The sequence below is a fragment of the Bos mutus genome, chromosome 20 (genome assembly GCF_027580195.1).
Source record: "Bos mutus isolate GX-2022 chromosome 20, NWIPB_WYAK_1.1, whole genome shotgun sequence".
NCBI lineage: Eukaryota > Metazoa > Chordata > Mammalia > Artiodactyla > Bovidae > Bos > Bos mutus.
In genome coordinates, this window is record NC_091636.1 from 38,857,252 (window position 1) to 39,145,609 (window position 288,358).

Sequence of the window (288,358 nt, forward strand, 5' to 3'; positions counted from 1 at the left end):
AATTACAAACAATGAAAATGATTAGAGATGCAGGTTAAAAATACTTTCAAGATCTGTTTATATAAATGTGTGTGCTTAGTCGCTCAGTCGTGTCCAACTCTTCACAACCCGTTGGACTGTAGCCCACCAAGCTCCTCTATCCATGGGGATTCTCCAGGTAAAAATACTGGAGTGGGTTGCTACACCCTCCTCCAGGGGACCTTCCCAACACAGGGATCAAACCTGGGTCTTCCACATTGCAGGCAGACTGTTTACCATCTGAGCCACCAGGGAAGCCCATATAAATGTGTAGATGGTAAAATTAAAATTATGATTGCTAAAAGTCTTCAGCAGAGATACCTAACTTTTGAAGTGCACCCACAATTCATCCTTGGTAGAAATTGTGTGAGAAACTTAGTTGTTTGCTAGTATTTTACATGTGAGCTGGGTGAAAGCTGGTCATTTACAGGGTTACTAATTAATTAACATAGGTTTTAATTTGCTAAAACTACATGGCTTCCTTAGGTCTTCCAAACTAGGTCAACCATTTAGCTCCCAGATTTAACATATAATATTCGATTAAACCAAAAGGAATAAACAGAGATATTATCAAAACCACAAACAAAACTGACAATGGGTATTCGGATGATGACTTTACCTTTTAATGAAACCTCAGGTCTTTTAAGATCAGTCAAATGTAAACTGAGCTCAATGAAGATGATTATACTAAAAGGAAATTACCAAGCAGCTCAACATTTTGAATTCTAAGAATTTTAGTTACATTGGATAAAGATTGGCGGATAAAAATTGCCAATTTCACTTATTTAGTGCATTGGAGTCTGAAACACTGTTTTACAACCCAAAGCTATACTTTTAAAAGTCACCTTCCTGCACTCTTCTAAAACGTGTGAAGGCTTACTGGTTCTCAAAAAATTAAAGAAACTCTGTATGTATGTATTTATTTGATGTATATGTCTTACATCTTTAAAACTCTACATGTATGTATACTTTTAAAAATTCCCAAACATAGACACTACCTATAATTTACTTATTTTCCCTACTTAAGTGCAAGTAATGGGTATTTTAAAATCTGAAGCTTGGATCTCTTTTGTTGGCAATATCAAAGTCCTGTAAAATGTTAATTTAAAAAATTGTCTCTTTTAAAATCAAGGTTTGGCTTCTAGGATTTCTCCCTTCTCTGAAAGGAAAGAAACTAGTATTTACTGGGCATATACTATGTACCCTGTGCTCACAGCAACCCCATAAGGTAAATGTAGATATTCTTCTCTTACTAGTGAAAAACCCAGACCTCCTAAAAATTAAAGCTTGTTCAGGGAATTCCCTGGTTGGTCCATTGGTTAGGACTGGTACTTTCACTGCGATGGCCAGGGTTCAATCCCTGGTCAGGGTGGATCCTGCAAGCCTCGAAGTAAAAAAAAAAAAAAAAAGCTTATTAGTGTTCCTGTAAACCTAGATAGGATTCCACGCCAAATCTATCCAGCATCAAAGCCCACTCTCTACCTCCTTACTCCTCCTTGGCTCACATGGGAATTTGCAGTAAGCAGTGACTACTCATACCCAAAATGTTGTTTTTTTTTTTTTCTTTAGAGGGGCTCCCTTTATTAGCATCACAAAAAGTATCACTAATTCTCAAAAGGCCCATGCTCTGGAAGTTCAGCTTAAATGGGATAGGTGGAATATCGTTAGTATTAATTTGTAGAAAGTAGTAGTGCATACATGCTCAGTCACTCAGTCTTGTCTGACTCTGTGACCCCATGGACTGTAGCCTGCTAGGTTCCTCTGTCTATGGAGTTTTCCAGGCAGAAATGCTAGAGTGGATTGCCATGTCCTCCTCCAAGGATCTTCCCAAGCCAGAGATCGAACCCGTGTCCCCTGTGGCTCCGGGATCGGCAGGCAGATTCTTTACCACTGGACCACTTGGGAAGCCCCAGAGGGTAGGTGATCCATGTCTAAAGATTGATTCCACAGAGTGAATTGGAGATTGAAATAATTTTCCAGATAACTTAAGGTCAAAGTAACTGTATTAAGGAAACAGCAATTTGAAATATTTCAAAAAGTGGGTTGTAAAATTGTCCACCTTATGTTCATCCTATATATTTGGAAAATTTTAGCTAAATTCTCCAAATATATAAAGAATATTTAGAGAATGAACACCTTTCCAAGTTCATTCCTTTAAAGATGAAAGAATTAAACCTGTGATGAATTCTCTATTGTTTCCCTATCTGCATTATAAACATAGATATATTTAACATACTTTCATAAAGTTTTAAAAATCAGTTTTCTTCCAGTTCTACCACAGTAAATGTATCGACATATGCCACCAATGAAAATCTTTTTATCTAATTTGTTCCAAAAGAAGCACTGTTTATATCTGAGAAGTCATTTTTTTTTACCACATTTTATTGTCATTTTTTTTTGAGCATTAAAATATATTTGTCTAAGTACAAACCAAGATTTCTTTTCACAAAGTCAGTAGTGCTTTGAATTTTGTCTATATTTTGATTCTTTTACAATTGTGGTTGTTCTAAGTTTGCCTCTTCTGGTTTGGAACTTGTCTTTTATTTTGGCTCTGATTTTTACAAAAGCATTTTTCTCAACAAACCCTGAGTACACATGTCAGACAATCATAGCTTTTAGCTACCATCGAATGCCATTACCATTCAGCCTTGGTTAAACTCTGCCTCCCAAGACATACATTCTGATTGTCAACATCTACTCTGAGTGAAAAATGGTTGCACTATCTCTGCATTTCATTTCATCACAGGAAAGAAATCTGCTTTTTAAAGCCATGGCTTAATAATTTCAGAAATGGGAAAGACAGCAGATTCATGTGAAGCTGAGGAAGCATTTCATCTTCCAGAAATGAGGGCAGAAATGAAGCAACACTGCTCCTTAGGCACAGCCAGAAGCAGTGCAACTAAGTGTGAGCAGTAAGTCTCGGAGAGCTGAGCAAAACAGCAACTGGCAGCAGAAATGTGGGTCTCGTGGGAGCAGGTCCAATCACAAACCCTTCTGGTCATTTTCCCAGCTGTGGCTGCCCCCCTCCATTACTGTATTAAATCCTTACCATACTTTCTATCTGGGTTGATGTAAGAAACTAGGGACAAATGCAGGAGGTGGGAGGTGGGAGTGGTGACTTGATTGGAGATCCTTTTCTGTTCATAAGCCAGTTGGATAACTCCCCTTCCCTCTTCTTCTCCAACTCTTTTCCAAAAGAGCAAAAGAAATCTTGCTTCAGAAACGTCTAGTGCAGAATCTGGATCTGCCTTTTTTAAACCTACCTTGATTTCCCTGGTTAATCTAATAGTTGCTCTGGCCGGAGCACTGCTCTCAGAGAAGCACTGGGATTGCCCTTCCTTGCTCTCAACCTTTATATTTTGAGACCCCCATCCTTCCCTACAGAGACAGGAATTAAATTTCCACCTTTCTAAACTACTGACAGCATGTGTGATGCCCCACCCTGGAAATATGTACTTGACTTTATGGTCTCAGGAGGTGTTATAATCCCCAACTCATGGGGACGACATCGAGGTGTTTCCTAAACCTCAATTAGGAAATAAGGTTGCCACTCACATTCTGATTACAACAGTGTTTAAGAAAGGGCTGTGTTAAAGTGTGTGTCTTCTTGGGAATGCAAAGGCCTTTGTGGGAGGAACTTAATTTCCAGTGTAGTAAAACAGTGTGCGCACGGCAAGGGGATGTATGTTATGAAGAAAGTAACTATACTCAAAAACACAGTTACAAACCTGTATTGCAAATGATTTCTTTGCATGTCTGTTTCCCACTACACTACAAACCACTACACTACAGGTTTCTTAAAGGCCAGCATCACACTTACTATATCTGTATATGTGATAAGATGTATTGTTGTTGTTCAGTTGCTCATTCGTGTCCAACTCTTTGCAACCCTATGGACTGCAGCATGCCAGGCTTCCCTGTCATTCACTATCTCCCAGAGTTTGCTCAGACTCATGTCCATTGAGTCGATGATGCCATCAAACCATCTCATTCTCTGTCACCTCCTTCTCCTCCTGCCCTCAATCTTTCCCAGTACCAAGGTCTTTTCCAATGAGTCAGCTCTTCACATCATATAGCCAAAGTATTGGAGCTTCAGCTTCAGCATCAGTCTTTCTAATGAATGTTCAGGGTTGATTTCTTTTAGGATTAATTGTTTTGATCTCCTTGCTGTCCAAAGATCTCTCCAGAGTTTTCTTCAGCACTGCAATTCAAAAGCATTAATTTTTGGCACTCAGACTTCTTTATGGTCCAACTCTCACATCCATACATACAAGACTACTAGAGAAACCTCAGCTTTGACTCTACAGACCTTTGTTGGCAAAGTGATGTCTCTGCTTTTTAATACACTGTCTAGGTTTGTCATAGCTTTTCTTCCAAGAAGCAAGCATCTTTTAATTTCATGGCTGCAGTCACCTTCTGCCGTGATTTTTGGAGCCCAAGATAATAAAGCTTGTCACCGTTTCCATTTTTTCCCCATCTATTTGCTGTGAAGTGATGGGACCGGATGCCATGATCTTCATTTTTTGAATGTTGAGTTTTAAGCCAGCTTTTTCACTCTCCCCTTTCACCTTCATCAAGAGGCTCTTTATTTTGTCTTTGCTTTCTGGCCATTAGGGTGATGTCATCTGCGTATCTTAGGTTATTGATGTTTCTCTCAGCAATCCTGATTCTAGCTTGTGATATCACATCTATACATGTAATAAAATGTATTATATCTTCTTGTATTCCCCAACCAGCAGGTCATATCAGTTCACTAATTAGTTTGTTGATAGAACCAGACTCTGGCAGTGACTTGGTGAGTCTAGCTTTGTAAGAATTCCATAATCTTAGGTTTGAAGATCATGATGAAGGGTTTGTGGAGGTTCTCTGTTAACTTGTTCGTACTACCAATGACTAAAGGAAATTTTATGAAGTCTATTATGAACAGCCATTCTTGAAGCAATTACTAACACCTAACTAATTGGGAGGAAAATCTTTCTCCACTCAACAGCCTTCAAATACCACCTGCATTGGCTATATTTTGAAAAACATTTCAGAATGGAATCCAGCCTTTCTAACTCTCACTGAGCTTGCTAGTTTCTACATGATTTCTCCTTGGGGCTCCTCTTTCTGATAATTATCACTATAAGATGTTTGGTCAACATGTGTAGTACTTAGGACTAATTAAAGTTGGGGAAAGTGAATGATGAAGTAACCATCCCAGGGCAACTACTGTGTCCTTCTCCATTCTAGTTTTTCTATTTCACTGTGAGCATTTTCCCCAACCAGCAAAAGTGCCAATCAGATTCCAAAGTGATTTAGAACTCCCCCATAGCCTTAGCTATTCAATATAAAACTTACAGTATCTGGGCTCTCTAGATGCATTACTGATTAACCTCAGTAGACATGGAATATAACCAACTTGGCTTTCAAAATTGACATAGCTTTAAGAATGGAAAGACCTTTATGGGAGAAACTTAATCTCCAATATATTAAAATAGTGTGCACATTGCAGAGATGTATATTGTGAATAAAATAGTTATGCTCAAAAACATTGTGAAGACCATGAAGTCAGTCCTCGTTTATGCCTTTTCTCTTTCATTCATGAATTACAAGTGAATAAATCTTAAACTAATAAGGTAGAGATGGAAGAAAGCTCAGACTTATCACGCCAGTGTGGCCCAGGAATCCAACAACACATTAAAAGGATCATCCACCATGATCAAATAGAATTGATCACTGGGATGCAGTAATGGTTCAATATATGTAAATTATTTAATGTGATACATCACAGTAACAGAATAAAGGATGAAAATCATGATTGTCTCAATAAATGTCATAAACACATCTGACAAAATTTAACTCTCTTCATGATAAATACCCTCAACAAACAAGAAAAGGAGGAAAGTACATCAGCATAAAACAATCCATGTATGAAAAGTCCATAGCTAACATTATAGTCAGAGGTGAAAAACTGAAAGCTTTTCTTTTAAGATCAGGAGAGAAGGCAGGAATGCCCATTTCTCACCACTTCTATTCAACCTAATATTGGAGATTCTAGGTGGAGCAGTTAGGCAAGAAAAACAACAAACTACCTAAAAAGGACATCAGGGAAACAGTCCCATTCCCACTAGCACTAAAAAGAATAAAATACTTAGGAATAAACTTAAGCAAGAAGGTGAAAGACTTGTATACAGAAAACTACAAAACACTGATGAAATAAATTAAAGAACCCACAAACAAATGGAAAGATAGCCCATGTTTATGGTGGGCTGGAAGATTTAATATTGTTAGTGTCCATATTACCCAAATCAATGCAATCCCTATCAAAACCCCAATAGCATTTTTTAGAAAAAATAAAAAAAAAAAAGTTATGTGATTCACATGGAACCACAAAAAGACCATGAATATCCAGATAAATCTTGAGAAAGAAGAAAAAATCTGAAGGCACCACACTTGTTGACTTCAAATTATATTACAAAACTACAGTGATCAAACATAAAGATAGGCATATACCAGTGAAACTGAATAGAAAGCCCAGAAATAAATTCACACATATGTGGTCAGCTGGTCTTTAACAAGGCTTCCAAGAATACACAATGGGGAAAGGATATTCTCTTCAACAAATATAGTTCTGGGATATCTGGATATTCAAATGCCAAAGAATGAAATTGAGCCCTTATCTTACAGCATACACAAAAATCAATTTAAAATGGATTAAAAACTTTAAGACCTGAAACTGTAAAACTCCTAGAAGAACATATAGAGGGACAGCTTTATGACATTGATCTTTTCAATAATTTCATGAATGTGACACCAGAAGCACAGACACCAAAAATAAAATAAATAAATGATACTGTATATCAAACTAAACGCTTCTGCACAGCAAAGGAAACAGCACAATGAAAAAGGAGCCTATGGATTGGAGGAAAATACTCTCATATCTGATAAGGAATTAATATCTAAAATTTGTAAGTAACTCCTACAATTCAGTAGCAAAAAACAAGACAAACAACAAAAAACTAATAATTAAAAATGGGCTAATGATTTGAATAGACACGCTGTGGGAGATGTGGTTTCAATCCCTGGGTTAGGAAGATCCTCTGGAGGAGGATATCACAACCCACTCCAGTATTCTTGCCTGGAAAATCCCCATGGACAGAGAGGAGCCTGGTGGGCTACAGTCTATAGGGTCGCAAAGAATCGGACACAACTGAGCGACTAAGCCCATACACACACACATGCTGTGGTGATACTACAGGCTGTTTCTTGTATTTTCTATACTGTTTTGGAAAGTAGAAGTTTCTAAGCAGAGAAATTAATTTTGTTTGACATATTAAGCTTTTACTTATTGCTTTATTCAGTCAGGAAATATTTGTTGTGAGCCTGCCATAAGCCAGGCACTCAGCAAAATTTTGGAGACACAAAAGTGAAGTGAGACCTCTGTCTCTCAAACTTCATAATTGTCAAGGCAAACTTGTTTTGAGTTGCAATAATGCAGTAATAATGGTATATACAAAGTAGAGTAGATGCATAGATGAAGTGATGGAAATACTCAAGCAGAGTTAAGAAAACCCTCTATTATATGGTGTACCACAAAAAGGCACTTACGGGGTGCATTTGTTAGGAACAGGCAACCACCAAAGATGTGTCCAACCCTGAGGTTCTAAGAGCTTTGTAAAGTGGGGACTTCTTCTCTGAATCAGAAAGGAAGGCAGCTATTTAGTGTGCAGGTGACATAAATTACGTATTGTCCACTTTTTCTTGGCATGAATCTATCAGAGGGGCAGACACGGAAGAGTAATATTCCTAGTCTTTGCTTTTTTCATTGTAATCCTCCAGGCAACTGGATGCTCCAGCAATAGATGTCAGAGAAAAAAAAAAAAGAAACAACCAGATAGGTATTTTGTTCCAGTCAGAGTCTGTGCTCTGATATCAGCTTAATGTTTACGAAATCAATTTTCTCTACCTGCTGGATCATGTTAATGTGAGAACTAGCTCTTCATAACCTATCCTATTTGTTCCTGGGCGGTTTTATAGGGCTGATATTTTATCAGAAATACAAAGAGATTGAGTGCTGTTCTCCTAATATATTCATTACTTGCTTCATCATGCTGGTAAATAATATGCATATGGTAATTTAAGAAACACAGTGTTCCCATTGCTCATTTTTATTCTCAGAAATTTCTCTGTCTTTTGCAAATACTCAAAAAAAATCAAAGGCAAGATTATTTCAAAATTGAATTTCACATTCCTCCTCTTCTCACTTTCTGGTGCCCACACAACATGTAGAGTACATTCTTTTCTGTTTTGACCAGTGGTTTTAGACTGTGCAACCTCTTCTGCTAATAGTCTTACTGTAGAATGTTTCGGGGAGAAGGCGATGGCACCCCACTCCAGTACTCTTGCCAGGAAAATCCCATGGACGGAGGAGCCTGGTAGGCTGCAGTCCATGGGGTTGCGAAGAGTCGGACATGACTGAGTGACTTCACTTTCACTTTTTACTTTCATGCATTGGAGAAGGCAATGGCAACCCACTCCAGTGTTCTTGCCTAGAGAATCCCAGGGACAGGGGAGCCTGGTGGGCTGCCGTCTATGGGGTCACACAGAGTCGGACACGACTGAAGTGACTTAGCAGCAGCAGAGCGACCAACACACATGTTAAGTGTCCACTGTGTGCCTGACACTATACTAGGTCTTAAACAAAGAACAATAAAAAAGATGGAAGCATCTGATTCAGGGGCTGTTTTTATCTTTTTTCAAGCTTTTCCAAAACTGTGTCATCAAGACAAAAGCGAACGTGAAATAGATGCCTTAAATAGAAGTGGATTAATAATGAATGAGCTAACTCAAAAGCTCTCCAGAACACATGTTTCAATCAACAGCCTTGAGTAAACTGATAAGCTGGAATCAGATCATCATTGGGCCCACGGATTTGGGGAAGAAAGCCCCATTTATAAACCTGGAATATTGAAAGTAGATACATAGATCAGTTTACTTGGAGAGAAGTGAATAATAAGGGTGTTTTACTGAGAGTAGCACTTAATTTATGTGTATTTAAACTGTCAAAATGTTTTAGTTCTTTATGGTCACTAATTCTCTTATTTATTTACTTAACAAATATTGATTTGCTATTGTGGATAAATTAGTTGTTCTAAGCACTAGGAATAAAGGGCCCTTTGGGCTTCCCTGGTGGCTCGGACAGTAAAGAATATGCCTGCAGTGCAGAAGACCCAGGTTTGATCCCTCGGTCAGGAAGATCCTCTGGAGAAGGGAATGGCAACCCACTCCAGTATTCTTACCTAGAGAATTCCATGGACGGAGGAGCCTGGAGGGGCTATAGTCCATGGAGTCACAAAGAGTCATACACAACTAACACTTTGTCTTTCACTCATTTTCATCCTCAAGTTTGTATTGGATGAAAAAAAAAAAAAAAAAAATAGACTAAAAAATATGCCAGATATTAGAAACTTACAGCATGTGCTATGAAGAAAACAAATGGTATGTTAATGTGAGTGTGTTTACAAGGGTGAAAGTGAAAGTGAAGTCGCTCAGTTGTGTCCGACTCTTTGCTACCCCATGGACTGTAGCCTACCAGGTTTCTCCATCCATGGGATTTTCCAGGCAAGAGTACTGGAGTGGGTTACCATTTCCTTCTCCAGGGATTCTTCCCAACCCAGGAATCGAACCCAGGTCTCTTACATTGCAGGCAGACACGTTACCCTCTGAACCACCAGGGAAGCCCATAGAAAGGTACTTTACATAAAGTGTTTAAGCCAATCATGTAAACGGAAGGAAAAGAATTTCAAGCAGAAAACAGAATATTTACCTGCTGTTTACAAAAAAGACGCTGTCTGGACAAAAGCAGTATACAATTATCTAAATCAAGGATTGGCAAATCTCACCTGTCATCTGTTTCTTTAAAAAATAATTTAGTCTTGTTTTCGTAAATAAGGTGTTTTGAGAACACGGTCGTGCCTACTCTTTTATGTATTGTCTATGGTCCTTTTCATACAACAGAGGAGCTTTATCATTGCAGAAAAGACCCCATGGCCCACAAAGCCAAAAATATTTATCTGCCTCTTTAGAGAAGAAGTTTGCCAACCCCTGATCTTATACACCAGTTTGAATAATCATTACATTTGTGATCTTTTAAAAATTCTATTGTCTTTAACTCTATGAGATCAAACCAACAGTTTCCAGAAACCCTGTTAAAATGCACCTAGTGAGGACAGTTGACATTTATTGAGTGAAACTACATCCCAGGCATTGTTTTAAGCTCTCTATGTGAATTGCATTACACTTAATGCTCACTACAGCCCTACATGGTGGGTATGATTATCACTCCAGGTTATAGGAAAGGCAACTGAGACACAGAGAAATTAAGTGACTCACTTGATATCACACAGCAGTTAAGCAGTGGCATCAAGATTCAAAACCAGACAGCCTGGGTCATAAACCCTGTCCTAACCCACCTTTGTGACTTCACATCCTACAGCTGCACCACCATAACAAACCCCATGGCTTAAAACTGTCTATCCCTAATTTGCACAAGTAAGCCAACATCTTGCTCCAAAGAATTTAGAACTTGCTTTAGAGCCAAATTTTACAGCTGTTCCTTGCTTAGCATTCAGAATGTAAAGAAGGTTTCTAAGTGATTTCCTTTCAAGCTTCACTGAGAAGCATTGAGTAAATAATTCTTTCAGGAATGCCTATACTGGAAATCCAGTAATTTCTCTAATTACTCAATTATGCTCTTGACTCAATGTAGCAGGTAATTCTGCAATTTTCTCTCTCGATTTGGCTGTAAGAGGCACCATTAGATCTATTGTCACTTTCCTTTTCTCCCCATCTCCTAGGAATCCAATGTAACGTAAGTATCCGCTCCCTGGATTTCTGGGGACTTCCACTAAATTCCTGGACATCCTTTGTACAGCCGTGTGTGAACTCATCTGGAAAGCTATATCAGAAAGCCCAAATTTTGTGATGTTCAGTTCAACCTAGGCTAGCAGCCATACCCCTGAATCTCTATGTGCTAATCTCCATGAAAGATGTCTGTGTCTCTGTATGATTTTGTTGACAGCCTACTTACTTCTGAAGAGATTCCCCATAAGTTGGTATAAGCTTCCAAAATTTGCTTAAACTGAAACACATACGCACCCAATGAAAACACTAAACTTTAGCGACTTGATAGGGGCTTCCCTTGTAGCTCAGTTGGAGAAGGAAATGGCAACCCACTCCAGTATCCTTGCCTGGAAAATCTCATGGACAGAGGAGCCTGGTGGGCTGCAGTCCATGGGGTCGCAAAGGGTCGGGCACGACTGAGCGACTAACACTTACTTACTTACTTACTTACTTACTTAGCAAATTGACATTTTCTCCAAGTCCGAGTCTGGGCTGTGAGTTACCGAGTAACACATAGTGCTGAACAGTACCTTGTCACATAGATGCCATGATTTTCATCCTTATGGAATGGTGGAGATAGGTCCAGTAAAGATAAAATCAATAGACAATGTAGTGAGTGTTGTGGTAGACAAAGTACAGGGTGATAGTGCAGTTCAAAGTCATGGTACCCAACAAGGAGTTGAGGGCAGAAGGCATGGTCAAGGAAGGCTCCCTAAAAGATAAAATTTAGAAGGTAAAATTTGTCGGAATTGAATGTAGAAGGGAGAGTACTGGAAATTAAGGAGTCATGAGTGACATCTGGTTTTATCACCAGCATTTTGTTGAATTATTAGCCTTCTCTCAGTATGTATTTCTACACGCTTCCAAAATCAATAGTCATCCCTTTAGATTCACACACCCTATGCAGTGTTTCATTGATGCTATTGTGTTTCAATATGTCAAAAGAATCAATCCAGTCTCACTTTGCTAATAAACAACTGTGGGGTTTTGGACAAAATCCAAGCTGAACTTTGCTTGGCCCAGGTCTTTTCACCTTCATAAAGATACTGATTTTATTTTTATGGGCTCCAAAATCACTGCAGATGGTGACTGCAGCCATGAAATTAAAAGACGCTTACTCCTTGGAAGGAAAAGTTATGACCAACCTAGATAGCATATTCAAAAGCAGAGACATTACTTTGCCAACAAAGGTCCATCTAGTCAAGGCTATGGTTTTTCCAGTGGTCGTGTATGGATGTGAGAGTTGGACTATAAAGAAAGCTGAGCACCAAAGAATTGATGCTTTTGAACTATGGTGCTGGAGAAGACTCTTGAGAGTTCCTTGGACTGCAAGGAGATACAACCAGCCCATCTTAAAGGAGATTAGTCCTGGGTGTTCATTGGAAGGACTGATGTTGAAGCTGAAACTCCAATACTTTGGCCACGTGATGCAAAGAGCTGACTCATTTGAAAAGACCCTGATGCTGGGAAAGATTGAGGGCAGGAGGAGAAGGGGATGACAGAGGATGAGATGGTTGGATGGCATCACTGACTCAAGGGACATGAGTTTAAGCAAGCTCCGAGAGTTGGTGTTGGACAGGGAAGCCTGGTGTGCTACAATTCATGGGGTTGCAAAGAGTCGGACATGACTGAGCAACTGAATTGAACCGAGTGGCTAGAACTCTCCTTTAAATAAAAATTAACAAGACCTCATAGCAGTGAACTCAGAAAAGCATCACTGGCTTCTTACGGGACATAGCAACTTTCCCACTGGAAGGGGCAGAGATGCTGACCTAGAACAGGACATATGCTGGGTCCACATCAGTCCAGGGGGACAAATCCTGTCCATTTCAAGTATTTTCACTGATCAAAAGTACAATCAGACTTTATATGGGTGCAGGAAAGAAGTATGAACTGGTCACAGAAAAGGTGTTTAAATGAGCACACCAGATCATGTGGATACAAGCCACCTGGATTATTTTCTCCGGGCTTCTGTGACAAAGTGTCACAACCAGCTGGCTTAAAAGAATAGAAATGTATTTTCTCACAAGTTATGGAGGCTGTAAGTTGGGGACAAAGATTTCCTTGGAGCCTTGCTCCCTCTGAGACTCTGGGGAGATGCTTACCTTGTTTCTTCCTGACTTCCAGTGGTGACCGGCAGGCCATGGTGTCCTTAGCTTATAGCTGCATCCCTTCTGTCTCTGCCTCAGTCATCATAGGTCATTTTCCTTGTATGTCTCTGCTTCTTGCCCATGTGAGAAGTAATTAATCACATCACCCATGACCCAGTTTTCAAATCAGTTCACATTTTGAGGTATTGGGGGACTTTAATATCTCTTTCAAGGGGACATGATTCAACCCAGTACACTATCCAAACAAATGACATTGTGAGAAGGTTCCATTTGCATCTAATGTTGTGACTGGGCTTCCCAGGTGGCCTTAGAGGTAAAGAACCCACCTGCCAATGCAGGAGACGTAAGAGATTCAGGTTTGATCCCTGGGTCGGAAAGATCCCCTGGAAGAGGGCATGGCAACTCACTCCAGTGTTCTTGCCTGGAGAACCCCATGGACAGAGGGGCCTGGTGGGCTATTGTCCAAGGGGTGACAAAGAGTTAGACATGACTGAAGCAACTTAGCATGCACACACGCATGTGTGACCAGGCTCCTGACTTTACATGATATTAGAGCTAAAAATCCACTTCTGTCTGAAAAGTGATGTTTGGCAAGAAAGGTTGAGAGAACAGCCCAGACTCCATGGCCAGTGCTTGCCCCTTCAGGAGCATGTGTCCCCTCCTGTATGACATGCTCTCAAGTGCTGGGATGTCAACAAGGCAATGATCAAAGGGTAGACTGGAGCTTGCAGTGGGCAGGGTCGCTCAGAATTCATGACTCACCTCCTGTAGCTTGCCCTTGCCGCCCTCGCACTTATCCTCTCAGTTCTTCCCCCTCCGCCTTGCTCATCCTCCCTGCTTTGCTGGGAAACAAAAGCTGATTTGAATCTAGCCATTTTGATTTGGTGGCAAGTGAACTGTAAACCAGATTAAGCCAAAAGAAGCAAATCCAATGACTGTCGCAAGCAAGTTGTCCAATTATTGCTTTTTTTGCAGTGAGGGTAAAAGGCAGTTAAGGGCCTTATATATCATAAGGCAAATACTAATTTGCCTGAATCAGCTTGCCAAAGGGTAATCAGCAAACGGGTTGGTGCTCATCAGAGCTGCACAGACTGGTCTCTGAGGAGGTCAGAGCCAGGAATAAACCCTACCAGAAACTCCTGGTGAATCTAGCAAGTTCCCTGCCTTCTGCATGCTGAAGCAAAGGTCCAACCTTCACCTGACTTGTAGCCTGCCTAGGGTAAGTCACTGGACTTCTTGGCAGATTTCTGGTGCCACAGGCTCTCTTCTCTCTCTCCCTGGGTGAGGATCAGTTTCTCTGGGAGCGATGGGAAAGTGAAAATGTGTTTGCAGAATCTGTCCCTCACTCTCACCCTACTGCTTGTACCTGCCTCTGAGGTAGGTCAAGGAGGTAAACCATATCTGTTACTGACAGAGGACAGAAGGTGAGGGAACAGGAAGAAAAGCAAAGGGAAATATGTTCCAAAGGGGAAAAAAATTAGCAGTGGATAAAATGACAAAGACATCATTTTATGATGTAATAATCTCTGAATGATAAAGGGAGTGGATTTGGCCCAAATACTGGAATATTTCCAGATTTCAGGGCCTCCTCCTGTCTTGAGCCCCAGCTCCACATTTGGCATGGTTAATCCCTTGACCTTTGTGGAAATCCTCCCTGACGTCACTGGACTAGAGGCCTGGAATGGAAAGGAAGGGCTTTGTCAGAGCTGCATGAATCCACATGGCTCATCTCCTGACAGGAAAGCTCAGTGGAGAACAGGACTCTCACTATTTAGAAACTGGACTAGGATTCCTATCCAGAGGATACAATTTGCCATTGCCTTTGTGGTTTGTATGGTGCATGCATTAGTAGTTTTGCTCATGTCCGATTCTTTGCAGTCCAATGGACTGTAGCCCACCAGGCTCCTCTGTCCATGGGGATTCTCCAGGCAAGAGTACTGGAGTGAGTTGCCATGCCCTCCTCCAGGGGATCTTCCTGACCCAGGGTATGAACGTGCACCTCTTAACATCTGCATTGGCAGGCAAGTTCTTTACCACTACCACCACCTGGGAAGCCAGTTTGTATGGCCAGTAGAGCAAACCAAGAACACTAAGGAAAGAACTTTTTCTCTTGATGCCTAAGTGCCAATCACAATTGTTTGGAGTTCTCTTAATTGGCATCCCAGGTCTCATCTAACTATTGTTGTAACACACATGTATTGACATAAAAGCTGCTTACATTTTCACCACCAACATCCCAAAAGATGCTGCTGCTGCTGCTGCTGCTAAGTCACTTCAGTCGTGTCCGACCCTCAGCAACCCCATGGACTCCAGCCTTCCCGGCTCCTCCATCCATGGGATTTTCCAGGCAAGAGTACTGGAGTGCGGTGCCATTGCCTTCTCCCCAAAAAGATGAGGCACCATCTATTTTTTCCCCTACCAGTTTCTGTCTATAGGGCTTTGTATTCATTAACAATTGGCTCTGTTCCCTTTGCAGTCTGGAGGCCCTGTTCCAGGTCACCTGTGATTTGGAACACTGGGTCCTTGGCAATGAAGTTAAGAAAAAGAAAGAGAACATGGGGAAGGAACCAAAGGTAGAACCAGATTTGAAGGTTTAGCCTGAAAGTTATATTTAGAGAGCCAGTTATATCTAGAACTCCAACTTCCTAGCCATCAGATACTTGACAGACAAGTTGAAAGTAAGGACAAGATTAATTATCAAGGCTCTTGGTGGGGAGTGGGGAGAGGAGGAAGGGGATAAATGCTTTCATGTTCGTCACTGTTTACTCAAAAAGAGTGTCACTAATAATGAAGGTTGATGAACGTGAAAGGATAGCTATTAGTTTTGCAAGTAAGTAGGGGAAATTACACACTAACATTTCTTTTAAATATTTTTATTATATACCATATTTTATATACCATATATACCATATATTTACATACCATCAAGTTTATCCCTTTAAAGCCTACAACTTAGTGGTTTTCAGTATATTTACAGAGTCACGCAACCCTCACTACAACCTAGTTTTAAAACCTTTCATCAACCACAGAAGGAATGTAGTACACATTAGCAGTCATTCCCTTTTCCCTTTTTGCCCTACCCCTGCCCCTGGCAACCACTAATCTATCTTCAGTTGCTGTGGATTGGCTTTTTCTGGAGAGTTCATATAAATGGAATCATGCTATATGTGGCCTTTCGAGACTGGCTTCTCTCACTCATAATATTGATTTTGAGGTTTGTCCAAGTTGTAGAATATGACAAGTACTTCATTCCTTTTTGTTGTTGAATAAGATTCCATTGGAGATATACCACATTTTACTTGTCCACTTATCAGTTGATGGACAACACACTTGTGTTTTACTTAAAACAGCGAATTGCCACAGTTTCAACAATCTGAATTGAATAGCTTTTTGCTGAAGGTAGGAGTTAATAAAACAGCTCCTGATCTTAATACGTTAGATTTAAGAGATAAGATTACTAAGGGATTTAAGATTTAGTTTTTATAGCAAAAAAAAAAAAAGATTTTTATTCAGGTTTGTGGCAAGTAGATGTTTGCAAGATAACCTAATGATATTAGCGTAATAAGGTCATGATATTTGTATTTGTGCTTTTCAGTTATCTCAGTAGAGTGGATCTATATAGAGAAGTGTTCACTCATCCCTTCTAATGAAATAATGTTAGAATGCTTGAAATCTCTTTACTACATCCACGTGAAATACAGCACCTGCCTTTGTGTTCAGCCAACAAGTGCACAGCTGAGTTTGAGGCCAAGCTCCATAGCTGGTCTGCCAGGAATCTACTGGTTGTACTGTCCTATTGTACTAGTTTTTGTCTTTTCTCTGCTTCTGACTCAGGTGTGAATGAGGAAGCATGGGAAAGAGGAGCAAGAGGGAGCAAATAAGGTTCTACAGATCTGGAAGGTTGCCTAGGATTCATATTCAAGCAGTTCCTTCTCAAGGTGTCAAAACTCTTCTTACATGGGGAGTAGTGGCCAGACTGCAGGCTCTGGAATCTAGGCATGGCCATTTCATATCTTTGTGATGTTGGGCAGGTACTTAATCTGTCTTTCTTGTTCTCATCAGAAAAATGAAGATAATAATGGTTCTTAGTTCTCCAGATGCGTTGAGGATTCCCATGATTCCTGGCACATAGGAAACTGGTAACCATGAATATTGCTAGCATGTATTCACTACTTGCTATTTCCTAGACACCGTGCATGGAATCTTCACAGCAATCTAAAAAGGTAGTGAAAGGTATTCCCACTTTGCAGATGAAGAAATTGAGATTTAAGGAAGTGTAAATATATCCTCCTCAAGGTCAGTTGGTTTAAAAATGGCACGAGTCACTTTTATATACCTTTCGGTCTGATTCAGATTCTTTACATGTCCATTACAGCAGGGTGCTTATATGCAATGAATCGGGCTAGTCAGTATGCTGCCAACTGGAATATAGCTATAACAACATACACATTTGTGTTGATAAAAATGAATAATGAATGCAATTGGGCCACTTTGGAAAATAATGTGACCAAAACCCTGGGGAGAAAACAGCAGTAAAAGACTAAGACGAAGCTGTTAGAACAAATATGGGGCTTAAAGGACCTCAAAGTAAGACATGTCATCTGGTGAGATCTGCATCCTCTCAACTCAGGGGAACCAGACCCTGTGGTTTATGGGAATTAAAAGAACATTGCACGTGGTACTTGGGTTAAAGAAGGTAACTGACTCATTTCCATTAGCTAGGGAATTAGTGCCTGTGTTAATATTCCATTTGTCAACTTAATGGTTTAAGGTGTTTCCATTGCCATCACCAGCAGCACTTTTAAATTAGCCTTGAGAGCTAAAGAGTAAACAGAAGCACAGTTTATCATTCTGTCAAGTTCAACTACCTAAAAAGGCAATATCTGATAGTCAAGCAAACAACTAGACTGCAAACCACAAGTGTCAGCATTGACACAGCATTGACGCATTTACAGCTCCATGAGGGTTATTAACTGTGTTGCCCCAGGAGTCCAGAAGAAGACAGTTCAAGGGTTAGAGACAAATGGTATTTAGATGGTCCCCAACTAGCTGGAAACCTAAAACAGACTTTCCTTCTAACATGCCCTTCTGAACAGCCTTCCTGATTACACAGTGTGAAATAAGAACAGTTTTGGATACTAATCCTAAATAATCCTAAGTTTTGGATTCTAACTTTAGGAAATATTTATTCTCTCATATTTCTGTTTAAAAAGATGTTCTCAATTCAGATTACCACAACTATAGCAATCTGCTCTTTTAATTAAAAGAGTGTGTTCTTTCCCCACTTATAGTATTAGTGGCTTCAAATGCATAAAGAACCTTTTTGTAAACCAATTCATGAGAGTTTAGACATCAGGACAAAGGTAACATTTTAAGAATGTTCTTATGTTGCAATCATTTGGGGATTATTTTCTAAACCAATTTCTTGAGAATTCTGGCTAAGGCCTTTTCATCATTGGAAGGTTTTTTTTTTAATTGTCCTTTTAATTAGGAGTGTAACCCTGGCTTGTAGATGCTACAAGCTTTTCTGGGAGGGTGGATTTACACATGTGGTCTCTGAGCTAAAAAAAAAGCAGAAAGTCCTTTGCTTCAGGTCCACTGCTGGTGGCTACCTCATTCAACCCATGGTTGCCCCAGTCAAGATGGCCACTGGCTGATTTAAGCAGACTCACATTCGGGCCATGGCTATTCATCGGACTAGAACAATCAGCCTGTTTTTTGGCGATTGTAATTTGGTGCTGTCAGGCTTATAAAATCCAGCTCTAAACTCTGCCCTTCCCTGCTAGTCTATCAAGCCGATCTGGACTTTGGTTCTTTGTAAACTATCTATAGTTCTCTTTATTTGTTGTTGTTCAGTTGCTAAGTCGTGTCCAACTCTTTGTGACCCCATGGACTGAAGCACCATGCCAGGCTTCCCTGTCCTCCACTATCTCTCAGTTTGCCTGTGTTCATGTTTGTTAAGTTGGTGATGCCATCTATCCATCTCATCAGCAGCAGCCCTCTTCTTTTTCTTTCTATCCTTCCCAGCATCAGGGTCTCTTTATTTACTCTACACTTATTCCCAAAAGGATTTAAAAGAACCTTGGTTAGATATGGCTCTGCTGTCCTGTGACCTGGGGCACGTTATAACAATTATAAAAGTTCTCACCTTTCACAGTGTTGCAGGGACTTCATGAACCTTATCTTGAGGAAGTAATTACCCTCAGGATACAAACTGAATTTCTGCTTCTGATAAAACTGGCAGATGGAAAATAGCTTGGGAAACAAGGGCACTGGACAAATGCAAGGGTCACCCTGTTAGTCAATGGACTAGAGTTTTAATGCAGAGTTCCAAAGAATAGCAGGGAGAGATAAGAAAGCCTTCCTCAGTGATCAATGCAAAGAAATAGAGGAAAACAATAGAATAGGAAAGACTAGAGATCTCCTCAAGAAAATTAGAGTACCAAGGGAACATTTCATGCACAGATGGGCACAATAAAGGACAAAAATGATATGAACCTAACAGAAGCAGAAGATATTAAGAGGTGACAAGAATACACAGAAGAACTATACAAAAAAGATCTTCATGACCAGATAATCATGATGGTATGATCACTCACCTAGAGCCAGACATCCTGGAATGCGAAGTCAAAGGCCTTAGGAAGCATCACTATGAACAAAGCTAGTGGAGGTGATGGAATTCCAGTTGAGCTGTTTCAAATCCTAAAAGATGATTCTGTTAAAGTGCTGCACTCAATATGCCAGCAAATTTGGAAAACTCAGCAATGACCACAGGACTGGAAAAGGTCAGTTTTCATTTCAATCTCGAAGAAAGGCAATGCCAAAGAATGTTCAAACTACCACCCAGTTGCACTCATCTCACATGCTAGCAAAGTAATGCTCAAAATTCTCCAAGACAGGCTTCAACAGTATGTGAACCGTGAACTTCCAGATGTTCAAGCTGGATTTAGGAAAAGCAGAGGAACCGGAGATCAAATTGCCAACATCCATCGGATCATCAAAAAAGCAAAAGAGTTCCAGAAAACATCTATTTCTGCTTTATTGACTACACCAAAGCCTTTGACTGTGTGAATCAGAACAAACTGTGGAAAATTCTTCAAGAGATGGGAATACCAGACCACCTGACCTGCCTCCTGAGAAATCTGTATGCAGGTCAGGAAGCAACAATTAGAACTGGACATGGAACAACAGACTGATTCCAAATTGGGACAGGAGTATGTCAAGGCTGCATATTGTCACCTGCTTATTTAATTTAAATGCAGAGCACATCATGCAAAATGCCAGTCTGGATGAAGCACAAGGTGGAACTAAGATTTCCAGGAGAAATATCAATAACTTCAGATATGCAGATGACACCACACTTATGGCAGAAAGCAAAGAACTAAAGAAACTCTTGATGAAAGTAAAAGAAGAGAATGAAGAAGTTGGCTTAAAACTCAACATTCAGAAAACTAAGATCTTGGTATCCAGTCCCATCACTTCATGGCAAATAGATAGGGAAACAATGGCAACAGTGGCAGACTTTATGTTCTTGGACTCCAAAATCACTGCAAAATGTGACTGCAGACACTTGCTCCTTGGAAGAACATCTATTACCAACCTAGACAGCATATTGGAGAAGGCAATGGCACCCCACTCCAGTACTCTTGCCTGGAAAATCCCATGGATGGAAGAGCCTGATAGGCTGCAGTCCATGGGGTCGCACAGAGTCGGACACAACTGAGCGACTTCACTTTCACTTTTCACTTTCATGCATTGGAGAAGGAAATGGCAACCCACTCCAGTGTTCTTGCCTGGAGAATCCCAGGGACGGAGGAGCCTGTTGGGCTGCCGTCTATGGGGTCGTGCAGAATCAGACACAACTGAAGCGACTTAGCAGCAGCAGCAGACAGCATATTAAAAAGCAGAAACCTTACTTTGCCAACAAATGTCTGTCTAGTTAAAGCTATGGTTTTTCCAGTAGTCATATATGTATGTGAGAGTTGGACTATAAAAAGAATTGACACTTTTGAATTGTGGTCTTGGAAAGATTCTTGAGAGTCCCTTGGACTGCAAGGAGATCCAGCCAGTCCATCCTAAAGGGAATCAGTCCTGAATATTCACTGAAGGACTGATGCTGAAGCTGAAACTCCAATACTTTGATGACCTGATGCAAAGAACTAACTCATTAGAAAAGACCCTGATGCTGGTAAAGATTGAAGGCAGGAGGAGAAAGGGATAACAGAGGATGATGGTTGGATGGCATCACTGACTCAATGGACTGAGTTTGAGTAAGCTCTGAGAGTCGATGATGGACAGGGAGGCCTGGCGTGCTGCAGTCCATGGGGTCACAAAGAGTCAGACATGACTGAGTGACTCAACTGAACTGAACTGAGAGTTTCAATATGTTGGTTCAACACAGTGGGGTTTGGTTTTAACTCTGACCTCCAGAGAAGCCCTCATCCTGGATATTTTTCAAGAATAGGAGGTTGAAAACATCAAGACAAGGAGGTCAGGGTAGATATCCTGCCAAGGATCCATACAGGGAACTTCTTGGAAAGAAATGAATTGAGGGACTTGTCCTAAATATGAGTAGCTGGGAAAGGTCTTTGAATATTCCCAAAAGATGATTGCAGGAATATCTAAAATCTGGAGAAGGGATGACAGTGAAGTGAAAGTTGCTCAGTTGTATCTAATGCTTTGCAGATACAGTCCATGGAATTCTCTAGGCCAGATACTGGAGTAGATAGCCATTCCCTTCTCCAGGGGATCTTCCCAACCCAGAGGTCAAACCCAGGTCTCCCACATTGCAGTCAGATTCTTTACCAGCTGAGCCACCAGGGAAGCCCAGGGATAATAGACTATGGCTTAAATGGTAAGACTTCAGTCTCTAGAACCATAGCATAGTTGGAAGTTCCTTTACTCATCTTCTGGGCCTGGTCCAAGCCATTAACCCATCTAGAGTTTCATATGGTCTCTGCTTAAGCATCCACAGTGATGAGGAGTTGGTCTCCTATCACAGGGGCTCATTTCATCTTTGGAGCATAATAGTCACCATTTAGTATGCATTCTTTTTAGTCCAGGGCTCCTGCCTTATAATATGGCCTATTTATTGTAGTTCTGCTCTGTAATGGACAAGTGGAATATCCAGGGAGACACTTCACTATGCTATTTTTGAACTTGAATCTGTTGTTCAGTTGCTAAGCCATATCAGACTTTGTGACCCCATGGGTATGCCCATGGACTACAGCATGCCAGGCTCCTCTGTCCTCTACTATCTCCCGGAGTTTGCTCAAACTCATGCCCTTGAGTCAATGATGACATTTAACCATCTCATCTTCTGCCACCCTTTTCTCCTTTTGCCTTCAACCTTTCCCAGCATCAGGGTCTTTTCTAATGAGTTGGCTCTTCACATCTGCTAGTCAAAGTATTGGAGCTTCAGCATCAGTCCTTCCAATGAATATTCAGGACTGATTTCCTTTAGGATTGATTTGTTTGATCTCCTTGCTTTCCAAGGGACTCTCAAGAGTCTTCTTCAATATCAAAGTTCAAAAGCATTAATTCTTCATCGCTCAACCTTTATGATCCAACTCTCACATCCATACATGACTTCTGGAAAAACCATAGCTTGGACTAGACAGACCTTTGTAGGCAAAGTGATTTCTTTGCTTTTTAATGCACTATCTAGATTTGTCATAACTTCCCTTCCAAAGAAAAGCATCTTTTAATTTCATGGCTGCAGTCACCATCCACAGAGAGCAGTGATTTGGGAATTTGAATCTACCGCTATGTAATTTCCTCCAGTTGGAGGATTTCTCTTCTTGTGCCTTTGAATACACTTCCTCAATGATCATAGCAGCCCTAAATGGTTTCCCAAACAACACACAAAGCCCCTGAGTGTTGGCACATCTTCCTACTCACAACTTCTCCTCATCTTCTGTGTCTCCTGTATCTCTTCCTTTCCTCTGATATCTGCACCCAACTCTCTTATGATTCTTTTGGAATCTAAGCATGAACTCAAAGCAGAAGACAGAGACTTCTAGTGGAACGAGCAAAGGAACTTGCTTTGAGCCCTGGCAAATTTCTCTAAAGCTATAAATATTATTATTTAGCTGATGGAGTGGGAAGGGTATTATGATAGAATATAAATGAATGTTCATTATAAATTGCAATGTATTATAAAGGCCCTGAAGACTTTAACATTAAATTCAAAAAGACCTCAAGCATCATGTAGTCCCAGCTCCTCGTTTTACACTAGAATACATTAAACAGAGAAGAAAACTGATCTATCCACGGACCACAGGAACCATTAGAGGCAGGGCTAAAACAGAACCCAGGTTTTGTCACTCATAGTCCCTTGCTCCCTCTACTGCCCCTCTGTTGAACAATGAGGGAAATCAGTGAAATCACTCATGCACAGACCCTAAACAGTACCCAGCACGTATTAGGTACTTGATTGCTGGTGGCTGAAGAAGTAGTCCAGGAAACGAATGAATGAATAAATGACTAGTACTTGTTTCTAAGGACATTTTACCATTTCCTCCAAACGTGTTTATGTTTTTAATCAGTTTTTAAGTAGGTGTCTATTAAGGACCGTGGTTATCAAAATGCGCTTGTGAAAGAAATGAGACAATGCATTAAAGTGCTGAAAAGCTGTGTCTGACAGTCAATAAATGTTAAGTCATTATTATCGTCCTCTGCTTTCTAGCCATTTTCTAAGTAAGATTATGCTGACACTGTAAGGACTCACCAATCTGAAAATCACTGCAGTCTACCTACAAAAGGAATTTTGTAATTGCAAAAGTATTACTACTGTTTGTCACTTCTTATCCTATTCTAACTAGGCTATCCATGCCCACCCCTTGTGTTTAGCACCCAAAAAGACACAAAGTGCTGCATTCTTTCACTTCCGCCTCTGAGCTTGTGTTTATTTAGCCCCTGGCCTTCAGGCTCTGTCTCCCATTGCAGCCAGCACTTGCCAGCTGGACCTGACAATTTGGCTTTGCGCTGTGTGGACCTTAGCACTCTTGCTCTCTCTCTCTTTCCATTATCAACCTAAGTCAAGGTTTTGGAATTTCCCTTTGGTACGGTCCACTCCTGAGCATCCCAGTAGTTCTCCTCCTTCTAAACAAGGCCCATCCCCTTGACCCAAAATGGTGTGTTTTCCTCTCCATATGCTGGACTCCCCAACCTCCAGGATCTAATGCCTGATGATTGGAGGTGGAGCTGATGTAATAATAAAAGAAATAAAGTGCACAATAAATGTAATGTCCTTGAGTCATTCCAAAACCATCCCTCCGCAACACCGCTGTCCATCAAAAATTTATCTTCCACTCCTGATGCCAAAAACATTGGGGACTGCTGTATGGGATCAGCTTCTCTCCACATTGTAGCATTTGTTATTAATACTGATTTTTTTTTTTATACTGAGAACTGAGAGAATTTTAGGCTCTTTACATTTCTGTGTTTCAGGAAAGGGAAAAAATGTTGCCAAGGGTTATTTTTTTTTAATTTATTTTTATGTTAACCAAACTGGCTTTTTCCACCTCTTTTCATCAGTTGTCTCTGGTCTCCCAGATTGATGATGCTCAGATTCAACCTACCCTGGAAGAGTGATTCCTAAGTGCTTTATGGGGTTATTTTCCCTTCCAGGGCTTCATTCACAGATCTACAAATTGTCATAGTGATCTCTATCAAGTTGCCAAAATGCTTGAAACTTCTTTCTAAAAATCTGAATGTATCTGAGAATTTGACAAAAAGACTAAACTTCAGCCAATGTCAGTACAAAAAAAAAGCTTGTATAAATTCATCAGTTAGGGCTATACCTGAAGCTCTGATATGGACAGAAATATTATCTGTTTAATCTCTGTGTCTTATGATGAAATATCATTTAACATCTTCTCCTTTGTCAATGATACATCCATCCCCTTTATACTCCAGAATATAAGTTCCTTTGTCACCTGGATTTGATCTGTTTATAATCACAGCTCTGTCTTCAGCATCTAAAGTGTTTGGCAAACAGCAGGCAGCCAATCAGTGTTTGCTGAATACTGAAAGAATGAATGAGAAGCAGGATAGCCTTGTGGTTGGACCACAGCCTTTGACATCATCTCAGCTCGATTTTTGGTTATGCCACTTACCATCTTTGAGACCTTTCTGAATTTCAGTTTCTTCATCAATAAAATGGGATGATGATATGTCTACCTCATTGGTTTGGGGAGAATTAAACAAGATAATGTATATAAAGCTCTTAGCTCAGTAGCTGGCATATTTTCAGAACTTGATAAATGTTGACTGTTATGTCTGCTCTTTTCGGTGAAAATTCTGAATATTGAAGCTTATTAGAGGTAATTGAACTAATTTGACATGACTAGTACTGATGACTGTGCTAAAGACAAATTAGTTTAATTCATCTGTCAGCCAGATTTTATTTAAAGAGCCAGGTTGACAAAACATGCATTGGTCACACCCACCGTGTTTTAAAGTAGTATCCTAGGCTTTCAGGAGTGGGAAGGATGTGGAGATATATATGGCACAGCCTCTCTTCTCAAGAATATAAAATCTAGAACATTTACTGTGTGTGGTACTATACTGAGTATACATATATATGAGGTATTTCTACCACCCACATCCTCTGAGTTACTCTCGGTGCTTTGCAGAAAATTATTCTGTGACACTCAGCTTCTCCTTTGAATACTTTCAGTGACAAGAAACCTACCACCTCGAGCCAGCTCATCCTATTTGGGAATAGTCATCACCTTTAGAAAGAGCTTCCTGAAAACTAGCACAAATCTGTTGTTGTTCAGTCGCTCAGTCATGTCTGACTCTTTGCAACCCCATGGACTGCAGCATGCTAGGCTTCCCTGTCCTTCACTTTCTCCCAGAGTTTACTCAAACTCATGTCCATTGAGTCGGTGTTGCTTTCTAACCATCTAATCCTCCTCTGCCCTCTTCTCCTTTGCTTTCAATTTTTCCCAGCATCAGGGTCTTTTCCAATGACTTAGCTCTTCGCATCAGGTGCCAAAGTATTGGAGCTTCAGCTTTAGCATCAATCCTTCCAATGAATATTCAGGATTGATTCCTTTAGGACTAACTGGTTTGATCTCCTTGCAGTCCAAGGGACTCTTGAGAGTCTTTTAAAGCACCATAATTTGAAAGCATCAATTCTTTGATGATCTGCCTTCTTTATGGTTCAACTCTCACACCTGTACATGACTACTGGAAAAACCATAGCTTTGACTAGACAGACCTTTGTTGGCAATGTGATATCTTTGCTTTTTAATACGCTGTCTAGGTTTGTCATAGCTTTCCTTCAAAGGAGCAAGCATCTTTTTATTTCATGGCACAAATCTACCCCCTACAATTTTTACACACTGATCTAACTCCTGACTTCTGGAAACAACCAGAATAAATCTAATAGTTCCCTTCATATCAGAAGTCAGCAGAATAATGCCTACAGGCCAAATTCGGCCCACCATTTATTTTTGTAAATAAAGTTTTATTATAACACAGTCAAGCCTATTCACTCACATATTGTCCACAACTGCTTTTGCACAATAAAGCAGTCACAACAGAGAATGTATGGCCATCTTGGCCAAAAATACTTACTATTTGGTCCTTAAAGAAAAAATGTTCAACTACTGCTCTATATGACAGACTTCAAGCACTTAGAGACAACTAACGTGTCTCCTCTTAAAGTGGGAAGCCCAGAACTGAGCCTAGAACTATAAATGGAGACAGAATTAAGTGGTACTATCACCTTTCTTCTGGTCATCATACTTCCAATTATGTGATCAGAGATCAGGTCAGTCTTTGACACACAATACTGGAGTCTATAAAGGACTAAATCTCTGCAATTTCCACCCCAGGAGCTTCTGTTAAGTCACGCCTCCCCTCCTGCACTGGTGAAGCCTAGTGTTGAACACTGTTCACCAAACTTCAACCTTTCCAGTCTGTCCAAAATAATCAGAAAACAATTCAGCATATATTCAAGGGCTGTAGCAGTCAGGGTCAGAAAGGAAAAAGATGACATGCTCTGCTAAGATTTTTAATAAAATGTTATAATTTACATACTGGTGGGCAGAGTTGAGAAAACTAATAAGGGAATTTGTCACCAGCCTCTGCCTCGAGGGGAATGGCCAGGGAGAGGTCTTTCCAGAACCCAGAGATATGGAACCATGGAAAGGGGATGTCCACCTGGAACTGTGGCCATGGAGACAGAGACACTGCTGGAACCAGGCTAGGAAGAAGGCAGGGGTGTTGGGAGATAGGTTCCCTCATGTGTTCTTCTCCCATTCTCTGCCTGCTGTGGGTGGGACCAAACAGAGCTGAATGACAAGAGTCATAAGAGAGGATCCAGCCCACAGGGCACAGAGCAGAAGCAGGAGGAGTTGTGGGCATGAGGGTGAAGAGTGACAAGGGCTAAATGGTGTGTGTGCATGCATGCTAAGTCGCTTCAGTCATGTCTGACTCTGTGCAACTCTATGGACTGTAGCCCGCTAAGCTCCTCTGTCCATGAGATTTTCCAGGCAAGAATACTGGAGTGGGTTGCCATGCCCTTCTCCAGGAAATGGTGTGCCAGGCATTTTTTCATTCTGAATGAATAAATAGATGAATGAATGAAGTGAGTCCAAGACCTAGTACTCAATCAGTGATTGTTGAACTGCAAAAACGAGTGAAAAGACTACAATGTCCTTTATATTCTCTTGCCCCAGAATCTTGACTGAATTTCCACCCCTACTGCACCCCTCCTGGGCTCCACTCCCGCACCCTCCCCAGCCCCTGCTGACCCCTCAGGGCTTCCCGCCAAAGGGTAAAAAGAGTTTGGATTCAATTTGGGAGGTAACAGAGCAGAGCAGCAGTTGTTATAAACAGAGTTACAACATTATCAAGGAGAGGGCTTTAAGTACTGGAATCATTCCCCAAATCTAAAATACACTCTAGAATGTTCATAATTTTAAAATAAATGAAAAATTCAGTATCGCTGTATGCTATGGAGAAAAATGGACTGCTTCTGAGAAAGCTGTCCTGGACAGTTGCATGATGAGCACTCATTTCCAGATGCCTTGGGACTGGCCATTTTATGCTCAGATGGCCTCATCACATCATAGGCTTTTATTGCAAAGATGTCTGGATTCTCTGTCTGTTCCTCTATTTCTGTTTTATAGATAAGTTCATTTGTATCTATTTATATTCCACATATAAGTGATATCATATGATATCTGCCTTTGTCTGATGTGCTTCAGTTTACGGTTACCAGAGGGTAAACAGGAGTGAGGGATAAATTGGAAGATTGGGATTGACATATATACACTAATAATATATGTAAAACAGATAACTAATAAGGACCTACTGTATAGCAGACAGAATGCTACTCAATACTCTGTAAAGGCCTATATGGAAAAAGAAAGTAAAAAAAGACTGGATGTAATATATGTATAGGGCTTCCCTGGTGGCTCAGTGATAAAGAACCTGCCTGCCAATGCAGGAGACGTGAAGTCTATCCCTGGGTCGGGAAAATCCTATGAGTAGGGAATGGCTACCCACTCCAGTATTCTTGCCTGGGAAATCCCATGGACAGAAGAACTTGGCAGGCTACAGTCCATGGGGTTGCTGAAGAGTTAGACACGACTCAGTGACTAAACAACCATGTGTGTATAACTGATTCACTTTGCTGTACACATGAAACTGAATAACATTATAAATCAACTACACTTCAGTATCAATGTTTAAAAAAAGGTTGTCTGGTCTGTCCATTCATTAGGCCAGTAGCGATGATGTTGAGAGAGTAGGGTATCTGAGAGAGATTCAAGATGCATAAAGCTGCTGGTAGGAATCCACAGCTGCCGACTGTCCACTTCCTCCTCCAGGGCTTGAGTCAACATGGAGAATACTCAGCACTGGATTCTTCAAACCATAATCCCCAGAAGTCTGAATTTTGAAGACATAGAAATTATTTTTAAGTATTATTTATTCTGCTACTCTGGTTAGATTGTTTTTGCATAGAGTGTGCAAGAGAAAATTGAGCACTAAATTAGGAATTTTTCATGTGGGTGTGTGTGTGAGCACAGGTACACACATGCGCTCAGTTATGTCTGACTCTTTGTGACTGCATGGACTGTAGCCCACTAGGCTCCTCTGTCCATGGAATTCTCCAGGCAAGAATACTGGAGTAGGGGATCTTCCCAATCCTGGGGATCGAACCTGAGTCTCTTGCGTCTCCTGCATTGGCAGATGGATTCTTTACCACTGAACCACCTGGGAAGGGCATTGTTATCTATATGCATTTAGCAGCCTATTTTGTATTCAAGTCCTGAAATCCTTTTTTTTTTTCCTAAATCAGATCTATACTATTTTTAATATTTATTTTTATTTATCTGTTTGACCACACTGGGTCTTAATTGCAACATGTGAGATCTAGTTCTACAACCAGGGATTGAACCAAGGCCCCCTGATTTGTGGAACACAGAGTCTTAGCCACTGGACCACCAGGGAAGTCCCTCAGATCCGCTCTATTAGCAATTGTCACCTTATGCCTCACAGAGCCTGGCCAATTAGTCTCCAGAGTTTAAAACATCTTAGACAAAATCTAGAGCCAGATAAACTGGAAGAAATGAGATAGAAATCACGATTCCGGATGGCCACAGCCCAGCTGATAGAAGCCCACACCCAATAGCCCGGGGAACGACATGGTTACAACCAAAAATTATTCACATTTCGAAAAGCAGGCTTTTGCCAATGCTCATATGAACCCATAAGATAGAATCCAACTTAAGCTTTGAGTTGAAGTGGCCAGGTTCCCAGTTTAGTCATGTCTATGACAGGATATGTCAATAAATTTCATTTAGGATCTCCAGGGCCAGATTTGCAAAATTGAATCCCAATTAGGATAACTGACAACATGTAACAAAGATCTGTAGATTAGGTAATGGTACTATATCAGTGATTTTTACTATTTGGTAGAGAATATGCCTGCCAATGCAGGAGACAGAGGAGATGCAGATTCAATCTCTGGATCGGGAAGATCCCCTGGAGGAGGAAATGGCGACACACTCCCGTATTCTTGCCTGGAAAATTCCATGGACAGAGGAGTTCGGCAGGCTACAGTCCATGGGGTCACAAAGAGTCAAACACAACTGAGCATGCATGTACTGTTAATATCAGTATTAATTTTCTGATTTTAATTAACTACATTACAGTTATGTAAGAGAATGCCCCTGCTCTTAGAAAAACATACTGAAATATTGAAGGGTAAAGAGACATCATGACTTATTCTCAAGTGATTCAGTAAAAATAATCACCTATGTATAAAGAAAAGAATAAACCAAATGTGGCAAAATATTAACAATTAGGGGATCTTGGTAAAGGGTATATAAAAAATTTTTAATATTTTTGCAAGTTATCTATAAGTTTTAAAATTACTTCATAATAAGGAGAAGGAAATGGCAACCCACTCCAGTATTCTTGCCTGGAGAATCCCATGGGCAGAGGAGCCTGGCTAGCTACAGTCCATGGGGTTGCAAGAATCGGACATGACTTAGTGACTAAACCACCACCACGAAGGTTGCTAGAGGGCTTCCACAGAGCCTCAGATAGTAAAGAATCTGCCTGCAATGCAGGAGACCTGGGTTCGATACCTGGGTCTGGAAGATCCCCTGGAAAAGGAAATGACCACCCACTCCAGTGTTCTTGCCTGGTGGTTGAAAAGACTTGGACACGACTGAGCGACTAAGGTTGCTAGAAAACTAATTAAAAAAAAAAAAAAAAGCTAGAATTGGCTTATGCCATCACTTAAGTGCAGTAATTTCAGTCTTGCTATTGCTGCAAAGTGAGTCAGAAATGGCATCTCCTGTTTCATCATCTTTGAGCTAAAATGAGTCATTTCCTCTTTCAGCTAAAGAACGCTTCTGTTCATGGAGGCAAATGCTGAGGATACTTTCCAAGTGAACCCTGAGGTAAGGGGAACTTGACATGTGCCCCTCGGTCACACCACCCATCTGTCCTGCTGTCGCTTCATCCAAGCTCAAGCAGGGACTCTTCTCTCTGGGCTCACAGACAGAATAATTCCAAAGCTGTCAATATCCACGTTGTTGCATTCTGCTGTTCTCAGACATTTTCATCTCCCTACCTGTTAACACATGATGCAGTTGGGGTGCAGTTATGGGAGATTTTAATTTTCTCTGTATAGTTTTCTGTACTTGAGAGAATTTCAACAATGACTGTTTTATTCTTTTTTTAATATAAATTTATTTATTTAAGTTGGGGGCTAATTACTTTACAACATTGTATTGGTTTTGCCATACATAAACATGCATCTGCCACGGGTGTACATGTGTTCCCCATCCTGAACCCCCCTTCCACCTCCCTCCCCATACCATCCCTCTGGGTCATCCCGGTGCACCAGCCCCTAGCATCCTGTATCATGCATTGAACCTGGACTGGTGATTCATTTCACATATGATATTATACATGTTTCAATGCCAAATCATCCCACCCAAATCATCCCACCCTCACCCTCTCCCACAGAGTCCAAGAGTGGTCTATACATCTGTGTCTCTTTTGCTGTCTCGCATACAGGGTTATCATTATCATCTTTCTAAATTCCATATATATGCATTAGTATATTGTATTGGTGTTTTTCTTTCTGGCTTACTTCACTCTGTATAATAGGCTCCAGTTTCATCCACCTCATTAGAACTGATTCAAATGTATTCTTTTTAATGGCTGAGTAATACTCCATTGTGTATATGTACCATAGCTTTCTTATCCATTCATCTTGCTGATGGACATCAAGGTTGCTTCCATGTCCTGGCTATTATAAACAGTGCTGCGATGAACATTGGGGTACACTTGTCTCTTTCAATTCTGGTTCCCTTGGTGTGTATGCCCAGCAGTGGGATTGCTGGGTCATATCAGTAACTATATACATTGAAAAGAATGTTGACTTTTTTGAGTGGGAGTTCCTTTGCCAAAAACATAGATGGTAGTACCGAGATTCTTTTCCATTAACTGAAAGAGGCTAACTGATACTATGGATTTGTGGATGTCTTCAATTTCCTTGCAACACTAATTTCAAAGAAATGTGCTTTTAAGTGGATCCGACACTAAAGCATCTGCAAACAATGAGGGAGACCCAGGTTCAATGCCTGGGTTGAAGATCTCCTGGAGAAGGAAATGGCCACCCTTTCCAGTATTCTTGCCTGGAAAATCCCATGGACAGAGGAGCCTGGTAGGCTACAGTCCATGGGGTCGCAAAGAGTCAGACACGACTGAGTGACTTTACTTACTTTCACTTTCATGGCAGTTCTATTTCCAGTTTTTTAAGGAATCTCCACAATGTTCTCCATAGTGCCTGTACTAGTTTGCATTTCCACCAACAGTGTAAGAGGGTTCCCTTTTCTCCACACCCTCTCCAGCATTTACTGCTTGTAGACTTTTGGATAGCAGCCATTTTGACTGGCGTGAAATGGTACTTCATTGTGGTTTTGATTTGCATTTCTCTGATAATGAGTGATGTTGAGCATCTTTTCATGTATTTGTTAGCCATATGCATGTCTTCTTTGGAGAAATGTCTGTTTAGTTCTTTGGCCCATTTTTTTGATCGGGTCATTTATTTTTCTGGAATTGAGCTGCAGGAGTTGGTTGTATATTTTTTAGATTAATTATTTGTCAGTTGCTTCATTTGCTATTATTTTCTCCCATTCTGAAGGCTGTCTTTTCATCTTGCTTATAGTTTCCTTTGTTGTGCAGAAGCTTTTAAGTTTAATCAGGTCCCATTTGTTTATTTTTGCTTTTATTTCCAATATCCTGGGAGGTGGGTCATAGAGGATCCTGCTGTGATTTATGTCAGAGAGTGTTTTGCCTATGTTCTCCTCCTTTAATCCATTTTGAGTTTATTTTTGTGTATGGTGTTAGAAAGTGTTTCAGTTTCATTCTTTTGCAAGTGGTTGACCAGTTTTCCCAGCACCACTTGTTAAAGAGATTGTCTTTTCTCCATTGTATATTCTTGCCTCCTTTGTCAAAGATAAGGTGTCCATAGGTGAGTGGATTTATCTCTAGGCTTTTTATTTTGTTCCATTGATCTATATTTCTGTCTTTGTGCCAGTATCATACTGTCTTGATGACTGTGGCCTTGTAGTAGAGCCTGAAGTCAGGCAGGTTGATTCCTCCAGTTCCATTCTTCTTTCTCAAGATTGCTTTGGCTATTCGAGGTTTTTTGTATTTCCATACAAATTGTGAAATTATTTGTTCTAGCTCTGTGAACCATTGGTAGCTTGATAGGGATTTCATTGAATCTATAGATTGCTTTGGGTAGCATACTCATTTTCACTATATTGATTCTTCTGATCCATGAACACGGTATATTTCTCCATCTATTAGTGTCCTCTTTGATTTCTTTCACCAGTCTTTTATAGTTTTCTATATGTAGGTCTTTTGTTTCTTTAGGTAGATATATTTCTAAGTATTTTATTCTTTTCGTTGCAATGGTGAATGGAATTGTTTCCTTAATTTCTCTTTCTGTTTTCTCATTATTAGTGTATAGGAATGCAAGGGATTTCTGTGTGTTGATTTTATATCCTGCAACTTTATTATATTCATTGATTAGCTCTCGTAATTTTCTGGTGGAGTCTTTAGGGCTTTCTATGTAGAGGATCATGTCATCTGCAAACAGTGAGAGTTTTACTTCTTCTTTTCCAATTCGTATTCCTTTTATTTCTTTTTTTTTTTTCCTTTTTTTTTCCTTTTATTTCTTTTACTGCTCTGATTGCCATGGCCAAAACTTCCAAAACTATGTTGAATAGTAGTGGTGAAAGTGGGCACCCTTGTCTTGTTCCTGACTTTAGGGGAAATGCTTTCGATTTTTCACCATTGAGAATAATGTTTGCTGTGGGTTTGTCATATATCATATATAGCTTTTATTATGTTGAGGTATGTTCCTTCTATTCCTGCTTTCTGGAGAGTTTTTTCATACATGGATGTTGAATTTTGTCAAAGGCTTTCTCTGCATCTATTGAGATAATCATATGGCTTTTATTTTTCCATTTGCTAATGTAGTGTATTACATTGATTGATTTGTGGATATTGAAAAATCCTGCATCCCTGGGATAAAGCCCACTCGGTCATGATGTATGATCTTTTTAATGTGTTGTTGGATTCTGATTGCTAGAACTTTGTTAAGGATTTTTGCATCTATGTTCATCAGTGATATTGGCCTGTAGTTTTCTTTTATTGAGGCATCTTTGTTAGGTTTTGGTATTAGGGTGATGGTGGCCTCATAGAATGAGTTTGGAAGTTTACCTTCCTCTGCAATTTTCTGGAAGAGTTTGAGTAGGATAGGTGTTAGCTCTTCTCTAAATTTTGGTAGAATTCAGCTGTGAAGCCACCTGGACCTGGGCTTTTGTTTGCTGGAAGATTTCTGATTACAGTTTCAATTTCCATGCTTGTGATGGGTCTGTTAAGATTTCCTATTTCTTCTTGGTTCAGTTTTGGAAAGTTGTACTTTTCTAAGAATTTATCCATTTCTTCCAAGTTGTCCATTTTATTGGCATATAATTGCTGATAGTAGTCTCTTATGATCCTTTGTATTTCTGTGTTGTCTGTTGTGATCTCTCCATTTTCATTTCTAATTTTATTGATTTGATTTTTCTCCCTTTGTTTCTTAATGAGTCTGGCTAATGGTTTGTCAATTTTATTTATCCTCTCAAAGAACCAGCTTTTGGCTTTGATTTTTGCTATGGTCTCTTTTGTTTCTTTTGCATTTATTTCTGCCCTAATTTTTAAGATTTCTTTCCTTCTACTAACCCTGGGGTTCTTCATTTCTTCCTTTTCTAGTTGCTTTAGGTGTAGAGTTAGGTTATTTATTTGACTTTTTTCTTGTTTCTTGAGGTATACCTGTATTGCTATGAACCTTCCCCTTAGCACTGCTTTTACAGTGTCCCACAGGTTTTGGGTTGTTGTGTTTTCATTTTCATTCGTTTCTATGCATATTTTGATTTCTTTTTTGATTTGTTGGGTTTTTTTATTTTGATTTCTTCTGTGATTTGTTGGTTATTCAGCAGCGTGTTGTTCAGCCTCCATATGTTGGCATTTTTAATAGTTTTTCTCCTGTAATTGAGATCTAATCTTCCTGCATTGTGGTCAGAAAGGATGCTTGGAATGATTTCATTTTTTTTTTAATTTACCAAGGCTAGATTTGTGGCTCAGGATGTGACTTATCCTGGAGAAGGTTCCATGTGCACTTGAGAAAAAGGTGAAATTCATTGTTTTGGGGTGAAATGTCCTATAGATATCAATTAGGTCTAACTGGTCTATTGTATCATTTAAAGTTTGTGTTTCCTTGTTAATTTTCTGTTTAGTTGATCCTGTTTAGTTGATCTATCCATAGGTGTGAGTGGGGTATTAAAGTCTCCCACTATTACTGTGTTATTGTTAATTTCCCCTTTCATACTTGTTAGCATTTGTCTTACATATAGTGGTGCTCCTATGTTTGGTGCATATATATTTATAATTGTTATATCTTCTTCTTAAATTGATCCTTTGATCATTATGCAGTGTCCTTATTTGTCTCTTTTCACAGCCTTTGTTTTAAAGTCTATTTTATCTGATATGAGTATTGCTACTCCTGCTTCCTTTTGGTCTCTATTTCTGTGGAATATCTTTTTCCAGCCCTTGACTTTCAGTCTGTATGTGTCCTTTGTTTTGAGGTGAGTCTCTTGTAGACAACATATATAAGGGTCTTGTTTTTGTATCCATTCAGCCAGTCTTTGTCGTTTGGTTGGGGCATTCAACCCATTTACGTTTAAGGTAATTATTGATAAGTATGATCCCATTGCCATTTACTTTATTGTTTTGGGTTTGAGTTTATACACCCTTTCTGTGTTTCCTATCTAGAGAAGAACCTTTAGCATTTGTTGGAGAGCTGGTTTGGTGGTGCTGAATTCTCTCAGCTTCTGCTTGTCTGTAAAGCTTTTGATTTCTCCTTCATATTTGAATGAGATCCTTGCTGGGTACAGTAATCTGGGCTATAGGTTGTTTTCTTTCATCACTTTAAATATGTCCTGCCATTCCCTTCTGGCCTGAAGAGTTTCTATTGAAAGATCAGCTGTTATCCTTATGGGAATCCCTTTGTGTGTTATTTGTTGTTTTTCCCTTGCTGCTTTTAATATTTGTTCTTTGTGTTTGATCTTTGTTAATTTGATTAATATGTGTGTTGGGATGTTTCGCCTTGAGTTTATCCTGTTTGGGACTCTCTGGGTTTCTTGGACTTGGGTGATTATTTCCTTCCCCATTTTAGGGAAGTTTTCAACTATTATCTCAAGTATTTTCTCATGGTCTTTCTTTTTGTCTTCTTCTGGGACTCCTATGATTCGAATGTTGGGGCGTTTAACATTGCTCCAGAGGTCTCTGAGATTGTCCTCATTTCTTTTAATTAGTTTTTCTTTTTTCCTCTCTGATTCATTTATTTCTACCATTCTACCTTCTACCTCACTAATCCTATCTTCTGCCTCCGTTATTCTACTATTTGGTCCCTCCAGAGTGTTTTTGATATCATTTATTGCATTATCCATTATATATTGACTCTTTTTTATTTCTTCTAAGTCTTTGCTAAACCTTTCTTGCATCTTCTCAATCCTTGTCTCCAGGCTATTTATCTGTGATTACATCTTGTTTTCAAGATTTTGGATCATTTTCACTATCATTATTTGGGATTCTTTATCGGGTAGATTCCCTATCTCTTCCTCTTTTGTTTGGTTTGGTGGGCATTTATCCTGTTCCTTTACCTGCTGGGTATTCCTCTGTCTCTTCATCTTGTTTATATTGCTGTGTTTGGGGTGGCCTTTCTGTATTCTGGCAGTTTGTGGAGTTCTCTTTATTGTGGAGTTTCCTCGCTGTGGGTGGGGTTGTACAGGTGGCTTGTCAAGGTTTCCTGGTTAGGGAAGCTTGTGTCGGTGTTCTGGTGGATAGAGCTGGATTTTTTCTCTCTGGAGTGCAATGAAGTGTCCAGTAATGAGTTATGAGATGTCAATGAGTTTGGAGTGACTTTGGGCAGCCTGCATATTGAAGCTCAGGGCTATGTTCCTGTGCTGCTGGAGAATTTGTGTGGTATGTCTTGCTCTGGAATTTGTTGGCCCTTGGGTGGTGCTTGGTTTCAGTGCAGGTATGGAGGCGTTTGATGAGCTCCTGTTGAGTAATGTTTTCTGGAGTCAGGAGTTCTCTGATGTTCTCAGGATTTGAACTTAAGCCTCCTGCTTCTGGTTTTCAGTCTTATTTTTACAGTAGCCTCAAGACTTCTCCATCTATACAGCACCATTGATAAAACATCTAGGTTAAAGATGAAAAGTTTCTCCACAGAGAGGGACACTCAGAGAGGTTCACAGAGTTACATGGAGATGAGAAGAGGGAAGAGGGAGATAGAGGTGACCAGGATGAGATGAGGTGGAATCAAAAGAGGAGAGAGCAAGTTAGCCAGTAATCACTTCCTTATGTACTCTCCACAGTCTGGACCACTCACAGATATTCACGGAGTATACAGAAAAAAGAAGAGGGAGGAAGGAGACAGAGGTGGCCAGGAGAATAAAGGGGGGAATCAAAAGGAGAGAGACAGATCCAGCCAGTAATCAGTTCCCTAAGTGTTCTCCACTGTCCAGAACACACAGATTCACATAGTTGGGTAGAGAAGAGAAGCGGGAGGGAGGAGATATAGGCGACCTGGTGGAGAAAAAGGAGAGTCCAAAGGGGGAGAGAGCAGTCAAGCCAGTAATCTCACTCCCAAGTAAAAATGGGTACTGAAGACTGGGCTCTTAAAGGTACAAAATTGATAGCAAATACCAAAAAGCAAAGATTAAAAATCTAGAGTAGAGGTTGGATTTTTAAAAATTCATTATTAAAGAAAAAAAAGTCACAAAAATTATAAAATATGTGTATATGACATTTGCTTTAAAAAATAGGGTCCCTCTCTTCTTCTTTCTTTTTTTTTTTTTTTTTTTGCAAAGTAATAGGTTATAAAAATGAAAATTAAAAGAGTAATAGAGGACTTAAAAATTTAAAAAAATTTAATTAAAGAATGATAGTAAAAATAATAAAAATATATCTAGGACTCTCTCTGGTGTTGTTGTGGGCAGTGTGGGGTCAGTTCATTTTTGGATAGTTCCTTGACCTGGCTTATATTTCTCAAGATCTATAGGCCCCGTCCTATGTAGTCAGTACTAACTACAGGGTTTTAATCTATTGCACCTGTCACTTCCAAGGAGGTTCCCTCTGTTTTAGCATCTTCTGTTTGCTGGTCTATTCAGTGTCTAATTTCCGCCCTGACACAAGAGGGTGGTGGTGGACGCTTTTTTAGGTTCACTTGTTCAGTCGTGCTGTAGGAAGGGAGGGACTCTGCAAACAAATAACACTAGTGTGTACTCTCAGTGTCTCAGCCACCCTGGGTTTGCCCCCACTCACAGCGTGTGTGCTTCCCCTGTCTACACTGCTTAGGCTCTAGGTTGCTCTGCCAGGAACTGTCTGAGGCCGGCCCTGGGTTGCGTGCACTTCCCAGGTCTAAGCCGCTCAGGTTCAGGCACTCGGGTAGTCCTCAAAGGCACAGACTCGATTGGGCCTGAGTTTTGTGCCCTTCCCAGGTCTGAGCAGCTCAGGTGACCAGGTGTTTGGCGAGCACGGTCGCTGCGACTTATCACCTCCCCCTGTCCCTGCCGCTCAGTTTTATGGGTATACAACCAGTGCACCTTCTCTTGCAGATGTTGACCATCCAGAATTCCAAGAAGTCTTGGTTTGCAACGAAGCCTGCTTGCAGTTTGGTAGATAATGCCTCTCTGGGGCCATGATTGCCCCCTTCTGGCTCTGGCTGCCCTCGCCTGCCTGTCATCAGAGGGGAATGGGCCGGCCTGCAGCCGGCTAGCTCTGCTCAGTCCTTTGTTTTGTGAGGGGGCCTGACGGTGTCTTGCTGCTGCTGCTCCTGCTAACTCCCTTCAGTCGTGTCCAACTCTGTGCAACCCCATGTCTTAGGTTAGGGCTTTTAGTGTAGCTCTTGTCAGTCCTTTGTTCTGTGAGCAGCCCTGGCAGTGTCTTAGGTTTAGGGCTTTTCATGTGGTAGCTATCCCACAGTCTGGTTTGCTAGCCCACGTTAGTTCCCTCAGATCTCCCTTGGGGCATTCAGGCCGGTCCTTACTCTAAGCAATGCAGCCTGCGCCTCCCTGCCCAGCCCCTACTTAGTAGTGGTGGGTGCAAGCGTCTGTGCTGCTTCTCTGCTAGAGGAGTTACCATTGGGCACATAATCTGTGGGTTTTAATTATTTATTTATTTTTCCTCCCGATTATGTTGCTCCCTGTGGTTCCAAGGCTTGCCACAGACTCGGCAGCAAGAGTGTTTCCTGGTGTTTGGAAACTACTCTCTTTTTTAAGACTCCCTTCCTGGGACAGAGCTCCGTCCCTACCTTTTTTGTCTCTCTTTTTATCTTTTATATTTTTTCCTACCTCCTTTCAAAGACAATGGGCTGCTTTTCTGGGTGCCTGATGTCCTCTGCCTGCATTCAGAAGTTGTTTTGTGGAATTTACTCAACTTTCAAATGTTCTTTTGATGAATTTGTGGGGGAGAAAGTGATCTCCCTGTCCTATTCCTCCACCATCTTAGGAATGCCCACGACTGTTTTATTCTTATAAAATCAGAAAAAAAAGAAGTATCATGTTTGCTTTTATTTTCCCAAGAAGCTCTGCATAAATTTTTTTAAATATTTATTTATTTATTTAGCTTCACCTAGTTCTTGTTGCAGCATGTGAATTCTTAGTTGCAGCATGTGGGATCTAGTTCTCCTGCCAGGGATCAAACCCGGGCATCCTTTGTTGGAAGCACAGAGTCTTAGCCTCTGGACCACCAGGGAATTCCCTTTGCATAAATTCTTGCCGTGGCTTTCTGTCCCCCTTTCAGCCCCTGAATATTGTAACGGCTGCATATCCTCCCAACCCACTGACAGTACTTACGGAAAGACTGATACATGCTGGGCTCTGCAACTCCCCCATCCACTACCAACAAGGAAAGTCACTTCATGGCCCCATGACCCACTGAGCACCAGGCACAATCTGCTAACTTGGATCTCACAAGTTACTGGTTCCCTCTCCCCACCTACAATATCCTATTGCCATTTTGGAATTGGAGTCAGATAGAAGTACTTAACTCACATGTTCCCTCTTCATACCAACTCACATACCATGCTCCAGTTCCATCTCCCTAAGATACCAGGCCCAACTGGTATCTGATAATGCTTCATGACCTGATAAATAGGTCATGAAGTATTGAGTCCATTTGACAAATGGAGGAACCAAATCTCCCTCTGTATACACTACAGTAAAATGGAACCTACCCTTGGAGACCAGTTTGACACATGTCACCCTGAGGATGCACTCTCTCTTTCAGAGGAAATTAAGGACTCATGAAAATATGAAACTGACAGTAGGTGTTGCGAGAGGGCATCAGAGGGCAGACACACTGAAACCATAATCACAGAAAACTAGTCAATCTGATCACATGGACCACAACCTTGTCTAACTCAATGAAACTCAGCCATGCTGTGTGGGGCCACCCAAGACAGGTGGGTCATGGTGGAGAGGTCTGACAGAATATGGTCCATTGGAGAAGGGAATGGCAAACCACTTCAGCATTCTTGCCTTGAGAACCCCATGAACAGTATGAAAAGGCAAAATGATAGGATACTGAAAGAGGAACTCCCCAAGTCGGTAGGTGCCCAATATGCTACTGGAGATCAGTGGAGAAATAACTCCAGAAAGAATAAAGGGATGGAGCTAAAGCAAAAACAATACCCAGTTGTTTATGTGACTGGTGATAGAAGCAAGGTCCAATGCTGTAAAGACCAATATTGCATAGGAGCCTGGAATGTTAGGTCCATGAATCAAGGCAAATTGGAAGTGGTCAAACAGGAGATGGCAAGAGTGAACGTCGACATTCTAGGAATCAGTGAACTAAAATGGACTGGAATGGGTGAATTTAACTCAGATGGCCATTATATCTAGTACTGTGGGCAGGATTCCCTTAGAAGAAATGGAGTAGCCATCATGGTCAACAAAAGAGTCCGAAATGCAGTACTTGGATGCAATCTCAAAAAAGACAGAATGATCTCTGTTCATTTCCAAGGCAAACCATTCAATATCACAGTAATACAAGCCTATGCCCCAACCAGTAATGCTGAAGAAGCTGAAGTTGAACGGTTCTATGAAGATCTACAAGACCTTTTAGAACTAACACCCAAAAAAGGTGTCCTTTTCATTATAGGGGACTGGAATGCAAAAGTAGGAAGTCAAGAAACACTTTGGTTAACAGGCAAATTTGGCCTTGGAATATGGAATGAAGCAGGGCAAAGGCTAATAGAGTTTTGCCAAGAGAACACACTGGTCATAGCAAAACCCTCTTCCAACAACACAAGAGAAGACTCTACACATGGACATCACCAGATGGTCAACACCAAAATCAGATTGATTATATTCTTTGCATCCAAAGATGGAGAAGCTCTATACAGTCAGCAAAAACAAGACCAGGAGCTGACTGTGGCTCAGATCTTGAACTCCTTATTGCCAAATTCAGACTTAAATTGAAGAATGTAGGGGAAACCACTAGACCATTCAGGTATGACCTAAATCAAATCCCTTATGATTATACAGTGGAAGTGAGAAATAGATTTAAGGGACTAGATTTGATAGATAGAGTGCCTGATGAACTATGGAATGAGGTTTGTGACATTGTACAGGAGACAGAGATCAAGACCATCCCCATGGAAAAGAAATGCAAAAAAGCAAAATGGCTGTCTGGGGAGGCCTTACAAATAGCTGTGAAAAGAAGAGAAGCGAAAAGCAAAGGAGAAAAGGAAAGATATAAACATCTGAATGCAGAGTTCCAAAGAATAGCAAGAAGAGATAAGAAAGCCTTCCTCAGCAATCAGTGCAAAGAAATAGAGGAAAACAACAGAAGGGGAAAGACTAGAGATCTCTTCAAGAAAATTAGAGATACCAAGGGAACATTTCATGTAAAGATGGGCTTGATAAAGGACAGAAATGGTATGGACCTGACAGAAGCAGAAGATATTAAGAAGAGGTGACAAGAATACACAGAAGAACTGTACAAAAAAGATCTTCATGAACCAGATAATCACGATGGTGTGATGACTGACGTAAAGCCAGACATCCTGGAATGTGAAGTCAAGTGGGCCTTAGAAAGCATCACTACGAACAAAGCTAGTGGAGGTGATGGGATTCCAGGTGAGCTATTACAAATCCTGAAAGATGATGCTGTGAAAGTGCTGCACTCAATATGCCAGCAAATTTGGAAACCTCAGAAGTGGCCACAGGACTGGAAAAGGTCAGTTTTAATTCCAATCCCAAAGAAAGGCAATGCCAAAGAATGCTCAAACTACCGCACAATTGCACTCATCTCACACACTAGTAAAGTAATGCTCAAAATTCTCCAAGCCAGGCTTCAGCAATACATGAACCGTGAACTTCCAGATGTTCAAGCTGGTTTTAGAAAGGCAGAGGAACCAGAGATCAAATTTCCAATATCCACTGGATCATAGAAAAAGCAAGAGAGTTCCAGAAAAACATCTATTTCTGCTTTATTGACTATGCCAAAGCCTTTGACTGTGTGGATCAAAATAAACTGGAAAATTCTGAAAGAGATGGGAATACCAGACCACCTGACCTGCCTCTTGAGAAACCTATATGCAGGTCAGGAAACAAGAGTTAGAACTGGACATGGAACAACAGACTGGTTCCAAATAGGAAAAGGAGTACGTCAAGGCTGTATATTGACACCCTGTTTATTTAACTTATATGCAGAGTATATCATGAGAAATGCTGGGCTGGAAGAAGCACAAGCTGGAATCAAGATTGCTGGGAGAAATATCAATAACCTCAGATATGCAGATGACACCACCCTGATGACAGAAAGAGAAGAGGAACTAAAAAGCCTCTTGATGAAAGTGAAAGAGGAGACTGGAAAAGTTGGCTTAAAGCTCAACATTCAGAAAACGAAGATCATGGCATCTGGTCCCATCACTTCATGGCAAATAGATGGGGAAACAGTGGAAACAGTGTCAGACTTTATTTTGGGGGGCTCCAAAATCACTGCAGATGGTGACTGCAGGTATGAAATTAAAAGACGCTTACTCCTTGGAAGGAAAATTATGACCAACCTAGATAGCATGTTGAAAAGCAGAGACATTACTTTGCCAGCAAAGGTCTGTCTAGTCAAGGCTATGGTTTTTCCTGTGGTCATGTATGGATGTGAGAGTCGGACTGTGAAGAAAGCTGAGCACCAAAGAATTGATGCTTTTGAACTGTGGTGTTGGAGAAGACTCTTGCGAATCCCTTGGACTGCAAGGAGATCCAAGCAGTCCATCCTAAAGGAGATCAGTCCTGGGTGTTCATTGAAAGGACTGATGCTGAAGCTGAAACTCCAATACTTTGTCCACCTCATGCAAAGCGTTGACTCATTTGGAAAGATTCTGATGCTGGGAGGGATTGGGGGCAGGAGGAGAAGGGGACGACAGAGGATGAGATGGCTGGATGGCATCGCTGACTTGATGGACATGAATTTGGGTGAACCCCAGGAGTTGGTGATGGACAGGGAGGCCTGGAGTGCTGCGATTCATGGGGTCGCAAAGAGTCGGACACGACTGAGTGACTGAACTGAACTGAAGTCATGAATAGATGAGAATTCTGGCAAAAATTATCCTACAGTATCCTAAATCTACCCCAGGATACTTAACTAGTCTTCCAACATTCAGAATGATGATCTTTTGAGGACCATCTGATGCTTCCCTGACAGCTCAGTTGGTAAAGAATCTTCCTGCAATGTAGGAGACCCTGGTTCGATTCCTAGGTTGGGAAGATCCACTGGGAGAAGGGACAGGCTACCCACTCCAGTATTCTTGGGCTTCCCTTATGGGTCAGCTGGTAAAGAATCCGCCTGCAAATTGGGATACCTGGGTTCAATCCCTGGGTTAGGAAGATCTCCTGGAGAAGGGAAAGGCTACCCACTCCAGAATTCTGGCCTGGAGAATCAGGCCATGGGGTTGCAAAGAGTCAGACACAACTGAGTGACTCTCACCTTCTGATGCTTCAGTGTCAGAAATCCAGCCTGGACTTTCCCTCCGGGCCAGAGTTTCTTACTTTTAACACTGTTGACACTCTAGAATGGATAATTCTTTGTTGTGGCGCTCTTTTGTGTGTTGTAGCATGCTTGGCAGCACCCCTAGATTCCACCCAACAAATGGCAATATTCTTCCCCTCACCCCACTTGTAATGATCAACCATGTCTTCAGATGTTGACTAAGGTTCCAGAGAGGACAAATTCCCCCCCTCAAGCAGTGACAATAAAATCATATTTCCAGACATTGTGAAATGTCCCCTGGGTTGGAGGAAGCAAAATCCACACTACCCCCCCAACCTGTGCCCACCAGTGGAAAAGCCCTGCTCTTAGTTACCTTGGCCCAGCAAGAACTTACATTTTTCATGCAAGTAGATTGAAATCAATAGTGTTCAGAGAATAGACATCAGCAAGGACTTGGAGAAGGAGATGCCATGAGTTGTCAAAATGCTTCCGCACAACAAGACCCTGTGGCTGAAAGTCCAGGAATACTTGGTAACATTGCAACCCAGCCAGACTGTGGGCTTCTCAGAGTTTCTTCTTCCAAGGCTTCTGCTCCTTGATGCCAAATGCCTCGTGAGATTTGGTTGAGTAAAAGACAAATGAGAGAGGGAAGGGTAACACTGAACATTTGAGCAACCCTTATCTTCCATATTTCTGGAGGTCCAGAAAAGCACAGCGTGATCTGAGGTGGGGCGCAGTGGGTAGGGGGAATGGTGACTGGTTTTGTTTATATGTATGTGCATGCATGCTAAGTCACTTCAGTCACATCTGACTCTTTGCGACTGTATGGACTGTAGCTCAGCAGGCTCCTTTGTCCACGGGATTCTGCAGACAAGAATACTGGAGAGGGTTGCCATGCCCAGGGCACCGGGGAGGATGTGTCTGTCCATAGGATACTTTGAAGTGAATCTAAAGCTCTAAACCTATAATCTTTTCACCTACTGGACTTGCATGCCAGAGTCCTTCAAATGCCTGTCATTTGAGCCTCTGTGTTGACTAAAGTATGGCATTGTGGAAAACCTACACATTTACCTAATAGGAGTAAGATTTTAATTTACTGGTAGGAATTTTGATGTACAATGTTGTGTTAATTTCTGCTGTTTAGCAAAGTGATTATATATATATATATATATTCTTTTTATATTCTTTTTCACTAGGGATTATCATAGGATGTTGAATATACTTCCATGTGCTATACAGTAGAACCTTGTTGTTTATCCATTCTATATATAATAGCTTACATCCACTAACCCCAACCTTCCACTCCATCCTTCCCCCAACCCCCTCTCCCTTGGCAACCACAAGTCTGTTTTCTGTGTCCAGGAGGCTGTTTCTGATTTGTTGATAGGTTCATTTGTGTCATATTTTAGATTCCACATGTAAATGATATCATACGATATTTGTCTTTCTCTTTCTGACTTACTCCATTTAGTATGATCATCTCTAGTTGCATCCATGTTACTGCAAATGGCATTATTTCATTCTTTTTAGTGACTGAGTATCAGTCCATTGTACATTTGTGTTACATGTTTTTTAAATTTTTTATTTTTATTTATTTATTTACTTATTTTTGGCTGTGCTGGGTCTTTGTTGCTACGTGCAGGCTTTCTCTAGTTGCGACGAGCGGGGACTACTCTTTGTTGCAGTGTGCAGGCTTCTCATTGCAATGGCTTCTCTTGCCATGGAGCACAGGCTCTAGAGCTCAGACTCAGGAGTTGTGGCACATAGGCTTAGTAGTTGCCCCGTGGGCATTGTGGGATCTTCCTGGACTAGGGATTGATCCCCAGCCTCGGCAGGCAGATTCTTTACTACTGGACCACCAGGGAAGTCCTGTACTATGGCTTCTTTATCCATTGTCAGTAGAACAGATTAATTGTGATGAGAGTGGAAGGACTGAAATGACTGAGGTACTGAACTCCACTCCTGCACAGTTCAATACACTAGCCACTGGCTTCATGCGGCCATTTTAATGTAAGTTCATTAAAATTAAATCATATTAAAAATTCAGTTCCTTAGTCACACTGGCCACCTTTCAAACGTTCGACAGTCACATATGGCTGTGGCTGCCATATTGGAAAGAGAATACATAGATCTTTTCCATCATTGTAGAAAGTCTTGTGCCACTTTCCTCTAAATTTGCTAGTACTGCCAGTGCAGAGTTCTGGGAACCAGAGGAGCCTGAAATCACCAGCTGTGTAGGGAAGGACAAAAAAGAGTCAGAGAGAGAACAGAAGGTCAAGGAGAAAGCAAAAATTCACCAAAGGCCAACTGTGTTTGCTTTGCCAAGGGTCCAGCCTTGAGCAAATGTTCATCCACCCTACCACAAAGCTCTTGGTGTTGACACCAGCAAATAATGGAGTGACTGGAATGGGCTTTGGGCCCTATTGCCTCTACTCTATGGGCCCCTGGGGTCTGTGGTTCCTTGTGAACCAAGAGACCCTGTCCTGAATCCTGAACTGAGAGGGTCACAGGAGTCACCGGGCTCCCAGCCAAAGGGAGATCATCACCAGGTAGCACACAGCAGCCCCTCAGTATCCAAGAGTCCTAAAGCAAGGATGTTTGAGAGTTCCTAAATCAAGACATTCAGGGAGAAAGGAGCACCTTCTCCATCCAGACTTAGAGCTCTGCTCACAAACTCTGAGGGACATGGAGGATCTGGGGAGCATCCACTCCTTATTGACTACTGGGACTCATTAAAAGTGAAAATCCAGTAATTACTCTGCATAGCTGTCTTTGGACATGTGCACGAACTGGCAAAGGAAATATGGAATCTGATTGGTTGTTTCACCTGTATATAAATAGCACTGGCAGTCCCATGGAGTACCTTCATAATCTCCAATCATCTCATCCTCACAATAATGGACTGAGGAAAGACAGACAGATGGGAGCCTCTGAACCCTCTCTATTAGTAGAAATTTCTCTCAGAAAGGGGAAGAGATGGGCCAAAATCAATCTGACTGAGAAAGAGCAGAACCAGCTCTAGACACCACTTTCTGCTGCTTGCATCACATCTCAGGTGATTAGGGTCACTTTGTACCTGTCCAGATCCATAAGTGTGTCAGCTCCAAAGGACGTGGTCTCCACCTGGATCATGCAGCAGCCTCAGTTCACATCTAGTCCCAAGCCCCAACTATCTTATGGACTCTTTGTTACCAAATAACCTTCCATGCATGAGGTGTGTTCCATCATGTCTGACTCTTTGTGACCCCATAGTCTGTACCCTGCCAGGCTCCTCTGTCCATGGGGATTCTCCAGGTAAGAATACTGGAGTGTGTTGCCATTTCCTATCACAGGGGAATTTTCCTGACCCAGGAATCAAACCCCCATCTCCTGCATTGGCAGACAGATTCTTTATCAACTGATCCCTGAGAACAGCCAAACAAGGGGCTAGACTGAGAACACTGAAGGAACTTTTCCCGGAAGACCCTCCCAGACAATATCAGAGGAAGTGGTGCTCAAGGCAGCCCAGGCAGCAGAGCTGTTGACTGTGTTTTCCTGTGCCTGAGACACAGGAAGATACAGTTCTTTTGGCTCCTGAGACTTTGAGTCCATGGTTCGAGACCCTGAAACATGCAGGTGGATTTTGTTTGCTAGAGAAGAATCCAGAAAACTGAACCAGATGAGTTTATTTATAGGACATCTAATAGCTGGTACCAAATATTTATGATTTTTCTCAAATTTGAGAAAATGTCTCATGATGTGGGAATCATTTATATACCTGGCTAAATGACCAGTGAGATTCCATATTTCCTTTGTCAGAGCATGCACACTCAAACAACAGATCAAAAGACAGAGTAATTACTGGATTTTACTTCTAATGAGTCCCAGCACTAAATATGCCATTGTCCAGAGAACTGAAAAGAAAAAATCAAAATGATAATCAAACATATAAAGCAGTAGTGAAGAAAGGATTACTTTAAATGTGCCCAAATAACACAATACTCCTGGCCACATGCTACTTTGTCTCTTCTCTTCATAGCATCATCCTAATAGTTCCCAGCCAATGTCAACCTTTTCCAACTGTAAGCCACTAGTGTTGAAAACATACCCATATATAATTAGACCACTGAGCTTTCCATGCCAACATTTGATGAAATTTTCCCCCCAAGGCCAGATGCCTGGCTAAAACCGGGCTAAATAATGAGCATATAACACTCACTAAAGTAGTCCTGAGAAAACCAGTCCCAGCTTTGCTTCAGCAACTCACAGTAACATCAAGGACCCAGACTCTTTCCATTTGGGGAGACTTTTCCTCCTCACTCTCTCTTTTGACCAAGGAGGAAGAACATCTTCACCAGTAGATCCCAGAAGATTTCTGCCATGTCTCAGTGGCCAGAACTGGGTGGGATAACCATTCCTAAACCAATCACAGACAAATGAAAAGTTAGATTACCATGGTTCCTGTAGACTGATAACCTCTTCTTTCTCTGGAACTGGACGGCTCATAGATGACAAAACTGAGCTCTGTGTGTGAAAACAAAGGGGAAATGGTTGCTGGAGAAGCAACCAGGAGCATCCGCCATGCCCAGTTATATGCAGGGCTGTGAATAGAGAAGCAAATGGGGCTTTCTCCTCATCATCCCTCAGGCACCACCCCAAGGAAGCCCCAACCTTCTTGAGAAGGTTAAATCTGCTCACTGTTGGCTCTCGTGGCCCCTGTGGAGTCCTTGTTAATACTTGTGTCATTTACACTAAAATGTTTTACTAGCTTTTCTCTTCTCTACCAGCCTGAGTACTAAGAGGATTGCTTTAACAAAAGGCTATATTCTCAGGACCCTGCTCATGCCTGGTGCTTCAGAGATGCTCAGTGGACATTTGAAGGTGGATGGATGGGTGGATGAATGGATAGATGGATGGACTGATGGTTCAATGGGTGAATGGATTGTTGTTCCAGTCACTAAACTAGGTTCACCTTGAGGTTTTCTGAAAATGCATTAGAAGAGGGTGAATCTTGGTTCCCATTCTCCTCCCTTTTTCTCTCAATGAGTCTTCTCTGGGAGTACTTTTTGCTGTCCCTGCAGATCTAGCCAGCTCAGGTCTCTAGCTGTTACATCTTTGATTGGACAGGTGGCTTTTTTGTCGAGAGAGGTCTCCTGAGGGAAGATGAGTAAAAAGAAAAGAATAAAACAGAGTAAATATGAGCCAGTAAGAGAGACAAGTAATTATCCTGCTGGGTAAGTATCCTTGATGCTCTGAATGAAGAAGTTTGAAAGAACATATTGTACAAGAGTGAGAATGTGTGATTAAATCATGTAGAGACAAGATGTGCTGGTACAAGATGGAGCAAAGTGAGGGGAGCGAGAGACTGGCACCAGAAATAGTTTCAGGATATGCTGAGATGCTCAGATTTCTGGCTGTAGGCTTAACCCACGAACCCTTCAGCTGCCCTTCTTCCTAACCACCCTTTGGACTTTCAGATGCTCCCATTTTTTTCACCTTCTTTCCCTCTTTTCTGTACTTCAACGTTCCAGTTCCTCTTGCTTTTCATACCAAGGATGCCCAGAAACTGAAGGGCCAGGGTAAAACAAGTACCCAGTTCTCCATAGAGAACCCAAATGAACTTCTTGAACTGTATTTTAATAAGATGACCCCACCCTTCTTTGAGGCTCTACAAAAGGAGTTTTTCCATGAAACTGCCTCTCATCCACTTGTTAGAAGTTTAATGGCAAATAATGGCTAGTTGCCCCTGGGGATTTTAAATAACTCTAAGATGGACGTAGTTATGGAGTTCTGAAAAACAGAGCAAGTTCTTAAAAACAATGTGAGCAAGACTATCCCATCTTTATTGCCCAAGAGATGGGCCATGTCCTCAGACTCACACACTGATTAACACTAGGAAGCTGGCTGTCAACAGCTGAAAATTTTGCTGCAACACAGAGAAGCAGTTTCTGTACCCCACCATCAATGGGACTTCATCCATGTATTTACACCCTAAAATGCCAGGTTTTCATGAAGAGATTGTTTTTATGGTGTTAACAGTTTTATTGAGGTGTTCTCCCTCAATTATGAAAGTAGTAACTTTTTATTTTATTTAAGTATTCTAGTAATATTTTATTACTGAAATAATATTTTATAATTTCAGAATCATCCTCCCAGAGATAACCCCTGCAGATATACTGGGTGCGTATAGTTAAGTATATTCCCAGTTTTTCTTCTGTGCACATGTAGAAACACATATTGTTAGGATTAAGCTCAAGCACATCCAATTTCTGTACCCAGTTATCTTATTTCTTCCACTTATTTGCATATGATTAAAGTTCAGTCACATTATTTTAAAGATTAAATAATATTTTGCTGTATATCTATACCATGATTTTTCCTGGTGGCTCAGATGATAAAGAATCTGCCTGCAATGCAGGAGAACCTGGGTTCGATCACTTGGTCAGGAAAATCCCCTGCAGGAGGAAATGGCAAGCCACTCCAGTATTCTTGCCTGGAGAATCCCAGGGATAAAGGAAGCTGGTGGGTTACAGTCTACAGTGTCGCAGAAGAGTCAGACACGACTGAGCAACTAACACCACACATGATCTAGTTAAATAAGCCTTTATGATTTGATATTTAGATTTCCCAATATTCTTTTTTATAAATAGCATGGGAGGATTTGTGTGTGTGTGTGTGTATACAAAATTGTTTTTTCATATCTCTGTTCATTTGTGATGAATTTCTAGAAGTATATTTTGTAAGTCAAAGTGTATCTACACTCTTAAGGCTTTTAACACATATTACCAGAAAAATTACACCAGTTTACTCTAAAAAGGCAAGGCACCAGTTCTGCCTCTACTGTTGAACAGCCAGAAGCACTTGCAAACTCAGTGATCCATCTTGAAATCCCATGGGGTTGGGGAAAAAGATAAAATATTTTATAAGAAAATACTTTGAAAATTTTAAATCCAATTAAAACACACATTGTTATTATTATCAATTTTTTAGACCACCCAAGATAGACAAAGCATTACCTCTCTCAACAATGTATGCCAATGACTTGTAGCCCATTAGAGAGTAAAATCCTTCCCAACTTCCCTCTAAATGCAACCAACACCAAGTACGTTTCGTTCATTCAAAACCATTTACTGAGTACCTTTTATGCATTGAGCTTTGTATTAAGTATGAGGAATATAGAAGAAAAAAAACATAAACACAGTTCTTGATACCCATGAAATACTGGTCTGGGTGGGTTCAGGAAGAATGATAAATCAAGATTCATAATCAGTTCTTGATGGGATCCAGTCCTGGTGCTCTGTGGACTGTGCATCCCCCACTTTGGGGAGACCCAAGGAAGTCTCTGCCTCAAGACAGGAAAGCTGAAATTGAAGATGAGGAGGCAGCTGGGCTTTCAAGTGGGCAGCCATGTATCAATCTTTATTGCTTCTGAAACAGCATGGAGAAATCACATTTTCCCCGCAGCCCCATGCCTACATAGAATGGGAGCCACTTCAGTGGGGGGAAGACTCTAACAAGCCACATAATAGAAAGGCTGAGAACCCCCACTCCCACGAGGCATACTTTGAGGAACACGCAATATTTATAATTTCTCTAGAAATCATCCTGGTATTTTAGTCAGAGACATACAAGCTGAGGAAGAACAAGATGGCTTGGGGTTTAGAGCAGAGTAGAAGGAAAATAAAGGGGCAAGTCAAGGCAGCTGGCAGGAAGAGGAACTCTGGAGAGAAAGACAGAAATGCTTCCTAAGGGATTTGGCCAATTGTCTGGACCATGGAATGTGGTTCCTGTCTACCCATAGAACCCTTGCTCCTGTTAACCCGTGAAGTGACATGCAGCTAAGTGTGATGTCCAGAGGGTAAAGAGGGAGAAGGAGGATGGCGTGATAGTTGCTCAGCATATAAGTGCTCCCGAAGACTGCTCCTAAGCAGGAAACTCATCTTCTGAACTCCACCAGGTATTAAAATGAACATGAGCTGCTGCTATTCCCAGACTGACTCACTGGCCCCACTTGAGCTCCGTGTGCCTGGCATCGGCACAGAACTTGAAGGCAAAGGCGGGGATTATAATGGGTTTCTGAGCAATCAAGGACATTCAGAAAGGCATTCCAGACATCTAGGTGCAGATCAGACCCTCTGTTGAGGCACTCCCATGAAAAGCATCCATCACTGTTTATATTTTGACTTAATAAGTTGGTAATTGACAAAACTGGAGGCATCAGCAAACCAACAAACTTCCCTTCCAGATTATATTGTTCTTGTTGTAGTATTAAAATTAATCTCTGTCTCTGAAGCTGAGTTGAGAAGCTTAGGATGGGACATCTACCTGACCAGGGATGGGAAAAAAAAAAAAAGATCATTATGGATAATATTCCAAGAAGAGTGTTTACAAAGATAAGGAGAAATTAAGTTTTTAGATGCTGACTTCCTAATCTTTTTTTTTCCCCTTGGAAGTCTCAGAGAGAGTTGTCTGGAAGACACACCAATTACATGTTGTACAAAAAAGGTGATGTTATTATTGTAAAATGGTGAGTCAACAGTGATATACTGGCTTCTGCCAGGCCAATGTCATGGCAGCCAAATATGCAGATATTTGCATCAATTCTGTTCAGTCACTCAGTCATGTCCAACTCTTTGCAACCCCATGGACTGCAGCACGCCAGACTTCCCTGTCCATCACCAACTCCCAGAGCTTGCTCAAACTCACGTCCATTGAGTTGGTGATGCCATCCAACCATCTCATCCTCTGTCATCCCCTTCTCCTAATGCCTTCAATCTTTACCAGCATCAGGGTCTTTTCCAATGAGTCAATTCTTCACATCAGGTGGCCAAAGTATTGGAGCTTCAGCTTCAGCATTAGTCCTCCAATGAATATTCAGGACTAATTTCCTTTAGGATAGACTAGTTTGATCTCCTTGAAGTCCAAGGGATTCCAAGAGTCTTCTCCAACACCACAGTACAAAAGCATCAATTCTTCAGCCCTCAGCTTTCTTTACAGTCCAACTCTCACACCCATACATGACTACTGGAAAAACCATAGCTTTGACTAGACAGACCTTTGTTGGCAAAGTAATGTCTCTGCTTTTTAGTATGCTGTCTAGGTTGATCATAGCTTTTCTTCCAAGGAGCAAGCATCTTTTAATATCATGGCTGCAGTCACCATCTGCAGTGATTTTAGAGCCTCCCAAAATAAAGTCTGACACTGTTTCCTTTGTTTCCCCATCTATTTGCTATGAAGTGGTGGGACCAGATACCTTGACCTTAGTTTTCTGAATGTGGAGTTTTAAGCCAACATTTTCACTCTCCTCTTTCACTTTCATCAAGAAGCTTTTTAGTTCTTCTTCACCTTCTGTCATATTTGCATAAGCCCACTCTATTTCCAAATGCAAATACATTGCACGGAAACCTAGCAACCAATTGGGAGTTAGGCCTACTGTTTGTCAATGCACACTAATGGGGTGGTGGACTTATTAAGAAATCTATGGAGGGATTCTTTTATGATTGACAATAGCACTTTCCTTTCAAGATATTAAGCATATTTTATCTGTTTTTTCTAAGTGCAATTGTCTTACTTTGCACTACAGAAGTGTATCACTATTTAAGCTCACTTATCCAGCAACTACCTCTCCATTGACTTTGTCACCCATCTCTCCTACATTTCAAATTGATGTATCTGAACAGCTTTTTTGGAGGAATCCATAAGGTATCAGAACATATCCCTCAATGATAGGGAACGCCTGTTGATTAATGGGAAGAATGTGTTATAGAGCTCAAGGTCAAGTGCTCTTTCAGTGGATCTGTGAATCAAAATAATAAATTGTATATGGCTTTGTAAAAGCAGTCAGTCAGCCATCCAACAAGTGATGGAGAACACCTGTGGACACATATTAATGTGACAGTATAGTGGGTGGGGGTTGAAAATGCAGAGGAAGCAAGGCAGAGGTTAGTCTGAGACTTTGATGATGATGGTCAAGATACAGCAGTGACCATGGGCCAGAGGTCAAAGGCTTCTTTCCTATTTACAGCTCTTCTCCTCAGTTAAATATGGTAATTACCATTTAAACTAAGTTGCGCTTACTGTCTTTGGATTATCCCTGGATAAGTTATGCTATATAAGAGTAGTCGTTATAACACCCAACCTCTCTTTGTCTCAGAAGCTTAATGACCAGAAGTTTGTTTCACACCCAAGTCCCAGTGCAATAGGCATCAGCAGAAGATGCAGGATTCCTCTATCTGTGGGCTGTACTAAGCCCTTAAGACTGAAGTCTCCAATTTCATTTTCCTCTGGGCAGTAATGGATCAGAGAGAGAGAATACGTGAATATCTTAAAAGACCAGGACTAGACGAGAAGTACATCTGCCCATTTCAGAGGCCCCAACTCCTTCACTTGATTCTAACTACAGGGGAGTCAATGAAGCAAACTTTAACTCTCTGCCCAAAGGAAAAGGAGAACCAAATTCTGGTGAACATTAGAAGCTTTTGCTACTCCTGTGGGCTCCCAGCATTCTAACTAACTGAGGTACAGGAAAAAGCAGGAATTAGAGAGGAAAAATGCTTCTGCCACATTCTCAATTTCTTCTTAGACATTGTAACTTCCTCAGATGTGTACACAGCCTGCTGTCTGTGCTCTAAAGAGTCTCCCGTCAGGCACTAGGCAAAAACACTTCATCTCTCCAGGCCTTAGTTGCCAACCGTGTAAAAGGGAGATATTGGATCAGAATCCTTTCAAGTCTTTTGGCCTCTTTTGTATCCAAAATGCCATGCTTCTAGAACTCCTGCTGTTCGTTTCCTCCTGAGACAAATAAACAGGGTGCCAGAGAGGTAATGCTAGTTGATCAACAGTGTATTTTTTATTTTATTTTAACTTCTCACTCCCCAAGCCCACCTTTCTAGAAGTTAAAATATACATAGTAGACAAGGTTATTACCAATATGAGTGATTATTTTTATGGCAAAGTTGTTTTGTGTCTGGATGAACAGTATACTCATAGACACATATGTAACACATACAGAGACCCCTCTATGAAAAAATAATCTTGCTTGAACAGTCTTGCAAAACATATGTTCTCCTTCTACTGCTCTTGCCCTTGATTAGCCAGTTCTGCGATGATAACAAAACGGTGTTCCCTCAGTAGCTTACAACACGTTTCCTTTTTGCTCACCTTACGTAAGGACTATGGCTTAGCTGCAGGTTGGCCATGGCTCTGCTGGGATGGGCTGGACTGAGCTGGCTTATCTGGGTTCCACCTGTTTTCTCATTCTGAAACCCAGATGGAGGAAGGAGGCACCATGTGGAAAACCTGAGAACAAGAGCAGGAAGGCCTCAGTCAATAAATACAGTAGTTTGCAGTTGTATTTAAGGCTTCTGTTCGGATACAACAAAAACAATCACAACCCTTCCCTCTCCGTTGACTAGAGCTTTTCACGTGGTCAAGTCCAAAGTCATAGAGATGAGAAGTGCAACTCCACCCACACACACAGGGTGCAGGTGATGCCTTAAAGAATGACTCACAATGGAAGAGTTGTGAGTTTAGATTTTCTTCAAGGACGTTGCTGCGGACTATAACCCAGGAGACAGCCTCTCGGGGAGAGAACTCTTCTGAAGACGTAAAGGAGGAGAAAGTTTATATATGAATTTTGGCTGGGAAAAATACGTGCAATTCAGCATACAGCTTGCAAAATATTGCTGCTGAAATACATACACTGCTATGTATAAAACAGTAAGTATGTATAAGTAACAAGGACCTACGGTATAGCACAGGGAACTCTACTCAACATCTTGTAATTACCTATAATGAAAAAGAATCTAAATAAGAATATATATGTTGTTCAGTCGCTTAGTCATGTCTGACTCTTTGTGACCCCATAGACTGCAGCACGCCAGGCTTCCCTGTCCTTCACCATCTCTCGGAGCTTGCTCAAACTCATGTCCTTTGAGTCGGTGATGCCATCCAACCATCTCACCCTCTGTCGTCCCCTTCTCCTCCTGCCTTCAATCTTTCCCAGCATCAGTGTCTTTCCTAGTGAGTCAGCTCTTTGCATCAGGTGGCCAGAGTTTTGGAGTTTCAGCTTCAGCATCAGTCATTCCAATGAATATTCAGGACTGATTTCCTTTTGGATTGATTGGTTTGATCTCCTTGCAGTCCAAGGGACTCTTAAGAGTCTTCTCCAACACCACAGTTAAAAAGCATCAATTCTTAGGCGCTCAGCTTTCTTTATAGTCCAACTCTCACATCCATACATGACCACTGGAAAAACCATAGCTTTGACTATATGGAACTTTGTTGGCAAAGTAACGTCTCTACTTTCCAATATGCTGTCTAGGCTGTCACTGTTTCCACTGTTTCTCCATCTATTTGCCATGAAGTGATGGGACTAGATGCCATGATCTTCGTTTTTTGAATGTTGAGTTTTAAGCCAGCTTTTTCACTCTCCTCTTTCACTTTCATCAAGAGGCTCTTTAGTTCCTCTTTGCTTTCTGCCATAAGGGTGGTGTCATCTGTATATCTGAGGTTATTACATTTCTTTATCTTTTATATATATATGATATACATAAATATATAATTTTTAAAATTATATATAAAATAAATAATTATATAATAATATTATATATATATATAATCACCTTGCTATACACCTGAAACTAATACAGCATTGTAAATCAACTATATTTCAATAATAATTGAAAAAAATTACTGCTGGTCATAAAGAATGGCTATCTCAAGTGTAATTTTATTGCTCTTCTATGTGTGGGAAGATGCAAGAACCTGTATTCATTAAAACCCACCCTGAGCTATACACTAGTGGAAAAGTAGCTATCTGCCAGTGCAAGAGACATAAGAGATGTGGGTTTGATCCCCTGTGTTGGGACGATCTCCTGGAGGAGGGCATGGCAACCCATTCCAGGACCCTTGCCTGGAGAATCTCTGGACAGACGAACTTGGCGGGCTACGGTCCATAGGGTTGCAAATAGTCAGACATGACTGAAGGGACTTAGAGTGCATGCACATGTGAGCTATACATCTAACTGTCCAAGGGGCTGTTTTTCCAAATCTAAGTGCCTCATCCTGTTTTCCATCCTGAATTCTTCTCAGGGTACACTGTCAATCATTCATTGAAGTGGCTGGCAACTTCATCTTTGTAGAGTTGAGTGCTGAGCAGGCTCTTTGTTCTTCATTCACACAAGAGTGTGTCCAGTGCCAATGGATAGGAGTATAGAACCCTCTGACTGGGAGGGAGCACAGAGGTAGGGACTATAGTCCAGTTAGCTCACATCCCCATCGCCTCCACTGAAATACTAACTGTAACAGTTCTAATGGAGAGGAAGCCACTCTATCTTAGTTCTTCTGCTGTGGGAAGTTTTTGGGTGGGAGAGAGTTAGGAGGGAGAAGTGGTCAACAGTGGGGGAATGGAGAAAATTTAACAAATATTTATATAGTCCTCACTGTAGACTGGGCACTATTTAAGCCCATTACAAATACTAACTCATTGAATCTTCATCATAGCTCTAAGGAAGGTTGATCCTTTCTGTATTCCCATTTTAGAGAGACTATAGCACAGAGAATTTAAGCAAGTAAACTGTGATCACACATCTAGCAACTGACAACAAGATTCCAACTCAGATAATTGGTTCCAAAATCTCTCTTCTTAAATATTCTGAAAGAAATAGGGATGGGAGAATTCTAGCACCATGGATTAATTGGTTGCTGATATGCTGATTTTAGGGGAGCAAGGAAACCAGTTCCCTCTGGAATGGACAGATGTAGTTTCAGTAAGACGTGATGTGTTTTCTGGAACATACACAGAACTGAACATTCTGAGATCACTGGGGTTTAAGCCACTGTCCTAAGCACTATCCTGCATGATTTCTTCTCTCGCAGATCTTACAGCCTAGTGGAGAGACACACACCATCAACAACAACAACAAATAATAATAATAAGGAAAAATATCATAGGTCAGATGATGGTATATGCTGTAGAGAACAGTGAAGCAAGGCAGGGGATGAGGAAAGTGGAGCAGTGCTGAAGATAGTTTGAAGACTAGTCAACAAAGGTCTTGCTGATAAGGTGTCAGCAAGCAGTGGCCTGAAGGAGGTGAGGGAGATAAATATTTGATGAGTGAATGAATGAATGAATATTCAAGCATATTCAGTCTTCCCAGTGAGATATCAAATAAGTTATCTTATTACTCGGCCTTAGCCAGGCTGCTTGTCTCCCTGACATAATTCAAACTGATCTTCCGGTTGAATCCCACTCCTCTTCCTGTCATGTGGTTGCGCCACTTCCGGCTCCACCAATGACTCTCCTTCAGTGTGGAAGAGGATACAACCATGATTTTCTCTTTAAATGACTGAGGGGTTTAGGGGTTTTTTCTGGGAATATGCAGGGATCATGTGGTAATAAATGCTCACCTGTTCTGGGCTGGGAGTGGGAGGAAGGGGGCCGATTTGAGCTGTTATTACTAATCTGTGTGGGCCTTCCCAGGTGGCTCAGTGGGTAATGAATCTGCCTGCAATGCAGGAGACACCAGTTCAATCCCTGAGTCAGGAAGATCCCCTGGATGCGGGCATGGTAACCCACTCCAATATTCTTGCCTGGGGGATCCCGAAGACAGAGGAGCCTTCTGGGCTACAATCCATAAGGTCACAAAGAGTCAGACACGACTCTGCAGACATGACTGACTGAGCACACACACACACACTGGTCTATGTGCTTGCACGTGCACATTACACAGGGCTGAGCATATTTTGAAGGGGAAGTGAGCCAGATGTGAAAACAGCTAATAGATTTACTGAGAAATGAGGGAATGGAGGAAATGGGAAAGTGTGAAGCTTTTGCAAATGTGCAGAGATTAATTCTAACTGATATCAAGAATGCAGAGAGGTGTTTTCCCGCTCTCTAGGAATGAAAGCAATCAGACCAAGAGGAACCAGGACCTTGAAACCAATCAGTCCTCCAAGAAGAACAGGAGAGTGGACGGACAGTGAGAAGGACAGCCAGAAGGCAGATAGGTGACCAACTGAGCTGCGAGGAGGCAGTATGTGGGAATTCTGCCAGAAAGATGGTCTGGTCACACACCGTGGAAACTGGGGCCGGCAGAATGTGGGATGCAGGCCAGCCCTAGGAGTCACTGGTCCATTATCTGTGACTCTCCATGCCCACTGATCTGGGCATTGAGCAGAGAATCAGTCTGAAGGGCCTGGTTTGTGGAGAACTAGGGTCTTGACCACTGACCAGGCAGGATCCCAGCACCAGGAATGGAACCCAATGCAAGCCTTCCCTGGGCTTCTCTCACGGATGGACATTCACCCAAGAACTTCCTGGTAGAGCTCAAGTGGCTCCCCGCTGTGGAGAGCCGTGGGCAAGGTGGCCGGGCAGGTCAGGGCATGCTCCAGGCTGAGTGAATAGACCCAGGCTGAAAAGGTTCTATCAGAGAACCCCAGGCGACCATGGGAGGCACAAAAACAAGGGTCAACGTGAGCTGAGTTCTTAGGTTATGGTTACTGGGGTTTTTTGTATGGTTGGTTTTTTGTTTGATTTGATTTTGGTTTCTGTACCATAATAAGAAAGCTAACCTGTTAAGCAACTGGAGGTCTTGCTAACCTTAGATTGTAGACGTCAACAGGAAGTAGGAAAATAATAACCTCACAGCCTCAACTGTCAGAGGCAGCAATAAGGGCAGTCTGACCAGGTTCTGAGGAGAGCAGGGTTCAGTCAGCACAGACAGGAAGGCAGATGAGAGGAAAGAGAAGAAGGAAGGGAGCTGGGATCCATGACGTCTCCCCCATACAAAAAGGTGTCTGCAAACCTGCATTAAGCTGGCCTGAAAGTTTTGACGCTTCCCTGTGGCTGAGATGGTAAAGCGTCTGTGTGCAATGTGGGACACCCAGATTTGATCCCTGGGTCAGGAAGATCCCCTGGAGAAGGAAATGGCAACCCACTCCAGTCCTCTTGACTGAAAATCTCCATGGACTGTCGCCTGAGGAGCCTGGTAGGAGACAGTCCATGGAGTCACAAAGAGTCGGACATGACTGAGCAATTTCACTCACTTTTAAGCCCTCCTCTTACCTGTGGGGACTCTGAGCCTGGGGAGGTGGAGTTAGGGGTGTGCTGCTTCAATGCTTAACAAGTGTTCTCCCAAGAGAAGGTAAAAAGAAGAAGAAAAAAAATTCTGATTTTGCCAATTCCCATCATATAAGTGTGGGAATTTATACAATGGCTGCTCTGACTGATTTCAAGCTACCAACCTGAAGCCCACTGGCTTACAGCATTCCTGAAAATGTAACAGTTGCTCCCTGGTGTGAACCTCCACCCCTGAGGGATAGTCCCTTAGACCTCATAGCCCTTCTCATAAGAAACACCCAGTTCAATGCAGTCCTTTTAGGAAAGTGCCCTTTCCGGGCCCAGAGGATGGAGGAAGATGCAATCCTATCTCCTAACCAGTATCTGCCTTCCCTAGTCCTTTATGCTAGAACTGAGGCTTCGTAAGAATCATCTAAATGTTTGTTTAAATGCCAGTTCTGGTACCAACTGGCAATCAGATAAATAATCCCTGAAGATCACGTGCACCGAATAATGATTATAGACAACCATGTATTATAAAGTTCAGAGTTCCTAAGAGACTAGATTTTAATTGTTCCCATCACAGGAAAGAAATGATTGGTTTGTGACTTGATAGAGGTTTTAGCTAATGCTGCACAATTATGTCATGCCTTGCTAAGTCACTTCAGTCATTTCCAACTCTGTGAGCCCATGGACTGCAACCTGCCAGGCTCCTCTGACCTTGGGATTCTCCAGGCAAGAGTACTAGAGTGGGTTCCTGTGCCCTTCTGTAGAGAATCTTCCCAACTCAGGAATCGAACCCACATCTCTTACTTCTTCTGCCTTGGCAGGCAGGTTCTTTACCACTCGTGCCATCTAGGAAGCCTGCTACACAATTGTATTCCAATACAAGTTTTTAATTTACAAAAGTACCACTTCCTAGGTCTCACCCTCCAAAAATGTCGACCCATTATACCTGGGATGAGCAGTGGTTCCCAGGAGAGACTCTGGAAGCAGTGCCAAAGAACATCCACTGCTCTTGAAGGACCAGCCCTAGATTTCAGCAGCACCCTGAATCAGAGCAGGGATTGGGAAGGGGGAGTTGCTGAAAGAACCATTTACTAGAAAGAGAGATGCCTTAGATGGCTCAGAACCTGTGGTCCCAAAGTTCTCTGACCTATCCACCAAGCCATGGCCGGTTGGGTTCTGTGCACTGGAGCCTCTTGAAGGTAGGGTCCACTGCTCCTTTGCAGCCATCAGAAGTGAAAAGCTTAACAACCACAGATCGTGGAGCCCAACTGCAGAGTTCCTTTCCCTCCATCCACTGCTTGCTGGCTGCATGACCTTAGACAACTCATGGAGCCTCTCTGCGCCCCAGGTCCTCATCTGTGAAATGGATGTATTCATAGTACTTACACCTCAGTGCCTGGCATGTAGTGCATCCTACATGAGGGTTTGTCAATTTTATCACCATGCAGTTCTGAGCACACTGGGGGCTTTTAAGATAAGGTTGGTGGTTTAAACCACTTACCCCTATGAGCTTCTGTTTCCTCACCTTTAACTTGAGAGCAGTGAAGTAGTGATGGGAACAATAATAGCTTTCCTGCCCACTGCACAGGATTATTATAAGAAGAAACTAAGACTGTGAGGTGAAAGTGCTTTAAAATCTATAGATCACCATGTAAATTTTTTGTCATTTTGTCTTTGAGGCTGTTAATTTGAGGCAGGACTCCCAGTCTACAGACTGGGTTCCCACTTCTGCTGTGCTGCCTGCGCTATGCAATGGTGAGCAGAGCCTCTCTGAGAGTTGGTTTCCTCTCCCATCCAGGGGAGCCTCCCAGCAGAGGCATAATATGTGTTAGGTAGCATTAGTGGTTCCTGGCCCTGACTTTATATTAAAATCATCTGGAGGGCTTTGTTAAAATGTCCGCGTGCTTATGGATCCAATTCTGAATGGATCAGAATTTCTTGGCACAAGATGTAGAAGTTGGTCCTTTTAATAAGCTCCCTTTGTTGTTCAGTTGCTAAGTCATGTCCAACTCTGTGACTTCATGGACTGCAGCACACCAGGCTTCCCTATCCTTCACCATCTGCTGGAGTTTGCTCAAACTCACGTCCATTGAGTCAATGATGCCATCCAACCATCTCATCCTCTGTTGTCTGCTTCTCCTTCTGCCCTCAGTCTCTCCCAGCATCAGGGTCTTTTCCAATGAGTCAGCTCTTTGCATCAGGTAGCCAAAGTATCAGAGCTTCAGCTTCAGCATCAGTCCTTCCAATGAGTATTCAAGGTTGATTTCCTTTAGGATTGACGGGTTTGACCCCCTTGCAGTCCAAGGGACTCTCAAGAGTCTTCTGCAGCACCACAGTTTGAAAGCATCAATTCTTCGGCGCTCAGTCTTCTTTATGGTCCAACTCTCACATCCATAAATGGCTTCATGGTTCTAATGTGGATCTAATGGCTCCCTATATGGTTCTAATGTGAGTCCTGGATTGAAAACCACTGAAATCTGTGGAACAGCTCTGTAAACTGTAAAACATAATGTATAATTTGTGGATTTTTTTTATTGTTAGTTGATGATCTTGTGGGGAACTAGTTCCTCTGAAAGTCAGGCCAAAGGGCATTTTCCACCATCTGTCTGAAGACTGCACTGACTGGGGAGAATTGAAACTCACGCAGTTCATGTTCTTGCCTTCAAGCCAAGGAGGCTAAATGAAAACAAGCCTCTCTCAGATCAAAGATCCTACTGGGATGTTGGGGCCAGTGAGTGGTGTTGGCTTAATTGGATTTGGAAGCCATGCCTCCAGCCATGGGGAAGCATTCAGTATTCTGTTTTATTAAAGTGACTGCTGTGCAAAGGCATGTGCATCACCCTGTGGCCATTGACCCGATCAGGTTAAGGGCCAGAAGGTCTTTCTATATGAGTCCCCAGATGTGATTCCAACCCTTAACTTGGCTCCAGTTGGCACAGTTGCAATGTCTGTCCATTGACTACCTCTTTCAGCACATGGCCATGGCCATGCCCCACACATCCCCTCTGCTTAGATGTCTCTTTACAGACAGAGTCTTCAAGATGTTCTGAGATTCACAAGAGAGGAGGGAGAGGGTGGCTGGAATCAGAGGTGGTCATTTTTTACTAGTTTCTCTACTGTTTCTAGTAATGTCTACACTGCTATGATATTCAGACTAAACTGCTGAGTTCAACTGGGATGGTCATTTTATATAGAAGTGATTCCCTTATGGAAGGTGCCAGATGTTCCCCACCAAAGGGTATCTCAGGACAAGGGATGAGATGGCCACCTGTTTGAGAAGCAATAAAATGGAAACTTGATCACTGCAGAGATTAAAAAATAATAACAATAATGGGTGACATATGAGCAAGAGTCTGGCTTGGAAAGTTCACAGACTAATGTGTAACTCTGATTTCTGGGCTATGGACTGATAAACTTTGTTGCTGTTGGCACACGTTTGCATTGAACCCAGGAAGACCTGGAACCTTCATATCCTCACACCCTTGGGCCAGGACTGCATCTCTAACACTCAATGTCTGCATTTAAGAGAAGCTGCTATGTGATCCTGAAAACCTCTTCAGGTTCCCCTGTCAATGACAGGACACTAAATTCACTCCAAGTCCAGAGTTTGTTAGTACTACCACAGAACCAGTTCCTCTGTCTGCAGAATTTCCTCCTCTATCTTAGATTCTTGTTCTGCTTTTCCAATTTTAAGGCTTCATAATAATAAGTGATTCACTTATTCTACAGATATTGACTATTGATTTGGACACATTTTACTTTCTTTAGTTCCAAAATTACTGCTGACAGTGACTGCACCCATGAAATTAAAAGATACTTGCTCCTTGGAAGGAAAACTATGAGGAACCTAGACGACATATTAAAAAGCAAAGACATCACTTTGCTGATGAAGGTCCATATAGCCAAAGCTATGGTTTTTCCAGTAGTCATGTATGGATGTGAGAGTTGGACCATAAAAAAGGCTTCAGTTCAGTTCAGTCACTCAGTCGTGTCCGACTCTTTGCGACCCCATGAATCGCAGCACACCAGGCCTCCCTGTCCATCACCAATTCCCAGAGTCTACTCAAAATCATGTCCATTGAGTTGGTGATGCCATCCAGCCATCTCATCCTCTGTTGTCCCCTTTTCCTCCTGCCCCCAATCCCTCCCAGCATCAGGGTCTTTTCCAATGAGTCAACTCTTCGCATGAGGTGGACAAAGTATTGGAGTTTCAGCTTTATCATCAGTCCTTTCAATGAACACCCAGGACTGATCTCCTTTAGGATGGACTGATTGGATCTCCTTGCAGTCCAAGGGACTCGCAAGAGTCTTCTCCAACACCACAGTTCAAAAGCAACAATTCTTTGGTGCTCAGCTTTCTTCACAGTCCAACTCTCACATCCACACCTGACCACTGGAAAAACCATAGCCTTGACTAGATGGACCTTTGTTGGCAAAGTAATGTCTCTGCTTTTGAATATGCTATCTAGGTTGGTCATAACTTTCCTTCCAAGGAGTAAGCGTCTTTTAATTTCATGGCTGCAGTCACCATCTGCAGTGATTTTGGAGCCCAAAAAAATAAAGTCTGACACTGTTTTCACTGTTTCCCCGTCTATTTCCCATGGAGTGGTGGGACCGGATGCCATGATCTTCATTTTCTGAATGTTGAGCTTTAAGCCAACTTTTTCACTCTCTTCTTTCACTTTCCTCAAGAGGCTTTTATCAGGGTGGTGTCATCTGCATATCTGAGGTTATTGATATTTCTCCCAGCAATCTTGATTCCAGCTTGTGCTTCTTCCAGCCCAGCGTTTCTCATGATGTACTCGCATATAAGTTAAATAAGCAGGGTGATAATATACAGCCTTGACATACTCCTTTTCCTATTTGGAACCAGTCTGTTGTTCCATGTCCATTTCTAACTGTTGCTTCCTGACCTGCATATAGGTTTCTCAAGAGGCAGGTCAGGTGCTCTGGTATTCCCATCTCTTTCAGGTTTTTCCACAGTTTATTGTGATCTATACAGTCAAAGGCTTTGGCATGGTCTTAGCACCAAAAAATTGATGCTTTCAAGTTGTAGGACTGGAGAAGACTCTTGAGAGTCCCTTGGACAGCAAGGAGATCAAACCTGTCAATCCTAAAGAAAATCAACCCTGTATATTCATTAGAAGGACTGTTTTTGAAGCTGAAGCTCCAATATTTTGGCTGCCTGATGCAAAGAGATGACTCATTGGAAAAAACCCTGATGCTGGGAAAGATTGAAGGCAGGAGGAGAAGGGGGCAACAGAGGATGAGATGGTTAGATAGCATCACTGACTCAATGGATATGAATTGGAACAAAGTCTGGGAGATAGTGAAGGACAGGGTAGCCTGGTGTACTGCTGTCAATCCATGGGATTGCAAAGAGTCGGATACAACTTAGCAACAACAGCAGCAACAACAGAGCTTGTATAATGGCCCTAATCTTGAGCCTGGTGTGAAATAGCTAATCAATCCCTCCTGCTGCTTGCTCCCCCAACCCTGAGCAGATTATCTCCTCTGTTTTCCAAACTAAATGTTGGCATTCTGTATTAGAAACAAAAGCCAGATTTCTAGAAATCAAAAAGTACTGTGGGGTTCTCACCATGTTCTGTTAGCCTCAGGCCATCAAACAGGTAGAGCTGCAGGCAGGTAAGGAGACCCAGAGTGTAAAGGACCTGACCCAGCAGACCCCAAAGGAAGCAACAAACACAGTTCCTAACATTTCAGACCATGAATGGATGTATTTAAAATTTGTTGCAAGAAATGAGATGATTTGCTTTTTTAGGACAAGACAGGCATTTGAAACTTAATTTGCATTTATAATCAAGATGTATGGCATCTTGATTATAAATCTTGTATCCTAACCATTAAAGGCAGAGAACAGAAAGTTGGGAAGGAACATAAAGCAGGTATAAGGTATGTGGGTCTCCTCTGCCATCAGAATCTTGGTAAGTCTTAGCAAAATTTAAAGTTTATCAAAAACTGGAAACCTCAAATATCCATCAGGAGTAGAATGAGGAAATAAACTATGGTCTTTTTTCCAGTGTAATGTGAAGATGAATGATGTGAACTAAAAATGAATTTTTAGTAAAACTGCATGTAACAACAAGGATGAATCATACAACAATGTGAAATGAAAGAAGCCAGACACGCACAGTCAAAATACGCATGTTGTATGATTATGTTTCTATGAAGTCCAAAAGTAAGCAGAACTAATCTTCAGTGTTAGAAGTCAGAAAACTGGCTGCTCTTGGAAAGGGCTGGGTAGAGATGGGGAGGAGGCACTGGGGGAATTTCTAAGATGCTATTAGTGATCTGTTTCTTGACCGGTTGTAACATAGACGTGTCCGTCTTGTGATAATTCATCGAGCAGAATACTTGTGATTTGTGCATTTCACATTTGTGACAGTCCTTCAAGAAATTCAAATCTTGGATGGGGCCCTGCTTGTCTGTGGTAATTAGGCTTGCAAGAGGTCCTCCGAACCCCTGCCCTCCATGCTAGGCCCATTTCTAGAGTCAGGGGAGCTCAGCCAAAAATCTGAGTAGAACATCAGAACAACAGTGACAAATGAGGCAAGACAAGGTGAGAATTGTGTTTGCCTCGGAACCACCTGACTCCAGGTCTTGGGAACAAGTCCCACAAAAGTGTAGCACTGAGATTTCTGGTGTTTGGGTTGGTTCAGGGGCTGGATGAGCTAGAATATGCAGATAGAGTCTACCTAGGGTAGAGAGTGAAAGCTCAGGTCTGTTATTTTTAACTCTCAGGAGACCCTCCTCCCCCAGCCTTCTCTCCTACAACATGCTCTCCCTGCTGTGGACAGTGGAATCTGCCCAGGCTATGGGACTGTGGCTCTGATTTTGCATGAGGGAGAGTAGGTCTTGTTTCTTAGAAGAGCAAGTGGCCAGGGCAAAAATTGCCAGACTTGGAACTTCCCAGTTGGTCCAGTGGTTAAGAATCTGCCTTCCAGTGCAGAGGATGAAGTTTCCATCCCTGGGTAGATAACTAAGATCCCCTGTGCTGCAGGGCAACTAGGCCCATGCACCCAAATAAATAAACATTAAGGAACAAAAAACTGCCAGACTGCTTTCTCAAGTTTTGCCCTGTGTAGATGAGACTTGGCTTAATGGGAAAGGTGAAGAAGGGAAGTTTTCCAGGCTTAGCATTGATGCACAGAATGAGGAAGAAGGGGGAGGGTGAGGTTCTACCACAGTGGGACATAGCACTGTGACAAGGGATATTAGATAATGGGTGGAACATAAAGATAGTAGAATCTTTGAGGATTTGGAAGCAAGGAAGCCAAAGCAGTTTGTCATGGGCAAGGCATGAGGGTGCTGACTTGCTACAGACCTGCTTTTCAGTTTTCATTCTTGAATTTTTAAACCACAGTCAGACTCAGAGAGCTATTGAGGAATGAAGCCAAGATCGTTGTCCTCTGGTGGCGGTGTGAGGTTCACTTTTTCCTAGTTGAACTGCCAACATTTGGAGCCATTTACCACTATAACCATCACAGCAAGCAGTCTGTGGACACTCTGGATGTTCCAGCCCAAGTTGGAATGAATAATCTTGATCAAGATCCTGCTTGCAATGGGGAAGTGAACTCAAACAAAAAAGTTTTAAGTTACCTACACTTTTTCATTGAAGTATAGTTGGTTTACAAATGTGTTAGTTTCTGGTGTACAGCAAAGTGATCCAGATTTTAGATCCGAATATAATATCTGATCCAAACATTCAAATATTTGGGGGGGGGTTGTCTTCCATTATAGGTTATTATAAGATATTGAATATAGTTCCCTGTACTGTATAATAGGACCTTGTTGTTTATTTTACATATAGGAGTGTATATCTGTTTATCCCAAACTGCTAATTTATCCCTTCCCCACTCACTTTCCCCTTCGGTAACCGTAAGTTTGTTTTCTATGTCTGTGAGCCTATTTCTGTTCTGTAAATATGTTCATTTGTGTCCGTTTTTTGATTCCACATGTAAATGATATCATATACTATTTGTTTTTCTTTCTCTAACTTACTTCACTTAGTATGATAATCTCTAGGTCCATCCATGTTATTGCAAATGGCATTATTTCAGTCATTTTTATGGCTGAGTAATATTCCATTGTGTATACATACCAGATCTTCTTTATCTATTCATCTGTCCATGGACACTTAGATTGCTTGCATGTCTTGTCTATTGAATATAGTGTTACAGTGACATTCGGGTATATGTATCTTAGATAAATGCCAAGGAGTGAGATTGCTGAATCATATGGTAACTCTATTTTTAGTATGAGACAAAATTTATCCCCAGCCTGGTGTTCACCAGTCATAAAAAAATGGTCCGTGCACAGTGGGAGATGTGCCTAGTGCAGGAAGAGACCACAGGAGGTCATCAGGTTAACATTCAGCATAGCACCCTTAGAAGTGGGCAGTTGGGATTATCTTTCTCTCTGAAGGTTTAGTTACCCCAGCACTGTGTTTGCCCTGCTGGAGAGTAAGATGCAGAGTAAATTGGGAATCATTATTGAAACACAGTAATGGGACCACAATGAGAGCGTCCAGTTCCCAGACACAGGGGTTTCAAGAAAGCAGAAAGTGCACATGGCTACTCACCAGATTCCAGGATATCGTCGGAATAAAATGCTTCCTGAAAGCACTTTTATTGGAAAATGTTATTTAGGAGAGTTTCAAGTTTATTTTAGAACTTTTTCAGTCAGTGGGTAGCACACCCATCCCCAAGCCAAGCTGAGATCACCAGATATGCAGGACAAAGAACTCTTCCAGGTCTCAGTGGACCCAGTGAAGCTGGATTAGGAGAACAACAGTGTTTAAGATCCTCGGGGGCAGGCATGGCCACTCTGCTGTCTCTCTGCTTCATAATTTCTCAACTTCTACCCTTTCTGCTGCTTTCTTTTTCCTGTTCCATTTTCCAGTTCCAATCCCCAACGTAAAACCCTGAACCTGTATTGTCACTGAGAATTCTATTTCTGAGTATGTCTCAAGGGGCATGATAGCAGGTGGAAAGAACTTCAAGAAGTTGTTTGTTAGGTGGTGTCTGGCTGGCAGATGGAGATCCACCCTCCGACCAGGAGGAGTTGGCAAAGCCTGGTCTTTTCAGGGCTCATCAAACAGCATTCAGTATTTTCCAACATCCCTGGATGGGCAGCCTTGCTCCTGCATGCCCTTCCCCCGATTTAAAAAAAAAAAAATGTAAAATTTAAAGGGAAAATGTAAGTCATGGGCTTCCAAGAGTTTATACTTACTTCATCAAATCTATTATTTTCCAAGAGTTGTTTGGAGTGCAAAAAGGCTAATTAGTCTTTTCCAAATGTCTTTCAAAATCCTTTCTTCTAAGAAGGACATTTAGAGGCTTTGAAAATTGTTCCAGGGGTAAAAATAATATTAATAATAAATTTCTCAAAACTCTCAACCCCTGCAGGTTCAAAATTTGCTTAATTCTTCAAATGCAAGGGACTTTGAATTATTGCTGGGATTTGTCATTTCTTGCTTATGAGGCTTTTCCAAAGGGGTAAGAGTCATCACGTGGAGTCCACTAGAGTTCACTACATGGCTCACAGCCTTGCCCATGACCCAGGACACTTCCAGAGTCTTCCGAAGCAGAACCTTCAAGACAGCCTTCCCCCTCTTTCTTGGTGGCATCCATGGGGCCAGGTGGGAGTTAAACTGAAAGCATCGACTTTTCAGCCTGCCTTATTTTTGGCTAGTAGATCAGAGCCCTCCCAGAACAATTCTATTGTAGGGCATACAATCTGTATCACATAAAACCGGTGATCTATTATTGGGTGGCTTCACTGGTGGCTCAGACAGTAAAAAATCTACCTGCAATGCAGGAGACCAAGTTCCAACCGTGGGTCAGGAAAATCCCCTGGAGAAGGGAATGGCTACCCACTCCAGTATTCTTGCCTGAGAAATCCCGTGAACAGAGGAGCCTGGCAAGCTACAGTCCATGGGGTTTCAAAGAGTCAGATACGACTGAGCAACTCACACTGTGAGGTGCAAAGAGAACAATTTTTCCTTAGGGTGTGTGCAAAGGAGCCCTTTGTGCTCAGCTAACCTTGAGCATTGTCTTCGGATGACCTCTGGTGGTGGAATTTTTCCCAGCGTATGCACAGCGATGCTTCTGAGCCAAGCTATCCTTGGTACATTTTCCTACATTCCTTTCCTCCTGTTTTGTTATTCACATTCAGCAAGGAGCAAGAATCAGTTGCAAACACTCAGAATAAAGTGGTGCATGTGCCTCATCAGACTTTTGCCATTTCAAAAAGTTGCCTGTGCCTTCTCTTTCAGTGAACCTCTGATATATTTATTTCCTGTGGAAAGAGGAAGGAGCCAACATGAAGGAAAATGCAGCATCTAGAGTGGTTTTCATTTTGCTACTTTTTCTCAACGTCAGCCTTCTGAATGGTAAGTAAGAGACTGTCCTGTTCTTTTTCACTCCCTGGGGTATTTGTACGAGAGGAGGGGAGAATCCATCACAGTCCCTTTTGCAGCACAGTTACAGGAAATGAAAATGTCCATGGCATTTGCTTCTCTTCAATTATTTACAATATTATAGGGATTAAAATGAAGGCAAAAATTAATGCAAAAGACTGAATGCAGTTAATGCCGCATCCTGTCACCATGCTCTGACTTCCATCCTCATTCTGGGAGTGCAGAGAAACAATTCTGCCAGGGACATATCACAATTTCAGTCCAGGTTCTGTCCCTTATTGGCTGTGCAGCCTTGAGCCAGTTAACTTAGTTCTCTGGATTTAGACACTTTCAAAGTGAGGATAATGATGTTTCCTCCACCTCAGATGAAAAGTTGTGTGAGAAAAATCTTTGAAAACCAGTTAAGAGATCTAAGGGGATTGCTGTTACATGGTGGAAAACAGGAACACCCAACTCTGTTATGCAGGAAATGAAATTTACAACTAGACTAGCATGTGTGAGCCTGTGTGTGTACATTTCAGTGTGTCTACCCATGTCTATTTGTAAGTGTGAATACTTGTGTATATCTCTGTATCTATTAGCTTCCCTGTACATACCTGATTGAAAATGCTTCTCTGTGTGTACCTATATGCATACCCATTTGTGGGTGCATATTTCTGCATATGTACCTATGTGCGGACCAGTATCTACTTCTATAAGCATGCAGCTATGTATATTGTTCCTCTGTGATCTGTGGGTGTGTTTCTGATATGAGCTCTTCTGTTTGAGCATGTGTGTGTTGGGGGTGGGGAGTACTTCTGTGGTTGTCCCTGTGTTTGTGTGCATTTTACAGGGAAAGTGAGACCATCCGTTCATTGTAACCATCTCTTCTAAAGTGGGTGAAAGAAACATTTGACTAATTACAGTTTCACAGCTTTACCCTCCTCTCGAGTTTTCTTGAGGTACTGTTAATAACCAGTGAAATGTGAGAGAGAGAAGCTTTCAGGAAGAGAAAAAGGAACGTGGAGATTGGTACAATCCATATGGAAACTTTGAGTATTCAAATAAGCCCCAAATAATCAACGGTTGCCTTAATTGGCTTCTAAATACGCTCATTATTGAGCTGTAAACTTGTGTGTTTTTTAAAATATAAGCTTTTCCTTCCACCTCACACACTCCTCCCTAGCCACAAGAAAAAAAAAAACAAAAAATCACTTCACCCTGTGAAACTGTCCTGAAGAAATATTCCCTAGAGGTCAAGCAACATTCCAAAATGGGCAGAGTTAAGCCCAGACTGGCTGGCGTGGACGGTGTTCAGGGGATCTAAGAGCTGGCTGGGCTCCAGCTGACTCAGCCTGGGGACCTTGGCCCAGCCTTGTATCCCATCATCCCATTCCAGTCAGTTCTTCTTTCTGGCCGGTTTTGCCTAGTGCCCTCCTTCCCACCGGTGTCCTCCTCTGAACTTGTTCGTCCTGATGCTGCTTTGCTAGCAGTTCTAGCTCAGGAGCCAGCCTGAGGGATGAAGGACAAGGGTGGCAGAAAACAGACAAGCCCCCAAGGTTCAAGGATCGCCTCCTGGAAGCGCCCCTCTCTGCTCCCGATTTCCTGAATGAAACACCACCTGCAGTTACATGGCTGGGGATAGAGGGACTCTTTCCCTCCCCGGACCTGACAGATAAGGAACAGAAGAGGGTGCCAGCTCACCAAAAGCTTCAGGGGCTAGGCAACTCGAAAACTTCATCCACATTGGGTTTTCCACATCACCTCTTTCAGCCCCACTAGCTTCCAGCTGGGACTAGATAAAGATGGTAGCTCCTAACCGGGAGAACAGCTACCCACTCAGCCGCCTCTAGGAGCCCCCATGCCTCCTACCCACCAAAAGAGCCAAGAATTACAAAAGAACCCTTTGCCATCTCACCACATAAAGACCCAGGGAGAGAGGGGAAAGCACATACAAAAAGGGGACTGAAAACCCAGCTTCAGAAGTGGAGACAGGGAGGATGGGAGCCACACTGTGAGACTGAATCATAGGTCAAAGCTGAACAGAATCAAGGAAGAGTGAAGCAGGAAAGGACGGGATGGAGACGATGGGGGGAGAAGCAGCTAGAGGGGCAGCCCGGGTAACATAGTGAAAGAGCAAAAGAGCAGAGAATTGGATTCATTATGTGGGAGTGGCAGAAAGATGGGGGTCAGTGAGCAGAGGGGAGAGGTCCAATGAGCATTGGATCAGCAAATGATCACAGGATGCTTGTGTCTGAAGGCAATCTCTTTTTAAATGATCACCCTGGTGCTGTGGGCACATATCCGCTCCACAGACACCGTGGGATTCTGGAAGGGCCAGATCCTGCTCAATCCACGTGTACCCCTCGCACCCTTGCTGCTCACCATTGGTGAAATGTTACAGTTAGTCACTGATCCTAGGTTGCTGGTATCTCCATCTCACAGTACACGCACACACACTCACATACACACACACCCCATCACAAAGCTCTCTCTCTCTGAATCCTGCCAACTTCAGGGCAGCCCACAGAAGAATGCTGCAGGATGCTGACATCTTGGCACTTCTGAGTCCCACCTCCCACCCCTAGGCCTACTCTCCCTGAGACCTCATCACTGGCCTGGCCCCATCTACCTGCTTCTGTCACCAATAGAATGGCCAAAGAGTTGAACGGACCTTAATATAGACTCCGGTGCCTTCTTTTTCTAGGACAGTCACCTCCTGAAAAACCCAAGCTCGTTAAATGTCGGTCTCCTGGAAAGGAAACATTCACCTGCTGGTGGGAGCCTGGGGCAGATGGAGGACTTCCTACCAATTACACGCTGACTTACCACAAGGAAGGGTAAAATGTTCTCTTCTGTCCTAGCAAATTCCACATGGGTGTCCTTGCCCTCCAGACCATAGGACCACTGACCCTGCGTTAATTTCTGTGCTTCCCTGAATGGACACTGATAACCTCCCACTACTGGGGGAAGGGACTCTAATGCCCAGGTCCACATCCTCCTCCTAATGTCCCAGCCAAGCTCCCACGTGTCCATAAACTCCACCACCAATGAGGTGACACCAATCCATCCGTGTTACCGTTGCCTGTCATAAGCTTGAGTTGTACCCCAAAGTCATGTATAAGTGTTTCCAAAGTTAATTTTGGATGCTTATCTATCAAGCTTCTGCCAATTGTCATTTTTTTAATAATCATTGCTTTTTCAATCTAAGAGTATTATTATGTAATCCTTGACAACTCTGGTACATTAGCTGTTTGAACTTGTTTCACATGCAAGAAAATAACAAGCCCTAGAAGGAAAGGAAGATGAGGTTTTTCCTTAGGAAATCCATGGACCCATGATCTCCCAGATTGGGTATTGGGAGCTAAAAAATTGCAGTGCAAACTCAACAGGGCCATCTCTGGGCAAGGAGTTCATCACAGTTACAGTGAGACCCTCCTGGAAATCCAGGGATGGCTGTATATCCTTCCCAGTGAAGAAAACATTTACTGGAGGAACAGCTGGCCTGCCTCCCAGTGACTGCACTTAGTGGTACACAAAGCTGACATCCCCTGTGAGACCCAAAGGGGTGTCAGACACACAGCCCTCAGGAGCTCAAAGCAGCAGCATGGTGAAACAAGCCTGCTCACCTGTGTGACAAGTCTTGCGTGGAGCCCCCGTGTCTACATGTGAGCAGCCTGAGGAGCCTCTGGGACCTGAAGTACCTCCTTTCAGAGTCACTCTCCTCTGTGGCTACCTGAGTGTAATTGGAAATATACTGCAGTTTGTATCCCCTTTCAGCTTTTTTAGTGACATGTAATTCAACACATTTGTGCAATAACTGCTGCCTTGGGCATGCCCGCCTCCACCCCACCCTGGTTTGTATGATGCAAGAGAAACTCCTGAGATGACCCAATGGTAATTTGCTGAGGATGGCGGTGCCTTGGCCATGGAAAACTCAAGTGTATGTTGGCAGGGGGCGTATAGCACAAAGTCCACAACAACCTGTAGACAGGAAGGGTTGGTGAGAAACACAGTCACTGGGGCTCTGACGTGACTCCTCCACTGCTTCTCCAGCACTTCTTCCCTGAGTCACCCCTCGCTGACATGGACAGGGTCGAGAAGCTTTGGGAGCCCTTCTCCAGCTCTGTTTTTTCTTGTCCCTCCAAATTCAGTGATACTGACGTACTAGGCTCTTTGCTGCTGCTGCTGCTGCTAAGTCGCTTCAGTCGTGTCCGACTCTGTGCAACCCCACAGACGGCAGCCCATGAGGCTCCACCATCCCTGGGATTCTCCAGGCAAGAACACAGGAGCGGGTTGCCATTTCCTTCTCCAGTGCATGAAAGTGAAAAGTCAAAGTGAAGTCGCTTAGTCGTTCCCGACTCTTAGCAACCCCATGGACTGGAGCCTACCAGGCTCCTCCGTCCATGGGATTTTCCAGGCAAGAGTACTGGAGTGGGGCTCTTTATACCACTTAAAAAAAACTAGACTCTTTATACCACCTTCTTGGTGGTGGTAGTTTAGTTGCTAAGTCATGTCCGACTCTTGCGACCCCATAGACTATAACCCTCCAGGCTCCTCTGTCCATGGGATTCTCCAGGCAAGACTACTGGAGTGGGTTGCCATTTCCTTTTCCAGGGGATCTTCCTGACCCAGGGATCAAACCCATGTCTCCTGTATTGCAGGCAGATTCTTTACCATTGAGCCAGCAAGGAAGCTCCATACCACTTTCTTACTGACTCCTAATATGTTACTTGTTGCAGAGAAACACTCATCCATGAATGTCCAGACTACAAAACCGGGGGCCCCAACTCCTGCTACTTTAGCAAGAAGCACACCTCCATATGGAAGATGTACGTCATCACAGTAAACGCCATCAACCAGATGGGAATCAGTTCCTCGGATCCACTTTATGTGGACGTGACTTACATAGGTAAGGGGAAGCGTGACAGGTGAAGAATGTGTTAATTTGATATGAATCTACCGAGAGTTAAACTCAGTTTGAATCTCCTTGTCTTAGGGATAGATCCCCGAAAGGAAAGATGAAAAAATTCACAATATCCTCACCAACTGAGTGTTTTAAACCCATTTGTATTCCTGACAGTAAGACAGTAAAGATCATTGTGCCTTCCCTTGACCCTTCTTCCCACTCCCTTGCACCCAGAAGCAATGCTCTATTTAGCTTCCCTTGTCAGTCCTTCTCTCCAGCCCATCCCCTGCAACCAATGTCCCCTTCCCCCTTGGCAAGCTGGGGTTTCCTTTCTGAGATTTCTTTCCCTGAAACACGCTGCTTCGTGGAGTAGCAACTCTTAGAAGACACTCATCTGCTTCTCCACCCACAGGAATTTCTCCAGCTGCTTTGCCCCAAATTCAGTTCTCAATATGCTTATGTTCCTCAGCAACTGGAGCTATTCTTCTCAAAATAAACTACTTGGGGAGTAAATAGTGCTACTTGAACAGAAGGCTGAAGTGCAAGATCACAACCATGAGGTTTGGAAAACTCATGAGTGAATTAAAACAAAAATCTGTCTAAGAGCTGCTTCTTGCTTTGCATGATCAACACTGAGCTTCAGGGCGATGAGGCATAACTGCAGTGGCCTCTGTGGTTTGGTTGTTGTTGTTGAGTCTCTCAGTCATGTCCGACTCTTTGTGACCCCATGGACTGTATCACACCAGGCTTCCCTGTCCTTTACTATCTCCTGGAGTTTGCTCAAACTCATGTCCATTGAGTCGGTGATGCCATCCAATCATCTCATCATCTGTCGCCCGCTTCTGCTCCTGCCCTCAGTCTTTCCCACATCGGGATCTTTTCCAATGAGTTGGCTCTTCACATCAGGTGGCCAAAGCACTGGAGCTTCAGCTTCAGCATCAGTCCTTCCAGTGAATATTCAGGGTTGATTTCCTTTAGGATTGACTGATTTGATCTCCTGGCAGTCCAAGGGACTCTCAACAGTCTTCTCTAGCACCAAAGTTCAAAGGCATCAATTCTTCGGCTTTTGGTTGAGTAGCGATGACAAAGGGAATCTTAGGACAAGAGATGGCTTGGCCAGGACTGGATTCAGCCTTCCTATTAGGTTGCCTAAGGAGTAGCTAATTAGGTTCAAGGTTACCAAAGTCTTCCTGACTTACCTAGCACCAACGGAAAAGGCTCTCAAGTATTGGGCTATATATCATCCCATTGGCATATTACCAGTGGTTGATCCTTAAAAACTAGAAAAGCTTCTAACATCAGCTAGTATGCATTTCAATACTATCTCTTCCCCCCACCCAGCAAGTGATTACAGTGAGCCTGGGGGTGGAAATAGAATTTAATCTCAGCTTAAGAAAATCAAAAAGTAACACCACTTACAAATAGGAATAAATTTAATTCCATTCATATAAATAGACTTAAGACATGAAGCCTTTAAAATGCTAAACACCAAATAATTCCATTTTCATAGGCTCTTTCTTATTTTTTACTGGAGTATAATTGCTTTACAGTGGTGTGCTAGCTTCTGCTGTACTACAGAGTGAATCAGCAATAATTATACATGTATCTCCCGCATCTTGAGCCTCCTCCCACCCCACCCCACCTCTCTGCATCATCACCGAGCCGAGCTCTCCCACTGGCTGTTTTACACAGGGTGGTGTGTATGTCAGTGCAACTCCCTCAGTTTGTTCCACCCTCTCCTTACCCCACTGTGTTCACAAGTCCATTCTCTATGTCTGCATCCCTATTCCTGCCCTGAAAAGAGGTTCACCAGCACCATTTTTCTAGATTCCATATATTTGCATTAATGTTCAGTATTTGCTTTTCTTTTCTCTACAGATTCTAGATTCACCCACATCACTACGAATGATGCAATTGCATTCATTTTCATGGCTGAGTAATATCCCATTGTAAATATGTATAACCTCTTTATCCATTCATCTGTTGATGAACATTTATGTTGCTTCCATGTCCTGGCTGCAGTGAAACTTGGGGCACATGTACCTTTTTGAATTATGGTTTTCTCAGGGTATATGACTGGTAGTGGAATTGCTCAGTCATACACTAGCTCTATTTTTTTTTTTTTTCACAGGCTCTTTTTAAAATTGCCTTACCACCAAATAATCTGCCCTAAAATATTTAATATTTGAGGTCAAAACAGTGAGCAAGAGAAGTTCTGTAATGTACTGAGGCAACTGCTATAAGGAAATTTGCGTGCATGCTCAGTCATGTCTGACTCTTTGTGACTCCGTGAACTGCAAAACATCAGGTTTCCTTCACTATCTCCCTTCACTATCTCCCAGAGTTTGCTCAAACTCATATCCATTGAGTAGGTGATGCCATTCAACCATCTCATTCTCTGTTACCTGCTTCTCCTCCTGTCCTCAATCTTTCCCAGCATCAAGGTCTTCCAATTAGTCTGCTCTTCATATCAGGTGGCTACAGTATTGGAGATTCAGCTTAGCATCAGTCTTCCAATAAATCTGTTGTTGTTCAGTTGCTCAGTAGTGTCCAACTCTTTGCAACCCCATGAACTGTAGCCTGCCTGGCTTCTCTGTCCTTCACCATCTGCTGGAGCTTGATCAAACTCTTCTCCATTGAGTCCATGATGCTATCTAACCATCTCATCCTCTGTCATCCCCTTCTCCTCCTGCCTTCAATCTTTCCCAGCATTAGAGTCTTTTCCAGTGAGTCAGTTCTTCTCATCACATAGCCAAAGAATTAGAGCTTCAGCTTCAACATCATCCTCCCAATGAATAGTCAGGATTGATTTCCTTTAGAATTGACTGGTTTGATCTCCTTGCAGTCCAAGGGACTCTCAATAATCTTCTCCAACACCACAGTTCAAAAGCATCAGTTCTTAGGCACTCAGCCTTTTTATGGACCAGCACTCACATCCACACATGACTACTAGAAAAACTTTTTCCAGTGCTGTGGCCTCTGCTGAGTTTTCCCAATTTGCTGGCATATTGAGTGAAGCACTTTCACAGTATCATTTTTTTAGGATTTGAAATAGCTCAGCTGGAATTCCATCACCTCCACTAACTTTGTTTGTAGGGATGCTTCCTAAGGCCCACTTTTAATGACCTCACATTCCATGATGTCTGGCTCTAGGTGAATGTTCACACCATCATGGTTATCTGGGTCATTAAGATCTTTCACATCTCTCCTTGATATTCTTTGGAACTCTGTATTCAGATGGGTTCAGTTCAGTTCAGTCACTCAGTTGTGTCTGATTCTTTGTGACCCCATGGACTGCAACACGCCAGACCTCCCTGTCCATCACCAACTCCCAAAGTTTACTCAAACTCATGTCCGTTGAGTCCGTGATGCCATCCAACCATCTCATCCTCTGTTGTCCCCTTCTCCTCCTGCCTTCAGTCTTTCCCAGCATCAGGGTCAGATGGGTATATCTTTCCTTTTCTCCTTTGCCTTTCACTTCTCTTCTCTTCTTTTCTCAACTATTTGTAAGGCCTCCTCAGACAATCATTTTGCCTTTTTACCTTTCTTTTTCTTGGGGATGGTTTTGATCACTGCCTCCTGTACAGTGTTACAAATCTCTGTCCATAGTTCTTCAGGCTCTTCGTCTATCAGAGCTAATCCTTGAATCTATTTCTCACTTCCACTGTTAAATTGTAAAGGATTTTATTTAGGACATACCTGAATGGCCTAGTGGTTTTCCCCACTTTCTTCAATTTAAGTCTGAATTTTATAATAAGGAGTTCATGATCTGAGCCACAGTCAGCTCCCAGTCTTGTTTTTGCTGACTGTATAGAGCTCATCCATCTTCAGCTGCAAAGAATATAATCAATCTGATTTTGGTGTTGACCATCTGGTGATGTCCATGTGTAGAGTCTTCTCCTGTGTTGTTGGAAGAGGATGTTTGCTATGATGAGTGTGTTCTCTTGACAAAACTCTGTTAGCCTTTGCCCTGCTTCATTTTGTACTCCAAGGCCAAACTTGCCTGTTATTCCAGGTATTTCTTGACTTCCTACTTTTGCATTCCAAGCTCCTATGATGAAAAGGACATCTTTTGGGGATATTAGTTCTGGAAGCTCTTGTAGGTCTTCATAGAGCCATTCAACTTCAACTTCTTTGGTATTAGTATTGGGGGCATAGACTTGGATTACTGTGATATTGAATGGTTTGCCTCAGAAACAAACAGAGATCATTCTGTCATTTTTGAGATTGCACCCAAGTACTGCATTTCAGACTCTTTTGTTGACTATGAGGGTTACTCCATTTCTTCTAAGAGATTCTTACCCACAGTAGTAGATATAATGGTCATCTGAGTTAAATTCACCCATTCCAATCCATTTTAGTTCACTGATTCTTAAAATGTTGATGTTCACGCTTGCCATCTTCTGTTTGACCAGTTCCAATTTACTTTGATTCATGGACCTAACATTCCAGGTTCCTATGCAATATTGCTCTTCACAGCATCAAACTTTACTTTCATCACCAGACACATCCACATCTAGTCATTGTTTCCACTTTGGCTCAGCCTTTTCATTCCTTCTGGAGCTATTTCTCTGCTCTTCTCCAGTAGCATATTAGGCACCTGCCAACCTGGGGAGTTTGTCTTTCAGTGTCATGTCTTTTTGCCTTGTCACACTGTTCATGGGAATAGTAAGGGTTGATTTCCCTTAGGATTGACTGACTTGATCTCTGTACTATCCAAGGGAATCTCAAGAGTCTTCTTCAGAACCACAGTTCAAAAGCATCAATTCTTCAGCACTCAGCCTTCTTCTCACATCCACACATGACTACAAGAAAAACCATAGCTTTGACTGTAAGGACCTTTGTTGGTAAAGTAATGCCTCTGCTTTTAAATATGCTGTCTAATTTGGCATAGCTTGTCTTCCAAGGAGCAAGTGTCTTTTAATTTCATGGCTGAAGTCACCATCTGCAGTGATTTTGGAGCCCAAGAAAATAAAGTCTCTCACTGTTTCCATTGTTCCCCATCTACTTGCCATGAAGTGATGGGACCAGATGCCTTGATCTTTGTTTTTTGAATGTTGAGTTTTAAGCTAGCTTTTTTACTCTCCTCTTTCACCTTCATCAAGAGGCTCTGTAGTTCCTCTTCACTTTCTGCCATTAGGATAGTGTCATCTACATATTTGAGGTTATTGATATTTCTCCCAGCAATCTTGATTCCAGCTTAAGCTTGATCCAGCCCAGCATTTCACATAATGTGTTCATTTGAAAAGACCCTGATGCTGGGAAAGATTGAGGGCAGGAGGAGAAGGGGACGACAGAGGATGAGATGGTTGGATGGCATCACTGACTCAATGGACATGAGTTTGGGTAAACTCTGGGAATTGGTGATGGACAGGGAGGCCTGGCATGCTGCTGCTCATGGGGTTGCAAAGAGTCAGACACAACTGAGTGACTGAACTGAACTGAACTCTACATTTAAGTTAAATAAGCAGGGTGACAATATACAGCCTTGACGTACTCCTTTCCTAATTTGGAACCAGTATGTTGTTCCATGTCTAGTTCTAACTGTTGCTTCTTGACCTGCATACAGGTTTCTCAGGAGGCAGATAAAGTTTTCTCGTATTCCCATTTCTTTAAGAATTTTCCACAATTTGTTGCAATTCACATGGTCAAAGGCTTTAGCATAGTCAGTGAAGCAGAAGTAGATCTTTTCAAAATCATTAAAGAAGTGTTCTTAGAATTCTCATTAACCCTGCAGGTTACAGTATTGGTGAGGGGCCACAGAAGTTCATTGACAACTTACGTTTAACCACAGTAAAGTCTATAAGCTTGAACCTCATCAAGTGATAACCTGCAGTACATAATATTGGTACATATCCCAGAAATATTTAAGTCTGCTGAAAACACTTGAAAGCAATGATTCTCAACTGGGTGCTCTTTTGCCTCCCACAGGATTTTTGGCAATGGCAGGAAATATTTTTGATTGTTGCAACACAGAGAGGGAAGATATCTAATGAGGGAGAACCCAGGGATGATGCTAACATCCTACAGTGTTCAGAACAGCCCCCACGACAAAGAATTTTCTTGTCCAAAATACACATAATGCTGAGGTTGAGAAAGTTTGCTTTCAAGGATTCATCTTGAACTTTTTACTTACACTTTTATACAAAGATGTTTTGATCAGAGGCATTTCTCAGTCTTGTGTTCAGCTTAAAACTTATAATAACTGATAACTGATGTTTATTTAGTAAATCCATATAAAACCATCTTTCTTAGGTATTTACCTAGTAATCTACAAGGATTAGGATTAGTGGCAAATTTCCTCAAGTTCATTTTTTAGACAGGTTATAATGCCAAGTCCACTAGAGTTACACTCACTCTTCTCTCACCTGGAATTGAGATTGATTTGAGGAGGTAAGAAATGAATGGAGAAAATGTGACTAGCCAGCAAGACTGAAATTAGGGTAAGGCAAACCAGCACCCTAGGCCCGTCACTCTTTTAAATTAATCTTGGTCAAGTATAGTTGATTTAGAGTGTTGTATTCATTTCTGCTGTACAGCAAAGCAATTCCATTATACACACACACACACACACACTGTTTTCTAATATTCTTTTCCATTATAGTTTGTCACAGGATATTGAATGTAGTTCCCTGTGCTATATGCTAGGACCTTGCTGCCTATCCATTCAATATGAATTTGCATCTGCTCACCCCAAACTCCCAGTGCATCCATCCCTCATTCTCCTTTCACCTTGCCAACCACAAGTCTGTTCTCATGTCTATGATTCTGTTTCGTAGATAAGTTCACCTGTGTCATATTTTAGATTCCACATACAAGTGATACCAAATGGTGTTTGTCTTTTTCTTTCTAACTTACTTCAGTTAGTATGATAATCTTTTTTTTTTTTTTAATTATTATTATTATTTTTTTTTTTACTTTACAATATCGTATTGGTTTTGTCATACATCAACATGCATTCGCCACGGGTGTACATGTGTTCCCCATCCTGAACCCCCTCCCACCTCCCTCCCCATACCATCCCTCTGGGTTATCCCAGTGCACCAGCCCCAAGCTTCATGTATCCTGCATCGAACTGGACTGGCGATTCATTTCTTATATGATATTATACATTTTTTAATGCCATTCTCCCAAATCATCCCCCCCTCCCTCTCCCACAGAGTCCAAAAGACTGTTCTATACATCTGTGTCTCTTTTGCTGTCTCGCATACAGGGTTGTCGTTACCATCTTTCTAAATTCCATATATATGCGTTATCTTTAGGTCCATTCATGTTGCTACAAATGGCATTATTTCATTCTTTTTAATGGGTGAGCAGTATTCCATTGAATATGTGTGTGTGTGTGTGTGTGTGTGTGTATGCTGTGCTTAGTTGCTCAGTCATGTCCAACTCTTTGTGACCCCATGGACTGTACCCACCAGCTCCTCTGTCCATGGGATTCTCCAGGCAAGGATGCTGGAGTGAGTTACCATTTCCTTCTCTCTCTCTCTCTGTCTCTCTCTCTCTCTCTCTCTCTATATATATATATATATTTATATAAATTTATACATATTTATTTTGTGTTTATATTTTATATAATTTCATATCTTTAATATATATGTATATAAATTTATATGTATAGAATCACATCTTCTTTACCCATTTATCTGTCAATGGACATTTAGGTTGTTTTTATGTCTTGGCTATTGTGAATACTGCTGCTATGAACACAGAAGTGTATGTGTCTTTTTGAATTATAGTTTTATCTGGATATATGCCCAGAGTGGAATTGCTGAATCATATGACAATTCTGTTTTTAGATTTTTGAGGTACCTCCATGCTGTTTTCAATGGTGACTTGCACCAACTTACGTTCCCACCAACAGTGTAGGAGGGTTCCCTTTTTTCCACACTCTCTCCAGCATTTGTTATTTATAGATTTTTTTAATTACAGCCATTCTGACTAGTGTGAGGTGATACCTCACTGTAGTTTGATTTGCATTTCTCTAATAGTTAGTGATGTTGAGCATCTTTTCATGTGCCTCTTGGTCACCTGTATGTCTTCTTTGGAGAAATGTCTATTTAGCTCTTTTGCCCATTTTTCAATTGGTTGTTTTTGTGTTTTCTTATTAAGTTGTATTAGTTGTTTGTATATTATAGAAATTAAGCCCTTGTTGGTTACACCATTTACAAATATTTTCTCCCATTCTGTAGGTTGTCTTTTCATTTTGTTTATGGTTCCCTTTGCTGTGCAAAAGCTTGTAAGTTTGATTAGGCCCCATGTGTTTAGTTTTGCTTTTATTTTTATTTTCTTGGTACACACTAGTGGTAAAGAACCCTCCTGCCAATGCAGCTTAGACGTAAGAGACTCGGGTTCAATCCCTGGGTCAGGAAGATCCCGTAAAGGAGGGCATGGCAACCCACTCCAGTATTCATACCAGAAGAATTCAATGGACAGAGAAGCCTGGAGGGCTGTAGTCCATAGGGTCTCACAGAGTTGGACACAACTAAAGCAACTTAGCATGCATGCATGTAGACTGACCTAAGAAAACATTGATATGATTTACATCAGAGAATGTTTTGCCTATGTTCTCTTCTAAGAGTTTTATAGTGTCTGTCTTATATTTAAGTCTTTAAGCCATTTTGAGTTTATTTTTGTGTATGGTGCAAGGGAGTGTTCTAACTTCATTGATTTACACGCAGCTGTCCAGCTTTTCCAACACCACTTGCTGCAAAAATTGTTTTTTCTCCATTGTTCATTCTTGCCTCCCTCCCTTGTCAAATATTAATTGATCATGGGTGTGTGGATTTATTTCTGGGCTCTCTCTTCTGTTTCATTGATACATATGTCTGTTTTTGTGCCAAGACAATGCTGGTTTGATTACTGTAGCTCTGTAGTATTGTCTGAAGTCCGGGAGGGTCACGCCTCCACCTTTTTTCCTTTTCCTCAGAATTGCTTGAGCAATTTTATAGTTCTTTGGGCTTTTATAGTTCTATATAAATTTTAGGAGTATTTGTTCTACTTATGTGAAAAGTCTCATGGGTAATTTGATAGGGATGACATTAAATCTGTAGATTGCTTTGGGTAGTATGGCCTAGGTACCGCACTCTTAAGGAGGAACTCACAGACCTTTACTTGAAGAAACCGGAGAGTAAGTGCCTCCTTCATTTTTTATTTTATTGTGGTAAAATACCTATAACATAGGACTCCGTATTTTAACCATTTTAAAGGCTGCCATTCAGTGGTATTAGTTCATTCACAATGTTATGCAACAATCCCCACAGTCTAGTTCCAGAACTCTTTCGTCACTCAAAGTAAAAGCTTCCTACCCATTCAGCAGTTTTTCTGGATTCCCCTCCATGGCCCCAGCTCCAGAGCAACTACTAATCTGCGTTATGTCTCTGTCGATTTGTCTCTTCTGAATGCTTCATATACCTGGAATCATATACTATTTGGCCCTTCGTGTCTGGCGTCTTTCACTAAGCATTATGTTCTCAAGGTTCATCTGTGTTGTAGCTGTATCAAGACTGTCTCCTTTCAGCTGAATAATGTTCCATTATAAGGATATCATTTGTCCATTCATCAGTTGATGGACATTTGGGTTGTTTCACCTATTGGCTCTTGTGAATAGTGCTGTTATGAACATTCATAAATGAGTTCTTGTTCTAACACCTGCTATCAGTTTTTCTGGGTATGTATTTAGGAGTGACATTGCTGGGTGACATGATAATTTCATGTTTAACTTTTTGAGCACCTGTCAGACTTTTTTCCACAGTGGCTACGCCATGGTACATTCCCACCAGCTATGCATGAAGGTTCCAAAGTCTCCAACATTCTTGCCAACACTTGTTAATTTTCATTTTTTCAATCCTAGCCATTCTAGTGGGTACGAAGTGATATGCCACTGTGGTTTCGATTTGCATTTCCTGAATGACTAATGACTTTGAGCACCAACAGGGGCTTCTTGGCTGTTTTTGCCACCTTAAACGTTGCACCTCATGTGACCCACTTGCTTCAGCCTAGTCCCAACTCTGCTGATCAGTGCCTGACATCAATACAAAGTGGCCCCTAAACATGGAGGGAAAGCTGGCGAGATCTGCCTCTAAGTCTTAGAATTCTGCATTCAAACATCTCTATTTGACTAAAGATGGAGTTTCTTTCATATCTGCAGTTGAACCAGAGCCTCCTGCAAACCTGACTTTGGAATTAAAACATCCAGAAGATAGAAAACCATATCTATGGATAAAATGGTCTCCACCCACCATGACTGATGTAAAATCTGGTTGGTTCATTATCCAGTATGAAATTCGATTAAAACCTGAGAAAGCAACTGATTGGGAGGTGAGTCAGTTGGAAACTTTTGGAAGGAACTGTGTCCTTTGGCAAAGATGAAGACCCCAACTGAGAATCGGTCGTGCCTCCTAATTATTAGGCCGCCATGTTTTCTTCCTGATACTGATGTAACCCTCGCACATGTGGAAAGGCTTTCTCCCTACATCCATCCATCTCCCTGCATCTCCTGGGATGGATGGGGACTCATCATCACAGCTCTCCCAGGACTAGATCCTTGCAACTGAACAGCCTTTTCTGCCAGGTTTCCAACCCACCCCCCTCAGGATATCTTAGATCGAAATGTCTATGAGAGTTCTTAAGTGGCACTAAGTTGGAGGAAAAAAATCTCAATGTAATCAGTCCATGGTTAATGGCTTTTTTATTTACTTTTAAATTCTTCATTGTAAAGAAATAGTACAATAAATTATAGACATTATAATAATCTATTCTTAAATATTTTAGTTGTTGTTGTTATTTAGTCACTAAGTTGTGTCTGACTCTTTTGCAACCCCATGGACTGTAACCTACCAGGCTCCTCTGTCCATGGTATTTTCCAGGCAAGAATACTGGAGTGTGTTGCCATTTCTTTCTCCAGGAGATCTTCCCAACCTAGGGATTGAACCCACATCTCCTGCATTGGCAGGCAGATTCTTTACCACTAAGCCACCAGTGAAGCCCTAAAGACTTTATTATATGTCTCTTTTAAAGAAGGAGTATTTCCAAATATATATTTCCAAAGTATAGCCAAAATAATATGATCACATGTAGAAAATTAATTGAAATTCCTTAATAGCATCTTTTGTAATTCTTTAATATCATTTAATGGCTAGTCCATATTTTAATTCCCCCAACTGCTTCAAAAATATTTCAGTAGCTAGTTTGTCTTAACCAGAATCCACTTCAAGATCACATACTGGCTGACTCATGTACCCCTTCAATCTCAACGTGCTAAGGAGACCAAGCCACTTGTCTCAAAGAATGTCCCACCTTCTGCATCTGTCTGATTAGTTCTTTATAAGGTCAAGGTCATTTAGCCAGTTTCTCTGTCCCCACATTTCCTGTAACCAGACATTAAAAGACTTGATTAGATTCCAGTTGAACAATTTTTGGCGAGGAGATTTCAGAGGTGATGTTATATGTTTCATATTGCATCGTATCAGGAGACAAACCCATTCTGGTCAACCTACCATAAATGATGCTAAAACTGGCTGCTGGACTGGGGAGATCACATCCTGATCCCTTGATTGTAAAGTCATGTTTGATTTATGCACAACTGCTTCAGTGTTCGTAAATACCCAGTTCTCTTTCACCTAGGGGCTTCACACCCATGAATAATCCTTAAGTCACTTATTTTATTAGGTTTGGAAAATAACAAATTTCCAATTTTGTTAAGTAGTCACCTTCTATAATGTAGAATTCAGAAGGTAAGATGTAGGGAGCAGTATATTTGTCTTTCTGAAATAGTGTTCCAAATGGAGAAGTAGAAAACCTGTTGTTTTTTGTGTGAGCAGTGTTTAACAGGAGGAAGGGATGGGCGGAGAGGGTGAAATGGTGTGAACAGGGTATGTAGTGTGACCTACATACTGGCTTCTCTGCTAGTGTATCTCCTAAAGGAAAAGTTTCCTTATAACACAAGTCAGAGTGACTTCTGTTTTCCTTGGCCCTCCCTAGACTCATTTTACTCCGAAGCAGACTCAGCTTAAGATTTTCAACTTATATCCAGGACAAAAATACCTTGTGCAGATTCGCTGCAAGCCAGACCATGGATACTGGAGTGAGTGGAGCCCAGAGAGCTCCATCCAGATACCTAATGGTAAGTGTCTTGAAATTCCCCAAGGAAGAGGGGATTCTGCCTGAAATCTGCCATTGTTTTATTGCTAAATATTTTTAAACAGAATGGGTTTAGTAAACTTGTATGTTGTAACTACTAACAGAAAAACTATTTTGAGTCTTAAGCAGAAGAATGAGTGGAGGTGGATTTATCATCTCTCCACTCAATACAGAGACGTCTGAAAGTATAGCATCTTTCCCTAGGCCACTGTGAGTGAGGATCAGTTTCTATTAATAGGATAGGATATATCTGCAGACATGAGCTTGGAGCGTCTCCAAGGGCTTGATGGTCAATTATTCTGCCCTCCACATCTGCCCAATCCCTATCATTCAAGGTTATCACCTAGAATTTGCAAGGTGCTATCCCACCTGACTGCAAGGAGATCCAACCAGTCCATTCTGAAGGAGATCAGCCCTGGGTGTTCTTTGGAAGGAATGATGCTAAAGCTGAAACTCCAGTACTTTGGCCACCTCATGCGAAGAGTTGACTTACTGGAAAAGACTCTGATGCTGGGAGGGATTGGGGGCAGGAGGAGAAGGGGACGACAGAGGATGAGATGGCTGGATGGCATCACTGACTCGATGGACTTGAGTTTGACTGAACTCCGGGAATTGGTGATGGACAGGGAGCCTGGCGTGCTGCAATTCATGGGGTCGCAAAGAGTTGGACACGACTGAGTGACTGGACTGAACTGAACTGAACTGATCCCACCTGAAAGGCATGTACTGATTTTCAGTCCTTGATGACAATTACATGTTGATCTCATTCAAGGAACAGTATGTAGAAGGCATCCAGTTCTTCAAGTGCCATTAAACATAGTGGCTGGTTTTCTACAAAGGAATGATTCATCTTGCATTTCTACAGTACTTTACAAAGTCTTTACCTTGTTTGGTCCTCCCAACCATCTCAGGTATTCAGAAAGAATAGAATTTCCATTAGCAACTGAAAGAGAGGAAACTGGAGCTCAGTGGAATTAGAAGTCTTGCCCAGAACCACATGGCAAAGCCTAGCTCTTGTGACTACTGGCCTGACCAAAATATCAGGGTTTGCGCTGGCATAGGGAACATAGCACTAAACTACAGGCCATAAGACTGTGCATCCAGTCCTAGCTCTTACTAAATAAAAGCACAGGGTCTAGAAGCAGACGGCCTGGGTTCAAATCCCAGATGGCAACTTTATGGCTACCTGCCTCTGAATACACCACTCCTTGAGTCTCAGTTCCTCATCTTTACATACAGCAATGTATGTAAAGCAATGTATGTAAAGAGCTTAACATCATATGGCTTTTACTAGGAACTTAATAAACGTTAGCTTGTTGTTATTTTTACTGTAACTGACCATGTCCTCATGGATTTCCTCTGTAAGTATCACCTAAAATGATATTTTAAAGCACTTTGAAATGTTTAGAGTACTGTAAAACATATGCTGCATATTAAAATTTAATAATATTGGGAAAAAAGTAAATCCATCATTAACGCTACTCTGTTTGGATTGCTGTTCAAATCAAAAAAGGTATAGAGGGGCAGGGGACTTATGTTCAAAAGTCTCATTTCTTTGTTTGTTTTAAACAATGCTGTGTGTGATCAAAGCTTTCTGGCTGTTTGTTTTTAGACTTCCCAGTGAAGGACACAAGCATGTGGATCTTTGTGGCCATCCTTTCTGCTGTCATCTGTTTGATTATGGTCTGGGCAGTGGCTTTGAAGGGCTATAGGTATTTCACTCTACCCTTCTCTCAGTCATGGTTGTCAGGGATAATGGCCAAAAAAGACAATACAGAAATGATGAAAACCTACAGATAATTCAAGCACCTCGTTTTAGCCATTAGTGGCAGTGTGTTCACCATGAAAAAGCTTTTATCAGTGCTAGCAAAAGTAGAATAGACTCATTTTAAGCTGATGTTCTTTCCATCAAATGGAGGCTGACAGTTGTGAAATAGTAAAAATCTGGCAAGAGTAGCAAACAATCCACTAGTCATTTCAGAATCAGTCAGAGTTAACTAGCCAGAGTTCATTTTAACGTTGGCCTTTATGGCTCAGATGGTAAAGAATCTGCCTGCAATACAGGAGACCCAGCTTCAGTCCCACAATTGGGAAGATCCCCTGGAGAAGGAAGTGGCTACCCATTCCAGTCTTCTTCCCTGGAGAATTCCATGAACAGAAGAGCCTGGCAGGCTACAGTCCATAGGGTCGCAAAGAGTCAGACACTACTCTTTGTTGAACACTTAACACTCTATAGTTTATTCATTGTTGTCACCACTGATTTAGTGGTTTCATTTAGTAGCCTCAGAACTCCTAACTTCTACCTACCATAGTCCATGTAGCAGCCATTTGGAGATAAGGCTAATCTTTCAAAAGTTACAAAGTGATAACATGTACCATTTATCTTATCTCACGAATCATTTTATAGCATGGTGACCTGCATCCTCCCACCAGTTCCAGGGCCAAAAATAAAAGGATTTGATGTTCATCTGCTGGAGGTAAGTGCCAGGGTGGAAACTGTATTGTGACTTGCCCCTGTGTAACTGTCATCTTTACACATGCGCACACCATCCCCATTAGTGCAGTCTGGCTAGCTTGGCCATCCATGGCTTGTTGTCCCTCCCCTTCAGCAGGGGTGCTCACAGAAAGATGTGAGAGGCATGAGGGTAATTACTGTCAGGAAGTGTCAGAGGGCAATGAAAGAAAGCCAAGAAAACATCAGCACACATAGCAATGCTTGTTGCTGCTGCTGCTAAGTCGCTTCAGTCGTGTCCGACTCTGTGCTACCCCATAGACGGCAGCCCACCAGGCTCCCCCGTCCCTGGGATTCTCCAGGCAAGAACACTGGAGTGGGTTGCCATTGCCTTCTCCAATGCATGAAAGTGAAAAGTGAAAGTGAAGTCGCTCAGTTGTGTCCGACTCTTAGCGACCCCATGGACTGAAGCCTACCAGGCTCCTCCATCTATGGGATTCTCCAGGCAAGAGTACTGGAGTGGAGTGCCATTGCCTTCTCCAGCAATGCTTGTTAGGTTTATCAAATCTGTTCATAAGCCCTGTCATAAACATTTTATACAAATAATCAGTTGAGAAAGTGGGTGAATATTTGATGAATACAAAAGCGTGACCTTCCACCAGCCCCTCCTCCATCAGACTTTGTAAGCTCTCACTTGAATATTCTCTACATAAGGCCATAGTAACAGAATATCTTACTGCAATTTTTGCTCAGTTTGAGTGCTCAGCTAACACTGGCTCAGTACAAGGGAGCTGGTATTTGCCAGAGCCCATTTAGACAGATTCAAGTGGGAATTAAATTTAAGTGTTCTGAATGAAAAGAGGGGTTAGAACATTTTACATTTCTCTGCAGGTTGAAGTACATATTAATAGTTTCGATTTGACCTTCAGCTTAACATGGAGGTATATAAAAGCAGTTACCTACTCATTATGTCACTTGACATCAGCCACTGTGAGGCCAAAAGCACAAGATTGTGAAAAGTCAGCCCCAGGGAATTTATTCTGATGGCGTTCACTTTGATTGCAGATATCACAGCCTTCTCGCCTTGTGTCTATGTTTTAATAGAAGGGCAAGTCCGAAGAACTTCTGAGAGCTCTGGAAAGCCAAGACTTCCCCCCGACTTCTGACTGCGAGGACTTGCTGATGGAGTTCATAGAGGTAGATGACTGTGAGGACCAGCAGCTGATGCCACGCCCCTCCAAAGAACACACGGAGCAAGGCGTGAAGCCCATGCACCTGGATCTTGACAGTGACTCTGGCCGGGGCAGCTTCGACAGCCCTTCGCTCTTGTCTGAAAAGTGTGATGAACCTCAGGCCCATCCCTCCAAGTTCCATACTCCCGAGGGCCCTGAGAAGCTGGAGAATCCCGAAACAAACCTTACATGTCTCCAGGCCCCTCAGAGCACAAGCGGGGAAGGCAAAATCCCCTATTTTCTGGCCAATGGACCCAAATCTTCCACATGGCCTTTCCCGCAGCCCCCCAGCCTACACAGCCCCAGATATTCTTACCACAACATTGCTGACGTGTGTGAGCTGGCCCTGGGCATGGCAGGCACCACAGCCACTTCGCTGGACCAAACAGACCAACATGCTTTAAAAGCCTCAAAAACCATTGAAACTGGCAGGGAAGGAAAGGCAACCAAGCAGAGGGAGTCAGAAGGCTGCAGTTCCAAGCCTGACCAAGACACGGTGTGGCCACTACCCCAAGACAAAACCCCCTTGATCTCTGCTAAACCCTTGGAATATGTGGAGATCCACAAGGTCAGCCAAGATGGAGTGCTGGCTCTGTTCCCAAAACAAAACGAGAAGTTTGGCGCCCCTGAAGCCAGCAAGGAGTACTCAAAGGTGTCCCGGGTGACAGATAGCAACATCCTGGTGTTGGTGCCGGATCCGCAAGCGCAAAACCTGACTCTGTTAGAAGAACCAGCCAAGAAGGCCCCGCCAGCCCTGCCATAGAATCCAGCCAAGGCCGACCTGGCTATCTCCCCCACACCCCCAGGCAACTGCAGACTCCAGTTGGGCTGGGGACTGGGTCCCCCAGGTTTTATGCACTCTTGCAGTGAGAGTTATGGAAGGATGGGTTCAATTGTGATTTTCCTTCAGGGAACACTACAGAGTACGTGAAATGCACTCTACCAGAGAGGGCTCAAGAACAGGGTTAGAATGACACTACCCAACTCCCAGTTCACTCTTAATTCTCTATTTTCAACCAGTTGCCTCTCTGTCCAACAGCTGATTCCAGAACAAATCGTTCCATCTTGTGTGATTTGTAGATTTACTTTTTTGCTATTAGTTGTCAGATTATATGTTCAAAGATATAAAAGCACATTGCCTAGTATTCTTAAGAGACAGTGCCAATAGGTATATAATCTGGAAAAGGCCTTCATGGTTTCGTATGTGACAGAGGGGTATAAGTCAGTCAAAATTGTTTACCATGGGAAGATGGTAGATAGGAGAGAAATGCCATGAAAACCACTTTGAAGACCAGTTGCTTAACCTTTGCACTCCTCTTTCATTTTATTAGGATTAACCAAATACAATGCACTTAAAAAGATTCATTCTAGAACACCTGACAAATTGTTTCCATCCGTTCCTATTACCTTAAAATGACACATGGCCAATATGCAAGTAAACAGGATGCCTCCATTTTTTTTTAGTAGTTTGAGTTTATTAAGCATGGATTTTACCCCTAAATTGTATTTCATTCTGAAACTTCTAGAAAATAGGGTTTTAGAAAGTGAAATTTTCTTACACAGGAGGCAAATGAGTTTCATGTGGTGAATCCTTCTAAAATGTTTTCCTCTTTCATTTGAGCATGATAGATAATTTATTACACACCCTTGTCTTCTGTTAGTGAAAAAAAAAGTCCCAAAAGATTAACTTTAATTTAAAATATAATCATAGCAGGATGCTCACGGAAGTACTGCCTTACTGTATATACAAATTCTACTTTAATATAAACCCATAAGTTTAACAATGTATTTTTGAAGACTATTTTTCTATCACTTAAGTAAAATAAAAGACTATTTTCTATCTTCCCAGTACAGCTTGTTTACGTATTCAGCAGGTACAGTGTTTATATGAGGTTATAATGAGTATTTTCAGTACTCGGCGATATATACAGTCCCTGTTTGTGGAATAAAATGCCATACCAAGCCAAAGCCCACTGAGGAATAGGAAGTGGATGACAAAATTCAATTTCCAGCACAGTGTAGTACAGTTTTTCTGATTCTTTTTATCTCCCGGATACTTTAAATAGCAATCAAGAAACTAGAGTTTTAGGACTCTCCACAAACTGAAAATTACTTCTTTTGTAATTTAGGGCCACTCTGGGGGTTCTGCTCTTGGGGTGAAAATTTTCACTTCTCTGTGAAATTTTCACTTCTCTGGGTAAAAATTCATAAAGATGAAATTTTCACTTCTCTGGGTGAAAATTTATACAGATGAAGAAGGAGAGTGGAAACATTTAACATACTGCCTTAGAGAGAGGGTTTTTGTTTTGTTTTTCTGAGCAATCTTGGGCAAATCCACTTGTGTGCTCACTTCTTCAGCTGGAACACAAAGAATCTGAGCTCCCTCTGTGAGTTAAATATTCCAGCCCAATAAGTCCATGTTGACAGGAACGGGACTCAGAGGTTGGCTGATGTGTGAAAGTGAACACACTGCCAGAGCTCCCAGAAATGCAAAGGTAACATATCTGAGGCTCTGTTCACCCAATACACACACAACTGGTTAAGAGTGAGGGAGCTGTTGGGGAAGATTGTCCAAGTTTATTCAGTCCCCTAGATCCTTGCTACTCAAAATACAGTCTGAGGACCAGCCACACCTGCATCTATGGGCGCTGCTTGGAAATGCAGAATCTCTGCCCTCGCCACCCCCATCCACCTGAATCTGCATTTTGCTAAGATCCCCAGATGATTCAAGTTCACAGTGAAGTTTGAGAAGCATTGCCCTAGCAGATCATTTCCACTAAAGCTGATTGTAGTGCCTGGAGTAGTTCTTTCCTGGAAAGTACAGGTTGAGTCTGTTTGACTTGCAGTGAACAGTACTGTCATAAAAAGGTATCACTTTTAAAATCTATTAGTGGTTTGGGATTCACATAATGGAAGAGAATGATCTGCAAAAGCACATACAACTTCTAAGAGGGTCAAGGAATATACCCCACCTTGAGAAGCACTGACCAAAGACTCGGCCCTTCAAAGCCAGCACAGACCAAATCTTTCTCAGAATAGTCCCATCTCCTCCAAGGTGTGTATGAACCACTCTGATAGTATGAGGATTCAAAAATAGTATTTTGATGTATGATTTGGCATGTATAAAAAAAACTTTCATGGCTGAAGACTCAAACTGAATTCTTAAAAAAACATCAATTAGTAAGTAGATTACTGTCAATCACTAACTAAAGCCAGGGCTATAATTCTTGGTCACTTAGCACTCTTTAATGAATTGCGGGGTTTTTTTTTCATAGTCTAGTCTATTTTCTATCAAGAAGTCCTCGAGTCAAGTGGAAGTATGCAGATTAAGGGTCAGGAGACCCAGCTTCTAGTGCTAATTATGTTAGCTTAGCTCAACTGCCTTCTCTGGGTCTCAGTTTGCTCTGAATGAAATGCTAGGCCAAATAATCTATAATGTCCTTTTAAACTGTGAATCCTTAATTCCATGATTCACTCAATAGTGTCCAGCAAAGATGATTAACCGATGCCTTGTATCATAATTAAGCTAACAAATAATTGCCCTTCATCATAGACACACGTCCTCTTCAGTGATGTGCTCATTTTGTTTCACTTTTTCTTTTTTTTTAGTTGGAGGACAGTTGCTCTACAATATTGTGTTGGCCTCTGCCACACATCAACATGAGTCGGCCACAGGTTTAAATCAATGCCAACTAATCTTAACATATTGTACATGCATTTTACAAATTACATAGGTATAGAATCATAGTCTAAAGTGATGTGCAAATATGTGTATAGAGGGAAGCAGAGATTTTTTTTAAAAGACATTGAAAGAGGCTCTGATTTTTAGGGACAAAATGCTTTTCTTATACTAGGCTGCTGATTCTGGTTTGCACTTTTGTCGTTGTTGTTGTTGTCTTCTTACGGATTATGAACCACTACTGCACAGTTGGTGTTAAAAGCCTCAAGCTCTGATTTATAAAAAGTCATATTTTTATAAATAAACACTTCAAGCTACAAAGCACATGGAAATAGGATAGCCAGTGGGTGATTTATGGAAGCTTATAACTCAAAGTGCAAAATCTTCTCTAGTCAGTTTTAGCAAATGGGTACAAGGCACCTCAGATGAGCACAAGTCAAAATCAGTCACGTCACTGACATGCAACTGACTCTCCATTCTCCTAAGTGCCTAAGGCCAATCCCAACTGGTTTGGTCCAAAGTTGGTCAATCCCTTACCATCTGTACAAGATGAAGGAGTTTGACTCTGTCCTATAGTGACCCAACTGAAAGGGGGAATCTGATGAGCAAGCAGAGGCACCTGAGCTCCAGCGTGCAGCTTAGCTGGGGAAGGTCTGTCCCCCAACTTTCTCCAGGCTGCCTGCCGCTGCCCATCACTTTCAGAAAGACGTGATCCAGCCAGGTGTAATTTTGTTATCTCTTTAGAGTAGACATGAAAGAATCAGAGTTGTACACATTTTACAAAGTGCCTTTTTTTTTTTTTTTGAAGTTTTCTTTTCACAAGAAAAGTGTATTGTTTAGACAGTAAATTTTACATTTTAAGTAAATGAATGAAAAAGCCAGAAAGGGAATCATTAAATGGTCTAAGGTCCAATCAGCAACCGCTGAGTGGATTTTTATTGTTTAGTTGAATTAGCACACAGCTGATGTGAATACTGTAACTTATTTTGATAAGAAATTGACTCTGGCTAAGATTTTGGAATAAGTCTGCCACCCTGTTACTTGAGACCCTCAGTTTAAAAACACATTAATGCACTTTCAAATGGCTTTGAATTGCATGCCAGGGCCTGAAAAGGGCAACGCGTGTACCATGGAACTTGGCACACATGCAGAAAGACATAAAAGCCTCTGGATTATGGTCCGCAGGATTGCTGATGTAGATTTGTCATTGTTGAAAGCCTCTAGTGAACCAATTTCTTTTTCTGCCTTTTCAGCCCATGCATCATTAACATAGTTGCTAGGGTAGTGGGCTGAGCACTCAATTTCCGGCTGCCAGTAAACAGGCTGTGTGATCTTAGCAAGTCCTTTAAAAGCTAATCTCTGGTTCCCTCATCTGTTAAATGAGTGGCTTGGCCTAAGACGTTTCTAAGACCCCTTCCGGCTCTAACAGTCTTTGATGCGCAAGATCTGAGTAAAATCCAGGGTTTCGGTAAATGGCCCAGGGACACTGCAGGAAAACCCTGCTGATGATCCCTTAGCCTGAAGCAGTGGACACTGTGGCTGTAACAATGCTGAAGAGAAAAACAGGTCTACTCCTGCAAGTCCCATCGATTTCATTTAACATCCTTGGCTCCTCCTCTTCTTCTTAGCTGTCCACCTTGTAGGCTTTTAATGCTCTCACTTAGGGCCTCCATTTCTCCTGAGAGTTCATTATGTACAGTAGCAACCATAGGATTTGCAAGAAACTAAATTATTCATAAACTATGACTTTGGCCTGAGTCAAACAATAAATTGGCCACATAGATATCAAGGCCCAAGTTAAAGGTCACAACTTATCTTATTTACGGAGCCACAGGCTTAGAGATTCTAGCTCAACTCATCCATTCATTCATGTGTTCAAAGGCCATTAATAAATCCAAGCTACAATGAAGACTCTTGTGGAGGTCTTAAGCAGAAACTTAAAAATGCAAAATGATTGCTCAAGAGTTTTAATCTAATCAGAAATTCTATTTATAGTTATGGCCTGGATGTATTTCATGACCAGTGTACATATCATCTGCAAATCAAATAGTTCTCTCGCTAGATTTATGTATTTCAAGACGATTTTGGCTCTGAGACCTTCACATAGTTACCTATTTCCATAAAAGGAAACAGATAGAAAAATAGAGTGTGGGGGACTTTCCTGGTGGTCCAGTGGCTGGGACATCACACTTCCAATGCAGGGGGCCCAGGTTCCACCCCTGGTCACGGAACTAAGATCCCACTTGGAAATCCCGCATGGCACAGCTAAGACCTGGCACAGCCAAAGTAAATAAATAAATAAATATAAAATATTTTTTAAAAAGAAAGAAAAATAGGATGTTTCTAAATGTCTGGGCTTCTCAGGATTACACAGAATGCCGAAAGTAACCTGCTAAACTCTGATTTTTTTGGATGTAGTGACTCTGTTCAGTGTTCTGAGTTTATGGCTAAGAGATGTGCATATGCCCACGACTGTTTTGTCCACCTTGATTCCTTTGATTTACGCTCCAATTTCATGTCAGGAAGCACTGAGATATGTAAAGTGGGAAAACATACACTGTTTATGTGGTTGTGGTCAATGAAAAGAGAGACCTTTAACCATAGTCTGGTAGTTAACTTTTTACCTGCTGCTGATAAAAAGAAAAAAACAACTCTAAAAACTTTAGCTACTTAAGTAGTAATATAAAAACCAGTAGTTTCATATTATGGTCAACGCACACTTCACCTGCATACATTTCATAATCCAATCTGAGTTTTCCATGCAAATTTCACATATCCTAAGTAGGTGGGGAAATCTTGTTATACTACTTGAAATTGAAAAATTGTATGGCAAAGAGTCTCCTAAACAACAGTTTGTTTTATGAAATTCCTGATAAAATGATTTTGAAGTTTTAAAAGTAATCATTTCCCTTCTTATCCTAATGTCCTTCTTTCGAAGCTGCTTATTGCTTAGAAATGATGTCACATTTTCCACTTTGACTATTTTCAGTGGCATAGTTATGTATTTGCCAGGTGATAATCCTGACTTTAACTGTTATATGATTTTATATTATATTGCTTTATGTGGTTCAAAAACTGTATGACACATTGAGATATATAATCCTCCTATTGTGAAACTAACTGTATACTACAAAGGAAAATAATTATTTCATGAGTTAGAATCTATCCATATATATTTCGATGTGATTGTTTCTATATCTGGAAAACAAGACTGAAAAAAATATGTAATCATATCTTTCTGTTGAAACCGTGAATGTGCTAAATTTTTTTCTTAATCTTTGTCTACAAGTAGTATGAGTTGCCATTGTACAGCTGATCTGGGGTTAAGTGTTTAAAGTACAATCCAACAATTGTTTAAAAGTCAAGTCAACCCCTCGACTTTGCTTCATGTGACCTCTGATACTTCTGGGGTGTTTTTTGCATAATTAGGCTTGCTTTTCTGCTTGATCAGTCATTTCAAACAATTTTCATGTCTCATGCAGAAACCAAAGCAACCTAGAACTGGCTGTTAGGGATCTGTGTCTTCTGTAAAGCCATATTGAAGTGAAGGCTAAGGGACAGCCAAAGGTTCCATACATTCAAACCTACCACTACCTCTGCTTTTTCTCTTTTCCTAAAAAATGCCAAACAAAATTCTTCAATATTGCATAGGAAATTAGAAGTGATTGTTACAAGTTTCTGGGGTCTTATTTTGTTTTTTTACGTGAAGATACACCTCCTAAATTAATCAGTTTGTAAGTTTATGCTAGGTTTTCTCAATAACCATTTTTACATTCTATAAAAACTGGCTGATGAATAAGGGCCAGAAAGAATACATAGTAGGTCACCAGGTGAAAAACCAACAAAATTATAGATGCAGATTTTTCCCTAACCAGGAGTCACCACAACGTGGTTACCCAAAGCCATGAGGGGCATATTTCTCACAATTTGATTTCCCTAAAGCCCCCAGAAATAAATTTTTTCCTTATCTGATTTTAACCATCAAAGATATTATGGTATGGGAAAAATCAGGCATATATCAGAAATAACCTTGTTTTGATTTTAAAAATTCATTTCTACATGAACTAGTTACAATGCCTATTTTTTTAGTCTTAAAAAATTATAGAAGACTGTATTCATCTAATTTATCTTGCATCTTTAGTTCTGTAAATCTTTAGTTATTGCACATTGTGCTTTCTGTTGCCCTTGGATTTATTAATTTGTCTCCTTCCATTTTGAGAGGACGCTGTGGATAGCTAAATCCATATCAAGAGCATGGGAGATGCTGCTAACTGCTATTACCAGACTTCTTCATTTTTTACTTCACACCAAAAACAATGCTTGCCAAACAAAATCATCCCAGTATAATATTATCATTATATTTCTACTCATATTATTGAAAATTCCCAGCTCAGTGCCTGGCTCAATAAATGTTTATTCTCCTTGCCTCCCCTTCCTCTATTTATTTTTATTTGATATGTAAATGAAAAAAATAACACATGCCTGGCTGAAACAATTTTCTTGATGGATTTTTGCTGCAAAAGGATTTGTAATCCAGAAACTATTTATATAAATTAGACCAAAACAATTTTCCTCCTTTCTCTTCACCCTTCTGTATGATTGCAAAGTATAATTTCCTTCCTTCACCCCCATCCCTCACACAAGAAGCTGCTAAAAATAAAAATAAAATGAGATGGAACCAAGAACCCAGGGATAGATCAGAAAAGCTCATTTAAGTATTATAAAATAAAGGAAAAATCAAGCCATTTGAAAAATGGAATGCTTTTGAACAGTATGATTCATCCATATTACTAACAACATCTCTTCTGACCAAATTCATTGGATTAAGTGTAAAATGCTAATCTTTTAATGGATCTAGATTTAGAAATCTTTACCTACTGCTTATACTTGTGTTGCAGAATTATGGGATGGTGTGAGGTTTGCTTTACAAATTCTTCTCTGACTCCTAAATTCTCTAATGCCATGTCTTACCAGGGAATAAGAAATTTCTTACATGAATATCATCCCCTAAAACTTGGCTTCTGTCAAAGACTGACTCCCCCATACTTACACTGGTGCCATCTGCTTTTAATTATTGGACACACATTTACTTTGAAGCTGGAAAAATTGGAGTGTCAGTCACCAGACACAGCATTCATATAATAATGATGAGTTGGAGAAGTACTGTGTAGCTAATTTTCCAAAATGACATGCTTTCCTAAAAGGAAACAGAAATTATATGTTGCCACATCTTTCCAGAACCATATCTGAAACCTTAACCCCACCAAACTCTACAACTGACTAATCAACTTCTACATATTCTAAATCTCCCCTATTTTGAGGGCCTGTGAGATATAATACCTATTTAGCAGAAATCTTGATGTCTTGGGGTTAGAAGATAGGGCAGGATTATAGGAAATGGGGGCTTTCCTGGTAGCTCAGCTGGTTAAGAATCTGCCTGCAATGCAGGAGACCCCGGTTCAATTCCTGGTTCGGGAAGATCCCCTGGAGAAGGGATAGGCTACCCACTCTAGTATTCTTGGGCTTCCCCGTGACTCAGACAATAAACAATCCACCTGCAATATGGGAGACCTGGGTTCAACCCCTCGGTTGGAAAGATCCCCTGAAGGAGGGCATGGCAACCCACTCCAGTATTCTTGCCTGGAGAATCCCCATGGACAGAGTTGCTTGGCAGGCTACAGTCCCTGGGTCACAAAGGGTTGGACATGACCGAGCAACTAAGCACAGCACAGCACATAGGAAATGGGGTTATTGAAAAACCTCCAATAGGACCTTACCCGTTAGGGAAGCAGATTCTCACAGTTTTATCCTTCTGAAGAGTACAGATGAGATTAAACTCATCTTGATATTGTAAAGCATAGTCTACATTGGAGGTCTTGACACTTAAATTGGAATTCTTTTGCCCATAACCTCACCTACTCCTGCTGCCTATACAAGTGTTAAGCAATTTTGTCTTATGATCAGGTTCACACTAAAACTTATACTTACCAATGAACTTGAAACACAGGTACTTTTATGAATGTGATAAAATATTTTTTAAGTAAATCTAGAGGATGTTAGTCAAATACCACTTAGGTTGTCAGTTGGGGGAACACTGGTATAAGCTAAGGGAGCTCAGGAATTTTTATTACTGTATTTATAAATGTGTTTGAAAGAATTTGTAAATGTCACAGGTACATTTTTAAGGTGATACACATTTGCTCCATAAATTATTAAAAATTAGTGAAATGAATTTCAATGACATTTGGCAGTAGTTTTGCTTCAAGTGATCAATATTGATATTGTTACTGAACTATGTAATCTCATGATACATTTTTCAATACTTTTTCAGAGCAACTGCTTTTGCAATGGTAGCAATGCTTAATTTAAATTGAATCAATAAATTTCTTCCTAAGCCATGATTTTTGGTGGGTCTTTTACTATGTATGTGAAACATTTAATGAATAATATAAGTTTTGGAGGTTTTTTATTTGTTTCAAAAAAACTTTATCAGGACATATTTTTTAAAGAAGGAAAAATAACAGCAATCTAAGCCTCTCTGGAAATCAAAAATGCAGACACATACTGAAATATTTGGCTTAGAACACTCATCCAATGCTTTTTTTCCAGGCATGCATTCTTGAGCTCCTCTTTCAACATATTCCCTGATTTTATTTTCCTATTAATTTTAAATCAAAACTGACATCTTGCTTCCAACCCAGCTAAATTCTACATCTTCTCTTTCCACTGCCCTCAAGTTCCTGAGTCTTTAGCCATTTGCCAGACTTGAGCTTTAAAAATGCAAACATGTTTGGAAGCACTCAGAAATTCCTTGGGCCTTCTGGGAACAACCAAGACCAATGAAGATGAGGGGTTCCAAATCTAATAAACCTGCTCTCCCAAGTGAGGCTTAAGCCACAAATCTCAATGCCAATGATACACATTTTCTTTTGTTTACTTCTTTCTATCCCATGTCTTCACTTAAAACTCCAGCTGCGATTGACCCTTCCATTTATAATCTTTTGTCTTTTGCACCAAATATGCCATACACATGAAAATTATAGAGGATGATATAACAAAGATCTCCACTTACCAACACCCAAATTTCACAAATATTACCTCTTTACCAGACATTTTCTTTTTAATAAATGAAATACAATGGATGCAGAAAATGACATCCCTCAATAACCAAATTCTCTATCTTACTTCTCCAGTGGTAACCATAATCCTGCAGTTGTATATCCTTTCTGGCCATTTAAAAAATGGCTTTACTTCATACATATGTATCTATAAACAACATGTACAGTTACTCTGGTGTTTATGAATTTTACAGACATAATAACACATATCATCATGCACTTTGATTTTTTTCATTCAGCATTGGGTTATGGAGATCCAAATAGATTCAATTGATTGGTTCTTTTTTCCTACTTTTTATTTTATATTAGAGTATGGCTGATTAACAATATTATGACAGTTTCAGGCAGACAGCAAAGGGACTCAGCCATACAAAAAAATGAATGCATTCTCCCCCAAACTCCCCTCCAATTCAGGCTGCCACATAACATTAAGCAAAGTTTCCTGTGCTATACAGTAAGACCTTGTTAGTTATCCATTTTAAGTATAGCAATATGTACACGTGATCCCAAACTCCCTAATTATCCCTTCCCCTCATTCTTCCCCTCTGACAATCGTAGGTTTGTTCTCTACAAGTCTCTGTTTTGTAAGTAAGCTCATTTATATCACTTCTTTTAGATTCTCCTCTGTCCGACTTACTTCACTCAATTCTCTCTGCTGCATGCAGTTGTGTACATATGTAAAATTTATTTGTTAATCCCTGTGTTGATCAACTTTCCATTTCCACTACTATACGTGACTTGTAATGAACATTCTTACCCGTCTCATATTTTAAGTATTTTCAAGACCTTTTCCAGGATGTACATCTAGAGGTAAATTACTAGATGATAGTGTTCTTGCCTGGAGAATCCCAGGGATGGGGGAGCCTGATGGGCTGCCGTCTATGGGGTCACACAGAGTTGGACACGACTGAAGCGACTTAGCAGCAGCAGCAGCAGCATGAGACACATATCTTAATATTTTCTCAGTATCTATAAATTTCTTTCCAAAGCAGTTGTACCAATGTCTACCCCAGTCAACAGTGTAGGAGTTCCCTCCTTAATGATCACCTAGTATTTTCAGATATTTAATTTTTGACAATTTGATGATCATAAAGTAATTTGTTATTGTTGCTTTCATTTTCATTGTCCTAATGAATCCATTCCGGATCTGAATAACTCACCCCTGATTTGCTTTTATGCCATCTTTGACATCTTCTGAGTCTCTACACAAGGTTTAAATCCTACATCTGGGCATCTCTTCCAGTCCAGTGGTCTGCTTATCTATTCCTGCTCCAGTGTCCCCCTCTTATAGCCTAGTTTTAGGCAGCTTTTTTACCCAGTAAATTAATTCCTACACCTCCCTATCTTCTTCAAAATTATTCTGGCAATTCTGGGCCATTTGTTTATCATATGAATTTTAAGCCTATCAACTTTCCAAAACACTTCTGTTAGGAATTAAATTATTGTTAGTAAAATTTATGTGTTAATTCTTGGAGAAGTCACATCTTTATAATACTGCATCTTCTTAATCATGATCATGAAATATCACTTCATTTACTTTTGTATTTAATAAAGCTTTACACTATTCTTCATTAATGTCTACATGTGTTTTACTGTATTCATTCCTAGGCACCATAATACTTTTGCTGCTTTCGTAAATGGTATCTTTTTAAAAATTATCTTATTCTAAGTGTTTATTGCTTATATATAGAAACCACTGAATTTTTATACTGATCCTATATCCTGAAACCTTATAGAACTCCAATTATTCTTTCAATTTGTAGGTTTTCTTGCATTTTCCATTTTTACAATTATATCATCAGAATGTAACAACAGTGTTTTCTTCTTTCCTGACCCTTAAAAATTGTATTTCTTTTTCCTAACCTATTTCTTGGGGCTGGATTACAGTACAGAAATGAATAGAAAGAGAATAGTGGATGTTCCTTCTTGATCCTGACATTAAAGAAAGTGCTACTGAAAGTTCACCATTAAGTGCACTTCCTGCCCATTTTTGCAGATACTTTTGGCTATGTTAAGGAAACTCCTTTCTATTCCTTGTTTGCTAATAATATTTTTTTTATCTTAAATTGCTGCTGAAGGCTCTCAAATTTTTTTCTACATAAGGCTTACCTAGTGGCTCAGCTGGTAAAGAATCCTCCTGCAATGCAGGAGACCTGGGTTTGACCCCTAGGTGGGGAAGAACCCTTGGAGGAGGGAATGGCTACCCGCTCCAAGTATTCTGGCCTGGAGAATTCCATTAATTGTATAGTCCATGGGGTCGCAAAGAGTCGGACACAACTGAGCGACTTTCACTTCACTTCACTTCATTGATATAATTGTCTTTTCTCTGTTAGTTAATATGCAAATTGTTATACAGAATTTATTTAGAGAAAACATTTCAATGTTAAATTAGCCTCACATTCTTGGAATGAATTCTACTTGATCATGATGCATTTTCTGCAAACTTTGCTGCCTCAGTTTGCTAACATTTTATTTAAGAATTTTGCATTTATGAGAGTCATCTTTTGTGCTGCTTAAGATATAATTTTATGAGGTATTTAGTAAATAAGTTAAAATCTTGTAGGATTATGGAAATTCTTCTTTCTCCTTATAATTCTATCATTTTTTGCTTTATGTATTTGGAGGCCATATTACTAGGTATCAGATCAGATCAGATCAGTCGCTCAGTTGTGTCCGACTCTTTGTGACCCCATGAATCGCAGCACTCCAGGCCTCCCTGTCCATCACCAACTCCCAGAGTTCATTCAGACTCATGTCCATTGAGTCAGTGATGCCATCCAGCCATCTCATCCTCTGTCGTCCCCTTCTCCTCCTGCCCCCAATCCCTCCCAGCATCAGAGTTTTTTCCAATGAGTCAACTCTTCGCATGAGGTGGCCAAAGTACTGGAGTTTCAGCTTTAGCATCATTCCTTCCAAAGAAATCCCAGGGCTGATCTCCTTCAGAATGCACTGGTGGATCTCCTTGCAGTCCAAGGGACTCTCAAGAGTCTTCTCCAACACCACAGTTCAAAAGCATCAATTCTTCCGGCACTCAGCCTTCTTCACAGTCCAACTCTCACATCCATACATGACCACAGGAAAAACCATAGCCTTGACTAGATGAACCTTTGTTGGCAAAGGAATGTCTCTGCTTTTGAATATGCTATCTAGGTTGGTCATAACCTTCCTTCCAAGGAGTAAGCGTCTTTTAATTTCACGGCTGCAGTCACCATCTGCAGTGATTTTGGAGTCCAAAAAAATAAAGTCTGACACTGTTTCCCCGTCTAGTTCCCATGAAGTGGTGGGACCAGATGCCATGATCTTCATTTTCTGAATGTTGAGCTTTAAGCCAACTTTTTCACTCTCCACTTTCACTTTCATCAAGGGGCTTTTAGTTCCTCTTCACTTCAAACTCCAGTACTTTGGCCACCGCATGCGAAGAATTGACTCATTGGAAAAGACTCTGATGCTGGGAGGGATTGGGGGCAGGAGGAGAAGGGGACGACAGAGGATGAGATGGCTGGATGGCATCACTGACTCAATGGACGTGAGTCTGAGTGAACTCCGGGAGTAGGTGATGGACAGGGAGGCCTGGCGTGCTGCGATTCATGGGGTCGCAAAGAGTCAGACGCAACTGAGCGACTGAACTGAGCTGAACTGAACTGATACATTCAAATATTCAGTCTTCCTAACAAATTATACCTTTCATCCTCTTAACATTCCCTCAATTAAGTGGCCTGTCAGTCATTTGACCATATGCATTGTTGAACACAATGAGCCTTGTGTGCCAAGCACGGTGCTAGGATTTAGGAAGCATTAGAAACACGCTCTCTGCCCTCCTGGGGATCATAATCTAGTGGGAAGGCTGAGGCAATATTGTGTCCCCAGGTCTTACCAGACTGACTTTAAAAAATATTAACTCTAGTAATTCCAGATGAGCCTTGTTCAAAGAGTTCATCCTAATAATTAAATTGAAGGTCTTTGCACCTTTTATCAAGAAAATCAGTGCTGCCTGAAAGTCTAAAGGTTACCATGTCTAAGCCTCATTTCCATGCAGTTCTTCTCCCCAACACACCTGCCAACTCTGCCCCTCCGTCTCAACACCTGCACACACCCTCATTCAGAGTCCATTCACTATGAATGGAATATCTGTCATTGGAGGTTTCATGTAAATTGGGTTTTTTCCAAAATTCTTCCAAAACATTTCCCTTTCCTTCAATCTGGCACTCCTAAATGAGGACAGGGAAAGGATCTCTTTGGAAAGGCTGTTATCTTACAGACCCTGCTGTTACTGGCAGAAGAATTGGGGTCAAAGAGCAAAGTTCACTCAAGATTTAACTGATAAATCATTAGTAAACCTGTGTGCAAATTAAAAAACCCTATAATTATTAACATGACAACAGAATTTCCAGGTTTCCTCATTTCTCAATTATCTTTTTCAAGAAGAAATTCCAATATTTTCCTAACTGATGAAATATATTCTGTATCTTAAAAGTAATTCACTATGTGGGAACTATAGATGGCAAGTCCCTTGACTGATGTCCTGACACTCCTATTTACCAGTCATGGGAAGTTCCTCATCTTCTCTGATCTTATATAAAATGAAGAAAATTATACCTGATCTGCTTAAAGAGAGAATGAAAAGAACCAGAGCAAATGTTTCTTAACATCCTTTATAATTCAACGATAATTTCTATATAATATTCATTTTACCTCTGAACCTAGAAGATCTTAGAGTGTTATTTCAAATGCCTTCTACATCTGAAAATGTAGTCATGTCCAACTCTTTGTGACCATAAGGACTGTAGCCCACCAGGCTCCTCTGCCCATGGGCTTCCCCAGACAAGAATACTGGAGTGGGATCGAATACCCAGGGATCCAACCCGGGTCTCTTGCTTTATAGGCAGAGTCTTTACTGTCTGAGCCACTCCCCGATCTGAAGGGAACCTAATGTTTCCTCCTCATTCTAGTTTTCAGATTCAGTGGATATCACTGTCGCTATAAAAGTCAAAAGACCCAACATTTTGGAAAACAGTTTTGTGTCATGTTAATTCAGTTAAATGACAAGTTGATGTCATCTCACTGGAGTGCATTTAAAACATATATACATTTTGACCTAGAAATTTCTCTTCAGGAATTTGTCCAAAGTTAAAAAAAAAAAACAGTTATTCTAGTGCACAAAGTTCTATGTCCTAGGATGCTGGAGAAAATACAGCTGTCCATCTATAGGGACTCACTAAGTAAAATAAATGGAGACTTCCAGCTTCTCCAACATGTAAAGGGCTTGGAAGATGTCACTCTCATTTTTACAAGAAGAAACTGAAAACCAATGGCTTTTCTTGAAGCCATCATAGAAGTGAGATTGCAGAGAGAAATGTCACTCTGGATCTAGAAATACAGGCAAGTCTTCAAAGTCACAGTCAAGACCTTCTTAATCTGGAGCCACAACTGGTAGAAATACATAACAGCAATGTTGAAAAATTGCTAGAGGCTGAGCGTGGACTAGCACGAGAATGCGAAACTCCCTGTTTGCCAGAGTTTTAGGAGGATCCTTAATTTTCTGGGCATCATCTACAGTACAGGAACACCACTAGATTTTCATGGTGAAGGTCCCTTTGGCTGGGGAAAAAGTGAAAATGTTAGTTGCTCAGTCGTATCTGACTCTTTGCAACCTCGTGTACTGTATCTCACCAGGCTCCTCTGTCCATGGGATTCTCCAGGCAGGAATACTAGAGTGGATTGCCATGACCTTCTCTAGGGGATCTTCCTGACCCAGGGATTGAACCCAGGTCCCCCACATTGCTGGCAGATTCTTTACTGTCTGAGCCACCAGGGAAGCCCTTGGCTGGGGAAGGAGAAGAGTAACCATCACAAGATATACACAGAGACCTCACCTTAACACAGATTTGTTCTCCAGGGCAGACTTTGCAGGAGCCCCGTATCAGTTGGCAAAGTGCTCCAACCACCTCTATGCTTCCTACCTCACCTAAGGGAGAAAATAAAGAACATAGTCAAAAGGAATAAGGGCTTCAAGGAAACAGACTGGGGAAACTGAAGCCAAGGAAGGGAGCAGAGGGCAGATTTTTTCTTTTTTTTTAGTTTATACTTACTGAAAATTCATAGATAAATACTTGTGATGATCACCCAGTTCAGAGACATAGGTCCACTAAAAGACAGATCCAATCATAAGATTTTAGGGCTTCAGTTTCCTAGTGGCTCACATGGTAAAGAATCTGCTTGCAATGCAGGAGACCAGGGTTTGATCCCTGGGTCGGGAAGATCCTCTGGAGAAGGGAATGGCTACCCATTCCAATATGCTTTCCTGGACAGTTCCATGGCTAGGGGAGCCTGGAGGGCTACAGCACATGGGGTGGCAAAAAGTCAGACACGACTGAGCGACAAATGTAGTAACAGTGGATTATAGCTGAAAGAGCTGCCCTGGCTCTATTTAAAGAGAAGGAAGCCCTAAAATCACAGGGGACAAAACAAGGACACTAGAGGAATTTGAATCCTCTGGCACTTACAGCTACAGAAAACAAACACATCCCAGCTCTACCAGATTAACATAAAACCTCACAGTAAAAACTTATTTGCCTCAGGTCCTGTGACCTAATACATCACATCCATCTTTCATTTAAAAGTTTCCAGGGATGCTAAAATGATAGAGGAAAAAAATAATCTGAAGAGACAAATTGAGCATCAGAATCAGACTCAACTATGATGCAAATATTGGAGTTATCAGACAATTTTAAAATAATTATGATTAATATGTTCAATGTCCTAATGAGAAAGGCAGACATTGTGTAATACCAGATGAGTAAAGGAAGCAGAGAGATAGAAACTGCAAGAAAGAATTGAAAGGAAATGCTAGAAATCAAAAATGCGTAACAATAACAACAAACAAAAATTTTAAATGTCTTTGATTGGCTCATCAGTAGACTGAACATAACTGAGGAAATGATCAGTGAATTTCCCAGATTAAAATAGAGTGGGGGAAAAAATAACAGAACCTCCAAGAACTTTGGGACAATTTCAAAAGCTGTAATATGTGTATAATTAAAACACCAGAAGAAGAGAGAACAGGGAAGAAATACTGAAGTAACAATGGCCAAGAATTTTCCAAAATTAAATTAAACATATCACAGAATACCTCGAAAGAATTAGGAATGATGACTCAGATCTTTATTTTAAACGAAAAGCTATATTGTTGACTATAAGCAGTTTATGAAAAAAAATTGTGTATACATAGGTACACACATGAGAACGAATTTCTTCTGTTTTCACAGACAGCATATATTGTATTATGGTAATCAAAATAAATGTTTTTCCTTTTAAATAATGAGGGTACAAGTGCTCACTGTGAAATTATTCCGAGTGCCATGCTCTGCTTCCCCACTCTAGGCAGCCCCAGATGGGTACCTCTCACCTTAATAATCTTTAAACTTAAAGCCCAAAAAAAATCACAGATCAAAGGAGCTTACAGTCTGCAGTGTTCACAGAAGCAAAATAGATTACAGCCCAGGGGAGTTGAGGTCACGTGCCAGACTTCAGGAACTCGGTGTTTTCTCACCTCAGTCTAACAGTGTGACAGCTTAGGCAGCCCGGGGAGAGGCTGTGTTGCAACTGGTCTCACTGACGTGGGTCAGTCCCATGGCAGTTGACAAGCCAGACTGCATAATCATCTTCTACAAGCCCCCAAAGCAGAATGGGCTGGGAGCTGGGAACCCACACAAAAGTGGGCAATTTACATTGAATTTAAAACACTTTCTGTGCTTACCTGGTACCCTCACCTCTCCTGGGCATTTGGGATAAAAAGATTGTTTCCCAGATGTTTGTGAAGGATGTGGTCAAGCCAGTTGGTCCTCTGTGAAAGGCGACTCGAGACGTCCACCCTATATGGTATTTCCCCAACCCCACCCTTCTTGAAGGAGGAGATGGAGAGGATGTGACCACTGGTTGAGCCAAGAGCTGGATCCAGGCACTCAGAGGCCCCTCACCCCCTCTTCTGTCCTTGGCATGTGCGTTCTGCCCATCATTCACACAATGGGAACTGGTCCAAGGATGCAGGCTTGAAAGAGTAACGTGTACATTACTGGACAGTGTACCTGACTGACCTCATTTAAGGCCTCTATATAAGATTTTAAGGGGCTTCCCTGGTGACTCAGTGGTAAAGAATCCACCTGTCAATGCAGGAGACACGGGTTCAATCCCTGTTCTGGGAAGATGCCACATTCACGGAGCAACTAAACCTGTGCACCATGCCTATTGAGCCTGTGCTCTAGAGCCTGGGAACCGCAACTACTGAGCTCACTCGCTACAGCTACTGAATCTGAGCACCCTAGAGCCTGTGCTCCGCAACAAGAGAAGCCACTGCAATGAGAAGCCTGTGCATAACCACTAGAGAGTAGCCCCTGCTTGCGACAACTAGAGAAAAGTCCAGGCAGCAACAAAGACTCAGCACAGCCAAACAGAAATTAAATAAAATTATTTTAAAAAATCATTTTGAGATTCCAGTGGGTAGGGTGCAAAGATCTACACTCCAAAGACAAGTCTCATAAGTAAGTTCCCTTGTTTATTAAATCTGCCACCTACCACTGTGGAGAGACCTGCCTCTTTCTTCTGTCTCTCCTTGCCTTCCATTAACAGGAGCCACTTTCCAAACCAACACCCCCTTACCCTCCCAGCTCCAGTTGCCTTTGTCACTCTCCCCACTTAGGCACTGCCCTACTCCAGAGGCACCCACTCCAGAGCTGCTGGAAGATGTCTATTCACAGAAACCTGGATGGATTTGAAAAGCATGGCTCTGAGTGGAAAAAAAAAAGTACACATACTTACACAAAGTAAAAATGCGTTCACCCCGAACAATACGCATTTTACAAGAATGTGTTGTTGTTTGATCACTTAGTCGTGTCCAACTCTGTGACCACATGGACTATAGCTCACCAGGCTCGTCTGTCCATAGGATTCTCCAGACAAGAATTCTGGAATGGGTTGCCATTTCCTTCTCCAGGGGGTCTTCCCGACCCCGGGATCAAGCTGGGGTCTTCTACATTGCAGGTGGATTATTTACTGCTGAGTCAGTGTGGAGCCCTTTACGAGAGTACTTATGAAGAAAAAGGTATACATTAAACACACAGAATAGTTACTTATGGAGGTTAAGGGTGCAGGAGAGGCAGGAGTGACAAATGGGAATTTAAGAAATTAAAGCATAGTAAAAATAAAGCCCCCTAAATCCTCAGCTCTCAACTTCTTGCACTATTCTGATACCTAAGGCAGCAGTCCAGGGCCTTCCCTAGCTATTCGATGCCTCTCTGCTTTTCCATGGGCCACCCTCTTCCCCATTAGTGCCTCCTGTCTTCCTCAAGACCCCAACACCAACAGCAATGTCTTTACCTGTTCACTTCATGCATATCTTCCTTCTTTCTCTTTTTCGCTGTTTCCTTTCTAAGTCACTGACCCTTGGAACTGTATCCTGGCCCTTCTCCCATACCCATCATCACCCTTCCGAGACGTTCATCCAATGAGACCTTCATGGGACACAAAACTAACAAAATAGTCCAGGAGAACCAGAGGGTAGGACGCTGTGGGGGGCGGGGGGCGGGGAGGTTCCAGATGGAGAGAACATAATGTATACCTATGCTGATTCATGTTGATGTATGGCAGAAACCAACACAATAGTGTAAAGCGATTATCCTTCAATTAAAGAAAGTCCAGAAGACTTTTGCTTTGCCTACCTGCCTTCTCTTTTCTCTCCTCCTCCCTCTCTCCCTCCCTCTGCCTCTTTCCTTTGCCCTTTCTCTCCCCTTAAGGCACTGTTGCCAACCACGGAAGCTCTGCGGCCCGCCGGAAGTGAAGGTAGTAATCCCTCCACGACTCCCCTCTGGAGCTCTTCCCCTTCCTCCCTAATCTCAAAGTCCAGCTGGTCAGTGAGCAGTTGAGTCCTTGCTCCGTGGGAAGCACAGGTTTAATTGCTCCTGCTTCTGTGGGGACTTGCTTCCTGACTGGGAGAAATGACAGGAGCCTGGGGACATTTGCTGAGATCTTTGCACCTGAAAACCTTATCTCTCTGGATCCCCAAGACGTGCTTTTCCCTTAAGGGTGAGTGGAAACCAGGGGGATGTGGGTCAGTGGAAGGGTCAGTGAGAGCGGAAGGGCTGAGTTCTGGAGCTTGTTGCCTGGAATTCTCGAATTCCAGACAGATCATCTAAGACCTGTGGGCTAGACCCCACCTTGTCAAACCCAGTGCCCCCTTTTCATGTCCAATATTTTGTAATGCATCCTTTCATCCCGAAACGAAATTCATGGGTAATAAAATCAGACTAGACACAATTTTAAACTAAAAATATTTGCAGAAACATAAAGAGGAATTGGAGAAGGAAATGGCAACCCACTCCAGTGTTCTTGCCTGGAGAATCCCAGGGACGGGGAGCCTGGTGGGCTGCCATCTATGGGGTCGCACAGAGTCGGACACGACTGAAGCGACTTAGCAGCAGCAGCAGCAGCAAAGAGGAAATAAAAGAAAGCAATTCAAATAATGAAGTATTAACTGTAGTATACAGATGCTTGAACTACTTTAAAAGACATAAAGCATCCTCACAAATTTCTGCCATGCCCCTAAAATGTGGTACCCCCAATTACTAACAAGGAAACTGAGCCTCAGAGAAGTCATTTACCCAAAGCCACCTGAGCCAGGACTAGACTGTGAACCTCTTCTTCCACACAGACCCTCCTTTTCCTCCAGCAGGAACAGACCTGGGGTGGCCAGGTCTGGTGGTAGCTTCATGTATTCCTGATTTTCACACATATCTTGTTTCACTAGGAGCCCACCACCTCCTCACTAATCTCTCTGATGAAATGTGAGCATAAGCAATCATCATCATCTCATTGATGAGACATAGCAAGACCCCATGCCCCACAGGCCCTGAACAAAGGGGACCCTTTTCCATTGCCCTTTGATGATCAATTTTATCTTCATTTTCTCCACATCTTTCCTTTTCCTCTCTCCTGCCTTCCTCTTCCATTTGCTTTCTTCCCCCTTAACAGCTGTGATTCTTTGAAACTTAATATGTATCTGGTGCTCTCATCTTCAAACAAACTTCTTAGGGAATACTATTATCCCATTTCACAGATGAGACAGAAGGATAAAGGATCATTTAAACATTTGATCAAAGGCAGCAATGTAGACATGACAACTTGAGATTCAAAGCCAGGTCTGTCTGACTCCAAAGTCAGAGTGATTCCACCAGGCCTTTTCTAAACCACTCTTCTTCCAGTCTGGTTTGGATTTCTCTTTTCCCCCAGTCATGGGTCCTTTGCCAGAACATTATTTAACTCCAGCATTTTCTGTAGAAGGAGAAGGAGCTAGAATTATACCCAGAGTCTCATGCTCGGTAAAGAGGACGCTATCCTAAAAGTACCGGTTGTTGACAAGGCAAGAGAAAATACTGTCTCTGTTGGCCCTTCCCCTTTCCTACCCCAGCCCTGAGGGTTGTGGAGCTGGGCTGGGGGTGGGACCAGGTGAGGCTCGGTGCCTACAGATCTTGATCAACTCAGCAGGGACTCTTCCACCAAGGGCACTGCGGGGGAGAAGTCATCTTGCAAAAACCCACAACACATAGACATGGATGTCCTACTCTACCTGGCTTTTCAAAAACTTTGGTGCTTGACTTCCACTTTCTTACCTACTAGTCTTAAATACCTACCTGCTTGTTTGTTCATCCAAGCACACACTCATTGAACACACACTTCTTATGGACCTGCTGGGTTCTACAAATAGACATTTAGTCAATAAGTAATTGAGCACTTACCCCTGTGCTTAAACTAAGCCACAGTGAGCAAAACAAAACCTTGGCCCTTATGTGTCTCAATGGGGGAGACTGAGGATAAATAGAAAATTGCATAAATATATTTTTAAAATATCCAGTAGAGATATGGGCTATAAATTATGGTGAGGGGATAGAAAAATAAAATGAGGGGAGGGGGAGACAGGGTCCATGTTAGATAGGAAGATCACCTGGTGTAAGTATTGCCAGATATGCAAAAAAAAAAAAAAAAGTGTCACAATCCTTATGTAACACCTACACATATATTGTGTGATATATGTGTGCACGGAATATTTAGCCTTGCCTCTGTTTGACAGGCACAATCACGTTAGGCTAACTATATCCACAAAGTTACAGAAGCAATTTGTTTTTTGGATGAAAGAGTATAGAAAATATCTTCAGTTCAGTTCAGTCTCTCAGTTGTGTCCGACTCTTTGCGACCCCTGAATCGCAGCACACCAGGCCTCCCTGTCCATCACCAACTCCCGGAGTTCACTCAGACTCACGTCCATCGAGTCAGTGATGCCATCCAGCCATCTCATCCTCTGTCGTCCCCTTCTCCTCCTGCCCCCAGCATCAGGGTCTTTTCCAATGAGTCAACTCTTCACATGAGGTGGCCAAAGTACTGGAGTTTCAGCTTTAGCATCATTCCTTCCAAAGAAATCCCAGGGCTGATCTCCTTCAGAATGGACTGGTTGGATCTCCTTGCAGTCCAAGGGACTCTCAAGAGTCTTCTCCAACACCACAGTTCAAAAGCATCAATTCTTCGGCACTCAGCCTTCTTCACAGTCCAACTCTCACATCCATACATGACCACAGGAAAAACCATAGCCTTGACTAGACGGACCTTTGTTGGCAAAGTAATGTCTCTGCTTTTCAATATGCTATCTAGGTTGGTCATAACTTTCCTTCCAAGGAGTAAGTGTCTTTTAATTTCATGGCTGCAGTCACCATCTGCAGTGATTTTGGAGCCCCAAAAATAGTCTGACACTGTTTCCACTGTTTCCCCATCTATTTCCCATGAAGTGATGGGACCAGATGCCATGATCTTCGTTTTCGGAATGTTGAGCTTTAAGCCAACTTTTTCACTCTCCACTTTCACTTTCATCAAGAGGCTCTTTAGTTCCTTTTCACTTTCTGCCATCAGGATGGTGTCATCTGCATACCTGAGGTTATTGATATTTCTCCCAGCAATCTTAATTCCAGCTTGTGCTTCTTCCAGCCCAGCCTTTCTCATGATGTACTCTGCATATAAGTTAAATAAGCAGGGTGACAATATACAGCCTTGACGTACTCCTTTTCCTATTTGGAACCAGTCTGTTGTTCCATGTCCAGTTCTAACTGTTGCTTCCTTACCTGCATACAAATTTCTCAAGAGGCAGGTTAGGTGGTCTGGTATTCCCATCTCTTTCCGAACTTTCCACAGTTTATTGTGGTCCACACAGTCAAAGGCTTCTTAGCCGTGCGTTTTTTACTAATTAGCTAAATTGGAGCTCGTGGTAAAGAATTCACCTGCCAGTGCAGGAGATACAAGAGACTCAGGTTCGATCCCTGGGTCAGGAATATCCCCTGGAGGAGGAAATGGCAAGCCACTCCAACATTCTTGCCTGGAGAATCCCATGAACAGAGAAGCCTGGTGAGCTACAATCCATGGGGTCTCAAAGAGTCCAACACAACTGAGCGCACACACACACACACACACACACAGGATTATTGAATGTATAACATGTTCAGGCAGGTGGGTATACACTCAAACATACTGTTTTGCTACCATCTGCCTTCTGTCCCACAAGGAGGGGTGCATAGGAGAGTGAATTAATTGCACATAACACCCATTTCCAGCTGAGAAACTTCCCAAAACTCCTGCAAAGTCTTTCCTAAGAAAAACATTCAAATTAGCCTAAAAGTAGGTGTTCCACCTACACCACCAGACCATCCTTTCTGCCATCTGAGGACTGATCTAAGCCCATCAGAAGGCTAGGAGGGACTCAGACTAGGCTTGCCCCCAAAAGTGCCAAAAGGAAGGACAAGAGTCACCAGCCTCAGAATCAGGCAGAGCTCTTGCTAGTGAACAACGTCAACTGGCCCCGGTTCACTTTAAGCAAAAGAACACTTATTGGAAGGATATGGAGGGAAGGTGGGAGGTGTTTGTAAGAATCAACAGGGTGGTGAGGGGTGGCTCAAAAGTGCAAACACCTCACTTTTAATCACGTCCTCAGCTCTAAGGTGAGTGATAATATCTTCCTTTCTAAACCCATTGGCTATGCCAAGTATCAAATGAGACACCCAAAGTGACAAGTTTGTTTTGTTTTGGTTTGGTTTTGAATTTTTAATTAAATATATTTATTTCGGGTTTTGTTTTTTTAATTGGAATATATTTGCTTTACAATATCGTGTTAGTTTCTGCTGTACAGCAATGTGGATCAATGATACATGTACATATATCCCCTCTTTTTTGGATTTCTTTCCCATTTAGGTCACCACAGAGCACTGAGTAGAGTTCCCTGCGCTATACAGTAGGTTCTCATCAGTTATCTATTTTATACATGAGTGTACATATGTCAATCCCAATCTCCCAGGCCATTCCCCCCTCGACAGCTTTTTTAAAGTGACTTAATATGCTATGCAGAAATAAGGTGTCATTAGCACTTTAATAAATTTCTTTAATGTTCTACCAAGTATGAGCATTGTATATTTTCAAATGTTATAGAACCTTTTTTTTCATTTGAAAGAGTCACAAGCTCTTGATAAATTTCCACTCTGTGTTGAAAGCTGGTTATGAATATTAAAAAAGTTTTTATCATTACAAAGAGAAGTTCCCCTAGAATTTTCACCTGGAAATCCCCATGTGCACACACACAATTTCCAGGAGTCTCAGAGAATCTTTATTAACCTTCAAATCTATGGCATCCTCAAAACAGAGGTAAAAAAAAAATTATTTTGAAAAAAAACAGAGGTTATTTTGACTAGAGAATGCAGGCAATTAACCATGTATTTAGGTTTTTTCTAGTAAATAATGAAAACTGAAGCATTTTGCTTCTTTTTGTCCATTGATTATTGTATTTTCTATTTTTGTTGAGTTTGGGTTGTTTAGCGAGAGAGATTTTCAGCTGTTTTAAGATGTTATCTACATTTTTTTCTTTTTCATTAAAGTACAGATTAGTTTCATGTAGACGAATAGTGATTCAATATTTTTATAAACTATATTCTATTTAAATAATTATAAAATATCGGCTATATGCCCTGTGCTATACAATATATTCTTGTGCTTTACTTATTTTATACATAGTGAAAGTGAAGTCGCTCAGTCGTTTGCAACTCTTTGCGACCCCATGGACTGTAGCTCCTCCACTCATGGGATTTTCCAGGCAAGAGCACTGGAGTGGGTTGCCATTTCCTTCTCCAGGGGATCTTCCCAACCCAGGGATCAAAGCTGGGTCTCCTGCATTATAGGCAGACGCTTTACCATCTGAGCCACCAGGGAAGTTATACATAGTAGTTATACCTTTTAATCTCCTACCCATGTCTTGCCCCTCCCCCCATCCTTCTCACCACTGGTAACCCCTAGTTTGTTCTCTATATCTGTGAGTTGGTGTTTCTTTTTTGTTATTAATATGGTTATTCACTTGTTTTATTTTTTGGATTCAACATATGTTATCTAGACTTATTTTACTTGTTGACATTATTTTTCCTACTTAATAACTAATCTTTCTTCCTTCCCTCTTCCTTCCTGAGAGCAGAATTTTATGAATTTCATTTTGAGCCCTCATTTCACCATCATATTCCCATGAATTTGGTGAATAAACAAATGAATGATTGAATATACCTACCTTGACCACTTAAAATTCAAGTTTTTCTTTATCAAATTTTTCCAACTCTCCTTATTGTCCTCTCCAGACCACTTTCATAATTTCCTGTAACTTTGGAGTCAAGAGACCTTTCAGTCTCCTCAGTGGGTAACTTCAGTTTTACAGATAGGAAAATGAGACTGCAGGATTGAAGAGAATTTGAATTCTTAGAAACACTCAGAATTTTTTTCCCCATCTCAGAAGAGCAACTAATGTAGAGAGAGACAATGAAAAGCTTTTCAAAAGGTGAAATTCTCAGAAAACGTAGGTTTATTTTGGGGTCATTTTTATATATGGGTAGCCAAAGCCATTTGCTTTTAAAGTAAGAGCAAATTAATGACATTCGTGACTATTTTAGAGCAGAAAAGTGAATGAACTCTTTCATGAAAGAAATAAAACATATTCAGAGTCATTACTTTCCAGCTCATTTAAAAACACAATTGTTCATTGTGTTTCTCAGGATGGTGACTCCATAGCCACACAAAACTCCAACATTACATCCATGGATTCAAACTTTCATGCTGAACAAGAGAAATCATTTGCCAAGCTCTCTCCACCTGTAAAATTATCTCTGTACTGACCTTGAACCTCAAAATTAGCAGCATCCTTTTCCAAGAGTACTTATAAAGTTTCTAGACTTCTCTTTCAGCTCCAGTGTTCTCTGATTCTATTATTCCATCCCCTGCTATATAGAGGGGTCAAAATCTGTGATGGAAGAGGAGGGTGGAGGTGGCCAGTGAATGAGCAAAACGGTACCAGGCTTGGAGTCCGAAACTCAAAGTTTTGTTCTTCTTCTGTAGCTAACTGGCTTGGTGTTCTTAAATTAATTCACCACTTTAGGGTGGCTTCTACATCTATAAAATGAGCATCTTGATCAAAAGCAAAAAAAAAAAAAATCTAAGCTTCCTTCTAGCTCCAAATATTTAATGATTCCTCTGGCTCCAGTTTATCTTGTGTTTGTTCTGGTCTTGTGTTTTCATGGACTTTGAGTTGTGTTTTATAAGAAGGTTTTGTCTTCTAGGTCTCCTTGCATGTACATATTATTATAGTCCATGGCCTAGCACCCCTTTTTCATCCTCCCCAACAATAAATAGTCAACAGCCATTCATTCCTTGTTTATTGAGAGCCAACCCAGTACCAGAAACTGGGATTGGCACTGGGATTCAGGGACCAGGCAGCCCAAAGCTTAGAAAGCACCTCCATTAACAGAAAGGATGTACTCCAGCAACCCCCCAGCCCTGAGGGAAGTTTGAGCTGAACAGAGAATTGCAGTCCTTACAGTTCGGCAGAAGAGGGAGGAGCCTCCCAAGTTTGTGAGGAACCAAAGCGGGAGAAACCATGACTTTCCCCGGTAACTTCCGTGCCTTCCCTCAGATTCAAGAGGAACTCTTTTTTCCTCCAGAAAATTCATTATTTTTAATTTTTAATTTTATTGAAGTATAGTTGATTTACAATCTTGTGTTCATTTCTGCTATACAGCAAGTGATTCAGCTATACATACATATATATGCATTCTTTTTCATATTCTTTTTCATTATGGTTTATCACAAGATATTAAATACAGTTCCCTGTGCTATACAGGAGGACCTTGTTGTTTAAGAAAATTCATTATTGGAATTCCCTGGCTAGGCAGTGGTTAGAACTCTGCCTTTTCACTGCTAAGGGCCTGGGGTCAATTCCTGGTCAGGGAACTAAGATCCTGCAAACCTCAATGAATGGCCGAAAAAACAAAAAGTTAATTATTAAGGGACCTCAGTCCGTGGCCTGTGCAGGTGTCTGGACACTGGCCTGGTGACATAGGAGGCCAGAAAATTCCATTCTCTGATCATGCTCAGCGCCTCCACTTTGGGTTTTTGTTTTGTTTTGCTATTTATTTATTTTATTGGAATATAATTGTTTTACAATGTTGTATTAGTTTCTGCCAGACAATGAAGTAAATCAATTACATGTAGGCGTTTGTGACTGAGATGCTCCCAAGCAGGACACCCATCACCTCGCCTCTTTCCCTACCTCCAGTTACCTTCCCCCACATCTCAGACCGCCCCTCTGGCACCATAAGCACCCCAACCCCTTCACCTTTGGGGAGGCACTTCTGAGACTCGTCCTCAAATCTCCTTGCCTGGCTGCCTTGTAATAAACTCTTTCTGAGCTTTTTAAAAAAAAAAAGGTACCTCAGTTTTAAATCCAAACTAAAATTTAAATGATTTTCTCAAAACTAAGAAATAAAATTGCCCTCAGGACTTTGATTTGGGTGATGACAGGTCATTTTTACGAATAGGCCTGTGTGATGCTTAGTTAAGGACATTAACCCACTCCGCTTTCAGCCCGTGCTTTCTGGACATCTGTGACCAGGTGCGGTCTTCATACAAAGCCCAGCATGCCGCCATGTGACTTCACACCTGAAAGATACCAGGTAAGCGTCAAGGTTTTAGGAGAACTCCAGTGAGGCAGTTCTTCTCGGGAGAGCTCCTCAAGAAAGACCCACAGACCGCCCTGCCTGCCACTAAGCCATCTCAGATATCACAGCCTTCAAGTCAGTGGGAGCCTCCGAACTCTCTTACCCCACTCAGTGATATTGTATGAAGTGAGTGTGTGTGTGAGAGAGAGAGACCATACATGTATCACAGGGATACAAGTATACATGTACACACCGGAAGAAATACACAGACCACAGGTGTGATGGTGCACATTTCATTCCAGCCCATCTGTCAGTGCCTGATCTGACCTTCCTGAGTCCGCCATCAGAAAGTGTCGAGTTCTCATTTTGCAGTCACGCAATAAATATTGGACTCGTTCTCTCTCCTTTCCTCTCTTTCTCTCTCACTCTTTCTCTCTCCAACCTCCCCCACTTCATTCTACATTCCGTTCATAAGTTAGAAACTGTAGAATTGATAAAGACAGGAGGGACCCACAAAGACAAGAACAATAGGACAGAAGCTTTATAATTAAAGTCATGAACACTACAAGCACTCCATTTTTTTTAATCCTCCAAAAAAAAAAAAAGAAAAAAAAGAAATTAGAGGGAAAAAACAGCTTCAGACATTTATTTCAGTCTCTTTTTTCACAGCTAAAATCAACTCAAAGCCAAGGATTTCTATGGAGAGGTAGAAAATTCCAGCCTCCTTCTTCATGTTTTGGAGACGGTAATGGCAACCCACTCCAGTACTCTTGCCTGGAAAATCCCATGGACGGAGAAGCCTGGTAGGCTGCAGTCCATGGGGTCTTCATGTTTGATGTAGAAAAGGATCAAAGGGCCACATGAATAATTTCCTCCACTTGAGAGGAAGGCTCTGGGTGTATCTTGCAAGGAGGTCCCTGGGCAAAGAGCCACCCTGGTGAGCGAGGGCGGTGGGGAGCCCAGATGCTCCTGTGTGGACCTGCTGTTGATCTGTAAGCAATGTGGGAATAAGGAAGATGCTAAGCACTTAACTCTTGTCTACTTACAGTCCCTGGCCTACAGCCGAGTCCTGGAGATCCATAAGCAGCATCTCTCTCCTGTGCACACAGCCTATTTCCCGGAGCCCCTGTTGCTCCACCAGGGACACGTGGAGTGGCTCTTTGATCATGAGGGAAACAGATACCTGGATTTCTTTTCTGGGATTGTCACTGTCAGTGTTGGTCACTGCCACCCGTGAGTATCCTTAAAATTTCTAGATTTTTCACCCCAAGAGAATATATGGAAAACAGGCTAACGATCATATTAGTGACTCAGAACCTCCATGAAAAACTCTCTCTCTTTAGGCACATGGCAGTTTGTGGCTAACGTGCTCCTTCCTATTTTCTGGGTAACAGTGAAAACAACAACAACAAAAATCTTTGCACCATGCCTTGCCTTTTCTAAACAATTCAAGATTTTGTCATCCTCATGGTACATGTGATGGGATGTGTACCATGCGATTAGAGTATGGCTGTGTGTGTGTTTCTCCTCAGTAGTAGCTATAGCTTTTCAAAGAGAAGGTATGCTCTGAGGAAAGGGCAGTGAAAGTCAAAGTGTTAATCACTCAGTTGTGTCCGACTCTGTACAACCACATGGACTGTAGCCTGCCAGGCTTCTCTGTCCATGGAATTCTCCAGGCAAGAATACTGGAGTGGGTAGCCATTCCCTTCTCCAGGAGATCTTCCCGACCGAGGGATCAAACCTGGGTCTCCTGCATTGCAGGCAAATTCTTTACCACTGAGCCACCAGGGAAGCCCAGAGAAGGAAAGCAGAAGAGGAAAGGGCAGAGAAGAAGGGAAAGTCCAGTATTCTCAGAGTACACAGGGCAGGTGTGGGGGGGATAAGAGATAATGAGAAATGAGAAATCACTTCTAATCCAACTCTTCTTTATCAACTCTGCAATGGAGGAGGAGAGAAAGGATAAGAAGACGATGTAACTAACCAGAGCTGAAAATTTGTACCAGAAGTGAATGACTGCGTTAATTTTGAGATTTTCTGTGATTCTGATCATCAGCCCACATGCGGATACCCTGGGCAGGTCCCTCTGTGGTCCGTTTTGTTTGAGTGCAGCCATCTCATTTTAAGATCTGTTCTGGCTTGCGTTTAATAATCTGACCAATAAAACTCATAGTACATGGGGCAAAAATAAAGCACCAAGTCTTAATAAGGTATGGGCCCTTCTGTGCAAGAGAGGGTGAAAGGTCTTTTCCATGAGCACCTGTAAGGCCATGAGGAGGGAGTTATACTCCCAGGTCCAGCCCTCACCTGTTCCTGCCTCAGCTGTCTGCATCTTCAGGAGGAACTAGTCCCAAACGAAGGCTTCCCAGGTGGCGCTAGTGGTAAAGAACTCGTCTGCTAATGCAGGAGATGAAACAGACGCAGGTTCCATCCCTGGGTCAGAAAGATCCCCTGAAGTAGGAAATGACAACCCACTCAAGTATTCTTGCCTGCAGAATCCCATGGATGGAGGAGCCTGGCGGGCTATGGTCCATAGAGTCACAAAGAGTCAGACATGACTGAAGCAACACAGTACATACACACAGTCCTATACCACGTTCTGAGGAGTGTGAAGAATAAATTTCACATACAGTTTAAAACATAAGATAAACATGCATGAAAGAAGTAAAGAAAAAATGAAGTAGAGAGCATTTTTAAACAGTCACATTGAATCCTCCCAATTACATGCAACATGGTGTCTGTGAATGAACCCCTCCTACTGGCTCCCCTGACCTTGGTGCATCTCCTGGCCACCCACTGACCATTCACCTCGTCCCTCTGACCCCCTAACTCTGGGTGTTTCAGGCTCTTTCCTGAGCCCACCCCTCTTCTCTCTATACTCCCTTCTTCTCTTGTTATTTCCCCCATAGAATTGGTCTCACCCCATCTCTCCACCTCTTCTCACTTGGTTGCTACATTTCAGCAGCCTCACCCAGCTGTTCAGCCTCGGCTCCTCACCAAGCTATGATAACATGTCTAAGACACCCAACGTGGGCAGTAAGATGCCCCACGTCTCCCTCAGCCTCCAGGATACCCCCTGCCCATGATATTCCACCATTAGCTGCAAATCGACATTACAAAAACCAAATCCACTGTGCTTCCCACAAAACTGTTTCTAGTCTATTCATTTATTCAAGTAGCACATATAAGCCACCTCCTCTGGGTAAGTCCTTGCTAGGAGCTGGGTAGTTAAACAAGACTCGTTGTGCTTCTCAACCAACCCTGGGGTTTCCCCCGGTATCACAGGCAAGAATACTAAAATCATCTTGGACCCTTTTCTGCCTTTCACTCCATATAACCAACCTGATACCAAGATCTAGTTTCCCTCCACTGAAATGCCTTTCCCTACTAGCCCCTCTCAGGAAGTTCCAGTGTCCTAGTTCTGCTCTCCCATACGTGGAAGGCTACCATGCCTTCCAGGTAACTGGCCTCACCAATTCCAGTCTTCCCTCTTACCTTCTTGTGGCTCTCAGATTTATTTTGCTAAATAATGCTTTTGTCAAGTGTCTTTTCCACTTAAGAGTTTATTAATAATCCACAATTTTCTGAAGTGAGTTCTGTGGGACACTGATCACAGGAAAGTTTCATTGTTAAAGGGTTCCATTAAAAAATAAGGTTGGGAAACACTTTAAACTCCGTCTCTCCCTCCTGGGGAGACACAGGGAACATTAGCCTATTAAAGGTACTGATAAGTCCTGCAGTAAAGAATTTGATCTGGTATTCCTCAAAATTGTTTAACCACTGAACTGATTTTTTTTTTTTTTTTGGTGTATCAATTATTGATAACAGACTTCAGCCGTTTCTCTTCTTTGGATCAAGTTCAAACACCTTGGCCTGTCTTTTCAAGGCATTCCAAGTCAGGTCTCACATATTTATATACCTTTAGTTCCTTCTTTCCCTCAACGTGAGACTTTGGATCCTTCACAGAATGTGATAGCAGAATGTTCATCAACACCGACCACTACTAAGACCCAAATCTTGGAATCTTCTTTAAAGGAAAAGTTGTTGATCTTACAAACATATGTTTGATTGAGCTATAATTCTTTAGACTAAAATGGAAAGACACCCAGGTTTACATGTAGTCTTCTCTATTTTCCAAACTCTTTAAAGCATAGTTAATAAGAAAATCTAGTTAGAAGAGATTATAACTTCAAAATTCCTTCTTCACTGGGAATTTATCTTTTAAAATCGCCAGCAATCAATCATTTAGTCTCCTGTTGAACACATCTCTTGGTCGGGAATTCATTACCTTTTGAGGCAATACGTTCCATTACCAGATACCTCTCGTGGCTAGAGAAGCTCTTTCTTGTGTTTGGATGAAATCTGCCTCTGGAAACTCTTTGATAAATACCCATAGGGTTTAATTCAATGGTCAGTGTTGTGTGGGGAGGGACATGCCCGCTGCAGTGTGGGTAACTCTGCCCTTCTCTTTATCCAGAAAAGTAAACGCAGCGGCGCAAAGGCAGCTGGGCCGCCTGTGGCATACAAGTTCTGTCTTCTTCCACCCTCTGATCCACGAATATGCAGAGAAGCTTTCAGCACTTCTTCCTGAGCCTTTGAAGGTCTGATGCTTATAACTCAAAGGGGCAGGATCTGCTGATCCCAGGGAAGCCAGACGGGGAAATGAGAATATGGGCGCAGAATCTGGTCTGTGCACTGAACATCTAAAGTGAGTGTACTAGTAGCCATGTCTGAAAGCACTCAAGGAGAAGAGAGAAGTCAATGAATTGCTGCTAAAACCAGTTGACATTCACTTCGTCAGCTCCAAGTGGCTGCCTCTCCTTGGTCATTCTCCTTACCATATCTTTGCAGACATCACTTAAGGGGTGCCCCAGCCTTCCTGACACTCTCCTCTGTGTTACTCAGGAAGTTTTCATCTTTTGGCTCCACAGTGCCTCTGCCAAGTCATTGGCATTTCTTCTTTAACAAAGAGTGAAGCCATTTTTTTTAGAAAATTAATATACCGTTAAATTCATTTGGTCTGAGATGCAGTTTGATATTTTTGCTAAATGGGATGTTTTTCTGCATCTGAAATGATTGACTTTTTAAACTGGATTGAGAAGTTAAAATGTTGGCCAAAATTTGCATTTCGGGATTCAATGAGTTAATATCTGTGTGAAACAGTACACCGTACCTAGTGTCAGCTATGATTGTTATTTTACCATATTATCTAAGTACCCTACTTCCTATACAATCTAAAAGAGATGAAGAGAAATAGCTGTAACCTAAGTTTAGGGCAGGACTCCAAACTCTTGGTTACCTCAGTCAGGAACCCCAACACTGGATCCAGCGAATTTGGATGGTGTTGAGTGCTTGTGCATGCTCAGTCGTGTCCGACTCTTTGCAACCTCGTGGACTGTAGCCCACCAGGCTCCTATGTCCAAGGGATTTTCCAGGCAAGAATATTGGAATGGGTTGCCATTTCCTACTCCAGGGGATCTTCCCGACCCAGGGATCAAACTGTGTCTCCTCCATCTCCTGCGCTGGCAGGCAGATTCTTTACCAACTGCATCACCTGAGAAGCCCCTTAGATGGTGCTACCTAGCCTTAAAGTTCATTTGATGGATCCTACTCTAAAACCTAAAATCAGGAAGGATCCAGTGCCCTTGAGTGCCCCGGAGTGCCCCCTTTCCTTCAACCAGGATGAACTGCACTTTTCATCCTGGTTTGTTGGCTCACTTTTTTTTAACATTCACAAACACTGAACAGACAGGCTGGGATATCCTCTGGGGGCCTCTGGGCCAAGCCTTCAGAGTTGAGCAGGATGATTCAGTTTCAAGAGCCAAGAGACCAACTTCTCAGATTCCCTTGACCACTAACCACTGTACATCTCAGCAAGCCTCTCCATCTTAGCACTTCGAAGAACATCAAGTAATTCTAATGGAAGCCTGGAATGTTTCACAATTTGGACAATCCCTTAGCCACTGTTGTATCTCTAATGCTCAGCAGCTGCTCAATGAAGAGCTATAGAATCAATAATTAAATGATGAAACTCCATGGGGTCGCAAAGAGTCAGACACGACTGAGTGACTGAACTGACTGGTATGAAGGGAACTCTTCTTAATAATCAGAGGCTGGGATACACTCTTTCACAATTTCAAATGAATTGAATAATATCTGTGTTTCATGACCATGTGTATTTTTTTCCTCCAGGTCGTTTTCTTGGTGAACAGTGGTTCAGAAGCCAATGACCTAGCCATGCTGATGGCCAGAGCACACTCAAACAGCACAGACATCATTTCTTTCAGGTAACCACATCTTGGAATATTCATTTTAACACTGACTCACCCCAATATTAAATGTTAATCTCTAAAATATAGCCTAGAGCAGGAGAGAGACTTTCACAGGGGTGTTTTTCTAATTTCAGGTTTTAGGGTAGGGCCCATCAGATGAATTTTATGGCTGGATAGCACCATAAAAATTGGCCTGATCCAAGTAGGGGTCCCTGACTGAGGTCACTAATAAAGAGTTTGGAAGCCTAGTTATGTCATAAATTCTCTATGAAATTAAAAAGAAGGCTACAAGACAGCTTTTTAACTTTAAAGATATGGTATAGAAACTAACACATTGTCTGGAGGAGGAAATGGCAACCCACTCCAGTATTCTTGCCTGTAGAATCCCATGGACAGAGGAGCCTGACCAGCTACAGTCCATGGGGTCACAAAGAGTCAGAGACGACTCAGTTACTAAACAACAATGACAACAACAAAGATGAAATAGACTGGTCATAAATTGATCATTATTGAATCTGAGTGATGGCTGTCTAGGGGGGAGTCATTGTAATATTCTCTCTTCTTTTGTATATTTCTAAGTTGTCCATAGTAAAGGTTTTTTTTAATAAATGCTGCGAGTATAAAAAAAAAAGAAAGAAAGAAACTAACACATTGTTAATCAACTATGTGCTGTGCGCTAAGTCACTTCTGTTGTGTCTGACTTTTTGCAATCCAATGGACTGTAGCCCACCAGGCTCCTCTGTCCATGGGATTTCCCAGCAAGAATACTGGAGTGGGCTGCCATGCCTTCCTCCGGGGGATCTTCCTGACCCAGGGATCGGACCCACGTCTCTTATGTCTCTTCCATTGGCAGGTGTGTTCTTTACTACTATCACCACCCAGTATGCTCCAAAACAAAATACAAATTTAAAAAGAATAAATTAAAAGTAAAAAGATATAATGGTATTGACTGCACCCTATGCCAGATAGTGAAAGACTGGTCTGCACCCCCAGAAGCTTTGCCATGTGACACTGAACTCACTTTTATCTCTGCTTATGATAAGAAGCCATATACTTATTTCACAGTGCCAGTTGTACCATTTTTCACTTTTTCTAAATGCAGAGTTCAGTTCAGTTCAGTTCAGTTGCTCAGTCGTGTCCGACTCTTTGCAACCCCATGGACTGCAGCATGCCAGGCTTCCCTGTCTAACACCAACTCCTAGAGCTTGCTCAAACTCATATTCATTGAGTTGGTGATGCCATCCAACCATCTCATCCTTTGTCGTCCCCTTCTCCTCCTGCCTTCAATCTTTCCCAGAATCACGGTCTTTTCCAATGAGTCAGTTCTTCTCATCAGGTGGCCAAAGTATTGGAGTTTCAGCTTCAGTATCAGTCCTTCCAATGAATATTCAGGACTGATTTCCTTTAGGATTGACTGGTTGGATCTCCTTGCAGTCCAAGGGACTCTCAAGAGTCTTCTCCAGCACCACAGTTCAAAACATCAATTCTTCGGTGCTCAGCTTTCTTTATAGTCCAACTCTCACATACATACATGACTACTGGAAAAACCATATCCCTGACTAGACGGACCTTTGTTGGCAAAGTAATATCTCGGCTTTTTAATATGCTATCTAGGTTGGTCATCGGAGAAGTCGATGGCACCCCACTCCAGTACTCTTGCCTGGAAAATCTCATGGACGGAGGAGCCCGGTAGGCTGCAGTCCATGGGGTCGCTCAGAGTCGGACAGGACTGAGCGACTTCACTTTCACTTTTCACCTTCATGCACTGGAGAAGGAAATGGCAACCCACTCCAGTATTCTTGCCTGGAGAATCCCAGGGACAGGGGAGCCTGGTGGGCTGCTGTCTATGGGGTCGCACAGTCGGACACGACTGAAGCGACTTAGCAGCAGCAGCAAGTTGGTCATAACTTTCCTTCCAAGGAGTAAGCGTCTTTTAATTTCATGGATACAGTCACCATCTGCAGTGATTTTGGAGCCCAGAAAAATAAAGTCTGACACTGTTTCCACTGTGTCCCCATCTATTTCCCATGAAGTGATGGGACCAGATGCCATGATCTTAGTTTTCTGAATGTTGAGCTTTAAGCCAACTTTTTCACTCTCCTCTTTCACTTTCATCAAGAGGCTGTTTAGTTGTTCTTCACTTTCTGCCATAAGGATGGTGTCATCTGCATATCTGAGGTTATTGATATTTCTCCCGGCAATCTTGATTCCAGTTTGTGCTTCCTCCAGCCCAGCATTTCTCATGATGTACTCTGCATAGAAGTTAAATAAGCAGGGTAACAGTATACAGCCTTGACGTACTCCTTTTCCTATTTGGAACCAGTCTGTTGTTCAATGTCCAGTTCTAACTGTTGCTTCCTGACCTGCATATAGTTTTCTCAAGAGGCAGGTCATGTGGTCTGGTTGTCCCATCTCTTTCAGAATTTTCCACAGTTTCTTGTGATCCACACAGTCAAAGCAATATTGACTTTATAGTCAATAAAGCAGAAATAGATGTTTTTCTGGAACTCTCTTGCTTTTTTGATGATCCAGCGGATATTGGCAATTTGATCTCTGGTTCCTCTGCCTCTTCTAAAATCAGCTTGAACATCTAGAATATGTATATCCAGATAAATCATGATCTATTCAGAGCAGACTTGGTACTACTAGGGTTCAATAGTAGTTTGTGTTTCCGCTTTCAGGATATATAACCATTCCTTCGAGTAGTCTCAATAGTCCCAAATCCTTTTTGAAGGGTGATTTTGATTTGGGAAGTTGTCCAAACTTATTTGAAACCAAGAGATTAGGATAATTTGTAATAAATATGACTGTTTCAGTTTCCAGAAATAAAGCCCGAGTTTCTTCTAGGCTGACTAGAATGGCTTATGAGGCACTTGAAGAAAAGTCCCCAAAAATGTTGTGACAGCCGCGTCACAGGAGCAAATACTCATCTTCTCAAAGAGATCACTTTGCAGACTCGTTGAATATATAATTTCTGGCATGATGCTAAAAGATGAGTCTCATTGCTTAGAGGAACAGAGTAGGGCAGGTCTAAGGTCAGAGCTCTCAGCCAGATGGCCTCCAAAATTCCTGTCACGATTCAAATCTGTGATGCTAGTAGAAAACATAAATAGGTGAATTCATTTGACACAGGCTTAGAAGATTTCTTTGAGATCATTGAGGTTGTAGGTCAATAGTGTTCTTTTTCATCTCCATAGCTTTCATGGATTTTCTTTTTTGTCCAACCCAGTGTTCCACAGGCCAGTGATCAAATGAAAGCACACTTAACCCAGTCCTCCCACTCTTTTCTGTCTGCAGAGGAGCCTACCATGGATGCAGTCCTTACACACTTGGCTTGACAAATGTAGGCATCTATAAGATGGACCTCCCTCATGGGATGGGCTGCCAACCAGTAAGTTCTGAGATTTTTGCCTTGTTTCTCTAAAGACTCCTAGGTGTATGGAATCATTGATCAGATTTTTCCAGTCATTAGGACTAGAAACTAATATGAAGCCTGTGATTAATCAAGGCCTCAATTTGACTTAATCAAATGAAAGACCATTTAAAGGAGACATTTGTTAGAAAGACCTTCAGAGTCTGAGTAATACTTACTATTAGAGATGCTTTACATTTTGTTTTGTTTTTAAGTAAAATTGAGTCAGTTACAAATAAATGCATTGAAATAAGTTCCCAGAGCCTTGAATGCATATAATTTCCGTATACTCATCCTTGTACTCACCTTCTGTTCTCATCCACTGTACCCACATTTTCAGCATCAGAATCAGGTACCTAATTATTCTCATTCTTTCAGATGCTATTACCCACCAAACTCTTGAGCCAATTGTTTCCAGGCAGACACAGAAATCAGTTTCCTTTGTAGAGTGCCCTCATAACTGATTTCCAAGAAAAAAATTCTCTCTTCAAAGCTGAATATCAAGTTTTTGTCCTAAGTGGGAGAAGAGTAAGGAAGGAATCTTGGTATCAAGTTAAGAAGCCCTCTTGCCTTGATTGGTACCGTATGTTGCCCCAAATTGACTGTCTTGTGTTCATGTCTTGCCAAATCCCCTCTTTTGTCATTTGCAGACAATGTGCCCAGACATTTTCCATGGCCCTTGGGGAGGAAGCCACTGCCGAGATTCTCCAGTGCAAACAATTAGGAAGTGCAGCTGTGCACCAGGTCCAACTGAGCGGGGAGGGAGGCACGTGGGGGAAGGTCAGGAGGGGGAAGGAATGAGGAGAAAGGCAAATTGGAAAAAGTGGGAAGGGAAAAGTCACGGCAAATACAACTAGGAAGTCACTCCTCATTGAGCCAACACTCCTTATAGCCAATGACCACAATACCATCAGAGCATCCATCCCCTGTCAGGAAACACGTCTCAGCATCTCACCCTTATCAGACCTAAGCCAGAAACACTGTCACCCAGTGCTTCATTGTAGGCGCTCTCTCAGCTCTCCTAGCAATGGTTCTGTTCCCAATTTGATAGGAAAACAAGGTTGGGGGGATTATTCACCAGTTCCCAATGGAGGAAGCGGAAAGAACACTTCTAGAAATTTCGAAACTCCAGTCAAGAAGTTCCCCAGGGACTCAGAATACCAGCCAAAGAGAGTATTTGTCAAAACAGAAGGTGGTTCCTGAAGGCTGTTAACATGTTCTCAAAAACTGTGAAGACCTTCTCACCAGGAAAGCTGTTATTCATCAAATGTGTTGTTATTTACATTCTTTACCACTTCCTCACATGAGGGAGCGGAGGCCTGGAAGCAGCCTGAGTTCTTGATTTGTCAGCAAGCCCCACCCATGCTTGTCATCACACGGCAGGACCCTTTGGGTGACTGCCCCCAAATAGCACCCAAGGAAAGCACGAAGTTCTCCTGCCAAGAGATCTTTAATGAAACAGTGTGAGTCACCGGGCTGAGAAGAAGAAGGTGAATGGAAGCCTTAAAAATCAGCTTTGAAAGTAAGAAAATTCACAGTCACCTTAAAATTCAGATGGGATAATGGTGGAGGTGGGAGGCTGAAAGCATGAGCTTTAGAACAAGATGTTATAGTCACAGAACATAAAACCGTGAGGAAGTTTTAAACTTCACTCAAACTCTCCTTCTGGAAGATGAAGCTCCTATTTCTCATCTGTGAAATGTAGACAGGAATATCTGCCCTGGTGGCCCCGTATTCCAGGCCTTCCTGAGACCAAGGAAGAGAATTTTTAGAACTTTTTTTTAATGTGGATGTCTTTTTAAAAAATCTTTGGTCTGTACCACACATGTGGGATCTTAGTTCCCTGACCAAGGATCGAACCCACAGCCCCTGCATTGGCAGCATGGACTCTTAACCACTGGAACACCAAGAAGGTCCCCAAAAGAGAGCTTTTGTAGAGACAGGCAGACTGTAGCAATGCCAAGGGCTACTATGCCTGCACCTCACCACCATGTGGCACCAAAAACTAAAGTCAGTTGACTGAACCTCACAGATGTCCATTCAACTTCAAGCACATCAGTGCAGAGCCTTGGAGGCAGGAGACATGGTCCTTCCCTTCCCTCCTGGCTCGGTGTCCCTCTCTCTTCAATCCTCTGCCTCCTCCCTCTTTTCAGCCTTCTCCTCTGTCAGGAGGAGACAGAGGTCCTTGTATTGATAATACGAGGACCCCAGGGTCATCTCTCTAGTGGTCTCTGGAGGCTAAGTAACAGTGACAGACAGACATTTCTGCCTCTCGGAACTGTGGTCCTCGGCACATCTGAAGTCAGCTGTTCTCTTCACTCATATCTTCAAGAGGCAAGACTAATACCCTCTCTTTATACAAGAAGTGACATCAGCCTCCTCTAGTGCTATTAGGCTTGAGAAGCGTTGGGTCTTTGCTGTAAAAAGGCATATTTATATATCTTTGTAAATACATCCCAACATATAAATTACTTGGAATAGAGAAGTTTCCAGTTCTTAGGTCCTCTTAGAGTTCACTCACTGAACACATAAAGGTACCAGGTTTGAGAGGGGGCATTTTTTTCACCTCAGCAGGATGTCACCACTCCCCTCATCGGCCTGGGCAAGAATCCAATATATGTGTGGTAGAGTTCATTTTCTCCTCCACCCCCTCCTCAGGATGTTTTCTTTCCAGCTGTTCATTCCAGTCCCTGAATGTCAGAATACCTTGGGATGAAAAGCACCTCTCAACCCACTGCCCACACAATGTTCCTAACCTCATGCTGATCACATCATTTCTCTTTCTCCTTTTGCAACACAAGCTCCCTTTTCCTTAAAAATTGTTCTTTCTTGGCTCCTCACTCTTGCTTAACTCTTTGTGTGCGTGCATGCTAAGTCACTTCAGTCATGTCCAACTCTTTTCGACCCCATGGTCTGCAGCCCACCAGGCTCCTCTGTCCATGGGATTCTCCAGGCAAGAATACTGGAGTGGGTTGCCATGCCCTCCTCCAGGGGATCTTCCTGACCCAGGAATGGGACCCACATCTCTTATGTCTCCTGCACTGGGAGGCGAGTTCTTTACTGCAAGTGCCACCTGGGAAGCCGAACTCTATCTTTCCACCAGATAAAATGAAAACACTTCCCTCTTTATGCCATTTCCTGGATAACATCCAGAAGAGCAGTCCCTCTCCACCTGCTTGATGTTGTCATGATGACACCACTACCCCAGGTCTTTGTCCAGAGGTGGCCTGACCTGGACTTACAGCAATGAGCCAATGAAGGAAAAAACCAGTGACAGCTGATGACTCACATTGCTGAACTTGTGCACAGTGGAGGAAAAATTTATAAAAGGTCTAGCACAGGTTCAAGCAAAATCTTCTTCATGGTTTGTTTTGTCCAAATTTAAGCCATTAGGGTTGATTTTGCTCCACACTTGGATTTCTCAAGTGACAAATGGTCTTGCTAAATTCCCAAATTATATCCTTTGAACATATGTATAATTCATCCTCTAAGGTCATCCTTGGTTGTTTTCTTTTCCTTTCTGAATAAAAATAGAAAATTTCAATCTCCAGGGGCACAGATTCATTTGTCTACTATATCCTGCCCATCAAACAACATAAATGATGCTAATAAGTGTACTTTCTGGTTTTGATACACCTTTCATTGATTCCCTTCTTCAAAGGGAAGAAGAGCCCTGAGCCCTCGATTCCAGTTCACCAAAGATCAGTGAACGCTGTCGAGCAAGCTTTTCCAAACATCGTATGTAGCCTAAAAGTATGTTTGGGGCCAGGTCATGTTTTTCTCACTTTTTAAGAGCTGAACTATAAACTATATTTATGCTTCACTGTTGATGGTGAAAACTGCAGGTTTCTATTCCTTATCTCTAGCTTTCAGGAGACAGGACCACATCCATGCCTCTAAGTGAGCATCGTGATGGTAGATGGTGTCTTGCCTCCCTGACGGCTTTCACCAGAGACCCCCATCACACTCATATCTCCCTCTGCCTTTCTTCTGCTATTCATGGATATGGGTTTAGATTCAGAGATTGTGTGGTGCTACCCACCAAATTACAGGTGTGGATAAAAATTCTGAAGGTTCTCATATGTGGACACACTAGTTCTGGGACATTTGCTATTCCAGAGGGGACTGCTTCCGCTCCCCTCAGACAATGGATGAAAGTTACATGACTGTAGTACTTTCCTCTTTAGAATTCTCATTGTTCTATAAACATATTTGGTGGTGGTGGTGTTCAGTCACCAAGTCGTGTCCAGCTCTTTACGACCCCATGGACTGCAGCATGCCAGACTTCCCTGTCCTTTACCATCTCCCAGAGTTCGCTCAAACTCATGTCCATCGAGTCGGTGATGCCATCCAGTCATCTCATCCTCCGTCATCCCCTTCTCCTCCTGCCTTCAATCTTTCCCAGCATCAGGGTCTTTTCCAATGAGTTGGCTATTTGCATCAGGCAGCCAAAGTATTGGAGTTAGTTAACTAATATGGTTAGTAAGTATGTTTATACTTACTTACATACTTACTAACCATAAAGACTGAGATACTTTGTAGCTTTAAAATGGTATATCAGATTAAGTGGCAATACAAGGTAAACAGTTATTTCCAAATAAATCAAATCCACATAGCAATTACATCTGAATTAAATCTATCGTGTCGATAGAATTGGCTTCCTTAGGTGAAACAGCCATCTCTCCCAGACTCAGTGACGCTCTGGGGTGTTTCTTCCCCAGATGGAAATGACTGAAGTGGCTTGTTTACACCTTTGTGGCTAGGCTAGTCTTGCTGCTCAGAACAAAGCACAAGTTGTTCTGACTGTTTCCGTTTCAGAAACCTATATCCCCATATCCTGCTTTGCTGTATCTTGAGGGACTCTAGTCAATTTACTATCCTGGTTTCTTTTTTTCTCTTGTTTTCCCCCCCATTCTTCTGGATGACTTTCTCACATCGTCAAATACTGTGTTTTGTTTTGTTTGTTTGTTTATTGCAGACTGCTGTCAAGCTAAAGACCAGTATATTGAACAATTCAAAGATACTCTGAGCACTTCTGTGGCCAAATCAATTGCTGGATTTTTTGCAGAGCCAATTCAAGTAAGTGTGTTAACCTTAAACATTAACTGAACTCAGTTGTAAATTATCAATTTTAACTCATACATTCTAGTGACTTCCAAATTATTTAAGTGATCACTGTTATGTCCCTTTATGTCATTCTCCTCGTCCCCTTGAAAAAAAGAAGGCCCCTGGTTTTCAACTGACCTTTAAAAGTCCATCTGCTGTACTCCCAGACTGAACAGACAGATAGATGAAACTACTGAATTTGTAAATCTGTAAAAATAGAAAACCCCAGCAGTTTTCAGTTGCTTATTACCCACACTGTCAGGGTGAGCCATTCTGTAATCTTACTAAATCCCCTTAATCTATTTTTCTCTGCTCTCAGGAAAGACCACATTTGCAACCATTTCCCAGAAGGCATGGCATTAAGAGGAATGGCTCTTCTTTTCACCCACAGTTGAAACATTTCTAGAAACGGCTTCAAAAATTGCTAGTATCACTAATGCTAATATTGATCATGGTCTGTCTTCAGTTGTTTCTTTTTTTAATACTTTCAAGGCCCTGTGCTGTTTTCTAGATCTTCTTGGTTTGGTCTTTTGCAGGGGGTGAATGGCGTTGTTCAGTACCCGAAGGGGTTTCTAAAGGAAGCCTTCGAGCTGGTGCACGAGCGGGGAGGCGTGTGCATTGCAGATGAAGTGAGTGGCCACAGAGTAGGTGTGATGGAGCCAGGACAGGAAAAGCGCGGGGAGAAATCTCTAAACCCTGCTCTGCAGTCCAGGCAGAAAGCATCTACTTGCAGATTCCAAGATGAGGGTATAAGTTAATGAATCTTTGTCTCATTGACTGACTAGTTCGTTACTAGATTAGAACGTCAACGTCCCAAGTGAAGTCTATCAAATAAGATAACAGGCCTAGGATGTTGCCATTCTTCAACATACTTTTAAAACTCCTATTTGAATTCAGCTTAAACTTAGTTTAACCTCACAACCAAGTTTTCATCTTAACTTTTGCCAAAATAGTATTAGACAGTCCAGCAGCATTCATAAAAAAATCTGTTTGGAAATCACACTTAGAAAAAAAAAGTCCAGCCTCTAAGAAGAGGGCCATAATCACAGATATTTGGAAAGTAGTTCCAGGGACTCCCCTGGCAGTCGAGAGGTTGGGGATCCCACCTCCATTACAGGGGCGGTGGCTTTGATCCCTGGTCAAGGAACTAAGATTCCACGTGTCGTGTGATACAGCCAAAAAAAAAAAAAAACTGAATTGAATTGGGGGGAAAAAAGTGAACTGAAGTTCAAGATAGTTAATTTGCCTGTCAAGTTCATGCTGTTAGTAGGGTCAGAGCCAGAACTCACACCCAGACTCAAAGACCACACTAACCACTGGGCAACCCGCCTTTCAAGAATGATTGAACTGTGGTGTAGAAAGACAAAGGGTGGCAGGAAAGGTGGGAACAGAAGAAACTCCTGAGGGCAGAGCCAGTGCTGCACCCCGGGATCTCACATGCCTTCTTAATCAGCTAACCTTGGCTTTCCCTTCTATAAAATGAGGAATTTGGAATCTACAATAAGGGTTTCCCAAGGTGCTGCTAGTGGTAAAGAAGCTGCCTGCCAAAGCAGGAGACATTAAGAGATTCAGGTTCAATCCCTGGGTTGGGAAGATCCCCTGGAGGAGAGCATGGCAACCCACTCCAGTATTCTTACCTGGAGAATTCCATGGACAGAGGAACCTGGGGCCATGGGGTTGCAAAGAGTCAGACACAACTGAAGTGCCTTAGCATGGGGCCATATTGGGCCATCAGTCTTTCCTGGTCTGGCATAAGCTGGATTTAAATTTGAAATTGACTGCTTTTAGGCAAGGCATTCGCACACATAGTTCCCATTCCAATTCATAGAGGTGGACCTAGCCTGCTTCTGTCATGGCTATATGCTTCTTACCTCCTAAGACATTTGAGTTTATGAACCTTAGAATGAGTCATCTCTGTTCAACTGAAAGATTCTATGGAACTGACACCTCCTAGATGACTCACATGGTTTATGGCCCTACATAATTTCATGTATTGTCCAAGCAATCTGATTTTTTTTTTTTACCATTTATTTATGGTACTTAGATGAAATAAAAAATGAAAATAGACAGGCAAGTTGGATGGATTTGCCATGAGCTTTCTTACATTCTCTTTTGGGCAAATTCATCAGCTTGTGTTCAGGGACTCAAAACTAGGAGACTCAGGATTCGAGCCCAGGTCTGTCTGATTCTCATACCTAAGCTCTTCTCCTGTGTTGCTCACTCTTATCTAATTGTAACCCCCAAATCCGGCTTTGCAACAGCACCTTGGAGAGAGCAGAAAATTTTTAAAAAAAGTCTGAGAAGGACCCTTATTCTTTCAAGAGCATTTCAGAATCAGCTTCAAGTGCCTACACTTCTATCCCAGAAGAGCAGTATGTGTAGAGAGAGAGAGAGACAGTCCAAGAGACAGAACCAGAAGGGAATCAAGGACCCACCACCAAAAAAGGCTCTGGCAGAAATTTGCATGGGAATATTTGTGCGCCTTTATTTAGTTAGGCACTTCTGCCACATTTTTATTCATTCTACAAACACTTAGTGTCTACTTTTATCAGGCACTCTGCTAGATATTATGGATAAAGAGAAAAATGAGATACAGTCTCTGTTATTAGACAAGTGAGTGTGTGCATGCTAAACACTTCAGTCATGTCTGACTTTTTGCAACCCTATGGACTGCCTGCCAGGCTCCTCTGTTCATGGGATTCTCTAGGCAAGAATACTGGAGAGGGTTGCCATTTCCTTTTCCAGGGGATCTTCCCAACCCAGAGATCTAAACCGCATCTGTGTCTTCTGCATTGGCAGGCGGGTTCTTGACCACAAGCGCCACCTGGGAAACCCTATTAGACATGTACTCTGGTGATAACAGTCCAAGGTGAGAGGTTCTGATGGCAGCCTAGGTGCCTTGTAGGAAAATTTTCCTAGCCCAGATAGTGAGGAAACCATGTTTTGAAGAACAAGAGGCGTTAGCGAGAGACAGAGCAGGGAAAGGATCTTCTGGGAAAAGGAAACAGCACGAACAGAACAACTGCGGTCAGCTTAGTTCCATCCTGAGTTAACCGGCTTCACTGAGTCCTCCTCATGACTGATTCTCAGGAAGAAAAGGACACCACAGGGAAGAGGCCAATCAGCCTGTCTGGGCTGAATGGCAGACGCCCCAGCGCCAGCCTGCATGCTGTAGTTACTGCCTCATCCAGCATGGGGCAGACGCAGCCTTCCCACAGAGGGGCCTTATTCAGGATTGCTAATCACAACAAAGTTTTTCACATGCATTATTTATATAACCCTCACCACAACCCTGTGATGTATTGCTATTAAGTGTTTCCACTCAACAGAACTAACATAGGTCCAGAGGAGTTAAGAAACATGTCTAGAGTCACACAACGCTAGCAAATGGCTTTTGGTGCCTAAAAACTCAAGCATGGTGCTTTTTCCATCATAGTATAAGGATGGTGGTGATGATGATGTCAGGGAGGAGAAGATAGAAGAGAAGGAAAGAGACCAGAGAGTCAGGAAAACCAGCATTTCTCAGAAAGTTCCTGGTAATTTTGGATTTGTTTCCATCAGGTGCAGACAGGATTTGGAAGGCTGGGCTCTCACTTCTGGGGCTTCCAAACACACGATGTCCTGCCAGATATTGTTACCATGGCTAAAGGGATTGGGAATGGCTTTCCCATGGCAGCAGTCGTAACAACTCCAGGTAGGAACCACGGGCAGTTCGTGTCTGCTTCTGGGCCCCCTGCATCCCCAGTCGTAGAAAACATGTGTATTGTACCTAGTGTGGGCTGGGGACCGTCATGGAAACTACACACGCGTTTCCCAAGTAATGTTAAAGGGAAACAGTCTGTCTGCCAGACTGTGGAAAAGATGGAAGAAAACCAGCCCTTTTTGCTCTTTGCTGTAGGGAAGACCAATTCTCCCAGCCTCACATTGAGATGTAGGGTTCTACTACATTGACAAGATCTAGGCAACAAAAACAAAACCAAAACCAAAGCCAACACAAGAGATCCGTGTTAACCAACCTGAAGCCAGATAAAGTTTAAAGCTAAAGTATCCAAGGAGTCATATTCTTGAAGAACACTCCAACTTAGTCTTGCCACCCCAAAGAGCTATAGACTCAGCCTCCAGAGTGATAGTTTTCTCTGCTGATCATCAACAACTAAATACAATACAATCTCACTTAGCTAGAACAGTCTATAAAATGAACATTAGAATTAATTTTATTACCCGTTTTAGTGAAGTTTTACCGAGAATACTTTTACGAACCACTTATTATTGAAAATCTTAAGATTATTTCATTTATTTTTCCCACCAATAGCAAGCACACTTGAGAAACTCCAAAGGATAATTAAGTGCCTTGTAATATTTCAGTGCTTTTATGAAATGAGGGAAGATGGTGTTGAAGGTGAACTATAATGAACCGAATATATATTTTCACCCTCAGACCATCTGGAGATTGTTATGAAATCCTTGCTATGAGAGTTTTAAAAAATATTTCTGTCTTAGTCCCAAGAGTGGAATACAGAAAAAAGGCTAACTAATGAGGATTCATGTACATTCCCGTAAATCAAGTTTTAAAGTACTTTTCAATTCACACAACACATTGAAGATTTTATTAGTAAACTTCTCATGGAGTAAATAAGCAATTTTTCCCTATCTATTGTATTCATCAGCTTGGTCTATCATAACAAAATATTGCAGGCTGGGTGGCTTAAACAACAGACATTTATTTTCCCACCGTTCAAGAGGCTAAAGTCCAAGGTCAGGGTAAGAGTCCAGTTGAGTTCTGGTGAGATCTCTCTTGCAGATGACCCTCTGGCTGTGTCCTCATGAGTCCTTTTCTGCAGTGAGAAAGGGCTCTGGTGTCTCCTCTTCTTATGAGGGCACCAATCCTATTGGACTAGGACTCCACCCTTATGACCTTAGTTGCCTCTAGGGAGTTGCATTGGGGGTTAGGGCTTCAGCATATGAGTTGGGGATCCCTGAGGGGGGAGACACTTCCATCCATAACATCACTATCATGAATTGGAGGCCATGAAATCTATTGTAAACACCTTTCTACAACATGAAAGTAAATATAACCCAAGTGGCATGATGAGAAATTACAGATGTGTTACTCGTTATCCACCTTTTGTTCTCTCCCTCTAGATATTGCCAAGTCCTTAACCAAGCGCATGCTTCACTTCAATACCTTTGGAGGGAACCCCATGGCCTGCGCCGTTGGTTCAGCTGTGCTTGAGGTACATTCCAGCAACTATGTCAACACCACTCATTTCACCAAACAACTACTTCAAAACTACACACGTATTATCAGGACTCTACCACATGACATAATTAAAGTGGAGAGTTAATTCCTAGTCCCTGAATCTAAGTTTAGATTTCCAGGTATTATTCTGCTCCCTCTCCCTTTTTTTGAAATCTACTATCAGTGCTTCAAGTATTGGATATGAAATAACATATAATAAACCTCACACATATGAGAAACATAAGAATTCCCCTAGCTAGCTGGTAGCACTGAAATCTCTTTTGTGGTTTGATTGGTGTTTTATGGATGGTGGCATATGTTTTATGTTTTATGGTGACCAATGGCAATTTTTGATGTCAGTTGAATTTTGGTCCTGTCTTGTATATGCTTCCTTACATTTGTTGTACTGTCATAAATGAAAAGACAAAAGAGCAAATGACTTCTATGCAATTCCAACTAGGTGATTCAGCTGTGGTTCAGCACGAGCCCATTGAGTTTTGCCTGTGGTCTCATCTGTTGGAAAAGGTTTGCATAATTCTATGAATAATAGCACTTGGTGCTAGTGGTAAAGAACTCCCCTGCTAATGCAGGAGACATAAAAGATGTGGGTTCAATCCTTGGGTCAGGAAGATCCCCTGGAGGAAGCATGGCAACCCACTCCAGTACTCTTGCCTGGAAAATGCCTTGGACAGAGGAGCCTGACAAGCTGCAGTCCATAGCATCACAAAGAGTCGGACATGACTGAAGGGGCTTAGCATGCATGTATTACATGCATAATAGCGCTTTAAATAAGTGTAACATAGTTTCTGAAAGACTGCACAAGAAATTATTAACAGTGGTTGTTTGTGGGGAGGGAAACAGTGGCTGGAGGACAGGGATCAGTGAGGCTCATTCTGCTCTTTGATTCTGTACTTTGTGGTGTTTGAACAAAGCACATGTTTCACTTATTCAAAAAAAATTTTTTTTAAGTATTTTTCAATAAAAATAAGTAAAAGCTGCCCTTTCTAATTAAAAAGTATATTCAAATATGACTAAATCTCAAAAAGAGAAAGTGTGGGTAGGATGTGACATTTATTTCATTCTGTAGAAATGCCAACTAGTGTTCTAAAGAACTAGTGTTAAAAGTGCTGTGTCACCTCAAACAATTTGGCAAGTAGGATGTAGGTGAACAAGGAGGTCTTAAAAACATCAAGTTCTGCCTGCAGTCATGCAGTTACTATCGGCTGCTTATAAATATACTGTACTGCTCATATGTGGTCCAGAATTGCAGGTCTCTTACTATATAGCACAGGGAACTCTGCTCAATGTTATGTGGCAGCCTGGATGGGAGGGGAGTTTAGGGGAGAATGGATACATGTATATGTATGTCTGAGTCCCTATGCTGTTCTCCTGAAATGATTGCAACATTGTTAGTCAGCTCTAGTACAAGATAAAAAGTTTACAAAAGAAAAGAATCACAGATCTCTGCTGTGAGCAGAAGTAGGTGAAAATCCTTTTATATCTCAGGTGCCCTGACTCTGGGCCCACACAGAGTCTCTTATTTTTCCCTAAATGTTTACCCACTCCTGAAGATGAGAAAGGTATAAGGGAAGTGTTCCCTGTACCAAGCCTTTTTTTCTCCCTACAGCAGATCTTTCTATGAGACAAGGTATGGTCACATGACTTTGGGTTCCATTTGTCTGGTCAAGTTCTGTAAACAGGTCACATACATTTATTTCTCAGTCCCTTTTAAAACTGTTTAAATAGAAAGTCATTTGGGGCTTTCTCTCAACAGGTGATTAAAGAAGAAAATCTACAAGAAAATAGCCAAGAAGTTGGCACCTATATGTTGCTGAAGTTGGCTAAGCTGCGGGATGAATTTGAAATTGTAGGAGATGTCCGAGGCAAAGGTCTCATGATAGGAATAGAAATGGTGAAGGATAAGGTAGGTGGTGATCTACTGGTCTCTCTGTGGCTTCTTGGGGCAGCAAGAGTTAAGGCAGGAAGCCTCGGCTACAAGCTCATTCATTCAGAGATAGAGCCGGCAAGGACTACAAGACTCAGTGAAGCTCATTAGAAATGAGTAGAGAGAGTTGGGGCTTCCCCAGCAGCTCAGTGGTAAAGAATCCACCTGCCAATGCAGGAGACATGGGTTTGATCCCTGAGTTGGAAAGATCCCCTGGAGGAGAGCATGGCAACCCGCTCCAGTATTCTTGCTTGGAGAATCCCATGAACAGAGGATCCTGGCTGACTACAGCCTATGGGGTTGCAAAGAGTCAGACACACTGAAGCAACTGATGGTGACAGAGAGCATTGAGTATAAACATGGAGAGTTCTAGAGGAGTGAGGAGGAGAATGTGGAAGAGGGAGCTGATGGTATTCTTGCCAGAGTAGGCAAAGAGCATCGGCAATGACTGAATATTTTACATTGGAAATACAAAGAAGGGGAGAATTATTTGGGGAGGGACAGGCAGCCCAGAGAGCTAGTAGCAGGGAAAAGGGCCAGGAGAAGGCTGTGGTGATGGTTTGGGTGAGGATGTTAAAGATTTATAGGGTTTTGTATTTATTTGTGAATGGACTTTAATCTCTCAGGTAACCAGGTGGAATGCGACTTTCTGATGACATGCCCCACTGTGACCTCAAACTCAATATGACAACTGAATCTAGTATTTTCTCTTAAGCCAGTGATTCTTCCCAAGGTCACTGTTTCTGTTCTGTATCTCCATTCTTCTCCCAATTCCCCAGCTTCAAAACCACCAAATAATCTGTGGCTCCTTCTCTCTCCTTATTTCTAATGTGAAGTCTTATTGATTCTTTCTTCACCATGTTTTTCAAATCTTTCCCACAGTTCCTCCTGCTGCCCCTAGGGTCCATGTCAGTAGGAAATCATCCCAATCCTCCATAAAAGTGAAATCTACATCCTCAGAGGAGAGCGACAGCAGGAGAATTCTGGCACGGGAAGGAATAGTCAGATCAATGCCTTCCCCCTAATTCTTATCCATGGGAGATGTCTTGCTATCTGCTGTCACCATGCCATCCTAATTTAGAAGGTCTGATGCTCAATTCTTTCAATATTCAGCCCAGACCATGGATATAAGACTTTTCCCTTAACACCACACAGCAGAGACAGTACAAGGCTGGAATGTTTAATTAAGATTTTAAAGCTACGGGAAGACAACAGGAAGAGTACTGCAATATCAATCAGGCCCTCTGGCTCACAAGCTGTGACATCCACATCTTCAGCTTGGGGCCCTGTCCAAAAGGCTGTTCTAAAGTTCAGATGAGTCCTCTCCCAACCCAGGAGCTCCCTCAAGGATGTCTAGGCTCCTCAAAGCCCAGAATCCCCCGAGGAAAGCCCCATGAGAGAGGAGGCACTCCTCCCTTCCCCGCTAGTCCAAACCCAATGACTGTGTGCTTCAAGACATGTGGACAGAGACACTCATCAGGTCTTGGGTTGTCCTGGTAAAACATCAGAATTCTCCCAAACGGCCACTGATACCAAACAAGCTAAGTGATGGTACATCCATCCTATGTGGCACAGAAATATGTGTGACATGGGAAGATGTGCAGACTGTATTATGGAAAAAATAAGATAGGCTATAAAATAGTATATATAGAATGAGCTCTTTTCCTCTTCTCTCTGCCCTTCAGTAGTTGTAAGCATGGGGTCTGAAGGAACTTCTCTATCGCTAATTCTATCCATTGTCCCCTCAATGACAGTACATTCAAATACTGCTCAAACTTTTCCCCAGTCATGGAATATGATACTCTCTTCTCTGTCTCTAGCTTTGAAAATCCTAGCCTTGTTCAAGATCTGACTCTTCCCCACACCTCCTCTTTAAGCTTGCCTTTGCTTCTCCTGTCTAAAGGGACTCCAGCCTTCAGAGAATCCCTCTCCTACTCCCTGTCTAAAGAGCTCCTTTGAAATGATCTTTCAAATCATGTACTTGTTGACTCGATTTTCAAGTATCAACATCTTTTTTTCCTATGTAAATTATATGCCTTTGGGGCCAGGAAATACACAGATGGTGAGCACTGTACCAGTGTTAATTGATTGATTTCAGGCCCCTGCAATACTTCAGACCACTTTCATGTAATTGAAACAGTACAGAACTTGGCTTTGATGCTGTATTGATGTATATGATGTATTGATGCTGAACAATATAACCCAGATTTAAAACTCCCATGTGCTATTGGTAAGGATGTGAACTGGATACAGCCCTTTGGACAGAAATTCATCTGTGTCTATTAAAAGATTAAATGTATACATTTTGACCTAGCCATTCCACTTATAGAGATGTGTCCTAGAGAAATATTCACAGATGTGTGTAGATATAAATAAGTGAGGATGTTTGCAATATTTTTTATAATCATAAACAAAAATAGAAAATCACATATATGTCCAAAAATAGGAGATGAAACAAATTGCTGTACCAACAAGTGACAAAATACTAGGCAGTCTTTAAAAAGACTAGGTCCATGAGGGTGGGATGATTTGAGATAATAACACTGAAACATGTATATTACCATATGTGAAACAGATCACCAGTCCAGGTTTGATGCATGAGACAGGGTGCTCAGGGCTGGTGCACTGGGATGACCCTGAGGGATGGCATGGGGAGGGAGGTGGGAGGGGTCTCAGGGTGGGGAACATGTGTACACCCATGGCTGATTCATGTCAATGTATGGCAAAAACCACTACAATATTGTAAAGCAATTTGTCTGCAATTAAAATAAATTAATTATTTTAAAAAAATAGAATAAGACTAGGTCCAGATACACTGACATGGAAAGATGTTCAGGATACATTGTAAACTGTTCAAAGCAAATGCAAAACATTATAAAGGATGAATTATTTTTAAAATGTGCATTTAAATGCATCTGTATGCATAAAAAATTTGTCTCGTTCACACCAAATTACTAACAGGCAGTGTCCCTAGGAGTAGGATTTTAGGAAGAGAAACTTCCAATTTTTACTAAATGCATGTCCATACTGCTTTAAGGAGTTTTTCCCAATAACCGTGAATACTTTTATATTGTTTAAATGAAAACCTACCCTCTCAAAACAAGTTGAAAAACAAAAACAAAATAAACAGGAAGCTACTATACCGTCAAGAAGAGGCTAGCTACTAACATGCCTATTTGATTACGGGGCTGGTGGAACTTAGGTTCAAGCATGGAGCCGGGTCAGGCTGTCCTGTGGCTTTGCCTTATTAGATTTTTTCAACCATGCTTTTCTCTGCATATGCCTACAAGATGGTCAGTTAGTCTTGGCAGTTGAGGCTAGGGAGTGATAAAAAAGGACAGAGGAGCAGAGAGGGAGCTGGCTCAGACCAGGGTGAGACTAAATTCCCTCCCCAGGCCCCTGATGGCCACCCAGACCCCAGCAACCCAGCTGCCCCTCAGGAACCCTTCCTGACCTCTGAACTCTCATCCCCTAAACCATACTCGACTTCTTTCTAGTTTCTACAGTTTGTGCTGTTCTGTGCTTAGGTGCTCAGTCGTGTGTGACTCTTGGTGATCCCATGGACTGTAGCCCACCAGGCTCCTCTGGATTCTCCAGGCAAGAATACTGGAGTGGGTTGCCACACCCTCCTCAGGGGATCTTCCCAAGCCAGGGATTGAACCCAGGTCTCTCACATTGCAAGTGGATTCTTTACCAGCTGAGCTACCCAGGAAGCCCTTTCACCGTTTAGCCCTAAATTATATTGCCGTGTTTTAGTCTTCCCTCATGAGAGCCTCAGGGACAAGCAGGACAACATTTTGGATCAGTGAGGTGATCCTAGTCTTTTATCCCATCATGGGTCCTCTTCTTGTCTGAACATTTGAATAATATTTTCCTAGTCTTAAAGCTTCACAACAGACTGAGAATATAGACCTCTCTGGAAGGTACAGTCTGAGTCTGTGCTCAGCCACTGACACCTAACCAGGAAAGGATTCAGGGTGGATGGGGCAAGGGAATGGATACCCAAGCCTATGGGAAGGCAGATGGAAAGCGCAGAGCAGAAAAATGAAGCTGGGAGCATGGGAGGAGCCCTCCTCCACCTCACAGGGATCGCAGAGGCTGGCCCATGAGCCAGGATCATGCCTTTGAAGCTAGAGAGCCAGACCCAGTGCTGATGCTCTCAGGGCTGTGCCACAGAAGAGAGGCCAGTGGCAGTGACAGGGCTCAGCGCTCACAACTGAGGGATCACAGCCCAGCATCTGAAGAGCATTTACAAACACAGATGCCGAAGCCCTGCTCTACAGGCTTCCCAGGTGGCTCAGTGGCAAACAATCCACCCGCCAGTGCAGGTTCAATCCCTGAGTCAGGAAGACCCCCTGGAGAAGGAAATACCAACCCACTCCAGTATTCTTGCCTGGAGAATCCCCACGGACAGAGGAGCCTGGTGGGCTAAGGAGCCTGGTGGGCTACAGTCCCTGGGGTCACAAGAGTTGGACGTGACTGAGCGACTTAGCACACAGCACATAATGTTAAGGTGGGATCATGGTAAGGTGCTAGTGGTAAAGAACCCGCCTCCCAGTGCAGAAGACATTAAGAGGTGTAGATTTGATCCCTGGGTTGGGAAGATCCCCTGGAGAAGGGTATGGCCACCCATTCCATTATTCTTGCCTGGGAAATCTCATGGACAGGACGGCCAGGCGCGCTACTGTCCCTGGGGTGGCAAAAGAGCGGGACATGACTTAACGACTAAATAAAGCCCTACCCCAAGTAATCAATAGGCCTGACCTGAGGTCTAAATGTCTGTAGTTCAAAATGGCTTCCAGATGATGCAGATTCAGGGTCAGACTTGACTATAGAGGGAGCACTGGTATCCCCAGTCCAATGTCATCAGACGGGTGCTGGCAAGCCTGGGCCCACAAGTAGTCACCACCTTCAGATGCCATGTGACCTGAAACAACCGCTGGGTTTCCAGAGAGCTTACCTCTCCTGAACATGGAGTAGTAAGTCTTGGGTGAAAAAGTGCAAATTCCACAAGGAAGGACGACGAGGACATAGGGCCCCACTGTAGCTGCCCTGGCTGTGCTGTGGCTCAGGGAGAGCTTGGGCTGTTTGTGCCCTTGTGCAACTTCTGAGCCATTTCCTGGACTCTGAAATGAACTTTTTACAGGGACAAAACCAAGTGAAGAGTTGAGGACAATTTCCACACAAATAAAGCAGGCTCCAAATATGGCTATTACAGAATCAACCTCCTGGGGTAACCACCTGCAGCGCCAAGATTCACTGGCGATCTGCATTCAACTTCATCTTGTCTTTGGGAATCTGGAATGAATTGGGATAAAAAAACAGATATTTTTAATAATGCCACCCCCCAAAATAAATCCTATCCAGAAATTAACAGCTTTATTCAATTACAGGGGGAGAGAGATTGAGAGGGAGGGTAGAGCATTGATTGCTTCAGTTGCTTTTATTTATTTTTTTTTAACTTTACAATATTGTATTGGCTTTGCCATATATCAACATGAATCCACCACAGGTATACACATGTTCCCCATCCTGAACTCTCTTCCCTCTCCATACCATCCCTCTGGGTCGTCCCAGTGCACCAGCCCCAAGCATCCAGTATCGTGCATCGAACCTGGACTGGCGACTCGTTTCATATATGATATTATACACGTTACAATGCCATTCTCCCAAATCATCCCACCCTCTCCCTCTCCCACAGAGTCCAAAAGACTGTTCTATACATCAGTGTCTGTTTTGCTGTCTCATATACAGGGTTATTGTTACCATCTTTCTAAATTCCATATATATGTGTTAGTATACTGTATTGGTGTTTTTCTTTCTGGCTTACTTCACTCTGTATAATAGGCTCCAGTTTCATCCACTTCATTAGAACTGATTCAAATGTATTCTTTTTAATGGCTGAGTAATACTCCATTGTGTATATGTACCACAGCTTTCTTATCCATTCATCTGCTGATGGACATCTAGGTTGCTTCCATGTCCTGGCTATTATAAACAGTGCTGCGATGAACATTGGGGTACATGTGTCTCTTTCAATTCTGGTTTCCTCAGTGTGTATGCCCAGCAGTGGGATTTAATTTCTCTTAGAAATAATGTCTTTAATTGTTCAAATGTCAAACATAGAATATTTTTTTAATGTATTTACAGGAGAGCCGCCAGCCTCTTCCCCGTGAAGAAGTAAATCAAATCCACCACGACTGCAAATGCATGGGGCTTCTGATTGGCAGAGGCGGCCTTTTCTCTCAGGTAAGAAAAAGGCTGGTCTTTACCTATCAGTTTAGGTAGGCATCTCCTAATGTCCCGACGCTGGTCCCTTACCTTCACGCCTGTGAGAGGGGAACCCAGTTCCACTTCGTCTAGGCCTCACTGCTGGGTGCTGTGTTTAGTCACTCAGTCGAGTCTGACTCTTTGTGACCCCATGGACTGTAGACCACCAGACTCCTCTGTCCATGGAATTCTCCAGGCAAAAACTCTGGAGTGGATTGCCATGCTCTCCTCCAGGGAATCTTCCCAAGCCAGGGATTGAACCCAGGTCTCCTACATTGCAGGCAGATTCTTTACCATCTGAGCCACCAGGGAAGCCCAGCCTTTACAGCTCAGATGTTTACAAAAGAAAGGGACAGTTATACCTTTAGGCCACTAGAGGGCGCCATGCCAAATGGTTTGGTTCCCACTGTTCTGCGGGGAATGGACACAGGGGACAGTCTAAGGTGGCAGAAACGGACTGTACTGACAAACCAGAGGACTTACAGGACGGGTTATAACAGTGTCATAACGGTCATGCATAAATAGCTTGTCTCATGTATGAATTAGTTCTGACCCCTGTAAAAGCAATCCTAGCTATTTTGAACTCAGTGCTAGACTCTAACCCTGTGAATCCCAGTCTACCAAGCTTTAGTGGCCGCTGTGGCCAGGAGCAATGTCACAGTGCTGGCAGGCCCAGGTGACCCTGTGGAGGAGGCGGGGGACCACCCTGGCTGGGTCCCTGATGAAGAACTCAAAAGCAGCCACTCCCAGGGCCCTTTTCCTTCAGGCTGGGAAAGGCAGAGACCAAGCTCTCCCTGCCCCAAACTCCTGGAAAAGCCAAGCACAACCCTGCAGTCCGGACCCTGGAGTGGCCCTGCCGTGGGCAGGGGCTGCTACTGCTGTACAGTGAGCTGCCCACTCCATCTCTCACATCCCAGGACCCTCTCCAGGAATATGTTCCAGGACAGAGATTAAAGATTTAGGGTCACGCCTGTTCCTCCCCTAAGTTGTCCTTGGCCTTTGGCCTCTTTCTTTCCCATTTCAAACATGGGTCATCCTTATTTCAGCAAGCACTCTTGACCGATGCTTCTTAGAGAAAATGGAAGCTATTAGGCAAGGTCCCTGCAGACGCTTCTCTGTCAGAGCCATTTCCCACCTCTCCTAAAGGTTAGGGAGAACGAGTCATCCCTCCTGTTCAGATCTGGATCTGCCACCTGTGCTCTGGACCCTCCGCACCCCCTCCACTTAAGGAAACAGGTCTGGGTCCTCTTGTTTCTGCAGCTTTTCCTTAGCTTCCCATCAGCTTGTAAACAAAGAGACTGAAAGCTCTCCCAGCCCAAACCAAACCATAGCAAACAAAACCAGAGGAGCACTTTTGCCTGGAAATGCTGTTTTGTCTAGTCCTGGTCCTAGATATTTTTCCATATGAATCAGAGAAAATTAATGATTCAAAATCCCAAGATGGGCTACTTATGAAATAAGATAGGAAACAATTCATTGTTTACTTGCTTCGTTATTCCTTAGTTACCTGGCACACACGTAAGTGCTAAGGAGCCACTGGTAGGCTGGATACAAAAGCTACAATGATAAATAAGATTTATCCTTCCCTCCATGGAGTTGGCAGAGGAGAAAGGCATAAACAGGAAATTATAATACAATATAGGAAGCTGGCGGATAACCATAAAAAGGGATAGTATAGGAGGAAAGAGAAGGGACTCCTGGGTCAGCTTTTCTGGCTAGGCTGAGCCTTAAACAGTGATAAACTCTCAAAGCACACATAGAAACATGGCAGTGTTTGAAGAGCTACACACACAAACACACTCACACAAACACACACATACCATGGGACTGGAGCAGGAGATGGGAGGCTGTGAGTAGTAAAGATGAGAAGTCTTACTACTTTTCAGACCCTGTTCGAAAACTCTTTGCATACATTGATTCATTTAATCCTCTCAACACACCTATGAAATAAGCATTATTATCCTTATTTTACAGATGAAGAAAAGCAGGCACAGAGAGGTTAAGTAAGTTGCCCAAGTCGCACAGCTAGGAAGGTGCCCAAGTCACACAGGATCCAGACTCAGGCAGCCTGATTTCTGAATCTGTCCTCTGAGGAAGGCAAAGCTGAGGGGATGTGACTGGAGACAGGGAGTGCAGGTGGAGGCTGATGATTTTGTTTGATCTGGAACAGCAGCAGTAGCGATAGAGGAGAAACAGAGAGCAGTCGGGCAGGGAAATGCACAGGGCTTGGGTATGAAGGAAGGGGAACGTCAGGGATGACTCCCTCGGGTCTAACTTGCTTTAGGGAGTGTGAGGATAAGTGCAGCTTCAGACTTGTTCCCTTTCCTTCTTAGACAAGTCTGTAGATCAGAGGAAAAAAATAAGGTGAGGATCACAATTTGGAGGTCATCAACGTAGAAGTGGGGAGTGGAGGAGATCTCCTGGGAAGGGAGTCTGGATGTGAAATGCAGAGAGGTGAGGAGAGACACATGGGTCATATCAGCATTTAAAGGGCAGGTGGAATAAGAGGTACCCAGATGGAGACAAAACACTGGCAGAGAGGGACCTCCCTGATGGGCCAGTGCTAAGACTCCTCGCTCTCAGTGCAGGGGGCCCGCGTTCGATCCTTGGTCAGGGAACTACATGCCACAACTAAGACCTGGCACAACCAAAGAAATAAATATGTAAAAAACAACAACAACAGGCAGAGCTGTGAGGAGAGTGGGAGGCCATGGAAGCAAGAGTGGAGAGGTTCGGGAAGCGGGAGGGATTGGAATGCTAATGCGGATGAGAAGACCAGAAAGGATAAGGGCTGGGATGTGCTCATTGGATTCTGCACTCAGCAAGTGACTAGTAGCTTTAGTCAAAGTGGAGTCAGAAGGCTGGTGGGACAGAAACCAGACTGCACTGGGTTGAGATGTGAATAGAGGGAAGGCAGAGTAAAAGATAATGGCCAATAGCATCAACCAGACTTTTTATTTATTAAGTATAATAAAAGGAAGGATAATGTTTGTATGGTAGCTAGAAGGGACCAGGAAGGTCAACACGTTTTTATTTGTATCCAGTACTCTTGCCTGGCCCCTTCATGGGTCACTGCCTTGTCATGGCAAAGGGCTTGTGAACTCAATGCACGCCATTCAGGGCCACTCAAGACAGACAGGTCGTAGCAGAGAGTTCTGACAAAATGTGATCCACTGGAGGAGAGAATGGCAAATCACCCCAGTGTACTTGCTGTGAGGACCTTATGAACTTATATAAAAGGCCACAAAGATGTGACACCAAAAGATAAGTCCCCCAGGTCTGACGTTGTCCAATATGCTACTGGGGAAGAGCGAAGGTTCAGTGTTAAGTGAACCAAGAACTTCCAGATGTCCAAGCTGGGTTTAGAAAATGAAGAGGAACTAGAGATCAAATTGTCAACATTCACTGTATTATAGAGAAAGCAAGGGAATTTCAGAAAAATATCTATGTTTCATTGACTACGCTAAAGCCTTTGACGGTGCGGATTGTGACAAACTGTGGAAAGCTCTTAGAGGATGGGAATATGTACCCATCTCCTGTATGCGGGTCAAGAAGCAACAGTTAGAATCCTGTATGGAATGACTGCATGTTTCAAGATTGAGAAAGGAGTACAACACAGCTGTCTGCTGTCACCCTGTTTATTTCATCTATACGCTGAGTATACCATGAGAAATGCTGGGCTGGATGAGTTACAAGCTGGAAATCAGAATAGGTGGGAGAAATATCAACAACCTCAGATATGCAGACAATACCACTCTAATGTTAGAAAGCAAAGAGGAACTAAAGAACATCTTGATGAGGGTGACGGAGGAGCGTGAAAGAGCCAGCTTTAGACTAAATATTTTTTAAAAACGTAGATAGTGGCATTTGGCCTCATTACTGCATGGCAAATATAAGGGGAAAAGGTGGAAGTAGTGACACATTTCCTCTTTTTTGACTCGAAAATCACAGAGAACAGTGACTGCAGCCATGAAATCAGAAGACGATTGGTCCTTGGCAGGAAAGTGATGACAAACCCTAGTGTGTTGAGAGACATCACTCTGTCAACAAAGGTCCATATAGTCAAGGCTATGGTCTTTCCAGTGGTCACATACCGTTGTGAAAGCTGGACCATAGGCAGAATGCCAAAGAATTGATGCCTTCAAACTGTGGTGCTGGAGAAGACTCCTGAAAGTCCCTTGACAACAAAGAGATCAAACTAGTCACTCTTAAGGGAGATCAACCCTAAATATTCACTGGAAGGACTGATGCTGAAGCTGAAGCTCCAGTATTTTGGTCATCTGATTTGAACAGATGACTCATTGGAAAAATCCCTATTGTTGGGAAGGAGAAGGGCATCAGAGGATGAGATGGCTGGACGGCATCACTGATGCAATGAACATGAATTTGGGCAGACTCTGGGAGATGGTAAGGGACATGGAGGCCTGGCGAGCTGCAGTCCATGGGGTTGCAAACAGTCGGACACAACTTGGCGACTGAACAACAACAGCTCTTACCTGGAGAATCCCATGGATAGGGGAACCTGGCAGGCTACAGTCCATAGGGTCACAAAGAGCCAGACATGACTGAAGAGACCTGGCGTGCATGCATGCATGTGTGGCTTGGATTCGATTTACAAGAGCTTTAAGTGTGCTTATTTATAGGCTGAGGGGAAGTTGAGGAGGAGGTGAAGATGCAAGTGAATGCAGAGATGTTTCCTGGAGGGGAGGTGAATGTCGTTTCGTGGGCCAAAGGCACAGGTGGAAAATTTGGAGTCGAATACTAGAGACAGCTCATTCTCTGAACCTTCAGGCAAGAATATAAGAATGCACGTGGGAGCGAGCAAATTTACAGAGCGCTCTTGCGTGACAGTCTCTGAGAAGCATGAGGCAAGAGTGTTGTGAAACAGAGTGAGGGGTGCGGGAGTTGAGCCAGGGATGACAGAGGACCTGAACGTTTAGGGCTCCAGCAGAAGCAGGACTCTGCTTTACTTGGTGTGTCTGTGCACCAGCGGCTTGAGTTTCTTTACCGCTTCTCAGCTGTCTGTTGGAGCACAGTTCTGTGCTAGCTCTGACCAGGGCTGGGACTTCACTGTGTGGGTACAGCAGCAGGAGGGCAGAAAGGGGCAGGTGAGAGAGTGGTTCATATCCCCAACCCTGTGCTCCGAGCTGGGTCGGAAGGGGAGGCGGAGATCTAGGCGGAGTGACAGATCCACAGAGCATGGAGGCATGAGGAGACTGCTGAAGTTTCCATGAGAAAGGCAGAGGCAGTGGGGATCAGAAATTGAAGAATTCCTAGTGAAGATGAGGCTTGTGGGGCTGGCCTGGGATGTGCAGGAATGCGGAGGAGGATCATAGATGAAGTTTCTGGAAGATGTGGCGATCAAGAAACTGAAAAATGGGACTTCCCTGGTGGTCCAGTGGTTAAGACTCCATGCTTCTAATGCAGGGGGCTCAGGTTCAATTCCTGGTCAAGGAACTAGATCCTACATGCTGCAACTAAGACCCAGCACAGCCAAATAAGTGAAATTAAAAAAAAAGAAATGGAGATGCTAGTTTGCTGGGTTTTACACAGGGACACAGAAGTCAACCTCAGCAGTGGCAGAATTGGAGGGTGAATAGAGGCCTAAGACCTCAGTGGAGGTGGTGCAAGGACCAGGAGGCCAGCAGATGACAAAAATGAAAAGAGGCAGAGAAGATGGTACGAGAATTGTTGAGACTAGAGGATGAATGGCCTGGATACAGCACTGGGTCAGGAGGAGACCAACCCTCGAGGGAAATTTAAGGAATGTTATGAAAGCAAGATGTTGGATTCCCAGTCTAGCGCATTTCCCTGAAATCATAGTTCATTCTGTGGTGACCCTTTCCTCTATTTTTCCTTTGTCTCCTCAGACTTTCCGCATTGCGCCCTCAATGTGCATCACTAAACCAGAAGTTGATTTTGCAGTGGAAGTGTTTCGCTCTGCCTTAATTCAACACATGGAGAGAAGAGCTAAATAAAATTTTCAAGAATAAAAACACCACAAGCCTCAAGAACTCCCCACTTATGTTCAAGAGCTAATCTGAGAAATCCCAAAACCACTGGTCTTGGTTGTATGGTTGACTGCTTACCAGCCATGTTTGTTAGCAGAGTCCCTATTATCCCCTATTACCTTGAGAAAGCCATCCTTCAGGAAAGGATCTGACTCCCTAGCTCAGAGAATAAACCCTAATTAATCTGGGTTAATTATGGTAACTTGACTCCCCTCTGTGGTGAATGTTTCTACTGATATGTGATATGATTCCTCCAGGAAAATCTTCCAGTGGAGGTGCCTTCAGGGAAATGTTTCTTCATCCTCTGCTCTTCATCTTCAGAAGAGATGTCTTCTTCTTGCACCAAAGCATCAGATGTCAGGGTAGGATGGCTCCAACCACAACAACCACTTTGCAGTCTTGACGACAAAGCTTATTTGCTGAGGTTGGAAGGTAGAGAGAAGCTGAGCTCTTAGTGATGTCAACAGGCCACTGACTTACCCTGTCCTGGAGCCACCTTACCTTCAGGCTTCTTATTTTACAAGAAAATAAATCCAATAGACTACACAAGTCTTTTTAATTTTTCTCTTATTACAATCATAAGCATCCTGAGAAATGAGGCAGAAAATACCCCATGTAGATAACTGTCCTGTCCTTTGACTCCCTTAAAATGTTTATCAGAGTCTTCTTTGTCTCCGCTGCCATCATCTTACCCTGGACTAAATTCTCATTACTCCTATTTTTTTAATACTATGTCTGAAATTATTTATAACAAGACTTGTAGCAGTCTACACATATTTTTATACTTTCTGTTTTTAATATTCATTTCCAATGTGGTTGATCACAGGATATTGAATATAGACAGTTTCCTGTGCTATACAATAGGACATTGTTGTTTATCCATTCTAAATTAATAGTTTACCCATTCTAAATATCCATTCTAAATGTAATCTAGATGTAATAGTTTACAGCTACCAACCCCCAAACTCCTAGTCCATCCCTCTCCCTCCCTGGCTCCCCTTTGGCAACCACAAGTCTCTTCTCTATATGTCTAGGAGTCTGCTTTCATTTTGTAGATTCCTATTAAAATAGCCTCCAAGAAGTTCCCAAACTTTATCATCATTAGAATGCACATTCATAGCACTTCTTTTCCATACATGTGCACCACTTGTCTTAAAATTGACTTAATAGGGCTTCCCTGGTGGCTCAGTGGTAAAGAATCCGCCTGCCAATGCTGGAGACACTGTTTGAAGATCCCACATGCTGCGGAGCAACTGAGCCCATGTGCCCCAACTATTCCTCCTGTGCTCTGGAGCCTGGGAGCCACAACTACTGAAGCCCAAGCACCCTAGAGCCTGTGCTCCATGACAAGAGCAGCCACCACAATGAGAAGCCCGCGCACTGCAGCCAGAGAGTAGCGCCTGCTTGTCGCAACTGGAGAAGAGCCTGTGCAGTGATGAAGATCCAGTACAGCCAAAAATAAATAAGTTTTGTCACTTATTTTTTATAAAAGATACTGGCCAGCTGAGACCCTCTCCTTAACACAATCAGAAGATCCATAAAACTGAATGGGAAGTCATTTTCTCAGCCTGTCATTCAGTTACTTTGAGCTGTGTCCCAGTTTGAAGCGCCGTCCCAATGGTCTACCCCTGAAGTGTTTGTTCCACCCAGACATGCTGCACCTCACTGCCAGGTTTGTCTCCCTCAGGCATTGACTTAAAAATGGGCTTCCCTTGCACAAAACTTTCCAGTGGCTCTGCACATTCCTTTAGATAAGATTAAAATCCCTGTAACAAGGAGCTCAATGCCTTCTCATAAGCCAGTACCCAAACAGAGCAAACACTTCAGAAATGCTCTGTTTGGGCACAATGGAAAGTTGATCGGATTATGGGCCAAATAACCTGAATTCTAAACTCAGTTCTCCCATGAATTGGCTATAGATGACCTTGGCAAGGACTTTTCACCTCTGTTTGACCTCCTTTTCCCAGGCATATCAGTGCTTGCCCTTCCTACTTTCTAAGTTGTCCTGGGAATCAAGTAAGCTATCAGATATATAAGTGCTTGCAAACTAATGAACCAAGCAAATAGCAATTTCCACTTCCAAGCTATATTCCCTTTCTCTCCTTCACAATAAAATCTCCTAAGAGCAGTTTTTTTGTTTTTTTGTTTTTTTTGCTCCAGTGTACTTCCTTGCCTCCTGTCATGCCTCAATAACTAGGACCTCATTCTGGCCTCTTGTTTTTGGGCAGCTGCTTTCTCTAAAGGCCACTAGTGACTTTCATATGGCCCAAATCTTATGGCCAAAATGTTTCCTTTGAATGTTCTTTCTAAACAACTGCTGCTTCTTGAGCTGATTTCCTTAGATTCTGCGTTGTGGTCCTTCTATCTCAGGTGCCACCTTCTCAGTCTCCCTGGCAACTTCTCCACTACAGGGTTCTGTCCTGGGCCATTTGTTCCTTGCTAGACTGTCTCCCTATCAGCAGCCTCATCTACTTGGGAAATTTCCCCTAACTTGACTACACTGATGACTCGCAAATATTCATCCTATAGACTCAACCTGTTTGAAAGTGAAAATGAAAGCCATGGACTGTCGCCTGCCAGGTCCTCTCTCCATGGAATTCTCCATGGAAGAATACTGGAATGGGCAGCCCTTCCCTGCTCCGGAGGATCTCCCCAGCCCAGGGGTCCACCTGGTGCCTCCTGCACTGCAGGTAGATTGTTTACCAGCTGAGCCCCAATTCCAAGATTTTAGCTGTTTAGACACCTTCATTTGGATGTCACCAGGACACTTCAAATTCAACATTTCTAACACAAAACACACTCAATTTCTCTCCTACAGTGAATTTCTTCTTGATTAATGAAACTTTTGTCTCAGGTGCATCATTTAGGGCATCATTTTTATCCAAGTTATCTTTTTGCCTTTCACGCTGAGACAAGCTGTGACCTGGGGACCCTTTGCAGCAGTGCTGCAATGCTTGCACCTGGACACACCTTTCCTCGAGCAACAAAATGCAAAGAAATTATATGGGACTAAAAATAACTGCATGCTTACACAGTTGGGGCAAATTCTGGACAAAAGATAGAAAAAGACCAAAAAGCCCAACTGCCACTATTGAAGAGCCTGGAGCAAAAGCAGTCTACTGTGCATGCGCCTTGTACACAATACCACCTAATGGGTGGGCAGACCACCTAAGCCACTCCTAGACACACTACTACCCTTATCCCATATAAGGAATAATCTCACCTCAGGGAGCGAGCTAGCAAGGGTTGTTTGCTCTCTCACTCCCCTCTGCTGCAGCAGGGGCCCCATTAAAAACTTGCCTGAATTTCTTGTCTGGCCTCTGATCACTTTCTATTGATTAAGGAGGCCAAGAATCCTCCTTGGTAACAATATAATAACTCTCATAAATACTTCCTTCAATGTAAGTTTTCCGATACGACCCATTTATACCAAAACTGTCGTAATTTGAGTCGTCATCCTCTCTCCTGAATGGTTTCAACTACCTCCTAACTGATATTCTGGACTCCTTCCCAACCTATTGTCTACATTGATTCAAAGTCAGTTAATTAAAGGACAAATATGATTGCATCTCTCATCTTATGAAGGCTTTGAGGGCTCCTATTGCCCATGGAACGAAGTCCAAATTCCAACTATTGTGGCATTCAAGAGCTTTCACAGTTTGTCCCCTAAGTTTTCAAGTTCCCTTTTTTCTTCCCACGTCATGCATATTGTTTCTTTGCATCTATAGTTCACTCTACTTGGAACATTTTTCTGGTCTTCTTTGTCAGTGAAAATTAAAAGATTGGGGAGACTGCACAAGAAAGACAGCATTTCCTTCTGTGTTCCTTCTGTGTTCAAAGCCTTCCCATTTCTGATATTTCTTTTCTTTCCAGATAAAGAAAAAGGGGAAAACATTGAAAATAATGTTTACATCAACCATTTAGAAATTTAATAAAATATGAAGAGAAAAAAAAAACACATTTAAAACAAAATACAAATTAAAAAAAAATTTTTTCATGCCTAGGCCAAGATGCCCGCCATGCAGGACACCCTGTCTTGGAAGAAGGGGCCTGAGGGATTTAACTCATAGAACGTATTCCTTGTGGCTTCCTGGACGCCACAGGATCTTGTGTACATCTAGGACTACACCTTGATAGTCTCCCACCTCTTGGAGTCCTTGCAGAGGAAAAGCAGAAATGGAATTCTGAACCATAGCCTGGTCCTACGCCTCATTTATCCAAGTGCTTTGGTCAGGATAAACGGCTCCTCTTTCTTGAAGAGCATCTGGTGATTAAGATGCGTGAGCCATCAGAGGCACCGAGCAGGAGGGGCAAGCACTGTGTCCTTAGAGCAAGTCTTCATTTCTTTCACTGGTTTATGCTCATGATGGATTCCTAGTTCTTTCCATCTGGAGCCATGGGTAGGAGTTTAGCACCATCATTTCTTGCCCTTCCATTTTCTGCTCTACCGACAGGAGGTGGGATGTAAGCCAGCTTACATAAGACAAGAAATCCACATGCTTGCCAACTCTTTTCTATTTCCTTTCTTATTGAAACTGCCTAAAGTGAAGGTAATGAATGCTCAGCTGAAGTAAACTTTTTTCCTCCACAAGGAACATATTGACAGTTAATCATGTGATGAGAATATAATATTAAAATGTTGGCAGCTGTTTAAAACCCTTGAAATGACAATCCCCTCAGGAGGGAGTAATTAAAAAAAAAAAAAACCATGAAGCTTTGATTATACCATCAATAATAATAATTTTAAAGAGATGTAAAATAACACTGATAAACTAGTAATACAGCAATAAACTATGCCCTTCTTTGTGTTTCAATGCTCCATCTTTTACATCAATGTAGTTTTAACTTTCCAGTAATTCAAAATAACCTCCTAAGGTGTCTGTAATCTCTGGGAGGATTTGATTCTTCTTCCACATTTAGATCCCACTTAAATCATCAGCATTGGCCACTTCATCACCACTTCATGCCAGAGCATCATGGTCATGTTTCGAAAGTAGGTTTGAAGTTTCCAGGCCCTGTGGCAGCACATTGCTCTGGTTACTTAAAAGCTGAAGCCACATTTCCAACTAAGGGACGAACAGTAAATGTGGCACAGCTTTGCCCATTAAAACCAGGCACAGTCATAGAACACAACACCACAAATTATCTCAGCAAAAAGAAAGGGCCACCTAAGTCACTCAGTAAGAGTGAAGACGCAGAACCAAAGGCTCAGTTATGCCCACCCCTTTGGGTTTAGTTCAGATAAAGGTAGGCCAACCTGATCTGACTGGTGACAGACGTAAGGAGTGTTGGCAGAACTGGCAACGTTGTGCTAGTAATCCAGGATGGAGAACATAGAGATGTCAAGAACGTGATTTCATCAAGAACTGGTTGGGGAGGGTCCTTGCAGACAGCAAGCAATGAAAACACAAACTTTTAATTAGACGAGACAAAATGATGTGATGGAGGGAGACTGCACAAGTTCTCCATGTGTTTTGTCTTGGGCAAATTAACCTCTCTGAGCTGAAGTTTCCTTGGGTCCAAAAAAGAAGATAGTATAATATAGGCACATGGGACCTTTGGGAGGATTTAAATAAGCAAATACACTGGCAGCTGCTCAGTGAATATTAACTCTTTCTTTAGCGTCCCTTTCCTTTTGACACAGAACTTGCTTAGTTGCACTTGGCTCTCACCATCTGAGAAAGATGTCAATGCCTGTGGAGACATCTTACCTCTTAACCAGACTCTAAACTCCTGGTGACCTTGTCTTCTCCATCCTCATATACATCAGGCCTAACGCAGTGCCCCTCACAGAAAGGCAGAAACTAACAGCTGAGAGTGCTGTGTGCATTTATCAACAGATGCTACACTTAACCAACAGCTTAAGGCAGCAATTAGCTTATCTGAAATAAACATTCAGCCATCTGATAGGGGCTTGTATGTGTTTATTCAGAAATATAAATTATATATATTGATAAATATACAATATTTAGAATGTATATATGAATAGGAACAAATAATATATAAAGAAATCTCTATTTAGAAAAAAAAAATATATATACACACACACACACACACACACACACACACACACTTAGATCTTGGTAATAAAGCACCAGAGGTAACTTTAGAAAGAAAAGGAAGCCTTGCTTGGATGAATTGTGAGGCTGTACTATCCACAGGCTTTCCTGGAGGCTCAGATGGTGAAGAATCTGCCTGCAGTGTTGGAGACTCATGTTTGATCCCTGGATCAGGAATATCCCCTGGAGAAGGAACTGGCTGCCCACTCCAGTATTCTTACTTGGAGAATCCCATCGACAGAGGAGCCTGGCGGGCTATAGTTCATAGGGTCACAAAGAGTCAGACATGACTGAAGTGACTGAACACAATATCTGCAGGAGGAATCTAGAGGGTTCCTGGGCATCTCATATTCATTTTCCCCAGGGATCAAATCCAGGTCTCTTGCATTGTAGACAGACAGTTTACCATCTGAGCCACCAGGGAAGTCCATTCATTTTCCAAGGGGACTGCAATTCTCTGTACTCTGCTATAGGCCCCTAGTTCACACCCCTGCCCTTCTCATTCTCAGTAAGTGATGGTCCTTTATCAGAAAAACACTGGAATTATCCAGCAAGAATTCTGATCACATCACTCTCCTGCTTAATACCTACGGTCTAATGTCCTCCCACTAGTCTGTCTCTGGCTGGCGTCCAGGCCCGGTGGCCCTGCACCTTTCCCTGACTTCTGCATGCCTATTTTTCCCCCAAAATGCCCCCAATCCCAGGGCTGCTTCACCATGCTCTCTCTGCCCGGAGCCCTCAGGCTTTTTCACCAGCTACCTCTTCCTCAGCCTTCACAGAGCCAATCATCACATTCACAGTCAGGCTATTTTACATAAAACCTACACCTCAGCACACAGCTATTCTTCAGGATCTTAGCTTGAATTGTTCTTTCTCTTCTGAATTTTCAACTTCTACATTCTTTTTCTTCTTTCTCTCAGCCTAAAAACATACCTGTCTCTCCATTTAAAAAAAAAAAAAAGTCTTTCAAATGTAGATCTTTTTCCTGAAAAGCTGCTAAGAAAAAATCCTGAGCACTGCTATATCACTCCCTCACTGCTCCTCTCTCAGTACCCCACAAGCTGGCTTCTGAGAAACTATTCTTGCAAAAGTGACCTACAACCCCTGTGACGGTGAATTTTATGTGGCAACTTGACTGGGCCACTTGGTGCCTAGATAACTCATGAAATGTTATTTCTGGACATGTCTGTGATGGAAGAGATTGGCATTTGGATTGCTGGGTTGAGTAAAGCAGATGGCCTGCCCAAGGTGGATGGGCATCACACAATGTGTTGAAGACTTGAACAAAAAGGTGGGAAAAGATTGGATTTTCCCTCTGCCTGACCACTTGTGCTAGGCCATCCATCTCCTCTGTCCTCAGCACACCTGGTTCTCAGGCCTTCAGACCCCAGCGGAAATCTATGCCATCAGCCCCTGAGGCTCTCGGGCCTTCAAACTGTACCAGCCTGCAGACAATAGACCAGGGAACTTCCCAGTCTCCATAATCACATGAGCCAATATCTTATAATAAATCTAAATTTGGATAACATATGGATATGTAGATCTATAGCTATATCTCTTTTTAACTACATAGCTGTGTACATTATTATACACTTTATGTACACTATACACTTTATGTACACTATACACTTTATACACATATGCATATCATTATATACATAGCTATGTATGTATATGTATAAATATAACTCCTATTGATTCTGTTTCTCTGAAAAGCCCTAATATAACCTTCTAACTGCCAAATTCAGCCCTCACCTCACTTAGAATGTCTGTGGCAGCTGAGATTATTGGCATTTTCTCCTATTTTTTTAATGGCTCCATGGCCTTCCAATCTCCTATTATCTCTTTGGGCATCCCAGATGGCACTACTTGTAAAGAACTCAGATGCCAATGCACAAGATATAAGAGATGTGGGTTCGATCCCTGGGTTGGGAAGATCCCCTAGAGGAGGGCATGGCAACCCACTCGAGTATTCTTGCCTGGAGAATCCCATGGACAGGAGCCTGGCAGGCTACAGTCCATAAGATTTCGAAGAGTCAGAAATGATTGAAATGACTTGGCATGCAGGCACTCTCTCTTTAGTCCTTTTCATTCTCATGCATTTGTTTTCGTTCAGTTTGCTCTTTAACGCTGGTGTACCTGCTGGACTTTTATCTTGATCTCTTTTTTCCCCTCTCCATATACTTTATCTGTGTGATTTCATTCAATATCCATGATGGCTTTACTTTCTAGATGCTGATGATTCCCAAGCACATGTCCAGGGCAACCTCCTTCTGGCCTACAGATTCACATCGTCAGCAGCTCCTTGAACATGTTTGCTAGGTATCTATTGTGTTTTCTTCCTCCCCCTGGAGCACATATGCTCTCCTGGCCTCAGGAGATATTGATTGTGCCCACTACCTTCTTGCCATGAGAGCCTGGCACCAGTAATCACTGTCCCCTAAATCAGTCTTAACAAAACTTCTGATTCTTGCATGCCCCCTGCCATCCTTTTGTACTGCCCCACTCCCCCTAATCACAGCTTTCTTGCCTCCTCTAACTATCAGCCTATCCGTGGCTGCCATGAGTGACTGGGAGTCTCATGGCTGGCCTTTGGCACACTTAGGGCCTTTCTTGTCCTACTCATTGCTCTGCTCCCTTCCTTGTCTCATTGCCCAGCTTGAAAATGATTACCTCATCCTCACTTATGAAGAGTTAAGCAGCTGGCCTTTCTGTTATCTAACTCCTTCTCTGCTCCAGCTAAAAAGTCCCAACTTACAGGCATTGTTGATTGCCACTTGAGGCAAATTTTTTAAAAGCGAGGAGGTAGGAGGAGAGAGTGAAAATTATGCCAGAAATAAAATATTTAAAAAAATTTTTTTTTCTTCCTGCGATGGTACTGGGGATGGGGAACGTCAGTGTAGTGAGTGAACTCTAGCAGAGCTGTCATTAAAAACCACTCTTCTGCTGGAGCTGGTGTCTAGCTAGCTCCATTCAGCACTACTATGTAGCACCAGGACTTGGCACAGGGGCCTGACCCATGCTCTTGGTGGTCCTGTGCCAATTTCATCAACCTGGGCAGGAGGGTCCTCTTTATTCTTGGTAACATCCCTGAAGTCAACTACTAGACCCTGGGAGCCATCTCCAGTAAGCTCCCTGCTTCTTTCTTTTTAGCAACATCCTACCCTCCATCCTCTGTTTAGCAGGAGCATTGCTGACCTTCCCAGGAGCACTGCTTGCCTTCCCAGGAGCATTGCTCTCCTTTACCTGCTCACCTCTTCTCCTATGTCTTCAAGCAGAATCTTTAAACCCAGAGTCAACTCCTCCCTTACTCCTCTAGCTCTTCCAGAGAGACTGTGGGGAGAGGAGGTGGGTTTTGGTACAAGAAAGCAAGATATATTATCATTCAGCCTTTTTAGTACAGCAAAGAAAGAATGGCATTGAAATATGTAAAATATCATGTATGAAATGAGATGCCAGTCCAGGTTCGATGCACGATACTGGATGCTTGGGGCTAGTGCACTGGGACTACCCAGAGGGATGGTATGGGGAGGCAGGAGGGAGGAGGGTTCAGGATGGGGAACACATGTATACCTGTGGCAGATTCATTTTGATACTTGGCAAAACTAATACAATTATGTAAAGTTTAAAAATAAAATAAAATTTAAAAAAAAAAGGAAATAGTTTAATTTCTATATTAGAGTTTTAAAGATTCTGACTTTGCCACTCTTGAAAATATCTTTCAGAAATGCATGCTATCTAGATATGCAATTTAAAAAAGAATATATTTGTAAGAAACTAAAAATAGAGCTACCATATGACACTGCAATGTCACTTCTGGGCATAAATCCAGAGAAAAACATGATACAAAAGGATACATGCACCCTAATATTCACTGAAGCACTGTTTACAGTAGCCAAGACATGGAAGCAATCTAAATGTCCATCGACAGAGGAATGGATAAAGAAGATGTGGTACATATATACAATGGAATATTACTCAGCCATTAAAAAGAATGAAATAATGCCATGTACAACATGGATGGACCTAGAGATTGTCGTGTTGAGTGAAGTAAGTCAGACAGAGAAGGAGAAATATCTTATGACATCCCTTATATGTGGAATCTAAAAGAAATGATGTAAATGAACTTGCAAAACAGAAAGAGACTCACAGACTTAGAGAATGAACTTATGGTTCCCAGAGGGAAGGATGGAAGGAAGGGATAGTTAGGGAGTTGGGAATGGACATGTACACTGTTATATTTAAAATGAATAACCCACAAGGACCTACTCTATAGCACATATAGCTTTGCTCAATGTTATGTGGCAGCTTGGATGGCAAGCGAGTTTGGGGGAGAATGGATGCGTGTGTATGTATGGCTGAGTCCCTTCACTGTTCACCTGAAACTATCACAGCATTGTTAATCAGCTATCCCCCAATAAAAAATAAAGTTTTAAAAAAATGAAAGGAAAAAAATTTTAAACAAATAAAAGGAATATATTTAAAAAAGAAGAACAAAGTTGGAGAATTAACATTTCCAGATTTCAAAACTTACTACAAAAGCTACGGTAATCAAAACAGAATGGTACTAGCATGAAGATGACGCAGAGACCAATAGAACAGAGAGCCAAAAGTAAGCCCTTGTATATACGATCAACTGATTTTTGACAAGGATGCCAAGACCACTCAATGAAAAGAGGATAGTCTTTTCAACAAATGGTGGGGGTTGTGGGGACTGTTATCCACAGGCAAAGGGATGAATTTGAATCCTTCCCTTGCAACACATACAAAAATTAACCAAAGATGAATTAAAGTTAATCAAACCTAAGGGATAAAACTATAAAACCCTTAGAAGAAAATATAGGTACAAATCTTCATGACATCAGATATGACAATGATTTCTTCGATAAGACAAGAAAAGAAAACTTCAAAACTTTTGTGCATCAAAGTGCACTGTCAAAACAAAAAAAAAAAAAAGTGCGCCGTCAACAGAGTGAAAAGGCAGGCACAAAATGAGATAATATGTTTGTAAAATCTTATATCTGATGAAGGCTAAATATCCAGAATATATATTTTTTAAAAACCTACAGTTCAACAACAAAATGATTCAGCTCAAAAATGGACAAAAGACTTGAATAGACATTTCTCCAAAGATGAAATACAAATGACCGATAAGCACATGAAAAAAACGCTCAACATCATTAGCCATTATGGAAATACAAATCAAAACCACAGTAAGGTACCACTTATACCCATTAGGATGGCTATTATTTAAAAGAATAAAACAAGTGTTGGCAAGGATATGTCAAGATTGGAACTCTTGTGCATTGCCGTTGGGAATGTTTTCCATTATGGAAAACCGTATAGCAGTTCCCCAAAAAGTTAAACAGGATTACCGCATGAGTCAGCAATTCCACTTCAGGGTGTAGATCCAAAAGAATTGAAAGCAGGAATTTCTAGCATATATTTGCACAACCATGTTCATAGCAGTATAATTTACATAGCCAACAGATGGAAACAACTCAGATGTTATCACTGGATGAATGAACAACATGTGGTACAATGCAACAATATTCTGTTTTGAAAAGGGAAAAAATTCTGATACATGCTATAACATGGATGAACCTTGAAAACATTATGCTGACAAGTCAGTCACAAAATAAATACTGTACAAATATTTATATGAGGTACCTAGAGTAGGCAAAGGGCGATAACTTTGGGGGGAGACCTGACTACATTCTCTCCTGAAGTATGGCTGTGATAATACTGATAGAATTATACTTGTGGTCAATTAAATTTTAAAGAAAATAAGCCACTGGGTCTAAGAAGCTGAAGTTTCCATTTGAAAATGCTTCACAGGGTCAAAGCAGAGAGCAGCCTCCACTAGGTGTTTCTGTTCACCTCTAGCCCTCCAGTGCAGAGTGATTTCAGAGCTGGCCCCAGAAGTCCACAGTGAGTTATTCAGTTCAGTTCAGTTCAGTCGCTCAGTCATGTCAGAATCTTTTCGACCCCATGAATCGCAGCACGCCAGGCCTCCCTGTCCATCACCAACTCCCGGAGTTCACTCAAACTCAGATCCATTGAGTCGGTGCTGCCATCCAGCCATCTCATCCTCTGCATTCCCCTTCTCCTCCTGCCCCTAATCCCTCCCAGAATCAGGGTCTTTTCCAATGATTCAACTTTTCGCATGAGGTGGCCAAAATACTGGAGTTTCAGCTTTAGCATCATTCCTTCCAAAGAAATCCCAGGGCTGATCTCCTTCAGAATGGACTGGTTGGATCTTCTTGCAGTCCATAGGACTCTCAGGAATCTTCTCCAACACCACAGTTCAAAGCATCAATTCTTCAGTGCTTTCTTTATAGTCCAACTCTCACATCCATACATGACCACTGGAAAAACCATAGTCTTGACTAGACAAACCTTTGTTGGCAAAGTAATGTCTCTGCTTTTTAATATGCTGTCTAGGTTGGTCATAACTTTCCTTCCAAGGAGCAAGCGTATTTTTAATTTCATGGCTGCAATCACCATCCGCAGCCAAGTTCCATTGTTTTGCTCTTGAGGGGGCAGATAATATGTGTCAAATGGTGGAGGAGGTCAGGGGAAGAAACACTTGCTTTGACTGAGGGAAATCTTCATGGAAAAGGAATCACTTAAATAATAGTGCTTGAAAGCAATGGTAATAGGCACTCCTCCTCTGGGCCCCTGGTTTTAGAGGGGTCCCAATCTGGTTTTCCTTTGGCAAGGCCACTCTCCAGGAGTAAGGAATCCACAAGACCCCAGAATTCCAGAAGGTCCCTGGAGAAGGGGGCAACAGAAGATGAGATGGTTGGATGTCATCACTGACTCAATGGACATTAAAGTGAAAGTCGCTCTCAGTCCTGTCTGACTCTGCAACCCCATGGACTATATACAGTCCATGGAATTCTCCAGGCCAGAATACTAGAGTGAATAGCCTATCCCTTCTCCAGCGGATCTTCCCGACCCAGGAATTAAACTGGGGTCTCCTGCATTATAGGCAGATTCTTTACCAGCTGAGCTGCCAGGGAAGCTCTAATGGACATGAGTTTGAGCCAACTCGAGGAAATAGTGAAGGACAGGGAAGCCTGGCACGTTGAGTTCCATGGGGTCACAAGAATCAGACATGACTGATCAACTGAACTGCCCAAATGGCTCCAAGCTCAAATGCTGGATGTCTTCCTGGTACAGCAGACTATGTGAGCTAGATACTTGGACATGAGAGCTGGGATATCTGCAGGGATACACGTGAAGCAGGATGGAGCTGAGGGTGAAAAGAAAGTGGGGAAAGAAGTCCGAGGTCAGGTCTTTCCATGTCACCACATACTGGTAGCAAAGGCAAGGAATCTGAGAACTCAAAGTCTGAACCTGGACTTTTGGGTCCGTATAAGTCATAAGGCTTTGGCATAGTCAATAAAGCAGAAATAGATGTTTTTCTGGAACTCTCTTGCTTTTTCCATGATCCAGTGAATGTTGGCAATTTGATCTCTGGTTCCTCTGTCTTTTCTAAAACCAGCTTGAACATCTAGAAGTTCACGGTTCACATATTGCTGAAGCCTGGCTTGGAGAATTTTGAGCATTACTTTACTAGTGTGTGAGATGAGTGCAATTGTGCAGTAGTTAGAGCATTCTTTGGCATTGCCTTTCTTTGGGATTGGAATGAAAACTGACCTTTCGAGTCCTGTGGCCACTGCTGAGTTTTCCAAATTTTCTGGCATATTGAGTGCAGTACTTTCACAGCATCATCTTTCAGGATTTGAAATAGCTCAACTGGAATTCCATCACCTCCACTAGCTTTGTTCATAGTGATGCTTTCAAGGCCCACTTGACTTCATATTCCAGGATGTCTGGCTCTAGGTGAGTGATCACACCATCGTGATTATCTGGGTCGTGAAGATCTTTTTTGTACAGTTCTTCTGTGTATTCTTGCCATCTCTTCTTAATATCTTCTGCTTCTGTTAGGCCCACACCATTTCTGTCCTTTATCGAGCCCATCTTTGCATGAAATATTCCCTTGGTATCTCTGATTTTCTTGAAGAGATCTCTAGTCTTTCCCATTCTGTTGTTTTCCTCTATTTCTTTGCATTGATCACTGAGGAAGGCTTTCTTATCTCTTCCTGCTATTCTTTGGAACTCTGAATTCAGATGCTTATAACTTTCCTTTTCTCCTTTGCTTTTTGATTCTCTTCTTTTCACAGCTATTTGTAAGGCCTCCCCAGAGAGCCATTTTGCTTTTTTGCATTTCTTTTCCATGGGGATGGTCTTGATCCCTGTCTCCTGTACAACGTCACGAACCTCTGTCCATAGTTCATCAGGCACTCTATCTATCAGATCTAGGCCCTTAAATATATTTCTCACTTCCACTGTATAATCATAAGGGATTTGGTTTAGGTCATACCTGAATGGTCTAGTGATTTTCCCTACTTTCTTCAATTTAAGTTTGAATTTGGCAATAAGGAATTCATGATCTGAGCCACAGTCAGCTCCTGGTCTTGTTTTTGTTGACTGTATAGAGCTTCTCCATCTTTGGCTGCAAAGAATATAATCAATCTGATTTCGGTGTTGACCATCTGGTGATGTCCATGTGTAGAGTCTTCTCTTATGTTGTTGGAAGAGGGTGTTTGCTATGACCAGTGCATTTTCTTGGCAAAACTCTTATTAGTCTTTGCCCTGCTTCATTCCATATTCCAAGGCCAAATTTGCCTGTTACTCCAGGTGTTTCTTGACCTCCTACTTTTGCATTCCAGTCCCCTATAATGAAAAGGACATCTTTTTCGGGTGTTAGTTCTAAAAGGTCTTGTGGGTTTTCATAGAACTGTTCAACTTCAGCTTCTTCAGCGTTACTGGTTGGGGCATAGACTTGGATTACTGTGATATTGAATGGTTTGCCTTGGAAACGAACAGAGATCATTCTGTCATTTTTGAGATTGCATCCAAGTACTGCATTTAGGACTCTTTTGTTGACCATGATGGCTACTCCATTTCTTCTAAGGGATTCCTGCCTGCAGTAGTAGATATAACGGTCATCTGAGTTAAATTCACTCATTCCAGTCCATTTTAGTTCGCTGATTCCTAGAATGTCGACGTTCACTCTTGCCATCTCCTGTTTGACCACTTCCAATTTGCCTTGATTCATGGACCTGACATTCCAGGTTCCTATGCAATATTGCTCTTTACAGTATTGGACCTTGCTTCTATCACCAGTCACATCCACAACTGGGTATTGCTTTTTCCAGTGGTCATGTATGGATGTGAGAGTTGGACTGTGAAGAAAGCTGAGCGCCAAAGAATTGATGCTTTTGAACAGTAGTGTTAGAGAAGACTCTTGAGAGTCCCTTGGACTACAAGGAGATCCAACCAGTCCATTCTGAAGATCAGCCCTGGGATTTCTTTGGAGGGAATGTTACTAAAACTGAAACTCCAGTACTTTGGCCACCTCATGCGAAGAGTTGACTCATTGGTAAAGACTCTGATGCTCGGAGGGATTGGGGGCAGGAGGAGAAGGGGACGACAGAGGATGAGATGGCTGGATGGCATCACTGACTCGATGGACGTGAGTCTGGGTGAACTCCGGGGGTTGGTGATCGATAGTGAGGCCTGGAGTGCTGCAATTCATGGGGTCACAAAGAGTCAGACACAACTGAGCAACTGAACTGAACTGAAGTCATAAGGACCAAGGTAGGATGATAAAGCATATTTAACTCAATAGTTTGTTAACTTGGTATAATTCTGAAACATTTCAACATACGGTGTGTGGGTGTCCATTTGCTCTCCTCCCCAGGTCCCAGGAACCTGAGGGGTGTGCCTGAGCTTCAAGTATGACTTGCAGGAAGGGTAGGATTAGGAAATGCAGAGAGGAGGAGAGGTTTCAGATGAGTGTGATGAGGAGAACAAACAGAGTCCTAGTTTAGCTCCCTCAGGATGTCATTTCTCCAGCTAAATATTGCTAAGTACCTTTGATTGATTTCCAATATAGTCTCGAATCACTGCTTCCAAACTTTTCAACTCTTCCGGACACTGCCAGCCTCAGTGCTCCTGCCCATGGTGCCTTCCTGTAGGGGCAGCACCCAGAACTGAGCGTGGGGTGGGCAGAGCAGACCCTCACGTTCAGGTCTCTGTCCAGCTATGAACCCATCCTAAGATCAGCAGACATTTCTCTTCACCCAGACTCCATGATGTCACTGTCCACTCAACCTCCACTTCATTTCCACATCGTATGGTTAAGTCATGTTTTCCCACTCTATTTTGTTCCAGTTATATTCTTTTTTTTTTTTTAAACTTTACATAATTGTATTAGTTTTGCTTAATACAAGTCATAGATCTCTCATTTACTGTTTATCTTTTTTTTTTCTAAAATTTATCTGTGAATCTGCCTGCAATGCAGGAGACTGCCTGCAACGTAGGAGATGTGGCTTTGATCCCTGGGTTAGGAAGATCCCTGGAGAAGGAAATAGCAACTCACTCCAGTATTCTTGCCTGGGAAATTCCATGGACAGAGGAGTCTGGTGGGCTACCTCCCACGGGGTTGCAAGAATTGGACACAACTTAGTGACTAAACCACCATCTGTAAACATTTCTCGTGGATCCTGAGTCTGTCTCCTATAAAGTAGGCGAGGGTCTGAGGAAAATATTAAGAAGCTGGTAAATTTCAAATTTCCTTGAAAAAGAAAACCAAATCGGATGCTTCTGTAATCTCAAAGCTGCATGATTTCGCTTTAGAGGGGTCATGTGGACACAGCCCGACGGAGAACGCTAGGCTTGCACAAAGCTCGTAGTTTTTATTTACAGGAAGTTTGATGGTTCAACTTCTCACCACGTGTGTATAGAGCCAGTGCGGGTCTGTCTTCTATTTGATGGAAAGCAGGGCACTCTCATTGGATGACTGTTGCATCAGCACAGCTGGGACCTGGCCCCATGGAGGGACAGTGCCTGTTGGAACTGGCCCAGCTGCACGCAGAGCCACACAGGGATTGTGGACTTAAAATATCCAATGAGAGGTTTGCTGATGCTGTGCGGCGGTTCCAGCACTATCCTGGGTGTGGTGTAGGACAGAGGAGGACGAGTCCCTCATTGTCCTCAGGAAGTTCACGGTCTACTCGAGACCTAAGACCCGCTGGCAGGACAGCTGTGCAGCAGGCTGAGTGCTTCCTGCTCCACAGGCACAGACATCTTAGTCCTTGCAATGACCCTTGAGTGAGGAGCCTATGGTCAGCAGCAGAACGTACTTCCAGTCAGCAAACGTCTACATTCTCATCCCTGAAAACTGAGTATTTCCTCACAAGGCAAAAAGGCCTTTGCAGAGTGATTAAGTTAAGGGTCTTGAGACAATTATCCTGGATGATCCGGGTGGGCCCAGTGTGGTTGTTCAGTCGCTCAGTCACGTGTGACTCTTTGCAACCCCATGGACTGCAGCACACCAGGCTCCCTTGTCCATCACCATCTCCTGGTGTTTGCTCAAACTTATGTCCATTGAGTCAGTAATGCCATCCAACCATCTTTCTCTGTTACCTCCTCCTTTGCCCCCTCTCTGTTGCCTTCAATCTTTCCCAGCATCACAGTCTTTTCTAATAAGTCAGTTCTTCGCATTAGGTGGCCAAAGTATTGGAGCTTCAGTTTCAACATCAGTCCTTCCAATGAATATTCAGGGTTGATTTCCTTTAGGATTGACTGGTTTGATCTCCTTGTAGCCCAAGGGACTCTCATGAGTCTTCTCTAATATCACAGTTTGAAAGTATCAATTCTTTGGCGCTCAGCCTTCTTTATGGTCCAACTCTCACATCCATACATGACTATTAGAAAAACCATAGCTTTGACTATATGGACCTTTGTCTCTGCTTTTTAATACACTGTCTAGGTTTGTCATAGTTTTTCTTCCAAGGAGCAAGCATTTTTTAATTTCATGGCTGCAGTCACCATCTGCAATGATTTTGGAGCCGAACAAAATAAAGTCTCTCACTGTTTCCATTGTTTACCCATCTATTTCCCATGAAATGATGGGACCAAATGCCATGATCTTAGTTTTCTGAATGTTGAGTTTTAAGCCAACTTTTTCACTCTCCTCTTTCACTTTCATCAAGAGGCTCTTTAGTTCCTCTTCACTTTCTGCCATTAGGGTGGTGTAATCTGTGTATCTGAGGTTATTGATATTTCTCCCAGCAATCTTAATTTCAGCTTGTGCTTCATCCAGCCTGGCATTTCGCACAATGTACTCTGCATATAAGTTAAATAAGGAGGGAGACATTATACAGCCTTAACATGAGCTCCCTGTTTCTTGGACTATCCAACAGAGTTCTCTGCCAGAATCTTTGTGACCCCATAGACTATAGACAACCAGGCTCCTCTGTTCATGGAATTCTCCAGACAAGAATACTGGAATGGGTTGCCATGCTGTCTCCAGGGCATCTTCCCAACCCAGGGATCGAACCTGGGTCTCATGCATTATAGGCAAACTCTTTACCCTGAGCCACAACCACTAACTTATGAAATGAGTATTATTAACCTCTCTACTTTACTTTAAAGGAAACAGGCTCAAAATTTTGGTGGGGGTATGTCCTAGTTAACAAGACTTATACATTTGGAGCCAGGGTCCAAACCTATATAAGTCTAACTTCAAGACTTACAGTCTCTCCACACTGATCTTCTGTGTAAGTGGAAGAAATACCATCTCTGCCTCTTGGTTTTGAGGAACCTCAAAAGGCTCCCTCACGTGCCTACTCCAAGGATTCCATTACCCAGGACCTGAGATGTGTAGGGTCCTTGGGCAGCAGGACTGGGAAGGCCCCAGGAAGGAGCAGCTGGGATGAGGGAGGAGAGACTGGATCCCCTTGGGCTCACCTCCAGCCATGTGAGGGCAGTGAACGCTGGAAGCCAAGGGAGGACCTGGTTTAAAGGTATCCCAAGAGGCTCAGTAGTAAAGAATCTGCCTGCCAATGCAGGACACAAGAGACATGGGTTTGATCCCTGGGTCAGGAAGATCCCCTGGAGGAGGGCATGGCAACCCACACAGTATTCTTGTCTGGAAAATTCTATGGACAGAGGAGCCTGGCGGGCTACAGCCCATGGGGTTGCACAGTCAGACATGACTGAGCATGCGTGCACCAGTCGGGGGTGTGGAAAGCACTGAGGACCTCTCTCTGCAGCCGCACAGCTTTCTCTCAGGCTGACCCAGAACACGGAACACACGTATCTCAGCTAAAGTGTGCCAGTCGATGGGCCTGCCCACTTTGGATAAGTTTTCTCCTCAGTCTCCTCGCAGTCATCTGCCATCTGCATTGGCCCTACACTTTCAAAACCTGATTCAAGTTTGGAGAGAAAATACATGCATGAAGTACTGGCTTTTTAAAAGGATGCCCAGTGGCAAGTGGTGTGGCTCACTTGCCAGAGGCCTTGTCAAACTGTGGGGCTCCCCTGAACTGCAGGCAGGGAACCCCAGCCCAGGACCCTGCTGTCCCTCAGGGAATTCCCCCACCCAGGGGCAGGCATCCTTCTATAGCATTTCTGGCAGAGAGCCCTGATGGACAGTCCCAGAAACAGGGAGCTACATCATAAGAGATGGATGCCACTATTGGATAGAACTGTTGCAAATTCTGGTGAGAAATATGCTGAGACTACTGTTACCTCCTACACAGAAGTGTGAGTTACTATTTAAATTTGAAAATAAGTACCTGAAGAAATAGATTGCAATGGAACCCCACTCCAGTACTCTTGCCTGGAAAATCCCATGGATGGAGGAGCCTGGTAGGCTGCAGTCCACGGGGTCGCTGAGAGTTGGACACGACTGAGCGACTTCACTTTCACTTTTCACTTTCATGCACTGGAAAAGGAAATGGCAACCCACTCCAGTGCTCTTGCCTGGAGAATCCCAGGGACGGGGGAGCCTGGTGGGCTGCCAGACGTCTATGGGGTCGCACAGAGTCGGACACAACTGAAGCGACTTAGCAGCAGCAGCATATACCATTTTATCTAAATGCTTGAAAATACTATCTTTTCATTTTTGAAATTGCTAGAAACTTTCTCTAAGTGACATTCAAAATATTTATACTGCAAAGGATAATCTGAACCTTTTCTATTTTCAGAAGCCATTTGTATCTGAAAGGAAGGACATCAATGATGTTGGGGCCCTGACTTATTTTAATGGCAAAGTAATTATCTGTACAAATGTACTGAGTCTTCTAATACCATTAGGATCACTGACCGACAAGACAACCTCCATTAGTGTCAAGCGACTGCATTGAAATAGCATATTTTTAGCTTTAGCCTGTACAAATTTCGTTCTATTTGAGCCAGAAAGAATTCTAATATATAAACTAGCACTTGAAAAACAAATACACCATAGGATCAATATAATTATGGATTTCTCCCCAAATTACCACTCCATTAGGTGATTTCAGAAACCAAAATGAAGTTAAATAAAGCAATAACTTATAAAGCAGCAGAGATTCCTCAAAGTAAAAGCTAATAGTTACTGAATGCCTACTATGTGCCAGGCACAGTGCTCACAGTTGTTTTCACCTTTGCAAATCTGCCAAAGGCTGATTTCACCCTATATTACAGATTGAAAAAAAAAAAAAAATGAAAGACTTGAGTTTAAACACCTTGCCCAAGATGACAGTTAGTGCTCCCACTGTAATTCGATCCCAGATCCCTCAGAGCCAAGAGCCCACATCCTCACTGCTGCTGAAGCCATGCCTCTCATACGCGGAGGGGATTGGACACACGCTGAAGATAGAATCAACTGATATATTCAATATCCTAAGAAAAACTATAATGGAAAACAATATAAAAAAGAAAAAAATACATATATAACTGAATCACTTTGCTCTACAGCAGAAATTAACACAGCTTTGTAAATCAACTGTTAGTCACTCAGAAGTGTCCGACTCTTTGCGACCCCATGGACTGTAGCCCACCATGCTCCTCTGTCCATGGGATCTCCCAGGCAAGAATCCTGGAGTGGATAGCCATTCCCTTCTCCAGGGGATCTTCCTGACCCAAGGACTGAACTATCTTCAATAAAAAAAAAAAAAAAGATCAGAACATGAATCACCTGCGGCAGGAAATGCAAAACAGAGGCTTCAGCAAAGCAGTTTATTTCTCTGGAACGCAGAGGCAAGTAGTCTGGGGGCTCACAGGGTTCTTCAGAGTGTCAAGGACGGCACTTTTCTGTGAGGACTCATGGTCCCAGATGGGAAGCTGGAAGCTCGTCATTACCCGTTCATTTAACCTGGTGGAGGAAGGAATACGGACCTCCCAAGTCTTTGAGGACATGTTCCCAAAGTTGCTCAGATCACTGGCCAGAACTTACTGACACCTGGCAGCACGAGAGGCTGGGAAGGTAACCTTTAGATCCTAGGTGGCCTGCACCCAATTAAAAATCAGAATTGTAAGAGGGAGGGAATTGAGAAAGACAAGTAACAGCCTCTGCCAGTGAGCCCATGGAATACGCCAGCAATAAAATGTAGACCTGAAATCCTTCATCTCCCCTTCCGTGCATTTTCTGTTAACAAGAAATGGACCACTAATTTGTATTTCTCTGGATATTTGAAGTATTTAATGAAAACATGGTACTAGAGTAATAAATCCTCATTGCCACTGCTCAGAATTCAATCAGTGCTAACATCTTCCTTCAGATCTTAGTAAGAAGTCTTGGCTCAGATGGGGAGCCTTTCCCTCCCTTTCCGAGGCAACTGCTTTTCTGAATGATGTGTTTTCCACTGATGGTTCTGTATTTTCTCCTTATAAATAACAATAGTACTTTAAAAAAACTACATATAAGTGGCATACATATCACCTTCTGATATCTTGTTTTCATTCAATATCTTTTTAAGGGCCAGCCACTGATGCTACATATCAAGTCCACTCATTTTAACTGTTCATTTGCCGTCTAATTATCCATTATGCAATTGATTTCTTTTCTTGTTCATGGAAATGTAGGGTCCATCTCCAAATTTTCCCAGACACAAGCAATTCAGCTGTAACCAGCCACTAAGTCTTCTTGTCCACCTGCACATGGGTTCCTTAGAGTGCTGCTTCTCAAGCTGCAAGGAGTCAACTGAGAAGTCTTGTTAACCTCAAACTCACTCAGCAGTTCTGGGGTGGGTCCTGGGTGACAGTCCCCGTGCTGTAACTCTGCAGACACTGTGAGCCTCTGAGACTACCCTGGAGTTGTCAAGTCAGGGGGTTCATCTTCCACTGTCATAGACACCATCACTTTGAAGTGACTGTTCTCATTTCTCCATTCTTGGCAACACTGGATCCTGTGAGACTTTTTTGCCTTTTGCCCATCTGAACACCTGAAACGACTAAGTCGTATTTCCCTGATTATCACTGATAATGATCCCCTTTTCACAGTTTGACTACTCAAGCTTTTTCTGGTCATATATTTTACCCATCTTTCTAATGCAGCAGTTCTAAGTGTGATCTGAGGACCTTGGGAGATCTAGGGACGCTCATAAGGTCCTTCTTCATCCAATTTCCTATCCACAGGAGGCTCAATTTTCTTCATATACTTTCACCAAAACAGAGAGCAACAGACTGACTGCAGAAGCAGAATGAGAACCCAGCTGTTTTCTATTAAGCCAAACGTTAAAGAAATCTTCAGAAATGTAAAACAAATGCCTCTCTTCTCATTAAACTTTCATTTTGAAAAAGTTGCTTTCCATAAGTGTTATTTAACATGTATTGTTTTAAATAAGTTAATACTTTCAAAATTCCTCTATTTTAATTTCTAATAGAGTAACTATCAATAGATATAATCTACCAACAAAAAACCAGTTTGAGCTTCTCAACTGTTAAAAGGGGTCTTGAACTTTCAGAACTACTTCATATTAATGCATAGCTGTTAACTGCTCACTGACTTATAGGAGGTTCTTTTGTCTTTAATGTATTTGGGATACTAATCTTTTGTCAGTTACATGTATCATAAACATTTTCTCCCAGATTGAGTGAGGCTTGTCTTTTTACTTATGGTGCTTATTGTTCTGCAGATAGGCAGAACATTTTGATGAACATTTCATTTTGATGCAATCTTACTTTCCTATAGTATTGGGCTTTTGATAAGGATACTGCTCCTATTTTGAAACAGGGAAACTCACTGGACTTTATGGAGAACCCAAGCTTTGGTATCATTGAATGGATTATGGAGAGGAAAAAAATGGGATTTCCCCAACACTCTCCTTCCAGAACCAACAGGCAATGTATCTTCCACACCTGAACTAACGTCAATCAAGATAATAGTTACCACTGGATTTAAATAAGATCAATGTAAAATATGAGCTCGGATATTTTTAAATATTCTGCTCTGCCTCAGACAAAACTGAATGTCTGTGAGTCACCAAAAATAATATTTTACCCTTGACATATGTTTCTATTTTCCTCTTCAGAAGTAGATTGGAAATTCCCTTAAAACTTAAAGCACATTTAATTCAGCACATATACTGCTATCTGCAAATATTTTAACTGGAAAAGGTTTAATTTATCCAAATTCAACAACACTGTGTGTAAAGTTTTTTCATTTAAAAAAACATTTTCACATATACTGTTGTATTTGATCTTAATAATAATCCTGTGTGATAAATGGAGACAATATTATTAAGTAACAACTGAGACATAAGCAACGTGAAGTTTAGAGAAGTTAAATAACTTAGCAGCACACACAGGATGAGATGTAAAACCTAATTTCCCAAGATTTCTTAAAAAGCATGATTTTTGACAATCAGAATAAAACTGACAAGTAACCCCAAACGATCTTCACATGTAGTAGGAATAAATTTAAATACACCTGCAAGGTTGGTTGGAGAAGGCAATGGCACCCCACTCCAGTACTCTTGCCTGGAAAATCCCATGGACGGAGGAGCCTGGTAGGCTGCAGTCCATGGGGTCATTAGGAGTTGGACACGACTGAGCGACTTCACTTTCAATTTCATGCACTGGAGAAGGAAATGGCAACCCACTTCAGTGGTCTTGCCTGGAGAATCCCAGGGATAGAGGAGCCTGGTGGGCTGCCGTCTATGGGGTCGCACAGAGTGGGACATGACTGAAGCGATTTAGCAGCAGCAGCAGCAGCAGGGTTGGTGACTGCATGGAAAGCAAAGGAGGTCTGAAGGGTATCTGCAGGACACTATCTGCCTTCCCAGATGACATCCAATTCTTTACTGACGATAAATAACCTGTGACTAATACGCCCTCCCGTTCATTAATATCCCTATTCATGATTATGACCAATTCATCTTGCTCAAATTACAGGAAGATGGTGAGTGTTCAGATGAAACTTGAGAGGAAAAGACCAAAGACAGAAAACTGGCTGGTATTTCCCCTAAAGGGACCAAGAAATGAAGGAAAACAATTAGAAAGAATTAGCAATAAGTTAGATAGAGGAGAAGGTAAAGAAAATAAACACCTATCTAAAATGAAAAAGATAAAAGAATTCAGCCAAAAATGCATATTTTTAAGTCCATCGCACAAAATGGATCCATATCATCAATATCATCCATGAACAGTTCATAAAAACTTGCCATCAGGGACCCTGTTTTAGAGTTTATGCATAACTAAAGACTGGTTCATTTGATGATTCAAGGATATATAGAGAGAATTAACCTCACTGAGATCAGCCCTGGGATTTCTTTGGAAGGAATGATGCTAAAGCTGAAACTCCAGTACTTTGGCCACCTCATGAGAAGAGCTGACTCACTGGAAAAGACTCTGATGCTGGGAGGGATTGAGGGCAAGAGGAGAAGGGGACGACAGAGGATGAGATGGCTGGATGGCATCACTGACTCGATGGACGTGAGTCTGAGTGAACTCCGGGAGTTGGTGATGGACAGGGAGGCCTGGTGTACTGCGATTCATGGGGTCGCAGAGTCGGACACGACTGAGTGACTGATCTGATCTGATCTGAACCTCACTGAACAGCAAGTATATATTTCAAAGTGAGTGAGTTCAAAACTACTTTCAAGTTCAGCTAAAAACACCGCCTATTTAATCCATCCTAAAACCTGACTCGTCACTGATCCATGTACTCGACCACACTCATAAAGATTCTCCCTATTTCTTTTGATTTAATATTCATCCTTCCTAAAGAACAGATGGCATGAATAGCAGCCCTGGAGAACAATCTTTCATTTAAAAAGTTTCTCTCCATTGAATGATGAAAAAACAAAAAACTTCTGAAAACAGTGAAAAAAAAAATCTAAGGAAGAATATTCTCTATTAAAGAGTCAGAATTCATTGTGAACCATGGGCCACCTGAATTCATCATGCTTTATACCTGCCACTGTGCACATTTATGAGGAGGAAGCACCCTATGAATTAATTTGTTTCAACTCTATGAGTCAAATCAGGGTGCAAAACCAAAAGATATATCCTATTGATAATTACTAGTAAAATCTCAAGTTAAACAGATATACCTTGAAGAAATACTATTGTTGAAAAACAACCGTATATGTTCAATTAGTTTCCATTTATCATTATCGTCCGGGGGGGAAATGCATTAATCAACAACAGGTTATTTAGCAATGGTTTTAAAATCAGAACTGGAGTCATGGTATCAGGTGGAAAAAAATCCATGACGATTTTAAAATGATCTGAGTCATCAACAGATCATGAAGCAGAACAACACAGAAGCATTGAATCATATAAAAATACTTCATGTGAAATTCACAAAATAAAGCAGAAAGGAGAATTTGTATGTGTTAAAATAATTTAATTCTCCCTGTACATTTCTGTCCACATGAGCCAACAAAAGTCAAGAAAGCATACTTTACAATATTTACCTGTTTTCGGACATTCAAGTCAATTTCAGATGGCAAAAGTAGAATTCGGTCACTAATGACATGTTTAAAAAATATATATTAAACAAAAAAAAAAGTTTTTACAGGATAAAAAATAATTTTCCACAATGCAATAAATTGCAGATCACTGAAATTTTAACTCTTTAGATGACTTCAGTTCAGTTTTTGGTTTCAAAAGCTAGAGACAACTGAAAGAAAAAAGCATTGGCAGAATTTCTATCTGTTTTTACGTTTCTCTTTCTTGTTTCGACTGTTTGTTACACTGTTCAAAGATGTTGAGGATGAAGGTGCTCTTGCATGACCAGTGGCCTTTAGATGATCAAAAAGTTTATTCCGGGATGGAAATTCACTATGGCAGGTTGTACAGCTGATAAGCACATCACTCTGAGAAGGGGGGAAAAAAAATCATAAATAAAAGCAAGTGTTATTATCTGAGAGCAATGTTTTCATGTTGAGATTAAATATCAAGCAATTGCAAAATAACAAGACAGACTCAGCAGAGGCAACTGTTCTTGGAAGCTGAGTTCCATTAAGCAATACCATCAACTCTAAGGGTCCTGAGAATTCAAGAGCACACGCCATAAGGATAAGGCCCCGGATTTCAAAGTAATGAAAACACAATAGTAACTGTTCTGGTATAATCTGATATGTTCAGTGTGCCTCTGTTTACTATAAAGAAAAAAACGTCAGTGGCACATATATTCGGAATAAATTTTCCATTCATCAAGGAAAACCGCTGATGGAGCCATCGCATGCAGCAGGTGAAGGGTTCACCAGGTACACACTTAAATCCTTAGATTAGAATCAAGAATGTAGATTACACTGTTTAAACAACAAGGTCCACTGAAAAGCTGCCAATATTCTTTGGACCTACCATTGTCTGTGGTTCAGCAGGCACTCTGACAGACTTTTTAGTATCTTTGGCTTTCTTTCCTTTGGGTTTAGAAACACTGGAAAATAAATGAAAGAATTCAGACTAATTCAATAATAACGCACCGCCCTTTCAACTGTCATCTAGAACCCAAGAAGATTCAAAAGAGTAACATGCATTTTAAAGAAAAATTCATTCATTTTAATGGCCAAGTGAATTAATTTTCACATCTCAAATGAACAACTTTAAAAAACAACTTTAGAGGTAACATTAAATACCAAATTTGATACAAAAAATAAGGAATTTACTTAAAAGTTGAAACACAAGATAAAGCAAGCCCTCTAAAATATCTTTGAACTTTTATTCAGCATACTTTTGTAAAAAAAAAAAAAAAAAGTAAGTACTTAATACTCCATTTACTGAAGCAAACCATCTTCATGGCCAACCAGCAGTGCTCACAAATAATCTATGACATTAAGAGACAACTTGTTAAACCTGATTCAGCTGATGATAAACATTTCACCAGTTCCAAAGTGAAATGAGAAAAACAGACACTGCAATGCACTTTCATATAATTAAATTTGTTACATGTAAAGCATTTTATTAAAAGATGATGTCTTTCTGTGGATGTGATGAGTTTCTCTCCCCTGTATTCTATAATCCAGAGACTGCCAGTCGGTATATTCAGTTTCCTCCTGTTCTGCTTTAACTCCAGAACATCCCTCCACTTACTCTGCTACGTGAATGTTCATTTTCCTCAGTGCTCTCATACCCCTCATTGGTGCTAGCCAAACTGAGTGCAACTGTGTTTACAGAACAGATGGGATGGCTTATAACCAATGACTTAAAATGCTGTCAAGCACTTCATAAGGATACAGTTCTTCGGTCAGAACCTAGGAGTCTGTATTAAGTTACGTGGTCTATACATTCAAAGATGCTGACAAATGGGGCTCCCCTGGTGGCTCAGTGGTAAAGAATCCACCTGCCAATGCAGGAGACATGGGTTCGATCTCTGATTCAGGAGGATTCCACATGCCACAAAGCAACTAAGCCTGTGAGCTGGAACTACTGACTGAGGCTGTGTTCCACAGCCCAGGAGCCACAATTACTGAGTCTACGTGCCGCAACTACTCAAGCACTCTGGAGTCCAGGCTCCACAGTGAGAGAAGCCGCTGCAATGCGGAGCCCGCACACCGCAAGTAGAGAGCAGCCTCCGCTCCCTGCAGCTAGAGGAAGAAGGCCGCACGGCAATGAAGATGCAGCATAGCCAAAAATAAATACAATAAAACCTTTTTTTAGATGCAGATAAGGAGTGTAACACAATCCTATGTAGTATTCAGCCAGCTTTGAGAATATCAAGAAAAAGACACAATGACATAAAAGGCAAAAGATTCAACATTTACAAAATAATTTACAAAATAACATCAGAGAGGCCACAAATATATCCAACAATATTTAGCATTTAGGCTAATTTGGGAAAATTTAGGATACTATTCCCAAAGAACTTACCATATTATGAAAGACAGCTACAACTCCGAAGTTAGTATCTAAGACTTTATTTCTAAAATGTACTTTAGAGGAGATATAATGTATTCATATGAATATACTCCAGAAAACTGCACTAATTTTGTATGGAGACAGTTAGTAGACTTATTGTGGTATCAATTTGTAATGTATATAAATGTCAAAATCACTGTTATATACCTGCAACTAAAATAATGTTGTATGTCAATGTTAATAAAACATACATAAGAAGAAAAAAAATGCACTCCAGACACACACACACACGTAGTAGGTGGCTAGTGTCTACGCACTGCCGAGAAGCAGCAGAGGGGACCTGCAGAAAAGCACTGGGCATCAGGATACTGGGCAGGGGGACGCGGGCTGGTGGGGCGTCTACCCCAGCTCCGCCACTCCTCAGCAGGGAAGAGGTCACCTGAATTCTGATTCTTTTTCTCACATCATTAAGTGAGGAAATGGAATTTTATTAGTGGTTGCCAAAGTCTGACTGTGAGCACTGAGTAACCCTTTTCCTCCCCCAGTGAAACCCACACAGAAGTCATATGGAAAATAAATAAAAATACTTCAGCTCTAGATGAAGGAGGTGCTCAGGGGCCTGGAACCCCACCTTTCGGTCCACCCCTCATGCGCCCAAGCAGCCCCCGAGGGATCTTTACAGGACAGCAGGGCACCACGGAACTAGCAGAGCTGGGTCCTCCACGTAGTCAGCCAGCCTTTCCACTTACCAGTTTTTGTTCTGGGGCAAGTCATTTACCCCAGACTCAGTTTCCTCGTGTATAAGATGGGGACACACACTAAGCATCAGAGTGGCTACAACCCCCTCTTCCAGCTTTCCACTCTCCAGTCTTCAAGGCACCCACACCACTCATCTCCTGAGTGAGACCTCTCCCTGGCCAACCCCGGAGGCGTGGGCAGCACCATGACTCCCGGGCATCCAGACAGCAAAGGCCCCAAGCTGGCACATCCACCCTGATGCCCTGTGCTGGGGCCGAACGCAGGCTGGCTGCCTGAGTGTGGAGGTTCGGGCAGTGATGCTTGGGTGAGTGGGGCATGGCCTTGTCTGTAGCCTTGTAGCCTCACCAAGGACTATTGACCCAGCACAAAATAAGGACTTCACCAGGATGAGAAAAACAGAAACTTGGTCCATGAAACCCCTTTCTGCTTTGGGCCATGCTGCTGAAACGTCTGAGCACACTGTCTAGCAATCTCCCTCCAACATCATCCTTGGTAGACATACACGTGTAAGAACAAGTCACAGATACATCCAACTCCCAGCGTCCATCATGGGAAAGGGTGTTTTACTTGATATATGAAAAGCCATCCTGACTACCAATATTAAGTAACTAGAAAACAACACATGACTCTGTCTTACCTTTTAGCCTCAGTTTTGGGGTCATCGCACAGTTCCACAGTCTCTGTGACCCCAACGTTTTCTTGGAGACTATCTTCTGATTCTTTGGCACTGTTTTGATTTAGGTTGGTATCTTCCGGGTCAATCTTTACTCCTTCTCCAATTCCATTTTCATTGAAATTATCATCATAGTTCTAGGTAAGAAAACATGTATGCCATTATAAAATAAATACTATAATACCACTAGTTTTTTATATCATGTTACCAAACAGCTATAATAAACAATGGTCATGTCCTATATACTCTAGTAGGAGGATTATCTTCAAGGTATAAAAAGGAGAGGCAGAAAAGAAGAATATGAATGTCCATTAGAGAAATATTAAATTAGGGGAAATTGGAAACAATCCAAATATGCAGTAAGTGAATGGTTGAACAAATGAAGGAAAACTATGGAGCTCTTCAAAGTCACATTTCCAAAGACACTGATTCAATTATGTGGGAAAAGAACACATTAGCAAAAACAGAAGAGAGAAAACTATATATAACCTTTGATTACAACTTAATTCAACATTAAGGAATATCCATAGGCAGAATTAGGGATGATATTGATAGTCTTCCATAATTTCCAAATGATCAGGCAATGAACAACTATTTTACAATTGGAAAAAAGAAAACTGCAACACACAGGCATTATACAAGAAAAAACACCTGACAAATGTATCTTCTGGCTTGCTTTTGCCTCGGGTAATGTTTTGCCACATTTGTTTTCTCCTTCTTCTCTCCCCTTGTTCCCTTTCTCTGCAAAATGTCCCCCCTTGATTCCCGCCCCCAGAACTATAAAAGCAAGCTGCAGGAAGATATCATGTCTGTCCTAAGAACATTCTCCTTCCTTTCCAGTTCCCTCTTCACACCCAAGAACTTAACACTGTCATTATCTGTTACACAATCCATATATGTATTGCAGTAATGTCCTTTTTTGCAGGGCTTCCCTGGTGCCTCAGTGGCAAAGAATCTGCCTGCCAACACAGGAGATGCGGGTTTGATCCCTGGGTCGGGAAGATCCCCTGAAGGAGGGCATGGCAACCCACTCCAGTATTCTTGCCTGAAGAATCCCATGGACAGAGGAGTCTGGTGGGCTACAGTCAATGGGGTCGCAGAAGAGTCAGACAAAACTTAGTGACTCAACAACAGTTACTTCCTCATAATTAAATTTAGGTTAAACATTTCTAGCAGGAATGTTACAGACATAATGCTGTGCCCTCAGTACATTTTATCAGGAAGCAAAGTGTCACTTTCCAGTGATTAAAGTCTCATCATTTGGTTAAGATGGTTATTGCTGGATTTTTCTACTATAAAGCACCTTTTTCCTTTTTTAATAAGTAATAAGCAGAGTATATCAGTATCTTCTTTCCTAATAACTATTTACCCCCAGGATCTAGCATCTATTGATGATTCTTATGTGAACCATTTATTATACTGGTGGGTCCAGAATAGTCCTGCCATTTGCATTTGTATTAATTCATATTCTTGGAGTGATGCCTTCCCATCTGCCTCCTTTCTCCAACTCTCTTCTTTAAGGCTCAATATAGACTCGTGATTTTTTTTTAAATAAAATCAATATGTAAAATCTGTCACCATTCTTTTTGACGACTCAAAATTTCTCATATTTGGCAAGCCCGTAAGCTGACTTCTGGATACTTCTGACTTATTCCCATAATTTTTGAATACTCCCTTTATTTCCAGCATCGATAATCCAGGCTCACTTTGTACTTTCTGTCTCGGCCCTAGAATCAGTCATTTTCCCAAGGACCAAATCCTGACTCCTTTTACTGGGGAAGGGGGCTTAGAAACGAAGATGTGTGTACTATACATGCTCACTGCCGCTGGGTATCACTGCTTCAGGGCCCTCAGCGTATACTGAGCATTTGTGTCTTGTTTATTTTTTTAACATCATACCTCCAATTCCAGTAGTACACTGATGTTCTTCTCTCCTTCCCTCAATCTATACCTGTATTTCCCTTCTCCTACAAGAGAATCTGTTTCCCGACAACATTAGTACATTTACTTATTTGCTTTATCGTATAATACACATAAAATAGTTTCAGAAATATCACACCAATATCACTAAAATATCTAAGTAAAGTTTAAGATTTTTTTCTTTTGCAGTTAATTTTGTCTTCAGAGTATGTCCCATGGATGGTGTTCAGAGTGCTGCATTCAAAGTTTCTTGCATTAATTCTTCCTTGTTGTCAGCAAGAGGGTTTTATTTGTTTACACTCAATTTCAATTTTCTGAGGTTTTCTTTCACAATCCTTGTTGGCTTATGCAAATTTTTTTGACAATACAGAAAACGCCCAACCTGAAGTTTCATGATTCTTAGTTTCTGCTGCTTTCTGCTCCTTTATCTACCTGTATGTGTCTCCACACTACCTTTCCCTTCAAAAAGAACTTAGAAAAAATCCAGGGAAAAGTGCTACAGAAAACTAGATCTGAACTGGGGCTTTCTCCCCGATACAATCAGAAAACATAGGTATCATCAAGGAATACATACACCTTTGGAGGAGAAAAATGGGGTGGTAAACTTAAGTATGGAGAAGGCAATGGCACCCCGCTCCGGTACTCTTGCCTGGAAAATCCCATGGACAAAGGAGCCTGGTAGGCTGCAGTCCATGGGGTCGCTAAGAGTCGGACACGACTGAGCAACTTCACTTTCACTTTTCACTTTCATGCATTGGAGAAGGCAATGGCAACCCACTCCAGTGTTCTTGCCTGGAGAATCCCAGCGACGGGGGAGCCTGCCATCTATGGCGTCGCACAGAGTCGGACACGACTGAAGCGACTTAGCAGCAGCAGCAGCAGCAACAGCAAACAAGTATCTTCCTTGGTAAGAGAATACAAATATATGTGCTTACTGCTGCACTCTTAGGACCTACTGGGTATAAATTCCTCTCTATTCTGTCTTTTCCAGTGGTTCCGGCACACAAGACAAAAAGTGTTCTAAACTAATGACTAGCAAGTCTTGGGTAGAAAATGACATGAATCATTTAATAAAAGTAACATACAATTTGCTGTGTGGTTTTATAACTGAGGCAAAAAGTTCCAAGTCACAGTTTTAATAGTGATTAATTCATGTGTCATGATAATTTCTGAAATATAAAACAGCTGTGCTGTGCTTAGTGGCTCAGTTGTGTCTGACTCTTTGCTACCCCTAATGGACTGTAGTCTGCCAGGCTCCTCTGTCCATGGGAATTCTCTAGGCAAGAATAATGGAGTGGGTTGCCATGTACTCCTCCAGGGAGGGGATCCTCCCAACCCAGGGATCAAATCCGGGTCTCCAACACTGCAGATGGATTTTTTACCGACTGAGCCACCAGGGAAGCCTAATACTGGAGTGGGTAGCGTAACCCTTCTCCAGGGGATCTTCCTGACCAAGGAATCGAACCAGGGTTTCCTGCATTGCAGGTGGATTCTTTACCAGCTGAGCTACCAGGGAAGCCCATAAAATAGCTAAAAATTATCAAACATAAACCATTTGGATAGACAAGCCAAATCTAAATTTTTATGAAAAATTATTAGTGCATACCTAAGTTTTCATAAAAACACATCCAATTTTTTAAAAAAACTACAGATAACATTTACTACTTAATATAAGCTAACATAATTAGATCACATTAAAACAGAACAGAAATCAATTTCATTCCCTGTAGAATCAACAAATATCCTTAGTAAAATGGACAAGCTCATTTTGTTTTTATAGGTTCAAAAAATCCAAAAAATTGTGTTACATATATTAACAACATGTATGTGTAACACAGTATGTTGTGTTACAACATATTTTTAGTTAATAATGATTCTTAAGATAGAAATTCAATATGAACCCCCAAGGTGAAATATTTAAATGACTTATTGACTTATTGAGTAACATTTTTTTCAAGAATCACAATCACTACAAGTTTCTAAGCAAATACTCCATTTTTAATCACTTTTAAAAAATTATAGTTAATTCCCAATGTTGTATTGGTTTCAGGTTTTCAGTAAAGTGATTCGGTTACATATATATTTTTCCAATTCTTTTCCAGTATGTGTTATTATAAGATATTGAATATAGTTTCCTGTGCTATATAATAGGTCCTTGTTATTTAACTATTTTATAAACAGTAGAGTATATATGTTACTCCCAAACAACTAATTTGCCTCCCCCTACCACTAATCCCATTGGCAAACACAAGCTGGAATCAAGATTGCCAGGAGAATTATCAATAACCTCAGATATGCAGATGACACCATCCTTATGGCAGAAAGTGAAGAGGAACTCAAAAGCCTCTTGATGAAAGTGAAAGTGGAGAGTGAAAAAGTTGGCTTAAAGCTCAACATTCAGAAAACGAAGATCATGGCATCCAGTCCCACCACTTCATGGGAAATAGATGGGCAAACAGTGGAAACCATGTCAGACTTTATTTTTTTGGGCTCCAAAATCACTGCAGATGGTGACTGCAGCCATGAAATTAAAAGACGCTTACTCCTTGGAAGGAAAGTTATGACCAACCTAGATAGCATATTCAAAAGCAGAGACGTTACTTTGCCAACAAAGGTCTGTCTAGTCAAGGCTATGGTTTTTCCTGTGGTCATGTATGGATGTGAGAGTTGGACTGTGAAGAAGGCTGAGCGCTGAAGAATTGATGGTTTTGAAGTGTGGTGTTAGAGAAGACTCTTGAGAGTCCCTTGGACTGCAAGGAGATCCAACCAGTCCATTCTGAAGGAGATCAGCCCTGGGATTTCTTTGGAGGGAATGATGCTAAAGCTGAAACTTCAGTACTTTGGCCACCTCATGCAAAGAGTTGACTCATTGGAAAAGACTCTGATGCTGGGAGGGATTGGGGGCAGGAGGAGAAGGGGACGACAGAGGATGAGATGGCTGGATGGCATCACTGACTCGATGGACGTGAGTCTGAGTAAACTCCGGGAGTTGGTGATGGACAGGGAGGCCTGGCGTGCTGTGATTCATGGGGTCGCAAAGAGTCGGACATGACTGAGCGACTGAACTGAACTGAACTGAACTGAACTATAAGTTTGGTTTCTATGTCTATGAGTCTGTTTTTGTTTAGTTCATTTGTATAATTTTTTCGATTCCACATATAGGTGATACTTTATGATATTTATCTTTCTCTGACTTACTTCACTTAATCTCTAGGTCCATTCACATTGTTGCAAATGGCATTATTTCATTCTTTCTAAATAGCTGAATACTCCTCCATTGTGTATATGCACCACACCCTATTTATCCATTCATCTATTGAAGGACACTTGCTTCCATGTCTTGGCTACTATAAACAGTGCTTCTATAAACACTGGGGTGCATAGATCTCTTCAAATTAGAGTTTTCTCCAGATACATGCCCAGAAGTAGGAAAGCAAATTTTCCCTTTCCATAATCTCATTTACATTGTTGGCACAATAAACTTGGATATACAAATGATCAATCCTTTCATTTTAATATATTTATGAGGTGAATGGCTACCTTGATTTAAAAATCTTACCATCACGTGTGTCTAGATGTTTGTAATGTGATCCCTCAGTTAACCCGTATTATGAGAATGCCACATGCAAATTTTTTAAACACAGACAACAGTAACTAGGTGAACTGACCACACATATAAGGCCCTGCGTTGCAGGTGGATTCTCTATCAGCTGAGCTCCCAGGGAAGCCCGTATAACGGGGCAAAGCAATGAAAAACCAAAATATTTTCAGCTCCTTTTAATCTGTTTTACAATCAATATGAAATTAGGGTGTGAAAGTTCCTCTCCTTAATACAGCTTACACTGAATAAACAAGAGCACTCCAATTTACATTTGATATTGAATGTTAATAAAACTTTTTCAACATACCTGTGCTGGTTTCTGTTTCTTTTTCTTCTGTTTTCTAGAAAGCCTAAGAACAAACATAGATCAAAATGTCAAATATGTGACTAAGTAAAAAGAAAAAAATACCAAAATACTAGTGATACAAAGACTAACATATTAAAAAATGATGAGTATCAGAAAGCATTAAAAGAAAAATACCCAAATTATCATTTTAGAAAAATATAATAGTAGTTCAATTGATAGTAATTAGCATATCAGCCAGTTATAAAACTGCTATTAATAGTCATAATACAGTCTGTAAAAATTATATCTGACATCATGTCTTTATCCATTTCAATACTTGCAAGTTCTCTTAACTAGAAGAAACACAGACAGTATTAGCATAACAGAATAATTTCTCTGCAATAAAACAGCATTTAAATGCAATCTCTAAATGGGCTAAGTAGGTCTAGTGACATTTTTAGAAGTACTTTTGTTTTGGCGCATCCTCCATCTCTTCCTCTGAATTGGCATTCAGACTGTTTTCGTCAGTTTGAGGTCCTGAAAAATTTGCTTCCTCCTCCTCCAACTGTTGTTTTAACAAGGCAACCATTTCCCGATGCTTCTTTGATTTTTCATGATTCCTCATACTGAAAGGACAAGTTGAAATGAGTGACTGCAAGGAGATTAATTCACAGATGCCCAACTGTGTCGCTGGATGAATACAACCAAGCTGAAATCTACTTTTTTCCCATTAACTAATAAGCAAATCATCAGTGATACTATGAGACAGAACCCTTTGGGGATTTCTTAGGCATTTAAGTACACTGGAAGCCCATGACTGTTCTTTTTCCCTGTATTCCAGCATTCTCCCTCCCTTCCCTTTGTACTCTTATCTACATAGTTTCTTCCTATCTTTTTTTTTTTAGGTCAAATTCTCTATATTTTTCTTTTCCCATTCTAAGAATTCAAACCTTCATCACTGTTTTCTCTTAATCACTTAAGCATGGCTAAGTGGAAAATCACAAAGCAAGATTCTAACATTTAAAGGGAGCCCCCTTGGATCTCAGAAATGGTGATGTGAGGCCTTGAAGTATAAGAGTAGTTTATGTCCTTTTGCTTTTTTCAAGAAGGGTCTCTCTTCTCTCTCCCACTACCCTAAATATAAGTTCAGATGCATCTCCATCATTCTGTGTGAAACTATGTAAGCGATGTCTATCTCAGTGCTCCCACGGGCAGCTAAATAACACTTAACACAATAAAACTGACAACCCTAAAGGACTGGATCGCATCCTGTTCAGAGCTGGATTTTGTAGTGGGGATTGCCTACTTTTCATTCCCACTAAAATTCTCTTTAAGAACGAGGTTTTCAGGAGAAACTGGAACATTCTGTGCCGGAAATTAAGTGTTCAATAATATGACTCAGACACGTCAAAGGACAAGGAGTCATGTTGACGGAACTGTCACTGAACACACCTGGGAAATTCTGAGCATGAAAAGGGCAATGATGAATTTAACATACTGAAACAAACTTTCTAAATTCATTCTGACAACAGACATGCAGATCAGTGCTCTCATGTACAGCAGGTCAAACGATGACTTATGATGCAGGAGCACTGGCACCGGAAAAGCCTCATTTTGAGACAATTCTAGTGACGACAGGCACAAGCTGAAACCATCAATAGATGCCAAATCTAGGAAGAAAATTTTGATCAAGAGAAAGATTATTTGCAGGGATTTAAAGTGTCTCCCCACATATTAAACATGCTACAAGGGAAAACACTGCAAGGGAAAAAACACTAACTATACAGTGGAAAAATAAGACAACACCCTGACTGGATAATCAAAATGGTCACCAGCCATGAGGCGGGCAGCCGTCTGTGCTTCTAGACAGAAACCCTGAGAGCAACACAGGTGTGCACAGCACTCTAGCTAGGACTGAGCAACCTGAATCTAATCATGAGGAAGTGGACAAACCCCAAGTGAGAAATGCTCTGCTTAAAAAGACATTTGGAAGGTCAGTACTCTTCCAAACCATCAATGGCACAGACAAGGGAACTGGTCCAGATTAAATGAGACCAAATAAATAAATGCAATAATACGTGATCCTACACTAGATCCTATATTGAAGCTGGGAAAATGCTACAAAGGACGTTAACAAAGAAATCAGCTGACAGAAGTGAAATATGGGTAGTAAATGAAAAGTACTGCATCAGCGTTCTAAATTTCCTGAAGCTGACAGCTGTGATTATGTGAAAGAATGTCCTTATTCTTAAGGAATATATACTGAAGTATTTAGAGGTAAAGGAGCCTTACGCACATAACTTGCTCTCGGATTATTCCAGTAAAAATCTTGTCTGTGTGTGGAAAGAGAATAAGCAGATGCAAACGGGGTGAAATGTGAGCAAAAGGTGAACTGGGCACTCTATATATGCAACTTGCCAGTTTGACATTCAGTTTCCAAATAAAAATAATTTTTCAAACCTCCTTCCTTGTGGCTTTTGTTTCCTTGTTTGGTTCTAACTTGTCTGCCTCCCACCGCTCCTCTTGACACTACCGCTTTTCCCTGGCGTTACATGGTGGTACCACTTGGGACTCCCACAGCCCCATTTCCACTGTTGACCTCCACCTTCTGTAGTGCACACGTTCTGCTCCTTTTTCCCTTGCTAGTTCTCCTCTCGTCTTCTCCCACGTTTGCCCCTGTACCTCCTGCGTTAGGACAGTATCCTTTTTAATACTTCTCCCTTCATCATTGTTCCCCAATGACAAAGTCCTGCCACTTCAGCAAATACACTACAGGCAGGACAGATCTAAAGGTCTTGGGTTGGGGGCCACAGCCTGCAAGGCAGTGTAGTGTGACGGCCGGACGTGAGTGTGCACATCAGTGGAGAGAGGGGACCAGCCTCAGCTCAGCGCCCCCTTGCCTCTGTGACTCTGCCTTCTTCACCAAAATAAGCAACATTTCTTTCTAGAGACAGCATATGCGTTTAAAGAGGAACACGGCATGAACGAGAATCAGTACACCAGGCTTAACTGCTGGTGCAGATGGTTCCCTTTTCTCCACTGGGAAGATATTCCTCCAAGATGAAAGGTGAGGGAGAGCGAACAACTGCTCTGAGCATTTTCTTTAAGGACTTTCAAAGTGTTACACCTCACCTCAAAAGAAGAGGTGAGTGCAGAGATAGTAAACTTACGCCTTTTCGGTCTTGAAAGACTTATCACATGCGGGGCAGTAAAGGCCATCATAAAGTTCTGCGTCCTCGGCCTCGTCACTGTCTTTACCTATCAGAGGGAAGCCTACAGTGAGAATCCTGTTTGATTAGAACCTAAATCTAAAACACGTTAGCAAGGTACATCTCTTTGGTAAGGATCTAAAATTGCACACAAATTCGAAACTAAAATTTGTTACTTCTTCACCAAGAAAAAAACATGTTACCAGGATTTGAGTTGGCCTTTTAAAAGCAGCACTGAATTACAGGGGAAGGCGTTGAAATAAATCACTTTATCTTTCAAGTTCTTTTTATAAGTCTACTCAGAAGATGATTCAAAAAATTGTCAGAGTCCGAGATGTGTGTTAAGCTCAGAAAATCAAATGTCACTTTCATATTTCTACCACAAAGCAGTTTTTTCAACAAGTTCAGTTCAGTCACTCAGTCGTGTCTGATACAAATGTAAAAGTGAAAAAGTTATTCGCTCAGTCATGTCCTACTCTTTATGAGCCCATGGACTGTACCCACCAGGTTCCTCTGTCCATGAAATTCTCCAGGCAAGAATACTAGAGTGGGTAGCTTTTCCCTTCTCCAGGGGATCTTACTGACCCAGGGATCGAACCTGCATCTCCTGCATTGCAGGCAGATTCTTTACCATCTGAGCCACCAAGGAAGCCCATACAAATGGAAATACAGTATAGTACCTATAACTGTAATCTACTTTTAAACGCTTAAGTCAGCTTAAATAGCTCATGATATTCCTTATGAGAAAGACGGTTCATAAAACAGTATATTATATGTAAACTCCAACACTGTCTTCACAGATTTTATAAGCTTGAAGCTTTATTATAATGGAATAATTACTATCAGTACTGATGCTTTACAAAATCTAAGCTCTGCTGAAAGTCTTTGCACAATCTCACATTCTATCTTTAGAAGAAATAAACAAGTAAACTGATTGCTGTTTCAGATTTATTATGGGATCAAGATCCCAAGATACCTCTCCTATATTCTACCTTTTGTTTTTTTCATAAGTAATGGTAGTATGATTCTGAAGGACATTCTGAAATAATCAAAATACCACCAATTTTAGCATAAGATACTTTCTAATTACGTGTACGCTTTCAAATAGCTTATTCAAATAGTGAATAAAGAATACTGAATTTGAAGACATAATCTGCACCTAAGAATGTTTTCATATGTTCTCAGACACATACCAGAGCTTCTCAGAGTCCTAGTTTCTTCATCAGTAAAACAGAGATAATTACATGAGCAAAACCTACATTTAAGGGGTACCGTGGGAGGACAAAGCAAGATTGTGTGTGTGAAAGCACCTTATAGATTGTAAAGCTCCATGTAATCACGTCACCTTACATTTATATGGTGCTTTATAGCTCTCAAAGCACTTTTACACACACTACTTCTAATTTATTAAGAAAACGTTCCATTTCCTAATCATTTGGAGTAAACAAAAGTATCATTTTACCATGAGCTATTACTCAATGAAAAGCCACACTTGTAAATAAGGTAAAATTAATTAAACTATGTTTAGATCATTTAATTTTTTATCATGGAATAGCCAGAGACAGTGGGGAAAGTCAGGTATATTGATCACTATTCTCAACAATGCCCACTCCTCTCCTTTTACGGTAGTCACATGCCTGTGCTCTAATGACAGAGGCAGAGAAAAGACACATTGCAGCACAAAACAGGAGCCCCTCAACAGGTCAGAAATGAGACAATTTATATATACTGGACAGACTTCTGCACAACACCAGCTTTTCCGGAAAGACTTACTATTAAAATTTGACCTACTGCTTAATTGCCTTTTTAGAAAATAACCAGTTACACCTGATAATATGCCCACTTCTCATTATATTTATGCAGACAAGTAGTTTAAAACATGGTCAGAAAATTGTGAATGAAATTATCGCAATTATACTGTGTACTTCCATAGACTACCATCATTTGGCCATGCCAAATTGTTTTTCAATTATCTGCCATATTTAAAAACTGGGAGATGGCACATAAAAATCCAATTTCCAGCCTCATTCTTAACACAAGTATGAAGCTGGCAACCATCGGCTGGAGCCCAGGTGCTCTCTGGGTTTCCACCCTCCCCCCGTCCCTTGCTGTGTCACACCGGAACCCTGTGCAGGTGCTTGTGAGCGTGCTGAGCGCATAATAAAAACATTTCCTATAGTCTTTAACGAATGGAGGAAGTTACCATCCTGTCCATCTCTGAGCTCCTGGTCTTCCGCTTCGTCTTCACCTGATCCATCTCCAAACTGCTTTTCATACTGCGCCTCCATCTCCCTGAGCTCCTTCTCCAAGTCAGCTACCGCCATCCAGCTCTGCTCTCTGTACTGCTCTGCCAGCCTGGATACACATGGCATGGTCTCTGCATTGGTTTCATTTACTTCTGGGGCTTAAAACCCATCCTCCCCAATTGTCCATGCCTACACACTTAAAACCTGTGCTTGGCTGAAACGGGCCAAGTCACTTCAATCTGTTAGCGGTTCTGTGGTTGACTCTCATTGCTCCAGTAGATAACAGGTTTTGAAACATCTAACTCTTAGCAACTTACTAAAAGTCTTCAGGTGGTTTTAAATCCTAAGTGTCAGTGTAAGTGGCACTTTCCCAAACATGAGGTGGGTAGAACTTTCAAGAAGTGAATAGTTTTTTTAAAGAATGTTATAAAGCTCTGAACACAATGCTTTTATAGTAACTCAAAAACTTAAAATAGAAGTTTAAAGGCACTAAGTCTCTATGACAAAGTAGAATACTGCATGGGGCTTAAAAGCAGAGCCCTGGACTGACTTCAGGCTCCAATTCCCACCTCTGCAATTTATTAGCTACATGATCTTGGGCCTGTCTCATTTCGTCAAAAGAAAGAGGACAGAAACTAGAACTTATATCACAGCACTGCTGCAAGAAAAGCACTTAGGATGTGGCCTTGTACAGAAAGAGAATTCAATTAATATCAGTTATTATTAAATGTTATAAGAGCCTGTAAAGGATCTCAAGTGTAAATGGGCCTCTGAAGGAAAACACCCAACCTAAAGGAAAAACTTTCTCATAGCTGATGAAAAGACATCATCCCAGTGCCAGGACATAAAAGAAAGGCTGAAGCCAGGGTGAGGATTAAACCCCATGAAAGCGCCAGATCAGGTATCCATGACGTTTCCGGGGACCGGCACCTACGTCTAGACAGGCTCCAGCCCAGCCCACATACTTGGCCTGTTTGAGCTTCTGCTGCCGCCTCATCGCCTCAGCTTTCCTCGCCTTCTCTGCATTTTGTTCTTCCACGAGTTTTCGATGAGCCTGCACTCTTCTATCCCTTTTACGGATGAAAGCGACCAGCTGACGGACAAGCTCATTCTTCTCTTTCCTCGCTTTGTCTCGAATCTTTTTGTTTTCTTTTTCCATGGCTCGTTTCTCCCAGCGGTTTGAAGCCTGCCGTGTATCATATTCTTCTTTCCAAGCAAAGTTCTTCTGAGTGCAGAAACTCTGCCAGTAAGCGTAGAAAGGGTGGACCACCTAGTGACAAAGAAATAGGCGGAACGCTCATTTCTTATTTGGGTTTTTTTTCCAGTAAGGCAGTAAACATTGATGCTGCAAAACATCTAACCTCTTTTCTTTATATATATATATATATATATATATAAAACATTACTATTAATCAATAGAGAAGACAGTCCTTTGATGGCTTTACACAGTAACTCTTCAGAATTAATTTGATGAGGAAATTAATGGAATGGGACCATGATCAATAGGAAAAAGTAAAGAGGGGAGGGGATCAGGAAAAACAAAAGACAAGAGAGTCACAGTACAAGACGGAGAACTAAAACCTTTTTAAAAAAAATTAAGAAATGGGGAAAAGACACACTGATAAATGCTAATTACAAATGGTAGTAAGTTTTCCTTTTACCGTATCATAGTCACTCTGGGAGTCTCCAAAAGTTGGGAAATCTTCCATGTCCTCTTCTAAAGCAGATTCTAGTTCTTCCTTTGCAATCATTTCAAAAACATTACGGTACACCGTATAAAAGCCCTAAAAAACAGTAACAGAAACACAAATTCTTAACACTTTCGTAGTCTACTCATAGGATAAGATTTTTAAATGCAACATGAAAATTTTTAATTAAAAAAAATTTTAAACTGTTAAAAAAATTTACAGGCCCAAGCTCTGTCACTGCAAATACATTTAGGTTTCAACTTTACATGCTGACAGGTTAAATATGAAGGCCATGTTTCTCAGTTTTCAAATGAGTAGTCTGTCACTTTCTATTTTTGAATAATTTTAGGAATTTTGCATTCAAGAGTCTTAAGTGCTTGATAAATTATCAGTGAGTTCACTTCTTACCTTTTCATCATCACCATAACCAGAGTAGCAGGTGACAGTGAAATAGTGAAGCAAATCTAAGCTGTCATCTTGATATTCTCCATCAAGCCCACCTTTAAGCAGAGCCTCTCTATGATTATCATACCTAAGCAAAAAAAAAAATTAGCAGCAACAGTGAAGGCTGAATAAATAAGAATTCAGAAGATTCCTTACTCTGAAAGTCAAAATATAACTTCTTTACACTTTAATGTGGCCAACCCACAACCAAAACCATGAAGAAAAATAGCAACAGGTAAAGGCTTAATAGCTTCCCAGGTGGTTCAGTGGTAAAATATCTGCATGTCAATACAGGAGACACAGGTTCGATCCCTAGGCTGGGAAGATCCCCTGGAGAAGGAAATGGCAACCCACTCCAGTATTCTTGTTGGAATAATCCCACAGACAGAGGAGCCTGGTGGGCTATAATCCATGGTTCTGCAAGAATCTTTCACAGAACTGCTGATTAAAACTTCGACTGCAATTCCAAGTCCATTATAGTCATTATATGATCCTAGCCATATATGAAACTAGCCAACATGAAGAGAGGAGTTTAATAAGCCAGGGAATTTCTACTCTCCCAGAAAGGTAGCAGCACTTTCACCAGAAAGAAACCTACGTAATACAGTAGTGGACATCATCTGGTCCACAGACTAAAAACACTTTTGGGATCTGGGAATTTGCCAACATGGACGTGAATAACACTCTCCCAGTGTTTATGTAAATCATCTAAGAGCTTCACACACATAGAACTGACCCTCACTCCATAAAGTTAGTTATTATCCTTGTTTGATACAACAAGAAATTGAAGCTCAGCAATATTAAATAATGTTGTCCACAATCATAAAGCCAATAAGCAGAAGAGCTAGAATTCAAAACCATGAGTCCAGCACCAGAAGGACCACACTCCTTGCCACTGTGCCGAACTGATTTCAATTCACAGGAGAATTGACAGGTAGGAGCTTTAAACCAAAGGACAAGGGACTCCTCGGGACAGGAATATCACCTAAGATCTAGGCAAGAGCTAGAGCAAATGGAAGGCAGGAAAGAATCTCAAAGTTTCCAAAGGAAAGCAAAAGCATGTCTAAGGCCACATTTTCAAATTCCTCAGGAGGAGAAAAATTTAGTATTCTCTAGTTTTTATAGAAAAGGTAATTTAATAAGAATTTTCTTTATAGCCTTTCTCCCTTAAACTTGCACAGGTGAACTGAACACCCATCTGCTCTCTGTACCAGCAGCATCTTGCATGGTTATGTCAGAGTATAAAACCTACTGTTTCACAGCAAAAAGTTCACTGAGAATCTGGAAACCTTCAAAAGGATTTCAAAAGTAGAAATTTATGTCTAGAAATGGCATTAAGTGATCAGGTTATCATTAAAGAGTCTGTCACAGATGTAGATGCTTAACTCCTGCATATAAAGAAGTTCTTGGAAAAAATATTACAATTTTTGACAAAAACACTGTATCTGTTTTTTTATCCATTTTTTAATTGAAGGATAATTGCTTTACAGAATTTTGCTATTTTTTAAGGATAAGTCAACATTCTTCCTTTTCTGCTGCTGCTGCTGCTAAGTCGCTTCAGTCGTGTCCGACTCTGTGCGACCCCATAGACGGCAGCCCACCAGGCTCCCCCGTCCCTGGGATTCTCCAGGCAAGAATACTGACATCAGTTAATTTGTCAGACATCAAAGAGACCTTATTAAATGAGAAGGAGCTTCATAAGTATGAAAATTAAAACTATTTCTACTACTGTCAAATTTCGCCTATGAGATCAGAGTTGAAGTAATCATCTCTCAGGTTCCTTCCTACCCAAACACTGCATTTTACATAATGAATAGATGACTGGGCTTCAGAACACACCCCGAACCGTTTGATGTATTACATTTCTAAAAAGCCCTCTATTGACCATTCCTCCCAACCAGATACTCCAGGAGGGACAGCACGATACTCACCATGCTCTCTCCTGAGGGTCACTCAACACATCATATGCCGCTTGGATCAGTTTAAATTGTTCAGCTGCTTCTGCGGCATTATCCAGATTTTTATCTGTTAAAATAAAGGACAGAAATTCACTCATCAGAAAAGTAGAGGACAGACTCTAAAAAGGACTGCTTCCATCAGGAATGCCATAAATGGATGTGTACAAAACGAAGAAGAACAACTAGGAAAAAGCAGAGAAGTGGCTGACAGCTGATAATCAAGATCAGTTGTAAGTGTCAACTCGAGTAGAAATTTCATGCTTTTCTCTAAATCTCAGCATGTCACTTAGCACTCAATCTGGATATCCACAAACAGAAAACCCTAAGTAGTACACATTTTATTTTTAGAAGGAGCAAAATACATCAGATATAGAAAGACTGTTACTGTTTCGTGCTAGATTACATTTAGTGTGTCTTTACCATCATCTTTAAGGTTTTCCTTCTTATCAACATACACCAAAATAAATCTCATAAAGCTTAAAAAATTTATACTAATTACCTTTCTCTTAGTTTGCCTCTTTAACCATGGAATTCAGAAAGCATCTTTGCCTCAGGGTGGTAGCCAGATTCCAAGATGGCCCCCATGGACCCCCACCTTCCTGGCATTCACACCCTGTGTAATCCTCTCTCCCGTCAACAGGGTCGGTCTGTGTGACTGAAACCCGGGGACAGAAGTGATGACAGGACAGGACATTACTTGCAATACTGGATTATGAAAGACTGCAGTCTCCATCTTGGGTGCTTGCCCTCTCTTGGATCTCTGGGAGTGGCCAGCTGCCATAGTGTGAGGACACTCTGGTGGCCTCTGAGAAGACCATGAGGTAAAGAGTGGAGGCCTCTGGCCCACCGCCAACAGGAACTGAGGCCTGCCATTACTCTGGGGGTGAGCTTGAACATGAGTTTTCCCAGTGATGATTCAACCTTCTGAGAAACCTTGAGTCAAACCACCCAGGTACACCATTCTGATTCTGATCCCCAGAAAACGGTGTGAGTCCACATCCTGAATATATTTGCTGTTTAAGTTTTTGGTAATGTGTTACACAGCGATAATTAGCTATAGTGATTAAATATAAGCACTCAAAAAGCAAAATATCAGTATCTTGAGTCTACTATGGAGTACATCAACATTCTTTAGGCTACAACGCAACATATACTTCTTTAAAAAAATAACAGAAATAGTCTTAAAACAAGGCTCTCAAGTGTATCTGACCTCCTCTTTTTAGATACCACCACACAGTCCCACGTCCTTCAAGCAGCCTTCTGCTCAACAACTGATACTGACAACACTTTCTCAAGCGCAGTACTTTGCCTCAGTTCTTTTTGTTTAGGTGCTTGAACACAAAAAGCTTTTAGAACCATGCTCCTTTGAAATTAACAAAAGTAAAAAACAGAAATAAAAAAACTCCATCACAGGTCTAACTCCCCTTCCTTAGAGCAGTTCATGGGTCATCTTCTAGCCTACCTCTTCTCTGGACTAATCTCCTACTTCTTATGTGCACCATAATATACTCTACTCTATGTGTGCATGCTCAGTCATTCAGCATTATCTCTGTAACATTCCTGCTAGAAATGTTTAACCTGAATTTAATCATGAGGAAGGAACTGTTGTTGTTTAGTCACTAAGTCGTGTCTGACTTTTTGCAACCCCATGGACTGTAGCCCACCAGGTTCTGCAGTCCATGGAATTTTCTAGTCAAGAACACTGGAGTGGGTTGCCATCTACTTCTCCAGGGGACCTTCCCAACCCAGGGATCAAACCTGTGTCTCTTGCACTGGCAGGCAGGCTCCCTACCACTGCACTTCCTGGGAGGCCCAGGTGCGTGTGTGTTGCTTAGCTGTGTCCTACACTTCAAATGCAGTCAAAGACAGTAATGATCAAGGAGCTACCATTAATTCCTTAACATTCGACTTTTAATCACTATAGCTAATTATATTAGTTTTTAGCAACAATATCACATTATGTCATGCTGAATTTATACCTGACAAACTTTTAAGTATTTTTCATATTAATTACTGACAAGCCAACTGTTAACTGTAATAGTTTTTTAACCTCAAATAGAGTACTCAATCCACTCTGTGGCAGATACTAAAGGTCAGCTGATCCAAAACTTCTCCCTCTTTTTTCTCTTACAGCCTTTACTGTGCAGGCTGGATGAGCTAAAAATTAAGCAAGCATTTTGGCTTATCCAGCCTCCCTTGCTGCTTAGAGAGGGCCATGTGACACAGTTCTGACCAGTGAGGTGAAAACACTATATTTTCTTTCCTTTCTCCTTGTCTTATACACGGACATGAGTGCTGGAGCTTCAGCAGCCGTCTTGAAACCATGAAGGAAAAGTCAAGAGATTCACAATGACATTACTCAGCCACTCAAACAATGCCAGCAAGCATGTACCTCCAAGCCTTCTTGTGGTGAGAAAAATAAGTTCTTAACTTACTTAAACCACTATGGCTAGGTTTTCTATTACTTCCAATGAGTACTATCAACTTTCATCTTGTTGTGGTCTTGTTGCCATCTGGTTCTAAACACAGGACACCCAGTATCCTGTTTTAATTATTTTAGATTTTTATTACTACTCTGTGACAACTACTACTAGTTGCCTACTCAATACCATTTTCCCCTTATTCCTAACAAAACTATGACGTTGATCACAGCAGTAATATACACACTTAAAAACCTTACCTCCTCTGACTTTTTTGAAGTTGGGATTATCAGGTTACCCACTTTCAGCCCATCAGATACAAACACAAATCGATCAGTAACTAAGTGAAGCTTCCCAGGAGACGCACTGTTCTTCTTAATGAAAGGGGTGGGCCTGGGTGGCACTCAACTTACGCTCTAACTCACCCTTTGCATCCTGCCCAAAGCCTGGGTATACTGCCTACTGGCAGATTATGACAACTGAGGCAGAGATTGCAGGTTCATCCCCTCTTCCAGGAACAAATGAATGCTGATTTTATGGGGGAAACTGATCCCCCAAATAAAGATGCCATTTCTAGTCTCCCTTGAAGCCTGGACTGACCATGTGACTAAGCTCTAGTCAATAAAATCTATGAAAGTGTTCTATGGCAGCTTTTTAGACTCTTCCTGGAAAGACAACCAGCACACACCCTATTCCTGCTTTATCCTTTCCTCCTCCATGCTGCCATCTGGGACCCCTTCTGCCATCTGGGATGGTGAGTGAGGCCCCATCTGACAGCTGCTGAGCAGAGTCCAAGGACCTCTCGGGAGACCTGCTGCCCTGGGGCTCACCTGCCTCTCTCTGCACCTCCAAATGAAAGCAGTGAACGTCTTAATTGCTTACACTTGACACAAAGACTCAAGTCTTATGTTCAGGATGATGGAACAGGTCTTCGATGGCGTCATCAAGCAGCCAGAATCACCAAAATGGGCCACCTCTGGATTTCTTGCTACATGCGAAAAATAAAACGACTTTTTGAACACGACTGCTGGCTTCCTATCATTTGCAGCTGAACACAATCCTGATATCCATACAAGGGTACAGTCCAGCTCATGATTTCTATGTCTTCATCAAATCATTAGTAATGATGGTCTGATAAACAAAGAAGCATAGTTCACATTAAAGCAGAATGGCAGAAAAAGCCGCCAACTAAGTCTCCTAACATGAGACAGAAAAGGTGACTGTTTAGGGGTGGGAGGTGGGTGGTCCTTCTTCACCTTTTAATCTGTACTGTACTTTGTTGTCCTTTTTCTTCCCACTCCCTTCTTGCCTCCCTCAAAGAAGTCTGGTGACAGCTAAAGCTTTTAAAACGAGAAAACCCATCAATGTACCATCTGAAAGCAAGATCTTTCGCTTTCTGAATCTCCTTTTTTAAATAACGTTTTCAATCTGTCACATGGCTTTTTATTTCACTTAAATATACCTGTGACTGGTTGACTAGGAGGTTGAACTGAGATCTAAAAGATGACTATAAAGTTAAATAGCGATCATTAAAAAATGGGAAGTCTACCTTAATTACTAATATTAGGCAAATGCCATAGGTATTTCAAATCCAGCCACAGAAGTTTAAAAGGCACTCTTATACAATTCTTTGTGTTTTTCTCTAGATAAATTCATGCCCTCCTCTACTTTCTCCCAAATGATTTTACAGTACCTTATAGAACATTTCATGGACTGCGCCTTTTAAGCCCTGCCTTAACTGAAGCCAAGCTCCCTGAGAACACACTTCCATACAGGCCTCTGGGGCTCTGATACAGAAGGTCTGGTGATGGAGCTGACCTCCTCTCCTGGTCACTAATCCTTATTCACCACTCAGTACAAATCAGCATTCTGTCCATTCAAATGGAGATTCAGACAACCTGGCTACCTCTCCTCCTTCCCCTCCTCCTCACCCTCCACTAGCCTCCCATCTACTCCCCCTGTTCACTGAGATTTTTAGCATGTGAATCATCTCTGCTCCCTGGTCCTTTCATCATCCTGGTGATGTCAGTGTCCCTGATGAGATCTGCTGCTCTCCCTACCTCCTGCCTAGCCTCTCCAACCCAGTCTTCCACCATATAGCCAAAGGAATACTTGAAAAACACAAACCTATCATTTCTCCTGTTTGCAACCCTTCAATGGCTTCTCAAAGCCCAATCTTCCTAATCCGGTTTACCACAACCTTCAAGACCCAGCCCTTGCTCACCTGGGCAGGCTCACTTCTTTCCCTTCCTAGGCTCTGCTGCACTCCCTCTTACCTCCCACCTCCTATATTCCCTGCAATCCCACTTGAGGTTTCAACCTAGATGTCGCTCGGGGATGCACATCTATCCCACCCTCACAAAAGCCCAGTCCAGATTGGTACAGGGGCTCAGAAGCACCTTGCATTTACCCTCATACTGCCCTTATCTCAGGGGATGGAAAGTGACTGTTTTCCTCCGTGTCTCTCCAAAGACAGCTGGGCCAGCAGGGCAGGGACCACTCTTGTCTTGTCCACAGTAAGCTGCTCAGGGAACGGTCATCAGATGAATTACTGAAAGACTGACTTTCACAAGGAGTGATCTTACTAGGCAGTGCTATTGACCCCACTGGAAATTATTCTCAATTCTTCAATAAAATAAATAAAGGTAATTCCTTTTTTAAACAATGAAAATGGGTGGCCTCTATATGAGACACACATTAGTCTGCCCAAATGTTAACCTTGGAAATATCTAATGCATCACCTTGCACATAGGATGAAATTAAACATTTGCTGAGTGACAGACTTAACAAATTAATGAGCAAAGTAAAGCACATCAAAATCACATGTCTTATGGGACAGTATTTATCCTATTCTTCCTTGCACTGATTTCCAACTAATCAAATCTGGTCATTTTTCCTTTGCAACTTCCCTTCAATGCAGTCCTTACCCCTCCCAATGATCCCAAGACTGGTTTGGGTCCTTAAGTGCCCACAGTTGACTCTACCTGACTTTGGTCTCTGGTCCCCCTCAACCTACTAAGCTGCCTTCATAGTACCTTTCCAGGACATCTTAATAAAACTGACCACAACTATCCATTATTGGAAAAACACATTTCACCGTTCTTTGCCATTCAAAAACTTTTACAACCTAATCTCAGATTACTACTCAAAAACATTTTAATATTGCCATAAAAATTACATGTGCATTTGGTCACAAGTATTAATTCTTTCTCACCCTTCCCCACCCAGACAGTTAACAAATTTCCAACTCCATTTCTAACAGTAATCCCTATTACTCTGAGAACATTCTTCTATACTGTTTTTGGACCTATTAATTTTGGATATAGCTCGTGACTTCCTGATGAACATTTGGCTCATTTACCTCTTCCCTTCCAGTATACATCAGATTTTTTTAGTTCCTCTGACGGTCATCATTTACAGCTTTAAGCAACAAACCCATACCTTTATTTCCTATTCCATCAACTAGAACCATTACCTTCTGATTTGGGGTTCTAAGCCCTTCCTTCAGCCCTTCTCTCAACACCTATTTTCAGACTTCCAATAAACGCTGCCTTCGGTCAAACTGTCCCTTGGACCATCTTTTGGCCACCACGGTACTCGTTCCCATACAATTAAATTTTCTTCTCCCTCTTTCCTCTAGAGCCAGCTAATGGCCAGGCTCCTCTGCCCAGGGGAAGCCTCACTGCCTTTCAGTACATGGTGAAAACTCCTTGTCTTGAATTCCTGGGGCAGTTATTGTTTCAGTAAGTGAAAGTTAAGGTGAACCTGCTCAGTCCTGTCCAACTCTTTGCGAACCCATGGACTGTAGTCTACCAGGCTTCTCCATCCATGGGATTCTCCAGGTAAGAATACTGGAGTGGGTTGCCATTTCCTTCTCCAGGAGATCTTCCCGACCCAGGGATTGAACCCGGGTCTCCCACACTGTAGGCAGACGCTTTATCGTCTGAGCCACCAGGGAAGTCATTGTTCTAGTAACACGTTCTAGTAACCGACTACCCATGTTGTAGTAACCAAGTCACTGTGCTAGTAACCCACTACCAATTATATGCGTTATACTATTTTGCTTACATTTGTATTTACCTTTCCAGTAAGGCATGTTTTTCAAACAAGGCTAAGGTCTCCGTCTCAGCATCCTAACCACTCTATAAGCATTTTTATGGACTAGTGCTAATATGAAAGCCTCTTATAAACCTCAAAAAGTTGAGATTCAAATACTGTCTTCGTTACCCAGTCGAGAAGATCAGATTACTTCACCAGTCACACAGGCCTGGACTACAACTAAACAAAACATCCGAAAGAAGCATACTTCTATAGATGTAATCACATAACTTCACCAGGGAAGGCACGCAATTTAAATTTTCTATCTGCAGAACACCCGAAGTGAAATACAGAATCACTCAACCTACCAAAAGAGAAAAAAAGCATAGCTCTTTAGAAGACATTTGACTAGCCCCTTTGTCTTAATTACACTTAAGTAGCTGGGATTTCCCGCTGAAGTTAAGGGCAGCTTTCCCGGTGAAAGCCCAGGAAAGCTGCAGGAACTCCAGCAAGGGAAAAGCCCGAGACAGGACTGGGTTAAAAGCTCGACTCCTCCCCGCTCGGGGTCATCTACGGAGGGGTGGGAGGAGCACGAGAAGTCTCTAGGATGTTATCTTTCCCCATCAAGTGTCCACGCGGGAACCCGGGGACGTCTGGGACAGAACGAGGTGCTCGGGTCTCCAGTGAAGCCTGGGGGTGGAGGGCTGCGACCGCCGATGGGCTGAAAACCCTCATCGCCAGGGCTGGGCAGGGGCCACCCGGCCGGACGCCGGCACGGTTTCCAGGGCGAGGGGAGTTACCCGGCGGACAAGCCCGGGCACAGCCGGGTCCCTGGATTACCCTGCGGAGAGCGGTGAGAAAGGTCGCGAGAGCCGCGGCTTTTGAGAGGGGCCGCGGCGGTTGCGGAGTAATTACCCGGGTGCCATTTCAGGGCCAGCTTCCGATAGGCTTTCTTGAGCTCCTCCTCGCTGGCGTCTCGCCGCACCCCCAGCGCTTCGTAGTGACACTTCATCGCCCGACAGGGCAGGGGGCTCGGGCCGGGGCCGGGGCCCGGGGCGGGGCCGGAGCCCGGACCCGGGCCGAAGTGGTGGCGACGGCCCTGGTGGTCCTCTCCTGCGGCGGGAGCCCGGCGCCCGCACCGGGCCAGCCACCGAGCGCGGCGGCAGCGACGGCGGCTCGGGGCGACGGCGGCGCGCGGGGGCGAAAGGCGGCGCTGGTTGCGGCACGCGGGAGCGCGGAGGGGGCGGCGCCGGCGGCGGCTCCGCATGGACAGGGGGAAGGCCCTGTTCCGGAACTAGCCGCGCGGGAGGGAGGCGGAGCCGCGGCGGGGAGGAGCCGGGGCCGCGGCGGGCGGGAGGCGGGGCCGAGGTGAGAAGGAGGTAGGGTCACAGGAGGCGGGGCCCCGGCGGGTGTCATTGTGAGGGGCACAGACGCCAGTCAGAGTGACACTTAACTTGACATCCGACCTGAGAGATGAGAAAGGAGTTTGATGGGATGAGATTCTGGAAAACATCTTGTAGTTCTGAAGATAATTTCTCAATTTGAGCCACGCTTTTACAGATGAGAAAACTCAAGCTTGAGGAACTCAAGCCTTCCCCACTTATGAATGGCAGGATTCCGTTGGATCAAAACCAGGTCTTTTAACTCTTTTCTTCGGTTACCACTTAATGAGATCTCTAATACTCCTTGTCCTAACCACTGTGCATGAGAAATAATAATAAATAAAATGACTTACACTGAAACAATTTAAGAGGGAAGCATCAACACGTTTTTATGTTTTACTACCGTGAATAAAATTACGCTGATCCACCCATCCATCACTCTTGATGGATCCATCACATCCATCACTAACTTCTTGGCCTCTAAACTTACATTTCCAAGATCGATTTAGGTTAAGAATGCAGTTAGGACTCAGCACTTTCACTGCTGAGAGTCGGGTTAGATCCTTGGTCAGGGGAGCTAAGATCCCACATGAAAAGTTCAGTTCAGTTCAGTCGCTCAGTCGTGTCCGACTCTTTGCGACCCCAGGAACCGATCCATTACCAACTGCCGGAGTCTACCCAAACCCATGTCCATTGAGTCGGTGATGCCATCCAACCATCTCATCCTCCATCGTCCCCTTCTCCTCCTGCCCTCAATCTTTCCCAGCATCAGGGTCTTTTCAAATGAGTCAGCTCTTCACATCAGGTGGCCAAAGGATTGGAGTTTCAGCTTCAGCATTAGTCCTTCCAATGAACACCCAGGAGTGATCTCCTTTAGGATGGACTGTTTGGATCTCCTTGCAGTCCAAGGGACTCTCAGGAGTCTTCTCCAATACCACACTTCAAAAGCATCAATTCTTCGGTGCTCAACTTTCTTTACAGTCCACCTCTCACATCCATACATGACCACTGGAAAAACCATAGCCTTGACTAAATGGACCTTTGTTGGCAAAGTAATGTCTCTGCTTTTGAATATGCTATCTAGGTTGGTCATAACTTTCCTTCCAAGGAGTAAGCGTCTTTTAATTTCATGGCTGCAATCACCATCTGCAGTGATTTTGGAGCCCAAAAAATGAAGTCTGACACTGTTTCCCCATCTATTTCCCATGAAGTGGTGGGACTGGATACCATGATCTTCGTTTTCTGAATGTTGAGCTTTAAGCCAACTTTTTCACTCTCCTCTTTCACTTTCATTAAGAGGCTCTTTAGTTCTTCACTTTCTGCCATAAGGGTGGTGTCATCTGTATATCTGAGGTTATTGATATTTCTCCCAGCAATCTTGATTCCAGCTTGTGCTTCCTCCAGCCCAGCCTTTCTCATGATGAACTCTGCATATAAGTTAAATAGTCAGGGTAACAAAATACAGCCTTGACATATTCCTTTTCCTATTTGGAACCAGTCTGTTGTTCCATGTCCAGTTGTAACTGTTGCTTCCTGACCTGCATACAGGTTTCTCAAGAGGCAGGTCAGGTGGTCTGGCATTCCCATTTCTTTCAGAATCTTCCACAGTTAATCCTGATCCACACAAAGGCTTTGGCATAGTCAATAAAGCAGAAATAGATGTTTTTCTGGAACTCTCTTGCTTTTTTGATGATTCAGCAGACGTTGGCAATTTGATCTCTGGTTCCTCTGCCTTTTCTAAAACCAGCTTTAACATCTGAAAGTTCACGGTTCATGTACTGCTGAAGCCACAAAAAAAGAGGTGCCACCAAAAAAAAAAAAAAAAAAATGCAGCGAAGGGATAGTATTTAACCAGCAGGAGGTTTTGGTTGATGTAACTGATACACTGTATTATGGGATGAAAGATCCCTGCAACTGTTCAAATATATTTCACTAGAACCTGGAATGTTTACCTATCAGTTGTTAAATTTATATTGTCAGCCACATACGGTTAGAAGGGTTGGCTCTGTTGCTAACAAATCTCTCTTGTACAGGATCAGGATACCCAGTCTATGAAGTTGTCCCTTTCTTCCCTAACATCCTGCCCTCTGCACAATCAAAACAAACCAACTCTTAAATCTCAAGTTTCTAGGCACAACACTGTCCAACCAACTCACTACTAAAAATTCAAACACTAGCCTCTTTTCCAAAGAAGGAAGATACTATATGGTTTTGGATTATAAATGATAATAGGGAAGATTGAGAAGTTTGAGTGCAAGGAAAAACAGGACATTTCCCTATCTGAGAATGGAATTAGGAAAGGGGAGTAAAGTGAACAAAAAAATAACTTTTTTCTTTCTCCAATTCCATCTGGTTTTGCTACTTCTCAGTCACTTGCCTCTTTTTCCTCCTGAAGGAAAGAGGATCCATTTTTGCTTTTAATACTGTATCAAAATTTAAAGACAATTACACTATATGTAAATTTCAGCCTAAAGGAAGATTTTATTAAACAGGTTGACTTCTAAATGAACATGGACTTGAGAAATTCTCATTCAAATGAGGTATCCACATCAGATCAGATCAGATCAGTCGCTCAGTCGTGTCCAACTCTGTGACCCCATGAATCGCAGCACGCCAGGCCTCCCTGTCCAACACCAACTCCTGGAGTTCACTGAGACTCACGTCCATCGAGTCAGTGATGCTACCCAGCCATCTCATCCTCTGTAGTCCCCTTCTCCTCTTGCCCCCAATCCCTCCCAGCATCAGAGTCTTTTCCAATGAGTCAGCTCTTCGCATGAGGTGGCCAAAGTACTGGAGTTTCAGCTTTGGCATCATTCCTTCAAGAAACCCCAGGGCTGATCTCCTTCAGAATGGACTGGCTGGATCTCCTTGCAGTCCAAGGGACTCTCAAGAGGGTATCCACATAAATGATTATAATAACGTCTTATTTTCATCCTATATTCAATTGCTTAAATAAGGGCTTTTCCCCCCGAAGTAAACGTTCGTCGCTCAGTCATGCCCAACTCTTTGGGACCCCATGGACTGCAGCCCACCAGGCTCCTGTGTCCGCGAGATTTTCCAGGCAAGGATACTGGAGTGGGTTGCCATTTCCTTCTCCAACAAATTCATGTAACTACCACACAAATACAGTATTAGTCACAAAAGAAAAACCAATACCCAGCCAAAACAGTATTCATTTTTTTTACCTATCAAATTGACAGATTATCTCATTAGCAAGGGTACAAGGAAATGAACACTAACCTCTGGTAAGGTACAATATTTAGAGGAACAAGTTTCTAACTTTTGACCAGGGTTAACTACATATAGTGTACAAAATATGTGTAGAATGTTTGTTGCAAGCATCTGTATCAGAAAAGATAAAACTGAAATACTCAAATATCCAACAGTAAGGGACTGCTGAGGTGTTGCAGAGTAGAATACTGTGCAATTACTAATGTTGCAGATCAAGGACGGGAAAACGATTAGCAGGAAAAAAGTGACAGACCACCACACACATGGCCCTACCCTGTCTCTGGCCGCTTGCACCCAGAATCCTGTCTACTACTTATCGTTCTTCAGGGTGATAAGCCCAGTGCTCTGCTTCAAATAAAGTTCTTTCATAACAGGAAAAACTCACATGTTCTGGTGCCATAACTGTTCCGTTTTTCTTCCTTTTACTGTTAAAGTAATTTACACCCACTGCTTCTAAATTAAATTTGTAATCTACCAAACACTTTCAATACATATATCAACTTATTTGATTAGCAAAACCTAAATATTTTTCTCATATTTTTTCAAGGTAAGAAAACAAGAGAAGTTGGCTCTTCCCGTGCCTTGTGACTCAGGGACTCAAACTTCAGTAAGATGCTTCCCCTTCTAGCACTCTACCCTCACTGTGCACCATCTGAAACGATGCCCTCAAAGTGCTTAATACTGTTTTACATATGACAACAACCCAGTAAATCTGCCTGAATTTCAGCTTTAATAAACTGAAAATTTTAATCCAAGACAGTGGGCCTAAACTTTAAGTGTGCTAAATTTTTAGTAATATGTAAAGCTTTAAAAAGAAAAACAAATTAGGTGATGAGTTCTGGTGATATTTTATTTAGAAAAACATAGACCCACCTGGACCAAAGTCACAAAATCTTAAGTTTTTTCTTTTAAATGTCACACTAATTAGATGTAAGGTCATCGCAAATAACAAAAGTATTTACACATTGAACACAAAATAAATATAAAACAACTGAAGTCAAATTAGTTCTCCATTGATTCATTTTGCATTCCCACTGCTCATCTTCTGTTTCATTTTTCTTTGTCTTTTGTAAATCCTTTTCTTTCTGGCTTTCAAATCGACTTTTGGCTCTGGTTTCACCCACTGTATTTCTACCGGCTTTTCCTCAGCTGGCGTAACAAAAACATCTGCAGTGGGATCATGGGGAAGAATAGTCTTTGGTTCTTTCTTTCTCAGCTTCTGCACATCTTTCACTTGCTGTTTCTCTCTGTATTTTGCAGCTGTGATGGATCTTATGACACGCCGATGCTAGAAACAAAAAAAATATGAAAGGTGCTCTTGAATAAAAATAAACATTTTATACATGGCAAGGACATTCACTTATGATACCTATTTCCCTTCACCCTGCATCATCAAAAAAAAAAAAAAGTAATCTGTAAGACTGGATGCAGCAAAAGCCAAATTCAGTTTCACAGTTAACAGAACACTTATTTGACAGAATTACTTTGGCCCAAGAGTTTTAGGACATCAAGGACCACAGAATAGAAACAGCTTACCATGTTTGGTGACTGGTAGTGAGGATTTTCATACAAAGTTGGTCCTCCAAAACTTCCCTGGAAAATCTTTATAAGATTTAAGACAAAACGGGGTCCTATTTCTACAAGAGCAGCATCTTCTTCAATGATCTTTAATTAAAAAAAGGAAAACATTTCATTTTGATTTGAATAAAATACTTCTAAATGGTACACGGGCTATATCCTCATTACAAATGTGCCTAAAAGGACTGATACCCAATAAAGCTAAGGTGGAAGGGAAACTTGGCAAATGCCGAATCATCAATATTTTCTGAAATGTATTACTGGTTACAGGCAGTTGTCATAGGAAAATATAAAAGTCTTTTCAGTGTGTCTTTAAAATTGAGTCATTTCAATCTGGTCTGTATCTAGCTTCTCACAACACATGTCTTCTTGCAAAACTGGTCAAATAATTATTTAAAACTGCAACCATGATAACAAAATGTGAATATTCAAGCACCCTATGGGGCACTCTTTCAAAATTTAAATCAATCCTTGAGTTGTTTTTATAAATCTAATTCAAATTAGATTAAAAGGCATATAAAAGGATACACGGCAAAATTTATTTTTGAATGGCTACTGACTGTGGAATTAAGGAGCAACTTCTGAACCACAAATACTACTATTGTTGTTTAAGGCAGGCCTGCATTCAGAGGTTAAGAAGGGGCTATGTTTAACTCACATATCTTTTCTGCTTAACACAAGCAGAAAAAAGCCCAGTTTATTTCACACGCTGTCTGAAATTCTGTCTTGCTGTTTTCATCCACCACTCCTCCTGAATGAATCACTGTATGACTCATCTAATAGTTCTCATCAAATATTTTCTATGGGGGCTATGTTTTTCTAAGTCTAAAACCCCGCCCCAGCCCCAGCAGACTCTAAAACCTCTTAGGAGAGAAACTTATATTTTATTCAATGTATAATGACTTGTGAGAAAATCCATACTCAGCTGATAGCCATGAACTTAGATTATGAAATAGGGGTTATTTACTACAAGTCTGTAGGGAAAAGAAAGCTATTTAAGAGAAAAAGAGTATCATTTCCTATTCTACATCATAAACACTATATATACTAACTTATATAATTAAAAACAAAAGCTAACCTGAAAGTTCCGAAACCATATCCTATTATCCAAAATGGTGAATGTAAACACATGGTCCACAAACGGCTGGCTTTTGGGATGGTACCGTGGTGTACTGAAGATCTGGTGGCAAAAGGGACGCGTGAGTTCTGTATTCTATGACATACCATGTGTGTTTTAGATAAAGTTAAAAGGAAGACACTTATTTATAATATTTTACTAAAAACAGTTTCTAGTAAAGATATTTACCTGAATTAAGAGTTCTTTTAACAAAGCATAATGTGGTAATTCATCAAAAGCCTATAAGAATAAAGTGAACATATTATTTGACAACATTAATTTTGCTTAAAGTTGTGTTTTATTAACTAAATTGAATTATACAACTATATCCACTCAAAAAAAACAACAATGCACAGTAAGAAAATTAAACCTCATACACTGAATGAGAAACTTACAGGGTCAAAAGACAAGAGGGGCCGAGAACCTTTTAAACAGTTTCCAGTCATCTTTAGCTCAGCTAGGGTATGAACTAGAAAAATTATAACAACAAAAATAGTTATAACTTTGGCACAATTATCCCTAAAGATTATTTTCAATTATCCCAAAAGATTATTTTCAATTTTCTCACAAAAAAAATTTAAATTGAGTCAACTTACTATTTTGAACAAGGAATTTAGCAGATGGTCCATGAGGTGAATTTGAAAGCCTAAAAAATATAAAAGAAGCTTTTTCAACTAATTAGAATTTAGAATGTAGTAAAAACTTACTGCCAGCTCGATTTAAAAGATATCACAAAGACTTCCCTGGTGGTCTAGTGGTAGTCTGCACTTCCAAAGCAAGGCGGCACAGGTTTGATCCCTGGTCTGGGAACTAAGATCCCACATGCCACATGGTGCAGTCAAAAACATAAAATGCAAGTTTAAAAAAAAGAAAAGATACCATAAAGTGCTAACAATACTCACATATTCCCAAATTTAATTAATACATTCTCTTTTGATATTGATTTCTAACATAATTTCACAGTTTTAAAAGAAAAGACTCTGTATGATTTCAATACCTTTAAACCATGGAATTTTTGCATTTGTTGTACATCCCTAGATATGTTCCAGTGTCTCCTGGTTTACAGTCTCTGGGAACTTGAATAGAATTTGTATCCTGCTGTTGTGTGAAACTGGATAAATCTTAATTATATTGAATTGTTTCACAGTGCTTTTCAAGTCCACTATATTCTTCTACTTTTCCGTCTATTCATTCTATTAATTTTTGAGAGTTTGATATTGAAACTCCAACTAAAAATCATAATTAATCTACTAAAAAATAATTGCAATATATTGTGGAACTATAACTTTTATTTTCTAAGTCTTCTGTAAATGTGTTATACTTTCATAATTTAAAAAATTAAAAAAAAATACATTCTCTTACCACATATAGAGATCTTGTTTTTTCTTAGCTTCAAAATAGATACATTTATTGCAGTTTTTCATTTCACAAACCTAAATGGAGCAAAGTATAGAAAAATGAAATACATAATAAAACTAAGATCTAAAGCAATTCAAAGAATGAATATTCAGATTCCTCTAAGAATACTTCAGCAGGTTAAGAGGTTACAAAGGTCTAAATCAAAGTAGATTTATTTGCAGAAATGTTTAGATTTTCTGCATAAGGTAAACTATGCTCTGCCCACCTCTTTGACGGAAACAGCTACTCTTTTTGGTCTAGCATTTTAACTGGCCTCCCTTGGGGAACCTCTTCTTCTGACCATATTGCTGTGTACAAACTACTAAGATTAAAAACAGACAACCCCAGGAATAAAGCACATTACAACCTCACCAATTGTAGAAAAACAGTCCTTAAAGAACCAAAAACATCCTTTATAACCATTACTTTGATGTTTAACTCTTTTGCTGTTCTATTTTAAGCTCAAGAAATTTGTTTTTTCTTCCTCATCTGTACTACCATTTCTGTGATTTGGTTCTGTAAAATCACTAAGGAGTATACAAAACCTATTTCAAGTTGAAGTAAACTTCAACGTCTTAAAGATTTATAAAGTCGCAAGTGAGAAATGCACAAAAGCAATAAGGGAATGATGTCCTTTATTACTGTAGTATTTATAAATTAATATATATATACTACCTGAGGCTTAAAGAATTCATCAACCCAATGCTTTTGTTGCTTACTTTCTCGGAATAAATACAACTACATGCTAAGTTGTGAGCTTTAGTTGCTGCAATCCAAATCCTGTTTATGTCTACTATCTTCACTTGAAATTATACTACCTATTAGGGGCCTGACTCCCTCATTAGAATGTAAGTTCCATGACGACAGGGGCATTTCTTTTAACACTGTTTCTATAGAATAATCCCATGATAGAACAGGGCTTCAAAATTTTGTGCTAAATGAATAACAGAAGCCTTTCTAATAACTAAAAAGAAGTATCTAAGTATCTAATTGTTTTTTAAAACAATTCTTCTAAGTTTTAAAAAAATTTGCTTTAAAAATGGAAGTTTAGTCTTCAACACTACTTTGAAATTTTAACCTATTACTAGTTCATAATACCTTAAGAGCAAATATCATATGCACTGCTTTTAATACTAGCAAAATACTTTCCTCAATATGTTTATTGAGAGAAGACAAATTTAAGAATGACCAAGAAATAATACATACTGAAGCACTAAACTGTGTGAAATAGACAATGAGTACTATAAAAAATTTTAGAAGGTACATAATTAAAGTTTGCGTATCTTATATAAAACAACTTAAGTCACTGGATAACTGATTTATTTTTTAAATGATCAACTTCTCATGTTCTAAAATAGTTTCTAAATAGTGCTGCTAGAATATTTTACTTTATTTTCTTAAATTACCTCATTAATCACAAATAATTTATCTTTACGATCCATTTTAGTATCTGTAAAAAGAAAAAAAAACAATTAAAAAGATTTCAAAGCTACTTCAATCAAATCACTCCTACTTTCTAGAAAATTAAATATTAAGTATCTTTATAATTTTCAGTTTAAATGAGATTGATCTTCAAAATGATTAGAGCTGAAGACAAATGACCTCTTTAAAAATCTTGTTCTTTTGAAATGCAAAAATGAGTGATTGAAAATAGTCCTCAGGAATTATAAAGATCTAGGCAGTGTTTCTTTGTGTGCAGGCATACCTCAGAGATTCTGCCTGTTCAGTTCCAGATGACCGTAATAAAGAGAATATTGAAAGATAGCAAGTCACATAAATTTTTTTTCATTTCCTAGTGCTTATAAATGTCATGCTTATACTATACCGTAGTATCAGATGTACAAACACACTACGTCTAAATAAACAACCTACATGCCTTAATTTAAAAATATTTTAATGCTAAAAAATGCTAACCATCATCTGAGCCTCCAGTGAGCCACAGTAGTAACTTCAAAGATCACTGATCACAGATCACAAAATAATAATGAAAAGGTTTGAAACACTGCAAGAATTACCAAAATGTGACAGAGATACAAAGTGAGCAAATAAATGCCATTGGAAAAACGGCGCCAAGAGACTTGCTTGACACAAGGTTACCACAAGTCTGCATATGGAGAAAAAAACAAATTGCAAAAAAGTGAAGCACAATAAAATGAGGTCTACCTCATTTTATTAATCTCTTTCCAAAGCAGGAAAATTCTCACAAACCAATTTTAGGACACAGGTTTTAGAAACACTCGCTTAGGAAACAATACAAATTAAAATTCTCTTTATGTAACTACAGACCTCAGTTTCAGAAACACTGTTATTTTATTCAGAAACACTGTTATGTTATTACCAAGAATTAAAACCTAAGCACCTCCCAACCCAGGCACAAAATACAGCTGCATGAGAACACTGTCATGGTTCCAAATCCCATTACTAAATGTTTTTCATTTGCCTGTAAGACATCCCATTATAAAAGAAAAAGCTTGGCATTTAATAGACTGAGCCCCAACTTAAAGGTTCTTCAAATCATACTCCGGGTACATTAAGTTTTTAATAAGAACAGTTTTTTGTTTTGTTTTGAATGCAGAAAATAATACATAGCAGTCTTGATTAATTTAGAAGGACAAACCAGCTCATGGCCTCTGAGAACATTATAATAAAGTCATTGCTGGATTTTCAAAAAATGTTTTAGAGAAGACAATGGTTAATGCATTTTGCAGAGAATTTCTAAAAAATATTAATTGGAAAAATCTTGGCACTGAACAGATAAAACTTCTGAGAAGTCGTTGTTCTTTACCTGACATGCTGAATGAACAAGTGTGACTAGAAGTGAAAATATATAAACAGGCAAGTTTACAAATATGAAATTTTAACACATATGATATAAAAGCACCTGCTTTAGAATGAGGCATCAACATTCTCAAGTCTTGCATTAAATGTCTTGTTCTGAAATTTATTCCTCTAGAAGAAAAGATGAGAATCCGTTCCTTATTTTTCCACTTTCCCTAAAGGAAAAAAGTGTGAGAATTTTAACATTTCATGGTGAATCTATCTTGTTTGCTTAAAAATAAATGCTTCCAAGTAGCAACCCAAACAATCCTGACCTCAGCCTTTAATTCAATCTCAGTAGCATTTACTGATCCCAGCTGCTTTCCAGAAACCTCCTTGGCTTCCCTTTGTTTTTCTTCAATTTCTCCAGTTCCTCCTCCTGATTATGACAGTTCTCATAATCACTCTCACAGCTTTCACTGTCAACTAACTCTACAGAAAGATAAGGAACTCTTTCTAGCTCAAATAATCCAGTATCTGACTTACCTCAAATTCAACTTTAGGATGCCAAATCTTAAAAGCTGGTAAACTCCCTTACTATTTTTCTGATGATGTCACCATCATTTCAGTCCCCCATGCTTTGAATCTTCCATTATCTCATATCATAAGCACCAGTAAACGCTGTCAATTTCTCTTTCCAACAACTCTTAGTCCTCTCTTAGTGATACTGCCTTCAAGGTTCAGATTCTTATAATCTCATAACAATTGCAGATCTTCAAATGCTAGTCCTCCCTGCCAGGAGCTCCTCCAATAGACAAGGTGGACTACCACCTGCTCGCTCCAATCACATCTTTATCTTCCAGGGTTTTCTAAACAAAGTTCAAAACGACACAGCTTTAACACTAGATTCTAAAGCACATTTATATTTCTACCTATACTTTAGCCAATTTGGCTGTTGTTTTTTTTTTTCAAGTCAGCATTTCATCCACTTTAACACCTCTGATTAGTTTTTTTCTCTCCCTCTGGACTTATATTGTTCCCTCTCATTTTTGAATACAGAAATTTTGCCCTTACCTTGGGATACAATTCAAAGGCTAAATCCTTCATGATCCCTTACCTGGTTATTCTAAAGGAATCTTTATCTCCTGCACTTACATAAAAAATTTCATATTATGACTCAGATGACAGATACTATCACATTTCTTTTTAGCTCCTAAAGGGAAGAATGAGAACACTAACATTTACAGATAATCTACAGGTCTAGTTTACTCTTCACAAAGAGTAAATTACATTTTTTTCCTTAGTTTGCAAATGAGAAGAGTTCAAAATGTCCCCGTTAATTAATATCAGGGTTAGAATTCAAGCTTATCTTTCATTCCTCAAAGCTAACTCCTTTCCCAGCGCTTGCCAAATTTACCTGTCATTCACTACGTGGTATATACAGATCTATGCTAAGCTGTCAGAGAAGGCAATGGCACCCCACTCCAGTACTCTTGCCTGGAAAATCCCCTGGACGGAGGAGCCTGGTAGGCTGCAGTCCATGGGGTCGCTAGGAGTCAGACACGACTGAGCGACTTCACTTTCACTTTCATGCACTGGAGAAGGCAATGGCAACCCACTCCAGTGTTCTTGCCTGGAGAATCCCAGGGACGGGGGAGCCTGGTGGGCTGCCGTCTATGGGGTCGCACAGAGTCGGACACGACTTAGCAGCAGCAGCAGCATGCTAAGCTGTTGTGGGGGTGGCGGGGGACGACGGAAGGAAATTACTAAATCAGACGAATTGTCTCCACAGTATTTTATCTAGCTTAAGATGAATGAAAGATTCAACAACTTGTGTTCACCTTCTTCTGGAAAAAAAAAAACCCATCAACTTACATATCAGTTCTTAGTTTCCTTCTAAACTCCAATATTTTAGGAGAAAGTGGTCACGTTTTAGTTTTGCAATCCCAAAGCACGGGAAACCTAACTTCTTACAGTGCTTGGCACATTAAAACTTTGTCGAATACACCTAAAAACTCACAGTATCTACCCTAGTTTTTCGTATCCCTTCAGAGTTACAAATCAAGTCGGGGATTGAATGGGAATGAGATTTAAGAGGGAATGGATATATGTATACTTATGGCTGATTAACGTTGTTGTACATTAGAAAACTGTACAACACAACATTGTAAAGCAATTATCCTCCAATTAAAGTAAAATTTAAAAAAAAAATCACGTCTAAAGCACAGTCCCAAAGGACAGTAGCTTTTTAAAGAACCGCATAACCAGCTTCAACATTCAGAATACGGAAATATTCTGGCTATCCCATCACTGGAAGGGATATATACTCGAGAGAGACAAACAAGTTTAAGTTAGAATTCCTTTCTCCGACAACAAAAAACGAAGGAAATGAAGACAAAACACTGTAACAGTCGCCGAAAGTCGCTTCTCTGCGAGCAGTAACAGCTTTGAAATCGGTCAAGTTGCTCAGTCAGCAGCCTGCCAAGAGTGCAGCCACGTGCACTAGGGTTAGATGTAAAGGCGGCAGCTGGTCCCGCCGAGAGCTGAGACGGAGCTCCCGTAACACCCCCAGCATCTCTGAAACCCGCAGAGCGGTAATCAGGTAGGTACCACAACGAAAGCGCGTGGAGCCGCGGCCGCAAAGCCCCCTTTACCTTGCAAACTGGGCCTGGGATACGATCTTTCTCTTCTTCTGCCGCCTCCTCTGATACGTCGTTCGCCTTAGCCGGCAGCTTGCCACCTTTCGCGTCTCTTTTCAACTTTTTCGCCTGAACCGCCAGGCCTCCACGCCGTTTCCTCTTGGTCGCTGCCATCTTGCTCCGCGCCTTCGCTCTGGGCCTTCCTTCCGGCTCTGCCGCTCGCTCCGCCTTCCCGTCTCTATGGTCCCGGCCCCCAGCTCCACAGTCCTGCAGCTCTATGGTGCCTCTTTCCCGTCTTTATGGTACGGCCCGGTCGGCTCTCTAGGCCTCTTCTATCTCTGTGGTGACGGTGGCCGAGGTGACCGGCAAATCTGAATAGAGTGGCGGGAGCCGTTCCACTTCTTCCGCAGTTTTCTAGGAGCTGCATCCGGGCGCTGCGCACAGGTAGGGTTTGGGCGCTGGGGATCCCAAGACAAGTCTGTAAGCGGGTCGTGGGCTGGTGAGTGGTGGTGGGTGGTTGTCTGGGTCTCTTGAAGGACCTTCCAAGGACTCAAGCCCGCCCCCGTAGCGCATATCCTGTTAGAAGCAAGATTGGAGGCGCGGGACACCTCTTCTCTGACTGAGGAAGCGGAGCCTCTGTTTGGCTTGGCGAAACTGACCCCGGTTGACCGTGCTAGTTGCGTATTTCTGTCCTTCTTAACTTTTCGTGTTACTGTCTCCTTACTAAAGACGACGAAACCCTAGTTTACAGGGTAATTTCCCCCAAAGTTAGAGATAGTTAAGTGGCAGAGGTGGGGTTTCAGTCCCTACTTCGGCGAGTTCAGCGTCCAGGCCTCTTCCACTCGGCTCAGCGCAGGTTGAAATCGCGGGCCTCGTCAGCCTGGACGGGGAGTTTTACTGTCGCATCTCATCAGGAGCATCCCTCGGGGCCGCATGCGCCGTGGACCATGCCCCTCCTAACCCAGCGGATCCCAGACGAGAATGATTACTGCTTAGTGGCCAGCCTTGACAACGTCAGGAACCTCTCCACTATCTTGAAGGCTATTCATTTCCGAGAACATGCCACGTGTTTCGCTACTAAAAATGGAATCAAGGTTACAGTGGAAAACGCAAAATGTGTACAAGCAAATGCTTTTATTCAGGTATGGAAGTTGGCACCTTTAATCCGGTGACATATGACATTCTTCACCCAGCTCAATGAATTCCAAGGGTCCTTACTTAAGTTGGAGCACAAAATATCATTATTTGAATTCTTTTTCTCTCCTGGTAACAAATCCTTTTCCTATCGTGTTTTACAGAAATAATGGTTAATAATGTCTAAAATATTTTAAACTATAGGTGGGCACTTTTTCTGAGTGTTTTGTATGTTTATATATTTAAATCATTTAATGCTCACAATAGTGGTTTAGATGTAGTTTCTTTAGTTCTAGGTAATATACGGTTACTATGTGCAAGGGTACTGAAGTTCCCATGACTACAGATCATCAGTACTGTTGTCTCACATAACTCTAAAACTGAAACGATATGTGTTTGAACTGTCAATTGGTGTTTGTACTAAAATGAGTGTTTTGTGTAGAAAATGACAATGTCATTATGAGTGCCAAAACTGTACTGATGGCGGCTAAACTTTGAAGTGGTCTTTGAATACTTTTAATAAATTTATTTTGATAAATTAAAAAAAGTCAACAGTCCTACAGTCCTATGAGGTGGTTCTATTATTATTCCCATTTTACATTTGTGGAAACTGAGACACTAAGTGATTTGTCAGCAGTCCTATGGCTGGCAAGTGGCTTAGGTGGGATGAGAACCCACAACATTTGTTTCTGTAGTATATGCTCTTGTGCACTACTTCCCTGTTAGTATTTTTTCCTCTTATTGGTTATAATCTGTTTGTTCTTACAAAGTAATAGTTGTATGGTTCAGATAGGATTTCACATTTAATTTAGCATGTTTTTGGAACACCTAAGGGCACAGTATGACCTCAGGTATAGAGGGATTAATCAGACATGGTTCCTGTCCTCAAAAAGAAATTGAGAGTCAGTTATTACTCATGCATTGTCTAATTTGTTTGGCTGTTTTCCACATGACCTTAGCCCAACTGATGGGCACAAAAAGAAGACAAGGGAGAGTCATGTAGGAGATAGTTTAGCTCCAAGGAGATAGATGAAGGACCTTTTCATAAAGTTTTGCATCAGACTGAAATCAGTTTCACCTTCAACTACTGAGTAGTAGTATTCTAATGGATCTCAGTTGAAAAAGTTTAAGATGTGTTGACTGATAATCAAATTATTTTCATGGGTTTAGCACAATATTGTTATTTTAAAAACATAAAGTCAGCTCTAGAATTGTATGTGTGCATTATCATTTTTTCACATTTACTTTTTTTTTTATAGGCTGGAATATTTCAAGAATTTAGAGTTCAAGAAGAGTCTGTTACTTTTCGAATTAATTTAACTGTCCTTTTAGACTGTTTATCTATTTTTGGATCAAGTCCTGTGCCAGGTGAACTATTTTATTGTCATAATAACATAAAAGCATTTCTGGATGGTCAGAAAAATACAGGGAAAATTATTAGAATATAAGTAGTATAAACATTTGTTTAAAAAATTAATTGCCAATTTATTTTTCATTTGCCACAATCATATATTCTGATTTTTCATAATATTAGTAGATGCTAATGGTTCTTAATTTACATTCACCTTTTAATTTACAAAGCTTTTAGGATTTTAAATTTGAACTAATCAAAAGAATACTTTGAACATGTCTTAAATATGTTTAACATTGAGAAATATATTTTAATTGCTTCTTTTCCCTAATTTGTCAAGAATTATAGTTAGTGGCAGAGAAAAACAGATACCAGTTGTCCTGAGTCCCAGTTCACTGTGTTTGACATTTGCTCTTTTTTCTTTAAGCCCTATTTATAAATTCAGTTTATTTTCCTAAATGCTTTTCTTTAAAATAGTCATATACTTTTAACAATAGTTAAAACTACAAGGAAACCCCAGAAGAATGATTTTTACTTCATAGGAAAGGATCAGTTATGGTCCTCTAGAAAATATGTTTTAATTGTGTACTGACAGTTCCGGAATTGTCAGGAATTGGTTAAAATTATACATTTTCTAATGCAGTGATCCCCAACTGGTTTTCCATAAAAGTACCTGCCTTCTTCCATTCCTCAGTGTGGTTCTCCACCCACTAAGAGGAGTAGAGTGTCCTGTCATAGTCCTTCTCCTCTTTAGTACTAGTTTTGCAGAGCTAAAACCCTAACCTCCATTAACCACCCTTTTTCTCCCAATTAGACCTTAAGATGTGGTGAAATATAAAGAGTATCTCCCAGTAGAAAACGTTGGAAGGGTCCTTATCACAGTGAATACATTGATGTTATAATAAGACAATATGAAAGCAATCCAGATTGAACCTTCAAGAATAGCATAATCTATCCTACAACAGTTATTATTAATACATGCAATATGGACTGTATAGATTCTCCATCCTGAAGTTGTATATTTATATATAATCACCTAGCTATCTCTAAAGTGTTTTTTTTTTCAACCTGGAAAATGATTTCAAAGAGTTACATTTTATTCCCAATTTTTTGCAGTTATTTTTGGAATTGTCTACACACAACTATCATCAGGAAAGATGTGATCCCTTCTCATAAGGATATACATACATATATGCTAGAAATGGACACGGTAAAATGTTCTTGAGTTTTAGGCATGATTTGAGGAGAAACTGAGCCCAGAGCTCTAAAGCTAAGCCCAGAGTAGTATTTGTTTCCATTGCAGGGACTTTTACTGCACTTCGGATGTGTTACCAAGGTTATGGTTACCCTCTGATGCTGTTTCTGGAAGAAGGAGGCGTGGTGACAGTGTGTAAAATCAACACTCAGGAGCCTGAGGAGACTCTGGATTTTGATTTCTGCAGCACCAATGTCATTAATAAAATTATTCTGCAGTCAGAGGGGCTCCGTGAAGCATTTTCCGAGTTGGATATGACGAGTGAGGTCCTGCAGATCACCATGTCTCCAGATAAACCTTATTTCAGGTACTTGAAAGCCCTGCAGTCCTGGTTAATGTAGTTTACTCCATCTACCTGCTTACACATTTTCTTAGAATGCAGTTTTTGTTACCCAGGTTATGAAAATTTTCAGAACTTCAGAGAGCTTCTACTCTTAGTTCATACTTTTATGTGTCAGGACACTAGAAGACCCAGGAAGACTAACTCACTATAAAGCTTCATAGGTAGTGTTGGTTTCTAGAAGAGTAGCCCCATCTCTGAGTTCATAAACTAGTGATCATTTCATTGCTGTTCTACTTACCATCATAGATCAGTTGCATTGTGAGGAAAATTGAGCTTAAACTTTTGCAAAAGGTGTTTACAGCATGTGGTATCTCTTTTTCCCAAGTTAGTACAGATGCTGGAGGGAATAGGTGTTTTCTATACATGGTTCATTCACTTAAGTATCAATCACCTATAGTGTGCATATTTACATTAAGTGCTGCTGCTGCTGCTAAGTCGTGTCAGTCGTGTCCGACTCTGTGCGACCCCATAGACGGCAGCCCACCAGGCTCCCCTGTCCCTGGGATTCTCCAGGCAAGAACATTGGAGTGGGTTGCCATTTCCTTCTCCAATGCATGAAAGTGAAAAGTGAAAGTGAAGTCGCTCAGTCGTGTCCTACTCTTAGCAACTCCATGGACTGCAGCCTACCAGGCTCCTCCGTCCATGGGATTTTCCAGGCAAGAGTACTGGAGTGGGTTGCCATTGCCTTCTCCAACATTAAGCACTACAGGAAGGAAAAGCTTAAAATCAAGATGATGAGGCTATACGTGAAACACCTTAGAGAGAACAAAATTACATGCCGTTAAGATTAGGGAACCAGCACAGGAGTACTTTGGGAGGCATGGTCAAGGTGAGATTCCTAAGAGGGCAATTTTCAGCAGGAATATAGTATCAAAAACTGTCAAGCTGCTTCTCATATTTTGACCCAACGAATGAAATGGCAAAACTCTTCAGGATTAGAATCAGAGAGAGAATTTATTTATTTCTACTCTTTTGAAATCGTTCAGAATATTAGAGTAAAGGAGTTAAATACATACGGTATGAGAGGTGTAATTATTATTTTTGTATCTCCTTTAGAAGAACTGCAGGCTTTTCTTATTGGTTAGGTAGTTAAAGAATTTGCTCAAGATTGGTTAAAATGCTAATCAAAATGGAAATGAGTGCAACCCTACTTAAGCAGTGATGTGAATTAAAGATTTCAGACACTTTAAACAGAGTATTCCAGAGGCTCCTCATCTACATGATCTCTCTCAGCATGGGTGACTAGATGGATCATGGTATTTTTCATCTCCCATACAGGAAATTATTTGGTGGTGGGGAACTGGAAGTTGAAATATTTTTTTCTGGATATGTTAAACTTGAGCCTGTGGCACTAGGGAGTAGTTGGATAGATAGGTGTAGAGTTCAGGAGATCAGTCTAGACTAAAAATATAGATTTGGGAACCATCAGCATGGCTGGGCATGAACAACATGGCTCAGAGAAAGAGGTGATGTTAGAAGAGGGAAAAGATGGATTCTGGGGAAAGCCAGCAAGCACCTAGGTCTTTATCACTGTGCTCATATAGCGCTCACATACAGTGCTCATATATGTTAATTCCAGGTGGCTCAGATGGTAAAGAATCTGCCTGCAATGCAGGATACCCACGTTAGATCCCTTGGTCAGGAAGGTCCCCTGGAGAAGGGCATGGCAACCCACTCCAGTATTCTTGCTGGAGAATCCCATGGACAGAGGAACTTGGTGAGCTTCAGTCCATGGAGTCACAAAGAGTCGAACAGGACTTGAGCCACTAACACTTTTCACTTTCCAAAACAAATGATCAGTAAGTTAAGTAAACATAAACATTCACAAATTGTCTGCAAACTACTGATATTCCCAAGCAAAGAAAACCATAAAACAACCTGAAAAGCGTCTGAGACACACAAAAGCCCTAATTGCTTGGTGTGGCAGTAAACATAGCTGGCAGGGCCCTGGGCTTGCCATTGACATAGATCAGGGCCCGTCACTCTGCCACTCTCCTGTTACATGGTTCTGATTTGAGGAAGAGGGAAGGACAATATCAAAGTAATATTAAGGTAATGAGATTGAGGCAGAGCCCCCTAGATTCCTTCTGTGACTGGCTTTTTTCAAAGTCATTTATTAGTTGCTAGCTCTGTACTGCAGCATCCTACAGGAATCTTTATTATGTTGTTGTTACAGCGCCGTGTCTACAGCTGTCTACATATGTGTTTCACTCACCAGAATGAGCTTCTTAAGGAAGTGTTTGCTTATTTGGATACTAATGTGGCTTATTGTTGAACCAATGAATAAATGAATTGCTCATTTTCTACTATAGGTTATCTACTTTTGGGAATGCAGGAAGCTCCCACCTTGACTATCCCAAAGATTCTGATTTGATGGAATTATTTCACTGCAGTGAGACCCAGGTCAACAGGTCAGTAGGTTGCCATTTGGTGATGAAGGTGAGGTTAAATACTATATTTCTATTAAATAAATTTTTTAAGACTTTCAATGTGTAGATAAAAGTATAGCAAAAAATAAATAGTAGGTTGCTGGATTTACATGGGAATTTGGCATTGTGATAGTGAATTAAATTTTCAAAATGAAGAAAATATTAGCAAATTGGACAGCTCTTTGATTCTGTTCTTATATTTGCTGTTTGGTAGTTCTTGGCTAACTTCTGTCCTTTACTTGGAATTATGCTTTAAATGTGTCCAAATAACAGCTTTTTGTTTACTTTTCTGCAGATACAAGATTTCTTTACTGAAACCCTCTACAAAGGCATTAGTCCTGTCTTGTAAGGTATCTATTCGAACAGATAACCGAGGATTTCTCTCATTACAGTATATGATTAGAAATGAAGATGGACAAATATGCTTTGTGGAATATTACTGCTGTCCTGATGAAGAAGTTCCTGACTCTTAGTCTTCAGTATGGCGGTTCACGCACTGTTTATGTACACATGCATAGTAGGTCATGTTCTCATGCTGAGCGCAGTGCCCTTCATGACTTCCTGTTAAGATTTTGTAAGGGGAAGAAGCAGGGAGGAGGAGCAGCACAGTCCCTGTCCCGATAGTTGCTGTAGGTTTTGTCAGTAATGTTGTCACGTAGTCATAGATTATCCAGTATGGACTAGTTTGTGGTTCTGTCTTTTGAACTCACGGAAATTGTTACAAGTCAAGGTGCATAAGTTTTATGTGTTATTCTACTTAAGTAGGACATTCCAAGAGTATAAAAATTTGAAGTTTGGTGAAGCCATATCAGAAATGTTCTTTTATTTATTTACTATTAGAAAAAGCAATAGCATATGGGCATCACTTCCTAGTTGGAATTCTGGAGACTCTGTCATAAAGCAGTGGTTCTCAGAGTGTCATGCCTAGACCACCTGGAAACTTGTCAGGAACTCTGAGGGTGGGGCCAGCAATCTATAGTTTAAACAGCTTCCCCCCTTCACCGCCCCACCCCCCGAGATTCTGATCCTTGCTAAAGTTTGAGAACCACTGTTTTAAAGGATATTTTTTAAAAATAGCATTTTGATTGCATTGAAGTGACTGCTTTTACAGGTGATGTCTTTGCAAGTGTTCTGAAGTTTAGGTGTCATCAAACAAGTCTGAATAATTATATGATTTATTTACATTTTGAAGGCATTTATGAACATGATATAAAACAGTCTTCAGAATTACAGGTTTTCATCTTGTTCTGAAAACCAGTCATTGTAGTAAGTACTTATTAGATACCTTCTATTTGCCTATAAGAGTTCCTCAACCAGGGCTTCCCAAGTGGCTCAGTGGTAAAAGAATCCACCTGCCAATGCAGGAGACACAGGTTCCATCCCTGATCCTGGAAGATCCCACATTCTGTGGAGCAGCCATGCCCCTGTACCACAACTGCTGAGCCTGTACTCTAGAGCTTGGCAGCTGCAGCTACTGAGCTCATGTGCCCTAGAGCCCGTGTTCTGCAACTAGAGAAAAGCTTGCACTTGACAAAGACCTAGTACAACCAAAAATAATTTTTTTTTTTTTTTTAAGTTTCTCAACCAAACCAAGGCATATCTCAGTGGGCAGGCACGTAGGCGCTGCTCCCGGGTACCTGTACGACTCATGCAATGCTGGGTATTTAGCCCAGGGTGAATGCCGGATAACTAGTTAAGTCTCCCAGGCAATCTCGGGATGCCCAGCTGGTACAAAAGTCGTTGGAGTTTTGTAAAGTTACAGTATGTGTTCAAGAAGGAAATGATTGAATCTGCCAAATGTCCAGATTTTTTTTTGTCTCAATAAGCATTAAGAACAAAACACGTCTAAAACATAATTATGAAAATACTTAATCAGTAAACATTTCAAGGACTACAATTTTCCTTTAAATTTAAAACTGGACAGTTACTTGGTTTTTTTCCATTGGCATGTCTAGTATCTAAAATAGTGCCAGGATAAGGTAAATATTCATCAGATAAAAGGACCTCCACTTTCAGATTATTAGTCACTATGAAAGTTGAACCTATGATTAAATAAGACTGACATTTTTGCACATTTAAGACTACTATTTCAGCTGAACATATCTTGAGTTACTTAGAATTCAGAAGCTAATAAATTTAATTCTTTCTCAGTCACTGTAACATCAAGATATGTTTTAATAAAGAATTTTCTAGTTATGTGTGTTCTGTTTGACTCCCTAATTTGCTAGCCTAACTTTGTTCAAGTTCCTATGAGAGACCACTGGGGGGAGCACTTACTTGTGCAACGCAGATGCTTTGGTGACTGTAAGTTGAGTTCACGTGTCACAAAAGACTAAGATTTAGCTTTACCTTTCTGAAGTTTACCTCATATTCTTTCTAATAAAATTGTAATAAATTTTAAAATTGTAATTCTAATAAAATTAACAGTAGCTATTTTTTTCTATTTTTAATTAGTTTATTCCCAACTTATGATTATGCTTCCACCTAGAACTGATGAAATGATTCAAAACATGTTAAATTTTACTGTTGTAATAAAAATAAGTCTTGTAATACATGTTTTGTTTTGTTTTTTTTTTTTTTATAAGAAGCCACACAGTTGCTGTGATACTCTCAAGTCCTGCTAAGCATTAGTTACCATTGCTGAAAGGGCAGCATGTGGCAGCCCCTACAGCTTAGGGTGAGTGGGGGGGTTCAGAACTACATAGACTCCCTTTTCCCCTTTCCGTCTTCATACTGCTGGCTCTTGTCCCCACCTGAAACAAAATCTGCTGGGTTCTGAGGAATTGGGAAATAGCATTTTCTCTTTTCCCGAGTTTGTATTCGTAGCATTTTTATATGAGTGTCAGGTTGCATGCTCTTCTGCAGCAGTTAGCAGCTCTACTGTGGGTTTTCCTGCTCCAGCAGTGGACAGCTCAACCTCTAATCAGAAATGCCCCAGGCAGCTGGCATGGGTGTTCCTGGCATCCATATCTCAGTCACTTCAGAAGCCTCAATAAAAGAGTAAATGTTTGAAGTAGGTTATCTTTTCAAAATGTATAGCTCATTGACTGGATGTAACTCCTAGTTAATAGTAGTGGCTCTCATTGGTAAAACTAGAGGTATTCAGGATATGTGAACTAAATTTCAGAGTAGTTCCCCATCCCTTTACGGAAAGAATATGAGAATCTAGTGAGGCCTGTAGTCTGTACCCTTAGGACTGGTGCCTGAGGCTTGACTTACTTCCTGCCATTTGTCCAGGGATTTCTGTTGCTTGTTGCTGACTGGATCAGGACAGTCCCGTCTCGAATATTGTCAGGTTTGCCTTAAGTGGACCTTTAATGCAAAGTGATGGGTGAACTGCCAACACATGGAGGTAAGGCATCACCGAACTTCCAGAGCCAGTTGCAGAAACTGCTTGGTAATGAACATTTATTAAAATTTATATGTGGGAGAGTTTGAGCTGGGCTTGGTTTTGTTTGTTTTCCAATTCAGTTACAGGGACTGAAAGAAAGTAGCTAACCCTCATCTATCTCAGAAATTTCAGTGCCCGATAACCAAAGGAATGTCTAAGCCGTGTATGACCTTATGGACTAGGGTGGCTGGAAACCTCAGGTGTTTTGATTGGTTGTCCAGATCGCTGCTTCCCACTGAATGAGTTTAGAAAGGAGCTTAGTTCTCAACTCCAGTTTTCCAAGAGTGAAACTTTATATTAAGTTGTATTGTGCTGAACATTTCCAATGTGGTTTCTTAAAACTTGGGGATTTCAAAAAATAGTAACATTTTTAAACTTTTAGAACCAAGATAGATGGCAGCTTTCTATTTTGTCAGATAGGAGGATATTAAAACCATTTCATAAAACATTTTGAAATCAAAATCTTGGGGGACAGGTGGGAATTTTGTACTGTCAACAAAGAAAAACTGGAGATACTAAAAATAAGATGAGACAACAGGGTTACACACTTTATGCTATTGTTTTATTGATAGAGGTTTGTCAGTTTGGAAATGTTAAGACTTTGGGACCTCACAAAATAGTAAAATTTTTAAATTTTAGTGCCACCCAAAATGGAGTCCAAAATGGCCACTTCTAATACTTTGTTTTTATCACAGTCATTGTTGAAAAACTATTTTCAACTGCGTGTGTGAAAACAAGCCACTCTTCTGAGGCTGCTTTAGTCAACTCAGCATATTCTGGGCAAGAACATCAGTCCCATCTCCAAACAGGGCTAAAATCTGCAGTGAGTCACTGAGTGACTAGTTTGTAAGTACTTGCCGAGAAGGTCAGTGGAATATAGGTGCCTTCGGCCAGAGCTGTAAGCAGAAACCCTGCTCCTGGGTGCCAAGCTTAAAGCACTCTTGGAATCAGCTGAGGGACAGCGGCAGCTACTAGGAGGAAGCCTAGCAGTCTGTGGCCAGACCACTGGATAAACCAGTATATATGTCCTCCTGCCACAGCAGAACACTGCTCACTACTAATACTGTGGATACTGGCTGATTACTAGGTTTTACAGACGAAACAGAATGAAATGAGAAAATACCTTGAATGAAGAACCAAGATGTGGTTGTATAAGCACTGATGAGTGATAGAAATGTTCTTAGAAACACGTGGATCCCAAAGACACAGGTGTTTGAGCTCCACTAAATCAGCTCAGGTAACTGAGGAGCAATAACAAGGGAAAAATAAAAGCTATAGTACAAACTGAATCTGATTTCTCCTCTGTCCCTCAACACACAAAGGAATATGATTTGAGACTGCCAATTTCCTAAACACACACTGGTTCAAGGCCTTTTTTTTTTTTTTTGAAAGTCGCTCAGTCGTGTCTGACTCTGCAGCCCCATGGACTGTAGCCCGCCAGGCTCCTCTGTCCATGGAATTCTCCAGGCCACAATACTGAAGTGGGTAGCCATTCCTTCTCCAGGGGATCTTCCCAACCCAGGGATTGAACCCAGGTCCCCTGCATTGCAGGCAGATTCTTTACCGTCTGAGCCACCAAGGAAGCCCATTCAGGGCCTTAGGATTTCTATTTTAACAACCCTGGTGAGCATTCCATTCCCAAAACAAGTCTTTTTAATCCAGTCTGGTAGGGGCAGCATAGTGGGATGGAAAGAGTAGTCTCCTGTGATTCAGGTGACCATCTGCTTTATAGTCACGAGACTGACCACAAACGAATCAACCCTTCTTGTCCTGTTTTCTTCATTTACAAAAATCAAAAAGGCCTTATGGCTCTAATGTGGTATGACTTCAGTAAACCAGGTTAGGTCAGTGTTCCAGAAGGTCAAACATTTCCTCACACAAAGCAATTTTAGGGACCCTAAACAGGTTATGGCTAAAGATATTTATAAGTACTGTATTAAAATGCTCACACATAAACTACTTAGGCACTGCAGAACTTTTTTTAAAAGTCAGAATGGGAAAGAATGAAATTAGAAATGGGGAAATGGAAGGTAATGGGAGTCCCAGTGACATGAGAAACTAACTTAAAGCATGTGTCTAAAAAAGATTCCTTCCTCTCAGGTAACAGGATCCCGGTTTCTAATGGCCATACGTATTTTACCTGTAATGCCACTGTCAAGTGGACCTTTTTTTTCCCCCCAGAATCCTTGGTTCTGTTTTTGATCTGCCACTGCTGTCGGTGTTGGTAAATATATTTTGTGGTCAAGAATGCTTGTTATCAACAGGTTGGCTTTATTGTTGACTATCCTGGATAGAGGTTTTCCCTTTACTGATAACAGAAGACCTAGAGGAAAGGAGAAAACCATTTGTGCATGTTTTCTTGGCTTTTGACATCTCTCCCTCCTTCTAGCACCAACCACTGCCTTATTGAGCTAGAAGGCTGAACTCAGTCTTAGGCAACTATTTCACCAAGTGACCATCCCCCTAAAATGCTAACTCTGCTAAAGGGCCTCCAAAAGAGTCTTAGGTTTTCTCCCTAAAGAGCAGGGGACTTCCTTTGATTCAGACAGCAGGTGAGGGGTGTATCTAAGATATGTGGATTGCATTTAATCACAGCTGAAAAAAAATTATCTAATTTAGGGCCATGTATATATTGTTCATGCTTTTCAGGTGATTTCTCCTCATGAGCACAGAGATTTAGAGCCCAGAGGCACTGTAATTGTTAAAAAGAGGATCTTTCATCATCATTCCCAGCCATAAGATTTCCATATGCTGGTTTCCTGATACTGGAGAAGTTGGCCTGGAATTAGAAGTAATCTAGTCCAAGAGATTTTCTGATCCAGAAACCCGGTTTCTATTAAGTGTTCCTCAGTCACCTCCTATTTAGACCTCAAGCCTGCAACAAGTGTGGTTTTCACAGGCCCGTTTGCCTGAAAAAAATCTGTTCCACAGAAATATGAGATACAAAATTTTATGAGCAACTTGAGGCTTTTTTATATGCAAGCCCCAGTAAAGGCTTATTCATTCTACTACTGGACCATATAAAATACAGAAAGCTATCTGGCACTTTAATTTCCTGATCAGTAAACCAAGAGATAATATGATTCCAAATCTGAAAAAAAAAGTAGGCACAAATTAAGTCAGTTGCCCAGGGGTCTCATAAAATCAGGGGTGGGCAGAGACCTGAGAGGGATCTCTGCTAGGGACTGCAACTAGATACCGGCCTTGGGCCTCGCTCTCTCACCACAAGGTGGCAGGAGTCCCCTTTCCTGAAATCAGGTACTGAAACGCCTCTGGCTGATCCAGTGTATACATCATCTGTGCATTTAAGAAACTGTGTTAGACTGTCTTCTCTATGACACAACGTTTCCAGGGGTTAGCTCTACCTCACTTCTGAGCTGTTAACCGGCAAAATGTTCTCCACACCAGCCTCACAGTGGCTTTTCAGATACTAGCCCCTGTCTCATTTTCCTTCACTGGCAATGGTATGGCTAGAAGGTGATAAAGTCAAAGCCCAGGTTTCAGTAAGTACGAAAATAATTGCCATTTATTACCTAATAACCACTTTACCTACATTATCTCATTTTTGCAGCAACACTAAGAAATAGGTACTGTTCTCATCCCCATCTTATGATGAGAAAACCAGAATTAGCTAGAAAGTGGTGGTGCTGGGGTCTGAACAGTCCTGTCTCCACACCTAGAGCTCTTAACCACCATGAATCATAAAGAAAAATTAGTTCATCAAGATGTGTTGAAGTCATGTTTCTATGATCAGATAAAATAGTTCATTGGTGAGATAATCATCTTTCATAAGTAACTTATTATGCCCTAAAGTAGGGCCCAAATTTGTTACCAAACTGCCAAAGTATTCGTGTACCCTCAGTTCAAACATGTGCTATATTTACCTTTTGCTTTAAATAAAACTAGACCTAAGATACTATCTTTGTGGTTCTAAATGAGTTTTTATTTGCCAAAATTTAAATCACTGACCAGTTTACAAAGAATTCAGGTAAATATAAATACAGTGGCGTTTTAAAAATTCATTTCTTCCCAACATGCCAGTGGGGGAAGTTTAGTGTGTAACAAGTTCTGGGAAGTACTTCAGGAAATAAACCTGTGTCACTTTGTGTAATCCAATTTGGTTTCTTCCTACACACATTTCTGCCACAGAGCCTTTCTTCCTCCTCCGTCCCTTGGAATCAACATTGCTTACAATACCCTTTAGGAAATCCTGTCCCCTAGAGCAGCCATTAAGAACTTACCATTCCTTCCAAACGCTGCCCTCTGTCAGGCCGCTGTGATTTTGCATAGAGAGTGCCTTCTTCCCGGCATGTCTTCTCTTCTCCATCTGGATGAACTGTTACTCGCCCTTCAAGAAACAACTCGAATGTAACCCTCTCTATGATTCTTCTCCAGACTTCTTAGATGGTCTCTCCTTGCTGCTCTTAGTGCAGAGACTTCTCCTACAGAACCTGTATTTCACGTTGTCGTTATTTTCATGCTCGTCTCTTGCACTAGACAGTTGTCTCCTTCACAGTAATGGCCACGTTTTATTTATCTTTATTTATTTACCACCTGCAGCGCTAACTGCACCTAGGATGTAGTAGATGCTCACCAGATACATTTGTTGAAGGAATGTTGAAGATGAGGAAAAGTGAGGCTTAGAATGTTTAGGCTACTTAAAGCCACATAGCTATCTCATAGCAGAGTTGGGACTCACACACATGTCTGGACTCAAGGTACACTGCTCTTTACTCTGTGCGTAAATCGCAAATCCGTCGCAGAAGTTTAGCTCTTCCCCCACCCATGCCCCACTGCAGATGATGATAATAAATCAGGCTCCACCGGACCTAGCCTTTTGCTCTGGAACTTCAAGCATCACTCTAGGAAATCACTACCAGAGTGGGCCCAGGTGGTGAAATATACTTGCTTTCCTTGCACTATTCACACTCTGCCTCCTGTCATTCCATTTTTGTGGGCATGGCAGAGTGGCCATTGATTAAGTTCCCCTGATGCACTACCAAAGACCAGGTACCCTGAGTTGGCTCTTTGTGACTTAGCAGCCTCTGTTCCCCTCCATGGAGACCCTAGTATGGGAGCTACATGCTCCTAAGTGTTCACTGCTCTGCCTGTCCCAGTGTTGCTAGCTATTCCCAGAATCCTAATTTGGAAAGGCCACTGCCCCTGGGCACCTGGATGTTAGAGCAGATTTTGCTCCCCACCCACTCATACACCAAGGTCTGGCAGAATATTTTCTCCTTTAATTTTGTAGAGGAGGCATTAGAATATATACTAATGATAGGGAAAGAATATAAATGCAGTAGCCTGGAAACAATCTAGCTTCTGGAGCATAACTTTCATCACGAAGGTCTTGCCCAAGACTAGTCTGGCTGACAGAAAATTTACTGAGCGTATCCACTGTTCTACTTACTGCAATTTTCTCTGGAAATAAACACCCCCAAATCCTCCTTTTTTATCCTACTTTTCTTTGGCTTTCTCTCCCTAGTCCCTCAGCCCAGAAAAGGCAATTGTTGTTCACAAAGATTTTTGACCAAGAAGACAGTAGATCACTAATAGGTTAATGGGCATTGAGGTACTCTCCTCCTTTCCCCTCCTATCAAGAGAAAAGGATCCTTCTGTTGTCTTCTACAGCTTAAGAGCCATTGAAAGTTATTCAAAAGCAATTTTTCAGCATGCAGCTCTCCTAAAGATGGCTAACAAGGACAAAGTTGAAGTTAATGATCCACGCCTTCATACTTCCAGTAAGTATGGGTGACCAGCTAGAGTTGCAAAAATAGCTAATATTTATTGGGCACTTACTATATATGAGATGCTGTGCTACATTTTTTATGTGAATAATCTAATTTACTCTTTATTATCTTTCCTTATTATAGATGCTATTCTAATCCTCATTAGAGAAAACTGAGGCTTAGGATAACTTGCCTTATGGCACACAGAAAGTAGAGGAGCCTGGATTCAAACAGAGGTCTGTCTGACTCTCAAGCTCATGACCTTGCATTCGAACAATTAGAACTGTCTATAATTGGAAAAGGCCACCTGGAGAGATAATGAGTGAGTTTCTGATGTGTGTGTGTGTGTGTGTGTGTGTGTATTAGTTGCTCAGTTGTGTTCAACTCTTTGCGAGCCCATGAACTGTAGCCTGCCAGGCTCCTCTGTCTGTGAAATTTTCCAGGCAAGAATACTGGAGGTAGCCATTTCCTCCTCCAGGAGACCTTCCCGACACAGGGATCAAACCCCCATCTCCTGCATTGGCAGGTGGATTCCTTACCACTGAGCCACCAGCAAAGCCCTATCTAGCTAGATATATAGTTATATATATCAACCCACAGTTCCATCATAGGGTACTAGAGAGCTGATCTCCCCATATCTTTGACAGGACTGAGTTTATATGACCTGTACTTTTCACAAATATTCTTGCGTGTGTGCTCAGTTGTGTCCCACTCTTTGTGACTCCATTGACTATAGCCCACCAGGTTCCTCTGTCCATGGACTTTTCCAGGCAAGGATACTGGAGTGGGCAGCCATTCCATTCTCCAGGGGATCTTCCCAACCCAGGGATCAAATCTGTGTCTCCTGCATCCCCTGTGTTGGCAGGTGGATTCTCTATCATGGTGCCACCTGGGAAGCCCCTACCACACAATATAATAGGTGGTAAATATATTTCATTTGAATTTATAAATTCCGTATGAGATTGGAAATCCTGCTTTCTGTTTATTGGACAATTGCATCCCTCTTCTTTAAACTGCCCCTTCGTGTCTTTTGTGACATTGCCAAAGACCACACCCTTTTCTGAAACTTTCTCCTCCTGTGAGTTCCTTTCTGTTTTTTCCTGACTCTTCTAATTCTCTAAAGACTCTTTCTGAGTCTCCTTCCCAGTTCCTCCTTCTGAATGACCCCTGGATAATATAATAATTACAATAATTAACATTTCACAGAAGCTTACTATGTGCCATACAGTAAATAAAACCTGTAAAACAGACTTCTCTTATTTGCATTTCTTTAGATGAAGAAAGGGAGATGCAGGATGTCTCTAAGTGGGGAGCTCACTCTTGAGCCCTCTATATTTTGATTAAAAATTACCACATATGTTCTCTCCAAAGCAAATGTAAATATTCTCCAAAGTTCCTAAGTTTTCTTGTTTGACATACACATAATCCATGGATTTCTTATCCGTTCCTTTAACTTCTAATATATCTCGAGTTTCTGGTCCACACAGCCTATTAGACACTGTCAAGTAGATGTACTATGGGCACCTCAAACTTAACACATTCAAAATGGAAATTATCTTCTTCAGACCCCCTAAACATCCTCCAAGATAACCTTGTCCTGCCAATATGCTTTCCTTAATAGCATGGCCATTCACCAAGTTGCTCAAGCTAGAAACTTTAAAGCCACCTTTGAATGGGCCCCTGACTCCATTATACTTCACATCTGATTGGCTCAAATTCCCAAGGTCTTGCGAATTTGAGACTCCAAACTACTCTCAATCCATCTTCTCCATGTTCCTTCTACTATGGTTTTAGATAATTCAGGCTCTCAACATCTCTCCCTTGCACTGTTGCATCTGCCTCCTAACTGGTCTCCCTACTTCTGTGGTCTCCCCAGGTCCCATCCATCCTTCCCAGGGCTGACAGTTAATGTTCTAAAGCCAGTAACTGATCATGGCACATCCTGCTCAAAACTTTTTGATAGTTATCTTCTGCCTACAGAATAAATTCTAAACTCATCAGCATGGCACAGAAAACATTCCATAATCAGACCCCAATTTATCTTCCCAAACATCTCCAGCATGTTCCTATTGTTGTTCAAAGTCATGTCTGACTCTTTGCGACCTCATGGACGGCAGCATGTCAGGCTTCACTGTCCTTCACCATCTCCCAAAGCTTGCTCAAACTCACGTTCATTGAGTTGATGACGCCATCCAACCATCTCATCATCTGTCGCCCTCTTCTCCTCTTGCCTCAATCTTTCCCAGCATCAGGGTCTTTTCCAATGAGTCTTACTCATATACCTCCAACTACAACAACTCAAGGCCACTTGCTTTTCCTCAGAAATGTCAAGCCTCTCCATGGCACTATGCTGTTGGTCGTGCTACGTCAAATGCCCACTGCTGGCTTCCTACCCGTTGATATTTTACTTTTCTTTGAAGACCCAGCCCCCTACCCACAGCATACACACAGTCTCCACCTACATTTCCAGGCTCACAATTTATTACTTGTCCTCTGTTTACATTTTTCTTAAAGCTTTACTGCAGACTAACTTGTAATCTGGTCCAGTGTGTCTGTTTTCTTGGAAAAGGACTATATCTTAAAAATCTGAGTATTTTCTAGAGCCTAGAGGGAGCTTGATAAATAAATGATTAAAACTGAAGTCCACTTGTGATTTAGGTAAAAGTCAGACTAAACAATCTCAATGTTTACTTCTAAATCAGATTTTCTGCACCTTTTCTATACACTAAGATCTTACTTGAGGCCCGTGCAACTAACAAACATTTAACCTTGGAATTAACTCCTAATTCATGCAGCCAGTTCTGCTTTCACTTCTTTGCAGAGGCTGCAGAAGCCAGGAATTTGGGCTCCTGGCAATGAAAGCCCAGTGAATGTTGTCACTGGGTTTCCGGAGGAGGTGGGGTAGAAAGCACAAGAACACATCGGAAAACTAGCAGAGTTCCAGGACATCTGGGGCTGATTATTCCAGCAAGATGCTCAAGCGAAGAGAACAATTCCTGGACTAGGTTTTTTTTTTTTTTCCCCTCTTTTTTTTGACATCTGGGCTTTGGCAACAACTCCTATGGCTTTGCTCAGTGGTTCTTGAGGGATGAGATATGGACTTGTTTCAGGGAAACAAACCTTTACTGACTCGACTTCTGCTACAGCAGAGTCCTTAAGATCCTTCCCCTTCCATGTGCCTTCCTGGTATGTCTAGGTTTCATTGAATTTACAAAGAGAGGAATTAGTCTCCAAGAACCAAAAGAAGTTCATACTACCTGGGATCTGAATTGGGTTATTCCAATGCCTCTTAATTTCTCCCGCTCCTATGATTCTTTTCAAATCATGGAGGACAAGGAACACTGAGACGCGGAGGTGGAAAGCGAACTCAGGCTACTGAGGCAATGGATTCACTCCAGCTATTCTGGAGTTTCTCTTTTCAAATACAAGCTGAGTAGAACTTTTGCTTTCGGTTTTGAGGAACAAGCATTTCTTGTCTGAAACTACATGTTTTGCTCTTTTAGTTTCATTATTACCTCTAAAGTACAAAGTGTACCTAGTATGTTCAGATTCAAATTCTCAAACACAAACATATTGTAATACTGTCTAACAATTAATCACAATTACAATTTCAAATATTGTGACCCACTTCCCTAGAAGCAAAAGGCTGTATAGTACAGAATAATGCAGAGGAAAGGATGCTTGGCTAACATTTACTGAGAACATACTCTGTCAGGCACTAGCCTATGCATGTTATATACATTATTTTATTTAAAGCTCACAGTAACTCTATGTGATATACTATTATCTGCATTTTAGTGATGGAGAAAGCAAGGCTCAGAAGTTAAGTGATTTTCCCAAGGTTATGTATAGTAAGCGGCAGAGGCAGGTTAAGATGACAGGGCTGACTCTAGCAATACTCTTTACCCATCACTCTTGCATGCTAAGTCACTTCAGTCATGTCCAACTCTGCAATCCTATGGACTGTAGCCTGCCAGGCTCCTCTGTCCATGGGATTCTCCAGGCAAGAATACTGGAGTGGGTTGCCACACCCTCCTCCAGGGGATCTTCCCAACCCAGTGATAGAACCTGAGTCTCTTATGTCTCCTTCACTGGCAGGTGGGTTCTTTACTACTAGTGCCACCTGGGAAGTAATAGGTGATATCTGATCTATTATCTCCAGCACCTCAGAAAGATAATTCTTATTATAATTTTATTCTTATGCCAACATTCACTCAGTACTCAAGACCTGTCAGGCCCTGATCTAAGTGCTGTATTATATGTGATCTTATTAAGTCTCAGAAAAACCCACTTTTCAAGGAAGGCACTGCTATTTTACTGATGAATAAATAGAGGTTGAGAGAGGTTAAGTAACCTCACCCAGGTCAGAGAGCTGAGTGATGGAGCCTGATTTAAAATCCAGAGAGCCTGCCTTCAGAGAGTAGGCTACCTTCCATATGAAGGGCACATTCTGGAGTGAGAGACCTACGTTCACATCCCAGCTCTTCCTCCTCCTGGGAAATTTAACTTGAACGTGATCTGTACTCAGTTCCACCATATGTAAAATGAGACTCTGGGGACATGCCTGCTGGCCAGGTGCCCCCATATGTATTCTCAAATTCCTCAAAGTCAGAATCCCTGTTACAGAGTGAAAGGCAGTACATTTTTTAAATACAACAGATCTGGGTTCAAATCTTACCACAGTACTGGCTAGATGATTTTAAACAAGATACTCAAACTTTCTGACTACCAGTTTCACCACCTGAACATGAAAGATAAAAACACCTACCAAATAGGGTTATTTATGAGTCAGAAATAGTATATGTATTTTATAACATGAGGTGATTGGTATAAGTTCTACATTACAGTTATTATTAATGTTCTTATGGTTTCTGAACATTTGAAGAACTATTCAAAAAAGATCTTCACGACCCAGATAATCACGATGGTGTGATCACTCACCTAGAGCCAGACATCCTTGAGTGAAAAGTCAAGTGGGCCTTAGGAAGCATCACTGCGAACAAAGCTAGTGGAGGTGATGGAATTCCAGTTGAGCTATTTCAAATCCTGAAACATGATGCTGTGAAAGTGCTGCACTCAATATGCCAGAAAATTTGGAAAACTCAACAGTGGCCACAGGACTGGAAAAGGTCAGTTTTCATTCCAATCCCATAGAAAGGCAATGCCAAAGAATGCTCAAACTACTGCACAACTGCACTCATTTCACACTCTAGCAAAGTAATGCTCAAAATTCTCCAAGCGATGCTTCAACAGTATGTGAACTGAAAACTTCCAAATGTTCAAGCTGGTTTTAGGAAAGGCAGAGGAACCAGAGATCAAATTGCCAATATCCACTGGATCGTCAAAAAGCAAGAGAATTCCAGAAAAACATCTACTTCTGCTTTATTGACTATGCCAAAGCCTTTGACTGTGTGGATCACAGCAAACTGTGGAAAATTCTTAAAGAGTTTGGAATACCTAGACCACCTGAGAAATGCCTTGAGAAATCTGTATGCAGGTCAGGAAGCAACAGTTAGAACTGGACATAGAACAACAGACTGGCTCCAAATCGGGAAAGAAGTACGTCAAGGCTGTATATTGTCACCTTGCTTATTTGACTTATATGCAGAGTACATCACGAGAAACACTGGGCTGGATGAAGCACAAGCTGGAATCAAGATTGCTGGGAGAAATATCAATAACTTCAGATATGCAGATAACACCACACTTATGGCAGAAAGTGAAGAAGAACTAAAGAGCTTCTTGATGAAAGTGAAAGAGGAGAGTGAAAAAGCTGGCTTAAAACTCAACATTCAGAAAACGAAGATCATGCCATCTGGTCCTATCACTCCATGGCAAGTAGATGGGGAAACAATGAGAGACTTTATTTTGGGGGGCTCCAAAATCACTGATGGTGACTGTAGCCATGAAATTAAAAGACACTTGCTCCTTGGAAGAAAAGTTATGACCAACCTAGACAGAATATTAAAAAGCAGAGACATTACTTTGCCAACAAAGGTCCATCTAGTCAAAGCTATGGTTTTTCCAGTAGTCATGTATGGATGTGAGAGTTGGACTATAAAGAAAGCTGAGCACCAAAGAATTGATGCTTTTGAACTGTGGTGTTGAAGAAGACTCTTGAGAGTCTCTTGGACTGCAAAGAGATCCAACCAGTCCATCCTAAAGAAAATCAGTCCTGAATATTCATTGGAAAGACTGATGCTGAAACTGAAACTTCAGTACTTTGGCCATGTAATGCAAAGAACTGACTCATTTGAAAAGACCCGGATTCTGGGAAAGATTGAAGGTGGGAGAAGGGGAAGACAGAGAATGAGATGGTTGAGTGGCTTCACTGACTCAATGGACAAGAGTTTGAGTAAACTCCAGGAGCTGGTGGTGATGGACAGGGAGGCCTGGTGTGCTGCAGTCCATGGATTCACAAAGAGTCAGACATGACTGAGCAACTGAACTGAACTGAACTGAACTGATGGTTACTAAGAGGACATACTTTCACATACACCAGTGGGCAGGGGGCAGAGTTCCCCATATCCCCTCCTACCATGGGCATCTCTGAGAGAGGCTAGAGAACGTGCTGTCCTGGGTAAGAGGAAACATGAGACAGTCTTCTGCTGGGCTTCTTTTAGGTGTGATTCTGACTGAGGCAGGTGGGGACAAGATGGGCTGCATGAATTCTCTGTGCCCAGCTTGTTCCCCACCTGGCCAACCTGATGAGAAAGTACTAACTATGAATCACCTCCAATGAAAAGCAATCAGAATCCTAACTCTCACCCCATAATGGCACCCTTCTTTGTTAAAGGGCTCTAAGGGGAAAGCACATGGCCTTTAGAGTCACACTTGCTTGGATCTAAACCTCCAGGACTTACATGAATTTAAGCATGTTCCTTTACAGAATATCAGACTCCTTCTGGCAAATGAGAGCTATTGTGTAGGGTGTTTGTCAGGCTTAGGTTCTTTATGGATAGGACCTAGCTCAGTTTCAGGGATTTAACACACACTCAACAAAAGACAACAGTTCAGGATCAACATCATTCTGAAATAAACAGCAATGATATGCCAAGGATAAATAAAGGGGCAAGTCAGCACAAAACACTGTCTTTGGCTGAAATTTTAAACATTTTTTAAAATGAATCTGAAGAGGTTCTTAAATTATTACTTTTGGAGACAACTATTAATATTTCCTGCCCCCCCGTGAAACTTGCCTTATGTTTAGGGACTTAGATTTTATATATTCAGCAAGAAAAGTAAGTTTAATGTATTCACTTACTTTGTTATAAACCTAATTTGTATCTATCACTCTGTTAGCTGAGACAGTCTAGTGGGATTTGGTTATAACATTCATCATTGAAGGAGATATAAATACTAAATATTATTTCAGCAGATCCCTATAGCTTTGGGTTCGAAAGACTACTAGAAATTGGCTAGGTACCTCCAGGTTAGAATTTGACCTCATCCAAAGTACAGGTTGGCATTTTGCCTAACAAGAATAATAGAGGTGAATCACCCCAAATAAATGAATCTGGGAGAGGCCATGCTATGCGTATATCCACACTGAAGACTTGGTTGATGATCAGGACCAGAACTCACCTCTGCATTAGGGTCAGGAGGTTTTTTGTGTCTCTGCTTTTACTGTGCTCATCTCCATATATGAGTATTTGAATCATCAGACACTGCAGGCAAGTTGAGAAACATAGTAAGTTAAAGAGAAGCAGATAGCAAGCACCTTAACTATAAATCAAACTCAGGAGAGCACAAGTGGAACTGAGATGTCACAGGTTTACATTTCAAAAGGCTGAACTTCTGTTTCCTCCTGCTTCCCTACTAAGCAGGAAGGAGTCTGAACTGAAGGCTCTGACCCCTCTGAGCTTCTCCCTTCTGCTTTGCTGAAGCTTCCACTACCATCCGTGGCTATGGATAATCTAAGTAACTGGCCTGAAAACTGACAGCACACCTATCTAAAACCTAGAGTGGTCTCCACCAGAATTACAGCCGTGGTTTCTATCAGGATTTTCCAAATAGCTGTAACCAAATGGATGGATATAAACGAAATCAGTGTATGAGTCCCAAATTTGCATTGCATTCTTATGCTACATAACTTTACCCTTAAGCAGTTTTCCATTGTAAACTTAACTGCTGATCTCTCTCTCGATCCAATCAAGATGGAATTGCAGGCACCAGATTTACCCTCCCAAATGAAATAATCAAAAAAGAAAAAGTAAACAAAATATATTTGAAACGATCTTCAAGACAGTGAACATTGGGCAACAAAAGGCGGTGTTCCTGAGAGAGGGAAAACAAGTGAAGTAAACCCTACGACTTCCCCAGATTACTACTGTGAGAGCCTCTCCAAGCTTTGATGCAGGGAAGTGGAGCTCAGCAAGTGTCCTGAATTGAGGATATGGAGCTCAGACTCTCAGAAGATTCTTAGGGCAGAGTAACAGAGGAGAGACAGCTGCACAGAAAAAGAATATCTGTATCTGCCGATTATCCCCTTCAAATATAGCTGACCAGTGCAGGTACAGTGGGGCTGACTGTACTACACCATTTTATACTAGAGACTGAGCATCTGCAGACTTTGGTGTTGGCGAAGAGGGTGGGTGGGGAGTCCTAGAACCAATCCCCCACAGACACAGAGGGATAACTGTATTCAGGAGAGTACTGATTAACACAGACATGTAAAAATTGCCCAAGGCTTGAGAAAAGAATCATCTGCAGGTCCCAGAGGGAACAGGGCAGTGTTTACATACAGCCAGGTACAATGCCTGTTCCCACCAGCCAGACTGGAAAGCCACGTTGTCGTGGAGCACTGGGTGGGCTACTCAGAGGTACTGACACTTTTGTTTCAGAAATGGGGGATAAACAGCCCTTGACTAAATGAGCCCTTGTCCCATCTAACAAATCTTAAAAGCAAGATCTAAAAGGACCAAACTCTAGTGTAACAAAATTTCACAACAAAGTAATTTGACTGAATTCCAGAACAAAGTTCAAGAATACTTACAGGAACACAAAAATATCCAATACTCAGCAATGTAAAATACACAATGTCTGGCATCCAAACAAAGATTCAGGTTGAATCCCTATTCCAAATGGAGGGCAGAGCCTTCATTGCTAGGTAAGTTCTAGCTGGGGCTCTCCTTTCATTGATTTTGTGTGGAATATGGTAAGCAAACCCTTACAATGTGGTCTTTTATGATTCATAAAAATTACCTTCAATGATTTCTTTAATTACTGTTTCTATTTCAAGTACTGATATTACAGTCTCTCTTCAGAAATAGATTAGAATTCTTTGGCTAAAAAGGATTAAAAATACAGATTCTGGACACCAGTCTTAGAATATCTGATTTAATAGGGTGGGACTCAGGAATCTGTTTTCTGTTTCATTTTTATTTTGTTTTACAAATTTGTTTTGTTCTGTTGCAATCCTAGATTTGGGGAATATTGCTCAACAACACTCAGCATGTTAAGATTCTCTTCAATATTTTCAATCCGGATTGAATTGTTTCAAATTTGTTTTCCTGAAATTCCTTAATTCACCCTTAAAAATTTAATTTCATCTCATCTTTTGGCCTCAAACTGTGATCCATTCATTTTAAAGTTTTCTCTTCTTACAGGTTTATGATTCCATGACAGAGCTGCCAGCCATGTGTTTATCCTTCCCTGAAGAAGTTGTTGTGACCTTATATTTTCACAGGGTTTTTGTTTTCCCTTAACCTTCAAAATGAAGCCCCCTTTCTTCTGTTACTTACTATTTTAATATGTATTTTCTGATTACATTTAGTTAACCTGAAAGGAGATAAAATGTATCCAGTCCTGACATTTGGCAATATACATGTGTGGACTGCTTTTGACTCTGCCCTGGAGAAAGGAAAGGCTACCCACTCCAGTATTCTGGCCTGGAGAATTTCATGGACTGTATACTCCATGGGGTCACAAAGAGTTGGACATGACTGAGTAACTTTCACTTTCACTTTCATGAATATTAGCTGATTTATACTAACTTTTCCTCTGACATTGAACAAAGCTGGGTTTTAAGTAGAGACATCACTACTAATGTTACTAAGTCTTAAGCTTGGTCTGTTAGTAAGCTGACTGGTTGAACAACTGTTAGTCACACCTCTTGCCACATCCTACTACTAGGGAATAAACTTCTAGGATCCTAGGAATCAGTACTTGAGTAAGGATGGCTGTACAAAGTGTTCCTTGTTCTAACACAACCTCGAGTCCTTCCTCAAGATTCTGCTGCTGACATACCAAGATTTCAGGATTAGAGTGTTACTCTTTTAAGACTCTGGTCCAGGCATGGACACAATAAAAGTTTCTATAGTCATATTCTTCCTCAGCACATCTAACAATGTGGAGAATATTCAAAAGAGAACACTTTACTTTGAAAAAGAGAGAAGGAAGGAAGGAGGGCGAGAGAAAAGGAAGCAAAGGGAAAATACACACACACACACATCCCTCCCCTCACATTGTGCTTACAGGCTTGGGAGCAAATGTAACAAAACCAGCCAGTATTTACCTTCCTTAGCAGTTGAACTGCCTTTCTGAGCTCTCCTTTGGCAAAGCAGATCTTGCCCATGTTATAAAGTGTTTCAGCCACTTTTTCACTACAGTCACCATAGCTGATGACCTGAGATCTCAATGAAGCCTTTAGCAGTCCATAAGCCTCCTAGGGGATTAAAAAAAATACATACATACTTTTAATTCACCTGGCAATTCTGAAGGAGCATGCTGGTTGTATTGTTCTCTACAGGAGGCATCCTACCCCACAATGGCACAACCCACCAGGATCAGTCAGTCGGGTGTGATATGTCATCTAGGTAATGTTTCCATGAAGAGTTGAGGTTCCAAGCTTATAATTAATTATAGTAGTTAATTCACATGGACAATGTTATTTCATCTCTATGACTACCCTACAACAGAGAAATGTTATTATACTCTTTTCTAGATGAAGGAATGGAAACTAATAAAGGCAAAGGATCTTGCTTGAGCTCACACAGCCTACAGTCAGCAGTGTCAAGATTCAAACCAGCCAGTCTGAATTCCATAGCCCTTGCTTTTTTTTTTTTTTTTTAAATGGGGACAATTTTAAAGTCTTTATTGAATTTGTTACAATATTGTTTCTGTTTTATGTTTTGGTTTTTTGGCCACAAGGCATGTGGGATCTTTGCTCCCTGATGAGGGATCGATCTGGCACCCCCTGAAATAGAATGAGAAGTCTTAACCACTGGACCACCAGGAAGTCCCAAGCCCTTGCTCTTTTTTTTTTTTTTTTTTTTTTTTAATGACTTTTAAAGAAAGTTTTCAAACCTTCGGAAAACCTGAAAGAATAGTAGAATAAATACACAAAATATTTTCACCCAGATTCACCAACTGGCAATTATTTTGCAACGTTTGCTTTATTGCACTCTCTTTAAAAAATTATGTGTGTGTGTATATGTGTGTAATAGACAACATTTTATATAGTCAATACATATATAAATATACACACACATATATTTTCGTTGAAAATAAATTGTACTCAATATACTAAGATAAAATAGTGTCAACAATTCCATTTTAAAAGGAGCTTTTTCTCCTGTTCTCAAGCCTGAGATACTCTCAGCCTGGAAGATGGCAGTTCTGGCTAGTGGATCTTGTTTATTTTTTATCAGTGGCAGATTAAACCTCTATTTGAAAAAAAAAATTTATTTTTCAAGGGAACATAATTCCTAAATCTTCTGAGTTTCTGTGATGGTCCTCTAGAACAGGCTGAGGGTCTCATCTCAGGCTTGAAGGGTGGAAGAAAAAGCTCCTTTTAAAATGGAATTATCCCTGATGGTCTAGTAGCTAGGATTCCTGGTTTTCATCCAGGCTACCCACGTTCAATTCCTGGGCAGGGAACTAAGGTCTCTCTTCAGGACTGCTCACTGCTGTCTCCCTGAGATCAGTTTCTTTGGGGCTTCAGTTTCAGGTAGCACTAGTGGTAAAGAACCCACCTGCCAATGCAGGAGAGGTAGGAGACTCGGGTTTGATCCCTGGGTCAGGAAGATCCCCTGGAGGAAGGCATGGCAACCCACTCCAGTATTCTTGCCTGGAGAATCCCATGGACAGAGAAGCCTGGTGGGCTACAGTCCATAGGGTTGCAAAGAGTCAGACACTGAAGTCGAACTGAAGTGACTTAGCACATACGCACATCCCACGGGAAGTGTGTTATGAAATTCAGCAAAGTAATTCAAGTTATTGAGCACCTACTATGTACCAGTTACCGTTTCAGGCATTGAGGACACAGCAGTGAACAAAACGAAAACCCTTGCCCTCGTCAAGCTAATTTCCTAGGAGTAAAGTTGATCTGTCCACAGTCCTGCCTGTGGTTTAGATTCAGAGCCACCTGGCTGGCATGCAAATGCTTCTGTATCTCTCTCTAGGAGATTTGTACATGTGGTTAGAAGCAGAGAGCTGTTAGGCATTGATATTGGTGTCTTATCACAAAGTCATGATGTTCACTGTATCAGAACCTAACAAGAATAAGCTATGAGATTCTGACCAAGTGCCTTCACACCATGGAAACTAAATTAAAATATTAGATACACCTGTGGCTTTGCTAGCTCACGTTAATCTTCCGAACCAACAGAAAATCCCAAGGCCATTGTAAAAATAATAGAAAACATTGCAAATCGTCACCATGTTTTTTGCCTCTACGAGTGGCAATTAATAGAACTAAAGAAAATGTCATCATTTATAAAAATGTTCAAGTGTGAAATAAAAGAAGCTTTTTCTTCATTCCTTGAAAAAAAAAAAAAAAAAAACCTTTCCTATTATGTGCCTAGCACCCTATTCATAAACTGGTTGTCACATGGCCAACAAGATCATGTCAGATCTATACTGTTTCTTCACATGCCTGACAAAGAATAAAGAGTTGACTTGGTCAGATCAAAGTCACGTGGTATCTCATGACAAATAGAGGTCTTCATCGCCTTCATGCTAAACTCAGTATATTAAGTTCAGGTCCAAAGTTTTTGAGTAAGAGTTTAGACTCATCAGACTTCTAAGTAAAAAGGTCAGCGATCAAAAGCTTCTTTTGATGGCTATAACTCTTTTTTGATGTGAAAAAAAAAGTTTGGTCAATAAGGAGCTGAAGACCAGAAACTGAGAAGGAAATAATATATCGAGTTAAAAAAAAAAACAAAAACACTTAGCTATATCTAAAGATGAAAGCCCATTTTGACTTAAAATATTAAAGTTACAGGACTAGAGATTATATGTGTCCTGGATTTGAAGGGGCTCATATTTCAAGATACAGGAAAAATACTTAAAAAAAAAACTAATATTGCAACATGCACCAGCCTTATTTTTTTCCTGGCTAATATTGCAAGCTGCATCAGCCCTATTTTTATTCCTGGGATTACCTGAGCCCCTCTGAGCTTCTGTTTCTGAATGTTGTTGCTCAGTCACTCTGTCATGTCTGACTGTTTGAAACCCCATGAACTGCAGCATGCCAGGCTTCCCTATCCTTCACCATCTCCTGGAGTTTGCTCAAACTCACTTCCATTAAGTCGGTGATGCCATGCAACCATCTTGTCCTCTGTCATCTTCTCCGCCTACTGCCTTCAAGCTTTCCAGCATCAAGGTCTTTTCTAATGTCAGTTCTTCACATCAGGTAGCCAAAGTAATGGAGCTTCAGCTTCAGCATCAGTCCTTTCAGTGAATATTCAGGACTGATTTCCTTTAGGACTGACTGGTTTGATCTCCTTGTAGTCCAAGGGACTCTCAAGAGTGTTCGTCAACACCACAGTTCAAAAGCATCAACTCTTCAGCACTCAGCTTTCCTTATGGTCCAACTCTCACATCCATACATGACTACTGGAAAAACCATAGCTTTGACCTGACGGACCTTTGTTGGCAAAGTAATGTCTCTGCTTTTTAATAAGCTGTCTAGGTTGGTCATAGCTTTTCTTCCAAGAAGCAAGTGTCTTTTAAATTCATGGCTGCAGTCACCATCTACAATGATTTTGGAGCCCAAGAAAATAAAGTCTGTCACTGTTTCCATTGTTTGCCCATCTATTTGCCATGAAATGATGGGATGGGGTGCCATAATCTTAGTTTTGTGAATGTTGAGTTTTAAGCCAGCTTTTCACTCTCCTTTTTCACTTTCATCAAGAGGCTCTTTAGTTCCTCTTCGCTTTCTTCCATAAGGGTGGTGTCAACTGCATATCTGAGGTTATTGATGTTTCTCCTGGCAATCTTGATTCCAGCTTATGTTTCATCCAGCCTAGCATTTCACATGATGTACTCTGTATATAAGTTAAATAAGAAGGGTGACAATATACAGCTTTGACATACACCTTTCCCAATTGGGAATTAGTCTGTTGTTCCATGTCCAGTTCTAATGGCTGCTTCTTAGCTAGCATACAATTTTATCAGGAGGCAGGTAAGGTGGTCTGATATTCTCATCTCTTGAAGAATTTCTACCGTTTGTTGTGTATCAAAGGCTTTAGCGTAGTCAGTGAAGCAGAAGTAGATGTTTTTCTGGAATTCTCTTCCTTTTTCTATGATCCAACAGATGTTGGCAATTTGATCTCTGGTTCCTCTGCCTTTTCTAAATCCAGCTGAACATCTGAAAGTTCTCAGTTCATGTAATGTTGAAGCATCGTTTTGAGAATTTTGAGCATTACTTTGTTAGAGTGTGGGCTTCCCTAGTGGCTCAGACGGTAAAGCATCTGCCTGCAAAGGGGGAGACCTGGGTTCAATCCCTGGGTCGGGAAGATCCCCTGGAGAAGGAAATGGCAACCCACTCCAGTACTCTTGCCTGGAGAATTCCATGGACTGAGGAGCCTGGTAAGCTACAGTCCATGGGGTCGCAAAGAGTTGGACATGACTGAGTGGCTTCACTTCACTTTCACTTTGTTAGCGTGTGCTGCTGCTGCTGCTGCTAAGTCACTTCAGTCGTGTCCAACCCTGTGCGACCCCATAGATGGTAGCCCACCAGGCTCCCCAATCCCTGGGATTCTCCAGGCAAGAACACTGGAGTGGGTTGCCATTGTTAGCATGTGAAATGAGTGCAATTGTGCAGTAGTTTGAACATTCTTTGGCACTGCCTTTCTTTGAGATTGGAATGAAAACTGACCTTTTCCAGTCCTGTGGCCACTGCTAAGTTTTCCAAATTTGCTGGCCTATTGGGTGCCAACAGCATCATCTTTTAGGATTTCAAATAGTTCAGCTGGAATTCCATTACCTCCACTAGCTTTGTTTGTAGTGATGCTTCCTAAGGCCCACTTGATTTCACACTCCAGGAAATCGGGCTCTAGGTGAGTGATCACACCATCATGCTTATCTGGGTCATTAAGATCTTTTTTGTATAGTTCTTCTGTGTATTCTTGCCACCTCTTCTTAATATCTTCTGCTGTGTTAGGTCCATACCATTTCTGTTCTTTATTGTGCCCATCTTTGCAACAAAGGTCCGTCTAGTCAAGGCTATGGTTTTTCCTGTGGTCATGTATGGAAGTGAGAGTTGGACTGTGAAGAAGGCTGAGCGCCAAAGAATTGATGCTTTTGAACTGTGGTGTTGGAGAAGACTCTTTAGAGTCCCTTGGACTGCAAGGAGATCCAACCAGTCCATTCTGAAGGAGATCGGCCCTGGGATTTCTTTGGAGGGAATGATGCTGAAGCTGAAACTTCAGTACTTTGGCCACCTCATGCGAAGTGTTGACTCATTGTAAAAGACTATGATGCTGGGAGGGATTGGGGGCAAGAGGAGAAGGGGACGACAGAAGATGAGATGGCTGGATGGCATCAGTGACTCGATGGACGTGAGTCTGAGTGAACTCTGGGAGTTGGTGCTGGACAGGGAGGCCTGGTGTGCTGCGATTCATGGGGTCGCAAAGAGTCGGACACGACTGAGCGACTGATCTGATCTGATCTGATTGCATGAAATATTCCCTTGGTATCTCTAATTTTCTTGAAGAGATCTCTAGTCTTTCCCATTCTATTGTTTTCCTCTATTTCTTTGCACTGTTCACTTAGGAAGGCTTTCTTATCTCTCCTTTCTATTCTTTGGAACTCTGCATTCAGATGGGTATATCTTTCCTTTTCTCCTTTGCCTTTCACTTCTCTTCTTTTCTCAGCAATCTTTAAGGCCTCCTCAGACAGCCATTTTGCCTTTTTGCATTTCTTTTTCTTGGGGATGGTTTTGATCACCACCAAACATCCATACAATGTTATGAACTTCCATCCACAGTTCTTCAGACACTGTGTCTATCAGATCTAATCTCCTGAATCTATTCGTCACTTCCACTGTATAATCATAAAGGATTTGATTTAGGTCATACCTGAATGGCCTAGTAGTTTTCCCTAGAAGAAGTGAAAGTCACTCAGTCGTGTCTGACTCTTTGCAACCCCATGGACTAAACAGTCCATGGAATTCTCCAGGCCATAATACTAGAGTAGGTTGCCATGTCCTTCTCCAGGGGATTTTCCCAACCCAGGGATTGAATACAGGTCTCCAGATTGCAGGTGGATTCTTTACCAGCTGAGCCACCAGAGAAGCCCAGTGGTTTTCCCTACACTCTTCCATTTAAGTCTGAATTTTGCAATAAGGAGTCATGATCTCAGCCACAGTCAGCTCCCAGTCTTGTTTTTGCTGACTGTATAGAGCTTCTCCATCTTTGGCTGCAAAGAATATTATCAATCTGATTTTGGCATTGACTGTCTGGTGATGTCCATGTAGAGAGTCATCTCTTGTGTTGTTGGAAGAGGGTGTTTGCTATGACCAGTGCGTTCTCTTGGCAAAACTCTGTTAGCCTTTGCCCTGCTTTGTTTGTACTCCAAGGCCAAATTTGCCTATTACTCCAGGTGTTTCTTGACTTCCTACTTTTGCATTCTAGTCCCCTATGATGAAAAAGACATCTTTTTTTGGTGTTAGTTCTAGAAGGTCTCGTAGGTCTCCATCAGTTCAGTTCAACTCAGTCATGTCCGACTCTTTGCAATCCCACGGACCACGGCATGCCAAGCCTCCCTGTCCATCACCAACTCCCAGAGTTTACCCAAACTCATGTCTATCAAGTCGGTGACGCCATCCAACCATCTCATCCTCTGTCACTCCCTTCTCCCTCCCTCAATCTTTCCCAGCATCAGGGTGTTTTCAAATGAGTCAGCTCTTCACATCAGGTGGCCAAAGTATTGGAGTTTCAGTTTCAACATCAGTCCTTCCAATGAACACCCAGGACTGATCGCCTTTAGGATGAACTGGTTGGACCTCCTTGCAGTCCAAGGGCGTCTCAAGAGTCTTCTCCAACACGACCATTCAAAAGCATCAATTCTTTGGTGCTCAGCTCAGTAGGTCTTCATATAGAACCATTCAACTTCAGCTTCTTCAGCATTAGTGGTTGGGGCATAGACTTGGATTACTGTGATATTGAATGGTTTGCCTTGGAAACAGAGATCATTCTGTCATTTTTGAGACTGCACCCAAGTACTGCCTTTTGGACTCTTGTTGCCTATGAAGGCTACTCCATTTCTTCCAAATGGATTCTTGCCCACAGTAGTAGATATAATGGTCATCTGAATTAAATTCATCTGTTCTGGTCCATTTTAGTTCACTGAGTCCTAAAATGTCAATGTTCACTCTTGCCATCTCCTGTTTGACCACTTCCAATTTACCTTGATTCATGGATCTAACATTCCAGGTTCATATGCAATATTGTTCTTTACAGCATCGGACTTTCTGAATTACGAAATGAAAAAGGTTGCCTCCATCTAACAAACAATCTAGCAAGTACATTTGTGAGTTGATAATATTTACCCGCTTTTCCCCATTTTGAACAAGCCATTTGCAAAATTCTTCAACAGTTGTCAGTGTTTCATAATCCTCTGGGCCTAATGTTGTTTGATATGCAGTGATGCTTTTCATAAAATACAGCCCAACAGCATCTGCATAAAAGGGAAACAATTATTTAAGGCAATATGCTAACCTTTACAAGTCTCTAATTTCAACTTTGGCTCAATCAATTAGACAGCCCATAGCTGTCCTCTTTCCAGGACTCATAAAAGCTTCAAACAGTCTGAGATATAGTTTGATGGCATCAGATGAAGTTCTAATTTTATTTTTTTGATGAAATGCATGGATTTTCTGTAGGAAAAGAAAGCTTATGTCTGAACAGTCTTATTCTAAGACCTAAAATAACCACAAATTAAACTCTCCTGTGCAATGGAAGACTATATTTTTAGTTAAAGTCTTACAGAGATTTCCATTTGTTGGGGTTCCTGTTGAGAGTATGTGTGTGGAGAGAGTGAGTTTTGATTTTAAAAGAATTTTAAATTTACAGTTGTTATTGTTTAAAAATTTACTTCCAATGATGTCTTTTATTCCAAACATAATAGATATTTTTGTAATCAATCTAGAAAATGCAGAGAAGCAAAAAGAAAATGAAAATTATCTCCATACACATCACTTGGGAACAGGCACTAACATTTTTTAGCCACTGTATTTAGGTATAAGCTGTATAACACACATTCACCCATTGTAATTATACAGTCTGTAATAGTTATGTAACCATGATACATGATGTGATCACACAATATGTAGTCTTTTCAAGCTGATTCTTTCATGTAGCATGCTGTTTTGAGGTTCATCCATGTTGTTGTATGAGTTAGTACTTCACTCCTTTTTCTAAATGAGTATTTTTCTATCATATGGATATACGACATTTGTTTACACATTCACAAGCTGACGAATATTTGTGTATGTGAATATAATCTACTGTATTTCCCCTCATACTTATCAGTTCCAATTCCATTCCTTTCTGTGGATGACTTACCATCTGCTGTCATTTTCTTTCAGCCTGAGGGTTTCCTTTAGTGTTTCTTTTACTACAAGGCTGCTACCAATAAATCCTGATTTTCTTTACCCAGAAATGTCTTTATCTCACCTTTATTTCTGAAGGATACTTTTGTGGGATGTACAATTCTTGGCTGAATTTTACTGCAGTATTTTCCACTGCCTTCTAGCCTTAATTTATCTGATGAAAAATCAACCATTAATCATATTACTGTTCTCCTGTAAATAGTTGTTTTTCCATTGCTGCTTTTAAGATTTTCTTTTTGTCATTCAACAATTTGACTACATGTGCAACTGTGGTTTTATTTGTGCTTACCTTACTTGGCATTGAGACTTTCAGATCTGTGGATAACATTTTTATCAAATTTGGGAACTTCGGGGCCATGATTTCTTTAGATGATTTTCTGCCTTCTTTCTCCTCTCCTTATGGAACTCCCATTACATGAGTGTGTGTACTCCTGCTGTTGTCACACAGACATCTGATGCTCTCATTTCTCTTCAGTATTGCCTATTCTATCTTGCTATTCTTTTGACTGGATCATCTCTAGTGACCTGCTTTTGAGCTACCTCTATCTTTTCTGGGTTTCCCTGGTAGCTCAGAGGTTAAAGCGTCTGCCTGCAGTGTGGGAGACCTGGGTTCAATCCCTGGGTTGGGAAGATTCCCCTGGAGAAGGAAATGGCAACCCACTCCAGTATTCTTGCCTAGAGAATCCCATGGATGGAGGAGCCTGGCGGGCTACAGTCCATGGGGTCGCACAAAGTAGGACACGACTGAGCGACTGAACTGAACTGAACTGTCTTTTCTGCTATCTCAAAGCTGATGTTGAGACCATTGACACATTTTTTATAAGTTACTATATCTTAAAACTCCAGAATTTCCATTTTAGCTAGTTTTTAAAAGCAGTTTATATTTCTCTATAAAAATATGAAGATTTCATATTTACTAAATAATTTTCATAATATTTTCTTTTAATTCTTTGAACTATTTCCTTTAATTCAACATATTTATGATAGCTGCTTTGAAGTCTTTGCTAAATCCAACATCTAGCCCACTTAAGAGTCAATTTCTGTTGACTGCTCTTTTTCTGAGTCATGGGCTTCTGCCTCTCTGTATTCTTCTCTTTTTGTTGTTGTTGATAATGCTACATTTTAGATAATCATAGGAGTAATCACAGATTCTGATACATCTTTGTGGGGTTCTGTTTATTGGGTACACTATACAACCTGTCTCTCCATCGTGTTGGGAGGCTAATGTCTTCGCTCTGGTGTTATCTGTGTGTGCTTGGTTTTTATTTTTGATTAATAAACTTTTAGAGCAGTTTTACATTCACAGAAAAATTCAGTGGAAGATAGAGATTTCCAGTATAATTTTGTCCCCAAATAAGCACTTATTATGGTTAATTTTACTGTGATATTGAATGGCTTGCCTTGGAAATGAACAGAGATCATTCTGCCATTTTTGAGATTGCATCCAAGTACTGCATTTCAGACTCTTTTGTTGACCATGATGGCCACTCCATTTCTTCTGAGGGATTCCTGCCCACAGTAGTAGATACAATGGTCATCTGAGTTAAATTCACCCATTCCAGTCCATTTCAGTTCGCTGATTCCTAGAATGTCGACATTCACTCTTGCCATCTATTGTTTGACCACTTCCAATTTGCCTTGATTCATGGACCTGGCATTCCAGGTTCCTATGCAATATTGCTCTTTACAGCATTGGACCTTGCTTCTATCACCAGTCACATCGACAGCTGGGTACTGTTTTTGCTTTGGCTCCATCCCTTCATTCTTCCTGGAGTTATTCCTCCACTGATCTCCAGTAGCATATTGGGCACCTACTGACCTGGGGAATTTCTCTTTCAGTATCCTATCATTTTACCTTTTAATACTGTTCATGGGGTTCTCAAGGCAAGAATACTGAAGTGGTTTGCCATTCCCTTCTCCAGTGGACCAGTGGAATTCCAGTTGAGCTATTCCAAATCCTGAAAGATGATGCTGTGAAAGTGCTACACTCAATATGCCAGCAAATTTGGAAAACTCAGCAGTGGCTACAGGACTGGAAAAGGTCAGTTTTCATTCCAATCCCAAAGAAAGGCAATGCCAAAGAATGCTCAAACTACCGCACAATTGCACTCATCTTACATGCTAGTAAAGTAATGCTCAAAGTTCTCCAAGCCAGGCTTCAACAACATGTGAACCGTGAACTTCCTGATGTTCAAGCTGGTTTCAGAAAAGGCAGAGGAACCAGAGATCAAAACATCTGCTGGATCATGGAAAAAGCAAGAGAGTTCCAGAAAAACATCTATTTCTGCTTTATTGACTATGCCAAAGCCTTTGACTGTGTGGATCACAATAAACTGTGGAAAATTCTGAAAGAGATGGGAATACCAGACCACCTGACCTGCCTCTTTAGAAATCTGTATGCAGGTCAGGAAGCAACAGTTAGAACTGGACATGGAACAACAGACTGGTTCCAAATTGGAAAAGGAGTATGTCAGGGCTGTATAATGTCACCCTGCTTATTTAACCTATATGCAGAGTACATCATGAGACACGCTGGACTGGAAGAAGCACAAGCTGGAATCAAGATTGCCGGGAGAAATATCAATAACCTCAGATATGCAGATGACACCACCCTTAAGGCAGAAAGTGAAGAGGAACTCAAAAGCCTCTTGATGAAAGTAAAAGTCGAGAGTGAAAAAGTTGGCTTAAAGCTCAACATTCAGAAAACGAAGATTATGGCATCTGGTCCCACCACTTCATGGGAAACAGATGGGAAAACAGTGGAAACAGTGTCAGACTTTAATTTTTTGGGCTCCAAAATCACTGCGGATGGTGACTGCAGCCATGAAATTAAAAGATGCTTATTCCTTGGAAGGAAAGTTATGACCAACCTAGACAGCATATTCAAAAGCAGAGACATTACTTTGCCAACAAAGGTCTGTCTAGTCAAGGCTATGGTTTTTCCAGTGGTCATGTATGGATGTGAGAGTTGGACTGTGAAGAAGGCTGAGCACTGAAGAACTGATGCTTTTGAACTGTGGTGTTGGAGAAGACTCTTGAGGGTCCCTTGGACTGCAAGGAGATCCAACCAGTGCATTCTGAAGGAGATCAGCCCTGGGATTTCTTTGGAAGGAATGATGCTAAAGCTGAAACTCCAGTCCTTTGGCCACCTCATGCAAAAGAGTTGACTCATTGGAAAAGACTCTGATGCTGGGAGGGTTTGGGGCAGGAGGACAAGGGGATGACAGAGGATGAGATGGCTGGATGGCATCACTGACTCGATGGATGTGAGTCTGAGTGAACTCCGGGAGTTGGTGAGGGACAGGGAGGCCTGGAGTGCTGCGATTCATGGGGTCACAAAGAGTCAGACAAGACTGAGCGACTGACCTGAACTGAACTGAGCGGATATTGGCAATTTGATCTCCGGTTCCTCTGTCTTTTCTAAAACCAGCTTGATACCTCACATCCAAGGTAAGAGAAACCCAAGTAAGATGGTAGGTGCTGAGAGAGGGCATCAGAGGGCAGACAGACTGAAACCACAATCACAGACAACTAGCCAATCTGATCACGCAGACCACAGCCTTGTCTAGCTCACTGAAACTAAGGCATGCCGTGTGGGGCCACCCAAGATGGACGGGTCATGGTGGAGAGGTCTGACAGAATGTGGTCCACTAGAGAAGGGAATGGCAAATCACTTCAGTATTCTTGCCTTGAGAACCCCATGAAAAGTATGAAAAGGCAAAAAGATAGGACATTGAGAGATGAACTCCCCAGGTCAGTAGGTGCCCAATATGCTATTGGAGATCAGTGGAGAAATAACTCCAGAAAGAATGAAGGGATGGAGCCAAAGCAAAAACAACACCCAGTTGTGGATGGGACTGGTGATAGAAGCAAGGTCCAATGCTGTAAAGAGCAATATTGCATTGGAACCTGGAATGCCAGGTCCATGAATCAAGGCAAATTGGAAGTAGTCAAACAGGAGATGGCAAGAGTGAACATCGACATTCTAGGAATCAGCGAACTAAGATGGACTGGAATGGGTGAATTTAACTCAGATGACCATTATATCTACTACTGTGGGCAGGAATTCCTTAGAAGAAATGGAGAAGCCATCATAGTCAAGAAAAGAGTCTGTAATGCAGTACTTGGATGCAATCTCAAAACGGACAGAATGATCTCTGTTCATTTCCAAGGCAAACCACTCAATATCACGGTAATCAAATCTATTGAGGGTCTGAATACAATCAAAAAGGGCAAAGGAAGGGTGAGTCTCACTTTCTTTTCTTGAACTGTGAAATCCATCTACTCCAGCCCTTTGAGCCTTTCATTTCCAAGACTTACATCAGAGGTCCCCACATCCCCCAGTTCTCACGTCTTTGTCCTCATATTGGGATTTACACCATTGGCTCCCTTGGTTCTCAGGCCTTCAAACTCGGACTAAATTATGCCATCAGCTTTCCTGGCTCTTTAGCTTATACATGGCAGACTGTGGTACTTCTCATCCTCTGTAACTACATATGAGCCAGTTTCTATAATAAAGCTCCTCTTATATATCTCTGTCTATATGTACTGCTGGTTATGCTTCTCTGGAGAACCTAATATAGATTTTGGTACCAGGAGTGGGCTCAACACCACGGACTCCACTCACCAAGGACAACTAGATCATGGCCACTGCTGAGTGCCCAGGATGCCAGGACAGAGTGATACGATGTGTGTACATGGTCAGTCATGTCTGACTCTTTGCAACGCCATGGTCTGTAGCAAGCCAGGCTCCTCTGTCCATGAAACTTTCCAGGCAAGAATACTGGAGTGGGTTGTCATTTCCTTCCCCAGGAGATCTTCTTGACCCAGGGATCAAAGCCGAATCTCGTGTGTCTCCTGCACTGGCGGGTGGATTCTTTACCGCTGCACCACCTGGAACCAATGCTGATTCCCCATACGGCACCATTCCCCAGGTGAGCAGTCATTTACCTGGTAGCAGGCTGGTTACTTTGAACTACTCCCATCAGGGAAGGGCCAGTGTTTTGTCCTTACTGGAACAGACCCTTACTCTGGATGCAGATTTGCATTTCCTGCATTCAGTGCTTCTGCCAAAACTACCATCTGGGGACTCAGAGAATGCCTTATTCACCATCATGATATTCCACACAATATTGCTTCATATCAAGGAAATCACTTCACAGCAAAGGAATCACTTCACAGCAAAGGAAGTCCATGGCAATGGACCCAGGCTCGTGGAATTCACCACTTTAGCATAGTTAGTGAAAGTCACTCAGTTGTATCTGATTCTTTGCGACCCCATGGATTATACAGCCCATGGAATTATCCAGGCCAAAATACTGGAGTGGGTAGCCATTCCCTTCTCCAGGGGATCTTCCCAATCCAGGGATCGAACCCAGGTCTCCCACATTGCTGGTGGATTCTTTACCAGCTGAGCTACAAGGGAAGCCCAAGAACACTGGAGTGGGTAGCCTATCCATTCTCCAGCAGATCTTCCCAACCCAGGCATCTAACCAGCGTCTCTTGCATTGCAGCTGGATTCTTTACCAACTGAGCCTTCAGGGAAGCCCTTAGGATGGTTGCCCACCATCCTAAAGCAGCTAGCTTGATAAAATAGTGGGATGTCTTTTGAAGACTCTGTTACAGTGTCAGCTAGGTGGCAATACTTTGCAAGGCTGGGTCAAGCTTCTCCAGAAGGCTGTATATTCTTTGAATCAAGCATCCAGTATATGGTGCTGTTTCTCCAATAGTCAGGATTCACAGGTCTAGGAATCAAGGGATGGAAATGTGAGTACCATCACTCATCATTATCCCTATGACCCACTAACAAAATTTTTGCTTCCTTTTACCATAACTGTATGTTCTGCTGGTCTAAAGGTCTTAGTTCTAGAGGGATGAATGCATTCATTAGGAGATACAATGACTCCACTGAACTGGAAGTTAAGACCGACTCCTGGTTATTTGGGTTCCTTATACCTTTGAATCAAAAGACAGGGAAAGGAGTTACTGTGCTGACTGGGGTCATTGCTCCTGATCCCTCAGGGGAAACTGGAGTACTACTCCACAGTGGAGGTCAGGAGAGTCTGTCTGGAATACACCAGGTCCCTTAGGGCTTTTCTTAGTAGTACTGAGCCCTGTGATTAAGATCAATGAAAAACTACAACATCCTAATCCAGGCCAGATTAGTAATGACCCATTCAGGAATGAAGGTTTGGGCCACTTTACTAGATAAAGAATCATTACCAGCTGAGGTGCTTCTTGACGACAAAAGGGATATAGATTGGGTAGTAGAAAAAGATAGTTATAAATACCAGCCATGACCACACAAACAGTTACAGAAATGAGAACTGTAATTGTAATGAGAATTTCCTCCTTATTTTATAAATACATCTGTGTATGTGTGTGTATACACATATTCATATTAAGCAAATGTCTTTGTTTTCTTTACTATTTTATTTTCTTATCATGTAACATAAGATGTATTAGCTTTATATCAGCCTTTAAGGATCATCAAATGTACATCATAGTTTTCAGTTATGGGATACCACAAGGCTAGTCAACATCCTGAAGGACTTCATCTCCTCTTCTGGGGAAGGGATTAGTGTCTTTTCAGTTGTAACCAGGAGAGCTGTATCATGTCAGGTAGAATGATGACCTTGTTATTGTCTTCATTTGAAGATTAAGGAGATGTGTATAGATATCAAGTTGATGAGGAGTGGATTTATGATGGTGACTTTTGTGTCAACTTGACTGGGCTTAAGGATGCCCAAATAGCTGGCAGAAAATTATTTCTGAGTGTGTCTGTGAGGGTGTTTCCAGGAGAGATGAGCATCTGAATCAGTCGACTGAGTAAAGAAGTTCCACCCTCTCCAGGATGGGTAGACATCGCCCAGTCCTTGAGGGTCCAGATAGACCAATAACAGACACCCTCCCCACACGCCAAAAAAGACAGCAGAAGGGTGTATTCTCTATTTTGAGCTGAGAAATCCATCTCCTGCCCTTGGACATCACATAGTTGTTTTAGATTCTCAGTCTGATAATTCCAGTGGCTCAGAGGGTAAAGAGTCTCCCTGCAGTGCGGGAGATCCAGGTTCGATCCTTTGGTCGGGAAGATCCCCTGGAGAAGGAAATGGCAACCTACTCCAGTATTCTTGCCTGGAAAATCCATGGGCAGAGGAGCCTGGCAGTACAGTCCATGGGTTGCAAAGAGTTGGACACAACTGAGCCACTTCATTTTCCATTTCTAAGTAAGTAAGATACTGATGCTTGTTCTGTCTCTTTAAATTATGGTCTTTGACTTTTAATATGCCTTATATTTCTTCCTGATAGTTGGGCATGATGTATTGTATAAAAGGAACTGCTCCAAAGAGGCCTTTAGTAATGTGGTAGTAAGGTGTTGGGGGAAGGGAAGCATTGTATAATCCTGTGATTTGGTGAGCCCATGCCTCTGGACTGTGAACTCTTCAAGTAAGCCTCAGTTCCCCTCTCCCTCAGATGGGACAGCATGGAAGAGGCTAAAGTTGGATATCTCCATCTTCTCAGGTTGGTTAGGCTCCAGGAAAAAAAAAAAAACAATATTTATGGTCTACTTAAAAAAAAAGTTTCTCTTGAAGGCAGGCCTTGTTAAGCAGAATGCTCTGGTATATTTTTTAAATGGCCATTTTCTCCCCCTCCCTGCTGCAAGCAAGGGGTATTTTTCTCTAATATTCACTTTGAAAACCTGATAAAGTTCCTGGAGATAAAAATATAAAGTGTGGGGGATCCCCTATGATTGAGTAACCTTGGAATTTTTAACTCTCCTAATTTTTAATTAAAAATTTTAAATTTTTGCCCACACTGAGCTCCCAGAAATTCATCAACTACAGTTCAGGTTTTCTTAACCCCAGTACTGCTTCCTGTCAAGATGGTGATCTGTTCTGGTAAACTGTGATTCTCTGTATTCACCTGTTTCTCCAGTTTCAGAGGCATCAGTTGACTTGTGACCCATGACCTTACTTCTCTGACAGATCAAAGAAGAGTTAGTGATTTTTCAGTGTGATCAGCTTCTATATTGTTAGAATGGATTGATGATTTCCAAGTTCCTACACAGTGGACCGAATACTGAAAGTCTTTGCTCAGGTTTCAATGCTTACTTTAATTTTTAGTCTGGGCTCCTGGGGGTGACCCCTGTGTCTGCCCAGCTAGTGTTGACCCACTGACTTGGGAAGAGGTTGTGCTCAAATGCCTCCAGATGCTATGTCTTTCATCCTCTGTTGAGCGATCTGTATGCAGATTGGGGAGTGCGTTCAAAAGCTCTACCACATTTCAAGTCTCCTTTGGTTGCTTTTTGCTGGACCCTCCAGTGTCCCCTGCATGTGTATGTGGTTTCCCAGATGGCCAGAGATGTTGGAAGAGCTTATTTAGCCTTTTTATGGCTCTCTCATTTCAAGGTTCTTTCAGTTAAAATTGATGACTGGCCTGCTACTGACACCAACCAGTACAGCATATTCAGGCTAACAATTACCAGGCATTCCCCAATTCACTTCCTACTACGCTGGCCACTTTTATCTGATAAATCTGTAGGCTTTTATCCCATGCTTTAAATGAGTCACTAGCCTCCTCTGCCAGCAAAGGTGCTGGTTTTCTCGGCTAGCCTCATGTTGATAAAATTGTGTTCTTCAAGGACTGAGCTGGGGCTGTGGATGGGTGGGAGCAGCCCCAGGCAAGATGCCAGAAAGACTCACTCTTTACCTAAAGCTCTAACAGATTTGAGAATGATCTGCAATTTGTTATCTGCTTATCTATTTACAGTGTCCTGAAATGGGTACTTTTTTAATCATTTTATTCAGTTTGTGTGTGTGTGTGTATGCTATGTATGTTAAGAGATTATACGAACTCTTCACAAAGCCACAGCCAGAAGTCTCTACCTCTGTTTATATTTTGATGCAGTTTTTCTTACTCTGCAGTTCATTTTTCATGTTTATATAAATATAACTATAGGGCTTACCTCCTAGCTCAGTTGGTAAATAATCTGCCTGCAATGCAGGAGACCTGGGTTCAGTTCCTGGGTCCAGAAGATCCCCTGGAGAAGGAAATGGCAACCCACTCCCATATTCTTGCCTGGAAAATCCCATGGACAGAGGAGCCTGGCAGGCTAAAGTCCATGGGGTTGCAAAGAGTCAGACACTACTTAGCAACTAAACCATCACATTTGCTTTCTGTGTCCTAAAAGTGCAAGTTATTTTTTCCTTAATGCTTTTTAAATATTTATTTAGTTTATTTTTGACTGTACTGGGCCTTTCTTGCTGTGTGTGGGCTTTTCTCTAGTTGCAGCAAGCAGGGAATAGTCTTGAGTTGAGATGTGTGGTCTTCCCATTTCAGTGGCTTCTCTCGTTGTGGCAGAGCACATCATCTAGGTTTGCAGGCTTAGTAGTTGTGGCTCACGGACTCTGGAGCAATGGCTCAGTAGTTGTGGCTCATCGGTTTAGTTGCCTTGTGGCATGTGGGATCTTCTCAGAGCAGGGATCAAACCTGTGTTCCCTGCATTGGGAGATGGATTCTTAACCACTGGACCACTAGGGAAGCCCCTTAATGCTGCTTTCTAAAAATTAACCTTTTCTTTATTTGTAAAATCTAGCCCTTTTATTTTATTTTGGTCATACTTTGATAATTGCAAGATCTCAGTCCCCTGACCAGGGACTGATTCCAGGCCATGGCAGTGAAAACCTAGGATCCTAACCACTGGTCAACTGTAGCCCTTTTAAATACTACAAAATTCTATATAACTAACATACCAAATTTTCCTTATAATATTTCACAGTTACAAATAGTGCCAGAGTGAAATCCTTATACATGTTTCCTTTTCAATTTTATTATATATATCAAATTGGTCCCTTAATTTCAAATCAGATTGATTATATTCTTTGCAGCCCAAGATGGAGAAGCTCTATACAGTCAGCAAAAACAAGACCGGGAGCTGACTGTGGCTCAGATCATGAACTCCTTATTGCCAAATTCAGACTTAAATTGAAGAAAGTAGGGAAAACCACTAGACCATTCAGGTATGACCTTAATCAAATTCCTTACAATTATATAGTAGAAGTGACAAACAGATTCAAGGGATGAGATCTGATAGACACAGTGTCTGAAGAACTACAGATGGAGGTTCATAACATTGTACAGGAAGCAGTAATCAAAACCATCGCCAAGAAAAAGAAATGCAAAAAGGAAAAACAGTTGTCTGAGGAGACCTTACAAATAGCTGTGAAAAGAAGAGAAGCTAAAGGCAAAGGAGAAAAGGAATGATATACCCATTTGAATGCAGAGTTTCAAAGAAGAGGAAGGAGAGATAAGAAAGCCTTCTTCAGTGATCAATGCTAAGAAATAGAGGGGAAAAAAAGAATGGGAAAGACTATAGATCTCTTCCAGAAAATTAAGAGATACCAAGGGAACACTTCACGCAAAGATAGGCACAATAAAGGACAGAAATGGTATGGACCTAACAGAAGCAAAAGATATTAAGAGGAGGTGGCAAGAATACACAGAAGAACTATACAAAAAAGATCTTCATGACCCAGATAATCAGGATGGTGTAATGAATCACCTAGAGCCAGACATTCTGGAATGCGAAGTCTAGTGGGCCTTAGGAAGCATTACTATGAACAAAGCTAGTGGAGGTGATAGAATATTTCAAATCCTAAAAGATGATGCTGTGAAAGTGCTGCACTCAATATGCCAACTAATTTGGAAAACTCAGCAGTGGCCACAGGACTGGAAAACATCAGTTTTCATTCCAATCCCAAAGCCAGGCAATGACAAAGAATGTTCAAACTACTGCACAATTGCACTCATCTCACACACTAGTAAAGTAATGCTCAAAGTTCTCCAAGCCAGGCTTCAACTGTACATGAACCGTGAACTTCCAAATATTCAAGCTGGATTTAGGAAAGGCAGAGGAACCAGAGATCAAATTGCCAACATCCGCTGGATCATCGAAAAAGCAAGAGAGTTCCAGAAAAATATCTACTTCTGCTTCATTGACTATGCCAAAGCCTTTGACTGTGTGGATCACAGCAAACTGTGGAAAATTCTTAAAGAGATGGGAATACCAGACCACCTGACCTGCCTCCTGAGACAAGAAGCAACAGTTAGAACTGGACATGGAACAACAGACTGGTTTCAAATAGGGAAAGGAGTACATCAAGGCTGTATATTGTTACCCTGATTATTTAACTTACCTGCAGATTACATCATGAGAAAAGCTGGACTGGATGAAGCACAAGCTGGAATCAAGATTGCTGGGAGAAATATCAACAACCTCAGATATGCAGTTGACACCACCCTTATGGAAGAAAGCGAAGAGGAACTAAAGAGCCTCTTGATGAAAGTGAAAGAGGAGAGTGAAAAATGTGGCTTAAAGCTCAACATTCAGAAAACTAAGATCATGGCATCTGGCCCCATCACTTCATGGCAAATAGGTGGGGAAATGGTGGAAACAGTGACAGACTTTATTTTGGGGGGCCCAAAATCATTGCAGATGGTGACTGTAGCCACGAAATTAAAAGACACTTTCTCCTTGGAAGAAAAGTTATGACCAACCTAGATAGCATATTAAAAAGAAGAGACATTATTTTGCCAGCAAAGGTCTGTCCAGTCAAAGATATGGTTTTTCCAGTAGTTATGTATGGATGTGAGAGTTGGACTATAAAGAAAGCTAAGTGCCAAAGAATTGATGCTTTTGAACTGTGGTGTTGGAGAAGACCCTTGAGAGTCCCTTGGACTGCAAGAAGATCCAACCAGTCCATCCTAGTTAAATCAGTCCTGAGTATTCTTTGGAAGGACTGATGCTGAAGCTGAAACGCCAATACTTTGGCCACATCATGCGAAGAACTGACTCATTTGAAAAGACCCTGATGCTGGGAAAGATTGAAGGCAGAAGGAGAGGGGGATGACAGAGGATGAGATGGCTAGATGGCATCACCAACTCAATGGACATGAGTTTGAGTAAACTCTGGGAGTTTGGTGATGGACAGGGAGGCCTGGCGTGCTGCAGTCCATGGAGTAGCAAAGAGTCAGACAGGACTGAGCTACTGAACTGAATTTAATAACAATGTTTCCCTGGTGGCTCAGCAGTAAAGAATCTGCCTGCAGTGCAGGAGACACAAGAGACACAAGACGATCCCTGAGTCGGGAAGATCCCCTGGAGAAGGAAATGGCAACTCATTCCAGTATTCTTGCCTGGGAAATCACATGGACAGAGGAGCCTGGTGGGCCACAGTCCATGGGGTCACAAGAATCAGACTTGACTTAGCGACTAAACCACCAACACAATTTCATATCAATTACACTATCACTCCCACCAGCTATGACTGAGCAGACCTGTTTACCTATCTGGAAAATGACAGATAATTTTAAATTTTTGAAACTTTCACACAGTACGGTTGAAAAGTTGATTGCCTTATAGTTCAATATATATATATATATAGCTCTAAGATGTATAATATCCTGCCTAACTGTCCTTCAAGGAGTTTGTAATCAAATTGCTCTCTTCAATGCTAAAAGGTTATCTTTTTAAAGATGCTGACAATTTGATAGAAGAAAATTGGTATCTTTGCTGTTTTATACTATTTATTGATTATTGTAAAGTAAATACAAATTTTAGTTCTTATATTTAGGACAGTGATTCATTTTGAGTTAATGCTTATGTACAATATGAAAGTGTTTGACGTTTTGGGGGACACTTGGATACCAATTGTTCCAATACCATCTGTTGAAGAGACTATCACTTGCACCCTGAATTACTTTTGTACCTTTGTCAAAAATTAATTGGCCATTAATTAATTAAGTCTATTTCTGGGCTTTCCTTATGTTCCAATGATTCTGATTTCTGTCTGTCCCTTTACCAATACCACTCTATTGATGGAGTAAATCTTAAAATCAAGCAGTACGATTCTAACTGTATTATTTTTAAAAATTGTTTTAGCTTCTTAGTTTCTTTGCTTTTCTATATAAATTTTGCAGTCAGCTTATCTATATTTACAAAAGTTCCTGGGAATTCCCTGGTTGCCCAGTGGTTAGAACTCAGTGCTTTCACTGCTGAGGGCCCAGGTTCAATCCCTGGTAGGGGAATTAGATCTCACAAGCTGTTGAGCCCAGCCAAAAGAAAAAAAATCCACTGGAATTTTGATTGTAATTGAGTTAAATTCATAAACTGATTTGGGAAAACTTGACAGGCTTCCCTGATAGCTCAGTTAGTAAAGAATTTGCCTGCAATGCAGGAGACCCCGGTTCAATTCCTGGTTCGGGAAGATCTGCTAGAGAAGGGATAGGCTACCCACTCCAGTGTTCTTGGGCTTCCCTTGTAGCTTAGCCGGTAAAGAATCCGCCTGCAATGAGGGAGACCTGGGTTTGATCCCTGGGTTGGGAAGATCCCCTGTAGAAGGAAAAGGTACCCACTCCAGTATTCTGGCCTGGAGAATTCCATGGACTGTATAGTCCATGGGGTTGCAAAGAGTTGGACGTGACTGAGTGACTTTCACTTTGATGTCTTTACTACTATGAGTCTTCCAATCCAAGAACACAATGTGTCTCCATTTATTTAGGTCATCTGTCTTTGATCAGGATTTTGTAGTTTGCAGCACACAGATCCTGTGTATATTTTGCTAGATTTATACCTAAGTGTTTCATTTAGGAAGTGGGGTTCTTGTAAATGATATTTTTAAAAATTTTGGTTTCCAGTTGTACACTGCTAATATAGAAATGTGTGTTGATCTTATATCCTATGACCATGCTAAGCTTAAACTCACCTGCTGGTTCTAAGAGATTTGTAAATTCCTTGGAATTGTAAATGCGTTGGTCAGTCATGCTGTCGATGAATACAGACCATTTTATTTCTTCTAAGTTGTATGTCTTTTTCTTGCCTATTACACTGGCTAACACTTCCAGTACTACGTTGAATAAGAGTAGTGAGTGAACATCTTGTCCTTGTTTGTGATCTTAGACAAAAGCATACAATCTTACCAATGAACGTGATGTTGGCTGTAGGCCTTTTGTACAGGCCTTTGATCAGACTGAGGAAGTTCCCTTTCTATCATGAAAGGATAGTGAATTTTGTCACATGCTTTTTCTGTATCAATTGATAAGATTATGTGCTTTTTGTCTTCGGATTGTTGATATGGTCAGTCAGTTCAGTTCAGTTGTGTCCTACTCTTTGCGATCCCATGGACTGCAGCACTCCAGGCTTCCCTGTCCGTCACCAACTCCCGGAGCTTGCTCAAAACTGAGTTACTGATGCCATCCAACCATCTTATCCTCTGTTGTCCCCTTCTCCTCCTGCCTTCAATCTTTCCCAGCATCAGGGTCTTTCCCAATGAATCAATTCTCCACATCAGGTGGCCAAAGTACTGGAGCTTCAGCTTCAGCGTCAGTCCTTCCAGTGAATATTCAGGACTGATTTCTTTTAGGATTTAGTTGATATGGTAGAATACATTGATTCAGGTTTGAATACTGAACCAGCCTAACATTCTCAAAGGAAAAAAACCTCACTTGGTCATTGTGTATTATTCTTTTTTCTATATTGCTATACATGTTGTTGTTGTTGTTGTTGTTTTACATCTATGTGCATGAAAGGTATCGGTCTATTATTATTTTTGTTATTTTGGTTTTGTTTTTTCTTCTAATGTCTTTGTCTGATTTTGGTATCAGGGAGATGTTGGCCTCACAAAATGAGTTGGGCAGTATTCCTTCTTCCTTAACTTTCTGGAGAAGATTATATAGGATGGGTGCTATTTCTTCTTCAGATGTTAAGTAGAATTACCCAGTGAAATCATCTGCCCTTGGAGCTTTCTTTCTTAGAAAGTTAACTACAAACTCTTTAAAAAAAAAAAAAAAAAAACTAGGGCCTATCTTTGGATTATCTATTCATCTTGGTTGAGTTTTTTACTTTACTTATGGTTTTTCATGACAGGCACAAGTCTTAGATCTTTTTATAATTAAACTTAACGGTCTCTTCTTTTCAGGTGTATCTTTGCATGCTCAGAGAATTCTTCTTTTCTCCAATTTTTAATTTTAGTACATTTTATTCTAGTACTGAACTTTCTTCTGGCTAATTTATATTTTTAAGTTCTGATGTAAAAAATATTAATCCATCTGGAATTTAGAGGATGCTAGGAGTGGAAGATTTTCTTGAGTTAAAAATTAGTATGTAAGAAAAGAATAAGACAGTCTTGGAATCTCCCAACTCTATAATCATAGACTTTTTCTCATTAAAAACAAATTTTACATGTTCACAAACAGATTAAATTTCTTAATAACCATGAAGACTGTTTAAAAAAATCAAATATATACATAGAGCACAAATACTGTGAGTATACACAAGGATATTTTTAAAAGGAGAAAGATAATTAGTTAGAAAACACAGAATAAGAATCTTCAATGAACATTCAGGCTAAAGAAACCAATGTTCAAAATATCCAAATAACTTTGAAAACTTAAAAAAAAAAGTTTATGTAATAACATAGGGAAATACAAGAATAGAAAATAATATCATCCCCCCTCATCAGACACACATACACACACACACACACACTTTTTTTCTCTCTCTCATATATATAACTGGCAAATAATGTTCAACAAAATGGATTATTTTTATAAGTACATAAAAGATTATTTTTAAAAATATATTATTTTTAAAAGCACAGCATTTAAAAATATTTTAATTATATTTTTATAAATCTCAAATTCCTCCTGATAAACCACTGAATCCATTAGTGTCCACTAATTGGATCAAGCCAGGTGAGCATGGGACTGTCCTTCCTTACCAGTTCCTCCAAGTCTCTCTCAAAGCTACCCACAATGAAAAGGACGGCAATCCCTGAGAAGGACTACTGCTGAAGGATGGGTTCATAACTCAGCTTTCCTCTAGAACCCCCAGTACCTCACTTCTGAATAGAAGTCAAGAAAATTGTAGCTGCTACAAACATTCTAAGAGTCAAGGAGGTTGAGAGTGGAGGAGGATGAGGAGAGGAGCCAATGTTTCTCTTTTATCACTGGATTTCCTAATTAACTGATAGATCTCAGGACATGTTCATTGCATGTAGGATTCTCTACTCTTTATGCAGGTAAATTCTGGTGAGATTCTAAGGGAATAAAGGAAATAGAAATCAGATGATCTTACTGGTTTTGATGTTCCAGCTAATTTGGGGAGATATTATTGTGTCTAAATCCATGTGTAAATGACTCTACAAAATGGTATCTAGTCTTATCTTTCTATTACAGACATGAAAAGCTACTTATCATCTGTCCATATTGATAGATACACCTATTCCATTTGGCAGTGCGCATCCCTCCTATGAGAGGGAAATGGTAATATCTGCAAAATCACCTCTTATACCTACCCTTGTGTTGTACCTCTCCAGACATGGCATAAGCCTTGGCTAGTAATGCGCTCGCCTCTGCAGCTTGGGGGCTGACTTCTGTGTACAAAGAGACACAGATAGAATGGGCCTAGAATACAGAAAATCGTGAGAAGGATAAGTATCAAAATGGCAGTGTTTCACTGTGGATTTTATAGTAGCTCCCACAGAGGTGCTGGTTGATTGACAGCTGATATTTATTTAATCATGGAGTTACCTACCTGAGAGAGGAGTTTGAGTCCCAGATCTGCTACTTCCTCTCTGTGATTCTTGAGCAAGTAATTTTACCTTCATATGTAGAAAGAATATATACTTTCCATTGATTAGGGTTTGAAAGTGAAAGTTGCTCAGCTGTATCTGACTCTTTTCAACCCCATGGACTAATAGTCCATGGAATTCTCCAGTCCAGAATACTGGAGTGGGTAGCCTTTCCCTTCTCCAGGGGATCTTCCTAAGCCAGGGATTGAACCCAGGTCTCCGGAATTGCAGGCGGATTCTTTACCAGCTGAGTCACAAGAGAAGCCCTGATTAGGGTTTGGGAAAAGTTAAATGAGATGATGCATGCAAAGCTCTGGGCACAGCACCCTTCACATGGCAGGTTCTCAAAAAATTATTACTTTTTATTATGTTTCATCACAAAAGCAAAATTATAGCTTTAGCTCAACCTCTCAAAGGTTCAGTATCAAAAAAAAAAGGCTAGTAAAGCGTGAATCCTAGAGCCCAGCTGCCTGGGTTCCCATCTTAGTTCAGCCATTTACTATAACATAAGGCAAGTCACTATAATTTCTTTGAATATAAAACAGGGGTGACAAAAATTGTATTTGTCACAAACAGTTGTAAAGATTAAATGAATATGTATATAGTGTTTAGGTATCACTAAACATTATAAGCATTAGAGAAATACAGCTTTTATTATCTGAACTAAAATGGAAGGAGTAACACTTTGGAAAAAGAAAGAAAACAGGAAGTATCCAGTTCACTACCCACCAGCAAGAAAAGAGCCACCTGTACTTCATACTTCATAGGCCAAACACCATGAGGTATTTCAAGGAGCTCCAGACAGCACTCAAGACAACACTTTAGAGCTAAGACCCATTGCAGAGTTGTTATGAGTAGGGGCTGTGGGGTCAAATCTTCTGAGTTCAAATCCTTGCTCACCCACCTCCCCCCCCAACCTGTTAGCTATACAATTTCCAGTGAATTAGCTATAGTTCTTTGTGCTCCAGTTTCCTAATGCTTAAAATAAGATTAAAAAAATAAATAATGGTGCTTACTTCATATGCTTATTTCATGAAATAAATGAACTAATATAGCCTCATATGCACATGGTCAAAAGCATTCCATACATTTGAACTATTATTTTTGTTGTGGGTGGGAAACCCTGATTATGTACTGTTTTACTCATTCTAAACTGGACTGCTGCTTTAAGGGAGTCTCAGACACACCGGCCAGGTTTTCTCCGTAAGTAGTGGACTCCCTGTCTTTCGGGCAGCACTCCTAAACATCTCTCCATCGTGATGTCAATAACCTGGGCTTTCTGGATTGCAGGCAAACGCCTTTTCTTCAGCAGCAGACTGCTGTCATATGCACTGTTCGAGGGCAGTACACTTTTTTTTTGCAAAATAGGAAATCCAGTACTATGATCTGATCTCAGTCATGGGAGATACCTGAAGCCATAGGCACGGTTCTCTGTTGAGGAGAGAAAAGGTGAATTTAACCAGCAGTTTCGAGGAAAGTTTTAAGTAGCTGATACATAAAGTGCCCTACACTATTTAAATTATGATAGACTCACCATTCCTTTGTATGTCTCGTTTCGTTTTCCCCTCAGCATCTGTCAAATTAGTCACCTCCAAGCAAAACACCATCTTGGTGGTTTAACCTTAGATTGGAAATTCAACCAGCTAGACTAGTTTACAGGACAAATTAGAGCATTACACCAAAATATTATAAAATTTCATTTTAGAAGCCCTTTGCATTTGTTAAAGACGTGAACTCAGTTGCCCCTCTGGCTTTTTCCCTCAGCTCCCTCTTCCTGGCACAGACAGAGGTGAGGGAAGCCAGGAGGGGAAATGCTGTGTTAAATCAGGTCACACAGCAGACAGGCCCGCCATAAGCCTGTGTTCCTTGTCCAGAGTTTGAGGAAGGTCTCTTGTGTGGATCTGGAGGAAAATCAATCCCATCCCGTTCTTCCCTTCTGGGAACCAGGCCTGCGGCCAAACAAAGCCTCCTGGCCTGGACTTCAGCCAACCCACCTACCTGGTGCAAGTACTGGATGGCTTGCTCATGGTTCCTCCTCAGCTGCTCGATCTGAGCAATTTCCTGGTAAAGACTGACCAGATCTGACGTACTGTCACCCTTACTGGCAATAACATTGTCAACTGCCTTTTCAAAGTATACCAGCGCAAGGTTTAACCTGCAGTTGGCCAAGGAGGCTCTGGAAGAAAAGGGACAAGGGTGGAAAGTCAGAGCGCGGTGACTTGCTCTGCAGACACAGAAGGAACTTTCTAAGAACCAAACAATTTGCCTTCACAGGCTGATCATCTGTGTGGGTGGCTCAAAGTCCAGCCTTGCCGTAAACACACTCCTATTAGCCAGTATTTTACCCACCAGATTTCACTGACTACCATTTTATCAAACCCATTAATATATCACGATAGGCTAATTTTATAAAAAAGCATATGGAAAAAATGGTGTCCGGCCGTTCATAAGATGGGATAATTTATCCCATAACAAAGACTTGTTAAAATCAAAATAAAATTTGATTACCTCTGATTCCTTCTCTTTTAGGCTAAAGCAGGGGTTTTCCTTTGTTTTGTTTGATCTAGTTTATTCTTCCTCAGTTAAAAATAAGGCAGGATAGAGAAAACAATGTAAGTATCTCCCCACCAAAAGGGGGATGATTAAATAAATCATGGCACATCACACAATAAAATACTTCAGACATGAAAAAATTTTTAATGTGTTAAGTTCAAAAAACAGTTAGAAAACTGTACTTAAAATATGATCCTGATGTGTATACATGTAAAGCACTTAGAACAGTGTTGAGAAAGTAGTTATACTTTTGTAAACATTCCAACACTTAGAACAGTGTGTGTACAAAACAGGTCAACTGTGTGGAATGGATGAATGAAATATACACTCAAAGTTATTCTGAAAGAGGAACAAGGCTATCTTTCACATAAGCACAAAAATCTACGTCACTGCCCTGTGTGTCAGCAGGAGACAGTCACTGGACTCTAACTTTAGCCTGCAGACTTAAGAATTGTTTCTGATTCAACTCTGGACATTCCAACATCTCCCTGCCATTTCCCATTTGACTACTAGGTTCATACCTGTTTAGAGGAGGCAAGTATGACTCATGTATTTCATTTACTTACCATTCCATCGTCTACCCTACCATGCCAAGTGCTTACAGTTCTGGAAACAGACTGTTTTCAAGGATGTGAAGATATTTGAAAAATCTAGGGAACAGTAAACCTTTTATTATTCTTTTTCTCCTCTGATACTCTGATGGGCCCATTCTCATATCTAAATATTCTGATTCTCAGAGGATCCCTAACTGTAAAACAGCTAAGTCTCATTCTGGCTTGAACAAATTCCATGAACTTTGTTTCCATATGGAATACAACTTTCCTTAAAAATGCATGTGCTATGAATAACTCAAGGACCTCCAATATATTGTTCTCATTAAGTGTTTCTTCTTTATCATTTAAGTTGTTATATTTAATGACAAAGTGAAAGTGAAAGTTGCTCAGTCGTTTCTGACTGTTTGTGACCCCATGAACTATACAGTCCATGGAATTCTCCAGGCCAGAATACTGGAGTGAGTAGCCTTTCCCGTCTCCAGGGGATCTTCCCAACCCAGGGATTGAACCCAGGTCTCCTGCATTACAGGCAGATTCTTTACCAGCTGAGTCACAAGGGAAGCCCCAAAATACTGGAGTGGGTAGCCTATCCCTTCTCCAGGGGATCTTCCCAACCCAGGAATCGAACCAGGGTCTTCTGCATTGCAGATGGATTCTTTACCAACTGAACTATGAGGGAAGACCACTTAATGACAAAAGTAGGTGGCAATTCAGAAAAAATAAAAAAATGAAGTAATTTTAGAGTAAGTAGGAGAGGCGGCACAAGGAAGGGCTAAGAGTCTGTAAGTTCAGACCAAGTTCCAACCCAATACTTAAAGCTTATCTCCTTGGATGGTTTCTTTATCCTCAGCTCAGTCTCTTTGCCCTCTTTCTAATGAGATAAGTAATTGCACCAGCTATCTCAGGGGTGGCTATGAGGATTAAATGGGAAGGAGCACAGACAACTTAGAACATGGTGTATGCATTTGGTAAATATGAGCCTCTTTTACTATTATTTGAGTCTCTGGTTCTTTTGCTGTAAATATTTTTCTCCCCTTATATACCGAGTACAGGACAATCATGTAATTCCGGGCTTTAGTCATAAAAATGAATATCCATTGGAAGGACTGATGCTGAAGCTAAAGCTCCATTACTTTGGCTGCCTGATGTGAAGATTTGACTTCATTGGAAAAGACCCTGATGCTGGGAAAGACCGAAGGCAGGAGGAGAAGGGGGTGACAGAGGACGAGACGGTTGGATGGCATCCCCGATTTGATGGACATGAATTTGAGCAAACTCCAGGAGATAGTGAAGGACAGAGGAGCCTGGTGCTTTGCAGTCCATGGGCTGCAGAGTCGGACAAGGCTTAGTGACTGCACAAAAACAAAGTTATAAAAATCCAAGCTTCTCTAAGTCCAGATCTCACCTGCCCAAAGCGACTGTTAGATCTTTCTCTGAGACCTGTAATCCACAAGTGCCTCCCTTATAGGATTCTCTCAGCTCCTTCATGTTTCTCTCTGACTTCTGCAGGTTGAAATACGCCTCTCTGCCAGTGAAACAGTCAAGGAGAGTGCCAGGTACACAAACGCCCCCACTGACCAGGGCAGAGTTGGTAAGCAAACAAAAGGGGCCCTTGGGAAAACGTAACAGTATCTGGGAACACACACTTCCCTCTATTTTCATCTGAACGTGTTGTCGAGAAGGGAGGATTCTTCGGAAAAGGAACGGGGCCCTGGGTGTCTTGTGGTGTTGCAGGGGTCCAGGGCTAGGATGGGTGGCAAGCACTGGGAGTGAACGGAAACCGTGAATTACACGGGACTTCCTTGGAGGCATCTGCTGCGTGACAACAATTATTCATTTTTTCCCAAGTTGGTTTCTGTGAATGGCAAAAGAGAGGAACCAATTTTGCTGAAAGGGACTTTCTGGGTCATTTAGAAAGTCCAAGCAGAGCAGCTTTTTGGCGAGAGGCAAACAGCAGGAAAGAAAATCCCCTTAATTCCCAATATCCTTCCATTTCCCGCATTCTCAATAGCCCTCTGGCGAATGGCATAAAAGAGGAAGGAAATGTATCAGATTTTGCAAGCTGAGTATATCAGGACCAAAAATGTAGAGGGGGGATGTGTAGAGAGGAGCTCAAAGAGGGTTTATGATTATTCACGAACATGAAAGACCCCTTAGTTTTCAAAAGCAGAGATAGTACCCACAGGCTGTCAAAATCACAAGCTTTTGGAGGAGAGGCATTTTTAACCGTTCTCCCTTGAAATATGGAAAACTATTTCTTTGGTCTATTTTGCTTGGCCTTCGGCTTCATGGGCAGTGTTCTCAACAGCATTTTAGAAAAACTAAAACCATCAAGTGTACATTAAATCAGAGGTTTTTGGCTGTGTGTTACAAGTAACCTGGGGCTTTTAAAAAATCTCAGGGAACAGATGCACCCAGGGCCTACTAAATCAAACTCTCGGGGGTGGGACCCAAATAGCAATCATTCTTAAAGCTCCCCAGGGGACGAGGATGTGTAGCCTACTCTGACAGTGCTTCAAATTACCATCCATCCTCTGTCTTCCTACATGGCCACTGCCATCATCATCCACCTCCTTACTGCTAACATTGCCTGTCTTGAGGGCTCAACGAAGCTCAAGACAGGCTCCCAAAACTTTCAGGTGCCCAGGAGGTGTGTCCCCAGGGAGAACCCTCCTGGCTCAACTCAGAGCTCATGTGAATAGACACAGGAGGAACATTTATACTTTCTAAGACGGACTTTCCTAGTGGAGGCTCATGGAGGGCTCGGACGTCAGAATAGAGCTACGAGGCCTCGGTTCCACCTCCCACCCTGTGTGAGATGACTCATCTGGCGTGGATGGACCCCGGCCCTGATCCCCAGATCCCACTGGGAAGGAAAGGATATTGGTTCTGCAGGAGGCAGACCACTCCCAGAGTGTAGTAGAGCATGACCAGAGTCTCCAGAATTTGCTTTTCCTCCTTGTCTGAGGTTGTGGTTCCCTTCCAGGTCAGCAGGACATTCTTGGCGGACTCGGCATGTTTCTTGGCCTGAGCTGGAAGGCCTGGGGGAGTTGGAGGGTGAAGGGCAAGAAGGATAACATTAAGAAGGCACATTTCAGTCAAAGGCATTCCTGGGAGGGGCTAAGGTGGACAGTATGCTTGTCAGTATGGTCTTTAGTACTGGTTCCCCAAACTGCAGTGCATTAGAATCATCTGGAATGCTTGTAAAGAATAAGGTTCCTGGCCACCCCCTCCCTAGACCTGTTGAGTTGGGATCTCTAGAGGAAGGGGATCCAGGACTCTATATTTGAAATTACCTGCACAAGTGTTTCTTATGCAGCCATCCTGGCATTCATCAACAGACTCTATCTGGACATCACTGATGGAGTGATGGAGACAGTAAAGGAAGCTGAGGATCCCAGTCTCAATCTCTTGCTAATGCCATGTGACCTTTTCAACCCACAGAGCTTCTCCGATCCCCCACATGTGAAATGACAACAAAAATACAGCAGCTGCCCTTTTACCAACACATGGAGACAGTCCAGAAATGAACTGGGTTAATGCCACAGAATGCATGCTTTGAGCTTGCTGGAAAAGGGATTCTATAAAGACAGGGGCTTATGAATACAATTACTTCCATCTGGGGATTTTTTTTCAGTCCAAGATGAAGTTGTTGATACTAATTGGTCACACACACACACACACACACACACACACACAGAGGATCTAATTTCTAATACAGTGAGGCCCCTCTCTAGATAAAGAAGACAAAAGGGATGCCAACGCCCCACAAGACAGAACATGCGGCATGTTTCCCCTTGTTTTCTAACTAAAGACTGGTGTTCCTGAGCCACTTATTTGAACTGGAATTAGTCCAGTTAACAGAGGGAGACTTGGGAGTGTTCAGGTTACAGAACTATTTCCTCATCTTCCACACCAGCTCATGTCCAGTGATCTCTGATGGATAAGGGGAACCCTGGAGAAAAGAGAAAGGCCAGCAGAGAACACAGAAAGCTTTTTCTCTGCCCTCCTGAGGACCACCCATGGCTGGCACAGCTCTCCCCCCTGCAGACCTGAGATCTGGGAAACATTCACCCTGCCACAGAAGGAGGCCCGCTGTGCTTTTGACTTGCCCCTCCCACCCCAGCCCCCAGTTTGCTCTCTCTCTGGCCCATAAGGGGCTTCCCTGATAGCTCAGCTGGTAAAGAATCTGCCCGCAATGCAGGAGACCCCAGTTTGATTCCTGGGTCAGGAAGATCCCCTGGAGAAGGGATATGCTATCCACTCCAGTATTCTTAGGATTCCCTGGTGACTCAGATGGTAAAGGATCCGCCTGTAATGCAGGAGACCTGAGTTCTATCCCTGGGTCGGGAAGATTCCCCTGGAGGAGGACATGGCAACGCACTCCAATACTTGGAGAATCTTCCTTGGAGAATCTCCTTGGACAGAGGATCCTGGCAGGCTACAGTCCATGGTGTTGCAAAGAGTCAGACATGACTGAGTGACTAAGCACAGCACACAGCACTGGCCTTTGCAGCTGCTTTCACGGCACAGTGTAGTCGGTGGCATTAGAGATGATTAAAAGGACTTGCTTTTAAAGCCTAAAGCCCTCATATGTTCAAATGTGCAGGTCCTTCTTAATGAATTGCAACAATGAGAACACAGTTTCTCTGAAAGACCTACAAGTGACCCAGAAGCCAAGAAGTCTTTGTTAGAATACTCCGAAATGCCCTTTCTGTAGGTCTCAACAGAAGAGAAAAACAGACTCTGTAGCCAAAGAAAGGGCTACATCTCAAGTTACCAGATGACAGGGGTCCTCAAATTGCATGGAAAGCGCCTGTTACAGTGCAGAGTCCTGGGCCTCCAGTAGTTATGGTTCACAAGTTCTAAGGGGAGAACCAAGGGTTCAGATTTATAACAGCTATCTTAGGTGATACTGATATAGGCTGTCTGAGGACCACACTTGGAGCAACAGTGAGTTAGTAAAGTCTTTATGCAGGAAGTGGGACTCTTCTCCTGCCTAAAGAGTAGGTAGGTTCTAACTGATGGAGAAGAATGAGAAAGGGTTTCCACTAGGAGGAAACAGCCTGAGGCCATGAAGACAGAATGTGTGTGTGTGTGTGTGTGTGTGTGTGTGCGTGCGTATGCGTGCACACACGCACACATGTGCTGGAATATTAGGGAAGGCTGTGAGAAGACCAGTTTGACAAACTGCTAAGTCACTTCAGTCAAGTCCAACTCTGTGCGACCCCATAAACTGGGTTCCTTCTCCAATGCATGAAAGTGAAAGGTGTAAGTGAAGTCACTCAGTCATGTCCCATGGACTGCAGCCCATCAGGCTCCTCCATCCATGGGATTTTCCAGGCAAGAGTACTGGAGTGGGGTGTCATTGCCTTCTCTGAGTCTGACTAAAGGGAGGTTTAAATTCAAAGACAATAAAAAAAGTAAATAAATTGAAAGACAAGGAAGATATGAATCGGATGGGGAAAATGGAGTCTTAGATGCCAAGACGAGGAGGCTGGACTTGATCTGCAGGGTGACAGGGAGTCTTTACAGGTCCTGAGAAGGTAGCAGCAACAGAAAACTCTGCCAGGGAATCAGACCAAGACAACAGACTAGGAAACTGAGAGTCTTTTTATCAAATAGGTTACTTTCCATGACCAGCTGGGCCCTTGGGATTGTGTCAATAAGGAGAGCAGGAACCACATATAGATGCTTCCCTGGGTGTAGAGGAAGGAGAAAAGTGAAACTGGATGAGCCACTGAAAACCACTCCTGGATCAGCACAACACTGCTCCTGGGCTCCCAAATGAGAAACAGATCCTAAAGTCCTTCTGAGGCTTTGCAAGTCTCCCTCTCAGCCCCACACCCCAGGCCTGGGGGCCCAGCGCTACTTGTGAAATCCCCAAGAGGAACACTTCCTCTATACAAATCAGCTAGTTAATTATATAGTTTCTTGTCTCCCCCTTCATTGCATTGTGTTCCTTCTGATGAAAAAGCAGAGCTCTGACCAGTGGGCCTTAAGTAAATGAACTAAACAGCTCATTAAACTTTAAAGTTCAGCCCTAAAGAAAAAATGACTCCTTTACCCTTCCCAGAATGCACTTTGGTCTCCAAAGTGGGATGTGTATACCTTTCTGGGTATGAAAGATGCCATTAGGGTGTGTGGGAGGGGATAAAAACTTCTCTCTTTTTTAAAAAGTATTTGTTGTTTTCCATTTTAATCAATATTTATAATAGTACATAATATTTGATGCCATTGTACATAGTTTATAATAAATACATATTTATGGAAAGCGCACAAAACTTTTTTAGTGCTAAGGAAGCTAACTCTCAAGAGTTTAGAGACCACAACTTCAGACAAATGTTTTCTAAAGTTTCCAAGTATGAAAAAGTCCTTTTTTTGTTTAAAAATAAAAATCTCACTCTGGGACTTCCCTGGTGGTCTAGCAGTTAAGAATCCACCTTGCAATGCAGGGGATATAGGTTCAATCCCTGGTCAGGAAACTAAGACCACACAATGCAACTACTGGAGCCCAGCGCCATGACTAGAGAATGCTTGAACAACAGTGAAAGACCCTGCATGATGCAACAAAGATCCCATGTGCCAGGGCTAAGACACAATGCAGCCAAATAAATAAAATAAATTTTTAAACTGTCACTCTGTGATAATATTTTTATAACATTCCCTACATGAGAAAATTCAAGATGACAAAAAAATATGATGAATCAGACTCTAATGCTTTATAGTAATTACAAGAAAACTCTCTTTTGTGGAAAAATAGTGTCTGCATATATGTGTACATGTAAGATTCATTTCTTCTCTCTCCAGAGGACACTCACAGATCAGTGACCTTGTTCCCTAACTCCAAGTCCCAACTCCCCAGTTCCAACGTCTGTTCTGAGACCAAGTCAGTTTCCTTTACTTGCTTTCCCAAGCCAAGGACACCAGCCTTCTCCCTGCACCAGGAATGCAGCAACTACAGAAGTGAAAATCAGGGCAGCAGCAAGACCTGCTTCTGAAGCCTGAGACTCAGAAATCACAAGCACATACTGATAAACTGGGAAAGGGGTCTGGAGATTGTTCACCCAATGTATCAATCATTTCTTTTTAATTTAGGATAAGATTCCACCACTGATGTCTGTTACTCTGACTCAGGCCACAGACAATCTGCTCAGAGCTCTTCAGCCTTTGTCACCTTAGAACATCACCTATATTTAGGAAGTTCTCACAGTAGTGATTAAGAGAGCAGGGTCTAAGGCCAGACTTCCAAGTACAGAAGTTGGCTTAGCCACTACCTGAATGAGTTACTTAATCTACCTATACTTTAGTCTATTCATCTATAAGACAGCAATGAAAATAACTCCTAACTTGTATGGTTGTTGCAAGGATTAATTTAATTCATGAAAAAGGACCAAAACAGTGCCTGGCACACTGGTGGGAAATGAGTTTAAATAAATATTAGCCATCATTATCCTTACTACCAGGGTCCGTACCTCTTAAGCAATTTATTATACTTGTCCTTACATACTCTGGACATTCTTCATAAAGCTGCTTACAGCATCTCCATAAAAGACTGCCTTCTCAAATGCACACTCACTTCAGATAGGTACCAAGCTTCCTGAAGGTCTGACCACCTGGGTTTTTTATCATTCTTTTTTGTTCCTGTACCAGTTTTTTTTTTTGTTTGTTTGTTTGTTTTTAACCAACTAGACAGAGAAGGTAGGGTTCATGACTTATACTTCTTTTTTGGTGTTTTGCAGAACTTATAATAGAGCCCCAGACACTTGGAAAGGCCCCAGTAAGAACAGGCTAACAGATTAATTCATTGCTTCATTAAAAATAGGAAAAGCCTCAGGAAACTGAGGAAACTGTCCATATTATTATTTCCTTCTAAACACTTGGAAACAGCGGTAGCAAGGTGACTGACCACCCCGTTGTTCTCCACCTGCCCTTCTCTCATCCACGGAAGCCCTAGCCTCAGGACGGTTCTCATCAGATCAGCTGGTAACAGAGTTCCACTTCTAGTGTCCCCTTACTCTATTTCAGCAACCCACCGCCTTTTATACTCTGCTTTGCAAAGGCCTTGTGTTCTCTCGTTATTGACTCATGGACCCATCGCATCCATTGCTCTATTTTTAAAACCTTCAAACTCTCTATCTGGCTCCTTCCTCACTGCGAGAAATCTTCCCAGGTCTCCTCCTCTTATACATTTCATGTGACTTTTCTGGCTTCCCTAACTACCCTCTATTTCCCCACATCCCTTTCACTATGCAGGACGTGACATACATAGTCTAGACTGCTGGCCCCTGTGCCTTCCCCTCATTCCTGGGATCTAGCTTCTGCTCCAACCCTTGTGCAGGTTCTCGTGAGGTCCCCAAAGGCGTCCTACTGAATCTGTGGTCACAGTTTCTTGCATCCCCATCTCATGGCAGCATTAGACACCCTGGCTGCTGGCGTCTCCTCTTGGCTTCCAAGGTACTGCACTAACTTGATTCTCCTTGATAAACTTCTGACTCATTGCTCACTCTGCCAGGGTCCCCTGTTCCCTCCCATAAATGTGTCCATTCTCCATGGGTCTGTCTTTTCACTTCTTCCTTTTCTTCTCTTTCCTCCAAGAAGTTTTATCAAGTCCTATAACTTCAACCTTGGCCTTCACGCTTAAAATTTTCCATTGCCCCTCCCTACTTCTGGTCTCTAATATTCCTCCATGGTTATGATTCCCTTCCTTTCTTCCCAAGTTCTGGTCCCAGTTTTCCAGCACCTAGTTAAAATATACTCGTGGCTTTTGCTACTGCAACTCAAAATCAGTATATCAAAAATCAGATCCACTTTCCTCTTCCACTCCAGTTTCTCTCCTGATCTGCTTGTCTCTGACAGTGGCACCTTGAGAGGCCTGAAACTTCATAGTCATTTTGGGGCCTCACTTTTCCTCAACCCCAAGTCCAGTGCCATGTCCTGCCAATTCTTCCTTCACAGTCTTTTTGGAATAGGCAGTACATACCCATGGTTCAAAAGTCAAAATTTTATGTAAAGGTAAATGTTGAGAGATCTCACTTCCAATTTTATCATCTTTTACCACAAGCAACCTCTAGGTAACTTTTCTTTCTTGTGTTTCCTTCAGTGTTTCTTTATATGAATATAAGCACATATTCTCATTTCTCTCCCATCCTTCTCACGCAGAAAGAGGCAGGTTACAAACACCATCCTGCGTGGTGCATTCTCTGTCGCCCCAAGATGGATCCGGGAGATCTTTCCCTGGTTGTAGACAGAACTTCCTTGTGCGCTTTCTTTTTTTTTTTTTCCTCTAAATTTATAGATCTTCCCCCACTACCACAAATTACGCAGTCGAGTTTCCCACATTTGGGGAAATCGCAGAGGTCAGCACATCCGGAGTGCAGTGGATAAGCCTCGCCCGGGGAAAACCACCTTCGTGATCATGGTATCTCCCCTGCCAAGTAAGTATCCCTTGTGCGCTTTCTAAGGCTGCATACCCCTACTGTGCATATTATTGCTTCATGAGCACACTTGGTTTTTTTTCCAATCTTTTACTATCATAAACAGTGCTGCAAAGAATAATCTCAGCCATACTATCTCATCCAGGTTATAACTGTAGACTCAGGAAAGAGTCCCAGAAGTGGGATTTCTGGCTCAAAAGGTAAAGGTATCTGTGCATCACAGACTCTCAAATCCTTACCTTCTCACTTGTGGCCCTGTCATCAGCCTGAGTTTACACCTAGATGTAAACAGCTAGATGAGATGGCTTCCATTCCAGTTATCATTGCTAAACTGACCTTTCCACAAGCCCACTTTGATTTATTCACCACTTGCTAGAAAATCTCTACTAGTCCTCCTTGTTTATCAAAAAAGGACTAGTTCCTCAGCCTGCCCCCAGGTGCCCTTTCCAGGCTCACCTGAGCAGTCCTCAGTGTAGCTAGCCAGGCTGCTGATTGCTTTCTAAACACACATTGCACCTTCCCACCTCCAGGCCTCTTCCCAGGCTTTGTTATTCATCCGAAATGTCCACCCCTTCCTCTGCCCACCCAACCCTAGACATTTTTCAAAGGACCTTCTTGAACGGTACCTCTTCCTGAATCTATCACTTACTACCTTCAGCAAGAAATGATCTCACCCAATGACCCCAAGGTCCAACTAGTCAAAGCTATGGTTTTCTCAGTAGTCATATTCAGATGTGAGAGTTGGGTCATAAAGAAGACTGAGTGCTAAAGAATTGACACTTTCAAACTATGGTGCTAAAGAAGACTCTTGAAGGTCCCTTGGACAGCAAGGAAATCAAACGGGTCAATCTTAAAGAAAATCAGTCCTGAATATTCACTGGAAGGACTGATGCTGAAGCTGAAGCTCCAATCCTTTGGCCACCTGATGTGAAAAGCTGACTCACTGGAAAAGACCCTGATGCTGGGAAAGACTGAAGGCAGGAGAAGGGGATGACAGAGGATGAGATGGTTGGATGGCATCACTGACTCAATGGACATGAGTTTGAGCAAACTCTGGAAGATAGTGAAGGACAGGGAAGCCTGGCATGCTGCAGTCCATAGGGTCAGAAAGAGTCAGACACAACTCAGCAACTGAACAACAGCAGCATCCCCAAAGCCCTGTATTTAAACCAGTCCCATAGCATCTGCCTTCTGGTGCCTTCTTATCATAGCTGTCTATGTGTAGCTCACCTTCTACACGAGGTTGTAAATTCTCTAAAGGCCAAGACTGTGCCTTCTGTACCCTATAGTTCCCAGAGTCCTCTTCACAGCATCTCCCATATACAAATGTCTCATTAAATACTGCAAGATTGTTTATTGAGAGAAATCAGTCTTCTGGCTTGAAGCCCTTTCCCGGCTCCCAGGGAAATGAGGCAGGCAGGTCTGCTGGCCATAAAACATGGACACGTGTAGCGAGGCATGAGCACACACAGATGCATATGTCCTGCCTACATGGAAGCGTGGCTCATAAATTCTATCCATTTTAAAGCAGTTGCAGAATTAATGACAACAAAACTAAGTGGAATTCAGCAAGCACTTCATCCCTCTTGAAGGTTTGTGATTTTTCAAAGCTTTTGTTATTTTATTTGAAGGACCACAGACTTTTTTAAAAGTGAAGAAATTGGGTAAAGCCTATACCTGAAATAAAAGACCCTGGGCTATTCTCAAGGAAAGGTCATGATCATAACCTAGAAAAATTCTAGACTAGTTTTCAGAAAGTCTGGGTGCAAGGTTGAGCACTATTATATGATGTGGACACTTAACCAGGAAGTTGCTTTTCCCATCAAGAAAAAACAAACACACAAAAAGACCTTCCTTTATAGGAAAACTTTTTTCCCCTCTAACCTCTGACTCAAATGTGGTTGCCCATTCATGTGGCAGGAAGAACTGTGAGTCAGGGAAAAGAGGGCAGTGGCCCCAGCATCTTTTGTGACATGACCTGTTTACCTGTCTTGAGTCAGCTTGGAATCTAACTGGAAAAGCAAAACTCAAGGTCTACTGGGGCTGCTCATAGAAAGTGCTGACTTCAGAAGATGAAGCCTAACCTCCTTCCACAGACCCACTCAGTAATCTTTCCAAAGAAAGAGGGGCTGCATCTGCCTTCCCTCGGTTCAGACAAACATCCCCCTCAAATGCTTCTGGTTCCTTTCTCTTGGTTTCAAGTTGCCCTCACCTCCAGTAGAATTTCAGAAACAGCTTCCTAAATTGTCTTCCTGAATCTCGGCTCTCCCAGGGCCCAAGGAGTTTACTTGTTGGTGCCAAGCCAGCTGTCAATGACTTGTTGATTGACAAATCCATGGGTCTCTCTTCAGCCTTCCCCCCATTTGACTTCTCTCTGCCATCAGAACCTGCTGAAGCCACCCTGTGCTTCTTCTGAAATGCCTTCTCCTCCCTTGGCTTCCCTGAGAAGGCCCTTCCTGATTCTTCTATTTCCTCACTGGCTCCGCTTCCTCTACCCCATTTTGTCCTTCAGCCTTCTGTCTTCTGCCTTCTTTCCTTCATTATTATCTTTATCTCTAAGACCCCCATCCTACTGCCTGCCTCAGCCATGGGCTTTCCCTTCTCTTGACGAGCTGTGCATTGGGGATGGGATGGATCCTCCCCTGGTCATCCCCACCCCCAGTGTGGTTGTGTGTGTGCTCAGCATGGCTCACCCACCCACACCCAACCGGGAAACAGAGTACCTCTCAGTGTCAGGTAGCCATAAGCCAGGGTGGCCAAAGCCTGTGCACATTTCCAGTGTTCTTCCCCAAAAATAATCCGAGAAAGGATGACACAGCGAATCAGCTCCTTATTTGCTTCAATGTTCTGCAGAGAGCAAGCAAGTCATCATGCTTTCTGGAAAGGAGGAAAATCTCCAGCCCGCATCTCATCACTGGAAGACAAGACTTCATCCACTGTCATCTTTTTCCCTCGTCCCCACTTCCCATCCCACAGCCAATCCAGCAAGTCCTGTTGGCTCCACCTTACTAGTAAGTCCTAAAGCTAAGCTCTTCTCTTCATTCCTGCCATGCGTACCCAGGCCAAGCCACCCTCACCTATAACCTGGGTGACCTCAGCCCCTCCTACTGCCTCCACCCCTGCCCCCCCCCCCGTAGTTAACTTTCTACATCACAGCCAGAGGGACTTATTTTCACCTCTCACAGTGAAAAATTTTAACAGTATGCAAAAACAGAATGGCCAATGACTCACTTAGCTGCCTCAAGTAACTATTCATGGTCAATCTTGTTTCATGTCTATGCTCCACATGTACCTACCCTCTCCCTCTATGGCTCTGAAGTAAATCCAAGATACTAAGTCATCTCATATTTCATAAGTACCTCCAAAAGATATGGACTTAGAAATACTGGGTTGGCCAGATAGTTCGTTTGGGTTTTTCTTTAACATCTCAGAGAAAACCCAAATGAACTTTTTGGGCCAAACCAACAGAACCACAAAATCAGTATTGTGCCAAAATATTAACAATGATTCCTTGCTATCAAATACCTAGTCCCATAAATCTAATAATTACCTCATAGTTTGCAGTTTGATTGTCCAAACACTGAGATCTATCTCCTGAGTCTCCTTTAATCCATGGGTTCCACCTTTATTTCTAATTCTTTTCATTGAAAATTATTTATGGAAGAAACTGAGTTATTTGGCTTAGAGTGTTTCCCAAAGATGGAAATTGGATTGACTACATCCTTATGGTGTCACTCAACATGTCCTTCCATCCTCCATTCTGCCTTTATATTGGTCATTGGATTTAGAAGTTTGATTACCTTTAGCTTTTTTTTTTCTCCCCAAGCAAAACCACTTCATATGTTCTACCATCAGAAGATACCTAATATCTGCTTGTCTCTTGCTGAGGAAGGCAAAACTACATGAATAAATCTATAAAAGATAGTAGAATGATGATATCCTAATTCTATCATTTCTTCTTCATATGTTAGCTGGAATAACTTTATAAAAATGAAATCTCCCCTAATCTATTTCTTGGTTACCCAACAGTATAGTTCACATCAGAAGGACAGGATATATACTTTAATCTTTCCCTTAATTTACCAGCTTTCCAAATAATGAGTTCATTCACTAGCACCTGCCAATTGGTGACCAAGTAACGAGGTGTTTATCATTCTTTTTCTTCTCCATCTTTTTCTCCTTTGTCTAAATTTTTATTATTATTTATGATCATAAGCATATCTGGATTTTTAAATATATCTGATGCTCCTGAATACAGCGAACTACTTTCTCGCTCCGGGCTTGTACACCTGCTGTTCCCCAGCCTGGGACACTCTCACAGATCATTACCCTCTTGTGCCATTTTCATTTTGTTCACCTCAGAGAGGCCTTCCTTGGCCACTTTAATAAAACAGCCTCTCACCCCATCACTTACTATACCCCATTACCAACTTTAATTTTTTTCTTCATGGCATCTACCTCTCTCTGATATTCCATTAACTAAAATTTTTTGTCTATGATCTGTCTCCCTAAATAGAAAATAATAGAAAATACGTTCCTCAAGAACAGTTTCTTCCTCAAGTTCACTCCTGTATGCTCCATGCACAGAGGAGGCCGCTCATTCAGTACTTGCTGAATAAATCATCTCTCTGCTGGCAAAGATAAGGATGGGGTGGGGAAAGAGTCCCTGGCCCTGCAGAACTGATGGGCAGAGCTCTCTTAAGAAATCACAGAATTACATCTTTAATACATAGATGTCAGTAACTTTACATACACAGT

The 288,358-nt window shown here is 41.6% G+C and overlaps 6 protein-coding genes, 1 long non-coding RNA gene and 1 pseudogene across 10 annotated transcripts in view; 4 read left to right on the forward strand and 4 right to left on the reverse strand.

Moving 5' to 3' along the window:
• The first annotated feature begins 30,893 nt into the window (after nt 1–30,893).
• On the forward strand, nt 30,894–101,379 carry PRLR (prolactin receptor). The gene is made up of 9 exons (XM_005907371.3): nt 30,894–30,946; nt 70,454–70,570; nt 73,284–73,416; nt 75,319–75,488; nt 85,636–85,805; nt 87,468–87,609; nt 89,239–89,338; nt 90,034–90,103; nt 91,183–101,379. Exons 2-9 carry the CDS (start codon nt 70,501–70,503, stop codon nt 92,071–92,073), a joined length of 1,746 nt encoding a protein of 581 aa, XP_005907433.1. The 5' UTR covers nt 30,894–30,946; nt 70,454–70,500; the 3' UTR covers nt 92,074–101,379.
• A 10,717-nt stretch (nt 101,380–112,096) lies between these two features.
• AGXT2 (alanine--glyoxylate aminotransferase 2) lies at nt 112,097–154,373 on the forward strand. The gene is made up of 14 exons (XM_005907373.3): nt 112,097–112,184; nt 120,081–120,169; nt 121,203–121,387; nt 124,629–124,752; nt 126,344–126,438; nt 129,721–129,814; nt 130,486–130,579; nt 134,814–134,914; nt 135,478–135,570; nt 138,503–138,635; nt 140,084–140,175; nt 141,955–142,104; nt 148,276–148,374; nt 154,266–154,373. The coding sequence occupies exons 1-14, from the start codon at nt 112,097–112,099 to the stop codon at nt 154,371–154,373; spliced, it is 1,545 nt and encodes a 514-aa protein (XP_005907435.1).
• A 23,554-nt stretch (nt 154,374–177,927) lies between these two features.
• On the reverse strand, nt 177,928–207,127 carry DNAJC21 (DnaJ heat shock protein family (Hsp40) member C21). The gene is made up of 12 exons (XM_070357658.1): nt 206,772–207,127; nt 199,372–199,465; nt 197,405–197,528; nt 196,970–197,092; nt 196,274–196,578; nt 195,266–195,417; nt 193,024–193,111; nt 190,321–190,479; nt 189,875–189,917; nt 184,011–184,183; nt 181,121–181,196; nt 177,928–180,630 (listed from the first exon to the last, which is right to left on the reverse strand). The coding sequence occupies exons 1-12, from the start codon at nt 207,121–207,123 to the stop codon at nt 180,463–180,465; spliced, it is 1,857 nt and encodes a 618-aa protein (XP_070213759.1). The 5' UTR covers nt 207,124–207,127; the 3' UTR covers nt 177,928–180,462.
• LOC138984203 (uncharacterized) lies at nt 206,457–211,154 on the forward strand. Its single transcript, XR_011461469.1, has 3 exons — nt 206,457–206,709; nt 207,417–207,491; nt 211,017–211,154. It is a non-coding gene; the product is annotated as an uncharacterized lncRNA (long non-coding RNA).
• A 144-nt stretch (nt 211,155–211,298) lies between these two features.
• BRIX1 (biogenesis of ribosomes BRX1) lies at nt 211,299–220,283 on the reverse strand. The gene is made up of 10 exons (XM_005911422.2): nt 219,974–220,283; nt 217,444–217,555; nt 215,969–216,012; nt 214,527–214,597; nt 213,761–213,810; nt 213,560–213,633; nt 213,354–213,404; nt 213,126–213,227; nt 212,006–212,134; nt 211,299–211,757 (listed from the first exon to the last, which is right to left on the reverse strand). The coding sequence occupies exons 1-10, from the start codon at nt 220,130–220,132 to the stop codon at nt 211,488–211,490; spliced, it is 1,062 nt and encodes a 353-aa protein (XP_005911484.1). The 5' UTR covers nt 220,133–220,283; the 3' UTR covers nt 211,299–211,487.
• Nucleotides 220,264–229,017, forward strand: RAD1 (RAD1 checkpoint DNA exonuclease). Of its 3 annotated transcripts, none has more exons than XM_070357659.1 (6): nt 220,264–220,402; nt 220,815–221,100; nt 222,352–222,460; nt 223,747–224,005; nt 226,354–226,452; nt 226,766–229,017. In XM_070357659.1, exons 2-6 carry the CDS (start codon nt 220,906–220,908, stop codon nt 226,941–226,943), a joined length of 840 nt encoding a protein of 279 aa, XP_070213760.1. In that variant the 5' UTR covers nt 220,264–220,402; nt 220,815–220,905; the 3' UTR covers nt 226,944–229,017. The 3 variants fall into 3 exon arrangements, with proteins under 3 accessions (XP_070213760.1, XP_005911485.1, XP_070213761.1); XM_005911423.2 differs by having other exon boundaries at nt 220,873–221,100; XM_070357660.1 differs by having other exon boundaries at nt 220,270–220,402; nt 220,810–221,100.
• A 581-nt stretch (nt 229,018–229,598) lies between these two features.
• Nucleotides 229,599–288,358, reverse strand: part of TTC23L (tetratricopeptide repeat domain 23 like) — a 67,470-nt gene continuing 8,710 nt past the window's right edge. For both annotated transcript variants that reach the window (XM_070357665.1, XM_070357667.1), the window contains exons 4-13: nt 286,324–286,447; nt 277,048–277,204; nt 275,569–275,694; nt 273,055–273,232; nt 270,781–270,889; nt 253,367–253,494; nt 246,107–246,256; nt 243,175–243,257; nt 234,103–234,209; nt 229,599–232,184 (exon numbers count right to left, since the gene is read on the reverse strand). In XM_070357665.1, coding sequence (XP_070213766.1) covers nt 234,128–234,209; nt 243,175–243,257; nt 246,107–246,256; nt 253,367–253,494; nt 270,781–270,889; nt 273,055–273,232; nt 275,569–275,694; nt 277,048–277,204; nt 286,324–286,447 — 1,137 coding nt within the window. In that variant the 3' untranslated portion in view covers nt 229,599–232,184; nt 234,103–234,127. The remainder of the gene's footprint in view (nt 232,185–234,102; nt 234,210–243,174; nt 243,258–246,106; nt 246,257–253,366; nt 253,495–270,780; nt 270,890–273,054; nt 273,233–275,568; nt 275,695–277,047; nt 277,205–286,323; nt 286,448–288,358) is intronic.
• LOC138984251 (U1 spliceosomal RNA) lies at nt 283,457–283,608 on the reverse strand (annotated as a pseudogene).

What these genes read in the sequence shown, in the direction of transcription:
- PRLR (XM_005907371.3), top strand. Translation starts at nt 70,501, where the DNA reads ATGAAGGAAAATGCAGCATCTAGAGTGGTTTTCATTTTGCTACTTTTT. An exon ending in AGAAAGCAACTGATTGGGAG is followed by an intron (nt 85,806 to 87,467) that starts GTGAGTCAGTTG and finishes GGCCCTCCCTAG; the next exon opens with ACTCATTTTACTCCGAAGCA. An exon ending in GTGGCTTTGAAGGGCTATAG is followed by an intron (nt 89,339 to 90,033) that starts GTATTTCACTCT and finishes ATCATTTTATAG; the next exon opens with CATGGTGACCTGCATCCTCC.
- AGXT2 (XM_005907373.3), top strand. Translation starts at nt 112,097, where the DNA reads ATGACAGGAGCCTGGGGACATTTGCTGAGATCTTTGCACCTGAAAACC. An exon ending in GCGTGTGCATTGCAGATGAA is followed by an intron (nt 135,571 to 138,502) that starts GTGAGTGGCCAC and finishes TGTTTCCATCAG; the next exon opens with GTGCAGACAGGATTTGGAAG. An exon ending in TAGAAATGGTGAAGGATAAG is followed by an intron (nt 142,105 to 148,275) that starts GTAGGTGGTGAT and finishes ATGTATTTACAG; the next exon opens with GAGAGCCGCCAGCCTCTTCC.
- DNAJC21 (XM_070357658.1), bottom strand. Translation starts at nt 207,123, where the DNA reads ATGCGGAGCCGCCGCCGGCGCCGCCCCCTCCGCGCTCCCGCGTGCCGC. An exon ending in CCCAGAGTGACTATGATACG is followed by an intron (nt 196,579 to 196,969) that starts GTAAAAGGAAAA and finishes CTTTGTCACTAG; the next exon opens with GTGGTCCACCCTTTCTACGC. An exon ending in TCTTTCAAGACCGAAAAGGC is followed by an intron (nt 190,480 to 193,023) that starts GTAAGTTTACTA and finishes TTGTCCTTTCAG; the next exon opens with TATGAGGAATCATGAAAAAT.
- BRIX1 (XM_005911422.2), bottom strand. Translation starts at nt 220,132, where the DNA reads ATGGCAGCGACCAAGAGGAAACGGCGTGGAGGCCTGGCGGTTCAGGCG. An exon ending in AATTATTTGTGATTAATGAG is followed by an intron (nt 214,598 to 215,968) that starts GTAATTTAAGAA and finishes TGCTCCATTTAG; the next exon opens with GTTTGTGAAATGAAAAACTG. An exon ending in CCCTCTTGTCTTTTGACCCT is followed by an intron (nt 213,405 to 213,559) that starts GTAAGTTTCTCA and finishes TTATTCTTATAG; the next exon opens with GCTTTTGATGAATTACCACA.
- RAD1 (XM_070357659.1), top strand. Translation starts at nt 220,906, where the DNA reads ATGCCCCTCCTAACCCAGCGGATCCCAGACGAGAATGATTACTGCTTA. An exon ending in TGGATCAAGTCCTGTGCCAG is followed by an intron (nt 222,461 to 223,746) that starts GTGAACTATTTT and finishes TTTCCATTGCAG; the next exon opens with GGACTTTTACTGCACTTCGG. An exon ending in CCAGATAAACCTTATTTCAG is followed by an intron (nt 224,006 to 226,353) that starts GTACTTGAAAGC and finishes TTTCTACTATAG; the next exon opens with GTTATCTACTTTTGGGAATG.